This window comes from Scyliorhinus torazame, chromosome 10, assembly GCF_047496885.1.
Source record: "Scyliorhinus torazame isolate Kashiwa2021f chromosome 10, sScyTor2.1, whole genome shotgun sequence".
NCBI classification, from domain to species: Eukaryota; Metazoa; Chordata; class Chondrichthyes; order Carcharhiniformes; family Scyliorhinidae; genus Scyliorhinus; species Scyliorhinus torazame.
The window spans coordinates 68,743,947-69,032,304 of NC_092716.1; the positions used below are offsets into that span (position 1 = coordinate 68,743,947).

Genomic DNA, 288,358 nt, shown 5'->3' on the forward strand with positions numbered 1-288,358 from the left:
GTAACAGTCCACACTGAGTTTCAACAAAAGAAACAAAAGTTTATTTACAAGGTTTAAGAGACACTGCTCCCTGTGATACCCAACAAGGTCTGAGTTGGCCTGTCCCGAACTGGCCGACCTAATATACAATGTTAATTGAGCTTCCTCCACCCACTCAGTGAGGAAGCCCATATTCCACAAGGACACGGGGTATACAATCGTTTCCACCCCGTACGTCCTGTGCGGGTGCAGGTTATGGCACAGCCAACCCACTCCTAAGGATCATGCGATTTCTCCCGGCCCTGGAGGTCAACTACACCACATTGGTATCACATGCTGTGATTGTATGGATCCCAGACGCACCCAGGAAACCTGAACAGCTGCCTGTCACAACCTCTGTGTTAAACCCAGGCTCCACATCACACTGCAGCCTCGTTCCCAGCATAGTCAAGTGAGAATAGTGTAGTGCGTTCCCGAGGCATTCAGAGCAGGACACTGGGGGGTAAAGGAAACCACTGGCCATTTTTGATGCCACTAACTGCTGTAAAGCAGGTAGGTTTGAAGGTCCCAGCTACTTTGTGAAGCCAAGGAGAAGGTATGTAAGGGTGTAAGGTAAGTGGGTAGGATGGGGTAGTTGGTCCCTTTAAGAGTCGGCATGGGGGTAGATGGGGTGGTACCATGGAGGGTTAGAAGGGTCGTCGGCGGGAATGGGAGGTTGTCTTGGTGTTGGCAGGCTAGCCGGGGTAGTGGGATGGATAGTCGGGGAGTCTCGTGGGGAGGTCAGGAGGATGGTTGGGGGTAGTAGTCGCAGTGTCGGGTGGGTAGACGAGGGTGAGGGCTGGGGAGGATAGTTGGCGGTCTCTTGGGGGGATCAGGATGGTAATCTACGGTTGAGGGGTCAATCAGGGTGTTTAGTTGGGGAAATGCCAGGCCTGTTATTGGCTCAGATTTTCCAGTCAAGATAAAAACCCTCAGCAGCATTTTCTGTGCACCCACCTGGCATGTTGCCGGTGGGGGAGGGGGGGGGGCAGATAAAATAGGGTGGGTACCAACCCCACTACCTTCCCATTTACCCCCAAGCACACCCCTGTAATACAGAGGGGGATGGGTGACATAATCGGCTGCCTGTCCACCATATTTAAATGGGCAATCAAGGGGCAATTAGATTTGTTATCATGCCAATTGACCCTGCTAACACAAAGCCTGTGCCATACAATGTTTGGCGTAGGCAGCAGGTTGGGGGTGGGGAGACCCATTTTTAAATTTAATTCTCCAAAGGCTAAGAAGTGGAAGGGGGGTGGTTCAATTCTCGTTGGCTGCCCTTTACAGATCGGGGTTCCCTTTCTTCCTAACTACCCCACAGCCTTAAATCAAACACCCCCACCGCCCACTCCTATCCCCCTCCCTGATCTGCCAAAACACTCCCCGCCCGAGACTCCGGATGTACTGGTTCCGGGTATCCATGGGCCTACTTCCTCCTCTTCTTGCACTCCTGGCAACGGCCATTAATGTGTTCAGATTGTCCGGCAGCTCCAGAGGGCGGGACTTCCTCCCAGGTGAAAGGCAGAAGTCCCATAATGCTCCTGATAAACCTGCTTGGGGCACATTATGAGTCGGCGCTGACTTTGCTTCATGGTGAGGGGAGGGTGGGGTGGGACGGGGAGGGGGCAGTCATCTACATCCTTTTTCATTCAGCCCCCTATTTCTGACCCTGATCTGACAAATAAATGCATATTTACCTTCCACCGATATGTCAGGATAGTTTTCTGATGGAGGATCCATTCACATCCAACCCCAGTGCAGCAAATCTCATAGGGAGCAACGCAGATAATTCCCCCCCCCCCCCCCCCCCCCCCCCCCCCCCGCAAGCTATGCCTCATTTTAACAACATCAGATGCTGTATTCCAGTAAGTAATGGTTTAAATGTCCCAAAGCTACTTTGAAAACATCTACAGAGAGTAGGTAAGTGGGTAAGATGACAGGGTGGATAGGCAATGGGGTAGGGTCACATGTGGTCAGGTGGCAGGGGTGGAATGGTTGGTGGATATGGTGGGTAGGATGTCAGGTGTGTAGGCTGGCAGGTAGGTAGGTAGGTGGCAGGTCGGTGTGTAGGTGGGTCAGGGAGTAGTTATATTCGATTGGGTGGGGGTTAGTCAGGCTGGGGGCTAGTCAAGTTGGGTGGGTGGAGTGTTGGAGAGGGATTTGAGGGTGAGCCAGATGATGAAGACTAGCCAAGCCTGATTTGGGAAGTCGGCGGGGGGGGGTGGAGGGGGGGTGGAGTCAGCTTTTCGGGGTTCAGTTGTATGTTATCCAGGTGTTAGGCATTCCCTGTTTAACATTTCCTGGGGTAATACCTTTAAGTAAGTTGGAACCATCCAAAGTCTCAACTCTAACTCAGTTGGAGAATTTTTTGGAGGGTTCCAGAGATAGAGGAATTGTCTATCGGAAGTTCAACCTTCCTGGACAATTCCCATGGAGTCCTTAGATTGGGACTTTTAAGGGGGTCACATAGCCCATCTTCCGGATGATTCTCTGATTCTCCAAAGACCGGAAGATCAGGGTCAATGTTTTATTAACTCCCAGTATGTCATATAACAACCAAATAATTACAAGCTACACAAGTGTTAAATTCATATTTGTATTTGTTTTCACTTTAATCATGAGAATGAAATGATGGATATGTTGCAGGTTTTTAGTACCATGGTGAACTGTATGACTGACTGAACTGTTGTCTTGATTAATGACTGCAACTACTTCAACTCAATTTAGTAAATTCTAAGTATATATCCATGTATAAAATGAGATCATACTTATGTCACTTGAAAATAGCAATCTGACTCTACAGTAAATATTTTGCTAAAGTTTTAATCAATTCTTCCTTGAGAAGTAGTGAACAGCCAGGTTTGGATAATGACTCAGAATTAATGAAGTAAAGCAAAGAAAAGAATTCTTAAACAAATATTTGTCTCTTGAATGATCTCTGTTTTTTAAGGGACACTATAAGCAATTGACTAAGATGTGAAATACATTTCTATAAAATACCTTTAATACGTGGGGCGAAATTCTCCCCCAACGGCGGGATGCCCGCCGACTGGCGCCAAAGCCGGCGCAAATCAGACGGGCATCGCGCCGGCAAAAAGGTGCGGAAGTCTCCGCATCTTTGGCGGCCTAGCCCCAACATTGAGGGGCTAGGCCGACGCCGGAGGGATTTCCGCCCCGCCAGCTGGCGGAAATGGCGTTTGTTGCCCCGCCAGCTGGCGCGGAAATGCGGCGCATGCGCGGGAGCGTCAGCGGCCGCCGAAAGTTTCCCGCGCATGCGCAGTGGGGAGAGTCTCTTCCGCCTCCGCCATGGTGGAGGCCGTAGCGGAGGCGGAAGGGAAAGAGTGCCCCCACGGCACAGGCCCGCCCGCGGATCGGTGGGCCCCGATCGCGGGCCAGGCCACCGTGGGGGCACCCCCCGGGGTCAGATCGCCCCGCGCCCCCCCCCAGGACCCCGGAGCCCGCCCACGCTGCCTGGTCCCGCCGGTAAATACCAGGTTTGATTTACGTCGGCGGGACAGGCAATTCCTGGGCGGGACTTCGGCCCATCCGGGCCGGAGAATCCAGCGGGGGGTCCCGCCAACCGGCGCGGCTGGATTCCCGCCCCCGCCCAATCTCCGGGAGCGGAGACTTCGGCGGGGGCGGGGGCGGGATTCACGGCGGCCAACGGCCATTCTCCGACCCGGCGGGGGGTCGGAGAATGACGCCCGTGGTTTAAATCTGCAAATTCTCTGTCAGTCCTATTGCAATTTACCTTCTGCAAAATTCCTCTTGTTTTATAAACAGAGATTTCTGTAGTTATTTTGGGTATGAATCGTTTTCTCAATGGCACGGTGGTTAGCACTACTGCTTGGGATAGTATAGTTAGGGGCATTGACACTGTTTTCTGTGACCAGGATGGAGAATCCCAAAGGTTATGTTGCCTACTTGGTGCTCGGGTTCAGGATATCTCATCTGGGCTGCAGGGGAACCTAGAGTGGGAGGATGAAGGTCCAGTTGTCGTGGTCCACGTTGGTACCAACGACATAGGTAGAACAGAGACAGACGTTCTGCCAAGTGGGTATGAACAGCTAGGAGCTAAATTAAAAAGCAGAACCAAAAAGATAATAATCTCTGGATTACTACCTGAGCCAAGAGCTAATTTGCATAAAATCAATAAAATTAAGGAGGTAAATGTGTGGCTCAAAGATTGGCGTGGGAGAAATAGGTTTGAATTCACGGGACATTGGCACCAGTACTGGGGAACAGGGGACCTGTTCCGAAGGGATGGTCTTCATCTGAATCTTGCTGGGACCAGAGTCTTAGCAAATCAGGTAATGAGGGCTGTAGATAGGGTTTTAAACTAAATAGGGGGAGTGGAGGGGAGGGTTCAGATGTAGGGGAAATTGGAAAACCCAATTTAAAGGAAGAGGTAAGAGTGCAGGTCAGCAATTTGGTGGATGGTTACCAGAAAATAAAAGTGAGGGACAGAACAGGTGACTGTCTTTATGCACCAAGGAATCACAGAAGAGTAGGGAAATCTATCATTAAAACAAATTTAAAAGCTTTGTATCTAAATTCAAGAAGCATTCGTAACAAACTGAATGAGCTAACGGCGCAAATAGAAACAAAAGGTTATGATTTGGTGGGGATTACTGAAACGTGGTTACAGGGGGCGTCATTCTCCGCCGGCGGGAGTCTCCGTTTTGCCGGCGCCCGGGGGTTTCCCGACGGCGTGGGGCTGCCCCACAATGGGAAACCCCATTGACCGGCCGGTGTTACGGAGACTCCCGCCGGCCGGTCGGGGCAGAAATGTGGCGGGGCGAGTAGGAGAATTTCGCCCCTGGAGTCCAGGGGCGGGATTCTCCGACCCCCCACAGGGTCGGAGAATCGCCGGGGGGCAGCGTGAATCCCGCCCCCGCCGGCTGCTGAATTCTCCGGCACCGGGGTTTTGGAGGGGACGGAAATCGTGGCACGCCGGTCGGCGGCCGCTGGTAGCAGCCCCCCCCCCCCCGGCGATCCTCTGGCCCGCGATGGGTCAAGTGGCTGCCCGTTTCGGCTGGTCCCGCCGTCGTAAATCACAACAGGTCCTTACCAGCGGGACCTGGTTCCACGGGTGGCCTGCAGAGTCCTCAGGGGGGCGTGGGGGGGGTCTGGCCCCAGGGGGTGCCCCCATTGTGGCCTGGCCCGCAATAGGGGCCCACCGATCCGCGGGCGGGCCTTTGCCGTGGGGGCACTCTTTCCCTCCCCACTGGCCGCTATCAACCTCCACCATGGCCAGTGCGGAGAAGAAGCCCCCTGCGCATGCGCTGGGATGACGCCAGCACACGCTGGCGCTCCCGCAAATGCGCCAACTCGCGCCGGTCGGCGGAGGCACTTCGGCGCCGGTTGGCATGGCGCCAAGCCGTTCCGCGACGGCTGGTGCGGTGCCAAACACTCCGGCGCCGGCCTAGCCCCTGAATGTGCGGAGGATTACGCACCTTCGGGGCGGCCCGATGCCGGAGTGGTTCACACCACTCCTTGGCTCTGGAGTGGCCCGCCCCAGGTCTGGGAATTGAATATCCAAAGGTACATAGTATTTTGGAAAGATAGAGTGAAAGGAAAAGGAGATGGCATTGCCCTGCTGGTGTGGAAAGGAATCAGTGCTGGAATGAGAAATAACATAAGCACTGGAGATCAAGGGGCGAGATTCTCCGACCCCCCGCCGGGTCGGAGAATCGCCGGGGGCTGGCGTGAATCCCGCCCCCGCCGGTTGCCGAATTCTCCGGCACCGGAGATTCGGCGGGGGCGGGAATCGCGCCGCGCCGGTTGGCGGGCCCCCCTGGCGATTCTCCGGCCCGAATGGGCCGAAGTCCCGCTGCTAGAATGCCTGTCACGCCGGCGTGGATTAAACCACCTCTCATACCGGCGGGACAAGGCGGCGCGGGTGGGCTCCGGGGTCCTGGGTGGGGCGCGGGGCGATCTGGCCCCGGGGGGTCTTTCCCGCCAGCTGGCGGGGCGGAAATCAGTCCGGCGCGGGCCTTGCCCCCCAAGGTTAGGGCTCGGCCGCTCAAGATGCGGAGGATCCCGCACCTTTGGGGCGGCGCGATGCCGGACTGATTTGCGCCGTTTTTGGCGCCGGTCGGCGGACCTCGCGCCGATTACGGAGAATTTCGCCCAAGGTGTCGAATCAGTCTGGATAGAAATAAGAAATAACAAAGGGAATAAGTCCTTGGTAGGAGTAATCTATTGTTCCCCAAACAGTAGTTCTAGTGGGGCACAGTATAAACCAGGAAATACTGGGGGCTTGCAAGAAAAGTACGGCAATAATAATGGGTGATTTTAATATGCACATAGACCGGAGGAATCAAATTGGCAAGGGCAGCCTGGAGGCAGAGTTCATTGAATACATTAGAGATTGTTTCCTGGAACAGTATGTTGAGGGAGCCAACCAGGGAGGAGGCTACTCTCGATTTGGTATCTTGTAATGAGGAAGGATTAGTTAATGACCTCATAGTTAAGGATCCACGAGGGAGTAGTGAACATAGCATGGTAGAAGGTAGTATTCAAGATTCAGTTTGGGGGCGAGAAAGTGGAGTCCCACACTAGTATTCTGGAATTAAACAAAGGAAATTACATCGGCTTGAGGTCAGATTTGGCCCATATAGAATGGGCAGGAAGGCTAAAAGGTAGGACAGTTATAGAATCATAGAATCATAGAAGTTTACAGCATGGAAACAGGCCCTTCTGCCCAACCAGTCCATGCCGCCCAGTTTTTACCATTAGCTAGTCCCAGTTGCCCGCACTTGGCCCATAACCCTCTATACCCATCTTACCCATGTAACTGTCTAAATGCTTTTTAAAAGACACAATTGTACCCGCCTCTACTACTACCTCTGGCAGCCCATTCCAGACACTCACTACCCTCTGAGTGAAGATTTTGCCCCTCTGGGCCCTTCTGAATCTCTCCCCTCTCACCTTAAACCTATGCCCTCTAGTTTTAGACTCCCCTACCTTTGGGAAAAGATGTTGACGATCTACCTTATCTATGCCCCTCATTATTTTATAGACCTCTATAAGATCACCCCTAAGCCTCCTACGCTCCAGGGAAAAAAGTCCCAGTCTATCCAGCCTCTCCTTATAACTCAAACCATCAAGTCCCGGCAACATCCTAGTAAATCTTTTCTGCACTCTTTCCAGTTTAATAATATCCTTTCTATAATAGGGTGACCAGAACTGCACACAGTATTCCAAGTGTGGCCGTACCAATGTCTTGTACAACTTCAACACGACGTCCCAACTCCTGTATTCAATGTTCTGACCAATGAAACCAAGCATGCCGAATGCCTTCTTCACCACCCTGTCCACCTGCGACTCCACCTTCAAGGAGCTATGAATCTGTACTCCTAGATCTCTTTGTTCTATAACTCTCCCCAATGCCAGACCATTAACTGAGTAGGTCCTGGCCTGATTCGATCTGCCAAAATGCATCACCTCACATTTATCTAAATTAAACTCCATCTGCCATTCGTCGGCCCACTGGCCTAATTGATCAAGATCCCGTTGCAATCCTAGATAACCTTCTTCACTATCCACTGTGCCACCAATCTTGGTGTCATCTGCAAACTTACTAACCATGCCTCCTAAATTCTCATCCAAATCATTAATATAAATCACAAATAACAGTGGACCCAGCACCGATCCCTGAGGCACACCACTGGTCACAGGCCTCCAGTTTGAAAAACAACCCTCTACAACCACCCTCTGTCTTCTGTCGTCCAGCCAATTTTGAATCCAATTGGCAACCTCACCCTGGATTCCGTGTGCTTTAACCTTCTGCAACAACCTACCATGCGGTACCTTGTCAAAGGCTTTGCTAAAGTCCATGTAGACAACGTCTACTGCACTGCCCTCATCTACCTTCTTGGTCACCCCCTCAAAAAACTCAATCAAATTTGTGAGACATGATTTTCCACGCACAAAGCCATGCTGACTGCCCCGAATCAGTCCTTGCCTCTCTAAATGCTTGTAGATCCTGTCTCTCAGAATACCTTCTAGCAACTTACCTACTACAGACGTTAGGCTCACCGGTCTGTAGTTCCCAGGCTTTTCCCTGCTGCCCTTCTTAAACAAGGGCACAACATTCGCCACTCTCCAATCTTCAGGCACCTCACCTGTGGCTGCCGATGATTCAAATATCTCTGTTAGGGGACCCGCAATTTCCTCCCTAGCCTCCCACAACATCCTGGGATACATTTCATCAGGTCCCGGGGATTTATCTACCTTGATGCTCTTTAAGACTTCCAGCACCTCCTCCTCTGTAATATGCACACTTCTCAAGACATCACTATTTATTTCCCTTAGTTTCCTAACATCCATGCCTTTCTCCACCGTGAATACCGATGAGAAATATTTATTCAGGATCTCACCAACTCTTGTGGCTCTGCACATAGATGTCCTTGTTGATCCTTAAGAGGCCCTACTCTGTCCCTAGTTACTCTTTTCCCCTTTATGTATCTGTAGTTGTTGAGCAATGGCAGTTGTTTAAGGAGATACTCAATTCCTCACAACTAAAATATATCCCAATGAGGAAGAAAGATGGGAAGAGGAGTAAAAAACATCCATGGCTAAACAAGGAGGTCAAGGACATTATAAAGACAAAAACTAAGTTATATAATATTGCAAAGGCCAGTGACAGGCTGTAAGATTGGGAAGCTTTCAAACATAAATAAAGGGATACTAAAAAAGTAATTTAAAAAAGCGAAGGCAAATTTTTAAAAAACTAGCACAGAATATCAAAAAGCAAAAGCTTCTTCAGGTACATAAAAGGGAAGAAAGTCGCTAAGGTGAATGTTGGCCCCTTGGAAGATGAAACTGGTGAATTAATAGTGGGGAACACAGAAATGGCAGAGATGCTAAATCAATACTTTGCCTCAGTTTTCACGGTGGAGGACACTGGTACCATTCCTATAGGAACGGGCAATTCAGAGGTAATAGAAAGGGTGGAACTTGGAACAATCAGTATTAATAGGGAAACAGTACTCAACAAACTCTTGGGATTGAGGGCAGACAAGTCCCCAGGGCCTGATGGCCTACATCCTAGGCTGTTAAAGGAAGTGGCAGCAGAGATAGTGGATTCATTAGTTATGATATTCCAAAATTCCACGGACACGAGAACGATTCCAGCGGAATGGAAAAATGCTAACGTAATTCCCTTATTCAAAAAGGGAGGGAGGCAGAATGTGGGAAATTACAGACCAGTTAGTTTAACATCTGTTGTTGGAAAATTGTTAGAATCAATTATCAAGGACATATCAGGACATTTGGAAAGCCAAAGCGCTATTCATCAGAGTCAGCATGGTTTTATGAAGGGCAAATCATGTTTGACTAATTTGATTGAGTTCTTCGAAGATATAACAAGCAAAGTGGATAATGGGGATCCTGTAGATGTAGTATATCTGGACTTCCGGAAGGCGTTTGATAAGGTGCCACACAGAAGGTTAATTCACAAGGTGAGATCACATGGGATTAGGGGTAACTTATTAGCTTGGATTGAAGACTGGCTGACGGACAGGAGACAGAGAGTCGAGAAAAATCGGTCTTTTTCTGGATGGCAATATGTAACTAGTCGGGTGCCACAGGGTTCGGTCCTTGGGCCCCAGCTATTTACAATCTATATTAACGCTTTGGATACAGGGACAGAAGGTTCTATAGCCAAATTTGCGGATCACACAAAATAGGTGGGACAGTAAGTTGCAATGAGCAAGTAAGAACCTTACAAATGGATATAGATAGGTTAGGAGAGTGGGCCAAAATGTGACAGATGGAGTTTAACGTGGATAAGTGTGAGGTCATGCATTTTGGTCGAAAAAATGGAAAGGCAACTTATTATCTAAATGGAGAGAGACTTTGGGGTGGTCCGATGCAGTGGGATCTGGGTGTCCTCGTGCATCAGTCACAGAAAACAAACATGCAGGTGCAGCAGATAATAAGGAAAGCAAATGGAATGTTGGCATTTATAGCAAAGGGAATTGAGTTTCAAGGTAAGGAAGTATTGTTGCAACTGTACAAGGCATTGGTAAGACTGCACCTGGAGTATTGTGTGCAGTTTTGTTCCCCTTATTTGAGGAAAGATGTAGTGGCATTGGAGGCAGTTCAGAGGAGGTTCACCTGAATGATTCCAGAGATGAGGGGTTTGTTGTATGAGGAGAGATTGAACAGATTAGGCCTCTCCTCTCCAGAGTTTAGAAGAATGAGGGGAGATCTAATTGAGGTGTACAAGATGCTAAAAGGAATGGATAAAGGACATGGAGCTGATGCTTTCTCTTGTGGGACATTCTAGAACGAGAGGTCATAATCTTAGAATAAGAGGTAGCAAATTTAAAACAGATTTGAGGAAAGACTACTTCTCCCAAAGGATTGTGAATCTGTGGAATTTGCTACCCCAGAGTGCGGTGGATGCAGGGACAGTGAATAAATTTAACAAGGATTTAGACAGATTTTTAATTGGTAATGGGTTGAAGGGTTATGGAGAACAGGCAGGACGGTGGAGTTGAGGCCAGGGTGGGATCAGCCATGATCACATTGAGAGTGTTAGGCTCAGGAGGCTAAATTGCCGACTCCTGCTCCTAGGTCATGTGCTCTAGGGAGGAGATGCTCTGGCTGATTTTGCAATTCAGCTCTTGGCCTGTAACATTGTAGGTAGCAGATGAGGAACATATCAGCCATGATAGAATGGCGGAGCCGACTCGATGGGCCGCATGGCCTAATTCTGCTCCGATATGAACTTCTGAACAGCGCCAGGAACCCGGGTTGAGTTCTGGCCTCGGGTGGCTGTGTGGAGTTTGCACGTTCTCCCCGTGTCTGCATGGGTTTCCTCCAGGTGCTCCGGTTTCCTCCCACAATCCAATGATATGTAGGTTAGGTGGATTTATGGGGTTACGGGGTTAGGGTGGGGAGTGGGGCCTAGGTAGGGTGCTCTTTCAGAGTGTCGGTGCAGACTTAATGGACCAAATGGCCTCCTACTGCATGGTAGGAATACCATAGTTCTCTGGTAATAATGTCAAACGTGTAAGATCAAACGATTTTCAATTAATTTGAATGAAAGATGAACTTTCTTTTGGTTTTGTCAGGTAATGGAATAAAATTACTTTTAAGTTACACAGAGAGAAATTAATAATCTTCCAGCAACATCAGGGGCTGGAATGCAATGATTTTTAAACTATACAACATGATTAATTAAAATGATATTGTTTTTAATCTGATGAATGAATTAAATGGTGTCTGACATTGTCCAATATTTGTTTTTAAACTGTAGTAAGCCAGGTAGGTGATTTATCAAATAACGTTTAGTCAGCACTTTCTCAAAAACTGAAAGATATTTGCTATGATTTTGAAAATGCACTAAATTAATTAAAACTTTCATGGCTTTGGGTTTAGTAAAGGATCAGCTGAATGCAGCATCAAATTTGTGCACACAACTCTAAGGAAAAGATTGTGCAAATTGTCGACCATTTATACTTATGCACAGTGACAGAATATGACTCTACCCAACACATTTCTGATAATTGATTTCTACATCTTCAGAGTGGCTTCTCCGGAAACTAGAGGACACTCCTTTGTGTACTAATGTGATAAATACATTTATAATGACCCTAAATTGTGCAGAGGTATTCATTTCCTAAATGGCCAGAAGCAAAGTTGGTGGTAGTGGATTGTAAATTTATTACATACCCCTCTTGATAACCAATGAGCAAATTAGGACATGTTTTGAATAAGGAACACTCATTGTTACCGAACCCCAAACTCTCTTTTACAAACAGAATGTCTACACATGTGAACCTCTATATCTCTGTGCATAAGTTACATAGGATAATGAATGTAATACTGCAATACAGCATCAATTCCATTTGTCGATGGGATGTGGATATCGCTGGCTGGGTCAGCATTTGTTGCCCATCCTCCCATTGCTCCCTTAGCTATTTCAGAGGACAGTTAAGAGTCAACCGCATTGCTGGGCATCTGGAGTCATAAGATTTCCTTCCCAAAAGAACATTAGTGAATCAGGTGGGGTTTTCCGACAATCGACAATAGTTTCATGGTCACCCAGAAACACTTAATTCAGATGTGTTTCATTGGATCATCATCTGCCATGGTTGGGATTCGAACCTGGGTCCCCAGAGTATTCTCCTGGGTCTCTGGATTACTAGTCCAATGACAATGACAATGCCACTACGCTACTGCCTCCCCTAAAATCAATACACATAAGTGGAATTTTCACTTTGGGGGGTGCAACTTTGGGAAAGATGAGAACAACCCAAACAAAAATCCTATAAGTTATAATGTAACCAAACAACCTGTATTATTTACATCATTAAATCATGGAGATTGTATTACTGATAAAGTACTGCTATTGATTTTAGCAGCCAAACTTTTAATGCATTCTTATGACATTCTTAAATTTGCCATTTTAACACTTAAATAGCTGACAAAGCAATGTCACTCCAATGTGTTAAGCTTTTATATATTCAAACGTAATTGCTGGGTTTATATGAGGACAGTATATATACAATCTGTAAGTTTTAAGTACCAACAGTTACAAAGTAATGATGTTGTGCCATGGAATTGGTTTACTGAACAACTCAGCCACAGATATCTGAAAGTTCCAGATTTGCTCCCTATTTAATGTTGAGTTGGTTGGTATCATAAACCACAAGAATTGACCTTGGTGCCTTGACATGTGGAAAATGTATCACAGTTCCTGCTTCTCATTACTCTCACTGAATCCAACAGGAAAGTACATGTATGGACATTAAGTGAGGCCACTTTGGTGTAATGCCCTCCTTTGTGCTCATGCATGAAAAAAGTTTGCCTTTTAGCAAGGTGTTGAAACTTTCTGGGCATCTGTCAAATCCAATCTCAGCAAAGGTCATTGCCTTCATGAGAGGAAGAGAGAAAAACAGACAATATATACACACACATAGGCAGAATTATTTGGAATTCCCTCATGTCCAATCTGATAAACCAAGCCCACGTATTGCGTTAACATTTAGATTATTATATCCAGTTTTATTCTAGAAACAGCAGAGAGCAATTCACAAAGTTCCCAGACTACTTTCACCTCCCCACAGAATCACACAAGATTGTTTTAAATCACTGCTACATCAGGATTGTGCTAATTTATTGAGTTCCTCAACTGAGTGCACATTGAATAAACATAGAACATAGAACATAGAAAATACAGCACAGAACAGGCCCTTCGGCCCACGATGTTGTGCCGAACCTTTGTCCTAGATTAATCATAGATTATCATTGAATTTACAGTGCAGAAGGAGGCCATTCGGCCCTTTGAGTCTGCACCGGCTCTTGGAAAGAGCACCCTACCCAAATTCAACACCTCCATCCAACACCAAGGGCAATTTTGGACATTAAGGGCAATTTATTATTGGCCAATTCACCTAACCTGCACATCTTTGGACTGTGGGAGGAAACCGGAGCACCCGGAGGAAACCAACGCAGACACAGGGAGGACGTGCAGACTCCGCACAGACAGTGACCCAAGCCGGAATCGAACCTGGGACCCTGGAGCTGTGAAGCAATTATGCTATCCACAATGCTACCGTGCTGCCCTTAAGAACAAATAAATCTACACTATATCATTTTACCGTAATCAATGTACCTATCCAATAGCTGCTTGAAGGTCCCTAATGTTTCCGACTACTTCCACAGGCAGTGCATTCCATGCCCCCACTACTCTCTGGGTAAAGAACCTACCTCTGATATCCCTCCTATATCTTCCACCTTTCACCTTAAATTCATGTCCCCTTGTAATGGTTTGTTCCACCCGGGGAAAAAGTCTCTGACTGTCTACTCTATCTATTCCCCTGATCATCTTATAAACCTCTATCAAGTCGCCCCTCATCCTTCTCCGTTCTAATGAGAAAAGGCCTAGCACCCTCAACCTTTCCTCGTAAGAGCTACTCTGCATTCCAGGCAACATCCTGGTAAATCTTCTTTGCACCTTTTCCAAAGCTTCCACATCCTTCCTAAAAGGAAGAAACATGGCTGCACTTCACTAGTGGAATCAAGGGGGGGGGGGGGGGGGGGGGGGGGGGGAGGGAGAGAGAGAGAGAGAGAGAGAAGGGAAACAGAATTTGGGGGAAGGCCTGGAAGGGGGGGGGGGGCATGTTTGCACCTCCAATGAGCCGAGGGGAGGCACCCCCATCTTGCCGCAAAGTGAGCGCTGCCGGGCTGAACACTTGGTTAAATCCCAGTGGCAGTAGGATGAGGTCCTTAAACGGACATTAATTGACCACTTAAAAGTCTGAATTAGCCCATGGGCGGGTGGGCCACCTCATGGCTCCCCCACTGCTGGCAAAATTGCAGTGTGGGCGGGGATGGGCAAGTAGGAAGTGGACAAGGCACCCATGCTATTACAATTGAGACAATATGCTGATCACAGCTGCCCAATAAGAGATAGTACCATTCATAATTCATAACAACAGCCAGGGTTAAATCGCTGGCTTTTAAAGCAGACCAAGCAGGCCAGCAGCACGGTTCAATTCCCGTACCAGCCTCCCCGAACAGGCGCCGGAATGTGGCGACTAGGGACTTTTCCCAGTAACTTCATTTGAAGCCGACTTGTGACAATAAGTGATTTTCATTTCATTTCATTTCATAAGCATCTAAATGAATAAACAGAATAAAATCAGTGGAATTAGGTACCAGCTCTGAAGTTTAAGAATCTGTAATCTAAAAATAAAATAGTAAATCTATATTGGGAGAAGCAAATAATTCAACTCAAATATTTTTCCAAGCTTTGCGTTGAAAGATACAACTGGAGATTCATCCAGGATTGTTATATATTGGCCGGAATTCTCCGGCTATTGGGATTCCCTGGGCGAAATTCTCCTACCCGCCCCGCCACATTTCTGCCCCGACCGGCCGGCGGGAGTCTCCGTAACACCGGCCGGTCAATGGGGTTTCCCATTGTGGGGCAGCCCCACGCCGTCGGGAAACCCCCGGGCCGCCGGCAAAACGGAGACTCCCGCCGGCGGAGAATGACGCCCCCTCCCGACGGCAGCGAAAGGCACACCGCCGAGAAACATGCGGCTGGGGCACTGGAGAATCCAGCCCAGTCATGATATAACAAGAGCGAGTGAAAGGGATAAAAACAAAGGCTTAAAATAATACAAGGCTACCACCTACATAGAACTGATCAGAAGTTTGGATTAGCGATGGAAAGAGAAGATGCAGCGGGTGGAAACATCATTAATGTTGAAATCCAGATTATAATGGAACATGCTGGATTGGCTAAATGGATTTCTCTCATTTCACTTTCCTTATGTTCTGGTATTTTCTTTCCTGTCACAAGCACTTGTTTTATTAGTTGCTAACTTGCAAGATTATAGTCTAAATTTATGGTCTGCATTGAACGCTAGCAAATCACAGAGTATCTCAATTGATTACCCTAAATTGTCTATCTCCTCTATGTTTTTTGGTATTTGATTGGGTGAATTTACTGATTGCCTTCATCTAATTTAAAAATAAATCAATAGTAGCAAAGTGGTGATAGATAAATTGAGTCTAATGCAGCATAACTGCACCAAATATACTTCAACAACATGTCTTCAATCAAATTTGTGGGAAATTTAGTCCATATATCACCTAAAACTTTGATCTTGATTAGTGTATATAGGATACACAGCAATGACATTCTGCTTGAAGTATCATATAATTTGCTCTTTTATAGCGTTTGCCTGAATACTGATTTTCCAAATTTTGCAACTGTAATTCACAAGCAAGACTGACAGCTCCCATTGAACAAAATCTCAAAGTCAGCAACATAAATTTAACTACAGTTTTGGGTATTGCTTTGAAAATGTATTATCTTTTACGACATTTTGCTTCTGATATTAAATTGCAAGAACACATAAGTAACTAAGAGATGTAGATTTCTTATCTAGATGTCAATAATCAGAGATATAATTAGAATATACATTATAATTATGTTGAAATTGATACAAGTCAGAACGACTATCTCCCTAATCTCCTTCAGCCCCTTTTCTCCATTCATCTAACTCTTACCTCTTGTACATCCCATCATCATCGATGATCGGAGTGGGATTCTCTGGTCCGCCAGCTGCATTTTCCGGCGCGGCTTGCCCCCGCCGGCAGCGGGATTCTCCGTTGCCGCAGCCGGCCAATGGTGTTTCCCATTGTGGACAACCCGCGCCTTCGGGAAACCCGCGGGAGTGGGTGAGCCGCCAGCAAAGCGGAGGATCCCGCCGATGGAGAATTCTGCTGCATGCCTTCAGGCAACCAAACCCTACATTCTCGAATTCTCTCCCTAAAATCCTGCGCTTCTCACTACTCACTTCAGCCCTTCCTTGAAACCAAGATTTTGAATATCCCACCTAACTTCTTATTAGGTTTGGTAAGTTATTGGGCCCCACAGAAATGAATAGAGCTATGAAAAGAAACAGACACCACCTCTCACCCCTTCCTTTTTCACCAATCACCCATCACCCCCACTCCCCAAGCACCCTCCCCATTAAGCCCCTCAACCCCACCATCCCAACACTGAACTGAAATCAATGGAGCAGTGCTCTTCAGTGAAGGATTGTTGAAATAATTTAATTAGCATTCTTTCTAATATTTCTTTCCTATTCCTCACTGTTTTAAATAAGTATCTGCTTTTCACATGTTTCAGTTTAAAGGCTGCTGAGATGTCTGATGAACTCACCAACACTGACAACAACAGATTATGAAGCCTTCCAAATGGGATCCAACACGCCACAACATGTACCTTATTCCATTTTAAAATCCCACTCCCCCTTCGTCCCACTATCTGGTATAGTGTGGAAACTGCAAATGATATGATCTTGGATGTCTTGCTTCCCAATCCAGCTCTTTGCAAGTGCATTCCACATTTCTGCTTTCAGATACCCAGGAACTGCCACCTGGATAGACAGTGCAGCCTCAAAGTGAAGGGTAAGGACTACACCAGATCTCTGTTGAAGAAGTTGTGTCTCAGGAGCTGACACTCAATCGCAATCACCAGCTCAGGTAATGACACTGCGTAGACTTTAATGGCAGAGCAGAGAGGGGATGGCCATGAGGTCAGTCACTGGGCAGGGTCTGGGGATGAATTTCATGTCATTACATTGTACAGAACCTTGTTTAGATCACACTTGCAATATTGTTAACAATTCTTCTTCCTGAGTTCTATGCTTGAAGGCAGGTCCGACCACAGCGCCACAACCTCCACCATGGGTAGGGTAAGGTGGCAGCTGAATCCACCCCAGCCAGAAAAGGGGATTGAATCCAATGCTGTTGGCAGCAATCTGATCCACACCAACTGTCCTGCCAACTGGGCCAACCGTCCCACCAGTTGGGCCAACCGACCTGCCAACTGAGCCAACCGTCCTGCCAACTGGGCCAACCAGTCCGCCAACTGGGCCAACCATCCTGCCACTGGGCCAACTGAGCTGAAAACTGGGCCAACCGTCCCACCAGCTGGGCCAACCAGTCCACCAAGTGGGCCAACCACCCTGCCACTCGGCCAACCATCAAGGTGGGGGATCTCTTTATTAACAGGGGGTCTCTGGGGGGGGTCTATTAAATTAAGGGTTTCTGGTGTGGTCTCTTTCTTTAGGTGGTTTATGTGGGATCTCTTTATTTAGGGGCATCTGGTGGGGGGTCTCTTTATAGGGTGTATCAGTTGGGCGGTCTCTATTTAGGGGGGTATTTGGTGGAGGTCTCTTTATTTGGGGGGTATCTAGGGGAATCTCTTTATTTAGGGTGTCTGTGGTGGGGGGTCGTTTTATTTAGGGGTCTCTGGGGGAATCTATTTAGGGGCTCTGTGGTGGGGACTCGTTTTATTTAGGGGGTTTCTGGTGGGTCTCTTTATTTAAGAAATCGCGATTGGGTATCTCTTTATTCAGTGGTCTGTGGGGAGTACCTTTATTTAGGGAGCTTTGGGGGGTCGCTTTATGTAGGGGTTCTGCGGGACGTCTCTTTATTTGGGGGGTATCTGGGCGGATTCCCTTTAATTAGGAGGGCTCTGGTAGGAAGGAGGAGTGGGGGAGGGCGGTTGCCGGGTCACCTTGTACTGGGGGGTGATCCAGAAAACCCTGGGGGTGGTGGGGGGGGTAATTGCATTGCGGGGAGAGGGTGCAGAATTGCGTTACAGGGGAGGGAGCTGAATTGCATTGCGGTGGGGGTATCGGTATCGGACTGCACACTCAAAATGGCGGCCTGATAACAGGTATCCTTCGGGAATCCCGTGCAATCCTCGCTATGTAAAAATTTGCATTGCTAAGGATTTGGAATCGCTTCCTGATTTGCACTCCCAGCATGAGCACAAATCAGGTACAATTCAGCTCCAGCGGGAGAACATAGGGCGCGATTCTCCGCTCCCATGACGAAGTGCCCACGCCGTCGAGGTTCACGACGGTGCGAAACGGCCCCGATCTCGACCGATTCAGGGCCCGAAAATGGGCTAGGATCGGGGCCGCGAGAAACTCGGGGGGGCGTGTCGCGAAAGCTGCGTCGTCACCGCGCGATGCCCGAATGACGCGGCGCTGCGTCATAAATGGCGCGATCCGCGCACAGAAGGACCCGGAGTAGAAGAAAGAAGAGAGCTGGCTGAGCCCCGACGAGTCGCACCGAGGTTCCGGGACACGGACCTGGACACCCTGCTGGATGAGGTGGAGCACAGAAGGGACACCCTCTGCCCAAGATGTGGGCATCGCCAGCCATCCAGCGCGGTGAGGCGCGGTTGACATGAGGTTGGCACCGTTGTCAGTGCTGTGGGGCAGACCCCCCGGATCGGGGAGCAGTGTCGAAAGAAGCTGCACAACCTCACTCAGGCTGCCAGGGTAAGTGCCGTGAGGGTGCCCCCAGGCCCCCCTCCCCGGCCCGAGGGGGGGAAGTGGGTTGGGGGGGTGGGGGGGTGAGGGGGGGTTGGGGGGTCGGGGGGGTTGGGGCATCAGGGGGGGGGTCAGGGGGGGTTGGGGCATCAGGGCGGGTGGTGGGGGGCCAGGGGGGGGGGTTGGGGCATCAAGGGGGGTGGTGGGGGGGGGTCAGGGGGTCAGGGGGAATTGGGGGGTCAGGAGGGGTGGTGGGGGGTCAGGAGTGGTTGGGGGTGTGGGGGGTCAGGGGGGGGCTGGGGGGTCAGGGGGGAGTTGGGCGTCAGGGGGCGTGGTGGGGTGCCGGGGGGGGTTGGGGCATTAGGGGGGCCATGGGGGGTCAGGGAGGATTGGGGCATCAGGGGAGGGAGTGGGGGTCAGGGGAGGGTTGGGGTGTCAGGGGGGGTGGTACGGGGTCACGAGGGGTTGGGGGGTCAGGGGGGTGGGAGGGGTCAGTGGGGGGTTGGGGGGTCAGGGGTGGTTGGGGGATCAGGGGGGGTTGGGGCGTCAGGGGTGGTGGGGGGTCAGGCGGGGGTTGGGGCGTCAGGGGGGGGTGGTAGGGGGTCAGGGGGGGTTGGGGTGTCAGTGGGTGTGGTGGGGGGTCAGGGGGGGTTGGGGTGTCAGGGTGCACAACGATTTACTCGACCCACATGAGCCCCGGGACCCCCCCTGCAGCGATGCCATGGCGTGCTGTCTCCTGAACCAGCATAAATGTAATTTATATCTGCAGGCCCTGATGATACCCGCCTAATTGTGATGCTTTATCCAACACCCCCTCCAGGACAAGACAGCTCACAACCAGCGTGAGCGTTTGAGAACCGGAGGGGGTTCCCCTGTGCTGCACCCCCTAAATGTCCACGAGCAGAGAGCCCTGGACCTCGCTGGGGGATCCACCACCCGGGAGGTCGCGATATGCCAGGTCGGAGGCGCAGAAGCAAGTGAGACAACCCTGCATGTCCTCACCGCCCCCCCCCCCAACCCGTCATCGCCCCCCTCACACAATGCCCACTGCAGCCTCGCTCCCCTTGCACTGTGCACCCACCACCACCATACACCCGGGCCACCGTGTCTAACGAACCCCGAATCTTTATGTTCCCCAGGGCCACCCGCCGAACGTCCAGGGACGTCTCGGCCAAGAGACAGCGGAACATCGCCAACGTCAAGCGCACCCAGGGACGCACGCCAGAGGTTGGCAGTCGGTCGGCAAGGAGGGCCATCCTCTCAGTATGGGACGCAGGACTGGGACGCTCACACCACAGAGAGAGACAATACTGAGGGGCACAGGGCGGACATTGGTGAAGAAGCGCACATCACGGCCACACACTCCGTGGATTCACCTGGAGGTCAACACGACATGGCCCGCATGCAGCTTGCGCTGGGCCATGAGGGGGAGGAGAACACACAAGACTTCCTAACGGACGATGACCTCGAGCTAGCGGCACTGCTGTCTCCCACACCATCCACCATCGCAGAGACACTCACCTGGGTTGGGCATTTCAGTGATGAGGCTCCCGGGTCACGGTCTGGTGCGCATCACACAGCCAAGCAGGTACAGCAGGTGGAGTTTGGAGCAGCCGAGGGGCTGGACGGTCGGAGGGCAGCCCAGGTCCAGCAAACAGCTGCTGCCCAGACGGTTCCCGGGTTCCTGGATGTATTTGACCCACCCGGACAACCGATGCATGTGGACACCGAGGGACTGAATAACGGGATGAGGGCCATCTTCCAGGACCTGCACACGCAGCTGGAGGAGTCCATCCGTGTCCAGGAGCAGGGAGTGGTGCCGCTCATCGCAGCCACCCAGGCCGACACCACACGGGTGGCGTCCACGGTGGAGGCAATGGGTGAAAGGGTTTCGGCCATGGGTCAGGTTCTGCAAGGCGTTGGGCTTAACGTGCACACGCCATACATGGCCCAGGAGAGGGCTGCCCTCTCACAGGTAGCCATGTGCCAGAGCCAATACGACATTGCCGCCGCTCTCCGGGCCCTGGCTGAGGCTCACCATGCCATGGCCCGGTCCCAGCAAGCGATGGCACAGTCCCAGCAGTCAGTTGCGGAGAGCATTGACCGCAAGGCGCATGTGATGGATGGCGTCGTGCACTCACAGTTTGAGATAGCACAGTCCTTGGCAGGAATGTCGCACTCCCTGGGCTCCGTCTCTGCGAACATTCAGACCGTGGTCGATCCCGCTGCAGGCCTCCATGACTGGCAGCGCCAGGTGTCGGTGGTGCGACGGCCCACAGTGAGGCCCGGGGCCACCGGGCTCCCCGAGGGAGGAGGAGGTTCTGGGGCCCGTCCCGGTAGCTCCAGCAAGGGACGTCTCGGGACACTCGGCCTCCCCCCGTTCCGTCCCTGGCGCATCTGGTGGGCAGCGGGCAGGTCAGGGTGGCACAACACCATCCAGCACGCCCGCCGAGCAGCCTGGCCCATCAAAGCCGGGCCGCCCCAGTAAACGCGTGCCGATGGGGAGCCATGTCGAAGGACGTGATTCTCAGAAGTCCGCCTCCACTCCTGCTGTACCATCTGGGAACACACCTAGACGTAGTGGTAGGGCCCGCAAGGCCAAGAAGTTAGGCACATAAGAAGTTGGCACGGGTGCAGGGCACAGTTTAGTTGTAGGGGGTAGGGCATCAATGTTAATCACACAAATAAACTCACTGTTGAATTTGACTTGTAAGACTCGGTGCTATGTCCGGTGCCAGGGGGCTCGTGAGGGTGACCGAGTGGCGTAGCGGTATACGAGCGGTTCAAGGTCAGTTCCGGATGTGCTGTCCCTTTCCCCCCTGCCTCCCATAATCGGACACCGTTGTCCTCGGCACACCGACGCCAGCCACCCCACACGGGCATGTGGTGAAATATCTGTCACAAAGGCTGTGACCACCGGAGTGCATGGTTCAGCTATAGCCATGGGTCCGACCTCGGCTGGCAAATCTGAGCACACAGCTCATCGCAGAGCGGGCCGTCATCATTCAACATGGCACTGATCACACCCGCTTACCTAATCATCAATGTTGTGCAATCCAGTCGTGCCGCAATGGTAAAGTGATGTGGAATTGGTGCCGTGAACGCGGTGCGGGGGTGGGGGGGGGGGGGTGGTGCTGTGTGGTGCCCGTGTGCAGGACTGATGCTGCAAGTGGCAGTGTTCAGCGAATCCCAACCCCACAGTGCGTGAACCGTGTGGCCACCAATGCGTTGCATGCCCACTGTCCGCGGCACTGCCGTCGTGCAGCCTCCTGGACGTAACCAGCACCCGAGCAGTGTCTGTGTGCTGCGCCCTTCCCCCACCCTTATGCGCGCCATCATCCTCCTCCTCCGCATCCTCCTCTTCCCCATCCCCCTCGTTTGCGTGAGCATCGGTGCCGTTGGGTCCCCCCTCCGACTCCTACACCAGGGCATCTCCCCTCTGCATGGTTATGTTGTGCATCGCACAGCAGACCACAACCATGCGACCGACCCTATCGGGATGGTACTGCAGGGCCTCTCCGGATCGGTCCAGGCATCTAAAGCGCATCTTCAGCAGCCCGAAGCACCGCTCCACCACACCCCTGGTTGCTGCATGGGCCTCGTTGTATAGGCTCTCCGTGATGGTCTGAGGCCTCCGTATGGGCGTCATCAGCCATGTCCTCAACGGATAGCCCTTGTCACCTAGCAACCAGCCCCTCAGCCGGGGGGGGGCATCCATCGAACATTGCGGGAATGAATGACTGTGCCAGAATGTAGGCGTCATGCACACTCCCGGGGTACTTTGCACACACGTGCATGATCTTCATGTGGGGGTCGCACACCACCTGAATGTTCATGGAGCATGTGCCCTATCTGTTCATGAACACGTCCCTGTTGTCGGCAGGTGGGCGCATGGGGACGTGCACACCATCGATGACACCCTGGACCATTGGTATCCCGGTCACCTTGGCGAATCCACGTGCCCGTGCTTCCTGATGTCTTCGGTCATCGGGGAATTTTATGTACCTGTCCGCGATGGCGTACAAGGCGTCGGTCACGGCCCTGATGCACCTGTGGACCGATGCCTGTGATATCCCGGATAGGTCCCCGCTCGGCGCCTGGAAGGAACCGGCCGCATAAAAGTTTAGGGCCACCGTCACCTTGACGGAGACTGGTATCGCGTGTCCTCCACCCATTCCAAGTGGTGCGAGGTGCGCCACGAGGTGGCATATATGTACGACCGTCTCCCTGCTGAACCGTAGTCTCCTCCTGCATGTGATGTCCGTTAGGGCCTCGAACGACATTCTGTCACGGTACACCCTCGGCCTTGCTGGACGCCTGTGGCGCGCTGGCACCACCATCAGTGGACCCTCCTGCTCCTCCTCCTCCTTCTCCTCCCCCCCAAGCACTTCCTCTGCATTCCTCGCCGTCGGGGGGGCAATGTTCCCCTCGGCATCCCCCTGAACATTCGGGTCCTGAGCGCCTGCGGCCTGCGCGGCGATGACGGGCCACTCCGCGGCCATCCCCTCTGCTGCACGGGCAACCGCTGCATCTGCAGCCACTGTGGGCCGTCTGACTCTACGCTGCCGGATGGCAAACTCCAGAGCTGCGGCTCCAACCACGGCAGTGAACATTGCTGTCTGGTTGGCATACATGGTGACCTGCAGGAGGGTGGTGGGAGGCAGAGAAACAACATATTACACGGAGATTCTTCCACACCTCGCCAGCCGGGTTGCATGGGGTACCTGTGTGCCGCGGTGGGATGGTCGCACTGCAGATACGCAGCCAGCCAAACACCTGGTCACTGTCTGTGTCCAACGGTCAGTTCACACCGTCCTCCCCACCAGTGTGCCAGTCGCCTGTGCCCATCAGCCACACGACAACCTGCAGCCGTGTCCTCGTCACCGTCCTGCCATATCAGGGCAGCTGACATGTGGCATCCACGGATGGACGATACCATCCACACTCTCCCTCACCCCCCCTCCCACCTGCACCCGCTCCCACACCACACTCCCACCTGTACACTCTCCCTCACACCCCTCACACCTGCACACTCTCCCTCATCCTCCCTCCCACCTGCACACTCTCCCTCACCCCCCTCCCACCTGCACTCCGTTCCCTCACCCCCCTCCCACCTGCACTCCGTTCCCTCACCCCCTCCCACCTGCACCCGCTCCCACACCCCCCCTCCCACCAGCACACTCTCCCTCACACCCCTCCCACCTGCACTCCGCTCCCTCACCCCCCTCCCACCTGCACTCTGCTCCCTCACCCCCTCCCACCTGCACACTCTCCCTCGCCCCCCTCCCACCTGCACCCCGCTCCCTCACCCCCTCCCACCTGCACACTCTCCCTCGCCCCCCTCCCGCCTGCACACTCTCCCTCACCCCCCTCCCACCTGCACACTCTCCCTCACCCCTCTCCCACCTTCACTCCCCTCCCACCTGTACACTCTCCCTCACCCCCCTCCCACCTGCACACTCTCCCTCACACCCCTCCTACCTGCACACTCTCCCTCACACCCCTCCCACCTGCACTCCACTCCCTCACCCCCCTCCCACCTGCACACTCTCCCTCACACCCCTCCCACCTGCACTCCGCTCCCTCACCCCCCTCCCACCTGCACACTCTCCCTCACACCCTTCCCACATGCACTCCACTCCCTCACCCCCCTCCCACCTGCACACTCTCCCTCACCCCCCTCCCACCTGCACTCTGCTCCCTCACCCCCTCCCACCTGCACACTCTCCCTCACACCCCTCCCACCTGCACTCCACTCCCTCACCCCCCTCCCACCTGCACTCCACTCCCTCACACCCCTCCCACCTGCACTCCACTCCCTCACCCCCCTCCCGCCTGCACACTCTCCCTCACCCCCCTCCCACCTGCACACTCTCCCTCGCCCCCCTCCCACCTGCACCCCGCTCCCTCACCCCCTCCCACCTGCACACTCTCCCTCGCCCCCCTCCCGCCTGCACACTCTCCCTCACCCCCCTCCCACCTGCACACTCTCCCTCACCCCCTCCCACCTGTACACTCTCCCTCACCCCCCTCCCACCTGCACACTCTCCCTCACACCCCTCCTACCTGCACACTCTCCCTCACCCCCATCCCACCTGCACTCCGCTCCCTCACCCCCCTCCCACCTGCACACTCTCCCTCACCCCCCTCCCACCTGCACACTCTCCCTCACACCCCTCCTACCTGCACACTCTCCCTCACCCCCATCCCACCTGCACTCCGCTCCCTCACCCCCCTCCCACCTGCACACTCTCCCTCACCCCCATCCCACCTGCACTCCGCTCCCTCACCCCCCTCCCACCTGCACACTCTCCCTCACACCCCTCCCACCTGCACTCCGCTCCCTCACCCCCCTCCCACCTGCACACTCTCCCTCACACCTCTCCTACCTGCACACTCTCCCTCACACCCCTCCCACCTGCACTCCGCTCCCTCACCCCCCTCCCACCTGCACACTCTCCCTCACACCCCTCCCACCTGCACTCCACTCCCTCACCCCCCCTCCCACCTGCACACTCTCCCTCACACCCCTCCCACCTGCACACTCTCCCTCACCCCCCTCCCACCTGCAATCTGCTCCCTCACCCCCTCCCACCTGCACACTCTCCCTCACACCCCTCCCACCTGCACTCCACTCCCTCACCCCCCTCCCACCTGCACACTCTCCCTCACACCCCTCCCACCTGCACTCCACTCCCTCACCCCCCTCCCGCCTGCACACTCTCCCTCACCCCCCTCCCACCTGCACACTCTCCCTCGCCCCCCTCCCACCTGCACCCCGCTCCCTCACCCCCTCCCACCTGCACACTCTCCCTCGCCCCCCTCCCGCCTGCACACTCTCCCTCACCCCCCTCCCACCTGCACACTCTCCCTCACCCCCTCCCACCTGTACACTCTCCCTCACCCCCCTCCCACCTGCACACTCTCCCTCACCCCCATCCCACCTGCACTCCGCTCCCTCACCCCCCTCCCACCTGCACACTCTCCCTCACACCCCTCCCACCTGCACTCCGCTCCCTCACCCCCCTCCCACCTGCACACTCTCCCTCACACCCCTCCCACCTGCACTCCGCTCCCTCACCCCCCTCCCACCTGCACTCCACTCCCTCACCCCCCTCCCACCTGCACACTCTTCCTCACACCCCTCCCACCTGCACTCCACTCCCTCACCCCCCTCCCACCTGCACACTCTCCCTCATCCTCCTCCCACCTGCACTCCGCTCCTTCACCCCCCTCCCACCTGCACACTCTCCCTCACCCCCCTCCCACCTGCACACTCTCCCTCACACCCCTCACACCTGTACACTCTCCCTCACCCCCCTCCCACCTGCACACTCTCCCTCACACCCCTCCTACCTGCACACTCTCCCTCACACCCCTCCCACCTGCACTCCGCTCCCTCACCCCCCTCCCACCTGCACACTCTCCCTCACACCCCTCACACCTGCACTCCACTCCCTCACCCCCCTCCCACCTGCACACTCTCCCTCACACCCCTCCCACCTGCACTCCACTCCCTCACCCCCCTCCCACCTGCACACTCTCCCTCATCCTCCTCCCACCTGCACTCCGCTCCTTCACCCCCCTCCCACCTGCACACTCTCCCTCACACCCCTCACACCTGTACACTCTCCCTCACCCCGCTCCCACCTGCACACTCTCCCTCACACCCCTCCCGCCTTCACACTCTCCCTCACCCCCTCCCACCTGCACACTCTCCCTCACACCGCTCCCACCTGCACTCCGCTCCCTCACCCCCCTCCCACCTGCACACTCTCCCTCACACCTCTCCCACCTGTACACTCTCCCTCACCCCGCTCCCACCTGCACACTCTCCCTCATACCCCTCCCGCCTGCACACTCTCCCTCACCCCCCTCCCGCCTGCACACTCTCCCTCACCCCCCTCCCACCTGCACACTCTCCCTCACACCCCTCCCGCCTGTACACTCTCCCTCACACCCCTCCCACCTACACTCCACTCCCTCACACCCCTCCTACCTGCACACTCTCCCTCACACCTCTCCCACCTGTACTCCGCTCCCTCACCCCGTCCCACCTGCATTCCGCTCCCTCACCCCCTCCCACCTACACACTCTCCCTCACATCACTCCCACCTGCACTCCGCTCCCTCACCCCCCTCCCACCTGCAATCCGCTCCCTCACCCCCTCCCACCTGCACTCCGCTCCCTCACCCCCCTCCCACCTGCACCCTGCTCCCTCACCCCCCTCCCACCTGCACTCCGCTCCCTCACACCCCTCCCGCCCGCACACTCTCCGGGGTCCTGGGGGGGAGTGCGGGGTGATCTGGCCCTGGCGGATGCCCCCACGGCACAAGCCCGCCCGCGGATCTGTGGGCCCCGATCGCGGGCCAGGCCACCGTGGGGGCACCCCCTGGGGCCAGATAGCCCCGTGCCCCCCCCCAGGACCCCGGAGCCCGCCCACGCCGCCTTGTCCCGCCGTTCAAAAGGTGGTTTAATCCACGCCAGCGGGACAGGCAATTTATCGGCGGGACTTCGGCCCATCCAGGCCGGAGAATCGAGCTGGGGGGGCCCGCCAACCGGCGCGGCCCAATTCCCGCCCCCGCCGAATATCCGGTGCCGGAGAGTTCAGCAACCGGCGGGGGCGGGATTCACGGCAACCCCTGGCGATTCTCCAACCCAGCGGGGGGTCGGAGAATCGCACCCCTTGTCTTTCAAACGAAGAATCCTGCCCTCTGACTTAATTGTGCCAAGTGAATGTTTAATAAACTATGAACAATCTCCCAAACTTCCTCACATTATCATTCTTTGGAACAAGACTGTGAGCAAGCTGTGAAATTTAGCATTTAACTCGAGTTTTTTCTCTGATGCTTCTGCATTTCCATTTTGTCTGTCTGTCGTGTCTTTTTCCATCTCATGGTTCTCTTAAGCAGACCTTCAACACTTCAGTTGCTTCTGACTTCATCTTTCATTACCTCCTTGAACTACAAACAGTAAGTACACTACAAGGGGATTGCCATTGAGATTCGCCAGCAAATGTTTGATGAAATGTCTTTTATCTGAGTATCTTGGAGGTCATTGTTTCCATTTCTACAGGCTCAAGAGATCCGCAGATCAGACATTTTCAATCACTCCCATGAATGGCCCCTTTTCCAAACCAATAGTGATCAATTGTTGCAATGGGATAGTTCTTTAATTGAAGTTTCTGGATCGGTACCTGGGATTCGAAAACGTTTTTGTCACTTCCTTTTCTGGTTCTGAGATCTCAGGAGTTACAGGGATGCTGGTAGAGATGGAATATGATGTATAAAATTCAGGTCTATAAAATCCTCCGCAAAAGTTATAATTATTAGAAACACTTGGGTCACTTAAAAAGCAATAAATAAAGCACATGTTTAATAAACATGAATATTTTCACTTCAGGCTTAATTTGCAATTTGATTGATGAGAGGATGTGATTATTTTGAAGAGAGGGGATATAGATTCATTTCCACACATTTAAAATCGAAGACCTATTTACCGTATTATTCTCCCAAACACAATACCTGCAATTGTACTGCCGAATGGTATTTATAGTCAGGTAGATTAGTTCCCAACTGTTTTCTTTTTCAGGTGCAGTTTTACTGTATTCAATCCAACTCTTTCACCTTGCCAGATAAACTATAATAAATGACTTGTGTGCTATTTTTTGGCAATTACTTTGACAGGAAACATATGGAAGAAATACAGAAACTGAAGAGGACTTTCGTTTTAATGATCTTCACTCAGCCAAAGATAGAAATAGATAGAACTATCAAGTTTCCTTCTATTTTGCAACTATTTAGAGTAGTTTGTTTCATTGATTCAGAATAGATCTTCATGAGTCTGAGCCCTGAAATAGTCTGTCAGAAGAGCTCAGTTTGCACATTGCTTTAATAATTCTATGATGGTTGAGCTTGTTTAAGAGAATGGCTCAGTTTCAAAGCTATAATAAAAATGATAAATAAATACCCCATTTGGCTGCCCCCTGCATAGTACATAGAATTTAGTACATAGAATTTACAGTGTAGAAAGAGGCCATTCGGCCCATCGTGTCTGCACCGGCTTTTGGAAAGAGCATCCCACTTGGGCCCCACACCTCCATCCTATCCCCGTAACCCAGTAACCCCACCTAAGCTTTTTTTTTGGACACGAAGGGCAATTTAGCAGGGCCAATCCACCTAACCTGCACATCTTTGGACTGTGGGAGGAAACTGGAGCACCCGGAGGTAACCCACGCAGACACGGGGAGAAAGTGCAGACTCCGCACTGACAGTGACCCAAGCTGGGATTCGAACCTGGGACCCTGGTGCTGTGAAGCAACCGTGCTAACCACTGTGCTACCGTGCTGCATGGTAGAGGTATCCTTATTTAAACTGTTTAGTGCTTCCAAGGTAGAATCACAAATGCATATTGAGGAAAGCTGGACCATTCTGAACTACCACAAATGTCTCCAAATTACACAGAAGCATAAAAACACTGAGGTACTAATCAGTGACATAGTGTATGATACATGGGGCGGGATTCTCTGCGAACGGGCAGGGCGGGGCACTCCGGCGCCGAGGAGTGGCATGAACCACTCTGGCATCCTCCGCACCTTCAGGGGCTAGGCCGGCGCCGGAGTGTTTGGCACCGTGCCAGCCGGTGCCGAAGGGCCCCAGCGTGTGCTGGCATCATCCCAGTGCATGCACAGGGGGGTTCTTCTCCGCACCGGCCATGGTGGAGGTTGACAGTGGCCGGTGCGGAGGGAAAGAGTGCCCCCACAGCACAGGCCTGCCCACGGATCGGTGGGCCCCGATCGCGGGCCAGGCCATCGTGGGGGCACCCCCTGGGGCCAGATCCCCCCCGCGACCCCCCCCCCCCGAGGACTCTGCAGGCCGACCATGGAGCCAGGTCTCGCCGGTAAGGACCTGTTGTGATTTACGCCGTCGTGACCGGCCGCAAACGGGTGGCCACACAGCCCTTCACGTGCCGGAGAATCGCCAGGGGAGGGCCATTGTCAATGGCCCCCGACTGGCGCGGCGCGATTCCCGCCTCCGCCAAAACCCCATCGGCGGAGAATTCGGCAGCCGGCGGGGGCGGGATTCACGCCGCCCCCCCACCGGCGATTCTTCGAACCGGCAGGGGGTCAGAGAATCCCGCCTCTGATCTCTGGAAGTCTGAGTGCTTTATTTGCTGAACTAATGAGAATTCAAGAATTCAATGGGTATTAGCTTACTGTATGCTTCAGGAGCCACTACCTCGGATTTAGGAACTCCCCATTGTAATGAACATTTGGGCCCTGGTTCCATACATTTTTATTAATGCAGCGCGGTGGCGGCACGGCGGCGCAATGGTTAGCACTGCTGCCTCACGGCACCGAGGATCCACATTCAATCCCGGCCGCGGGTCACTGTCCGTGTGGATTTGCATATTCTCCCCGTGTTTGCGTGGACCTCACCCCCACATCCCAAAGATGTGCAAGGGTAGGTGGGTTGGCCATGCTGAATTCCTCCTTATTGGAAAAATAAATTTATTGATACAGCAATGACACAAAGGGCACGATCTACCTGCCACATTATGCCTGAAAGGCAGCGCCGTGCGCATGGGTCGGTAGATGCTGGAGATCCCTCTTGGGGAGGGACTCTCCGCGAACCAGCGGGGCGGGCAACTCCGGCACGAAGGAGTGGCGTGTGGAATCCTCCGCACCTTCAGGGGCTAGGCCGGCGCCGGAGTGGTTTGCGCCGCGCCGGCTGGCACGGAAGGGGCTTGCGCCACATCAACCGGCACCGAAGGGCCTCTGCCGGCCGGCGCAAGTTGCCGCATGCGCGGGAGCGCCAGCGTGTGCTGCCGTCATCCCAGCGCATGCGCAGGGGGGTTCATCTCAGCGGCGGCCATCGTGGATTTTTACAGCGGCCTACGTGGAGGAATAGAGTACCCCACAGCACAGGCCCGACCGCAGATCGGTGGGCTCTGATCGTGGGCCAGGCCACTGTGGGGGCACCTCCCAGGGCCAGATCCCCTCGCGCCCCCCAAGGACCCCGGAGGCCGCCCTCGGAGCCAGGTCCCGCCGATAAGTACCTGTTGTAATTTACGCCGGAGGGATCGGCCATAAACGGGCGGCCACTCGGCCCATCGCGGACCGGAGAATCACCGGGGGGGGCCGCTGCTAGCGGCCGCTGACCGCGCAACACGATTCCCACCCCCGCCAAATCCCCGGCTCTGGAGAATTCGGCAGCCAGCGGGGGTGGGATTCACTCCGCCACCCGCCGATTCTCCAACCCGGCGGGGGATCGGAGAATCCCGCTCTGGATCTACCTGGCTCGCCACGTCTAATGAGCCCTAAAACGATCTTGTGAGATGTTGCGATGTGAATCCCTACTGGGCGGATCACCTTTTAGCAAGTCTGCATATTGGAGTGAGACAGCTAGTCTCACTTTAATATACACTCGCATGATCTATCCAAGGCTTTGGGATCTAACCCCTTTGCCTTGGAGATCTTGGGCCAATGCTATTCAGTGCTGGTCTCCACAAATGGGGACCAGATGGAACGCCATTCGTGGGGGTCACCCAGGAGTTTGAAGCCCCCCAGGTGCTTGCCCTCTGTGCAGGGTGCCACGCTGGAACTGCTGGTGCCACCTAGGTACCTTTGCACTGCCAGCCTAGCACTGTCCAGATGGCAGGGGCACTGCCAGGCTGGTGGTGCCAAGTTGGCATTTTTCCCATGATGAGAATCAGGCCTGGGGGTGCAGGGAGACTGAGGACCCCCCTTATAGGTGAGCTTGGGCATTGGGGGTGTTTGGGGGTCACGTCGGGTGGTCGAGAGATCGGGATGCAATGAGCGAAGCTCCTCAGTGCTGGGAATGGGACTAAGTGTGGCGTCGTTGGGGAGTTCCCAGCTGAGGCCCCAAATCTACCTGAATAGGAACAGAGTACTGTTCGATAGCGTGGGGTTTCTCGGTGCTCAGAGCACTGGAAACACACAGCTGAGCTCGCTTGTTATGGAACTCTGTTCCCATTCAGGTAGATCTCGCCCAAAATCTCCTCAACACACATTGCAGAACTTTCTTTGATCAAAACCACCACATTTCACCAATAAATCCAACGGACTTCAAAGAAGTCAGTATTTAAGGACTGAAGTGCTAACGTTTGGTTTGATGAGGTATATTTTCATTGATCACATTAATTGATTATTGGGCATGATCAGGGACAGGAGTACTTGGATAGAATAAGTATATAAGGGCTGAAAACAGGGTAGGTTGATTGGCCACCCTAAATTGCCCCTTAATTGAAAAAATAAATAAGAGGACTGAGAGTATGATAAAGAGTCATATTAAAAAATGCTTTCATGTCATATGTGCAGCCTTGAATAAAAAGTTTCCTCTGTGTGAAATTCTGTCTTCAAAACAATCAACGTAACTATTTACAGTGACATATACAGATTGCCTATGAAGGTTAATTCCTGTTGACAAACTTGTCCTGAAAAGATTGGAGGCTGTAATTAAAATCTCCTCCAATAATAATTACTGATAACGCAATCTTAGACATGAAGTGCAGATAACCAAAATATATATCATCAATAACTCTTTGGTTAACCTCTGTAACACCAAGGGCGTGATTCAGCGATCCATTGCGCCCGGTGTGAATCCAGGCGTGCCCCGTTAATAGCGGGAAAGGCCAAAATCGACATTCTCGCCGGCCGAGAACCTGCGATTGAACCAACCCACTTCCATGGCGAGTTCCAGATCAGGCCCCAAAATGGCAAAAATACTATTAACCCTCATTTGCATTCATTTCAATCCCATTAACGAGATTGAAGTCGAATGCAGTGGCCTCCTGGGAATTCCCGAGTCCCCAGCGAGAATTCCTGTGTGCGTCGTTTAATACTCCTTTTCAAAAATGTGAAGCTGGCGCAATGTCTACTGAGGGGAAGTGAGGAGGTGAGAAGCCATTCCCATTTTCCTCCTGCTGCCCAGTGCTCGTGGGGGTGTGGAGAGAGAAACGACACCCTCAGGCGGGTTGGGCTCGGTCAAGGAGTTGAAACGTTCTGGGTCAGGGGTCGCCCCTCGGCTGCGGGGGTGAGGGGATTTGCATCTGTGAGGCCTTCAATCCATCTTTTAATCTTGTGGAGACACATAACAGGGGCAATGACAGCTGCAGCCTATCTGTCCTACCAAGCACTTCCAGGATACAGCCCCTGCTTTGGCTTCAATCCTAAAACTCTATTTCACTCCCCTTGACTGTGACCACCAGCTTCTAGCTTCACAGCTGAAGGCTATTTCAACTGAGGAATTAGTCTTGTTAGTTGTGAGAGCACTTTACAGTTGCAGGTTGTGTTTGCTGCTTGCTCCTGCTGGTGGCTGCAAATGCCTGGAGGCTGCTGTAGCTGCAGCTGTTTCCTTCGTCTGCTGTAGCCGGAAAGAAGGACAATCTTTTCTAAGGTGCTTGGGTCCTGGAACACCAGACTCAGGGGGATGTATCAGTTCAGAAGACAATCCGGTTTTAAGCAAGAAGATGCTGCGGGACCTGGTGCGTGACATTGATCCAAATGGGCCACCTGATGACGCCGTTGAAGAACTGCTTTTGCAGATTGCTGATGCTTTTGTTGCTGGTGTGGTGAGTACAACATGTAACTGAGACGTCACCGCGGCTGAAACACACTGGAAGTCAAGAATGTTCAACTGCACCTTGAGCACCAGTGGAATATGTAGATGCCAGGATTTGGTCCCGGTGAGACTGGGCCATGTGGGAGGGCCTGCACAGCTGCGGCTCCTGGATGGAGAATGGCACTGATATGTGGAACAAGTAACACATTGGTAGACCGATCATCTCTACGACAAGGTTCTGGACATGATAACGCATTCTCAGGATTATCCTCTGTTTCTGTTGATGAACCTGCGAGGGGTGATACAGTGGCCAGAGTTCTCCATTTCAGAAACTAAATGTTGATGCCAGGAATGAATCGGTGGACATCTACGACAACTAAATTGGCACTGGTCCGGGTGGCAGAGACCGTGAGCACAACCGCCAGGGTGGACGCAGTGCCAGAAAAAGCTGCACGACCTCCTCAGGGTGGCCAGGGTGAGTAGGCAGCACTGAGCCCCTGGCACCAACCCCCATCCCAAACAACAATTTCTGCGCCCACCCCACCCGGAGGGCACCCAAACCCCACCCACCAGCAGTGTGCTCATTCCTCATCCTGCACCACATACCAGAACCCATACCAGCCTCCATGGCCAGATACCCTGACCACAAAGGCCACCAGCTGTCCACCCCACTGGGTTGCCCACATCCGGTAGTCTAACAATATGTGCTTTCTGTTCCCCCCATCCCCCCAGGAGAAGACGGCACATAATCAGAGAGAGAGTGAAGACTGGAGGGGGATGGCCGGACCTGCAGCACCTCACCGCCGCAGAGTGGCGGGCCCTCGACCTGGTCGAGGCACCACCCTCCCTTACTACTGTCACACCACCCAAACCCGCGAACCAATCATGCGTCATGTCTTGTGTCTTGCAGGATCACCTGGCGATGAGGCGGACCCTTCTGGTGTCCCCACACCCAACCCCAACTCCAAGATGAATCCAGCAATAAGGGGGCAAGGGACAGTGACGTCAGCCCCCGGACACCAGCACGAGACACTGGGGCATCAGTCCGGGCTGACACTGACTTCCCGTTACAGCTGTCTCCAACACCCTCCACCATCCCAGAAACACCCATTTTGGTCGGGCACGTTAGTGAAGAGGCTCCTGGGGCACTATCTGGTGCGCACCACACACATGCAGTGATACAACAGGTGGAGGTAGGAACCCCGAGGGGGCGGACGGTTGGAGAGCGGCACGACCCCAGGGACTAGCTGTCGTCTGGACGTGTTCCGGGCTTCCACTCCCTGTGCCATATGGCCACAACATGGAGACCCTGGATGAGACAATAGCGGGCCTCCAGGAATAGCAGCGCCATGTGGTAGGGGTGCCCCAGGAGTTCGAACCAGTCACACCCCTGTCCAAGGGAGTAAGCCAGGGGCCATCGGGCACCCCGAGGGAGGAGGAGGTGATGGGGCATGTGCCTGTGACTCCCGCGGAGGAAGGTGCTGGAACACCATGGCATCTCGAACTCCCCCCTCCATGACACATCCGATGGGCAGCGGGCAGAACAGGCTGGCACCACGCCATTTAGGATATCCGAGCAAATACCAGGCCGACAACTTCCAGGAACGTCGCTCCAGAGGACGGCCGACAAAAAGCACCCATGTCACAGGGTGGGATTCACAGCAGGCCGCCTCCACCCCTGATGTACCACTTACGGATCCACCTAAACGTAGAGTTCGGGCCCATAAGGCCAGAAAGGTAGACACCAGTGAAGTTGGCATGGATGCAGCACATAGGATAGTATTAGGTGCTCGGGCACAAATCTTGAAAGTGATGTTCACATATTATTTTCAGAATAAACAGTTTTGCACAACAGTTCAAACCTGCCTCAGTGCTCTGTCAGCAGGATGTGAGGAATGGGCTGGGCCGCCTGCAGAGGGGACATGGCGGGGAGGGGGGGCGGGGGCTGGGAATGGAAGATGGGTGGACGCTCGAGGTGGTCACAGGCCAGGGCCCCCTGGTCGGACCTCGCACATCGTACCAGGATCCTGCCCCTCCCCCTCTCTCTCTCTCCCAAAAAAAACCCTCCCCCATCCCATCTAAAGGATTTGGTGGGACCGTGCGATAGAATGGTCAGTCGCCAACAGGGCTCACCCAGGTGGACGGTGTAAAGAGCTACCGTGGGCAGGAGGCAGACGTTGTCAAACTAAATGGAACACCAGAGCTAATCGTAAAGTGGGTCATCATCATCCTCCATCCCATGGAGCAGACCTACTGTTACTGCCAACCCAGGGACCGCATCCGCAGGAAGGGGTCACGGAGGCGGTTGCCTGGGCGGCCGGAGGTGGGGGGGGGGGGGGGGGGGGGTGGTATAGAATGGATGGTCTTGGGAGGGGGCGATCATGGGAGGGGCTGGTGGCTGCGGGGGTGCGATGGGATGTTCGTGCACAAATAGGTGAACCTGGAGGCAATTAGAGCGTCACATGCACCGGCACAGGTGCAAATGTCGTGCGTTCTCCTGTGTCTGCCCAGGCCCCATGTCCTGGCCCTCCCCCTCATCCTCATTGTCAGATGATACATGGCGTTCATCCCCCTCCTCCAGTATGCCGCCCGTTTGCTGTGCGATGGTGAGCAGGACACAGCAGGCCACCAAGATGTGGGAGGCTCTCCTAGTGCTATACTGGAGGGCCCCTCCAGGGCGGTCCCAGCACATGAACTGCATCCTCAGGATGCTGATGCATTGCTTGGTCTCGGCCCTGGTCACGGCTTGGGCTTCCTTGTAGCAGTTCACAGGTGCATTCGGAAGGTTACGGATACTCGGTCATCCAACTATATAAACTTCCAACTGGACCAGACCTACCAAAATGTCCAGGCTGCAGGATTGCTGCCATTGTTAGGATTCCCTGGGTCTCGGGTTCGATTCCCGGCTTGGATCACTGTCTGCGAGGAGTGTGCACATCCTCCCCGTGTCTGCGTGCGTTTCCTCCGGGTCCTCCGGTTTCCTCCCACAAGTCCTGAACGATGTGCTTGTTCGCTGGATTGGATATTCTGAATTCTCCCTCTGTGGACCCGAACAAGCGCCGGAGTGTGGCGACTCGGGGTTTTTCACAGTAACTTCATTGCCATGTTAATGTAAGCCTACTTGTGACACTAATAAAGATTTTTATTATTCTTACATGTTTCTCTATGAGCACCGTGGCATTAGTGAGTGCCCAATATTAACAATAAGGGGTTCCACTCCCTGCATGTTCAGATCATGTGCAACCCCCACCTCCGAATCAACAATATTCCAGTAATAGTACTGAAGACCTGTGCTCCAGACCTTGCCACACACCTAGCCAAGCTGTTGCAGTACAGCTACAACACTGGCATCTATCTGGTAATGTGGAAAATTGCCCAGGTGTGTCCTGTACACAGGAAAGAGGACAAATAACCCAGCCAATTACCGCCCTATCACCATACTCTCCATCATCAGCAAAGTGATGGAAGGAGTCAGCAACAGTGCTATCATGCGGCACTTACTCAGCAATAACCTGCTCACGGACACTCAGTTTGGGTTCCGGTAGGATCAATTACAGCCTTGGTTCAAATATGGACACAAGAGCTGAATGCCAGAGGTTGGGTGAGAGTGACTGCCCTTGACATCAAGGCAGCATTTGACCGAGTGTGGCATCAAGAAGCCCGAGCTAAACTGGGGTCAATGGGAATCAGAGGGAAACTCTCCACTGGCTGGAGTCATACCTGGCACAAAGGAAGACAATTTTGGTGGTTCGAGGTCAATCATCTCAGCTCCAGGACATCACTGCAGGAGTTCCACAGGGTAGTCTCTGAGGCCCTACCTTCCTTCATAAGGTCAGAAATGGTGGTGTTTGCGGATGACTACAGAACATTCAGCACCATTCGCGATTCTGCATACAACGAAGCAGTCCATGTCTAAATGCAGCAAGACCTGGATAATATCCAGGCTTGAGCTGACAAATGGCAAGTTACATTCGTGCCACACAAGTGTCAGGCAATCAACATCTCCTACAAGTGAAGATCTAACCATTGCCCCATGGCATTCAATGGCATTACCATCGCAGAATACCCCACTATCAACATCCTGGGAGCTACCATTGATCAGAAACTGAACTGGATTAGCCATATTAATACTGTGGCTACCATGGAAGGTCAAAGGCTAGGAGTCCTACGAGAGCAACTCGCTCTTGATGCCACAAAAGCTGTCCACCATCTACAAGGCACACGTTTGGCGTGTAATGGAATACTCTCCACTTGCCTGGATGAGTGCAGCTCCAACAACACCATCCAGGACAAAGCAGCCCGCATGATTGCTACCCCTTCCACAATCATTCAAACCCACCACCACTGATGAACAGTGGCACTCTTGTGCACCATCTACAAGATGTACTGCAGTAACTCACCAAGGTTCCTGAGGCAGCACCTTCCAAACCAATGACCACGACCATCTAGAAGGACAGGAGCAGCTAATAACGGGGGGGCCCCACAATCTAGAGGCTTTCCTCCAAGTAACTCACCACCATGACTTGGAAATATATCGCCGTTCCTTCACTGTCACTGGGGCAACATCCTCCCTAACAGCACAGTGAGTGTACCTACACCTCAGGGACTGCAGCAGTTCAAAAAAACCAACTCACCACCTGATGCACGATCAATTACACGGCACGACAAAGTGATTTCATAACTGAAGGCTTTAATCGACTAGAACTGTTCCCCAGCAGCTTCGGTACAGAAAGTGAAGGCTGCTGGGACAGCACCAGTTCTTATACTCCGCCTGTCAGGGCGGAGCTACATATCAACAGCCAATGGTAAACTCCTAGGTTTAACCAATGGTCATCAGCCTCTTAGGTACAGCAATACCTGAAAATACCACATTCACCCCCTGTTAAAAAAGAGTCCAGCGAGGGTGGTGGCCAGTGGTAACAGTCGCCTTCAACATGGTATGATCAGATATGGAGGTACCGTGATCCCTCCTTACAGAGCTGTCGAGAATATTTACAAAGTGTTCGTTCACGGTGAAAGTCACAGCGAAGCAATCAGTAGATCGGGTGGCCTGGTCGTCCTTCTGGATCGTCTGGGCTTCGGTGGTGATTCTGGTGGGGGTCCAGGTGGTTGCAACTCCAGGAGCGTGGTTTCGGCCTCCCTGGCAGCTTCGTCACTCCTAGGCGGTGCTGTTGGGGCAAACGGTTGACACGGGGATGGGGGCGCCTGTAGGGGGCGTCGGTGGGTGGGTGGGCCTAGGCAGGAGCGGCGGGAGTACTGACCCTCCAGTGAGGTTCTGTGGGGGGTGGGGGGGGTAATGGTTCGGGTGCGCGTGGGGTTCCGGCGGGCGGCAGGTCCCGGAGGGAGACAGTTTCTTGCCTGATGTCAGGGAACGCCACGTAGGCGTACTGGGGGTTAGCGTGCAGCAGGAGGACCCTCTCGACCAACGGGTCCGACTTGTGCGCCCGCACGTGCCTTTGGAGTAAGATGGGTCCTGGGGCCGCCAGCCAGGTCGGCAGCAACGTTCCAGAGGAGGACTTCCTGGGGAAGACAAGGAGGCGCTCATGAGGCGTTTGATTAGTGCTAGTACACAGTAGTGACCGGATGGAGTGGAGGGCGTCCGGAAGGACCTCCTGCCACCGGGAAACTGGGAGGTCCCTGGACTGTAGGGCCAGTAGGACGGTCTTCCAGACCGTGCCGTTCTCCCTCTCTACTTGCCCGTTCCCCCGGGGGTTGTAGCTGGTCGTCCTGCTCGAGGCTATCCCGTTGCTGAGCAGGAACTGGCGCAGCTCGTCACTCATGAAAGAGGACCCCCTGTCGCTGTGGATGTATGCGGGGCAACCGAACAGTGTGAATATGGTGTTCAGGGCTTTAATGACTGTGGCCGCGGTCATGTCAGAACAGGGGATGGCGAATGGGAAGCGGGAGTACTCGTCCACCACATTAAGGAAGTATATGTTGCGGTCGGTGGAGGGGAGGGGTCCTTTGAAATCCAGACTAAGGCGTTCAAAGGGGCGGGAAGCCTTAATGAGGTGCGCACCATCCGGCCTGAAAAAATGCGGTTTGCACTCCGCGCAGATTTGGCAGTCCCTGGTGACTGTCCTGACCTCCTCGATGGCGTAGGGCAGGTTGCGGTCTTGATGAAGTGGAAGAAACGAGTGACCCCCGGGTGGCAGAGGTCCTCGTGGAGGGCTCGGAGGCGGTCCACTTGTGCAGTGGCACAAGTGCCACGGGACAGGGCATCAGGAGGCTCGTTTAGCTTCCCCGGACGGTACAAGATCTTGTAGTTGAAGGTGGAGAGTTCTATCCTCCACCGCAAGATCTTGTCGTTTTTAATCTTGCCCCGCTGTGCATTATCGAACATGAAATGAACCGACCGTTGGTCCATGAGGAGAGTGAATCTCCTGCCGGCCAGGTAATGCCTCCAATGTCTCACAGCTTCAACTATGGCTTGTGCCTCTTTTTCAACCGAGGAATGGCGAATTTCGGAAGCATGGAGGGTACGGGAGAAGAAGGTCACGGGCCTGCCCGCTTGGTTGAGGGTGGCCACCAGAGCTACATCGGATGCAGCGCTCTCGACCTGGAAGGGGAGGGACTCGTCGATGGCGCGCATCGTGGCCTTTGCAATGTCTGTTTTGATGCGGCTGAAGGCCTGGCGGGCCTCCGTCGACAGGGGGAAGGTTGTGGACTGGATTAGGGGCCGGGCTTTGTCTGCGTAGTTTGGGACCCACTGGGCGTAGTAACTGAAAAACCCTAGGCAGTGCTTCAGGGCCTTGGGGCAGTGAGGGAGGGGGAAGTCCATAAGGGGGCACATGCGCTCAGGGTCGGGGCCTATAACTCCATTTCGCACTACGTAGCCTAGAATGGCTAGACGGTCGGTGCTAAATATGCATTTCTCCTTATTGTACGTTAAGTTAAGGATTTTCGCGGTCTGGAGAAATTTGCGGAGGTTGGTGTCGTGGTCCTGCTGGTCATGGCCGCAGATGGTGACGTTATCCAGATACGGTAACATTGCGCGTAAGCCGTAACAGTCAACCATTTGGTCTATCTCTTGCTGGAATACCGAGACCCCATTAGTGACACCAAAGGGAACTCTTAAAAATTGATAGAGCCGCCCATCTGCTTCGAAGGCAGTGTGCTTGCGGTCACTATTACGGAGGGGTAGCTGATGTTAGGCGGACTTGAGATCCACCGTGGAGAAGACCTTGTATTGCGCGATCCTGTTTACCAGGTCGGCTATCCGGGATAGGATACGCGTCCAGCTGCGTAAACCTGTTGATGGTCTCACTGTAGTCAATGACCATCCTATGTTTCTCCCCGGTCTTTACCACCACTACTTGAGCTCTCCAGGGACTCTTGCTCGCTTCGATGACCCCTTCCCTCAGCAGCTTTTGGACCTCTGACCTGATGAAGGTCCGGTCCTGGGCACTGTACCGTCTGCTCCTGGTGGCGACGGGTTTGCAATCCGGAGTGAGGTTCGCAAACAGGGAAGGGTGGTCGACCATAAGGGTCGCGAGGCCGCAGACAGTAAGGGGGGGTATAGGGCCGCCGAATTTAAAGGTCAGGCTTTGCAAGTTACATTGGAAATCCAACCCCAGGAGTGTAGCCGCGCAGAGGTGCGGCAGGACATAAAGGCGGAAATTGTTGAATCTCCTGCCTTGGACAGTGAGGTTCGCTAGGCAGAACCCCTTTATCTCCACCGAGTGTGACCCGGAGGCCAGGGAGATCCTTTGGTTTACACGGAGGGTAACAAGTGAACAGTGCCTTACCGTGTCGGGGTGAACAAAGCTTTCCGTGCTCCCAGAGTCAATCAGGCAAGATGTCTCGTGGCCGTTGATGAAGACCGTCGTTGTTGCTGATGCGAGTTCTGGTTGGGCAGCGTGTAGTCGGCCGTGCTGGGGGCCTGGGGCCTCATCCAAGATGGCGTCTCCCATGGGTCGCACATGGTGACCGGGGATGGACAAGATGGCGGCGGGGATGGACAAAATGGCGGCGCCCACCCGTCCAGTGTGGTGTCCGGGGAGCAAGATGGCCGCGCCATTGGGTCGCACGTGGCCCTAGGATAGGGGGGTGGCGGTGAGCGCTGGCCGGTCGGGGCCTGAAGGGGGGTTTGCCGCGGCGGTCCGGAGTCGCTGGAGACCGCAGCCACGGCGCGGGCCTGGCAGACCCCCACAAAGTGGCCCTTCTTGCCGCACCCTTTGTAGGTGGCGGTGCGGGCCGGGCAGCGCGGGCGGGGATGATTCGCCTGACCGCAGAAGAAGCAGCGGGGCCCGGCGGCGTAAGCGGGTCGCCTCACAGCGCAGGCCTGCGGGGTCAGGGGGAAGGTCTGTGGGGCTACCGCTGTGGGGTGCCACGCAGCCCAGGGGGCCGCCGCGCGGTCAGGGGCATAGGACTGCACGTTTTGGGAGGCTACGTCCATGGACCCTGCCAGGGCCCGTGCCTCTCTAAGTTCCAGGGTGTCCTTTTCTAGGAGTCTTTGGCGGATCTCTGAGGAGCTCATACCTGCTACGAAGGCATCCCTGATTAAAAGTTCCGTGTGCTCGCTCCCCGAAACTTGGGGGCAGCCATAGTTTCGGCCCAGCACCAGTAGCGCCCGGTAGAAATCCTCCAACGATTCCCCGGGGCTTTGCCGTCTAGTTGCAAGCAGGTGACGTGCGTAGACCTGATTTACAGGGCGGATATAATGTCCTTTTAACAGTTCAATCGCGGCATCATAGTCCTCCGCCTCCTCGATAAGGGTGTAGATCCCAGGGCTGACCCTTGAGTGCAGGAGATGCATTTTCTGTTCTCCTGAAGGGATGGCTCCAGCCATCTCGAGGTAGCCTTTAAAGCACGCCAGCCAGTGTTTAAATATTGCAGCCGAGTTCTCCGCGTGGGGGTTGAGTTGTAGGCACTCCGGTTTGATTCGGAGATCCATCCTTCCAGCTTAAGTCTAGATGATTAAATTGATGCACGATCAATTACACTCAAGACAAAGTGATTTCATAACTGAAGGCTTTAATCGACTAGAACTGTTCCCCAGCAGCTTCGGTACAGAAAGTGAAGGCTGCTGTGACAGCACCAGTTCTTATACTCTGCCTGTCAGGGCGGAGCTACGTATCAACAGCCAATGGTAAACTCCTAGGTTTAACCAATGGTCATCAGCATCTTAGGTACAGCAATACCTGATAATACCACACCACCACCTTCTAAAGGACAACTAGGGCTGGGCAATAAATGCTGGTCTAACCAGTGACGCCCGCATCTCTTAAATGAATAAAAAAATTGAAAAACTAAAAATCATGCACGTGTGTGCCAGCTACTCAGGCAGTGTGCATGACAGCTACATCCTGAAGCACTTGGAAATCCCCAGTGTCTTCGAAGACCACCCCAGGATGACGGATTAGCTTGTGGGAGAGAAGAGATACCCGCTGAGGTCATGTCTGTTGACACCGGAGCAGAGGCCTGAGACTAAGGTACAGAGACCTGAACAATGAGGCTCACGCTGCCATCCGTGCTGTTGTTGAGCGGTACATTGGACAGCTGAAAATGCAGTTTGAATGCCTGGACCGCACTGGTTGTGCCCTGCAGTACACCCCCCAGAGGGTCTCCCACTTTGTGGTTGTCTGCTGTGTCTCCACAACCTGGCACAGCAGTGGAGTGACATGCTGGAGGAGATTGAGGAGGAGAAGCAGGAGGGGAAGGAAGGACATTCAGCCTCGTCTGAGGAGGAGGAGGCGATCCAGGAGGGACTGGAGGTTAATCCCAAGTAGGAGCCGGAGGATGGAGGACAGGCAGCAGCATGGTTCCGACATACAAGGCGGACCAGGGAGGCCCTTATCGTCTCCACATTCTCCTAGGATGAAGCTGTGTCTATTAGCCCAATCCCCTCGCCCCCATTTCCCTCCCTCCCCCTCCCCCCGCTATTGCTCTCCCTCCCCAATCCCCCTCCCGCCCCCCCCCCCCCCCCAGCATTTAACTTCTTCCCCCCCCCAATCTCCCTGCTGCCCACCCCCCCCATTCCACAACACCCATCACACGGCACCCTTCCCAATCACCCTATTCCCCCCTCCAAGGGTCTGTTTAACATCTCTATGGGGTGATGGGCCTGTGTTGACACTGTCAGTGGGTCACTCTACAAGGCAGGAGAGTGACGATAACTGGCTGTGAGGAAAGCTCTGATTCTCCTCAATTTCTGCAACATTCTGACTCCTGTCTTTCCGCCGACAGCGCGCTCACACCCATCCTCTGCACAGGGTCTGCATTGGGAGCTTGAGATCTTACACCACTGTGCCTGAGTGGGCCGGGGGTGCAGGAAAGCCTGCTGTGAAGATTGACATGACAGAGGCTTCACATGTATGAGGTGTGACATGTTTTAATAGTGAATATTTTACTCTGACAGATTTCCATTCCCCCGAGCCACAGATAGTGACCTCACCAATGCCCATTCAGCGCTCCTCACTGATCTAGGTCTTTTGGGATTACTGCTACGTCTAGGTATCCCCCCAGGATGCACATCAGAGGTGGAGGCAGCCTGCTGCTTTCTGTGCTTTGATGCCCTAGGCAAACGTCCTCTGGAGCCGGGGGACCCAGTATGACCTACTGGTGTCACTGGCGTGCCAGCCTATTCTATCCGCTGTCCTTGAAATGCACCAGTGTCAGGAAGGGGAGATTCGGAAGAAATGGAGACTGCCGTTGTCTACTTGGTGGTGGGCTCTGGGTTGGCATCCAGCACTTCTTCTTCCCTGAAGATGCCCATAAGTCCCTCGGGAACTCCATGGGATGGAGGAGCAGCTGCAGTAAGCTCCAGAGGCTTCTGAGTCATCTGGCGCTGCAGACCTCCGACTGCTGTCTCGCTTGGATGTTCCTGTCTCCACCTGATGTGTCGTGTTAGGTACACTGGTCTAACACTGGCTGCAACTGGATGTAGCTTAGATCAGAAAGATACTCCAGGCCTTGAAGTTAGTCCAATCAGGTTTATTGAACTAATAGCACAGTTCTCTGTGAGTTCGACTCTCTGCTAACCTAAGTGTGGTCACTCTGTCTGACTGAACCAGACGAGCTCTTAGCCACGTGGTGGAGGTGTGAGATTGTAACAGTACCCTTGACTGACTCTCTAGATGTTCATCAGTGGAAAGAGGCAGAGTGTGAGTGCCTCGTGACTTTTATCGTCAGATCCCACCATTGAGTGTCCTGCCTGCTTATTGGTCATGCCCTGTTCTCTGTGTCCATTAGCTGCTTGTCTGTATATCATTATGTGTGTGTCCGCATATCATGACATCTCCCTTTTTTTTATGTTTGGATGACATATGTGAACGTATTTACAAGATTACGCCAATATTAAAATATATACATGCAGTGGATGTGAACATATTGTCATTTGAGAGTACTTTTAAGACCTGGATGTTTAAGCAATGTATCTTTAAGAAAACAGTGATGTCAGAGAGTGGGTGGGGCTGAGGTCAGGTCAGCCATTTTGCAGTTTAGTTTTGCAGGTTTTTAGTTTGGCAGTTTTGAAAAGAGCTGGGTGTGTGTCTGTGTTTTGCAGTGAACTGGATATCAGCCATGAAAGACTATCTCTGGATCATTTGGGTGATTTAAACTTATAATAGTGAAGCCTTTAACCTGATGTGATTTTGTTTAAAGGTGTTAAGTCTCTTGGAAGTTTGAAGGAACATTTTAAGGAATGATGTACTGTTGCAATATTTTCGGAGTTATCTTTGAAGTAAGGGGTGTTAAGAGATCCAATGTTAATTTAAGATGTTAAGTTGAGTTCATAGAATAAACAGTGTTTTGTGTTTAAAAGCCCACATGTCCATAATTGAAATACTACACCTAGGGAAAAAGCCGTGTGCCAGGAAAAGTAACAAATCCATTAAAGGGAGAGGTTGGTTGAACTCCATGATACATTTTGGGGTTCTGAAAACACCTCGCCCATAACAATATCTACATGTGAAAACAGCTGACTAATGCGAGAACACAGAACATAGCAAACAGAAGAAATTCATAAGTCCAGTCTCTGTGGCTTGCGTCTGATCCTGGTCGACCGCTGGAGAGGTGGTGGTGGGGACGACAGCGCCTTGATGGGCAGGATTGAAGCCTGACTGGTGGCCTCATGAGTTGTGGTATCAGGAGGTGGCAAAACAACAGAAGGAAACGGAGAAGAAGAAGAATGTGGTTGTGGGCAGGCAACTTTGCACAGTGCCCGTCTGTTTCGTCGCACAACAGAAACATCAGGTAGACACACAACATACGAGTGGGGGGCAGCCAGTCGAACAACGACAGCTGGAGCTGACCAGCCTCCATCAGGGATCTTGACCCGAACAGTGTCTGACGTGGATAACACGGGCAAATCGGTGGCATGAGCATCACAGCCCTGTTTTTGCCGGTCTCGGAGTTGCTGCACCTTCTGCAGCACCGGAAGGTGATCCAGGTTGGGCACGTGTATGGCTGGAAGTGTCGTTCGCAGGTCCCTGTTCATCAGGAGTTGAGCCGGCGACATGCCAGTGGACAGTGGGGTCGCCCTGTACGCAAGCAGCGCAAGGTGAATGTCAGACGCAGAATCCGCGGCCTTGCAGATGAGCTGCTTCACTATGTGCACCCCTTACTCAACTTTTCCGTTTGACTGCGGATAGTGTAGGCTGGAAGTGACGTGTTTGAACTGATACGACTGGGCAAACAGAGGCCATTCATGGCTGCTGAAGCACGGGCCATTGTCACTCATGACAGTGAATGGGATACCGTGCCTGGAGAACATCTCCTTACAGGCCTTGATGATGGTCCGAGATGTGAGGTCTGAGAGCTTCACGACTTCAGGGTAATTGGAAAAGTAATCAATGATTAACACGTAATCACGACCATTTGCATGAAAGAGGTCGATGCCAACCTTAGACCACGGAGAGGTTTCGATTTCATGCTGCTGAAGTGTCTCTTTACTCTGCGCTGGCTGGAAGCGTTGACAGGTCGCACAGTTAAGGACCATGTTCGCGATGTCCTGGCTGATCCCGGGCCAGTAGGCAGCTTGCCTGGCTCTGTGTCTGCACTTTTTCACACCCAGGTGGCCCTCATGGATTTGACGGCGCACCAAGCTCTGGAGACTGTGTGGAATTACAATCCGGTCCAGTTTAAGGAGGATGCCATCAACCACCGTCAAGTCGTCCTCGACATTGAAAAATTGAGGCCACTGCCCTTTTTGCCAGTCATTGGCTAGGTGTTGCATAACACACTGCAAGAGGGGGTCTTTGGCTGTCTCCTCATGGATACGAATCACCTTCTCATCAGATGCCGGGAGGGTGCTAGCACACAGCTACACCTGTGACTCAACCTGTGACTCAATTTGCCGGATGACGTCCAGTGGTTCACGAGGCACGGTGATGGAGCGGGACAGTGTATCAGCAATGATGAGCTCCTTGCCAGGCGTGTAGACCAGGTCAAAGCTGTACCTTTTGAGTTTGCGGAGGATGCGCTGCAACCGAGGCGTCATGTCATTAAGGTTCTGTGGATAATGTGGACCAGGGGCCTGTGATCTGTCTCGACGGTGAATGTCGGCAGGCCGTAGACATAGTCATGGAACTTGAGAATGCCAGTGAGAAGGCCCAGGCATTCCTTCTCGATTTGTGCAATACTTTGTTCGGTGGGCATCATTGTCCTTGATGCGTAGGCAACCGGTGCCCAGGATGAAGTGTCATCGCGTTGCAGCAGGACCACACCTATGCCATCCTGACTCGCATCTGTCGAGATTTTCATTTCCCTGTCTGGGTCGAAAAATGCCAATACGGGTGCAGTGGTGAGCTTGGCTTTCAGCTCCAACCACTCTGCCTGATGGGCCTCCTTCCACTCGAAGGCAGTGGACTTCTTCACTAGGTTTTGTAGGGCCGTGGTGTGTGAGGCCATGTTTGGGATGAACTTGCCCAGAAAATTGACCATGCCCAGGAAGCACAATACCGCCTTCTTGTCTTCCGGGACCTTCATGGCTGCGATGGCCTTGACCTTGTCTGTGTCAGGGCACACGCCCTGCTGAGAGATCTGGTCTCCCAGGAACTTGAGTGTCGACATGCCAAAGCAACATTTGGCCCTGTTCAGCTTCAGGCCATTGGCGTGGACACGGCGGAATACCTGCTGGAGACGGGAAACATGCTCCTCAGGGGTCGTCGACCATATGATGACGTCGTCCACGTACACATGAACCCCGTCGATGCCCTCCATCATCTGCTCTATGATGCGATGAAATATCTCCAATGCCGAGACGATGCCGAACAGCATACGGTTATAGCAGTACCTGCCAAACGGTGTGTTGAAGGTGCAGAGCCTTCTGCTGGACTCATCCAGCTGGATTTGCCAGAATCCATCAAACTTCGTGAAAAACTGTGCATGTGCGATCTCACTGGTGAGTTCCTCCCGCTTCGGGATGGGGTAGTGTTCATGCATTATATTCTGGTTGAGATCCTTGGGATCAATGCAGGTGCGCAGGTCTCCAGAGGGCTTTTTAACCACCACCATCTAGCTGACCCAGTCAGTCGGTTCGGTTACCCTGGAAATGATCCCCTGCTGCTGCAGCTCCTTGAGCTGTTCCTTCAGATGCTCCTTCAGCGGAGCCGGGACCCGACGTGGTGCATGGACCACTGGCTTGGTATCAGGTCGCAGTAGGATCTTGTACCGCTATGGCAAAGTGCCCATCCCGTCAAACACATCTGGATACTGAGCGAGGATGTCGTCAATGCCAGCTTGAAGATCCACGTTGGAGGATGTCGTTGAATAAACCCGCTGCACCAGGTTTAGCTTTTTTCAGGCATGCGCGCCCAGTAGGGATGCCCTGTCCGGCTTGACAATTTCAAACCTTAGCCGTGCATGGGTACTCCGGTTGGAGACGAGTAGATGGCAGGACCCCAGTGCCGTGATGGCGTTACCGTTATAGTCCAGGAACTGGCAGGCTGCTGGAAGGACCTTGGGGGTCTTCTTGATGCGTTTGAAGTCTGCCTGTGAGAGGAGGTTAGCAGAAGCACCTGTGTCCAGCTTGAACTGGATGGAGCAGCGGTTGACCTGCATCACCGCACGCCACTCGTCCTCCGAATCCACAGCGAGTATGGACTGAATGCGAGATGAGTTAGGTGTGGCATGATCACGTGTAGTAATGATGCCCACTCAGTAGGCGGACTCCAGGCTCTCGTCCTCTGGATCTGTTGTACTGCCAAGATCAGAATCCTGTAATCGTCGTTGCACATTCTGGACGCGCCGTCGTCGGAATTGGGAGCGCTGGCCTCTGACTGGTGGTGCAGACCTGCACAAGGCTGCATAGTGTCCAGGCTTCCCGCAGTTTAAACATTGCCTGCCCCTTGCAGGGCAGTGTCCCTTTAAGTGGGCGTTGCCACAGTTTGGGCATGTCATGACGTTGACATCGTGATGCGGTGTACGTCGTCGCACATGCGCAGTGCGGTCGGCAGACGTCTGCACCTACGCAGTGTGGGTGTCGGCCGCTTCGTTATCCCGTTCGTAACGCACATGCGTGGGGCTCCAGGAAAAGCGCGCGAGATGGCCGCTGTCTTCAATGCTGAGGCGCTGCATCCGGGTGATGGCCTGCACACTCACTGCCTCGTGGGAGGCAGGTTTCTCATTTTCAGCCGATTTGTATTGGAAATATCGATTTTTTGCGTGCTCATGCACTGTACATGTTTCAATTGCGACTGGCAGGGTCATATGCTTGATTTTAAGAGCTGCTCTCTCAGAGGATCAGAGTGAACTCCAAACACGATTTGGTCTCTGATCATGGAGTCAGCAATATCACCAAAGTTGCAGGACAGCGCTAGCAGGCGGAGGCTAGTTAAGAAGGCACTGAAAGATTCGTCTTTACCTTTAAGTCGTTGTTTGAATATGTAGCGCTCGAAGACTTCATTAGTGTCCACTTCACAGTGACTATCGAACTTGTCCAGGATAGTCTGAAACTTTGTCTTGTCCTGGCCTTCAGTGACGTTAAACGAGTTGAAGAGTTCGATGGTTTAATCACCCGCTGTTGAGAGGAGAAGCTCGATCTTTCTTGCATCAGACGCACCCTCGAGGTCTGAGGCTGCGATGTACAGCAGAAACTTTTGCTTGAATGTCCTGAGCTGGTGAGGAGCCTGAATTTTCTCCATGGTGCCGGGATACATGGTGCTGGTCGTCACGGAACGGACTTAAATTAGTAGTCTCCTGGTATCATGTCGTGTTAGGTACACTGGTCTAACACTGGCTGCAACTGGATGCAGCTTAGATCAGAAAGATACTCCAGACCTTGAAGTTAGTTCAATCAGGTTTATTGAACTAATAGCACAGTTCTCTGTGAGTTTGACTCTCTGCTAACTTAAGTGTGGTTACTCTGTCTGACTGAACCAGACTAGCTCTTAGCCACACGGTGGAGGTGTGAGATTGTAACAACACCCTTGACTGACTCTCTAGATGTTCATCAGTGGAAAGAGCCGGAGTGTGAGTACCTCGTGTCTTTTATAGTCAGATCACACCCCTGAGTGTCCTGCCTGCTTATTGGTCATGTCCTGTTCTCTGTGTCCATTAGCTGCTTGTCTGTATATCATTATGTATGTGTCCGCATATCGTGACACGATGTGCATCAGAAATTGTGTGGTGCTCACCAGATCATGCCCCAGAAGCTTGTCCACTAATGTCATCACCGATGTGTGTGTGTGTCCCTGCGCTGATGGAAAGTGCGGGTGAAAGCTGTGATGCCTCAATGGTGGTCACCTTGGAGCTCTCCTTCGAGGTGTTCTCTTGGGTGACGGGGAAGGAATGACTCCGGATGGCCATGCCCCATCAGATGGAGATCCTGCGAGACAATGGACATGTGGTCAGTGAGAGGGAAGGATCATTTTGTCTGACATGAACTCACTTTATTCAGGTCATCTGGGTGAAGGGGCAGCGGATCCTCACTTCTCTGGTGCAGGCCAATCTCGCTGTCAGTCACTGCTCTCTCCATGGGCAACCCCGCAATTTCCAGGGCCCGTTCCTCACAAGGGGTGAGAACCCGAATCTCTGGGGGTCCGCCCCCGTCTTGGCCCTTTCCCATTTATTATGGGCTATCTTCTCCTGTGGGGACAAAGAGAGGGTATTGTGAGCTGCATGCTCGATGGGTCAGAGGACTTATAGTAGGTGGCGTGTGTGGGCACTGCACCTGGACATGAAGGGGTTGTGTTGGTGGGTGGCGGGGACTCTGAGGAACAAGCACGAAGGTCAAATGTGGGGAGGGTGCAAAGTGTCAGCTAGTGATTTGGAGGGGGGGTCTGGGCATTTGAGGGGTGGCAGGCGGAGCTGATGCCAGGAGAGAGGTGGTAACTTACCTTTGAAGCTCTTTGGAGGTCATTTGTCTTCTTCCTACAGTGGACGGCAAACCTCCCAGGTGGAATTGCTGACCTTGCTGCTGGTCCTCCAATCCCCACGGGGCAACACTGTGGCCCGCCTCTCATCCACAGCGTCACGAAGGCTACTATCCACAAAGTGAGGAGCAGGTCATCGCGCTGGCTGGGAGTGAATGGCGAGGAAGTGGTGAGGAAGTGCTTAAAAGCAGCTCTCCCTTGTATTACCATCTCAGACCAGACCCCAACAGTGGTCAGGATACTGGATCAAAATCCCGATATTTTAGTTTATTTGTAAGACTGCACGGAGAGAATGATTCGCTCCAGGAATGATTGCATGAAGAAATAGGGATTTGGTATTTTTGAAACAAAACTTTATTATGAATACAATATTAAATTTGTTAACTTCACACCCAAAAGAATAGCTTACAATTACCCCTTAAACACTACGACTCAATTCCCCATTAAACAACAAGAAAAGAAACTTACACCTCTCAATCCATCATAAAATCAGCATTGCAGAGAGTAATACTTGCTTTACAGAACAGATTTGGGCCCCGGTTAGAACCGCTGCAGACTCTGGGTAGATGTCTTCAAAAAGTTGGTTCACCTGGTGTGTTTCAGCTTTCCTTGGCCTCAGACAAGACTGCTCCTTTTTTTTACTATTATTGCTCTTAACTCTCATACTGGGAAAGAAAACTGCCTTTACTTCAGGTCTAAACAAGGGTTAACAAATCAGACCAACTCTTTTCCCAAAAGCTTTCACAAGAATCTCTCTCTCTGAATCTCTTAGCTCCGCCCAGCAATGACATCATCTCCACAAGCTGAAAAACAATTTAACTTTCCAGGGACTGAAAGCACATTGACTCCCCTGGGACTGTCCCCAGTAAAGCCACAGTGCATTAGCCCCAACCCATTCCTCTGTCAATTTCACCTTCTGGCTGCTAAAAGCTCAGGAACCAGCAAAACAGAATCCTTTTAAAAAAAAATAAACATGACCACTGCAGTCACTCATACTCTAACCCCAGGCTTTTAACCCTTAAATTGCCCAATGCACTTATAATCCAATTTTCCTAAAATCCTCTATTTGACAGGCCTCCCCTTTTAAAAGAAATGAACTAGCAATAGAAACAGATGGCTTCATTTTTCTAAACCTTTTTAGCTTTAAACATTTCTTATAATTACATGCAAATAATACTTTATATCATTTTACATTTTCAAACAGGCAAACATCAACATGAATATAGTCCGCTTTCGTCTCCTCATGTGTCACAGTCATGATAAAGCATCAGCAATCACATTTTAGCATCCTGCCACATGTAGAATTTGTAAATTAGAGGGTTGTAACAATAAACTCCATCGGAACCGTCTTGCATTTTGATTTTTAAATTTATCCAAGAAGTTTAATGGGTTATGGTCTATATATATGTCTCAGATAAATTGTTACTGACATAAATGTTAAAATTTTGTAACTCCAATTCCAAACTCAATGTCTCCTTCACGATGGTCAATATTTCCTTTGGTGAATCTTGAGTTTCCTAGAAAAATACCTCATCACTTGCACCAATTGCCACCTTAAATGGCTTGACATAATTAGGTGTCATCAATACTGATGTGGTGAGTAACACAGTCTTCATATTATCGAATGCCCCCTGACATTCTGACGTCCACTGACATTTTTTGTGTTTGCTTTTAGAAGTTCAGTCAGTGGAGCTGAATTTGATCTGCTGAATTTGGCACAAATTTCCGGTAGAAATCACTGATGCCCAGAAATCTCAGGACCTCTCTCCTAGTTGATGGTATTGGAAATTCTCCAAAAGCTTTCATTTTCACATTCCGTCGGGCCAACTGACCATGTCCAATTGTATGGCCCAAGAATGTGATGAGCTTTCGCAAATTCACTTTTAGCCAAATTTACCACCAATCCAGCTTCCTTTAATCGATTGAATAATTCCTTCAAATGTTCCAAATGCTCCTTCGATGTTTCACGGAACACCAACAAATCGTCAATATATATATTACGCATTTGTTTAATCCAGAGATGAACTTGTTGGTTAATCTTTGGAATGTTACTGGCGCATTCTTCATTCCAAATGGCATGGCCTTAAATTGATACAGATCATTTAGCGTCACAAAAGCCAAAACATCCTTCACCCTCTTTGATAAAGGTACTTGACTATATCCTTTAAGTAAGTAAAGTTTGGTAATAAAATGTGCTTATCCCACCTTGTCAACACAGTCTTACAAATGAGGAATAGGATACTAAGCTGACTTCATAACTGCGTTGACCTCTCTATAGTTCACACACAATCGTTGTGTTCTATCCAGTTTTGGTACCATGACAATTGGTGAGCTCCAATCGCTGCAAATGACTCCTATGATATCATCCTTAAGCATGTTGTCAATCTCCTTTTGCACCTGTGCCAACTTTAGTGGAGTGAGCCTGTATGGATGCTGTTTAATGGGAATAATGTATCCTACATCTACATCATGAATAATCACTTTCGTACTTCCCAATTTATTCCCACATACAGCTCTAAGTCATTCTTTTAGGTCATTTTGATTTTCCTCTGGAAGGTAACTCAATAATTTAATACTTTTAAAAAAATTTTAATACTTCCTCAGTATTTAATTTAATTTAAGGAATGTCAAATTCAGAATCATCAGGATTTATCTCTTCTCCCTGAGTTACAATGACTAACACCTCCTCAGTTTTTCTTCTCTATTAAAATATCTTTTGAGCATATTAACATGACACACTCTGCGAGTTTTCCATCTCTGTCATTCTTGTCAAATAATTCACCTCACTCAATTTCCTTTAAATTTGATAAAGCCCACTAAATCTTGCTTTTAATGGTTCACCTACCATTGATAACATTACTAATACTTTCACCCCACTAACAAAACTACACATGTTTGGTTTATTATCCATCTCTTTTTTCACTACCTGTTGCGACAATTTTAGATTATTCCCAGCCAACTCACCAGCCCTAGTTAATCTCCCCCTAAAGTTTTACACGGAGTCCAACAAAGTAGTCTCTGACCGTTGACTCACCAATTTCTCTTTGATCAAATTAAGTGGTCCTCCTACCTCATGACCAAATCACACTCCATGCCAGGCTTTTAACCCTTAATTGCCCAATATATTTATAATCCAATTTTCCTAAAATCTTCCATTCGTCACTCTTGTTAGCGGCGAGCTGTTGAGGCATGAGTCAGGCAAATCAGATGGCGAGAGAGCCAGTAATGTCGAGAATCTCGTGGAGGCTCAAGTGGGCTTGGCTCATTCAACCTTAGGGTAATTTAATATGCTCCTGAATGTTTGAAAATCTTGCCATTTTGATATGTAACAATCATTTTGCATGTTTTGTGACCTTTGTCCTTCATATCAGCAAGACCAGTTTTATTGACATTGATACTTTAAAAGTAATGCCACTGTTGAAAATGAGCTTTACGAATCTCTCTAACATTATCTCAAGCATGTACAGGCATATACAAGTACTGGAAAAGACATACAAAGGGCACATTTTCAGCTCACCTGACCAGCTAAAATCTTGCTTTTCCATTTTTAATGAAAGCACATTCTTCGTAAATGGGGTTATTTTAATTATATATAAAACAGGAAGCCTTCCCCCTTTAGTTTTTTGATGCGTGTTGGGTTTAACATTAAAACTGAAACAGAGTGGAGGGCAGTACGGTGGTGCAGTGGGTTAGCAATGTGGCCTCACGGCGCCGAGGTCCCAGGTTCGATCCCGGCTTTGGGTCACTGTCCGTGTGGAGTTTGCACATTCTCCCCGTGTTTGCGTGGGTTTCGCCCCCACAACCCAAAAGATGTGCAAGCTAGGTGGATTGGCCGCGCTAAATTGAAAATAAATGAATTGGGTACTCTAAATTTAAAAAAAAACTGAAACAGAGTGAATGTAAAAAAAAAGTAATATTGCCAGAATATCAGTTATGGAAGCTTTTGTTGCAAATAATCCTGTATGAAGAAACAAAGCAAACACCTTTCCTCGGCAATAAAAATTTAGCAGTAAAGTTGATCATGTTGATGCTAACCTTTCATTCTACAATCATGTTTCTTTTATGATTATATTACCGGAGAAATCCTATACAGACTTAACAAGAGGTGCAGAATGCATTTCTACTCTGTGGGAGTCTTCAAATAGTGCTTATAGATTTCTGTCTTCTCTATGTGAAAATATTTTTACCCAATTAAAATTCAACGGGATCTAGCAACTACTCAGAGAAATCAATCCCAACATGCTGACCTCTGCTTGTTTATATATACAAATGGAGGGCACATCACTGCTATTGTTCTAGGTCTAAATGACAAGAAGTCTTGTTCTGTACTGAGGCCTCAGCCACTCCATTCACTAAAAAAAAGCAATATATATGAACAACCTGCACTCTTATAATAAATTGAACAAGATAAGTACTACCTCAGTTCCATGCAAGAATCAATCTCAGGGCCACAGATCAACAACTGATAGCAAACAAGCAAGAACCAGTTTTTTAGTAATAGATCTGGGGATACATGTATGCAAGTATGTGTGTAAACATATCTATATTGCAATGTATCTTCATTTATGCATATAAAATATATTTAATAGACCTCTCCTAAAATCTTTATTTGACTTCTGTCAAAATGTATATAGCCATGAACAGCACAGTGAAAGGGAGTATATCAATCCTTAATACCCATGCACAGGGAAGGGCAGATCAACTGGGTTTCAGTCTCAGCAGGGTCCTTCAGTTAAACTGTTTCTTGCCTTCCTTAACCAAAAGAAAAAAGGTGACTCAGACTGTAGGGGTCAGGATGTACATATTAGTCATCCCTCAGCTCTATTAGCCTTGTGTTTCTTCTAAAGAGGGATGCATTGTTTCCTCATTAGAGAGAGAGAGATTTAGAGTAGGAATTAGACATTTAATTTTGTTTTATTTTATTGAAGGTAAAAGTTAGATGATTTTTATTTCAAGCCAAGGTTTATTAGACAAGATACACTGAAGCTGAACTGATTTCAGGGAACTGGAAAAATACAAAGAAGAAAAATATTGAAGTATCATAGATATCATAGAATTTACAGTGCAGAAGGAGGCCATTCGGCCCATCGAGTCTGCACCGGCTCTTGGAAAGAGCACCCTACCCAAGAAAATGCAATCGCAATAAATTGCTCCAGTGTGGACTGAGCACTTGCACAGGAAGGGTAGACTCCTTCCATGCTGATATTTCTTTGAATCTTGATTTCACTTCACCCAACAACAAAAACATTCCACTGAAGGTTTTAATGCCTACAAATTACCAATGATATTCACTTTTTGCAGGGATGGTCATTTAAAACATCTATGCCCTGATATAGAGAACTCAGCATTCCAGGTAAAAATATTAAAGCTCCTTGTCAAAGTGGGGATGCTCTTATTGGTGTGGGAATTATTTCATCAGGTATACACCTGAATTACTAAATTATTCTTAATATATGCTGCAGAATAAACTATTTGAAGATTTCTTAAGAGAGGCATGTTGCTGAAGCTTTTCATCTTGCGCTCATTAGGATAAATGCAAAAATGCCAAATTTCAAGTGATCACAACAATTTATACTGCAGGAAAAAAGGGTGGTGATTGGTTGGCCAAGGCATTGCCATGGAGAAAACAAATGGGAACTATAGGTTCCCCAAGTTCCTGGGTAATTCAGAAAAAGCACAAAGCTTGAACATATTATTTTTGTTTGTAGAGAACAGGTCCCTGGGTATGAATGTTTGTCACTTCTAGCGAGCATAAAATTAGCCATAGATGGCCAGAGACACAAACAGACCAGGATCTCACAACTAAACCTGCTGGAGAGAGTGGCTCTGGAGAATCCACAGCAGGACAACGCAGTGCTGCTGTGAGCTCCAAGGCCTCTGATGAAGCCTATTATGGCACAAAGCGGTATAAAGTTGATTTTTTTTTTAAGGTATGGCTTTTTTAGTTGTGCCAACGCAAATCAGGATGCGAAGTCCATGTGTGTTATATGCAGGGAAGTACTGACAAATGAAAGTTTAAAACCCTCAAAACTTTAAAGGCATTTGAAGACTAAGCATGGCGAGTTCCAGGACAAACCTCTTGATTGTTTTCAAAGGATGCAGCGAGAGCTTAAATCGTCAGCTGAAGTCCTTAGCAGAAATGTTACATTGAACGACAAAGTACAATTAGCCTCTTACATGGTAGCTTACCATGTAGGTAAGGAGAAAATGCTCCACACTGTAGCAGAGATTAATTCTCCCTGCAGCAATAGACATAGTTCATATGTTCCCAGATGAGAGGTCAGCTGAAAAAGTGAAATGCATTCCAGTTAGTGATAACACAGTGGCTCGCCACATTTGTGACATTGCTGAGAATTAAGAAGCCCAGCTTATTTCTCATTTGAAATCAGCACAGGAGTTCTCAATACAACTGGATGAAAGAACAGACGTTTCAGATTGTGCAACCTTGCTAGTTTACATTAGGCATTGATGTGTTGGGTGTTCTGGATCACATACAGGTCACCAACACATGAAGTAGTGCAGCACTATTTTATTAAAAGGTTAACTATTTAAACACACTAGAACTGTGGGTAAATACGATACCAGCTTTAACTAAAGACCTTTGCCTTGTCCTAACCAGTTGATGCACTCAGCACATGGTGAATGTCTGTGTTGCAGGCTGTGAGCTCTGTGCTCCTAGCTAGCTGCTACTCGAATGAGCGGGAACTCTGATGTCCCTTGTCTTTATAGTGCATGTGCTCTCACTGGTGATTGGCTGCAGTGTAGTGTATGTTGATTGGTCCGACTGTGTGTCCATCAGTGTGTGTCTGCACCATGATATACTGGTGTATATTATGACAGGTATGTTTGGCACAATGAATTTGCTGAGGATCTGCTGTGCTGCCTGACATTACCAACTCACATGACTGGCGCAGCGATTTTTGAAGCATTGAATAGTTACGTGGCTGGAATGTGCTGGCTTGATTGGGTTCATTGCAGACGAATTGCAAGTGATGGAGCAGCCAACATGACTGGGAAAAACAACAGAGTTATAATAAGGATTAAGGAGGCAGCTGGTCAAGACATTGTTTGGAATCATTGGGCACGATCTTCCCAAAAAGGAACAAAGTCCCCGAGCGAATGCGTTTAGCCGCGTGTTTCCCGGCACTCGCAGTGCCGAGGAACACATGGATTCAACGCGACTCACTTTGAATAAGGGGCCTAAACGGGGAACGCATGGCCGAGGCCGCACAACGAGGAGCTCTGCTCACCAGAACTCTCCATTGTAGCAAGAGACCCCAAAAAACATCCCCGACCTCCCCCCCACCTGCCCGAATGCAACATGGGAGGGTCCCCCGCACACACCGCCAACAGCCATGCCGGGCAACCCTGGCCTAATCATGCTCATGCAAAAAGACCTGCTTAGCAGTGCCAACTTGGCAGTGCCCTTGCCAGCTGGCAGCATCACCTGGGCACCTTGGCAGTGCCAGGCTGGCACCCAGGTAGCACTGCCAGGGTGGCAGGCTGCATTGCCAGGGTACCCAGGTGGCACCAGCAGTGCCATGGCACCATCCTGCCCAAAGGGCATGTAACTTTGTAGACCCCATAAGTGCTGTTCCATCTAGTCCCTGTTTGTGGGGACCAGTACCAAACAGCACTCGCCTGAGGTCTCTGAGGCAAACGGATTAAATCCCAAAGCCTCAGGTACCTCAGGAATATGCACATTAGAGTAAGGCTTACTGCCTCGCTCTAATATGCAGATTTGCCAAAAATTGATCTCATTGTTTCACGAGATTGCATTGAATCTTGCACGGCATTGCAAGCCGGCTGGATCCCGGGAGCGATGTCCCCCAGCTTTCACCGGTCACTCTGAGCCGCGGCGAGCTGCTTTTCCGGTGTAGCGTGGCTGGAAGATCACGGCCATTATTTTATTCATCATAAGGCATTAGCATCGAAAGGAATTTCATCCGATCTTGAAGTGGTGTGGAAAGGAATTGTGAAAGTTGTGAATTTAAGAAAACACAGCGCACTCGATACCAGACTTTTTGAGACTGTGTGTTCCGATATGGGGGCTGAGCACACACATTTATTGTTCAAAACAGAAGTACGTTGGCTGTCAAGGTGTCCGGTGCTAATCAGAGCTTACGAAATGAGTTATCAAATCCACACTTTCCTCCTCGAGAAATCGTCCCCTCTGGCTGATTAGTTTGCTGATGAAACTTGAATACTAACTCTGTCTTACCTTGCAGACATCTTTTCAATTCTAAATGAACTAAATGAAATTGCAAGGGAAGGATGATGATAGTTTTCGGCACTGTGAAGAAATCAAAGCTTTCCAAAATTCATCGAAAACTTGGCAATTGCGAGTGCAAAGTCAAAATTACTACATGTTCCCCACACTGCTACAACACATCGAAGAAAACAGTGTCAGTAAAGGAACTGTCAGTAGACTGGGAAACCTTATTCAGTCGCATTTGGCTGCGCTGATCAACAGTTTTTGTCGCTACTTTCCAGAGGAGAAGTTTCAGATTTCGAGAGGGAAGAAGCGGGTGAAAAGTACCTTTAAGTTTGAGACCCCAGAATTAATTGTTAACTTGCAGCTGACTCCAAATGAAGAAACTGAGTGTGCAGTTCTCCGGAAAGATTTCTCAGTGTGGTAGTGGGGGGGAATTGTCGTGAGCTTCCTGACGCATGGCCCAACGAGGCCAGCAACACAATTCAACATTAATTGGTCCACTACATGAGGCCTCATGTGCGTCTCGCCGGCAATGAAGGCTCGCCAGTTTATTTGCCAGGACCGCGCTTGCCAGCCCCTGCTAACAAGGTCAAGCAGCACTTAAACTGCACTTGCTCAGCCAACCCCAACCAGCTCGCAATCATGGCACCCAAGAGACCGGCCCCAAGATTCAGGGATGCTGACGTGGGGAGGCTCCTGGACACGGTGGAGGTCAGGAGGGATGTCATGTTCTCCCGAGGATCCCGGACGGTGAGCCACAAGGCAGCCAGTACTGCCTGGGATGAGGTGACGGCATCCGTAAGCTCGGATAGTATGACCAGGAGGACAGGCCAGCAGTGCAGGAACTAGGTCAATGACCGACACCAGGCAGCATGAGTGAGTGGACACCGACGCTGGCCCCTCCGCCCCAAGGGAGCATCCCACCCCCAACTCCCCATCCGACCCCCAGCCCTCCCTCCCCCTCTGTCCCCCCCACAACCCTCCCTACCCCACCCCAACCCTCCCTTCACAACCCTCCTTCCTATCACTGTGAACCACATGTGTGGCTAACGGTGCCCTCTCTGTTTCTCCTCAGGAATAGCTCTCCCACAATCAGCGAGAGAGGGCACAGACTGGCGGTGGGGTGTCGGACATAAGAATCCTCACCTCCTTCGTGAAGCGGGCCTTGGTGATGACTGGGGTGGCCAAGGACAGGTTAATCAGCCACACGGAGGCTGGCGGACGCTGCAGACGTGAGGAACCACCGGGTTCACCTGGGGAACCTGTCAAACGTGAGTACTGATTACCTTACTGACTGATCCATCCCTCCCACTGACCACATGTCCATTCTCCTGCAGGTCCTCCAGCCGATGATGTTGGCCCATCCCGTGCAGCCCTCGCTCCTGACTCCGAGGACAACACCTCGGAGGAGAGCACTGAGGATGCCACCGTAGTCGCAGCACAGTTGTCATCCCCACCCTCCACTAGCGCAGAAACACACACCTCGGTGGAAAATGTTAGTAGTCAGGCTTCTGGGCCACAATCTGGTGAGCTCCACATTGCTGATGATGTACAACAGGTGGAGGCAGGAACCCCCAGGAGGGCTGCTGGATCCCAGGATCCCAGGGGACAGCCTGATGCTGAGCTTGTGGAAGTGGGTTACATGGAGCTGATGGAGATGATAGAGAATGGTCGGGATGTTCAAAGGGAGATGTCAGCATCACTTCAGCAGATCCGAAGGATGGCTGGTTGGTAAAAATGGGTCCTGGGCAAAAAAGTTTGAAAACATTGGGCTAGAGCTAGAGCTCTACTTACAAGATTGCTGATATGGCTAATGTTATAGTGCATAGAGCTGTACAAATCCCAACGTGTATTTGACAGAATATAATTTCTCGGTTATTACATATGAGAATACTGCATGGAACATTTTTGACGATTTGAGTAATGATGATTCCTAGGTTCTAACACACTTATACTTGTACTACACTTGGAAGGCAAAGCAAATTGTGCGTGTAAGGAAACTGCACCGAGTCCTGGGGAGGATGACTCTTTAGGTTCATTCATGCTCTCATTGCTTTCAACAGAAAACAGAGAAAGCAGATCCACTCATGTGACCCATTGCCTCAAGTGACCTCTTCAACAATAAAACACCCTCTCACCACTAAAAGATACAGAACCTCAGACTTCAAACGCTAGTTGTTTCACCATAAATGTTCAACAAAATGAATGATAAAAGTGCCATTTTTGGGAGGCTGAAAGCTGCCATCTGATCCATAATCTGCTTCCACATACAGTATTTTTTCATTCCAAATGATTTTTTGTGTGCCTGCCTCTTACGTAAATTATTACCTGTGTGAAGGAATAAAAAACATTCATTGTGCAATATCATGATAGTGGAGGACAGATGTTGGTCAGAATCCATCAGACAGGCATCATATACAAATAGCATTAACCATTGATGAATGCTATTGTTCTCCTGCTGCCTTTGTGACCAGCTATTCATGGTCTGCTTTCACTGTGAGCTTTATTAAAACTTTAGGTACTACAATTTGGCTCCAGTCTTAAAAGTATTTATGAAGTAGCTCCTTCTCACTTGCAGCCTCTATGATCTTTGATTCTCTTTAATGGAAGAGACAATTGAGAAGGATTGTGAAATATGTCTTAAAGAACCTGCAATAATATAGTGCCTTCCTCAAGATATTTGCACAAAATCAATTTTGATGTACAATTACCTGCATGTAGACAGATGCATGGCAAAATCTCACAAGTCGAAATGAAATGAATAATTAAATGATCAGTATTTTTTCAATGGCGTTGGTTGAAGGACAAATGTTGGCCTGAACACTGGGGGACTCCATGATTACGTTAAGATTATGCCATGGAATCCTTTACATCCAACTGAGTCAGCAGAAAGTGAAACAGCTTGATTTTACATCCAAAATAGTGCAACACCTTTGACAACATTCTAACCTAGATTGCATGTTCAAGTCTCGATGGGGGAACTGTTAACCTTCTGACCAAGAGGCAAAACGTATTACTGCTGAGTCAAGAGGTTGCAACTTCTGGAAACTGAGTATTTGCAAAATTGATTTTTCATTCTTGCACGTTACATGACGCTAGCATAGTCTATCCACAGCAATAATTCCCAGATCCCTCTCTAACATCCAGAAGAACAAATTGCACAGGAATTTGCTGCAGAAGTAAAGTTGAGTTTACGTACTGTGCTCGTCATGATTAGTAGGACATAAAAAAGAAGCAAAACATGGCTAGGATGAGATATGCCATGAATCAGGTATGACTCAGCACAATTCATTGGATGCTTTGAAGTTCTCCTCCATTAGCCTCACAAAAATAGGATCTTGCTGTTAATTCCCTCATGAGTTTCAAGAAATTGCTGGATTTACGCAATAAATATGAATTAAATTCAGCTCAGAAAGCTGGGACTGTTATCTCATGATGAAACGACCCTTTCAATGATCAGATTAATGGTCTTGAAGTGCTGCTCCACCTTGGGGACCTTGAAGGGAACAATTGAAACTCTGGAGCCTCATGCTGGTCGGCAGGAAATTGTTCCTGTAGAACTTTTCTCCAACTTTTTTTTTTGTTTTCTTTCCATCTCTTTGTTGTGGGGGGGGGGGGTCATTTTAATGGCACTCCCCCCACCCCGCTGTGGTGTTCTTTGTGTTGCTTAATTCAGGCGTAGTGTTCACAAAGACCACAAGATAGCGTGAACTTAAACAAAGCTATAAATTTATTAATATTACTAATTTGGATTCAACACGTACTTCTAAATAATTGCTAACATATAAATTACACTCATCTACAACTAATCTTAATACTGTTATAAACTACGATATGCTCTTACTGCACTATGAATACTTCTGTCTGTCGCTCTCCCCCACAAAAATGTGACACCAAGTCTTGGTGAGCTGTACCAGTGATGTCAGAAGCAATGACGCAACCAATCACATTGAAGTAATCACACAGCAAAACATAAAGTTAAAAGCATTTAATATAACCACTTTTAATTTAAGTTTTCAGGTAACAAAGTAAATTATTAAGATTGGATTAAAATAGATACTAAAATAAAAGCTAAAAAAACTTATTGAAAAATAAAAAATATTTTAAACAAATATTTGTTTTTTTATTGTTATGGAGAAATTTGATATTCCACAAATATAAAATTAGCTTATCAGTGTCAGTGATTGCACCAATTATGAAGTTAGTGCACTGTTAAAAACCCACTTATACCTCATTCCAACTTTGCGGAATGGGAAATTGTTTTGGAGCCGCGGTTGTTTCTATATATTTTTTTAAAGCACAATTGTCTGTATCGGGTTCCAGTTTAAAATCCAGTCTGTGAAAAAATCAGAAATATTCATATCTTCAAAAAGTACAACATCATGACACCTCCGCATTATGCAGAATGAAATGAGATTCGCTCACATTTCATTACAAAACTGGGAACAAACTCAATTTTTAAAAATCATACACATTCATTTGCAACAGTTTCATCTTCGCCTTTACTCTGTCAGTTGTGCTCTGTTTAGGTACAAAAAACAAAGAATAATACGGCACAGGAACAGGCCCTTCGGCCCTCCAAGCCTGCACTGACCATGGTACCTGCCTAAACTAAAACCATCTGCACTTACGGAGTCCATATCCTTCCATTCCCACTCTATTCATATATTTTGTCTAGATGTCCCTTAAATGCTGCTATCGTACCTGCTCCCACCATCTCCCCAAGGCACTTGGTATGGGTGGTATGGGTGGAGGAACAACCTCCCACGGAATAGTATCGCCTTTTGGGTTTTAGATTTTTCCCCAAAGATCAGGGGACTGTAATCCGCATAAACCGTGGTCTCTCTGCATCAATTTCAGACGTATATTGCGAAGTGAGCTTTGAGCACTTGAGATCCTTAAAGATTCTTTCTCCACAGTAGAATATCTTTTTTCACGTTTGTTCAATTGCCTGGAGAAATACTGATCCATGTCCCTATGCCTGATACACCCTCGAGGAATAGGGCAACCACTACCCTGAGCTCATTGACTTTGATGGCTACTTTAAATGCTATGTTGAAGTCTGGAGTTGATAACGTTGGTTTCTTATTGAAATGGCCTTCAGCTTCTCGAAAGCTTTTTGACACCTCTCTGTTCACACTGTCTTTGTTTTTTTTTTGCAGTAGGTCTGTTAGTGGGGCAGCCACAGTGTTGACGTTTGGGACAAACGTGCAATAGGAACCACACATCCCTAATATTTCCTGTTTTGCTCTGGGGATGGCAAAATTCACAACTGTCTGTATCTTCACAGCTCCTGACACTATTTGTTCTTGGTGCACCTCATGCCCTAGGACGGTCACATGGGCCGTAGTGAACTCACTCTTTCTGAGATTGACCACTGGATCAACTGATTTTAACCTTTGAAAGAGAGCTTCTTGTTGTTCCAGATGGTTTTTTCAGGTGCCACTGTGCACTGGGAGATCATCTAGATACATCGCCCACTTGGATAGGCCCACCACTACATGGCTTATCAACCTTTGAAAGTTGGCTGGGGCATTTCTGAGTCCGAATGGCTCGACTCCACACTGGAATAACCATTCTGAAGTTAGCAAGACAGACATCTTGGGTCGCCAAAGGAAGCTGCCAGTTCTCCTTATTCAGGTACTATGCCCTAATAGGGCATCAGCAACCTTGGACTTCCAATGGATTGGTCCATGATTATGTGCGGCAAAGTACTGTGGTGGTTTGCCGTTGCTTTCTGCAGTATGATTAATCAAGAAACTCTCCCGCTCATGCCGCCTGCCATCAGGTGTATTGGAAATGTTCACAGGCTGATAATCTGTTGGACTATTTATAAACGCACCTGTCATAATATGCACCCATGCACATCATGAGGTAAACGCAGGCAGTGACAGACACCCAGGTGAGCCAATCAACATACAGAACAGAACACGACCAATCACCAGACAGAACACCAGAGGGGGGCTTCCAACTATAAAACACACGAGGCATCAGCACTCCGCCTCTTTCCACTGGTGACAACTGTAGTGACAGTCAGGGTGTACAAATCATTCAACACCTTCTACACGTGGATCAGAGCTAGCCTGGTCTAGGTAGTTAATGTTAGTTACTGAAGTTCAATAAATCTGATTGAACCAACGCCTATGTTTGGTGTATGCTTGATCATTTAACTGCATCATGTTGCAGTCCGTGTTACCCCAGGGTGAATAACATGACAGCACCTTGTGCCACCATCAATCCGGAAATGGGACATGAACCAGAGGTAGGAACACCTTCACTGAACCACAAGACCTCTGGAACCTGCCATTATCCCTTTAATAAGTCTATCTTCGTCAAGTAGGCTGGGTTATGTACTCTATCTTCAGTCTTCTGGGTGGAGAATTGTGGAGGAATAGATTCTGGTCACTGCATTAACTTTTCAGTAGTCAATGCAGGGTCTTGTGGAGCCATCTGACTGAGCTATGAACGTAACTATTGAACTCCAGTTGCTGGTGCTGGGCTGGATTAGTTTATGTTCCAACACATATTTAATTTCCACCCGAAGCTGGGTCAGATTCGACAGGGATTCCGCTTAATGGGAGGGGTTTCTCCCACATCCACATCATGTGGAACTGAAATGGTGCAGCCTGGCTTGTCTCTGGAGATGTTCTTAAACGTGGTGAGCAGTCATTTAAATGGGTGAATGGTATCTAATTTCTCTAAAATGTCTCTCTCTGCAAACTGGATGGTAAGGAGTTCAAGTTGGCCTTGCTCAGCAGCCCCCCCCCCTCCCCCCCCCCCCCCCCCCCCCATTTCATTATCACTGTCTCTTTCGTCCTCCAGTTCTTTTGGTATCTGACTGGCTTTGACCTGCTTGTTCCGTTCCAGATTGTGATACTAATAATTGGTGACATGAATCCTATAGTCTGGGATGTCAGTTAAATAATTTACCTCCCTAATCCCCTTTGCCATCCTGTGTGTGTCACTGAACTGGACTTTCTGGGATTCACCCTGCATCAGTAGAAGCACTAGCACATAGTCACCTGTTTGAAGGGTTTAGGTACTGGGATGTTTGTCTGTCTGCTTTTCCATAGCTGATGGGAAGATTTTTAGTGCTTCTGAGTCACAACACAGGCTCTTGTGAGGCGGACACAGAACTTGGATACATCGGTCAGGGTTCACCAGCGGAGGGAATCCCAATGGCCCGGTGAATCGGGTTTTGGACCAAAAACAGATTTCACGGCACAAACATGCAAATAGCTCATTGGAGCAGTTTTGAATCCAATTTATGGGCAGGACACCTGATTCACCTGACTCCTGGGTTGCTCTGATACCCCCCCCCCCCCGTGTGTTCCGCTGGCGTGAATTGGTGCAGCTCCTGAGAAACTGGGCCTGGCAGCTTGCCTTCCGAGGGGTGGCAAGGGGGTGAGTACCCTCCCTACAACTGCCTCCAGGGTACCTAGCGGGGGGGGGGGGGCCTTCAGAGGAGGTGGAGGTGAAGGGGGGGAGGTTTGTGCTTGGCTGGAGGGGCTCAGGTAGGCGTTTTTCCTGTAGTGGGGAATGCTCTTCTCATCTGCAGCTGTTAAACCCTTTAAACAGTCTGTCAGTATCGCAAAAATAAAGTTCTCTGATAATAAAGTGAAAGTGTTCCCATGTGCAGCCTTAAACCCTTTAGACTGCCAGTCAGTATAACAATTTCAGAGATCTGTGCTGTGGTGGAGACCTTTGAAGTGTTTTTTTTCACAGTCAGTTTCATTGCCCTTTAACCTTTACTAGCCTGTTTGTATGCCTAGAAGCCTAAAAGCTTTGAAGTGCATTTTCTACATTCAATTTTGGGTTCCACTGCCTTTTACAAGCTATTTGATTGACAGGTCTAGGCAATTTCAAAAGGAGGATTAAGGTTGCTTATTTGTGTAGCTCTACAAGGGTTCCATTAAGTCAGAGAAGCAGTCTCTTTACTGTCAAGAGCTTCCACATGTTCCCTTTGAATCAGTGAGGTCAGTGAGCAGGGGCAGGGGACATCAGGTCAATACTGTAGCTAGCCAAGAGTTAGAAGTAGGTTTAATTCTTCTAATCTTTCCAGTGTATCTATTCCTGTACGACAGTCAGAATCATCCAAAGACTGTGATTTGAGCAATTGCCCAATGGATGTTTGAACTTCCCATGCAATCTTATGAGGGGACCTTCGGGGGAGTGTGTGTGTTATCCCCCAGGTACACCACCTCGGAGAACGGACATTATGGGCCCAAAACTTCAAATAGCACTTGTCGTGATGGAGTGCCTCAATATTGCACCCTCTGGGGGAGAGTTGAATCACTGACATCAACCTTTGGGTTTCTGCATTATGCTGCATACACGCAGGCTCCAGAATTTGCTGTCAGCTTCAGTGGAGTTACAATAGTGACTGTCAACAATTTTGTGCCATGAAAATTGTAAAATCTGAACCTTTGACATGGTTGGCCATACCATCCTCCTCCAACACCTCTCCAACAATGCCACAATGGGCTGGGTTCCAGGGATAGCCAGCGAATCACCTGCAATAGATTTGCTTCCTGCTCCTGTGATGTTACCTTTGATGTCCCTCAAGAATCTCGCTTTGATCCCTTCCTATTTTGCAGCCCTTGTTGACATTTTCAGAGAACACAGCATCAGTTTCCATTTGTACTTTGACAACACTCAATTCTACTTCACCACCCCACTTTAAACCCTTCTGCTGTCTCTAGAATGCCAGATTACTTGCCTGACTTGCAGTACAAGGTGAGCAGAATTTTTCTCAGACTAAATAATGGTAAGACTGAAGCCATTGTCTTCAGTCCCTGCCCCAAACTCCAGGCAAGAATTTTTGGAGAGGGCACAAGTCCCGTCACCAAGAACAAAAGCGGGCGGTGACCTCGCTTCTGCAGGTGGCGGACACGGGGCTGCATTTTACCCCAAATACAGATTGCAGCCCAGCCCCAAATTAGAAAACCCAAGCGCAATTACTAATGGTGGCCAGTACTAAGGCTGAAGCTGCAGGGAGAAGATGTCTCAATGGTTGAGTGCCCTTAAAGATAGTTAAATGGCATTGGGGGCACTGGAGTCAGGTGTTTGGGTGAGGGAGGTGGGTGGAGTGAATGAGTGATGAGGGTGGCCATTGCCATCAGGAGTCCCCTTCATGGGCCATGGAAGGCCCACAGAGGAGGCCCCTCCGCCAGTAACCACTGGGAGGCCACCAGGTTTCACCCAACAGTCTCTTAAGCAAAATATCCACAGAGGCAAGAGAATGCCTTTTAATTAGCCACTAAATGGCTTAATTGAGCCTGCGGCAGGCAGCCAATCTGCCAATGTTCAGTGGACTATCACTTGACGCCCTCCCCTTACCATTTTGTCAGCTTTCTGGCCTCCACTCTTCTCCATGACAATTGTTTGAAGCTGAGCCAGACTGTTTGCAACCTGGATGTCATATTTGACCTCGGGAGAAGCCTCTGAACACATAGCCGTGCCATCACTAAGACTACATATTTGTCCCTCTGTAACATCATCTGGCTTCACCCCAGCTGCTGAAACACACCTCTGTGTTTTATTTACCTCTAGTCTTGACTATTCTACAGCATCGCCAATTATAATTGCTGCACCATTGGCAGCTGAGCTGTGCTCGACCATGTCCCGAAGGTCTGAAATTTCTTTCTTAAACATCTCTCCGCTACGTTTTCCTTCCTTTCAGGTGCCCTTAAATCTGAACCTTTTTGATCAAATGTTTGGTCATCTGTCCCAATCTCTCTATATATGGTTTGGTGTCAAATTTTGTTGGTAACAGTCCTGTGAAGTGCTTCCAAGCTTTTACTACATTTGAAGGTGCTTTTTAGAGAGGTGAGTTGCTGTTATTGTCTACGCCTGGATTTTGGGTCTGAGGATAACTTAAGTTTGGATTCCTTTATATTTGGGTTGCTGTACTCCATTTGGACAACTATATACACACTCCATTGAAATATATCATTCTCAATGGCTTATTATGAGCAGTGCTCATAATGTAATTTGTAATCAGGTATTACATAGTTGCTTTCAGTGAATGATGCTTTAGTCCATTTGCTTGGTATCAGCTAGTGCGATTGCCCTGGGTGTACAAAGATAAGCTACATAAATTGATGCATTACTCAGATCTCCGAATAATGACTTGTAACAGCATCTGAATCAGGGTCGTGGACGACAGCCAGACCATCAACAGGTACACGCAGCTCGACGCGTACCCCCTCCCACGCATATCTGACATGGTTAACCAGATTGCACAGTACCGGGTCTTCACAACGGTGGACCTGAAATCCGCTTACCACCAGCTCCCCATCCGTAAATCGGACCGGCCATACACCGCCTTCGAGGCAGATGGCCGGCAATATCACTTCCTTAGGGTCCCCTTCGGCGTCACCAATGAGGATTCGGTCTTCCAAAGGGAGATGGTCCGAATGGTCAACCGGTACGACTTGCGGGCCATGTTTCCGTATCTAGACAATGTGACCATCTGCGGCCATGATCAGCAGGACCACGACGCCAACCTCGCTAAATTTCTCCGCACTGCCACTCTCCTCAACCTCACGTATAACAAGGAGAAGTGCATGTTCCGTACAAACCGCTTAGCCACCTTCGGCTACGTAGTCCAGAACGGAGTTCTGGGGCCCGTTCCCGACCGCATGCGCCCTCTCATGGAGCTCCCCCTCCCCCAAGGCCCTCAAACGCGGCCTGGGGTTTTTCTCGTATTATGCACAGTGGGTCCCAAACTATGCGGGCAAGGCCCGCCCACTCATACAGTCCACTCATTTCCCCCTGATGGCCGAGGCCCCACAGTCTTTTGCCCGGATCAGAGCAGATATTGCCAAAGCTGGAATGCACACTGTAGACGAAACACTTCCTTTCCAAGTAGAAAGCGAGGCATCGGACATCGCCCTTGCCGCCACCCCCAACCAGGCAGGCAGGCCCGGGGCATTCTTTTCCCGCACCCTCCATGCCTCCGAAATTCGGCACTCATCCATCAAAAGGAGGCCCAGGCTATCGTTAAGGCTGTGCGACATTGGAGGCATTACCTGGCCGGCAGGAGATTCACTCTCCTCGCTGACCAACGGTCGGTAGCCTTCATGTTCAACAACACACAGTGGGGCAAGATCAAAAATGATAAAATCTTGCAGTGGAGAATCGAGCTCGCCACCTATAATTACGAGATTAAGTATCGCCCTGGCAAGCTCAACGAGCCCCAAACGCCCTATCCCGAGGTACATGTACTGGCGCACAGGTAGACCGACTCCGGGCCCTGCACGACAGCCTTTGTCACCCAGGGGTCACTCGGTTGTACCACTTCATTAAGGCACAAAATTTGCCCTACTCTGTCGAGGAAGTAAGGGCGATCATCAAGGACTGCCAGGTCTGTGCGGAGTGCAAGCCACACTTCTACCAGCCGGACCGCGCGCACCTGGTGAAGGCCTCCCGCCTCTTTGAACGCCTCAGCGTGGATTTCAAAGGCCCCCTCCCCTCCTCCGATCGACACACATATTTCTTCATTGTGATCGATGAATACTCCTGGTTTCTCCTCTCTCCCATGCCCCGACATGACGTCTGCCACCGTCATTGAAGCCCTTAATTCTATCTTCACTCTGTTCGGCTTCCCCGCCTACATCCACAGTGACAGGGGATCCTCATTCATGAGTGATGAGCTACGACAGTTCCTGCTCAGCAGGGGTATCGCCTCCAGCAGAACGACCAGCTGTAACCCCCGTGGAAACAGACAGGTAGAAAGGGAGAATGGGACAGTATGGAGGGCCGTCCAGCTGGCCCTACGGTCCAGAAATCTCCTGGCCTCCCACTGGCAAGAGGTCCTCCCTGATGCACTACATTCCATTTGCTCATTACTGTGCACTGCTACTAACAGTACACTGCATGAACGTCTTTTTGCCTTCCCCAGGAAGTCCACATCCGGGGTATCACTCCCAACTTGGCTCACAGCTCCGGGAACCGTGCTTCTCCATAAACATGTGTGGCTCCACAAGGCGGATCCGTTGGTGGAAAGGGTGCACCTGCTCCACGCAAACCCACAGTAGACCTACGTGGCATTCCCCGATGGCTGCCAGGATACCGTCTCCCTCAGGGACCTGGCACCAGCAGTTCCACCCCCACACCACCCCCGGTGCCCCCGGCGCCACCCTCCCCTCCCCCACCGCCCCCATCACTCCCCCAGGACCGTCCGTCCTCCCCCTGCCCACCCCCATTGATGAAGAGGATTTCGGCACGCTCCCGGAGTCAACTTCAACCACGACAGCACCAACATCGCCGGCTCAACTTCGTCGATCTCAAAGGACCATCAAGGCCCAGACCAGCTGAACCTCTGACCGGCCCGCTGGATGACCAGAGACATTTTCTTACTGCTCTGTAAATATTAAAGATTGCTAATTGTGTATAGTTATCCACCACCCCCGCCAGATTCAATTTTAACAGGGCGTGAATGTGGTAAACCACTGTGTTCTGATATTGGAGGATGTACGGTCGAACCTGCACTACAGGTTCACCTGTGGCTCCTGCATGCTAGCTCCGTCCAGGAGCCGGGTTATAAATATGCATGGCCTCCAGCTCGCAGCCATTTCGTCAGCTGCTGTGGGAGGCCACACATCTGATACTAATAAAGCCTCAGTTTGGATTCAACTTCGTCTCCAGTCAAATTGATCGTGCCTCAAGATGCATTGGTGAAATTATTCCATAGCTCACATAATTACCAAGGATGCATACTCAGTCTAGACATAGCATTACTCTGTAAAATAGTGTGAATGACCCCCATAGATAGTCTGCTTAGTTGCACCACAATCATCTTTTGTATAAGGACAGTTCCTGAATTCACTGGGCTGTCATTCAATACAGATCTCGGGTGCGATTTAATGGCCATGTTGTGCTTAAGTGATCCTGGGATCCAGCAGACCTCCGACTGCAGTCTTGCCTGGGTGTTCCTGCCTCGCACCCGATGTGCATCAGCAACTGTGTGGTGCTCATCAGAATGTGCCCCAGAAGCCTGACCATTACAGTTGTCCACCGAGGTGTGTGTGTCTGCACTGGTGGAGGGTGGGAATGACAGCTGTGGCACTACGACGATGGCATTCTCAGAGCTCTCTTCCGAGGTGTTCTCATGGGAAGCGGGGTCGGGGAAGGAATTGACCAGTCTGCATGGCATTAACAATTCACATGTGACAGGTCATCTAGGTGGATCCTCACCTCTGCACCGTACGTCGACCTCTACGTTGGTTACTGATCTGTCCTCAGCTACCCTCGCGACCTCAAGTGCCCATTCCTCGTAGGGGGTGAGGACTCTGATGTCTGGCACCTCGCCACCCATCTGGGCCCTCTCCCCCCTGTTGTGGGCCAACTTCTCCTGCAGGGACTCATAAGGGGCATCGTTAGCTGCGTGCATCATTCATCGAGGGCGTGGGGGGGACTCAGATATGGGGGTCAAAGATCCTGGGGGGGGGGGTTGGCGAGGGTGGGGAGACAGCCCTTATGGGGTGAGGGGTGGGAATGGGGAGTATGGGGGTGGAGGGGAGGCGGGGGTCCAACTTAGCTGTGGGGTCCGGTGGAGGTCGTTGATCTCCTTGTGGCACTGGGTGCCGGTCCTGCTGGTCACACTCCTCGAGCTGACAGCAACGTCCACTTCCTCACAGGCGGCACTGGTTGCCCTGTAGCTGCCCCTCCAAGATCCTTGGGGAAACAGGGTATCCCATCTGGCCTCTACCGCGTTCAGTAATCTGCCCAGGTCAGCATCCCCGAATCGTGAGGCTGGTCTCCTCAGCGTCATGGCTGCAAGCTGAGTGGGGTTAACTGTGCAGCATCGGTTTAAGTGCTGCTCACCCTTGTTAGTGGGGGGCCGGAGAGGTGGTCCTGGCGAATCAGCCGGCAGGGCCATAAAATCTGTGATGCCTTGTTGAGTGGACCCATTAACGTTATATAGCGGGGACAGCCTCGGGAAGCTTGCGGCAGTTCCCGCTCACTACCACATTTAGAAACATTTTGGTTACATCGCGCTCCTCATCCCTGTTAATACATTAATATTAAAGAGACTTGGAAAACCCACAGTAGGCACCTCAAAGCACTGGAGAAATACAAGCATTAGTGCTTTCGCAATATCCTCCAAATCCAGTGGCAAGGAAGGTAGTCCAACAGGGCCATCCCTTTCAAGCGAACATTGAGGTGCTAATCACTCAACATCACCTCCGCTGGGTGTGACAAGTACTTCCTATGTCTGACACCAGGCTCCCGAAGCAATAGCTCTATTTGGAACTTGATCATTGCAGGAGATTTGCAGGAGATCAATTGAAGCACTTTACTGATGTCCTCAAAGCATCCCTGAAGAAGTCAAACATCCCTGCTGACTTATTGGAGTCCCCAGCTTTCAACCGACTTAAATGGAGAAGGTTCATTCAGGAAGGCACCAAACACATTCAGAGACATGTTTTGTTACAAAAATATACATTATTTGTAAAATATTTGAAAGAACATGATAAACATTTCAAAATACTCATCACACAAAGTGCAATAATATTCAGATCCTCTACATACATCATGTTGCACTCTCGAGATGCTTCAATACAGTCAAAGATACACTACAGACATTTTAAAATGGTCATTACAAATGGTGCAAAGGTATTTAAATTGTCTACATCAATCGAGTTGCACTCTAATATGCTTCGATACAATTGTGATACATATAATATTCACTGTATACATTCATACAGTGTCATACAGCCTGAGAGGTTCAATACAGTTCCATTCCCCACAGTTCACTATAGCTGAAAGTTCTTAGACAGAGACCTTCCTGCGCCCCATTGCGCCTCTGCAGCAGCTGCCCCAAGCTTTAGTACATCTCTCAGCACGCCCCCGCCCGAAAAACAGCGCCGGAGAATATGGCAGCCGGCGTCAGGGCGGGATTCGCGCCACCGTCCAGGGATTCTCTTTGCACTGGAAGACCAACAGATTTAGTGCAGACCAAAAAGCGGCTTTCACCAAGTTGATGATGCTGCAGCAACAGCTGATGTTCAAACACATTTAGGGACTTTGTCAGGAGTGTGCAGAGGTGAAGTCGAGACACTGGAGGGAGCACAGGAACCTCCAAACTCCCCGGGCGCGATTCTCCGCTCCCGCGCCGGTTTGGAGAATGGCCTGGCGTGCCATTTTTCCCCGTGACACCGGTCCGACACCATCCCGTGATGCACCCAAGCGGCGGGAATAGCCCCGTCGAGTTCTACGCGGCGCAGGCCGGAGAATCGCCTGGGACACCCGAAATGGTGATTCTCCGCTACACCCGCTATTTTCCAGCCCGGATGGGCCGAGCGGCCTGCCCAAAGCGACGGCTTCAAGCCGGCGCCATCCACACCTGGTCGCTGCCGACGGGAACAGCGCAGGAACGCCTGGGGGGGGGGTGGCCTGTGGGCAAGCGAGGTGGGTTCTTTCACCGGGGTTGCACTCAAAAGGGGTCTGGCCCGCGATCGGTACCCACCGATCGGCGGGCCGGCCTCCCTGAAGGAGGACTTCCTTTCCTCCGCCGCCCCGCAAGATCCATCCGACATCTTCTTGCGGGGCGGTCTCGGGGAGGACGGCAACCACGCATGCGCGGGATGGCACCGGCTGGCGCCGGCCAAACCACGCATGCGCGGGTGACGCCAGTTAGGCGGCGGATGATGCGCCGCCGCTTTTATGCGGCGCCAATGCCCGGCGCGCGCTGACGACGCTGCTTTAGCGACACGCCCCCCCGAGTTTCTCGCGGCCCCGATCCTAGCCCATTTTCGGGCCCTGAATCGGTCGAGATCGGGTCCGTTTCGCGCCGTCGTGAACCTGGATGGCGTTCACGACGGCGTGGGCACTTAGTCGCGGGAGCGGAGAATCGCGCCCCCCATCTCCCAACCCTTCAAAAACGCACCTGACCACGTGTGGCAGAGTCTGCAGACCACACATTGGACTTTTGTCAGAACTCATCAAACTGGAATGGAAGCAAGTTATCCTTGACCTCAAGAGATTGCCTAAGAAGAGTAAGTATGCTATAACTGCATGTATGATCAGCTAGTGATTGTTTGATCTGAACTACAGCATGATTCTGTTTATCATCCCACTTCAGCTGTTAGATCTCTCAATGGTTCGCCAACTGTTGTAAAATTCTGAATAAATAGCAATAATGATCAACTGATCATTGACAAATCATTTGAGGATGTGTATATGATGACCTCTTTGGAATCTAGCAATGACTAGACTATGATTTGCTTCATGAGAACTAGACCAAAATAATTTAAATATTCTGCATTAATTTCAAACTTTTGCTTGAGTTAAGACCATCTCCTTGTAGCCTGTAAGGAATACTTCAAATAAGCACATCATATTCTGTCTAATGATGGACCATCATTACTTTCATGCAAGATGCCATGCAATCCTTCGATAACTTTATTCTGTCTGATGGATGTACCTAACCATCATTACTTTCATGCAAGATGCCATGCAATCCTTCGATAACTTGTCATTTGAACACCTCAGCTACTAATATGTCAGAAGTGAATCTTTTGTATTTCTCCAGACCAACATGTTGCAAACAAGCGCGGGGCATCAGGTGGGGGGGAATGTGTCAAGTTGGGTGATTTGGGTGATCAGTGGGGGTTGATCGTGGGTGTGATTAGTTGGTCAGGCAGGTTGAGGGGGTGGTCAGTGGGTGGGTGGAGATCGAGTGGTTGATGGGGGTATCAGTCAGGAGTGTCGGGTGTTCAGTGGGAGGGGTGGCGGTCAGATGGTCAGTGGGACTGGGGGGGTCAGGTGGCCAGTGGGTGTCGGGTGGTCAGTGGGGGATGGGATCAGGTGGTGGTTAGTGGGGGGAGGGGTTCAGGTGTTCGGGGAGGTCGAGTGATAAATTGGTGGGTTGGGTAGTCAGTGGGGTTGATCAGTTGGGGAGCGCAGGTCCTGCAGTACAGGTTTCTCCAGCACATCTTTGGGTGACCCTCCAGTCACGACTCCTGGAGGGGCCAATATTTTAAACCATGTGCAACAATAATGAAACCCTTTCTGCACTCTTGGAGGGGCTTTCTTTCAGATGAGATGTAAAATGGCGGCAGCGTCCTCGCTCTTAGGTGGTTGTGAAAGATCACATGACACAGTTCTCAGAGCAGCGGTTATGTCTATTGCATTCAGCTTTTCCAAAAGGCTTCACATTTGGTACACTTAGCTGAAAAACAAAATCATGCAAGGCACCAGCATTTTCTAGGCTAATATTTAAGTCCAAACCGACATTGCTAAACAGCAGATTGTTGATCGGATTATCTTATTGCTGTTTGTTGGACCTTGCTGTGTGAGAATTCGCTGCTGTGCTTCCTACATTACAGCAGTGACCATACTTTAAATGATTATTGCCAATCCACCTAACCTGCACATCTTTAGACTGTGAGAAGAAAACAGAGCACCCAGAGGAAACCCATCCAGACACGGGGAGAATGTGCACATTCCATATGGACAATAACCCAAGGTCGGTATTGAACCCGGGTCCCTGGCGCTGTAAGGCAGCAGTGTTAACCATTGTGCCATCATGCTGCCCAGTCAGTCAGACTCACAGTGTGGTTCACTTACACATGCTAGAGGCTATATGTATTTACGTGCAAGTCCTTTACAGTGTGCCTTTTTCAACTAGACAAAAGGTTGGGAACAGCCATTCCCTGGTTCATTCAGCATGGCAAAGCTTTGGTTTGAATTAAAACAAAAGCTTGGCATTTAGCTGTTCTCTGGTGCATTCTCCATGGCAATGCCTTTACCAGTCAGAATCCACTTGCCAACTAATCAGTACCTTCTTCTCATACAGTATAAATTATTGTTCACTTTGAGATTTAGTAGTCTTGCAAATCTGTCGTGATGAGTGCAAGACAAAAGCTTCGACAGCATGTTTCTTTTTTCAGCAATATTCAATCTCTGTACGACCAAAATACAAAATCTACTTATCCCTGCCATCATCTCATCCAGAGTGGAAGTATCCCATTGTTCGCAGCTGCCTGTTTTCTCTGCTGCTGGCATATTGACAAAAACACACTAAATCTTTCTCAGCTGCATGCATTTTGATGGAGCAAATAAAAGGCTGTTTCTTTTTGCTACTAATTTTCTTCCTCCCTCTCTCATAAATGTATTCTTGGCACCTTTGTGTATCTCATTCAAGTAGCTATTCTTTATGTGTGAGCCTTAACAATTATAGGCAGATTAATTAACCTCACAGAGCATCACAGTCAAGTCTTCTATCGTCATCACCTGGAGTCCACGTGTGTGTATTTCAAGTAGGGCAGATGACTGAATATTAAGATGTCTGAAATTTTGTCATGACCTTATTGGGAAAATTGCTGTTTTACAGTGCTTATTTAACAACTTTTCTCTCGTAGTTTGATCATAAAAGATGATTAAAAATTGGGTTTTCAAGGGAGAAATAATTGTTGAGCGTTTACATTATTTGCACTTGAAAGGTACAGGGATTTTATAATGTACTTAGCTTTGCCCTGCAAACTAATATATTAGTTGTATATTATGGCATAAAGGCCACATTAGACTTACCTTTCATAGATTTGTGACAATGCCGTGGATAGAGGCAGTATTTATACAATCCAGGGTGTACTGTTACCTGGAAAAAGAAAGATTTTGGAAGTGGATTCCATCAAAAGGAATCTACAACATTAATTACAGCAGTAATTACTGTAAACCTTAGTTTATGAGAACTCGAGAGACTGAAAAACATTTTGAAGTTCAAAAATGTTTTAAAATAATCTAGAAAATTGCACTCCTGTGACATTTATTTTGACACAGGACTGCTACAATTGTAGCTACAATTGTGCTTATCACATACAGACAATGTGGAGAGATCCGATGAACTTTTTTTTCCCACCAGTAGCATGGATCGAGAAATTGACATGCCAGTTCGCTCCCATCCCAATTCCATGATTTAATGGATGGCAAATCTTGGGGAGCATGTACTTGAAATCCCAACACAACACACACGCTTCTAGGAAGTGTGTGGTCCTGCATGGGAACACAGTCTCTGAAAATTATGTTTTACAACTGAATTAGGGAGGCAACCAAATAGCTTATCAGAATATTTTATTCTAATTGTAATATGTCATACGATAAAAGCCAAACTTTGGGCCAAGCTATGGCAAGCAAAATCAAAATGTACTATTGCATATCTGTGTAAAAAGAAACTACTATAAAGATTTTGTTTTTAATTATCTGTTGTGCCAGTAACAGGGATATGAAACATCTTGTCACAACAGCTTTAAGGAAACAATCGACAGAGTGAGTCACTGGCTGCAATTTACAGTACAAACATTTCAAGGAGGAAAAAAAGATGGATATTAATTTTTAAAAGTAGAGAGGTGGGCATTAACCTCACTTACAAATGTGCCATGAGTGTGATGAAATAGATTTGGTGAGTTCTTCCTGCATTCTGGGTCATTATTTAAAAGAAGAGGGATAAGATGCAGGGCAGGAGCTTTATCGGCCAAAGTAGAGTGTGTGGAGACAAATGAGTCTCGTAGGCATTTTGTACGTACCGGAGATTGCTTATCGATCCATATCAGAATATTCAGGCTTGCCCTAGGGAGAAGGCAGAGTATTTTCTGAGGGAGTTAATAACCTGACTGTGCTGCTGTCTTGTCCAATTCACTGAACTGGGACCCTAATCAGACCTGGATTTCTTATTTTGAGATCTCTTGCCAGAGATGTCTAATATCCTCATGCAGCTCTGCAACAGAGGCAATGATTGAAATGGCTGTGGATGAAGACGAATCAAATTGTTTATTATTAGGTAGAATCAATATGTATAGATTGTAACAACTGTCACTGCCATTTTACAAATATGAACTACTGTTACCTTAACAGCTACATTATTTAAAGTGGTATCTACTCTGCTTCTTAAAAATATTTCTGATCGTTTTCAGAACCAAATTAAAGTATGCATTTTGCTGTGTAAAACTACTGCATATATGATTCAACAAGTTACATTATATATATATATGTTTGTATATAATATGTATATATATGGATATAGATTGATAAGTAATCTCTGGTGTACAAAATGCCTGTGAGACTTATGTACGTGAGAAAGAGAATGAGAGACAGAGTATTAAAGACGTAGAGAGGCCCCATTATAACATAATGTACATATGATGATTCATCTAAAATTTACATTGATGTGTACTATTTCATTCATAGAACTATGGAACAAACCCAAAGTTAAATATTATGAGCCGAAATCCATGATACCATGACACAATGCTTCAAATCAGGAAATGTAATACATTTTCCTGCCACCCAAGCAAGCAGAGGAAAAGCTGGGGCAGCCATTTGGTGAAGGCGGTGAGTAGAAATAGCAACATTGTACAGCCAGTGTACACCAATGCTGGAGGTCTGACAAAAGATTTAAGCAAGGATAGAAAAGGTTGCACGAGGTGACTACTCTTTCACAATCTGGTGGGCCCTTCACGAAACTACGTAAGTTATGCTGGAAGCAGCAATAGTGGGAAGATGGAACTGCCAGTTGGTGTCATCAACCTGCCAGTATATCCCCTTTGTGTGATGCCAATTTTAATAAGTGTTAGCAGGAAATGCCCACCATTGCTTTAAGGAAAGGCTGGCACTGGACGAACAGGACAGAAACCTTACAGAACCAGCTTCCACCCTTTGCCTGTCAACATTGTCCTGAGATGTTCTGAAAGCACTATGGCTATTCAGGTGTTGTATTTCACAAATATAACTAAATCTTCAATGACTTCAAGTAAAACAGTACTCTTTGAACTAATACCTTGAGTTTCAATTAGCCAAACAAATGTAAGGCAGATCTAGGGTGGTTCGGGGGCAGGGAATAATTTGGGGATTTGTTGCACCAGTTCCCCGTTCACCTCATCACAACTGGGATTCCTAAAAATGGGTGTGAAGTTTGTATCGATTGCCAAGACAGGCTACAAATTGCTTATTATTTACAGTCTATGGGGAAACAATATCAACAGTAGCTCATTAGCATTCTAACCACCCATCATCTCTGTTTCATTTTGAAATTCTGTGAATACGCTTTGCTCAAAACCCCAACATCTGAATGACTGGATTATTTTGTTCTCCCCCATTTCCTTTCTATAGAAAAATAGCCAAATAAATCCCAAAATATCACAAGGGAAACAGCTCAATAAACCCCTAGCCATAAATTTCTCTGAAGAAAAACTTTACTTATCCATTACTTAAACACTTTAGATGCAATCATTTTTGCAATACAATTTGCAATTAGTGGAAGCAGCTGAGCATCTCAATCAGTTCTTCACAAAGTCTGAGCAATGATATATTTGTAGATTAAGATTTATTAGAATGAAATATTTACACTAATCCACTGAGGAGCTACTGCAATAATGCAAAGAGATCGTGAATAAAAATAAATAACACAAAACAAGTATACTTCATATTGTTTAGTTTGGAAATTTGATACTGCATCTGATATAATAATAGTTAAAAATTAATGTGTGATTTGACTAATAATGCAATAACCTCAATTTGACATTTGAAGAAACATATTTAATCCTCCAGTAAATCACCCAGCTCTGCCAGTTGCTATACAATGCGACAATAAAAGGTATCGGTTTATTCTCCAGTGAACTCATTAGGCTGGGTGCTATGCTGAATTTCTATCCCTTACAGTTTTGTGAAGCCTTCCTGGGAGAAACTGGCCTCATATTACACTAAGATCCATTTTATGATTTTCATTTGTCATCTGAGAAACTGCAACTCAGCAATTTTCACCTTGCACATTTCTGTGTTTCTGGACAGTATTGGTGGTGCTTTATTTTGTGAACTACTTGGGAAGATCACATCACAAGAAATTAGAAGATTTAACTTGTTTCCTGATCACTGCTCAAAACATAAGTTTTCAAATTGGGCCCCCAGGCTGTAGGACATCCCGAGGTTATCAGATTTCAGAATTACAATATGAGCTGAATCTTACCATACTTTCTCAGAGTGTCAACCTCAGAGTGAAAACTGGTGCATCGCTGTCAAGCTGCATAGATCAGTTTTCACTCCAGATCTTGATCCTCTCTGAGTAAAGATAAGTGTGCATGGTTTATACCATGACTCTAGCAGGGTGGGGCCTGATCGAGCTGGCAAAACCCGCTCCACAGAGATTGAGAGGCCATCTTTAAAGGGCACCCCAATCACAACTGAAGATCAACTTTTCCTCTCCCCAACCACAGAATTATCCCTGGCATTTTCCCCCTCCACCTGCCCTCCCCCCCCCCTCACTGCCCGTTCAACCTCTGTGCCTGCAAGTTCCCCCCTCAATGGCCTCAGTGCTCTCCTCCCCCCACCCTTTGTGGCTCCCCAGAGGGCCCGCTCCTGGTAGTGCCAGGGCGGTGCCCGGGCATGATTCTCTCCATCCCCCACAACTCCCTGGGGGTTCTGTACTTACCTTTAAGTCCCTGGAGAGATCCCCTTGACAGATACAAGTCTTCAAATAACAGTTGTTAACCTCAGCGATGTGACATCACGTCGGCGAGGTTTGAATATTCGGTGGGCGGCGAGGTTTGAATATTCGGTGGGGGGGGGGGGGGGGGGGGGGGGGGCGGGGTGTAATTTCATTCAAATGTATTTGTAAACATTAAAATGAGGTTCTCACCCTTTTTGGCATGGACCTTGTCACGTCACCGACGAGGGGTGTGGAAAATCAAGAAGTGAGATTCACTTCCGATTTTCTGCAGGCGTCAGCGATCGCACGGTCCTCTAACGTGGGCTCAAAATCGCCCCCTATATGTGTAGATTTGGTAGCACAAACAAAACTTATAACAAGTTTTCAAACCCAAAAACTTTGTCAATGAAGTTAACAAAATTTGCGATTATCAATATTAAATCTGAATGCTCACTATGAATTATTGACTGCTATGAATTATCATGTGTGGCTCAGAGGTACTTTGGTCTATATCAGTATTTCACAGATTAGGGTTACATTGTTTACTCCAAGTGTGCATGGGATTCTGTAAGTGAAGAAAATAGCTGTCTTTTTCAAACATTTTTATTCTTAACTGGTACCAATTAAATATAATCAAAGAGAGATCAGATTTATATCATGAAAACTGTTCACAAAGTATGCTAACATAAATATAAAAAGAAAGTTACAATACAGATTAACCATCCAGCACAACCAGTTTGTGCCAATGTTCATGTATCACTGAGTAAATTGCTTTAGACCACAAGGCCATAAGACGTCGGAGAAGAATTAAGCCATTCGGCCGATCGAGTCTGCTCTGCTATTCAACCATGGCTGATATGTTTCTCGTCCCCATTCTCCTGCCTTCTCCCCATAATCCGTAATCCACTTATCAATCAAGAATCTTCAATTGCAGTTAAGTGCCCTGATCTCATAATCCTTTTTGGGTAAAATGAAACTTACCCACATTCTGGGAAGCAAGTGAGTTTTCGTGGTGACACTGTGGTTACACATGTTTGTAAGTATGTCTGAATTAGCAAGAAAATATTGTGTTGATGGACTATCATTTGCTCCTATGTACGTCATTAAATAAGGGTTTTATTCATTTCAATATTATACTGAAATATTTTATTGTAATTCTAAATTCTATGGAAGTACGATAACTACAGTCAAGAAATACTTCGATATCTAACAATTATGAAATGAAACAGTCTTATTGAAATGTTGTATGCATTTAAAGATCTACATCATAGAGATTCAAAATTAAAGTTTTTCAATGATTTAATGCGACGGTGATATTATTCCAAAACCGTTAGGACCATGGAACAATATCGCACTTCATTTTATGTTTATGAGGCCAACAATTTAATTTTATTTCACTATCATATAATAATAATCTTTATTATTGTAACAAGTAGGCTTACATTGCATGATTATTTCGGTTTGAATTACTTTTAATTGCATTGTCACAATAACATTTTATTGAGATAAAGTTTAATTTTTAGTTGAAAGTGCAATTCCAATGGAGATTTGCGACCTGTAATATTAGGCTGTCGATCTCTTTCAGGTGCTGACAACCAATATATTCTATTTTTATTTTCAGATTTCCAGCATCTGTGAATTTTGTTTCGATTTCATTCCCCAGCTTACCCAGCCCCCATCCCACACTCACCCTCCACTTGTTAAATGCTCGGTTTGGTGTTTTGGATTTGGATTTTGTTTATTGTCACGTGTACCGAGGTACAGTGAAAAATAGTTTTCTACGAGCAGCTCAACAGATCATTAAGTACATGAAAAGAAAAGGAAATAAAAGAAAATACATAATCGGGCAACACAAGCTATACAATGTAACTACAAAAACACCGGCATCGGGTGAAGTAGGGGTGTAGTGTTAATGAGGTCAGTCCATAAGAAGGTCGTTTACTAGTCTGGTAACAGCGGGGAAGAAGCTGTTCTTGAATCTGTTCGTGTGTGTTCTCAGACTTTTGTATCTCCTGCCCGATGGAAAAAGTTGGAAGAGTGAGTAAGCCGGGTGGAAGGGGTCTTTGATTATGCTGCCCGCTTTCCCCCGTCAGCAGGAGGTGTAGATGGAGTCAATGGATGGGAGGCAGGTTTGTGTGATGGACTGGGCAGTGTTTACGACTCTCTGAAGTTTCTTGCAATCTTGGGCCGAGCAGTTGCCATACCAGGCTATGGTGCAGTCAGATAGGATGCTTTCCATGCTGCATCTGTAAAAGTTGGTAAGAGTTAATGTGGGCATGCCGAATTTCCTTAGTTTCCTGTGGAAGTATAGGCGCTGTTGTGCTTTCTTGGTGGTAGTGTCGACGTGGGTGGAGCAGGACAGATTTTTGGAGATGTGTACCCTAGGAATTTGCAACTGCTAACCATCTCCACCTCGGCCCCATTGATGCTGACAGGGGTGTGTACAGTACTTTGCTTCCTGAAGTCAATGGCCAGCTCTTCAGTTTTGCTGGCATTGAGGATAGATTGTTGTCGCTGCACCACTCCACAAGGTTCTCTATCTCCCTCCTGTATTCTGACTCATCGTTATCGAGATCCGGCCCACTATTGTCGTATTGTCAGCAAACTTGTAGATGGAGTTGGAACCAAATTTTGCGTGTGTACAGGGAATATAGTAGGGGGCTAAGTACGCAGCCTTGCGGGGCCCCGGAATTGAGGACTATTGTGGAGGAGGTGTTGTTGTTTATTCTTACTGATTGTGGTCTGTTTTCTCATGTTAAAATAGATTGTAGAAGTTTGGCAATGGCAATTGTGCTATAGCTTGAATAAAGACAAATCCAACCTAAAATCTGTGCAATTCATGGGTCAGGAAAGTGAAAGGAAAGCATAACCAAGTAACAAACACATTTATACAATATAGAATTGGAGTTTCTTTGGAAATAAATTAGCAATGTGGCTTTTTATTCATGGTGATAGAGGAAAAGAAAAACACATAGGAGGAACCTTATTCAAAACAGCGTGTTATTCTTTAATCTTGTGACTGCATTTCCTTAGATGTGCTAGAAGAGCAATCTCAGAAATTAGACAAGATGGTGTTCCATGTATCATTGAAACTATCTTGGCTAAAGTTGAATCTGTTTTATTATTTAATCCAGTGAAGGAAAAGTAGAAATACTTCAACTGCAGTAGAAATGCACTGTCAATTCATAAAGAATATACAGCCATTAGTTCTTTCAGGGTTAATATTGATGCAGATATTACTACAATCCATTGTGCCATTTATTTGAAATATTATGACCAAGAGTAGCTGCAGCAGTGAATCAAACCAATTGATAGAGCAGTTAGCCTCGAGACATGGCTGACTTTACACTGCAGAGTGAGCATGAAATATTATGGAGATTGTTCTTTAAAGTGATCGCTTTATCATCATTTGTCTATGGTCGAGGCTATTTTATCCTGGCTCACTTCCTTCTCGGGTTGCAGCTGTCATAACTCAATCAGCTAAATAATACTATTCAAGGCAACCTCTGCACCTACTATTGAACCTGTCAGCGGAAGTGGTGCAGGTTATGCTTATATGTTTTGACATGTACTAAAACCACAGATATTTATATCAGATTATGTGTGTACGGTATGATTTTTTTCCAATGCAATTATGATCTAGTTGAATATGATAGATATGGAGCGCCTGGAGCTCATTGTGGTGAAGACATTGATTTCTATCATCTCCGATCACAGCAGACAAGGATATGACAAGCTCTATCACTCATCTGTGTCTGTAAACATTCACAGTCTTACCCATGACATTAACTTGTCAAATACGTTTATACACCTGAGAAGAATACACTGTAAACAAATGTCATAATGTGTTGAACGGAAACCTGACATGAAGTGGGCAGAGGATCACAACACACGGGAGTTGCAATCGTGTACTCGGCCTCAATCCATTGAACACAACTGGAAAATAATTCATGCAAAACCTACTTTTAACTAAAAGGTCCCAGGATACTATTTGAAAGCAGACCAGGAGAATTATCCAAGGTATCCTGGTCAGTACTTCTTCCTAAATTTGGCATCACATCGGTCATTATCATGCTGCTGTTTGTGGGAGCTTTCTGTGCACAAAATCGACTGCCGCATTATCCACATTTCTAAAGTACTTCATTGGCTGTAAAGCACTTTGGGATATTCGGTGGTCATGAAAAGCACTATACAAATGAAGGTCTTTATTTCGAACAAAGCTATTTCCTTCAGAAGGTCATCAAAAAATACATCCTAAAGGGAAAGTGTGATAATAAAGGAATACCTAATATGGGTACTGTATCAGTCAAAATATGCATTTTATTAAATCATTGTGGTCAGAGAGCCTTTTACGGTGCTCTTGTACACAAGGCACGTATATTAATCCTCTTGCTCCCTTAAAATATCATGTACATTTCTCAGGCTCAACTGTCACTTTTGGAATATACAATAGGTGACTGTCTTTAGCAAGAGATCATCACCACACTCTGGGACAGGTTTTTCCTTTTCTATGTTTAATCATTGGGGCAGATCACAGAGACAGGAAGGCAGGAAAATCATAGACATAATGGAGCCTGCCTGACTTTCCAGTGATTTAAAATAATGAGCTCCATTATGACTGCATAATCCTCCTCATCCAACGATCCTCCTTCTGCTCGTTGATTCCTCAAAAGTGCAAAAGTGAAAATCTGCCTGCAGCATGATATTGCTCAGTTTTAATCCGAACTGTTGGGCAGAATCTTATTGTATTTTTCAAAGTGCCAGCCTCAGACTGAAAACCGGTGTGCAGCTCTCCAGCTGCACCGGTTTTCCCTCCAGATTTTGAACCACTCTGAGAAAAAAAGTGGGTGGGGTTTACACCCTTACTGTGGTGGGGCGGGTTTTGATACAGCTGACAAGCCAGCTCCACAGAGATTGGGACGCCATCTTTAAAGAGCGTGTGGTAATACCAGGTATTGCAGTACCTGAGAGAGGAATGACCATTGGCTAGACCGCGGGGTCTACCATTGGGTAATGTGCATAGCCCCGCCCTGAGAGGCGGGGTATAAGAGCTGGTGCCGTCCCAGCAGCCTTCACTTCTGTATCATCGCTGCTGGGTACAGTTCTATCTGATTAAAGCTGAATCGATATGACTCCTCGTGGTCTCAAGAGTGTTGATTGTGCAACAATTTAATCAGATAAGTACTTTGAAGGATGGATCTCCGCATCAAGCCGGCGTGCCTTCAGCTCAGCCCTCACGCAGAAAACTCCGCCGCGATTTTTAAGCATTGGCTGGCATGTTTTCAGAGCTACCTCGATACGGCTGCCGACACCCCCACGGAAAGGCAGAAGATACACCTCCTACGCTCGCGGGTCAGCCCGGCGATCTACCCCCTGATCGAAGGGGCAGCGAACTATGATAAAGCCATGGAACTGCTGGAAGGACATTACATTCGTCCACTGAACCAGGTCTACGCCCGTCACCTGCTGGCAACGAGACGGCAGAGCCCAGATGAGACACTCAAAGACTTCTACCGGGCAATGATAGTGCTGGGCCAAAACTGCGGCTGCCCAACGGTGACGGGGAACGAGCACACCGAACTTTTAATTCGAGACGCTTTCGTGGCAGGTATGGTTTCCCCCGACATTCGCCGAAGGCTGCTCGAAATGGACACGCTGGGCCTCACCGAGGCCCGGGCCCTGGCAGGGTCCATGGATGTGGCGTACAAGAACGCCCTTGCATACGCCACCATGTGCACCGCGCCCCCCCTGGGCTGCGTGGCACCCCGCCGCGGCAGCCCCCCAGACTTACCCGCTTAACCCCCAGACTTACCCGCTAACTCCGCAGGCCTGCGCGGCAAGGCGCCCCGCTACCGCCGCCGGCCAACGCTGGTTCTTCTGCGGCCAGGCGAATCACCGGCACGCGCGCTGCCCGGCCCGCACCGTCACCTGCAAAGGGTGCGGCAAGAAAGGCCACTATGTCTGCCTAGCCCGCGCGGTGGCCGCGGTATCCAACGAGTACCCACAGCCGTTCTTCCAGCCACCCGCTGTGCAACCACAGCCGTTTCTTCAAGTCCCGACCGTCCAAGGCCCACCGTACTTCTTTTTCCCAGCCCTGCCGGCCCAACGCGCACCGCAGCCTTTGTCCCTCCAGGCAGCATCGCAGCCGTGGCCATTCTTCCCCCCGGCAACCATGCTGGAGGAGGGCGCGCAGCCATTTTGTCCCTCGCCGGTCCAATCGTCGGAGTCTCCGTCCCCGAACTCCATGTGCGATCCATGGCCGGCGCCATCTTGGAAGGGGCCTCAAGCCCCCAGCACGGCTGGCTACGCGTTGCCCTTCCAAAACCCCTTGCTGCAACTGGCCTCCGCCACGCTGGAGCTGTGTGCGCCGCCATTTTTCCCTCCCTGCCGCCATTTTGTTCTTCCCCGCCGCCATCTTCGGAGTCCCCGGATTCCATGTGCGATCCATGGCCGGCGCCATCTTGGATGGGGCCTCAAGCCCCCAACACGGCTGACGACGCGCTGCCCGATCTAAACTCCTTGCTGCAGCTGGCCTCCATTACCCTGGATCAGAGTCGGCCCCGAACGCTAGCGAAGGCCACCACGAAGATCGCCATCAACGGCCACGTGACATCGTGCCTCATCGACTCCGGCAGCACGGGGAGATTCGTCCACCCCGACACGGTAAAGCGCTGTTCTCTGGTCACCTATCCCATCCAACAAAGGATCTCCCTGGCCTCCGTGTCACACGCGGTGCAGATAAAAGGGTTCTGCCTCGCGAACCTCACCGTCCAAGGCAGGGAATTACGCAATTTCCGCGTATACGTGCTGCCGATTCTCTGCGCAGCCACCTTTCTGGGACTGGATTTCCAGTGCCACCTACAAAGCCTTACTTTTAAATTTGGCGGCCCTATACCCCCCCTTACTGTTTGCGGCCTCACGACCCTTAAGGTCAACCCGCCTTCCCTGTTTGCGAACCTCACTCCGGATTGCAAACCCATTGCCACCAGCAGCAGGTGGTACAGCGCCCAGGACCGGACCTTCATCAAGTCCGAGGTCCAAAGGCTGCTGAAGGAAGGGGTCATCGAAGCGAGCAACAGCCCCTGGAGGGCTCAAGTAGTGGTAGTAAAGACCGGGGAGAAACATAGGATGGTCATCGACTATAGCCAGACCATCAACCGGTTTACGCAACTGGACGCGTACCCTCTCCCCCGTATTGCCGACCTGGTAAACAGGATTGCGCAATACAAGGTCTTCTCCACGGTGGATCTCAAGTCTGCCTACCACCAGCTACCCCTCCGTAATAGCGACCGCCAATACACTGCCTTCGAAGCAGATGGCCGGCTCTACCACTTTTTAAGGGGTCCCTTCGGTGTCACAAACGGGGTCTCGGTCTTCCAGCGTGAGATGGACCGAATGGTTGACCGGTACGGCTTACACGTAACGTTCCCGTATCTTGACAACGTCACCATCTGCGGCCATGACCAGCAGGACCATGACACCAACCTCCGTAAATTTCTCCAGACAGCGCACCTCCTAAATCTGACCTACAATAAGGAGAAGTGCGTGTTTAGCACCGACCGTCTAGCCATCCTGGGCTACGTAGTGCGAAATGGAGTCATAGGCCCCGGACCCGAATGCATGCGCCCCCTCATTGAGTTCCCCATCTCTCACTGCCCCAAGGCCCTAAAGCGATGCCTCGGCTTCTTTAGCTACTATGCACAATGGGTCCCTAATTACGCCGACAAGGCTCGACCCCTGATCCAATCCACAACCTTCCCCCTGTCGACGGAGGCCCGCCAGCCTTCTGCCGCATCAAAGCGGACATCGCAAAAGCCACGATGTGCGCCATCGATGAGTCCCTCCCCTTCCAGGTCGAGAGCGACGCGTCCGACATAGCCCTGGCCGCCACCCTCAACCAAGCGGGCAGGCCCGTGGCTTTCTTCTCCCGCACTCTCCATGCCTCCGAAATTCGCCACTCCTCGGTCGAAAAGGAGGCCCAGGCCATAGTAGAAGTTGTGCGGCACTGGAGGCATTACCTGGCCGGCAGGAGATTCACCCTCCTCACGGACCAATGGTCGGTGGCCTTCATGTTCGATAATGCACAGCGGGGCAAGATAAAAAAGCGACAAGATCTTGTGGTGGAGGATCGAACTCTCCACCTACAATTACGAGATCTTGTACCGTCCCGGGAAGCTGAACGAGCCTCCTGATGCCCTGTCCCGCGGCACTTGTGCCACCGCACAAGTGGACCGCCTCTGAGCCCTCCACGAGGACCTTTGCCACCCAGGAGTAACCCGGTTCTTCCATTTCGTTAAGTCCCGAATCCTGCCTTACTCCATAGAGGAGGTCAGGACAGTCACCAGGGACTGCCGAATCTGCGCGGAATCTGCCTGAATCATCCGCATTTCTACTGACCAGAGAGGGAGCATCTGATAAAGGCTTCCCGTCCAATTGAATGCCTCAGCATGGACTTCAAAGGCCCCCTCCCCTCCACTGACCGCAACACGTACTTCCTTAACGTGATTGACGAGTACTCCCGGTTCCCATTCGCTATCCCCTGCCCAGACGTGACCACAACCACCGTCATCAAGGCCCTCCAAAGTATTTTTACACTGTTCGGTTTCCCCGCATACATCCACAGTGATAGGGGAAAGCCAGCCTCCTTTATGAGCGATGAGCTGCACCAGTTCCTGCTGAGCAAAGGCATCGCCTCGAGCAGGACGACCAGCTACAACCCCCGGGGAAACGGGCAGGTAGAAAGGGAGAACGGAATGGTCTGGAAGACCGTCCTGCTGGCCCTTCGGTCCAGGAATCTCCCAGTCTCCCGCTGGCAAGATGTCCTCCCAGTGGCCCTTCACTCCATTCGGTCACTGCTATGTACTACCACGAACCAGACACCTCATGAACGTCTCCTTGTTTTCCCCAGGAAGTCCTCCTCGGGGACCTCGCTCCCAACCTGGCTAGCGACTCCCGGAACCGTCCTGCTGCGGAAACATGCGAGGGCGCAAAAGTCGGATCCGCTGGTCGAGAACGTCCACCTGCTGCATGCCAACCCCCAGTACGCCTACGTAGCGTTCCCCAACGGACGGCAAGATACGGTCTCCCTTCGGGACCTGGCGCCCGCCGGAGCCCCACGCACACCCGAGCCACTGCACCCCCCCCCCCCCCCACTGCACCTGACCGGAGGGTCAGTACTGCCGCCAGAACCCCGACCCAGAGCCGAGCAGGCACCGACGCCCCCTACAGGCGCCCCTTCCTCCTGCCCATTTTTCGACCCTGCAGCGCCGCCTAGGGGTGACAAAACTGCCTGGGAGGAAGACACCACGTTCCCGGAGTCACAACTGCCGGGGCCCTCACCAGGATCGCCACCGAAACTTAGACGCTCCAGTAGGACGACCAGGCCACCCGATCGTCTGATTGCAGCACCATGAAGAAAATAAATGACACAAGAACTTTCTCCGTTACCCACGACAGCATGGTACCTGCAATACCTGGTCCTACCATGAAAAGGCGACAGTAACACTGGCCATCACCCCGCTGGCTCTTTTTTAACAGGGGGTGAATGTGGTAATTCCAGGTATTGCAGTACCTGAGAGAGGAATGACCATTGGCCAGACCGCGGGGTCTACCATTGGGTAATGTACATAGCCCCGCCCTGAGAGGCGGGGTATAAGAGCCGGTGTCGTCCCAGCAGCCTTCATTTCTGTATCATCGCTGCTGGGTACAGTTCTATCTGATTAAAGCTGAATCGATATGACTCCTCATGGTCTCAAGAGTATTGATTGTGCATCAGAGTGCCCCGATTAGCATTGAAGTGGACCTACATCACCCCCCACGCTTGCCCCCACCACCACAGAGGTATCTGGGGCTCCGCTTTCCCCCAGACAATCATCGGGGCTGATCCATCACCACTCTGCCAGCATCTACCTCTCACTACCCAGTCAACCCCATGCCTGCAAGTTCCCCCTCACTGCTGGCTCTCCCTCCCATCACATATAGCAGGAAACCTCCAGCCCCCCACCCCCACGGGGCTCCTACGCGGGCCCGGCCCAGCACTGCCCACTGGCAAAGGCTAGCACTGCCAAGGTGGCACAATGCCAGGGATAAGTGCCGGGACAGTGCCAGGGCAATGCCCTCTTCTCCCCGGGGGCTATACTTACCGTACGCCAACAGAATGATCCCCTCGACTGAATTTAATCTTTCAAACCCATTGTAAACATTGGCAACGCGACATTACATTAAGGAGCTTTGAATATTGAGTGAGGTGGGGCTCACAAGGTGGGCAGCTGGCAAATGATATTAAAATTTATTGAACTCCTTTAAAATGAGGTTCTTGCCATTTGTGGGGTGAACCTCATGACAATTTAAATTCTTGATTCTGTCTGGATTTTCCGCCCACTTCACCATTCTCTCTGACACTGAACGCAGGCTGAAAACCACCCCCATGATTTCACTTTTTTTTTGAAAGATGTCTAGTCAGAATTACCTTGCAGCAGCCAAAATAACAATAATTAAAGAGAGCCCTGGACGCTGCCACCCAACAGGCATGTCTCAAGTTTATTTTACTGACCTTGTGTAAAATGGTTCCCTGCTGGTTCCACATTAAAATTGTAGAGAGCTGATGGACATCTCCCACATCATGCCAGCCTATAACCCCAGTCCAAAACAGCTTCTGACAAAGGCACAAATATCCCACGCTACTGTGACTAAGGTAAAATTTCCCTCCTCATCCTGTCAACGTCTCTGCAGCCTTTGACAGTCAGCCACACCATCATCCTTCAACACCTCTCCACTGTCATCAAGTTGGGGGAACTGCTCCCACGTGATTCCCTTCTTAGCTATCTAAGTATAGTCAGAGAATCACTTGAATAGTTTCTCTTGCTGCTCCTGCACTGTTACCCCTAGGCCCTCCAAAATCCACCCTCGGTCTCCTCTTATTTCTCATCTTCAGGCTGCTGCTTTGGCGACGTCATCCAAAGGCAGAGTGTTACTTTACACTGACAACACCCAGCTTAACCTCATCGCCACTTCTCTTGACTCATCCATTGTTACTAAATTATCAGACTTGCTCCCCCGATGTAGTCTAGAAGTAGACGAGTAAAAATTTCTTCCAATTAAACATTGGGAGGACTGATGCCATTTTCCAGCCTCTGTTCAAATATCTTCTCCCTAACTACAGGCTCCATTGTGCTCTCTGGTACCAGTTTGATTTTAAGTCAGTCTGTTCTCAACCGTGTTGTCACATTTGACCCCAAAATGAGCTACTGACCTCATCTTCATAACATCACTAAGACCACCTACTTCCACCACTGTGACACTGTCCAACTTTGCCCTGTCGCAGCTTATCTCCTCATTCAGACTTTCATTACCTCGAGACCCGACAATTCCAAAGCACATCTGGCTGCTCTTCTGTAGTCTACTCTCTCAAAAACTTGAGGTCATCTAAAACTCCTGCTGGCCATGTCTTCATTCTCAGCAAGTTCCATTCTCCTATCACTCCTCTGCTCAATGGCCGACACTGTTTACTGGTTAAGCAACATCTTGATTTTATAATTCTCATCCAGTTTTCAAATCCCTCCATGGTCTTGGCCCTAACCTACCTCTGTATTCCTGTCCAGCCCACAACCTTCATAGATCATAGATCATAGAATTTACAGTGCTGAAGGAAGCCATTCGGCCCATCGAGTCTGCACCGGCCCTTGGAAAGCGCACCCTACCAAAGCCTACACCTCCACCCCTATCCCCATAACCTCACTTAACCTTTTTGGACACTAAGGGCAATTTATCATGGCCAATCCACCTAACCAGCACATCTTTGGACTGTGGGAGGAAACTGGAGCACCCGGAGGAAACCCACGCACACAAGGGGAGAACGTGCAGACAGTGACTCAAGCCGGGAATCGATTCTGGGACCCTGGAGCTGTTAAGCAACTGTGCTAACCACTGTGCTACCGTGCTGCCCAAACCTTCTGAGATATCAGTGCTCCTCCAATTCTCAGCAGTGCACCCCCAATTTTAACTGCTACGCCACTGCTGAACATGACTCAAGTTGCCTAGGCCCAAGCTCTTGAATACCCTCCTTAAGCTTCTTCATCTCTCTGCATCGCTTTCTTCCTTTAGGATACTCCTTACACCCACCTCGTTGACCAAGCTCCTACAAAGCACCGAGGGACGTTCTATTACATCAAAGGAACCAGAGAAGTTCCTCTTTCTGCATTGATCTGACAGTGGAGAATTTCTGCAAACCTTTGTTGGGAAATTTCAGTAAAATATGCCACAGTGATGAATGAGAAGCAGCAACATTTTATTGATTAATTTGTAGCATGTGGATATTGCTGGCCAGGCTGGCATTTATTGCCATCCCTAATTACCCTTGAGACATTGATGCTGAGCTGCCATCAGTACTTCCATTGTGCTATTAGGAAGCGAGTTCCAGGATGTTGAACGAGTGATAATAAAGGAACAGCAACATATTTCTATATTTGTCTGATGTGTGGCTTTTTTGGTGGGGGGGCAGATACAATTAATGGGCGCGATAAACAGCCGCACTGCGCCCGACTCGGGATGAGATGTGGCCAGTAAATCCCGCGAGAGGCCTCTCACGAAATTTTCCCAGCTTGTTATGTCTCATGAAATCTAACAGGGTCTCGCAAGCTGTCCCGATCTGGATCCCGCCCATATTCAAGTGAGCATAGGCTTACTTGAATATGTCTATGCCGGATCTACCCAGTGCCCAGGATTGAATGACTTTGCCTCAGGGACCCCCTCCGGGCACCATTTAGCACTGGTCTCCACAAGCGTGGGCCAGGTGTAATGCCACTTGGGAGGTTTCTTAGATGATCAGGGAGCCCCTGGTGTTTGGCCTCAGGGCAGGGTGGTACCTTAGCACTGCTGAAGCCACCTGGACACCTTGGCACTGCCAGCCTGGCACCCTGGCATTGCCATGTGAGTGCCACCATGGCACTGCCAGGGTGTTCAGCTGGCATTTCCAGGCTGGCAGAGGCTGCCAGGGTGCCAAGCTGCCACTGCCAAGGTTCCCAGGTGGATTATGTCCATGCTGGGGGTTGGGCTATTCGTGTCCTGCCCTTATGTGGTGGGGTGCAAGGGGCTCAATGACGCCATTATTGGTGAGTTGGGGCATTGGGAGAGTGCGGAGGCTGCATCGGGGTGTCTAGAGATGGGTCAACATTTATAAATAAACTCAGTGCGGCCTCAGCGGGGCCTTCCTCGCCTACCCAGAAATGAAGCAGAGTCCTCTTTACTAGCCAGGTCATTCTTAGCACTGCCAGCGTTGGGTAACACCCGGCTAAACGTGCTCGACGTGGGACTCTATTTCATTTCCATTAAATCATGATAAGTTTCCATTAACCTGCTTCCCTTGTCCTTCTTGGCAGCAGAGATCATGAGGTTTGAAAGATGCTCTTGAAGGACCCTTGGTGAGTTAATGGTTAATTGCCTTTGAAAGAAAAAATAATACTGATAGAGATGTTTTGTTTTGGGAATTTGTTCTGCAGATCTTCTTCATTCCTAGACTTAGGTTTCAAATTGTGTATTAAAATATGCAAATAGTTTTGTTATATTTCTTTGTTGCCACAAGAGAAAAGGTATGGAGGTGCCTACATTCTGTGCTTACCCACAGAAGGAAGTCTTCAGTAATGAAACAGATCTTTGTGTGTTAAGATGATGAGTAGCAGCTGTGATATGGCAGCCACATTCATCTGCAGATATGCCTGTGAAAGATAAATTTACTGAATTTCTGTCCTCCAGAAAATCCAGCAAACAGGTCTTCAATCAGCAGCAGTGGATAATAATCTAGGTACAAAACTAGGTTAATAGTATTTTTTAAATCTCCACAAATTTTCACTGAGCCATCCCGTTTTAATCCAGGAATGATTGGTGTCGCCCATTTACTTGTAGCAATAGATTCAATGACTCCAGTCCTTGCTAATCTTTCTAGTTCTTCTTTAACTTTAGGCTTAATTGCATATGGTACAGTTCTAGCTTTGAGACATTTTGGTGTGCTGTCTGGCTAGATTTTTAGGTGTAGCTCAACTCCAGTCATAGAGCCTTCTCATACTTCTTCGGGAGTTGTTGCAAGTTGCTCTTTTAATCCACTAATTGATTGACTGTTTCATAGACAAAAACCTAATCTTAGCCCTCTATGCTCTGCCCAATAGAACAGGAACATTTCCATGCACAACATGAAGAGGAAATTTTGCTGCCTGCCCATTTTGTTCTACTTTCACCAGAGTGCATTATTTTAATGGTACAACCTTTTCAGTGTACATTCTTCAGATCACATTTTGTGGTCTTAAAGGCAGATTCCTCAGCGTATGATGATAAATTGTCTCCAGTATTAGTGATACTGTTGTGCCTGTATCCACTTCCATTTTAATTTTGTGACCTTCAATTTTTGGATATGCCTAAAAACATTCTTGATTGCCCTACATTGACAAGACGCCTAGTTTAAGCTCTTGCAGTAGCTCAGTTTTTCTGTCTTTTGAATGGTCATGAGCTTCATCCACTAATTTGTAGACACAACTAGATTGTGTACTTGTATCGTTCTGCATAGATTTTCTGAGTCCAACACACCTTGGCAATGTGGCCCTTCTTACCCCAGTTCTTGCATGATTAACTCCAGCATTCCCCCGCTGTGTCCAGCCTGTGTACAATGGAGACAAGTTGCACCTTTGCAGCCCTGTTCCCTGAGGCATTGATTTTATGGATCTTCGCTCCAGCCCCTATCTACAAAGCTTTTCTCCGTGCAAGCTCCATAGATGTGACATATTCCACAACAGCTTTCAGAGTCAAATCACTCATAGTAAGCAGCTTCCTCTGAACAGTTTCACTGCACAATCCACAAATCAGCCTGTCTCGAAGAATATCATCAAGTGTTCCACCAAATTCACAATATCGAGCTAATCTTCTGAAAGATGCAAAAACTGTAAAATGGTTTCACTTTCTTCCTGACTACGGCAGTAGAATCAGACCTTTCTGCACTCAATATTGGTTCAGGAGAGAAACGTCCCTCTAAATTATCATTAATTCACCAAACAACTTGTCTCCTGGTTTTGCTGGGTGAACAAGATTCTGTACAGCAGAAAGGTTTTACGGGCAATTGAACTGAGAAATGTTGTGACCTTTAGGTCCTCCAGTGTCTTTTAGATATTAAAAACAATTGGAATCTTTCTTCATATGAATTCCATGTTTCATAATCCTTATCCAACATACCCATGGGGCCCGATTTTCCCGCCTCTTTTTGGATCCTGGCTCCAAGGGTCCACATTTCCTCCCTGTGGCAATCACCACTGTTGTACATATTAGAAGATGTGTGGTAAGACCCTGTACTACAGGTATGGGGGTAGTCCCTGCCTGCTGGCTCCGCCCAGTAGGCGGAGTATAAATATGTGTGCACCCGAGACAGCAGCCATTTCGCCAGCTGCTGTAGGAGGCCACACATCTTAGAGTAATAAAGCCTCAGTTGTATTCAACTCTCGTCTCTGTGCAATTGATCGTGCATCACTCCCTTCTGACTGTGTTGGGAAGTATGGCACGTACAATCCCTAGAAAAAACAATGAGGAATTCTTTCCCGTTTTTGCCGGAGTCTATTTTGACTTTTCACCCAAGTAGTGGCCTGTGGAGAGTCTGCAGACTTCAAAACCCCATTCCCCGCAAACCATGTAGCTTTGCCGCGTGCGCGATCCCTGCAGCCCAGACTCCACTCACTTCAATGCAACAGGTCTTTCCCGGCTGTCGGTCTTCTTACTCACAGTAGCTGTCGAATATATTTGTTAAACCTTCACATCAGAGCACTGCTTTGCCCGACGTGTGTGTGTGTGTGAGTCCAGCCCCAAGAATCTTGCGTTGTTCCCGATGCCATCTCACAATTAGTCGACAACAATCTTCCTTCCAGTGATATTTCTGCCTCGATCCTGTTCACCGGTTTTCTCTCCTGTTATATTTATTTGTGGCAGAAAAGCGAAAAGGTGTGGATGTGCCCACACTCTGGATTCTTGTAAAACATGATGAGAAGTTTATTAAGGGCTCATACAATCAAGATGGTAATCTGCTCAAAGCCCATGCAAGCACTCTGCTGATGTCACTACACATGACGTGGCGTAGAACCAGCAAGAATGTATTCCCAGATACATACCAAGTTTGTACAAGGGTGCATCCCTAATCTTTGAGCTCTTACCCGACCTGCAGGTCAAACGTCAGTGCCAAGCTGTCGTAAACACACGCATCTGCCTGTTCCTAGACATGTAAATATCTATCTACCTCTCTCTCTCTTTCTTAATCATCCCTCTGTTTGTATCACATGGTACAAAGCAAGTGGACTCCTGGAGAAATAGTGAGAGGGCTCATCTCACAAACTAAACTTAGCACCTTTGTCCTTGTGATCCAGCAGTAATTAAGATCCTGTCAGTGAAAATAGACAAAGAAGCAATCAGGTCAGTGAGATTTTTAAAACACACCTTCACCCTACCGAGAAACAAATTGTTTAATCATTATTGCGCAATGTAAATAAATAATTTCTTTCATAAATTTTTCTTGCCTTGTAAACCATTGAAGTTGCATTGCTTCCTTGCTTACCAACTGGTTTTAATCATTTTCAACACACAGCATTAAGTCAGTCTTACAGGTTTAACCGATAACTCTTAGTCTTCATGTGCAGTTATAACAGATAAGTTACAGGCCATTTAGATAGGTTGTATGCATATGAATGAACTGCTGATGGACTCTTGAAATACATAAATCACACAGCCGCAAGGTCACCGGTACCATTACTTTTGTGTCTAAGTGGTCGTAGCACAAAAAATGACATTAATCCCGGAAAATGGTGATCATCATTGATTTTAATAGGGGTGGGAGAAACTTATTATTATTTTTAGCGTGGGGTGCATAAGTCCCAGGACAAATTAGAGTGGCATAATTAATGGCGTAAGTCACTTACTCAACAATTTCTTCTTTCCGTTCAATGTCGTAGGTGTGCAATTATAATGGTCCCCAGAACATTTGATTCCCATTTATGTTTTTACACTATTTATTTTATCAGCATCTGAAATGACTTGGGTCAGTTTCTGCCTAGTTCCCACTGGATATATCGGTCACCACAATACAAAACTAGCACAAAGACACAATGGGGAATTTTAACCTACTCTGTCAGTTGGGAAGCTGAGGGAGATTGGGTGCAAGGTTGTTTTACACCCCACCTATTTTGCTTGCCACTGAAATCATGAGTAATGCTGGGTCTAATATTCACGTGACGCTTTCCCACACAGAAAGTTCCCAGAATCATCAAACATCAGAGCACAGGAGGAGACCTTTCAGCACACCTTGCCCACACCCACCCAGAAAGAGTTGTCCAGCCTAATCGCTCTTTCCAGTTTTTGAGCTATAACCTCACAAGTTAGGGGCATTAAACAGCATAACCACCTTCTCCAGATGAACTTTTTTTCATGTCCGTTTTTGAGTTCTTAGTTTTCTTTGTTAATTTCACCCCTGTACTTTCTGTACTCCTCTAGGCTTTCTGCAGTGTTGAGCTCTCGGTGTCTGTCAGAAATTTCCCTTTTCTGCCTTATGCTCCTTAACATCCAGGGGGTTCTTGGGGCTGATATTTCCTGGTCCAATGGAATCAAACTTGAAGGTGGGGTTGTGAGAAAATGGGCAGGAGCCATATTGGGACAACTCCCTAATGCATTCCCGCCACCTGCACGCTTTCCCAGGGTTGGGTTGGGATGCAGGTTGGTAGTCCAGTCCATGGAGGAGGGCAGCTAATTCAAAATCTAAGGCCCTAATTTGGGGAAATTTTGTGGCATTTTGCCAGCAACTTACTGGTCGAAGAATAGTCCCTGCTGCTTCTGGAGGCCACCAGCTTAACGCATGTTGCCCCACTACAGCAGCTTGGGGGAGTCTGGGGCCCAAAGCCCATGTTCCAATGATGGATCCATGGACAGAAAGGCTGCAATCACAGTCCAAACCAGAGGAGATTCCCTTTCACTCCGAGGAGCTCATAGGCTTTCGGCCCGATAAGATTACATTTCCACCTGCCTTTGTGGTCCCAACCGGCCACAACAGGGTCCACCTTCCCCAGTTGGACGCCTGAGACTCAAGAGCTCTCAGACCGGGCCTGCCCATCAATCATAATATGGTGGCAAGTACAAAGGAAGCCAATTAGGTGGCTGTCTCCCAAAAGGTTCCTGAGCAGATCTGTTACTATCATGTGTGGGGTCGGGAAGACCTGTTGGTCCTGTTGTCAGAGTTCTGAAGCCCTATGGGGAAGTACAGTGTAGTTTTGGGAGTCCTGCCCTTTTTCTTTGTGGCCTCCGCAACACAGGTTAACCCTCAAGAAGCTATTCCCAGTCCACATTTGCCAAATCACATCTCAATTATCAATTGGTCTTTTCCCAAATGAGAGCTTCTATTCCTCAACTATCTTTGTCTTTATCCTTAACAAGCTAAGTCGAAAAGAATTATCATCCTTACTACCTAATTGCTCTCCCACTGATACACGTCACACCTGCCCAGCTTAGTTCTCTAAAAATAAATCCAGAACCGTGCTTTCTCTTTTTGAGTCTGCTTGCGCACCGTGAAGTCGAGACATCCTGAGTGAGTGAGACAGCTATAGTGAGGTTGAAACTTGGTAATTCGGTGCAGAGTGGGAGGAGGTGCTTTTTCCCTACCTTTCTGTTTTCTTTCTTCTGGCCTGTGACTGTTAATCTGCAGGGAAAGATCCAGAGAGCATCCTGGATAGGTAAGTGATTTCAATACCGTTTCAAATTGTGGGGGGGGGGAACTGAAGTGACATCACAGTAAAGCTGGTTGGCTGGTTGGGAATCTGTTAAATTTGAAAAAAAATAACATTGCAAAACAAACCTAATTGATTAACTAGATAGTGGAGTAACTAAACCTGAGGGCAGAGATTAGTATTTAGCATTTAATTTTAAAGTAAAAATCAAGCGTCAGGGCCATATAGTTAATTGTAACTCAGTCTAACAATCTAACAATAATTTGTGTGTTTATTTCAAATTAATTAACTAGTGCTTAAATGTCACTAAGCGGGGTGCAGTGCTCTAACCGTGAGATGTGGAAGATCTGTTGCACTTCCAGCGTTCCGGTCGACTTCATCTGCAGCAAGTGTAACCAATGGCAGCTCCTCACAGACCACGTGGTTCGGTTGGAGCGGCTGCTGGATGCACTTAGGAGCATGCAGGTGGCAGAAAGCGTCATAGAATGGAGCTATAGAGATGTGGTCACACCCAAGGTGCAGGCAGACAGATGGGTGACCGCTAGAAAGGGCAGGCAGTCAGTGCAGGAATCCTCTGTGGCTGTCCCCCACTCTAACAGGTATACCTTTATGGATACTGTTAGGGGGGAATAGCCTATCAGTGGAAAAGAACAACAGCCAGAACAGTGGCATCACAACTGGCTCTGTTGCTCAGCAGGGGAAGGCAAAGTGCAGGAGAGCGATAGTTATAGGGGATTCTATAGTAAGGGGCACAAATAGGCACTTCTGTGGAAGTGAAAGAGACTCCAGAATGGTGTGTTGCCTTCCTGGTGCCAGGGTCAAGGATGTCTCTGAACGAACACAGGACATCCTGAAGGGGGAGGGTCAACAGCCAAAGGTCATAGTACACATAGGTACTAATGACATAGGCAGGAAGGGTGATGAGGTCCTGCAGAAGGAGTTCAGGGAGTTAGGCAGTAAGCTAAGAAGCAGGACCTTCTAGGGTTGTAATCTCAGGATTACTCCCTGTGCCACGTGCCAGTGAGGCTAGAAATAGGAGGATAGTGCAGCTAAACACGTGGCTAAACCAGTGGTGTAGGAGGGAGGGTTTCAGATTTCTGGACCATTGGGATCTCTTCCGGGGCAGGTGCAACCTGTACAAGAAGGACGGGTTGCATCTAAACTCGAGGGATACCAATATCCTGGCTGGGAGGATAGTGTCACTCGGGAGGATTTAAACTAATATGGCAGGAGGATGGAAACCAGAGCGTTAGCTTTAGAAGCTGCCATAACTGAAGGGGACATAGAGAACAAAAATAATAGAACATCACCCTCAAGCAGAGCAAAAAAGGTGACAAGTGTGAGAAGGGAGGTGGTCAATGCAGGACGGAGGGCATTGTACCTTAATGAGCGCAATATACGGAACAAGATAAATGAGCTTGTTGCGCACATTGAAATTGGCGGGTACGAAGTTTGGGCATCACAGAGTCGTGGCTGCAAGGGGATCAGGGCTGGGATCTAAATATACAAGGATATGTGTCCTATCAAAAGGACATGCAGATGGCCAAAGGGGGCGGGGTTGCATTGTTAGTAAGGAATGAAGTTAAATCGATAGCAAGGAACGATACAGAATCAGAAGGCATAGAATCTCTGTGGGTAGAGTTGAGGAATCGCAAAGGTATAAAGACCCTGATGGGAGTTATGTACAGGCTCCCTAGCAGTAGTCAGGATGTGGGGCAGAAATTAAATCAGGAGAGAGAGAAAGCATGTAAAAAAGGCAATATCACAATAATCATGGGCGACTTCAATATGCACGTGGACTGGGAAAATCAGGTTGGTAGTGGATCCCAAGAAAAGGAATTTGTGGAATGTTTAAGAGATGGTCCTTTGGAGCAGCTTGTGGTAGAGTCCACTAGGGAAAGGCAATTCTGGATTTGGTGATGTGTAATGAGGAAGACTTGATTAGCGATCTTAAGGTGAAGGAACTTCAAGGTGAAGGGCAGCATGGTAGCACAGTTGTTAGCACAGTTGCTTCACAGCTCCAGGGTCCGAGGTTCGATTTCCAGCTTGGGTCACTGTCTATGCGGAGTCTGCACATTCTCCCCGTGTCTGCGTGGGTTTCCTCCGGGTGCTACGGTTTCCTCCCACAGTCCAAAGATGTGGGGGTTAGGTGGATTTGCCATGCTAAATTGCCCTTAGACTAGGTGAGGTTACTGGGTTACGGGGATGGGAGAGGGGGGGGGGGGGGTGGGGGGTGTGGGGGTTAGGCTTGGTGCTCTTTCCAAGGGCTGGTGCAGACTCGATGTGTCAAATGGCTGTAAATTCTATGATTCTATGAACCGTTAGGGAGCAGTGACCACAATATGATAGAATTTACCCTGCAGTTTGAGAGGGAGAAACTGGAGTCAGATGTAACAGTATTACAGTTAAATACGGGTAACTACAAAGACATGAGGGAGGAGCTGGCCAGAGTTGATTGGAAAAGGAGACTAGCAGGGAAGACAGTGGAACAGCAATGGCAGGAATTTTTGGGAATTATTCGGGAGGCAAAGCAGAAATTCATCCCAAGGAGGAGGAAACATGTTAAGGGCGGGGCAATGCATCCATGGTTGATGAGGAAAGTCAAGGACAGCATAAAAGCAAAAGAAAATGCATACAATGTGGCAAGGATTAGTGGGAAGCCAGAGGATTGGGAATCATTTAAAAGCGAGCAGAGGACAACAAAAAAGCAATAAGGGGAGAGCAGATGAAATATGAGTGCAAGTTAGCAAGTAATATAAAAGAAGATAGGAAGACTTTCTTTGAATATATAAAAGGTAAGAGAGAGGCAAAAATAGACATTGGACCACTGGAAAATGTGGTTGGAGAAGTAATAATAGGAAACAAAGAAATGGCAGATGAATTGAATAGTTACTTTGCATCATTCTTCACGGTGGAAGACACCAGTGGGATGCCAGAGCTCCAGGAGAATCAGGGGGCAGATATGAGTGCAGTGGCCATAACGAAGGAGAAGGTTCTGGGGAAACTGAAAGATCTGAAGGTGGATAAGTCACCTGGACTGGATGGACTACACCGCAGGGTCCTAAAAGAGATAGCTGAGGAAATTGTGGAGGCATTGGTGGTGATATTTCAGGAATCATTGGAGGCGGGAAGGGTCCCAGAGAACTGTGCTAATGTAACACCACTGTTTAAGAAGGGAGGGAGGCAGAAGACGGGAAATTATAGGCCGGATAGCCTGACTTTGGTCATTGGTAAGATTTTAGAGTCTGTTATTAAAGGTGAGATCGCAAAGTACTTGGAACTGCATGGTAAAATAGGACTGAGTCAGCACGGTTTTGTCAAAGGGAGGTCATGTCTGACAAATCTGTTAGATTTCTTTGAGGAGGTAACAAGGAAGTTAGACAAAGATGAACCAGTGGGCATGATTTATTTAGATTTCCAGAAGGCCTTTGACAAGGTGCCACATAAGAGACTGTTAAATAAGTTAAGAGCCCATGGTGTTAAGGGTAAGATCCTGGCATGGATAAAGGATTGGCTGACTGACAGAAGGCAGAGAGTGGGGACAAAGGAGTCTTTTTCAGGCTGGCAGCTGGTGGCTAGTGGTGTGCCTCAGGGGTCTGTGCTGGGGCCACAACCTTTCACAATATCCATTAATGATCTGGAAGAAGGAACTGAGGCACTGTTGCTAAGTTTGCAGATGGTACAAAGATCTGTAGAGGGACAGGTAGCATTGAGGAGGCAAGGGGGCTGCAGAAGGATTTGGATAAGCTAGGAGAGTGGGCAGTGAAGTGGCAAATGAAATACAATGTGGAAAAGTGTGAGGTTATGCACTTTGGAAGGAGGAATTTAGGCAGAGACTATTTTCTAGATGGGGAAATGCTTAGGAAATCAGAAGCACAAAGGGACTTGGGAGTCCTTGTTCACGATTCTCGTAAGGTTAACGTGCAGGTGCAGTCGGCAGTTAAGAAGACAAATGCAATGTTAGCATTCATGTCAAGAGGGCTAGAATACAAGGCCAGGGATCTAATTCTGGGGCTGTATAAGGCTCTGGTCAGACCCCATTTGGAGTATTGTGAGCAGTTTTGGGCCCCGTATCTAAGGAAGGATGTGCTGGCCTTGGAAAGGGTTCAGAGGAGGTTCACAAGAATGATCCCTGGAATGAAGAACTTGTCATGTGGGGAACGGTTGAGGACTCTGGGTCTATACTCGTTGGAGTTTAGAAGGATGAGGGGGGATCTTATTGAAACTTACAGGAGACTTTGAGGCTTGGATAGAGTGGACGTGGAGAGGATGTTTCCACTTGTAGGAAAAACTAGAACCAGAGGACACCATCCCAGACTAAAGGGACGATCCTTTAAAAGAGAGATGAGGAGGAATTTATTCAGCCAGAGGGTGGTGAATCTGTTGAAATCTTTGCTGCAGAAGGCTGTGGAGGCCAAAAAACTGAGTGTCTTTAAGACAGAGATAGATAGGTTCTTGATTAATAAGGGGATCAGGGGTTATGGGGAGAAGGCAGGAGAATGGGGGTGAGAAAATATAGCCATGATTGGATGGCAGAGCAGACTCGATGGGCCCAGTGGCCTAATTCTGCTCCGATGTCTTATAGTCCTATGGTCTTACATGCTGGCTAAAAAACGTTCTTCTGAATTAACCTTAAGAATTCTGCACCCTCAATGCCTTGTATCCCAATTAATATCAGAGTATTTGAAATCCCCAACATTTACTGCCCTTTGTTTTTTTTGCACTGCTCAGAAATCTTTCTACAAATTTGCTCTTCACCTTGCCCCTGATTGTTTGATGGCCCATAGTACACTCTCATGACTGTGGCTGTCCCCTATTGTTCTTCACTTCATGCCATATGACCTCATGAGATGATCCTGTTTGAATACCATCCCTCCTCATCGATGTAATTGTTTCAGCAATCAATACTGTGACCCCTTCCTTTTTATCTCCCCTCCGTCTGAAATTCCTGAATTGAAATGTGCAGCTGCCATTCCTGTCCTTCTTTGAGCCACATTTCAGTAGTAGCTACAATATCATACTTCCAGGTGTTTATCTGTGTCCTCAGCTCATTTGTCTGATGAACCGGCACTGGCAGACTCCTTTTTGGTCTATTTTCTAGCTTTTGTTTCCTCTGCTTTCCACTTTCATTTGCTAATTTTCAGCTTTCCATTTCCACCTTTGCTTCTCTCAGTTCTAAATCTGTACTCATGTTACTATCCCGCCAAGCAACAAACCTCCCCATGGTGACATTAGTCCCTGCCCTATTGTGGTGCAACATATTCAATTCACACAGGTCCTATCACCTGTGATGGAAAAGCCAGGTGGCGGAAAGGGAACTGGGGGCAAAGAAGACCGTTGAGAGGGGTCTTCAGATTGGTCCAGGGGGCCATAAATTAAGTACTCTCCCTCTCTCACCATTTGCCGTAGAGTAGTGAAAGCTGTCGGGCTTTCCACAGGCCACTGGACTCTGTCCTACACAGGAAGCATTGTGGAGGGGGTGAGAAGATGCCCTTAAGTGACCATTAATTGGCCACTTAAGGGCATAATTATCCTATGGGCAGAGGGACAAACTATTACCTCCCCCACTGCTGGTAGAATTGCAGCGAGGACAGGCGGGTAGGTGCCAATGATGGCGCCCATGGCTTTACACCTAGTTTTACATCAACCCACTCCTTTCAACCCGGCCCCAGGAAGTGTAAAACATTCTGTCCCTAGTTCTGTATCTTGTCATCTTTATTGTCACAAGTAGGCTTACATTAACACTGCAATGAAGTTACTGCAAAAAGCCCCTAGTCGCCACATTCCGGTGCCTGTTTGGGTACACAGAGGGTTTCAGAATGTCAAAATTACCTGACAGCACGTCTTTTGGGACTTTGGGAGGAAACCGGAGCACCCGGAGGAAACCCACGCAGACACAGGGAGAACGTGCAGACTCCGCACAGACAGTGACCCAAGCCGGGAATCGAACCTGGGACCCTGGCACTGTGGAACAACAGTGCTAACCACTGAGCTATGGTGCCGCCCATATTCTTGTGAAGGTGAAACAAATTCACAGAAATATGAACTTGGGCATATAACTTTTCACAGACTTGGTTAAAACATTATCCACATTGCTGCATTCAATGTCAGAACTGTTGTCGTGAAAATAATATAACTTGACATCGACTGTGAGGAATTCTATTTAGCTCTGGAAAAAAAATATTTTCTGAAAATTATGTTCAAAACTTTTTGACAAGCAAGCAGTTGTTAGAGTATTGAACTGTTAGAATGAGATTAACTGCAGTACTTAGCACAAGGCAACTGAATTGTCTGTGTTATCTACAATTTATCTTGTAAACTGGTGGGAGACGTGTGTATCATCAGCAAGAGACATCTATGGGCCTTTGGTGCAAGATTGGTGGAGAGAGGCTAATTTTTATTGCTGAGGGCAAGGCATTTCATTGACCCTCAGTGATACATGGCCAAGACATCGAGGCAGTCTTTACATCTGACTATATAACTTTATCTTTGACCATATTATTGCTGTATAACATGCTCACCCTGCATTGAGGCTCTTAATTATGATAAACCTTCAGACAAAGGGCATCTGATAATTGCATTATCTTGGCCAACAAAAGATTTATAAGCTGGTATTCAAAGTGTAATTTGTGGCATCCATGGCTTTTGGTGGTGGTGATGATTCCAATGGAGCTACTTTAACATCCATTCAGTTCGTCAACAAAGCAATATCTGTCAAATGATTGTAGATCATGAGCTCATTTACGCTGCTGTATCTTAGACTTATGAACAAAATCTGCCCTGGATAGTAATAGCTTTACATTTTAGTCCCAACATAATGCTTTTAATATTTCTACACAGGTCCAACTGTCAGAGTTGCAAATTTCCATAACATTAAATATATTTTGTCAGTAATTGCGAACTTGTATCAATCATTAAACTGTACCACTATTAATGTTATTTAAATAAAAATCAAAGCTTAAGATAAGGTCATGGATAAACACTGTCATAATTATAGTCACATTCCAAGAATATAGCCTAAAATAGCTAATATTTTTACAATTTATGACTTGTAAATCTTGACTTCATATTGCACATTTCTGCTTTGCATAAGCAAATAAAATTGATGCTTATTTTCACAGAACTCTTTTTTTTGTGGGCAGTGCTGTACTGGCTGTACTGTCCCTGCTGCCACGCAAACTAGCTGTAGTACGCTCAATAACAATGTCCAATTGGGTGTGGTTAGCTAATTTAAGTAATATAGTATGCTCCCTGAGAAAACTGAGCCTTAATGGCAGTCCGCATTCTACTGGGCAGACCACTGGAGAATCGACTGCTCTTTTGGCCTGAAGCTAAGTGGGATTTTGGGGGGCAGGGGGGGGAGAACAAATTATTTTAGTCTTTGAAAAAGTTGAATCATAATTGAGGATAAGTATGTTCTTGCCAAGCACTGGTAATCTTGTTCTTGCGTTGTAAGTAGCTTTGGGGTAAAGCCCTATCCTGGAGAAAGCAGACGCAATTGTCCAGTATGATCGGCGGGTTTCCGTGCCAAGGGATGCAGGAAGGTCTGGAGACTCCTGACTTCCCCGTCAAGCCCTCTCTTTCACCTTTCGTGAAATGTATTCACTTTAAAAGCAAACTTCTGAGCAGCACGGTGGCGCAGTGGATAGCACTGGGACTACGGCACTGAGGACCTGGGTTCGATCCCGGCCCTGGGTCACTGTCCGTGAGGATTTTGCACATTCTCCCCGTGTCTGCGTGGGTTTCACCCCCACAACCCGAAAGATGTGCAGGTTAGGTGGATTGGCCATGCTAAATTGCCCCTTAATTGGAAAAAAAAAATAATTGGGTACTCTAAATTTACAAAAAAAAAACTTCTTTCACATAAACTGCAAAATTCACTGTAATTTTCCCTCCAAAATTAATATTTTGATTATAATTTCAGAAATAAGATTGATAAGAACACTGCATTGAAATCCTACAGTGAACACTGTCACCAGAATAACAGTTTCCAAGGCTACGTAGCTTCCTGCAGCCAGGGAGCTTCCCAATCAGAATGGGCAAAGGGAAAGAGAAAACGCAGCACAAATTGTGTGCAGTCTTTATTTCTATACTTTTCTATTAAGTTTTGGATCTTAGTGAGGTTCATGCATTAAGCTGGGCCAAGCACATCAGCTCAGATTGCCGAATTGCACCCCTGATAGAAAGAAACTGGGACAAGTTCTCCATTTGTCGTGTTGGGTGCTCTGCTACATAGACGAACCAACGCAGCTCAGTTTGGCTGAAAGAACACTTGGCTGGGTTGAGGCGCAGGCCGTGTTCCCGTATCCGTGCAAAGACACGCTGGAGACGACTGATGTGCTCCTGTGGTGTGGTGGACCAGATGATGACGTCGTCAACATAGACGCGCACCCCTTCGATGCCCTCCATCATCTGTTCCATGATTCTGTGAAATACCTCGGATGCCGAGATGATGCCAAACGGCATTCTGTTATAGCAGGACCTGCTGAAAGGAGTGTTGAAGGTGCACAGCTTCCGGCTGGACTGATCCAGTTGGATCTGCCAAAAACCCTTCGAGGCATCAAGCTTTGTGAAAATTTTAACCCGGGCCATTTCGCTCGTGATCTCTTCCCGTTTGGGTATGGGGTAGTGTTCTCTCATGATGTTGTTGTTCAGGTCCTTCGGGTCGATGCAGATTCGGAGTTCGCCAGGGGGATCCTTAACGCACACCATGGAGCTGACCCATGGCGTGGGCTCCGTGACCCGGGATAGCACCCCTTGGTCCTGGAGATCCTGCAGCTGCTGCTTGAGGCGGTCTTTGAGTGGGGCTGGGACCCTGCGAGGTGCGTGAATGACCAGGGTGGCATCCAGTTTGAGCCGTATTCTGTAGGTATAGGGCAGTGTTCCCATGCCCTCGAATGCCTCCTGGTTGTGGGTGAGGAGAAAGTGGAGCTGTGCCCTACATTCTGCATCCTGGAAGTCTGATGTGCCTTCTGGAGACAGAGCGTGTACCCGCTGAACGAGGTGGAGAACCTTGCATGCCTGTGCGCCTAGCAGGAAGTCCTTCGATGATCCAACTATCTCGAAGGACATTGTGGCCGTGTATGTATTGTGTGTCACCTGGAGCTGGCAGGATCCCATGGCCGGGATAACGTTCCCGTTGTAGTCGACCATCTTACAAGGGGATGGTCGAATTGGTGGTCTGACCTTCAAGGCGTAGAAGCCTGACCATGTTATTAGGTTGGCGGAGGCACCAGTGTCCAAACGGAATGTTATTGGTGATCGGTTGACCGTTAGGGTGGCACACCATTCATCATCCGGATTGACACTGGCATCGGCTGGTGGGTCCTGCTTGGAGACATCCGGTTCCTGTCAATGACCACAACGCGGAAGGCTTCCCGGTCGTCTGTATTACCGGTTTGTATATCGTCCGGGTATGGCTCGGAGTACGGAGGCTGAATGGTCCGCACGTCCCTGCAAGGCTGTCGGAATTGGGGAGCGTTGGCAGGTTGAGCTGCTCGATAGCAGGCAGCATAGTGGCACATCTTGCTACAGCGGAGGCATCGTCGGTTCTTTGCCGGACATTGCCGCTTTAAATGTGCGGATCCACAGTTGCCGCACGTCGTGACGTAATGGCGTTCGTTGCGCCATCGCGCATGCGCAGTTCAGTCCTGTGTAGAGCGCGCCTGTGAGTCACGTCCTTCTGCGTCGATGTCCCTTTTGGCGCATACAAGCGCGGGAGGCCGCGGAAAGCGCGCGAAATGGCCGCCCTCGTCTGGGCTGCGGGCAGGGAGAAAGTCGATCGCCTGGAACCGCTCGGCCTCGTAGGACCCCTGCCTTGCCGATTCGGCCGCATAGGACCCCTGCCGTGCCGATTCGGCCGCATAGGACCCCTGCCGTGCCGATTCGGCCGCCTGGAATTGGGAGTAGTGGCTGGTCGCGTTTTCATGGAGGACGCAGGCTTCGATGGTGGTGGCTAGGGTGAGGCTTTTAATTTTGAGGAGCGGCTGGCGTAGGGTGCCCGAGGTGATCCCAAAAACAACCCGGTCCTGAATCATGGAATCGGAGGTGATCTCGTAACCACAGGACTGCGCGAGAATACGGAGGTGTGTTAGGAAAGATTGAAAAGGCTCATCCTTACCCTGCAGGCGCTGCTGGAAGAGGTACCTCTCGAAACTCTCATTTACCTCGACGCTGAAGTGTTGCTCGAGTTTGAGAAGGATCGTCTTGTACTTCGTCTTGTCCTCACCTTCCGCGAACACCAGGGAGTTGTCGATGTGGATGGCGTGTTGCCCTGCCGTGGAGAGGAGGAGGGTGATTTTCCTGGTGTCCGAAGCATTCTCCCTTTCTGTGGCTTCTAGGAAGAACTGGAAGCGCTGTTTAAACAGCTTCCAGCTGACGCCGAGGTTTCCAGCGATTTGGAGCGGCTGCGGTGGGCTGATGGTGTCCATGGCGCAGGATGACGGATTCCTTAAGATGTGTAGGTAGGTCTCACAGTTGCTGGGTTCCAATCCTGGTACTATGTCGTGTTGGGTGCTCTGCTACATAGACGAACAAACGCGGTTGCGGATGATACAACTCAGTTTTATTACTAACAATAACTACATCTGTGAACTGGTTACTGTGGTTCGTTCATTACCCTCTAACCTGTGGACCTAGCCCTAACACTATCTTGGAGAAGCACTCAGCACAAGGTGAATGTCTGAGTGGCTTGCTGTGAGCTCTGTGCCCTGAGCTGTCTCCTGCTGGAATGAACGGGAATTGTCGTGTTCCCCGTTTTATAGTGTGTATGCTCTTGCCTGTGACTGGCTGTGATATTGTGTGTGTATTGATTGGTTCGTTGATCTGTCCATCAGTGTGTATGTTGTAGCCACCTAAAATGGCTGATTCCCGATTAATTTGGCCAAAACCCGGTGTAAAATGGCTGACCGAAAAGGCTGATGGGAAAAGCAGCCAACAGGGCACAAACGGACAGCTGCAGACAGAACAGCGTATTCGGCTCTGGGGAAGTTGGCCCAGATCTTTTTTCTTTTTTTAAAAATATATTTATTAAGATTTTTTGACAACACAATTTCTTCCCCTTACAAACAATAACACCCCCCCTCCGTAACAAAATAACACAAAATCGCATTGAGCAAGATATATACATGGCAAAATGGTATATTTACGTCGCTTTAGACACTGGCTCTCGCCCGCACGTGCCAGTTTCCCCCACCCTCCATGTTATCTCCCGCTCGTCCATCCCCTCAAACAGTCTCTCGTTCCCCCTCCCTCCTCCGCCCCCCAGGGTTGCTGCTGCTGCTGACCGGCCTTCCTCTAACGCTCCGCGAGGTAGTCTAGGAACGGTTGCCACCGCCTGTAGAACCCCTGCGCAGACCCTCTCAAGGCAAACTTAATCCTCTCCAACTTAATGAACCCGGCCATGTCGTTTATCCAGGTCTCCAGGCTAGGGGGCTTCGCCTCCTTCCACAATAACAAGATCCTTCGCCGGGCTACTAGGGACGCAAAGGCCAGAATTCCGGCCTCTTTCGCCTCCTGCACTCCCGGCTCATCCACTACTCCGAATATTACTAGCCCCCAGCTTGGCTTGACCCGGACTTTCACCACCTGAGATATTGCTCCCGCCACTCCTCTCCAGAACCCCTCCAGTGTCAGGCATGACCAAAACATGTGGACATGGTTCGTCGGACTCCCTGAACACCTTCCACATCTGTCCTCTACCCCAAAGAACCTACTCAACCTCGCCCCCGTCAAGTGCGCCCTGTGAACCACCTTAAATTATATCAGGCTGAGCCTGGCACACGAGGAGGAGGAATTAACCCTACTAGGGCATCAGCCCACAAACCTTCCTCGATCTCCTCCCCCAGTTCCTCCTCCCATTTACCCTTCAACTCTTCTGCTAGGGCTTCCCTCTCTTCATTCATCTCTTGGTGTATTGCCGAAACCTTGCCCTCCCCGACCCATACACCCGAGATCACCCTGTCTTGAATTTCTTGTGCCGGGAGCAACGGGAATTCCCTGACCTGTCGCCTCACAAAAGGCCTCACCTGCATATATCTAAATGCATTTCCCGGGGGTAACTCAAACTTCTCCTCCAGTGCCCCTAGGCTCGCAAATGTCCCGTCAATGAACAGGTCCCCCATTCTTCTAATCCCCGCCCGATGCCAGCCCTGGAACCCCCCGTCCATCTTCCCCGGGACAAACCGGTGGTTACCCCTGATCGGGGACCACACCGAGGCTCCCACTGCACCACTGTGCCGTCTCCACTGGCCCCAGATCCTTAACGTTGCCGCCACCACCGGGCTTGTGGTATACTTTGATGGCAAGAACGGCAGTAGTGCCGTCATCAACGCCCCCAAGCTCGTTCCTTTATAGGACGCCATCTCCATCCTCTTCCATGCCGCCCCCTCTCCCTCCATAACCCACTTGTGGATCATCGCCACATTTGCTGCCCAGTAGTAGCTCCCTAGGTTTGGCAGCGCCAACCCTCCTCGGTCCCTACTGCGTTCCAGGAACCCTCTCCTTACCCTCTTGGTCTTATTCGCCCACACAAACCCCATAATACTCCTACTTACTCTCTTAAAAAAGCCCTTGGTGATCACGATGGGAAGGCACCGAAACACAAACAAAAACCTCGTACGGACCACCATTTTGACCGAATGCACTCTACCCGCCAACGAAAGCGGCAACATGTCCCATCTTTTGAAGTCCGCCTCCATTTGGTTCACCAACCTCGTCAGATTCAATTTGTGTAGGGCCCCCCAACTCCTAGCTATCTGGATCCCCAGATACCGAAAACTCCCCGTCGCCCTCCTCAGCGGTAGGTCCCCTATCCTGCTTTCTTGGTCCCCCGCCTGTATTACAAAGAGCTCACTCTTCCCTACATTGAGCTTATAGCCCGAGAACTCCCCAAACACCCTCAGAGTCTGCATGACCTCCACCATCCCCTCCATTGGGTCCGCCACGTACAACAGCAGATCATCCGCGTCTAGCGACACCTGATGCTCTTCTCCCCCGCAGACCACCCCCCTCCATTTATTAGACTCCCTCAGTGCTATGGCCAAGGGCTCAATCGCCAATGCAAATAACAGGGGGGACAGGGGGCACCCCTGCCTCGTTCCTCGGTACAGCCGAAAGTACTCCGACCTCCGCCAGTTCGTCGCCACACTCGCCACCGGGGCACTGTAGAGGAGCTTAACCCAGCTAATAAACCAGCCCCCGAACCCAAACCTATGCAACATCTCCCAGAGGTACTCCCACTCTACTCGGTCAAAGGCCTTTTCCGCATCCATAGCTGCCACTATCTCCGCCACTCCCTCCTCCGACGTCATCATTATCACGTTTAAGAGCCGCCGCATGTTAGTGTTTAATTGCCTGCCCTTTACGAATCCCGTCTGGTCCTCATGTATCAGCCCCGGTACACAGTCCTCAATCCTCGTGGCCAGCACTTTTGCCAATAACTTAGCGTCCACATTGAGGAGCGAAATCGGCCTGTACGATCCACATTGCAGTGGGTCCTTGTCTCGCTTCAGAATCAAGGAAATTGTCGCCTCCGACATTGTCGGGGGCAGGGTCCCCTCCTCTCTTGCCTCGTTAAAGGTCCTCACTAGTAGCGGGGCCAATAGGTCCAGATACTTTCTATAGAACTCCACTGGGAACCTGTCCGGCCCCGGAGCCTTCCCCGCCTGCATACTCCCCAGACCCTGACTCAGCTCTTCCAACCCGATTGGTGCCCGCAAACCAGACGCCTCTTGCTCCTCCACCCTCGGGAACCGCAGTTGGTCTAGGAATCGTCTCATCCCCTCTTTCCCCCCTGGGGGCTGGGATCTGTACAGCTCTTCATAGAAGGCCTTGAATACCTTGTTTATTTTCATTGCACTCCGAACCGTGGCTCCCCCTCCATCTTTGATTCCCCCTATTTCCCTCGCTGCCATCCTCTTACGGAGCTGGTGTGCCAGCATCCGACTGGCCTTTTCCCCGTACTCGTAGGTCACCCCCTGCACCTTCCTCCACTGTGCCTCTGCCTTCCCCGTGGTCAACAGGTCAAATTCCGTCTGGAGCCGTCGCCTTTCCCCAAGTAATCTCTCCTCCGGGGCCTCTGCGTACCTCCTGTCCAGTCGCAAAATCTCCCCCACTAACCTCTCCCTTTCCATGCCCTCTGTCTTCTCCCTATGAGCCCTGATGGAGATTAGCTCTCCCCTGATCACCGCCTTCAACGCCTCCCATACCACCCCCACTCGCACCTCCCCGTTGTCGTTGGCCTCCAAGTACCTTTCGATACACCCCCTCACCTTCCCACACACCACCTCATCTGCCAACAGTCCCACGTCCAGCCGCCACAGTGGGCGTTGGTCCCTCTTCTCTCCCAGCCCCATTTCCACCCAGTGCGGGGCATGGTCCGAAACGGCTATGGCCGAATACTCCGTCCCCTCCACCCTCGGGATGAGCACCCTGCCCAGAACAAAGAAATCTATCCGGGAGTAGGCCTTGTGCACGTGGGAAAAGAAAGAAAATTCCCTGGCCTGCGGTCTTACAACCCTCCATGGGTCCACTTCCCCCATCTGATCCATAAACCCACTGAGCACCTTGGCCGGTGCCGGCCTCTTTCCCGTCCTTGATCTGGAGCGGTCCCGCGCTTTCCAAAGCCTGCCCCGCCCCCTCTGGCGCAGCTCCTGTCGCGGCCTTGTCTCTCTCCCCCCAGCCCATATAACATTCCCTGCGCGTGATTGACCCCCTATATACAACAACCATCGTACTTTAACCCTCAAACACCCCCCACCCTCACAAACCCTCAATTAGAGTCCAACTTTTCAGTTAGTATAAAGGTCCATGCCTCTTCGGGCGTTTCGAAGTAGTGGTGTTAGCCATTATGTGTAACCCACAGTCGCGCTGGCTGCAACATTCCAAATTTCACTCCTTTCCGATGCAGCACCGCTTTGGCCCGGTTGAAACTCGCTCTCCGCTGAGCGACCTCTGTGCTCCAGTCCAGGTATATTCTGATCTCTGCGTTGTCCCACTTGCTGCTCCGCCACTTCTTGGCCCATTTCAGGACCCTCTCTCTGTCCGTAAACCGGTGAAATCTCACCACCATCGCCCTTGGCGGCTCAATTGCCTTGGGCTTCCTCGCCAGCACTCGGTGCGCCCCTTCATCTCCAGCAATCCCGGGGGGGCCTCCGCGCTCATCAGCGCCCCGACCATTGTTCCCGCATATGCTGCGGCGTCAGCCCCCTCTACTCCTTCTGGGAGACCCAGGATCCTCAGATTATTCCTCCTCGACCTGTTCTCCAGGTCTTCGAGTCTTCCCGCCCACGTCTTGTGTAGCGCCTCGTGCCGCTCCACTTTCACCGCCAGGCCCAAGAGATAGTCCTCATTCTCACTCACTTTGTCCTGGATCTCCTGGATCTTCACCTCGTGGGCTTTCTGGGTTGCCCCCAGTCCTTCAATTATTGCCAACAAAGGCGCCACCATCTCCTTACGCAGCTCCTCGAAGCAGCGCTTGATGAATTCCTGCATCTCCTCTTTGTCCCCAGCCGCCGCCATTTTGCTTGTTTTCCCTCTCTTCTCCCGCTGCTCCAGTGCCACTTTTTTGGCCGTTTCGCTGCGGGTCCGGTCCATACAAGTTAGTAGGGGACCTCTCTCCTCTCTTCCCCACGGGTTGGCTGTGAAAAAAGATCCGTTGAGGTTCTTCTATCAAGCCCGAAAGTCCGTTTTCGTGGGAGCTGCCGAATCGTGCGGCTTAGCTCCGCATAGCCGCAACCGGAAGTCCAAGTCGGCCCAGATCGATACCTGCAACCATTAGCAGCACATCAACCCAGCCATCTGCAGTTTAATCGGCGATCCCCGGGAACAATTGCTACAAATTAGCAATTGAATGCCGATCCAGACCTCTCGGCGCCAGCAGTGGCTGAGACAAAGACAGGTGAACGACCACCCCCCCGATCAAGGAATAGCCCCATTATTGGAGCATATCATAGAATTTATCATAGAATTTACAGTGCAGAAGGAGGCCATTCGGCCCATCGAGCCTGCACCAGCTCTTGGAAAGAGCACCCTACCCAAGGTCAACACCTCCACCCTATCCCCATAACCCAGTAACCCCACCCAACACTAAGGGCAATTTTGGACACTAAGGGCAATTTATCATGGCCAATCCACCTAACCTGCACATCTTTGGACTGTGGGAGGAAACCGGAGCACCCGGAGGAAACCCACGCACACACGGGGAGGATGTGCAGACTCCGCACAGACAGTGACCCAAGCCGGAATCGAACCTGGGACCCTAGAGCTGTGAAGCAATTGTGCTATCCACAATGTTACCGTGCTGCCCCAACCTAGTGATTGGGACCAAGTCCAATCACTTGGGACCAGGGTCAAGGTCCGCCCCGAGAGGCGGGAAGCCCCTGGGAACTATAAAGATAGAGGCCAAGTTCAGATCGACCCTTCTCTCCCTTCTTCTCCTGCTCGCAACCTTCGCAAGAACATCAACCAGAAACCGTAAGTTTGACTCCAGCGATCGCTACCCGATAGAGACTCCTAGCCATCGACCCGTATCAGCCTTTGGATCCCGCAGGCCAGATCCAATTCGATAAGCCATTCGTTTCCCTGACCTGGTGGGCCATTCCCAAAAGTTAAGTATTGGCCGGTAGTGGTTGGTAGTAGTCTAGAAAGTAGGATTATTGTATAAGTATTTATTGCTGTATATAATAAATGACCGTTGATTTTACTCTTACTAAGCGGTGTGCTGCATTATTAATCATAACTAGAGCTTGAACCATGTGGCGGTATCAGAAAGATACCTGGCGACTCGTGAGCAAAGGTGACAGAATTAGAGCTAATAAAACTAAGGCTAATAAGAGCAAAAATGTATGTTTGCACCATGATGTTTATCTGAGTATCTTGACAAAATTTACCACTCCCATTGTGCAGGCAAAATATGGGGTTATAAACTCTGGAGTTACAAAGGAAAAGGAGTTGCTCATTCAGACCCTTGAGCTTATTGCACCATTCAGTTAAATTATGGCTGGTCTGTACTTCAATATTAATTTTCATTTTAAATTTCAAATTGTGAAATAAGTGATGTATGATAGGATTAAGAGGTAAAAATAAAGATTTTTTTTTTTTTAAATTAAAAGTATGTGAATTTTTTCCTCAATCATGTGGAGAAATTTGGCTGTCCAAGAATTATAAGATTAGATTTTCAGGGCCAGGGGAGGTGTTTAGCAATTGCTCTCCATTCACCAAGGTATCACCTTTTCAAGGGTTTGTTTAGCGAGAGTGGTACTTGTCAGTTCACAGATTTTTCCGTTGTTTGCTCTGTGGTGTGACCTCAGCAGTGCATCTTCTGGAGAAGCACTGACACCAACTTCAGTATTTCCATTCATTGTTATTCTGAACATATGTTGTAGCCAGTTAAAATGGCTAACTCACGATTTAAAATTGGCTATCTCCCAATTTAAAATGGCGAACGGCAAAGGCTGATGGGAAAGTCAGCCAACAGGACACAAACGAGCAGCTGCAGGTTGAGTTTGTATTTACCTCTGGAAAGGCCAGACAAGATCGATACCAGCAACCATCAGCATAACAAAACACCAGCCATCTGCATACTAATGAGCAATCCCCGGGAACAATGAGCAACATTTAGACACACAAAGCAAAACCAGACTCTTTGGCGTCAGCAGAAACCTACACAAAGGGAGGTGAACGACCACCTCAGGACCGCCCATCGATCAGGGAACCGCTCCAGCATTGGAGAAAATCGAACCAAGTGATTGGGACAAAAGTCCAATCACTTGGAACCAGGTACAGGGTCCGCCCCGAAAGGTGGGAAGCCCCTGGGGACTATAAGAATTAAGCCCAAGTTCAAATCGTTCTTCTTGACCGGGTCACTCAGCAACGCCAACCAACCCTTGACAGTGACCGGTTCAGCCGCCGCCGATATCCAGTAAGTCTTACTTCAACGCTCGCTATGAGATAGGCGCTCCTAGCTACCAATCTGTACCAACTTCGAATCCCGCAGACTCAGAACCCGAATGAAAGGCCATTTGTTTCCCTGACCTGGCGGGCCAGTTCCAAGTTAAGTATAGGCCTGTTAGCTGTAGAAGTAGCTTAGACGTAGAATTTATGCATGAGTAGTGATTACTGTGTATAATAAACGTGCTTTGATTTAAATCTTACTAAGTGGTGTATTGGATTATTGATCAGTACTCGGACTTGAACCACGTGGCGGTATCATAAAGATACCTGGCGACTCAAGAGCAAAGGTGATAAAACAGAGCAATTAAACTAAGGTAAAGTTAGCAACAATGTAGACTCCCAAACTTGCTTAGTTTCAGTGAAGTAACGATGACAGTTTGGCTGTCATTACCACTGCAGCATTCAAGCCAAATCATTTTGCGACTTTAGAAATTATTAGTGGCATATAGGCGTTAACTCTGTTTCTCGCCACAAATGCTGTCATAACCTGTTGAGCATTTATAGCATTTTCTGTTTCTATTTCAGATTTCCAAAATCCCCCGTATTCTGTTTTTCAATCATCATTTATTTCCCACTCTTTAGCTTCCCTTGAGACGGTGGTGGTCTGTTAGTGAGGGTGCACCTACAGAGCTGAAGGGTAAGGAATTCCAGCATTTTGACCCAGCAATCTTGAACAAATGGTGATATATGTTCGAAGTGTGACGGCATGTGTCCCAGAGGGGGAAGTTGGAACTAATGGCATTCCTATGCACCTGCTACCTTGGTGCATTCTGAAGACAGTACGCACTGCAGCCATGGTAAACCTCGAGTCAGTAAATGTTTAAGCTGGAGGAGGGGCTGGCGGACGAGCAGACTATTTTGCCTTGACTAATGCGGAGCTTCATAAGTGTTGTTGTCCATACTCGTGGAGAGACTTTTGCCACACCCTTGTGCCTTGAGGTAGTCATTTATGTGGATATTTGAAACAGCTTACAGAATAACTTGAAATGTTAGCCTTCTAAAATAGAAAATGCGCTGAAAAGGATTGTTAATAAATATTCCGTACACTCTAAAATGCAAACTGAAGGAGATTACAGTCCCAATTTTTGAGGTTGCTTCTAATAGGGTTCCACTGCTTTAGGGTTAGGGTGCGGTGATACAAATTAATTTAATTCAATGTTCCTGTAGTAATGCACCTAATGTTTTGGGTCATTAATGCTCTACTATACAATATAATTATTAATTACGCATATAAATCAATGGTAATAAAATGTTGCAAAATCTGTACAATAAACCAGCTGTAAACTGTCACAGCAGTAAAGTATACCCTTATGGAGAGTCAGCAATCTTTACAAAATAGCTTAATGCTTTGTAACGACTTGCAAAGTGCAGAAAAACTGCAGACTGGTGTTAGGTTTATCAAACTCTTAGTGTTAACATTGGCTGCATTCCCCGCCACCCTCCACCGGTAGCAGAGTCCCCAATACAGCAGAGAATCGGGTGTCTGTGAAAAATCGGGCTTTGACAAAGGGTTATCTGGACTCGAAACGTTAGCTCTTTACTCTCCCTACAGATGCTGCCAGACCTGCTGAGATTCTCCAGCATTTTCTCTTTGGGTCGAGGATGATCGTCGCTCAGTACTTCCTCTCTCATTATGCTCATTATATCTAATATTTCACAATCCTCTTCTTTAACTGGAATGTCTGTATTATCCCTCTCCTTTGTAAAGACAAGACATTAGAAACCCAGCCCACATCTTCTGCATCCATGCATACGTTACCTTGTACATCCCTTTCCTTGGTTATCCTCTTTCTTTTAATGTACTGATTTAAAAATCTTTAGGGCTTTGCCTTGATTTTAGCTGTCAATGTTTTTTCACATCCTCTCTTTGTTTTCCTAATTTCCTTTTTTCCCTCACGCCTGTACTTTCTATACTCCTTTAGACTTTCTACAGTATTTAGTTTTTTGTGACTGTCATAAACTTTCTTTTTCTGTTTTATTTTACCCTGTATGCTTCTAGAGAAGCAGGGGCTCGAGATTTGGCAATACCGCCCTTTTCCTTTGTGAGGACAGAATCTTGCTTTTGAATGCCTCCCAGTGTCACTGATTACTCTTTGAGTAGCTGTAACCAATTCATTTTCGCCAGATCACCGCTCAGTTCCTTAAAATTTAAAATGTTTACTCCCGTTCCATTTTTGTCCTTTTTCATTGTGATGCTGAATTTAACTGTATTAAGGTCACTATCTCAAAAATGGTCCCCCACTGCTACTTCATCATGACCTGCTCACTTCCTGAGACTAAATCTAGAATTGTGCTCCCTCTTATTGAGCTAGTTATGGGCTGGCTGTGGTAGTCACCACTAACTGTATTAGATGTAGATTAGATGTAGTATGGTAAGACTCCTGTACTAGAGGTACATGGGTAAATCCCTGCTTGCTGGCTCCGCCCAGTAGGCGGCGTATAAATGTGTGTGCGCGCCGGTGCTGCTCCCATTCTGGTAGCAGCTACAGGAGGCCACACATCTTTGCTCAATAAAGCCTCGATTATTCACTACTCTGGTCTTTGTAGTAATTGATAGTGCATCAATTTATTGTGCAAAGATTTTAAAATGATGGAACTTCACATCAAGCCTGATCGCCTACAGCTGAGCCCTAAGCAGCCAACGCTACATCCGCTTTTGACCACTGGCTAGCCTGCTTCGAAAGCTACCTCCGAACATCCGCTGAAGAAACCTCGGACGCACAGATGCTCCAGGTCCTTTATTCACGGGTGAGCACTGACATTTTTTTCTCTTATCCGGGATGCGCCACTTACGCTGAAGCAATGGAACTCCTGAAAGGACATTAGGTTCGGCCGGTCAACAAACTATACACCAGGCACCTCCTGTCCACGAGACAGCAACTCCCCGGTGAGTCCCTAGATGATTTCTGGCGTGCCCTGCACATCCTGGAGAGGAACTGTGACTGCTAGGCAGTTTCGGCAGTCGAGCATACAGAACTTTAATCAGAGATGCTTTTGTTACGGGCATGGGGTCGGCATACACCCGCCAGCGCCTATTGGAGGGGGGTACGCTTGATCTTGCGGGAACCAGGCCGCTCGTGAACTCGTTAACAGTGGCCACCCTCATGGGCATTGTGGGCCCCACCAGCTACCAACCCCAGCCCACCGCAAGCCTGCGCCGTGCGGCAGCCAGCCAACTCCGGGGGGGCCCAAATGTTACTTCTGCGGGCAGAACAAACACCCCCGGCAACCTGCAATGGCTGCGGAAAGAAGGGATATTTTGCTGCTGTGTGCCAGGCCCGGTCGGTCGCCGCTGTTTCTAGGCCCAGCGTTCCTACAACCCCCACGTGTGGCCCGTGGGCACCGCCATCTTTAATGTCGCCCGCCATGTGCGCCCTGTGGGTGCCGCCATTTTTGCGCCATTTTGGACGGCGCCTCAGGACCCCTGCTTGTCGGGAAGCTCGCCTGACTGCTCATCACCTGCCACCACCGCTGACCAGCATGGGGCCTCCCAGCATCAGCAGCAGCTCGCCTCGATCACCCTCGACCAGTCCCGGCCCCACAACTTCGCAACCGCAACGACAACGGTGAAAATCGATGGGCACAAGACTTCCTGCCTTTTTGACTCCGGGAGCACGGACATCTTCATCCACCCCACTGCGATACACCCCGTTAGCCAGAAAATCTCCCTGGCCTCTGGATCCCATTCTGTGGAAATCCGGGGGTACTGCGTCGCAACCCTCACCGTCCAGGGCGTAGAGTTTAGCAACTTCCGGCTCTACGTCCTCCCCCACCTCTGCGCTGCCCTGTTACTCAGCCTGGACTTCCAGTGCCAGCTCCAAAGCTTAACTTTAAAATTCGGTGGACCCCTACCCTCATCACCGTATGCGGCGTCATGACTCTTAATGTCAATCCACCTTCCTTGTTTGCAAACCTCACCCCGGATTGCAAACCCGTCGCCACCAGGAGCAGACGGTACAGTGCCCAGGACAGGACCTTCATCAGGTTGGAGGTCCAGCGGCTTCTGTGGGAAGGCATCATTGAGGCCAGCAACAGCCCCTGGAGAGCCCAAGTGGTAATAGTAAAGACTGGGGAGAAACACAGGATGGTCATTGACTACAGTCAGACCATTAATCGGTACACGCAGCTCGACGCGTACCCCCTCCCACGCATATCTGATATGGTCAATCAGATTGCACAGTACCGGGTCTTTTCCACAGTGGACCTGAAGTCCGCCTACCACCAGCTCCCCATTTGCAAGGAGGACCGTCAATACACTGCGTTCGAAGCAGATGGCCACCTCTATCACTCCCTTCGGGTTCCCTTCGGCATCACTAATGGGGTCTTGGTCTTCCAACGTGAGATGGACCTAATAGTTGACCGGTACGTACTGCGGGCCACCTACCCGTACCGAGGCAACGTCGCCATCTGTGGCCATGATCAGCAGGACCGCGACGCTAACCTTCTCAAATTTCTCCACACCGCCAAACTCCTTAATCTCACGTACAATAAGGAGAAGTGTGTGTTCCGCATCAACCGCTTAGCCATCCTTGGCTATGTTGTGGAAAATGGAGTTCTAGGGCCCGACCTCGACCGCATGTGCTCCCTCATGGAACTCCCCCTCCCCCACTGCCCCAAGGCCCTGAAACGATGCCAGGAGTTCTTCTCCTATTATGCCCAGTGGATCCCTAACTATGCGGACAAGGCCTGTCCACTCATTCAGTCCACAGACTTTCCCCTGACGGCTGAGGCCCGCTAGGCCTTTAACCACATCATGGCAGACATCGCCAAGGCCACAGTGCACGCGGTCAACGAGTCCCTCCCCTTTCAGGTCGAGAGCGATGCATAGGATGTAGCTCTGGCCGCCACCCTCAACCAGGCAGGCAGGCTCGTGGCATTCTTTTCCCGCACCTTCCATGCCTCCGAAATTCGGCACTCCTCTGTCGAAAAGGAGGCCCAGGCCATTGTGGAAGCTGTGTGGCATTGGAGGCATTACCTAGCCGGCAGGAGATTCACTCTCCTCACTGACCAACGGTCAGTTGCCTTCATGTTCAATAATACACAGCGGGGCAAGGTCAAAAACGATAAGATCTTGAGGTGGAGGATCGAGCTCTCCACCTATAATTATGAGATTTTGTATCGCCCCGGGAAGCTCAACGAGCCCCCCGATGCCCTATCCCGAGGTACATGTGCCAGCGCACAAGTGGACTAACTCTGGGCTCTACACGATGGCCTCTGTCACCCGGGGGTCACCCGGTTCTTCCACTTCATCAAGGCCCGCAACCTGCCCTACTCCATTGAGGAGGTCAGGGCTGTCACCAGAGACTGCCAGGTCTGCGCAGAGTGCAAACCGCACTTCTACCGGCCAGATCGAACGCACCTATGAAGGCCTACCGCCCCTTTGAGCGCCTCAGCATGGACTTCAAAGGGCCCATCCCCTCCACCGACCAAAACACGTACTTTATGAACGTGGTCGACAAGTACTCCCGGTTTCCCTTCGCCATCCTATGCCCCGATATGACTTCTGCCACGGTCATTAAAGCACTCCACAGCATCTTCACCCTGTTCGGTTTCCCCGCTTACGTCCACAGCGATTGGGGATCCTCCTTTATGAGCGATGAGCTGCGTCAGTTCCTGCTCAGCAAGGGCATTGCCTCGAGCAGGACGACCAGCTACAACCCCCGGGGAAACGGGCAGGTGGAGAGGGAGAACGGGACGGTCTGGAAGGTCGTCCTGCTGCCCCTACAGTCTAAGAATCTCCCGGTCTCCCGCTCGCAGGATGTCCTCCCCGACGCGCTCCATTCCATCCGATTGCTCCTCTGCACTGCAACTAACGAAACCCCCCATGGACGTCTCTTTGCCTTCCCCAGGAAGTCCACCTTCGGGGTCTCGCTCCCAACATGGCTGGCAGTTCCTGCACCCGTACTCCTTCGCAAACACGTGCGGACCCATAAGTCGGACCCGTTGGTCGAAAGAGTCCAACTACTGCAAACAAACCCACAGTACGCCTACATGGCGCACCCCGACGGGCGCTAGGACACAGTCTCCCTCCGGGACCTGGCACCAGCTGGATCCCCACCCACGGCCCACCACCCGACACACCCCCTCCGGTTGCCCCTGCGCTACTCCCCCTCCCCCAGCGCACATCACCGCAGCCCCCGCCCCAGGAGGATCCGTCCTCCCACTGGTTCCACTCGGGGTCTATGAAGACGAGGACAACATGCTCCCGGAGTCACAGGTGACCACGTCGGCGCCCGCATCACCACCAGGACCGAGGCGATCACAGCGGAGGATCAAGGCCCTCGACAGACTGAACTTGTAAATTTTACCACCCCCTCCGGACTCTTTTTTTTAACAGGGGGTGAATGTGGTAGTCACCACTAACTGTATTAGATGTATATTAGATGTAGTACGGTAAGACTCCTGTACTAGAGGTACATGGGTAAATCCCTGCCTGCTGGCTCAGCCCAGCAAGTGGCGTATAAATGTGTGTGCTCGCCGGTGCTGCTCCCATTCTGGTAGCAGTTACAGGAGGCCACATATCTTTGCTCAATAAAACCTTGATTATTCACTATTCTCATCTTTGTAGTAATTGCTAGTACATCACTGGCTAAAATGGTTCTCTTGAATGTGGTTCAAGAATTTAGTGTCCTCTGTGCCTTTCATACTGTTCATATCCCAGTTGATATTAGGCCAGTTGAATCCCCCAACTACTATTGACCTACTGTTATTGCGCTCAGAAATCTGCCTGCATATTTGCTCTTCCATCTCCTCTCACTATTTTTTTTTGGGGGGGGGTCTATAATGCATTCCCAGTAATGTGGCTGACCCTTCTTAAAATTTCTGTTCTCAACCCATATGGCTTCATTTCATGATTCATTTAGTATATCATCACAGTTGGAACTGATTCCTTAGCCAATAATGCTACACTCCCACCGTTTTTATTCCCAGTTCTATCGGCCTCAAAACTCCATTTCCAGGGATGCTGAGCCGCTATTTCTGCCCCTCTTAAAGCTAACTTTTGTTTTTAAAACAATGATATCATGATTTCATGTATCTATCTGTGCCCTCAGCTCATCGGTTTTATTTACGATACTCTTTGTATTACATCTATACCTTCTAACACTGCCAAATTCCTATACTGTACACATTTTAACTTTTTCTTCTTCTGTCTTTCAGAGTCACTCACTACTTTTCTGCCTCCTGTTCCCTGCTCTGCATTTGTCATTTCTGAATCTACCCTCACGTTCCCAGGAAACACCACCACCTGCAAATTCACACCCAAATAAAACACGTTCTTGACTTATAGAAGTCATAGAATTTACAGTGCATAAGGAGGCCATTCGGCCCATTGAGTCTGCATCGGCCCTTGGAAAGAGCACCCTACCTAAGCCCACACCTCCACCCCATCCCCACACCTCCACACTATCCCCGTAACCCCACCTAACCTTTTTTGGACACAAAGGGCAATTTAGCATGGCCAATCTACCTAACCCTACACATCTTTGGACTGTGGGAGGAAACCGGAGCACCCGGAGGAAACCCACGCAGGCACGGGGAGAACGTGCAGACTCCGCACAGACAGTGACCCAGGCCGGGAATTGAACCTGGGACCCTGCCGCTGTGAAGCCGTAGTGCTAATCACTATGCTACTGTGCTGCCCACGGAACTGTATTGCTGTTCCTTCACTATCACTGGGTCAAAATCCTGAAGCTCCCATCCTGACAGCTCTGTTAATTTACCCATACCACACAGACTGCGGCAGTTCAAGAAGGCAGTTCATCACCACCTTCTGAATGGCAATAAATGCTGGCTTTGCCAACCATGCCCAAATCCCATGAACAATTTAAAAAAATGTTAAAATGTAAAATAACATGATTTACCTGTCAAAACATATGGCTGATTTACTTGTCCGTTGTCACTAATATATATGCACGTAGAAAAAAAATACAAACTTATAAATTCCTATAAATTCACAGGACTTATGATAACTGTATGCCAATTGTCTAAGCTTCCTCAGAATGTAATAAACTTTGATGCTTTTTCCATAACATGCTCTACAGGATAAGATTTAATTAGTAGCTGAGGCACAAAAGTAACTATTTATTAAATATTATCTGCTAGAATAGTTGGTAATTATCTGATTCCTGGGTCAAAGAATATTGCAGTTATATTTAACAATGCTGACATTGGAATTTCAGTCTGTTCTATTCAAATATTAACCTATTCTCAGTTCTTGAGTGAACTCCACATTACACTAATCACTGGCTTCTGCAAAACTTATTTTTTTCTGATGTTATATGTTCCCTGGACGATCACACACACTAACATTTCAACTAGCCTGGAAATTCTAGCAAATAATTACCTAAAATGTGACCATAAATTTCCTCACACATAATTTATACTGCAGATATTAATAATAAAGTTAAAGGTTAACAATGGGTCACCAAGAGTTTCCATCACTCAAGTTATTTATTCAGTGAAATGAGAAATTGATCACATGAATATGTTAAAAAGAACACAATTGATTACAATTAGTCCTTTATTGGCAGCGATGGTGGTGGGCAGTGCTAGGTTATTAGTTATGCTTGAGCTAGCAGAAGTCATGAGTGTTAAAGCCATTTCACAACTTGGAATCACCTCGCTGACCTTCCACTGATCACCAACTAAGTGCTTAAAAACAGACAAAATGCTAATTAGAACAGTTCTTTTTGACAAATATAACAAGAATGTATTTTGAGAAGCAGAAGCAAAAAGAAAATACTTGATTCACTCAGATGGAGGCCACTTAGTCAGTATTCATCCCAGGACCTACATTTCTTTCAAATTTAAAATATGGCTTTTACAATATCAACATTGCAGCTGAGTTCAATTCTGCGAAAATAATTCAAGTATGTTTAAATGGTCTTACTGCATTTACTGGTCACTTTGCTGAGCAGCATTGGGAAGGTAAATGGTAAAATGCACATCAGCTTCTTTCCTGCATATTTCATGTGTTCTAATATGCAAGTGCTTCCTTGGCTGTATACAGGCGCATCAGAAGATCACTAAATTTCCACTCTTAGTCACTGCTTCACTTTACAGCTTACTGAATTCTGCACACCTTCTTGTGTGCCTTTGTAGATGTGTTCATCAATGCTGTGCTCTTTCGTAAGCTGTATAGGGCATATGCAATGGGTATGCACCTTGGAAGCACATTCATTTTAGTGAAGTACTATTCTTTGATGCAAGTTCACAAACTCAACATCCTATTGGAGCCCGATCCTTGTTTTCGACCCTATACTCTTTCTATCACAAAGACCACCTACATTGCCTGTCTATACCCACTGTCTCAGCTGATTTTCCAATCAAACTCTCATCCATGCTTTTGTTGCCTCTAATCTTGATTATTTCAGTCTTCTCTTGCTCCACCACCCATCTGCCACTTTCTGGAAACTTCAGCCTATCCTACATTCTGCTGCCTGTATTCTATCCCACACCAGGTTCCACTTGTTTATCCTGCACTCAGTCACCGACATTGGTTCATGGTCCCTCAATGCCTTCAATTTAGAATGTTTATTCCCATATTTAAATTCTTCATAGCTTTATCTCTACTCTTCTCTGTAACCATTTACAGTGCAGCAGCTTTAGAGATGTCTTGAAAATACTGACATGCTTTTTGTCTTAACTTCTGAAAGGTAGCATAAAGTATCTTAATGAAAAAGTGGCATTACTATAGAAAATGCACAACTACCAAAATAAAAGTCAAGCTAAGTCTAAGAATAAGAAAAACGCACGCAGTGTACAGAATTCCCAATACATAGGAATTACAGTGCCTTAAATGTCCAACTACAGATAAACAGAAAACTAATAACCTCACAACTCCCCTGGGATATCTTTATGGGCCCTGTCAGATTCATGGATCCCAGTTTGAAAATATATTCCATTGTAGGTAATGGGAATATCATATTACAGATGCATAGTGAAACCACAATATATTACAAAACCGTGAAATATACTCTTCCAGACAATACAACAACACAAAGGTACTGAGCATTGCCTGTAAATAAGCACTGAACAGAAAGTATTGCAAAACCTAAAAGCATCTATTTTTACAATTTTTATCTTTTGTCGTAGGCTCTAAACATTCTGTGTTTCCTATTTTTATCTATTTATCTCCAAATTTCAATGCCTGTGAATGAAAAGAAAGGCTTGCATTTATATAGTACCTTTCATAACCTCAGGACATCCAAATGTGTTTTATAGCCAATTCAGTGCTTTTGAAGTTTAGCCGCTGTTGCAATGTTGGAAACTGATTCTTTACCTGAACCAAAAACCACCAATTTGGAACGTAATCAAAAGCTTTCTGAAAATCCAAGTGTTTTGCTGTGATATTATCAGCACTTATCCAGCCACCAAGTCAGTAATATCTTCAAAAACAATGCTGGTAAGTTTGTTAAAAGGAACCCATCTCAACCTTCTCTGAATTCACCCTAACAAACCATACTTTTCTTAGTTGTTAATTATTTTAAAATATTAAAATAAATTACAAAACAAGTATTTGCAGAAATTTAAAAATTGGCTCCAGAAGAATGGATTCATGAAAATTGTACAGAACAGTAGACCTGAGGTGCCACAATATTTACACGAAACATAACACTACAAGTTATGACGTGGGGTACATTCAGTGTTTCTGTGTTGTATCACACTGGGAGCCATGTGGTTTCCTTTATGAAGTATCTGTGCACAAGGATGAATGGTTGAAGTCAAATATTGAACCATAAAACTGCTGGTCGATGTAATCAATAATAAATAACACTCACAATATTACCAAAAATAAATACCGCATAACCCCCCCCACCCATCTTTTTTTATCAGTTATTCTAGTATTGTTGAACATTGATGTAGCTCACAAAACATCGGCAATGTATATTAAAGGTTCTGTCCACAGCCTGAGCAGAAATAATGTCGGAAAAGACAAAAAATCAAAAGTTGAGTATCCTTCTGTTTATTATAGAAAGCAACAGCTAAGACCTGAGAGGAGATCATCTTGATCTCAGCTGGATAGTTATATATAATATGCAAGGACTCAAAGAGTGGGTGAGGTGAAACAAACATGAAAAAATTAAGGAAGTAATGCCTAGCGACTGTATGGGAAAATTGGGAATTGGGGCTGTGTGGAAGACCAGGAATTGAACAATTTTGAATAGGCATTACAGTTTATTTTGCATGTCCTCTGCTCCTTAACAAATGGAGGTTGTAGGCTTTATTAGAAATGCAATCCGAAACAAGGTTCATGCCTATTTCCTATTCTCTTTAAAATGAACACACATACACTCAGCTATTCGAGATTCAAGGAATGAATGGTCCAAAGAATCACAGTAGAAACCAACAGTTGTTTCAGCTGTGTGGTCAGTCCCAGCTAACCCTTTTGTTCTTGATTTTCTTTCAGTTCCTTGCATAATATAATTCTAAATGAGTGAAGTGGCAACTGTCCAAAAAAATTGGTAGGGAAATGCTCAGTGAAGTAAATACATCTCTGTTAAGTGAGCAAAAGTTGAGAAATTATCTTCATACTTGCCCATTACACTTACTTTCTTGCTGTGTGTTTTGTCAGATATTTTGGTAAATACATTTTGCCTCAGTTTCATACTGTGTGCTATAATAGTTTAATACCTACAAATAAATGTTGTATATAATTTGAAATGGCATGTATGACAGATGATTGTTTGGCCTTCCTGTTTGCAAATGTCATTACAAATATGCATTCAACATTTGCCAACACTCTAATTCATAGACTCGTAAATGAATAAAATATTGTGGCAAATAGGTAATCATTATGGATTTTCTTTCACATAGATGTTAATGTTCACATCTCAGATTTTTTGATAATTACTACCTTTGTCATAAAGATGAAATATTAATACATTACAATATTTAAAAGAATTAAAGTTCCTGATTTTTAATATAATCCCATGAATTATAAAAGAGACCTTTAATATAAACATGAGTACTTTAATTTGGCATTCTGATAATATATTTTTAAAAACCTAATAGTAATTAGGAATATAGAGGTAATAGCAAAAAAAGTCCTCTTTTTCTAATCACAAAAATACTGCATTAGTGACTTGTATGGATGAAACCATTTTATTCATTATTACCTAATGTAATTAATTAAATATTAACACATAAATACAAATCGATGCATTGGGGACAGCATCACAATATATGGAATCGTACAGCATCGAAGGAGCTCATTCAGCCCATCGTGTTTGTGCTGCTTTTTTTTCTGAAAGAGCTATCCAATTAGGACAACTCCTTTGCTCCTTCCCCATAACCTATGTCAAAACGTAAAAATAAAGCTCGACTGGGGCAGGTAGAAAGTAGTTTTCTCGAAACCTATCCCATTCTTTGACAAAAGGCACATCCAGCAAAGGCTTTAAAAAATTCCACTGATTAAAATTCTGGTAAAACATGAATCCTGATAATAGCAGCATTCATGTTTTCTGTGTTTATCTATTAGAGCATGAAAGCTAAAGAAGATTAGCACAGCTGTGTTTGTGATCTGTTTGGTCCCAACACAGATCTGGCAAATTCTATTCTTCTGTCACTGAATATTTCCTTTGTTACTGCAACAAAAGCACGATGATCAGTGCTTAAAAAAAATTCAAAGAAGATGCTGACTTACAATTAGAAAACTTAAATCAGCAGTTCCAAAGTAATATTTGTGATGTTTTAACTTGGGGTATAAACATATTGTTAGAAAAGCATTTCAGATCGAGGTTTTGTTTATGCTTTAGACAGATTTATTCTTTTGCTCAGTAAGGTTTCCAATTATTTTGAATCATTTCTAAAGAGTAATTATGTGCTCATTGTTTAAATGTAAAGATTGACATTTCAGTTTAATTGGCTAAAATGCTACAATGCAGCAGCGTGAACTTTCCCTCTCTTTTCAGATAATATAAATTCCAAAGAACAATAGATGTGGATTGTTGTACAGTATTTGAGCCCTTTTGTGGGCCATGCTGCGAAAGCTATTGTAACATTCAACTATCCCTTTGAATGTTTTTATTTATTGAGTGTTTAACATTTTTTATTAATAGCTTTATTAAGTTGCATCAGTTTCACATGAATATTCCAGTCACAAAGGTAACCTAATTGTGAAATTTTCTTAGGCATGCAAAAGAATGTAATGGCTGCACCAATGCAGCACCACCTCTTATAACAACTCTTTAAAAGGGGAAAGAAATTTTAAGAGAATGTTTTTTGTTCCTGTAACTCTCACACATTACAGAGCAAAATAATTGTGGCTCCAGAATCTTCTTACACAGGTGATGGTCCTCACCTCGGGAATCAATTTCTGGCCTGTCTGGTGACATTAGCACTAAAAAAGCTGAGTGGCACCAAGGGAAACTGCATTGACAGAGTTCCACTGACCAGCCTGATGTGACCATCAATTCACTCAAGACATGAGTAGAAATAAACTGTGGCTTTAATCAACTAGAACAGTGCCTGCCTGCGACTGATCTAACACTGAGAACTGCCTACAGGTCGACAGTTCTTTATACCTCCCTTCAAGGGGAGGAGCCATGGGCGGAGCCCATACAGGCCCCAACATGTTCCTTTATGGATAATGCCATACAATGGCCCATAGGCCATGAGGGTGGCTAGTCCGGTTGTGCGGAAAACACATTTCTCCTTGTTGTACGTGAGGTTAAGGATTTGGGCGGTTCGGAGAAATCTGTGGATGTTGGCATCGTGGTCCTGCTGATCATGGCCGCAGATGGTGACATTGTCCAAGTACGGAAATGTGGCCCGCAGCCCGTACCGGTCCACCATTCGGTCCATTGTTCTTTGGAACACCGAGACCCCGTTCGTGGCGCCAAAGGGGACCCGGAGGAAATGGAAAAGTGGCGGTCCTCCGGGCAGATTGGGAGCTGGTGGTATGCAGACTTCAGATCCACTGTGGAGAACACCCGGTAGTGTGCAATCTGGTTAACCATGTCTGCAATCTGGGGAAGGAGGTACGCATCGAGTTGCGTGTACCGGTTTATAGTTTGGCTGTAATCTACAACCATTCCGTTCTTTTCCCCGGTCTTGACGACCACCACCTGAGCTGTCCAGGGGCTATTGCTGGCCTCGATGACTCCCTCCCGCAAGAGTCGCTGGACCTTGGACCAAATAAAAGTCTTGCCCTGTATGCTATACCACCTGCTTCTGGTAGCGACTGGTTTGCAGTCGGCGGTGAGGATTGTGAAGAGTGGGGGAGGGTCGACCTTTAGGGTCGTGAGGCTACATATGGTGAGTGGGGGTGGGGACCCCCGAATTTCAGGGTTAGGCTCCTGAGGTTGCATTGGAAATCTAGTCCCAATAGGAGAGGAGCGCAGAGGTCTGGGAGCACATATAATTTAAAATTGGCGTACTCGGCGCCCTGTATTGCTAGGGTTGCGGGAATGCACCCTTGGATTTGCACTGAGTGCGACCCAGAGGCGAGGGAGATGGTTTGGTGCGTCGGGAAAATTGGGAGCAAGCAGCGTCTTACCATGTCCGGGTGAATGAAGCTCTCTGTGCTCCCGGAGCCGAAGAGGCAAGGCGTTTTGTGCCCGTTTACCCGGATGGTAATCATGGAACTCTGGAGGTGTTTGGGTCGCGACTGGTCGGAGGTGCTGGGGCGGTTCCGTGATGGCTGCCCTTGTTGATCGCACGTGTTGAGCGGCATAGCAGATGGCGGCCAAGATGGCGGCCCCCGTTGGTCGAGCGTGTCGGGCGGTGAGGAAGATGGTGTCCAAGATGGCGGCCCCCATGGATCGCACGTGGCCGGCCGCGTGGGGGTGCATGGCCAAAATGGCGGCCCCCGTGAGTCGCATGTGCTGTGTGGGCTGGAAGATGGCTGCCCCCAGGCATTGTATATGTTGTGCTGCACTATTATGTATTTTCTTTTATTCCCTTTTCTTCTTAATGATCTGTTGAGCTGCTCACAGAAAAATACTTTTCACTGTACCTCGGTACACATGACAATAAACAAATCCAATCCAATCCAATCCAATAGCACGAGGCTGATGACACGCCTACAGGGGGCGGAGTCAGCAGACACGCTGCCACACTGCGGGGTCTGCGGGCCTGTGAGTCTGAGTGTCGGGCCTGCGGTTTAGAGTTCTTGGACCTGGCCAGGCAAACTTTGGCGAAATGTCCTTTTCTCCCACAGCTGCTGCAATTCGCGTTACGGGCCGGGCAGTGCTGCCGGGGATGTTGGAACTGGCCGCAGAAATAGCAGGGCAGCCCCCCCATGGTGGGCGGGCGGCCATATGGCACAGGCCTGGGGTAGTCTTTGGTCGGGGGTCCACGACGGGGTCGCATGGTCAACCGGGAACGCGTTAAGGCTCTGGAATGCTACTTCCAGAGAGGAGGCTGTCTCACGTAGTTGGACCGAACACCCGCCACCTAGACATCTCAGACGGCGAGTTCCATGTGTTGAGTGGCTGTAACGGCCTGGTAGTTGCAGCTGCGTGCGAGGACTTTGAGGTCGCGTAGGTAGTCTTATAGCGATTCCCTGGGACGCTGGCGGCGAGTGGTGAGGATGTGTCGCGCGTATACCTCGTTCACGGGCCGTACATAAAGGCTTTCGAGCATCGCGTGGGCGGCTGCGTAGGAGGAGGCCTCCTCGAGTTGAACAGAGATTTGATGGCTCACCCGTGCGTGGAGGAGGCTCAGCTTCTGTTCGTCGGTGACAGAAGACGTGGAGAGCCGGCGAGATAGGCCTTGAAACAGCGGAGCCAGTGCGAAAAAATTTCTTTCACCTCCGCGGCCAGCGGATCGAGTTCCAGTCGGTCAGGTTTGAGGGCCGATTCCATAGTTGCGTTGTCGTTGATTAAATTGATGCGACCATCAATTAACTCGAGACATGAGTAGAAATAAACTGTGGCTTTAATCAACTATGATGTGAAGATGCCGCCGTTGGACTGGGGTGAGCACAGTAAGAAGTCTTACAACACCAGGTTAAAATCCAACAGGTTTGTTTCGAATCATTTCGAAACAAACCTGTTGGACTTCAACCTGGTGTTGTAAGACTTCGTACTTTAATCAACTAGAACAATGCTTGCCTGCGACTGATCTAACACTGAGAACCCCTACAGGTCGACTGCTCTTTATACCTCCCTTCAAGGGGAGGAGCCATGGGCGGAGCCCATACAGGCCCCAACATGTTCCCCTATGGATAATGCCATACAATGGCCCACAGGTGGAGCCCACAAGGGCAACAGCAGAGCACAGATACAAATACAAGGGCAACAGCATAGCACAGATACAATGGTGGATTATTGATATAATAAATTCACCGCCCAGCCTGAGAGCCATCCAATATTGGGAAACTAAACCATCACCTGGAGGTCATAGCGTTTACATAAGAAAAATCAAAGAAAATTCCTGTGAGGCTATGCTTTTCCCCATCAGCTTCACGAACCCAACAACAGAGAAAAAAGAAGTCAGAAGACTGCAGTTTATGAACAGACATGAGGCGGTGATTTTTCCTGAATTGGCTGATTGTTGGCCTGAGTGGGCTCTTGAAGCTGGAGGTTAGAGGCCCTCCTGGACTGAAAAAATAGCAGGGCTGCCATCTCATGCACAGAGGCAGAAGACAGCCGAAGCTGCTGGCCTCCTCTTTCTAACTTCTTTGCTGCTCAGCACTAACGGGCAGGTAGCCCTGCAGCCTCCAATCCCACCTCTGAGAAAATGGCCCGGTGTAGAATGGTGCTGGGGTACCAGCGTACCTGGCAGTCGCATGAAATTGCAAGTCAGCCTGCATCCATGTTCACCCCCATCAGAGCCTAGAAATTCACCTCTATTACTGCCAATCTGTTCCTGCAGCATGTAGGAATAGACAAAAATACATTTAGAGGTCCTAACCTCATTTTTTTAGCTTGTAAACAGCTGAACAATTCCAGTCTCCTGGAATCCTGATCAATAATCGGTACTGTAGGTCAGAAACAAAGTATAATGAAAATCCTGGGTTTTTTTTAACGTATGGCCTCATATGATCAGGATAAGCTTAATTCCTCATGGTTTTACTTTCATTTTCAATGTTTGTTTTAGTATACCCGTGCCAACACATTAATGACATTCACAGACTTTTCATCCGCTGGGGTTTTGAACCAGCTTTGGAATTGTTGAAAACTTTGCAAACATTGAGTGTTCTCTGCAGCTCTTGTGCATTCAAACACAAATTGAGCTCAGACCAGTATGGTTTCAACCTAAAACATTCTAAAACTCATACAAAATTAGACAATGGAAATACCTCGGGCGCGATCTTCCGGCCTCGTTACGCTCTCACTCAAGCAAAACAAGGCCAGTGAATAGCGGGAGTGGCTAAAAACGAGAACCGCGCCAGGCTCCAAATAGTTTACGATGCAACCGGCCTGCTCCTGTAGGCAAAATCAAGATCTCGCCGTAGCGAGGCAAGAACCCAATTATCACCACTTAAGCCCCAATTCCAGACAATTAACAGGAGTCTCCCCACATCCAATGGTCTCCCGTCATTCAGTGGCCTACTCAGCAAGTGGTCACGATGGCGCCGATTAGTACGCCATTTTAAAAACGAGAACCTGGTGGAAGGGCTTCTGTGGGCAGCTGAGGAGGTGAGTAGTCATCCTCGCTCGCAGGCAAAGGACCCGGAGACGCTTCCTGCCCCTGTGCTTGCCGGCAGATGGGGGACCCTCAGCTGGAGGTGGGGGGACCCTCTGCAGGGGTAGGTCACCATGGGAAGGTGGTGGGGGCTCTGGGGAGGGCAAACGGGGGCAACCGCTCACTGCACCACCATACCAACACCTGGATCATGGGTACCCATTCCTGGGGCAACCCTTGTCCCTGTCCGTCTGCCCCACCGACCACCCATAACCCCCACCGACTGTCGAGGCCTCTGGCCAAGTGGCTGAAGGCCATTGCTCATAGGGAATTGGCAATCGTGGTTAAGTGAGCACTTCACAGATGCTAAGTGGATTCCCGTGGAGGGCGGGCCATGTAGCATGTGGGCATCATTGCCTAGCATCCCAATCACACCTTGATGCCGGAACAGTGTGCCAGAACACTGCGGGAGGCAACACCACACACGCAGAAGCCAACATCTGAACACCCAGCGGAAGGGACACAGCTCTGGGGACATGCCCACAGCCGAAGGGTGGGTGAGTGCCATGGGAGGGGACCAGCACCTGGTCCGGATGACGGTGTGAGCGGGTTAACAGGGTACAGGGTGTGGTGGTATGTATTAGGGGTAATACGGTACACCATGAATGCCGAGGAGCTATTGGAGGACAGATGCTGTGTCCCGATTGGATCTGCCACCTACTGGGCTCCACCCAAATAGGCGGGGTATAAGAACCCGTTTTACTCCCCGCAGCTGCATTCTGTGACTGAGCTGCGGGGGAACAAGTCCGAACAAGTCTGCTCCATAAAGCCTCGATTGAAGTTCTTTACGTCTCGCCTCGTGTGTGATCGATGGTGCTACACAGGGTCTGCGGCCGGATCCATCCCACACCCTGAGGAAACGGCCATCCATCAGGCTAGGGAGGGACCCAGAGAAGGAGTCCCGCACGGCCCAGGGTGTACAGGTGCCACTGGTCCTTTGAACAAATGATGGACAGTGCGTGCCGCAGGAGGCTCCTCCTCAACAAGGAGATGGTGTGGCACCACGTGGAGAAGGACTCCCGATGGCTGTCACCTCAGCCCTGAACGTTTACGCCTCGCGATCATTCCTGGGCTCGAGTGGGGACATGTGTGGTATCTCGTAGGTCACAGCCCAGGCACATCTGGCAGGTCACAAATGCCCTGTATGTCTAGGCGGAAGACTACGTCGCTTTTACATGGACCAAGCCTAGCTAGATGCCCGGGCAGCAGTCTTCGCCACCATCACCGGGATGCCACAGGTCCAGGGAGAATTAGATGCCAAGCATGTTGCCTGTGTTCACCAGGCCATCTGGGGGTGCTCTATATCAACGGAAAGGGGTTCCACTCCCTCAACATTCAACTCGTCTGCGACCACCAGATGAAGATAATGCACGTTTCCCGTTAGAGTCCACGACAGCTACATCCTGGGGCAGTCGGTCATCTCTTCCCTCTTCGAGGAGCACCTCAGGATGTGTGGCTGGTTCTTGGGGGATAAGGGATATCCACTGAGGACCTGGCTCATGAAGCCAGAACAGAAGCCGGAGGCCAAAGCGGAGGCACGGCACAACGGGCCACCCGGGCTGTCATTGAGCAGTGCATCGGCATCAAGATGCAGTTCCGATGCCTCGACCGTTCTTGAGGTGCCCTCCAGTTCACCGCTCGGAGGGTCGCCCACTTTGCACAGCAGCGGGGCGACGAGCTGGAGGTTGAGGGTCATGAGGAGGAGGACAAGTAGTTGGGGCTGGGGATGAGGATGATGAGAAGGCGCCGGACCAGCAGGAGCCGGAGGACGAGACCGCGGAGGAACCTGAGGCCCAGCCGGAGGCTGCAGTATAGGCGGCAGTGGTGGGGGTCCAGCAAGCCCAGAGGGCCAAGGAGGCTCTTATACTGGCCCAATTTACTGCGGACATGGCCTGGTGCATTGTTGCATTCTTACCCACCCACCATCCCCGTTTCCCACTCTACCAAGGTATGTGTCACATCCCTCCAGGGTGCTGGGACTGTGTCGGCACTATCAGTGGGTCACTGTCGAGGGCAGAGGGGGTGATGATTACCCACAGAGTGCTGAGTGCTGGTGTTCCTCAATCTATGCCATAGTCTGATCCCTGCCTGTCTGCTGAGTGGTCGCTCACACCCACCACCTGCACGCGGTGATGCATTGCGGTAGAAAGTGACAGAGGCTTCCTACTGGTTGTGCACAAAGATGTTTATTGTTCAATACAGGTCCCTACTCTCCCAATGGTGCATCTCCCCCCCCCCCCACCCCTCATACCTATCCTGTCCCCCCCTCCTCGGTGCCCTCAATGATCCTCGATGTGCTTGGTCCTCTTAGCTCCGCCACTACGTCTAGTGTCTCCCCAGGATGCACATCTGAGGAGGAGGCAGCCAGCTGCTTCCCTTGTCCCTTGGCCTTTGATGCCCCTGGCAGCCGTCCTCTGGGGGCTCTGAGGCCGGAGGGCCCCGGCTCACTGGGTAAAGCAATTTTTCCTCACATCCCCCCTAAACCTCCTGCCCCTTACCTTGAACTTGTGTCCCCTCATGACTGACACTCCATCTGAGGGGAACAGCTGCTCTCGATCCACTCTGTCGATGCCCCTCAATCTAGTACACCTCGATCAGGTTGCCCCTCAGTGTTCTCTGCTCCAACGAAAACAACCCAAGCCGATCCATCCTCACTTCATAACGTAAATGTTCCATCCCAGGCAACATCCCAGTGAATCGCCTCTGCACCTGCTCCAGTGCAATCACATCCTTCCTATAATGTGCTGACCCGAATTGCACACAGCACTCCAGCTGTGGCCTCACCAAACCTCTATACAACTCCAACATGATCTCTCTGCTTTTGTTATCTATGCCTCGGTAAAAGCAAGTATCTCATATGCCTTTGTCAAAATGTCATATTTGTAATAATAATAATCTTTATTATTGTCACACGTGAATGTCCAATTCACCGAACAAGCACGTCTTTCGGTCTTGTGGGAGGAAACCGGAGCACCCGGAGGAAACCCACGCAGACATGGGGAGAACGAGCAGACTCCGCACAGCGACCCAAGCGAGAATCAAACCCAGGTCCCAGGCGCTGTGAAGCAACAGTGCTAACCACTGTGCTACCGTCTTTGTACATTAACATTTCTATTCTTCTCTTGTCAAAATCTCTTTTAGCTGTTCCGAGAATCTTGTTAAGATGCTTCTTATGTTCAGTCAAAATGGTTTCATACTCTTGCTTTGTTTCTTTTCTGAACTTTTTGTGATCTTGTTGTTTCGCCCTGTCCCATTACAAACAAGTTCCTTTGAATTCAGTTTGAGCCATGTCAATTACTTCCTCTCTCTCTGGAGTTTCATAGTTTGTTCTAATCCTTCAACTTTTTTACACAATTTCTGAACTACCTCAATCCAGTTTTCAGTAGTTTAAATGGTCTTTGGCAAACTGTTCACTTGTCTTTTTTCTAATTACTGCACCTGGTGTAGTATCATGACAAGCATTTTTAAATCAGAGTCTCTGGTCATTGAATTAGAAAGATCACTTAACAATGTCAGCACTTCTAGTTGACAATACGTACTTTCCAATTTTAAAAGTACTTCTGTTGTTTTCTTAGTGTTCCTTACTGGCTTGGTAGATCAGCAACAATGAGTTTTTATTCACAGGAACAACTTTTGTATTGCGACACTCCATACCATCCATCTTTTTCTTAATTTCCTCCATTTTACTTTCAAGTTCCAAAATTTCAGTGTTCTTCCCACGACAAAATTCTAACAGTTCGATAGTTTTGCTTTTAAATTCCGCATTCAACCAATTATTTTGCTTTATCAGAACCTCCTTTTCTTGCTCAAGGCTTGTTTTCTTAACCATGACTCCATGGTGTGATTTGTATTCTAGCAAAGCTGAGAGAGATGTTCCCTCTCTAGCCTTCTGAACCATCTGCTTCTAGTAGAGCTCTGAGAGCTGTCTTCTCTCTTGCTACCTATCTCCAACTGCCAACAAATTCAAACAGAACCAAACGTAAAACCTTCTCTACCTTATAAAGCCCAAATTGCTAAGCAACTATTGCTGGTTTATTTAATGTTCACACCATAGCCCTCTCTAAACACAACAGAAACATCGTCTGAACTTAACCAACCCCCACACACACAAACACCTTTGTTCAGGATAAAATTAACTGTATGTTTTACCCTTCCAGGCACAGAAACATTAAATTAAACCCACTTAAAACTGTACCTTATTTCTAATGTTTATAACTCCTTTAAAACTATCCTTGTTTTGCGAATAGGGGTGTTAACAGTAATGTTAATAATTAAATAAGTTGATATTAGGGGCATAGTGGTTAGCAATACTGCCTCGCGGCGTCAAGGACCCGGGTTCAAACCTGACACCGGGTCACTGTCCATGTGGAGTTTGCATATTCTCCCTGTGTCTGCATGGGTCTTGCCCCCACAACCCAATGGTGTGCAGGCTAGGTGACTTGGCCACACTAAATTGCTCCTTAATTGGAAGAAAAAAGAATTAGATACTCTAAATGTATTTATTTTTAAAGATGTTTCTAAGTGGCATAACGGTAAGATAGCAGAATGCGTTAATAGTAGAACAAGGGTAAGTGCTCTGTGAAAGGAAGACATAAGAACTTATTATAGATTGTGCTGTGTGTGTGTGGAGGGGGCTTGAGGAATAAAAATAGATCTTAAAAAAAGATTGAAATGGAGGAGATACTTCATGGTCTGAACTCAATGTTAAGTCCAGAAGGTGTAAAGTACCTAACTGGAAGATGAGGCGCTGTTCCTCCAGATTGTATTGGGCTTCACTGGAACATTGCAGTTGGCCAAGAATGGAAATGTGGACATGGGAGCAAGATGGTGAGTTAAAATGGCTAGCAACAAGGAGGCTAGTGTCATGTCTGTGGACTGAGTGAAGGTGAGATCTTAATAATAATCTACAATAATTATGGATGGTCTGTATTTCAACTCCATTATTCTGTCATTGCTCCATGTGTCTTAATCCTTTATTAACAAAAAATATATTTTAATTTTGAAAGCCCCAATTGTTTAAGCATCTACATCAATTTTGTGGGGGGAGGGAGGAAGGTTTCAGATTTCTACTACTTTGTGTGAAAAAGAGTTTTCTGATTTGCTTCTCGAGTGCCCCGTTCTAATTTTGAAGTGATGTCCCCTTGTCCTTGATTCTCACACCTGAGGAAATAGTTTCTCTTTATCTATTCTATCAAAACATTTTAAACACCTGATACAAATCATCTCTTAATCTTCCATGCCCAATCATCGATGCCCAAAACTAAACAGAGGGCATGATCTAACGGCTGTGTTGTACCCAACAATGGGTGGGAACTAAATTTGCATATTTAAGTGTGCAGTTAGGCACACTTAAATATGTCTCTGCCAGAGCTAACCAGCCCTCGGGATCTAACGGCCTTGCTGAGGAGACCCCAGTCATGCACCGTTTAGCACTGGTCTCCACAAATGGGGACCAAGTGGAACAGCACTGGCTGGGGGAGGGATCTCCCTGATTATCAGAGGCCCCCTGGTGGTCAGCCTCTGGGCAGGGTAGCACCCTGGCACTGCTGATGCCACCTGTGCATTCTTGCACTGATGATGCTACCCAGGTGCCAGCCTGGCACTGCAAGGGTACCCAGGTGGCATAGCCAGGCTACCAGCGCCCTGCAAGGGTGCCAAGCTGGCAGTGCCAAGGCAGCATTTTGCCCACACCGGGGATTGGGCCGGGGGTGTCCTGTCCTTATGAGGTAGGGAGTGGGGGGTTTGAGGACCCCATCACGTAAGTTGGGGGCGTACAGGGATCATGTTGTGGTGGTCATGCAGAGCTCCTCAGTGCAGGAAATGAAGGTAAGCACGGCCTCGACAGGGCCTTTCCCGCTGAGGCCAAAAAAATACAGAATCCCGTTCAATAGCAGGGTCGTTCCCGCTGCTAATACCCTGCTAAACTCGCTGACAGCAGGACTCTTTATTTTTTGTTAAATTGCGTCCAAAATATTCCAGCTGCAATCTGACCACGGCTCTATATAAATGAAGAATAGCATTGCACTCCAGCTGACTTGAGATAAAGACCAACATGCTATTAGCCTTTATTGATTGCATTTTGCATTTGCTTTTAATGATTTGCACACTTTGCCTCTGAAATCTTTTTGATCCTCTACAGTTATTTTTCTCGCCAATTTTCTCTTTCCTTGTGTTGGCTGGTGCAGTTTCCTTGGCTCACACTTAACAATTTACATATCTACTGCCGAATGCTTTAATTATACTCAATATCCTTTTATTCGTAAACCTAATCTTATATTCCATCATATTGTGGTCATTACCACCTAAGTACAGGAAATTTAAGCTGCTCTTCGAGATGACTTAATATTTGGTCTAACAGTACTCCTGCTCACAGGAGTTCCTTCACCAATTGATCCATGTAAGAATTCAATACTGTGTCAGTGTTTTCACTCACTCTGACTGAATTCTTTGCAGATTTCCCATTCTACCTCCATTTAACTACAAGGTTTATGATCTTATGATTCTTGCTTTTTCAGTCCTTGCTCAGCTTGATAGGGATGTCTAGGGTCAGTTTTATTCTGGATTGAACCAAACTGATTTTGAAGTTGCACAATTTACAGGAAAAATCAGTTTGGCCCAAGATTAGTTCTGTGCCCAATGACAGATTGGATATTTCCACGATAGCAGTTTTATTCACAACAATCGCTAGTCTCTCTAAAACGTGACTGCATGTCTGTGTCATGCCTAGAGGTAATAGCATAGCCTGTCTTAGCTGATAGTATGTAAATTATCAATACGTCAACCACATTTAATGACCGTCCTTCTTCTTAGGTCCATGAACAGGACTGACTGACCTCTTCTCCTCCCATTGATGGGCGGTAACACAGTGGGTAGCAGTGTTGCTTCACAGCTCCAGGGTCCCAGGTTCGATTCCCGGCTTGGGCCACTGTCTCATGGAGTCTCCACGCTCTCCCTGTGTCTGCGTGGGTTTCCTCCGGGTGCTCCGTTTCCTCTCACACGTCCGGAAAGACTGTTAGGTAATTTAGACATTCTGAATTTGCCTTCTGTGTACCCGAACAGGCGCCGGATGTGGCGACTAGGGGCTTTTCACAGTAACTTCATTGCAGTGTTAATGTAAGCCTACTTGTGACAATAAAGATTTTAAAGCTTCAAAACTAGCAAAAGCTGACCAGAGATTCACCAAAGCTGGCATTTCCCCTCAATTATTAACTCAAAACGAAAGAGTGGATGTGATTCTAAACCTATATGCCAAAAATCTCCCTCCTTGTTCATGGTTGGGATTCTCCAGTGCTGCTGAAAGTGAATGGTGTTTTGGCTGGGACGCCAAAGTCTTCCTTCTCACTCCTGCCCATAGTATATAGTTGCATGGATTTTAGAACTTCAGCTTTGGGTATGCCCCACATTCTTTTGGAGGGGGTGGGGGCTGAAGCAGAAAAAACAAATATTGAAAGACAAAATTGGTGTTATGTTTCATGGAGAAATGTGGGGCCATAATCAATTTTTAGATTCACAATTTGACCAGTGCACATTGTAGGTGTGCAATTGTGTCCTTGCAAGAATTCTCACCTGAAGGTTACAGCAGCAGGAACTACATCCATTAGTATCAGCACCTATAGGAGTGGCACTTAGAGAGGGGAACTCACTTTTCTTTGACAGCAAACATTGACATGTGGATTGGGCACACAAAACATTGACAGCAAGCTTGTCATGCAAAAAAACCCATAAGCAACTATTTCTTTTTGAATTAGGAATCAGCTCATTTCTCATTTAAATGTTACTTTAGTCTGTCTTCATGCAGCTTGGTGGCAGCCTATTTCACAAGTTAACAACCCAAAGTGCTTATATCATAAGTAACATTGTGAGATTTCCTTACATTATAATTCCAGTACTTTTTTTCCTCCGAGTTCGACATAATACTTCTTGCTATGCAGTTCATTTCAGGATTTTCAAAAGTTAGATTTTAGTGTTACAAAACCCCCACCTTAGTTTTCTTTTCCAGTGAACACAGATTTCAGTCCGCTTATTAATTCTTCACATATCACTAATTGATAATCCAGGACTCTCCTTGTTGCCTTTGAATATTTTGCTTTGTGACAACATTTTTGAATCTACATTATTTAAAATAGCATTAGCTATATAAATGAGATCCAAAGAATGAAAAATCAGTTGCACAGTTCAACATATTGTTCCACCACATGATTTTCAATTACAAACAATGTGGTATTTTCTGCCCTACAGAGCAGTACACTATCAGAGTGCATTGCAACTCTCATCACTTTTGCCCTGATTCGCCAGTAAGTAATGTGATGCAACCATACTAATTCCACATTATTATATGCTCACTGATTCAGCCAATATAGGTTTTATGTTTGTGAACATAAATTTACTGTACTCAATTAATTTAAAAGCAATTATGTTTCATTCATTCGGAAAAGGCTGCCATAAACAATTATGAGCTCCTTGCTGAGATTTACTAGCAAAGGAATCTGATGACAAACGATATGTTTGGTCACAAATCTCATTTGCAGTCATGCAAACAACATTGTTTTCAACAGCAACTTTTCAAACTTTCAGTCCAGAATGACCTTTGCATTTTTGCAACGTGGGTCCTTTCTATGACATCTGAAAGTATTGACTTTTAAATCAAGTGCACAGGAAGAAATAGATGGCACCATTTCTTAGAGTAAGGATTATAGAATGGTTACAGCGCAGAAGGAGGCCATTCAGCCCACCACGTCCATGCTGGTCTCTGGAAGAGCAACCCTTTCCCCGATGGTCTTGCAAATTTCTTCCCCTCAGATAATCATCCAATTCTCTTTTGAAAGCCAGCATTGAACCTGCCTCCATCATACACACACACACACACACACACACACTGCAGTGCACTCCAGCCACTCACCACTAACTGTGTGAAAATGTTTTTCTTCCCGCCAATCATCTTAAATCAGCGTCCTCTGGTTTTCATCTCTTCCAGCAATGGAAATAATTTCTCCAACTCTAAATATCTATAGGCCCCAAATGATTTTGAACACCTCTATCGCATCTCCTCTCAACCGTCTTTTCTCTAAGGAGAACTGTAAGAATTTGATTATGTTACTATTTTTTAGTGTTCTATTTTGGTCTTGTTGCCATCTAAAATTGCCACCCGCAAAGGATCATGGGAATTGTAGTCAGGCTGGGACACAGACAAGGCACAGCTTGTGTGTATTGGCAAAGCAACCCAGACCTATACAGAAACTTGAACCTGCTAGAGGTCAATCACAGATCGCCCCAGGACACTGGGACTCAGATTGAAACATAACAGTCGTAGCAGACTCGGGGGCACCTATTCACTTTATTTGGGAGTGCATACGTGCTTTGGACAATAACAACCAGGACCCGCCCAGCTATCAAGGTACCTGCCCCTAATTGGCCAGAATCGATTAGGGTGATCAAAATTCTATCGATCCATTTGGATCCTGAGTTGGGACCGCCTAAAAGAGCGCGAAAGATCAGAGGTTAAGAGGGACTGCGCGACCAACACTCTGTCTCTTTTGGAACCGACCTCTGCCCCACCAACTGCACCATAACGACCAGCCAAGTTCAAGGATCCGCGATCGCTACCAGAAGGACGAACCTCAGCCCAGACGTACCTGACAACTTCCAGCCACCACATGTGGGAAACCAGATAAAGGCCTTATCTAACCTGCACAAAGCCGGTCACTTGAAAGCTAAGTAAAGGTCATTTAAGCTGTTGGATATGGTCTAATGTGTAGTAGCGTGTAAGTTATTAAGTATAGAACCAATCCTATGTTTAATAATAAACTATAAACTAATATACTAGTTGTGTGGTCATTTGTCCAATACACGGAACGTACTCGCATCTTGTGGTTATTAATAAAGGCAACAGTCTGAAGTAATATCTATGGATTTTATTTTAACCACTTTTTAAACAGTTCAGTTTGAATTTCTGCTAATGAGACACAGCTAAGGCTGGAAACAGGATGGCAGCAGTTTGTGAGGAATTGGGGTTAATGGATTTTATGACTCTAAAGGTACCATAACGTCTAGGTTCAAGCAGTTGTATGATGTTTTAATTGTATCATGGGAAATGAAGAGCCTTTTTGTCAGCTTTATAAAAACGGCTAAAGCTTGAACTTAGGACGACTCAATGAGCCAAAACTTCCTGGCTTGCCGGCATCGGATTCGGGGGATACGCCCAAAGATGTGCTGGAAGCCCCATGTAAGGGTTTACCTGGTAATGGTACAGAAGCGCTAACTTCCCCTGGACAATTGCACTGGGCTGGGAACCATCTGACAAAGTGATTTATTGGCAAACTTCAGGTGGTCCTGCCAGTTTAACTTTCATAGTTACTCTGAAAGAGTTAGAAGGAAAAAAGCACTTCTAATTTCTGGGTAACTATTTTAAAGACCCAGACCGAGCCCCACACGGGACACCCCACTGCCACTAGACGCAGGATACCACCACACCCCAAACAGCTCCAGCCCGTCCCGACACCCCCCCCCAACATCTTTAGCCACCACCCCACATCCCATTCACTTACCTTTAAAATGTACCTTCTCCTTTTCAATGGTCCCTTTAAACTCACCTGTTGTGCGGCGGCTAGTGCTGTAAAAAGTGGACTGCATTCCATTTCCACCTTACTGCTGCAGATGGGGGGGTGCTTTTCTGTTCCAATCTCACCCAGCCTCAGTGAAGAAGAGCGAACATGGCAAGGCCTTTGGAACTCCAGCAAAGGTAAGTTGCTACGGAGTAACAATCTACTGGTGATTGCCACTCTGAGGACTTTATAGGCAATTATATTTGAAAAAAGTCATGTGTTGGTTTAATTGATTAACCATATCTGGAAGCAGAACATATGTATTTGACGAAAACCTTTCTTTTTGGACATGGTAGGATGTGTTATTGACATTTGTTGTTAATGGTTTATCCATGCTCAAGAGGATGCAACTTTGTAACTTCTGAATCTATAAGGATGTGTCATTTGTCACAATATACATTTGTCTTCGGTCTATATGACTCTAGTTATAGAGGTGGGGTGACACCAGATCACCTGAGCCAATGGAAGAGGTAAATTTGAACCATTTCCAAATAAAGGATTCCAGAATAATGAGAAATAGGGATAAAAGTTGGAAAAACCGAGTCTTTTTTTGGCAGTTTCACTATGGGTTCTGTGGTATGAATCTTCTAAGACACAGTTCAGTGTATCTTCATTTTAGAGACATCGCCTGTGCTGGCAATGCCCAAGGAATCCTAGGACCTTGAGGGATGAGAAACATCCATGTTATCTTCACTGTTTTTGTTAAATATATATAAAAATTTGCTTAATAAACTCTACTTGATTCACAAATACTAGTTATTCATGTATTGTTAGGTCACACAAAACTGAGAACTCTATTCATAGAAATTAGGAAGTCAGAAAATAAATATTTTAAGTAGAAGAGTTTTACACCTCAAAACCCCTAACACTTACAGAATAGTGTCAGCTTCTCCAATCTATCCACAGAAATGAAGTCCCTCATGTTATGGGCCAGGGTTTAGAGAACCCCAAAGTGTATCATGGAGTTCACCTGACCCACAACTTTTAATAGATTGTGGTATGGGGAGCACACGGCCCACTCTACAGGTGTGGTACAGCAGAAATGGACAAGTATTTTTTAAAACAAAGCAATGTTTATTCTATGAACTCAAGTTAACCTTTTTAAAACATACAGTGAACATCTTAGCAACCATCAATTCAAATACAACCCCCAAAGAATACAACACTAAGTAATCCTTAATAACTTCCCAAACAACATCCAGAAGACAAAAGAAACACCTTTTAACAGAAGCACATTAGGTTTACATTCACTACTGAGAACATGTATAATTCTGAATTCACCAAATGATCAAGAGATAGTCTTTTCATGGCAGAGAGATCAACAGTACAGCTGCTCTGTCTGGTTTCAGCTCCAACACTGAAAACAAAACTAAAATACACCCTGCAGCAAACAGCCTAAAACAAAAGTAAAAAGCTGACAGACAGCCCAGCTCCACCCACTCTCTGACATCACTGCAGTAGTAAACACCCATTTCTTAAAGATACTCTCACTAGAGATATTTATATGCACACCCATTTATAAACACCCATTTCTTAAAGGTACTCTCACATGACACTCATCCCTGAAACCATTCTTATAAATCTTCCCTGCACCCTCCCTAAAGACTTCATATCCTTCCTAAAGTGCAGTGCCCTAAATGGGCACAACACTCCAGTTGAGACTAACTAGTGCTTTAAAAGGGTTAATTATAACTTCCTTGATTAAATCAAGAATGTTTCATGAAGAAGGATTAATATAAGCACAGTGCAAAAGCAAGATTAAAAATGAACAGACGTTTAGCCCAGTTCTTGAACCAAAGGTTCATACACTCGTGAAATTTTATATTAATCAAAAATGTGTGTATTGCTGGACATTATCCTTTGATTGCATGCAAACTTAATGCTCATTGCTCAAATACTTACACATATTGAATAATATAAAAAACCAAGAATGTCAAAGGTGTTGCCAATTTAATGGAATACCATCCCACCAGAGTCGCCAATAATGTTGCTCTTTAGAGTCGCCAATATGATACTGAGGCTCTTTTTATGATATGATGTTATGTCCCAACAGCGTCGCCAATACTGTGCATGTTTCTGTTTCTCTTACTGAACCACAAGGCTTTCCCATATGTCGGTCAAATGACCACACAACCAGTTAGTCAGTTCAAAAGATGGTTTATTTACACCCACAAGGATTACTTCGACATGCAAACACAATATCTAATACGAGTTAAACTACACCTATCAGCTACAATAACCTATACTTAACTTCAGGGCGACCGGCTCTGTGCAGATGGTTAAGGCCTTTATCTTGATCTCACGTGGCTGGTTTGAAGAAGTGGCTCTGTCTCTGCTGGGCTCATCCGTCAGGTAGCTATCGTTGGTCTTGAACTTGGCTGTCTGGTCGTTATGCTGCAGTTGGGCTGGCACAGGCCGGATTCAAAGGAGGCTGGCACAGGTTAGGTACAAATGAGACTGAACACATGGCTGTGTCCCCTTTTATCCCTCTGGGATTTCATGGTCTTTGGGGCGGTCCTTAATCTTGGACCCAATAATTCGACAGTCTTCTGATCACTGCCTTCGATTTCGGCCAATAAAGGGGCGGGTGCCTTGGTGACTGGGCGGGTCCTTAGCGGTCATTGACCTTGGCAGTTGGGCTCTCTGAGTAAAGGGAGTGGCGCCGATGAATCTGTGGCTGTCCCGGTTTCTTGATTGGAGTCCTATTGTTCTGGGGAAATGGGCCATTAGAATGCAAACGAGCGGGGGTTTCGATCAGGTCTAGGTACCTGCGTTTCAAATACACAGAAGCTCTGTATCTGTCTGAGTCCTGGATTGGCCATAATTCCCACGGTCCTTTGCAGGTGGCCATCTCAGATGGCTACAAAGGACCTTACAAATGCTGCCATACGGTTCATATTTAATGCTAGGTTAGTAAATGCAGGACTCCGTTGCAGTTTCTTCTTTAGGGTATAACAATTGTTACTGATAATGTTTAAAAAGAAATTCAAACGTCCAGTTAATAGCTGAAAAAATGACAAGACATTTACTGCAAGAAATGACTACACTCTAAATAAACACTATCTTTGTAGGTGGATAATACTTCAAACCATATACTAGAATACCACTCACCCTTCTTACCCTTTTTTATAAATATTTTTATTGTGCTTTTAACATTTTGTTAAGAAATCAAGAATTTACAAAGCAAAATTAAGCTAGCACATGTGTCAACAAAATAAAACTTCCAACTTACGATTGTACCAATAATCCCCTGAACAAAGATACTTTGCTTGCAAACTTTACATGGCAAGACATGGCCAATACACTTATTTACAATAGTTTCTGTACATTGTACTAAGCGGTGTTTAGTGATTTTCATCCCTTCTGCCTGTCCCCCGTGATTGTCTTGGGTGCATTCGTTCCCCCCTTCCCCCTCCCTTTCTTTTCCTTTTTCTGTAACTTGCGCTCTGTGTCTCCAACACCCATCACCCCCCTTCTGCTTTATTGGTTGCTGGCCATGAACAGATCTTGAATTAAGGACGGCAAATTTTATCGTTTCCAGCATGTGAAATTCCGCCAGGTAGGACAGCCAGTCTGCAGCATTGGGTGGTGCTGCCGATCGGCACCTGAGCAGGAGTCTCTGGCAGGCGATCAGGAAGGCAAAGGCCCCTCTCCCCATGTAGAGCTCTGGCTGCTCTGACACCCCAAAGACTGCCACCAGTGGGCACGGCTCCACCCTCACAACCCTGGACATGGCCTCAAAGAACGATGTTCAATACCCAACAAGTCTGGGGCAAGACCAGAACATGTGGGTGTGGTTGGCCGGGCTTCCCCGGCACCATTCGCATTTGTCTTTCACCTCCAGGAAGAACCCGCTCACTGGTGTTCTGGCTAAGTGCACCCGGTCACCACTTATAGCTGTGTTAGCCTCAGCCCAGCGCATGCGGAAGTTAAGTTAATCCTGTGCAGTGCTTCGATCCAGACATCCTTCTTATTCTTAGCCCAGCCAAAAAGGCACATTTTGCAGGTATGCTATACACTGTCTTCTACACAGACATTCAAATTTCCGGAACCAATCCAAAATGACTCTGAGTTCCCAAGGGTTTGTTTCTGTTCATTTATCTTATCAGCCTGATAACTTGCAATCTTAGAGCTATCTTTCCCAATGAGATATTCCTTTCCAGGAAACTTTCCCTCTGCCCAAGCTGGGGATTCATGCAGCCCCAATGTAACTCCTCACGAATTTGGCCTTTTCAACCGAGTGGGAGCTTTCACCCGCACTCCTATGCGGCAAACCATGGAGACCTTTAAGGCATCTAACTGTGCTCTCTCGTCCAGATCCAGGCAGATGAAAACATTGCAATATTCTTCGAAAGCTGTAACCTGATCTTTACAATGTCTACCTCTGCATCCTTCCCCATGGCAATGTAAATCACATAGATTTATTAGCTAGCCTCAAGAGCCCAATTTTTTTAATCTTGGAACTTACTGGACAGTTTAAAGTGGAACTGTTTGCAACACAATCATCTCAACAGTTTTCTGGGGCTTTGGAGACGTAACCCTCCATTGTTAACAAACAGGGTGCTGCCATTGTCTCCAAGTGTAAATATCTTGCTCCTTCCCAGTAAAACAATCAAAGCCTTCCTTTGATCTCTAACAAGAAAACCACATAGGCTTACTGTCAGGCACACTTCAGAACAGATCACAAGACTCCCTTCTTTATATCTTAGACAGAGTATTAAAACATAACAATCTTATAAACCTCATAATTGTAACACCGTCCTGCGAAATAATGAAAAATCATCACCATCATGACGAGTTTTCACAAACGCTATACACTTTACCAATAACATACAATGAACTTACTACGTGCTACGCAAATAACATTTTACCAGCCCACCAATGCTGTCACATTTTCCATTAACAGTCCACCTTGGCAACATCATGATGTTTCTCTGGTATCAATCAAATTCACGCATCTGTGAAATATAAAGTCCTTTTTACAGTAATTCTTAAAGTCCTCCCTCTCACATGACGAGGAAGTGGTTTCAATGCTAGTAGATCATTTCCCATGATGGTTAAAGTTCACACTGTTTCCATTTCCTTGGATAAAAGTTGGCACAATTGATTCAGTCCTGAAAACTTTGTCAAGACCAATATTACTGACGCCTGGCAGCTCCTCTGGCTTTTTAATCACAGCATACGTAAATGGTAACTCAGAACCAATTCTCTGACACAATGCTTTTCATCCTCTAGATGTAGTATGCCTTTTGATTTCCTTTAGAATCAGTCTGTGAACAACTTGGTCCACGTTTTGATGCCCGATCACCATTTGCTTCCATGGCTGCATATTTTCTAATGTCTGATTCTGCAAAAAATGTTTCAGTTGGGCAATCTTTCGAGTCGTCTTTCTCCTGTTTAAACACAGGATTATGATTCTCCTGCGCTGATTTAAGATTCTCATTGAGATTATATTTATGCTCCATATTATTTTTTAATCAGCTCTTGCAGTCTGTTACATTCTTTCAGTTTTATGTCTTCCCATTCAGTATCAGCTTTGTCCAATTCTTTCCGAGCAAGAGCCACGGCTCCTTCAGTTTGAAGCTTAATTTTATGCTGCAAAACTTTAATCTGGCCTCGAAATTCCACAATAACAGCAGCAGTTAGAGCCAAATCATTTTGTGTCAAAGCACTGTTTCTCTGTGTTTGTCCATTAGGCTGGAGCACTGCTGCTGATTCTGTTTTGACACCTGTGGCTCAGGATTTGTAGGCAAGTTCAGTTGAGAGAGATCCGATTAGTTTGCAGCTGCTGTTAACCCTTTATCATCAATCTGAGGTCTCAAGCGTTCTTTACTCTCAGAAATTTAAGCTTTTAGATTCTTTGGACACATCGTTAGTTGAAACAGTACGCTCTGCAACAGAATTGCAAATAGGTCCAGATTTTTCTGGTATATTGTCAGTTTCACTGGACTTGCCACCACCTGGAGATGGCAGCACTTCATCTCCCGCTAGGTCTTTTCCTTGCATAAAATCAACATCGTTAATAGGCAATTTCGACAGCAACAATATAAGACCGATTTGTGGTGTTCTTTGTGTTGCTTGTTTCAGGATGGCTGGTGTAGTGTTCACAAAGACCATAGTATAGCTTTTACTTAAACAAAGCTATGATTTTATTTACACTGCAAAAACTGGGATTGGACACTTAGTCCTGAAGAATACATAAATAACACCTAACTACACTCATCTACTGCTAATCCCACTACTGGTATAAACTATAAGCTAACCTTACTCACACTATCTGCTCTTATGACCTTCACTAGCTATCTCCTGCATACACTCCTCCCCTAAGGTCTAGCATCACTGCCTTATTATAGTTGTATCTGCAGCTCCTTCTCGTGGCTACTCTCGACACTACATTAACCCTTGTAATGCTGATAGTTATGATAATACCACACTATTGACTAAGGCACAGTTTATATTCACTCAATACAATGTGTTACGGCACCCTGGGCTACTGTGTGATAAATCCCTGGGACCTGATGAAATACAGGTGTCAAAACAGAATCAGCAGCAGTGCTCCAGCCTAATCCCAGGACGTTGTGGGAGGCTAGGAAGGAAATTGCCGGCCCCCTAGCTGATATATTTGAATCATCGACAGCCACAGGAGAGGTTCCTGAAGATTGGAGGGCAGCAAATGTTGTGCCCTTGTTTAAGAAGGGCTATAGGCATAAGCCTGGGAGCTACAGACTGGTTAGCCTTACTTCTGTAATGGGTAAATTGTTCGAAGGTATTCTGAGGGACAGGATCTACAGGCATGTAGACAGGCAAAGGCTAATTAGGAAAAGTCAGCATGGCTTTGTTAGGGGAAAGTCATGTCTTACGAATTTGATTACGTTTTTTGAAGGGGTAACCAAGAAGGTAGATGAGGGCAGTGCAGTCGATATTGTCTACATGGACTTTAGCAAGGCCTTTGACAAGGTACCGAATGGTAGGTTGTTGCAAAAGATTAAATCTCACAGAATCCAGGGTGTGGTAGCCAATTGGATACAAAATTGGCTTTGCGACCGAAGATAAAGGGTGGTTGTGGAGGGTTGTTTTTCGAACGGGAGGCTTGTGACCAGCGGTGTGCCTCAGGGATCGGTGCTGGGTCCACTGTTATTTGTGATATATATTAATGATTTGGATGAGAATGTAGGAGGCATGGTTAGTAAGTTTGTTGATGAGACTAAGATTGGTGGCATAGTGGATAGTGAAGAAGGTTATATAAGATTGCAACAGGATCTTGACCAATTGGGCCAATGGGCCGATGAATGGCAGATGGAGTTTTATTTGGATAAGTGTGAGGTGATGCATTTTGGTAGATCAAATCGGGGCAGGACCTACTCAGTTAATGGTAGGGAGATGGGGAGAGTTACAAAACAAAGAGATCTAGTGGTACAGGTTCATAGCTCCTTGAAGGTGGAGTCAGGTGGACAGGGTGGTGAAGAAGGCATTCAGCATGCTCAGTTTTATTGGTCAGAAGATTGAATACAGGGTTTGGGCCATCTTGTTGAAGTTGTACAAGACATTGGTAAGACTACACATGGAATACTGTGTTCAGTTCTGGTCACCTTATTATAGGAAGGATATTGTTAAACTAGAAGTATGCAGAAGAGATTTACGAAGATACTACTAGGACTTGATGATCTGAGTTATAAGGAGAGGCTGGATAGGCTGGGACTTTTTTCCCTGAAGCGTAGAAGGCTCAGGGGTGATTTTATAGAGGTCTGCAAAATAAAGAGGAGCATAGATCAGGTAGGTAGTCAATATCTTTTCCCAAAGTTAGAGGAGTCTAGAACTAGAGAGCATAGGTTTAAGGTGAGAGGGGAGAGATACAAAAGAGACCAGAGGGGAAACTGTTTCACACAGAGGGTGGTGAGCATCTGGAATGAGCTGCCAGAGGCAGTGGTAGAGGCGGGTACAATTTTGTCCTTTAAAAAACAGTTAAACAGTTACATGGGCAGAGTGGATATAGAGGGATATGGGCCAAATATGGGCAAGTGGGACTAGCTTAGTGATAGAAACTGGGCGGCATGTACAGGCTGGGCCAAAGGGCCTGTTTCCATGCTGTTAACATCTATGACTCTATGACTCTAGTTCCAGCCCCATTTGACCCGGAGTCGCGACAAAGGTGAAGTTCGATTTTATATTATTACCCGTGGCTCTGGTTGAGTTAAATTGACTACTGCCTTCAGGTTTGTAAAATAAAACCTTTTATTATTAACAGTAATTATAATTAAGTAGGCATAAAATACACCTGGCTACCTACTGTCTGATTCCCAACCAACCCTCCCCCCCCCCCACCCCCACTTTCTAACTCGCCCCATTCTCTACACACACACACAGCCAAACAATACAGAGGGAAAAGGGTTAATGAGAGTAAAGAAAATATAATAAAATAAAAGGATGAGGATCTTTGATTCAAATGGATGTCGTCCACTCAGTTTCTTTCTCAAGGTTAGGCCTGCGGTTGGGTATTTTCTTTTTCTTCAGACTCACAGAGACAACAGGCAACCAGCAGCAGAGAGAGGGAGAAAACACAGTTCCTCGTCCTTCGAGGGTCTAGAGGTTCAGATGATTTTCTCTGGCAAGGTGGTCTACTTTTTCTGTAGATTGAGGATCCTTCCACGTTCGCAACAAAGATGTGCCAGGCAATCAATGGTTTGAGAACAATAAAGAAGTTCTTTCAGCAAGAGAGGGAGAGAGAGAAAGAGAGAGAGAGAGAGAGAGAAAGAGAGAGAGAAAGAGAGAGAGCGCTTTCCTTCTCTTTCCAAGATCTAAACACTTCTTCCAAGCCCTCTCTGAAAGCATTGCGAAGGAACCAATCGCTGACTATTGTCAGGCTGTCCCCACAAGTTGCCAATCAAACCGACTTCCTCCAAAGCTGATTCCTAAGATTCACACAGCGCCGACCAGTCTGATTTCTTCCCTCCAAACATAAAACCTGGGAACACTGCACTCTTCTGCTTAAAGGCACATTCCGATTATGGGTCCATGAACCAAAAATAATAAAGTTAATGGGAAGAAAGGAAATATTTAGGAAACAAATGGAACAGGTAAATAATTTTCATCAATTCCCTGTATTATTTTATTTAGTGAATTCTCAGAAGAGAAATTTACATTTTTTGCTAACAACAAGTTTTGAGCATACCCCGTGACTTAAAAAATAACAATCTTTTTGGTCCCTTTATCAGACAACAATCAAGATATTTCACCTTTAAATATAAATGTCCTTTCTTCCCATTAACTTTATTATTTTTGGTCCATGGACCCATAAAAGTCCCAGATTCTTTTATGCTCTAATTTAGACCCACTGTAAATACATTAGATGGCATAGGCTTGCCACGAGCTTCATTCACTGGTACAGCATTTTCTGGAGCAACACTAGACATGCCCACGTAAGCAACTGGCTTAGCCTTCAACGGCCAGCAGTCAGCCTTCACATTTCCTGATTTATAGCAAAAGCAACAAGTTGGCCTTCTTGAGGGCAGCACGGTGGTGCAGTGGTTAGCCCTCCTGAAGAGAGGGCAGTGGCTAGCACTGCAGTCTCACGGCGCCGAGGTCCCAGGTTCGATCCTGGCTCTGGGTCACTGTCCGTGTAGAGTTTGCACATTCTCCCCGTGTTTGCATGAGTTTCACCCCGACAACATAAAGATGTGCAAGGTAGGTGGATTGAACACGCTAAATTGCCCTTTAATTGGACAAAATGAATTGGATACATTAATTTTTTTTTTAAAGTTGGCCTTCTTGAATTTTATCTTCCACATTGTCTCTCATTATTCTGAGAAGCATGTCTTTTCATTTCTGAAATTACCCTCATTGTTACTAATGTTTCATTCACTCAATTTGTTTGTCTCTACATCTTCCATGTGGATTCGCAAACAAAGGGGCAACCTTGGATTGGGAAGCAGCAGAAGGTCACAGCAGGCACTGCAAGTAGATGTCAGCACAGAGAAGAAGGTACCCTGCAGCAAGGATATACACAGGATAATCTACCTCCAGATGTCAGAGTGGCAGTGTCACTGAGACTCCATCACAGATCTGTGTGCCACAATGATCATGACCTGAGTTCCAGTGACATTGGTGGTCACCTGATGCCTGTGGCAGTGAAGGTCACCAGGTCCCTAAATCTATATGCTATCTGTCCATTCCAAACACTACAGGAGACACATGTGGCATCCCTCAATCAGCCGCACACCATTGCATTAAGGTGGTTACTGATACTCTCTTCAGGAGGGCCAACTAATTCACACAGTATTAAACAGATCTAGACAGTTAGTCTGAGCGAGCCAGAGGGTTTGACATTATTGCTGTATTCCCCCACGTACAAGGTTTGATAGGCTGCACAAGCTAACCACTGGCCTTCATTAACAAGAATGGAACAACCACGAGGCCTACTTATTAAGGCACTCCCAGGTGCCCGAGCATTTCACTCCTCCTACTTGCCTTCTACTACAAACTGATTAGTAAGTTTGCAGATGACACAAAGGTTGGTGGAATTGCGGATAGCGATGAGGACTGTCAGAGGATACAGCAGGATTTAGATTGTTTGGAGACTTGGGCGGAGAGATGGCAGATGGAGTTTAATCCGGACAAATGTGAGGTAATGCATTTTGGAAGGTCTAATGCAGGTAGGGAATATACAGTGAATGGCAGAACCCTCAAGAGTATTGAAAGTCAGAGAGATCTCGGTGCACAGGTCCACAGGTCACTGAAAGGGGCAACACAGGTGGAGAAGATAGTCAAGAAGGCATATGGCATGCTTGCCTTCATTGGCCGGGGCATTGAGTATAAGAATTGGCAAGTCATGTTGCAGCTGTATAGAACCTTAGTTAGGCCACACTTGGAGTATAGTGTTCAATTCTGGTCACCACACTACCAGAAGGATGTGGAGGCTTTATAGAGGGTGCAGAAGAGATTTACCAGAATGTTGCCTGGTATGGAGGGCATTAGCTATGAGGAGCGGTTGAATAAACTCGGTTTGTTCTCACTGGAACGAAGGAGGTTGAGGGGCGACCTGATAGAGGTCTACAAAATTATGAGGGGCATAGACAGAGTGGATAGTCAGAGGCTTTTCCCCGGGGTAGAGGGGTCAATTACTAGGGGGCATAGGTTTAAGGTGAGAGGGGCAACGTTTAGAGTAGATGTACGAGGCAAGTTTTTTACGCAGAGGGTAGTGGGTGCCTGGAACTCGCTACCGGAGGAGGTGGTGGAAGCAGGGACGATAGTGACATTTAAGGGGCATCGTGACAAATACATGAATAGGATGGAAATAGAGGGATACGGACCCAGGAAGTGTAGAAGATTGTAGTTTAGTCGGGCAGCATGGTCGGCACGGGCTTGGAGGGCCGAAGGGCCTGTTCCTGTGCTGTACATTTCTTTGTTCTTTGTTCTTTGTTGGATTCTTGGTGACAATAACTCCCCATTACCAACACAAGTGATGAACCCTAGGGTGGAAGCAGAAGAGAGATACAACACTAGCCTCAGTGTTGGCCTGAGCCAACAGAGAACATAGCTCTCCTGAAGGCGACATTCAGGTGCCGGATCATTCCAGTGGGGCATTTCAATGTGCTTCAGCAATACTCCCTCAAATCTTGGTGATCTACTATGCCTTGCATAACCTGGCAGTACAGAGGGAGAAGGCCCTCTCCAACGAAGGCATAGCAAGGCAGCTGAAGAGGATGATGATGAAGCTGATGGCCAGTTGCAGCATTTGGAAACATGAGGGGTCATCATGGAAGGTACAATTACACAGGTGCAAGGGAGGCGTGGGATCTGACTACCCAGAAAAGTTGTCAATCTCTTGATGGATGATGCTACCTATGCAGACAAGAGGGAAATGGCAGTGCTCATGGCCGAGATGGACTCCTCCACTTACTAGCCAGGATGTGCATAATATCTGGAAACTCCTATCTTCCATATCTTCACGCATCTTACACTGAATCCCCAGTGTTTGCCATCTTAGTGACGACTCCAAAGATACTTCATCAGTCTGGAGCTCAGCACGGCTCTGGCCTTCCATGCTCCTCTCTGTTGCCACTGTCACAGTCATCGACAGCTGCTCAGGCACTTGTATGGCACTCTGATCTAAGTGTGAAAGCATTTCAACCAATGTCAGAGTACCTGTGTGGAGGTTGATGTGATGCCTCTGACATCCCCTACTCCTCCTCAGAGGTAGAGACCGTCCCCCAAGATGGTAGCTATCTGTTCTTGTGGATTACCTGTGTGAAAGAGCAGAAAGATCAATCGGTTTTATCATTTCAAGCATGACCGTCCAGAATCGACTGGTGTTCAAATCAATGTGTGCAGTGGAGGTCACCGGAGTTCCATCCCTTGTGTTCACCTAACGCTCGCTCGTGCCCACTCATGAGATCACTCAACCTATTATGACTGCACTCTGTCATGATATGCAGACATGCACTTAATGAGATACAGACAGGCAGCTATTGAGTACAGGGAACAGGACATAACCAATCAGCAGGCAGAACAGTTGGGGGTGGTTTCCCACTATAAAAGGCACGAGGCACTCACACTCTGCCTCTTTCTACTAGGGACATCTACAGAGTGAGTCCCAGTGTACATATCACGTAACGCATGCAACACGTGGCTAAGAGCTAGTCTGGTTCAGCCAGATAGAGAAATCACACTTAGGTTAGCAGAGAGTCGAACTCACAGAGAACTGTGCTAACTGTGTGACAGGTTCAATAAATCATATTGAACTAACTTGAAGGTCTGGAGTCTACTTGAGTTATAGCTGCATCCAGTTGCAGCCCATGTTATCTTAATGTGCTTAACACAACATGGTACCAGTAGACTGCTATCCTTAGGTGGTTTACCTCAATCTGTTCCTTGACGACCAGCAAAGACATCCCGACACCATGGAGAAGATCCAGGCTCCTCAACTGCTGCGGACCTCCGGCAATCTCAGTGCCAACTGGCGGACTTTCAAGCAAAGGTTTCTGCTGTACATCGAAGCCTCAGACCTTGAGGGTGTGTCTGATACCAGGAAGATTGCGCTTCTCCTCTCAACTGCGGGTGATCAAGCCATCCAAATCTTTAACTCGTTTAACTTCACCGAAGGCCATGACAAGACGAAGTTTCAGATCATCCTGGACAAGTTTGACAGTCATTGTGAAGTGGACACCAATGAAATCTTCGAACACTATATCTTTAAGCAACGCCTACAAGGTAAAGACAAATCTTTCAACTCCTTCCTAACTAATCTCCGTCTACTAGCGCTATCCCTCAACTTTGGTGACATTGCTGACTCCATGATCAGGGACCAGATCGTTTTTGGAGTTCACTCTGAGCCTCTGAGAGAGCAGCTTTTAAAAATCAAGCATATGACCCTGTCAGTCGCGACTGAAACATGCACAGTGCATGAGCACGCCAAAAATCGGTATTCCCAATACAAATCGGCTGAAACTGAGAAACTTGCCTCCCACGAGGCAGAGAGTGTGCAGGCCATCGCCCAGATGCAACGCCTCAGCCTTGATGAAAGCGCCCATTTTGCGCGCTCTTTTTGGAGCCCCACGCATGCGCGATGCGAATGGGATAACAAAGTGTCTGATCACCACACTGTGCAGGTGCGAGCGTCTGCCAGCCGCACTGCGCATGTGCGAAAACGCACAAAGCGTAACGTCGTCACGACATGCCCGAACTGTGGCACCACCCATTTAAAGAAACACTGCCCTGCAAGAGGCAGGTGCTGTTTAAATTGCGGGAAGCCTGGACATTATGCAGCCTTGTGCAGGTCTGCAACACCAGTCAAGGGCCAGCGTTCCCAACTCCAACGCAGGCGCGTTCGGAGTGTCCAGCAAGGTTTACAGGATTCTGATCCTGGCAGTATAACGGATCCAGAGGACGATTGCCTGGAGTCCCCCTACTATGTGGGCATCATCAGCACGCGTGAACATGCCTCACCGACATCATCACGAAGCCTGCCCATCCTCACTGTGGATTCTGAGGACGAATGGCGTGCGGTGATGCAAGTAAATCAATGCTCTATCCAGTTCAAGCTGGACACAGGTGCTTCTGCCAATCTCCTTTCACAGGCAGATTTCAACCGCATCAAAAAGCCACCCAAACTCCTTCCAGCAGCCTGCCAGCTCCTGGACTATAACGGCAATGCCATCACAGCACTGGGATCCTGCCATCTGCTCATCTCCAACAGGAGCATTCACGCAAGGCTGAGGTTTGAAATCGTCAAGCCAGACCGGGCCTCCCTGCTCGGCGCACAGGCATGCAAGCAGTTAAACCTGGTGCAGGGGGTCTACACAATGACCTCCCCCAACATGGATCTTCAAGCCGGCGTTGACGACATCCTTGCTCAGTATCTGGATGTGTTTGATGGGATGGGCACTCTGCCATATCGGTACAAGATCCTGCTGCGGCCTGATGCTACGCCTGTGGTCCACGCTCCACGCCGGGTTCCGGGTCCACTGATGGAGTGCCTGAAGGCACAGTCGAAGGATCTTCAGGACCAGGGCATCATCTCCAATATCACAGAACTGACTGACTGGGTCAGCTCGATGGTCTGTGTGAAAAAACCATCGGGGGAGCTGCGCATCTGTATTGATCCCAAGGATCTAAACCAGAATATCATGCGGGGACACAACCCCATCCTGAAGTGGGAGGAACTGACAAGTGAGATGGCACAAGCCCGGTTTTTCACAAAGTTGGATGCATCACACGGGTTCTGGCAAATCCAGCTGGATGAGTCCAGCAGAAGGCTCTGCACCTTCAACACACCGTTTGGCAGGTACTGCTACAATCGCATGCCGTTCGGCATTGTCTCGGTCTCGGAGATCTTCCATAGAATCATGGAGCAGATGATGGAGGGCATTGAAGGGGTTCGTGTGTATGTGGACGACGTTAACATTTGGTCCACAACCCCCGAAGAGCACATCTCTCATCTCCAGCAGGTATTCCACCGTGTCCATGCCAATGGCCTCAAGCTGAACAGGGTAAAGTGTTCTTTTGGCATGTCAACTCTGAAGTTCTTGGGTGACCAGATATCTGAGCAGCGGTACGCCCAAATTGAAAAGGAATGCCTGGATCTGCTTACTGGAATTCTCAAGTTCCACGATTATGTCTACGGCCTGCTGACGTTCACCGTCGAGACAGACCACAGGCCTCTGGTCCACATTATCCACAAGGACCTGAACAACATGACGCCCTGGCTGCAGCGCATTCTCCTCAGGCTCAGACAGTATGACTTTGAGCTTGTGTACACACCGGGCAAGGAGCTCATTATTGCGGATGCCTTGTCCCGCTGACCCGTCGGCATTCGTCCAGCAGATCGAATCACAGGTGCAGCTGTGGGCCAGCAACATCCCGGCGTCGGAATTAAAGGTAATCCGCATTTGCGATGAGACAGCCAAGGACCCGCTTTTGCAGCGTGTCATGCACCACCTCACCGATGGCTGGCAAAAAGGGAAGTGCCCCCAATTCTTCAATGTGAAGGACGACCTGACGGTGGTTGATGGCATCCTCCTCAAGCTGGATCGCATCGTCATTCCACACAATCTCCAGAGCCTGGTGCTCCAGCAAATACACGAGGGGCATCTGGGTGTCGAGAAGTGCAGGCGCAGAGCCAGGCAAGCTGTCTACTGGCCTGGGATTAGTCAGGACATCTCAAATATGGTCCTCAACTGTCTGACCTGTCAACGCTTCCAGCCAGCACAGGGCAAGGAGACACTTCAGCAGCACAAAATGGTGACCTCCCCGTGGTCCAAGGTGGGCATCGACCTCTTTCACGCCAATGGTCGTGATTATGTGCTCATCATCGATTATATTTCCAACTACCCAGAAGTTGTGATTCTCTTGGACCTCACTTCCAAGACCGTCATCAAGGCCTGTAAGGAGACGTTCTCCAGGCATGGTATTCCCCTCACTGTCATGAGTGACAACGGTCCTTGCTTCAGCAGCCAAGAGTGGTCAAGATTTGCCCAGCTATATCATTTTAATCACGTTAGTTCAAACCCACATTACCCGCAGTCCAACGGGAAGATTGAGAAAGGGGTGCACATAGTGAAGCAGCTGATCTGCAAGGCCACGGATTCTACTTCTGACATCAACCTTGCGCTGCTTGCGTACAGGGCGACCCCTCTGTCTACCAGCATGTCACCGGCTCAATTCCTGATGAACAGGGACCTGCGGACGAATCTTCCAGCCATACACTTGCCTGATCTGGATCACCTCCCGGTGCTGCAGAAGGTGAAGAAACCCAGGGACCGGCAAAAGCAGGGCTGTGATGCTCATGCCACTGATTTGCCTGTGCTAGCCCCGGCGGATGCTGTTCCAATCTAGTTGCCTGATGGAGGCTGGTCAGCTCCAGCGGTTGTTGTCCGACAGGCTGCTCCTCGATCGTACGTTGTGCGTCTGGCTGATGGCTCTGTTATGCGGCGCAACAGACGGGCCCTGCGCGCAGTTGCCTGCCCGCATCCACATTCCACGTTGTTTCCATCTGTTGTTGTGCCACCTCCTGACACCTCGAACTACGAAGCCACCAGTCTGGCTGCAATCCCGCCCATCAAGGCGCCGTCGTCCCCACCATCACCTCTCCGCTGGTCGACCAGGATCAGACGCAAGCCCCAGAGACTGGACTTATGAACATTTGTTTTGTTTGCTATGTTCTGTTTTTGCACATTAGACACCTGTTTTCATATGTACATATGTTCCCATCTGCCATCTCATGTAAATACACCAGTTTTTCAGCCCACACATGTAAATACTTTCACATAAGCTGCAGAAAAACTTTTTCAAAAGGGGAGATGTCATGATATGCAGACATGCACTGAATGAGATACAGACAGGCAGCTAATGAGCACAGGGAACAGGACATAACCAATCAGCAGGCAGAACACTTGGGGGTGGTTTCCCACTATAAAAGGCACGAGGCACTCACAAGCTGCCTCTTTCTACTAGGGACATCTATAGAGTGAGTCCAGTGTACATATCACGTAACGCATACAGCACGTGGCTAAGAGCTAGTCTGGTTCAGTCAGACAGAGCAATCACACTTAGGTTAGCAGAGAGTCGAACTCACAGAGAACTGTGCTAACTGTGTGACAGGTTCAATAAATCAGATTGAACTGACTTCAAGGTCTGGAGTCTACTTGAGTTATAGCTGCATCCAGTTGCAGCCCGTGTTATCTCAGTGTGCTTAACACGACACAATCTTGCCTCATCATCCATGATGAAGCAGTTTCCATGCTGTCCTGCCAGGTCAGCCTCCTCCTCCATGGGCATCAGGAGTGAGTCCTCTCCTTTGCGGTGTGCCCCCTTCTCTATGCCAACATGGAAGAAGGATGTCAGTTGCCCCAGAAAAACATGAAGAGAAATGTCAGTAGCTCCACATGAACAGGCACTACTTGTGTGTGCCAGGCACTCTAGCTGCTGACTTTGTGGCCATTGGCATGAACATGTGTCATTAAACCACTCTGGAATGACCTTGCAAAGGCTGTTAGCACCGGACTCATGCCCATTGACAGAACTGCATCCATTCCTTCCTGAGGCGATGCTGCAGGATCCACCCATTGCCACTGACATGTTCGGCTCTCTGGCCCTAGCAGCCGTTACATTTATCCAGTGCTGACCCTGAAAAGAACTGAGGTGTGGTGCTTAACCTTGTGGCGAGAAGGAGGTCGTTGACATATTTGTGGCACTGCAGCCAGGTTCTGTGGATGACCCCATGGCTGCTGACATGTGTAGGTTCACTTGGTTAGGTGGGGACGTTTCCTCCTTTTGTCTCTGGGGAAGAGGACCACACATCTGGGAGAACATGCAGGGAGTCGTCACTGAACCGTGCCATGCTTACAAGCATTCCTCACCTCAGGGCTTTCTGCCTTGCTGACCTTTTGGCCCTAGCCTGAAGCAGGGTTGGAGGTCTCAAAGGGCAGGTCTGAGGCAGGTGCGTATTTGGCCAGAAGCAGATGAATAAGGATGTTTGAAGCAATGTTCCCAGAACCGGCAGCCCTTGACAGATAACAACAGCTAACGAGGTGGTCGCAGCTTCAATCCTTGCCTCTAGCTATCTCGCCTGCCAAATATTGAATGGCCAGCCAGCACAAGCTTCCATGAGAACAGGGATTTGAGCGGAAGCTCCAGTGCCACCCAATTCTCGTCCCCCCTTTCACTCTCTGCTGTGTCACTGAAAATTCCAGCCATTGTTGCCGAGACTGTGGTTGCACACCAGAGGTTGTAAGTTCAGAATGCCAAAATGGCAAGTTGCATGAACAGAAAAATTGCCAAGGGAGCTTCCAAACCAAAGAGAAATCAAAAACAGGTTCATTAATATCCTTCAGGGAAGGAAAGCCTGCTCTACATGCATCTTCACCCCCATAGTATGTGGTTGACTCATAATGGCTAATTTGGGGAAGGGTGAAAACAACTAAGTGGATGTAGTGCTAATAAGATGCACCTGCTTGAAACTCTGGATTTAGCTACCAGTTTTGGGACTAATTATTGATTATTGATTATCCTATTTTAGACCTACCCCTGGGAGAGCTAAAATAGACACCTGCACGTTTAGTACTCAAACACTTATTGGGAGCGGTTTTTGTGGCATGGTCTATGAAGCCTCACTGAGGGTGTGAAGTGCACTGATTGATTGACAATGGCACACAGGGGCGGTGTGGTGGTATGTATTAGGGTAGTACGGTACCCAGTGATGCCGAGAGGCTATTGGTGGACAGACACTGGGTCCTGATTGGATCAGCCGCCTGCTGGCTCCACCCAGTCAGGCGGAGTATAAGAACCCGGGTTCTCCAGCAGCCGCATTCTGTAACTGAGCTGCTGGGGAACAAGTCTGCGTAATAAAGCCATCGATTGACTTCATCTCTTCTCGCCTCGTGAGTGATTGATTGTGCTACAATTTAGTACGCACACTTTAACGGACTATGGAGCTCCGGATCGCCCCGGAATGTCTGCAAATCATCCCCCATGCAGCAAACTCAGTGGTCAGTTTTAAACACTGGCTAGCGTGCTTTGAGGGATACCTCTGAATGGCCTCCGGCAGACCTACAGAAGACCAGAAAATGCAGGTCCTGCATTCCAGGGTGAGTCCGGAAATCTACACGCTCATCGAAGACGCGGAGGATTTCCCGACGGCGCTCACCATGCTGAGAGGGATCTACATTCAGCCCGTAAACCAGGTCTACGCACGCCACCAACTCACGATGAGACCGCAAATCCCCAGAGAATCGTTGGATGAGTTCTACAGCGCGCTGCTAATATTGGGAAGGAGCTGCAACTGCCCACCGGTGACCGCTAACGAACATGCGGAACTCCTAATCAGGGATGCTTTCGTAGCAGGTATGACCTCATCCCAAATTCGCCAGCGACTGCTGGAAAGAGACTCACTGGGACTCACGGAGGCACGGGCCCTTGCGGCCTCCCTCGATGTGGCCTCACAGAATGCCCACGCTTACGCCCCCGACCGCGCGGCAGACCCTTGGGCTCCATGGACACCCGTCGCGACCGACTCCCCGGCATCCCCCATCCCCCCGCAAGCCTGCGCGGCCAGAGCACCAGACCACCCGGGGGGGCCCCGCTGCTATTTTTGAGGCCAGTCGAAACACCCCTGGCAGCGCTGCCCAGCCCGCTCGGCCATCTGTAAAAGTTGCGGCAAGAAGGGACACTATTCAGCGGTGTGCCAGTCCTGGGTGGTCGCCGCAATCTCCGGGGGAGAACTGGGACCACAGACTCAAACCCGCCAATGATCCATGTGCGGCCAACGGGCGCCGCCATTTTGGGTCCCGGACTCCATGCGGGGGGGATGGGCGCCGCCATCGTGTGACCCTCCGGTCACGTGCGATTCATGGGCATGGCCATTTTGTCCGCCCCCGACCGTGTGCGATCCGTGGACACCGACATCTTGGCTGACAGCCAAGGACCCCAGCATGGACCGCTCCACGGGGCCTGAAGAAAACGCCCCGATGCAGCAACCGCGACTGGCTTCGGTGACCCTGGACCAGTCACGACCCCGGACGCTCCAAACGGTAACGACGACGGTGCTGGTTAACGGGTACGAGACGCCATGTCTGATCGACTCTGGGAAAGTTTTATCCATCCGGATATGGTAAGACGCTGTTTTCTTTCAATCCAACCGAGTACCCAAAAGATTTTTCTGGCAGCGGGATCCCATTCCGTAGAAATCAAAGGGTTCTGCATCGCGAACCTAATGGTGCAGGGGAGAGAGTTTAAGAATTACCGACTTTATGTCCTGCCCCATCTCTGCGCTCCCACTCTCCTAGGGTTAGATTTTCAATGTAACCTTCAGAGTTTAACGTTCCAATTCGGCGGCCCGATCCCCCCACTTACTATCTGCAGCCTCGCGACCCTCAAGGTTGAACCGCCTTCCTTGTTTGCGAACCTCACCCCGGATTGCAAACCCGTCGCCACTAGGAGCAGATGGTACAGCGCCCAGGACCGAACATTTATCCGGTCTGAAGTACAGCGGCTGCTGAAGGAAGGCATAATCCAGGCCAGCAATAGTCCCTGGAGAGCTCTGATGGTAGTTGTAAAGACTGGGGAGAAGCAGAGGATGGTCGTAGACTATAGTCAAACCATCAATAGGTACACGCAACTAGATGCATACCCTCTCCCCCGCATATCCGGCATGGTCAATCAGATTGCACAGGACAAGGTCTTTTCCACCGTGGACCTTAAGTCCGCATATCATCAGCTCCCCATCCGCCCGAGCGACCGCAAGTACGCTGCCTTCGAAGCAGATGGGCGGCTCTACCACTTTTTAAGGGTTCCATTCGGCGTTACTAACGGAGTCTCGGTCTTCCAACGGGAGATGGACCGAATGGTTGACCAGCACAGTTTACGGGCCACGTTCCCGTACCTCGACAACGTGACCATCTGCGGCCATGACCAGCAAGACCACGACGCCAACCTCCGCAAATTCCTCCAGACCGCTAACGCCCTGAATCTCACCTACAACAGGGAAAAATGCGTGTTCAGCACCGACCGTCTAACCATCCTTGGCTACATAGTGCGTAATGGAGTGATAGGCCCCGACCCCGAACGCATGCGCCCCCTCATGGAGTTCCCCCTCCCTCACTGTTCCAAAGCCCTGAAACACTGCCTGGGCTTCTTCTCTTATTACGCCCAGTAGGTCCCAAGCTACGCGGACAAGGCCCGCCCGCTAATTCAGTCCACCGTCTTTCCCCTGTTGATAGAGGCCCGCCAGGCCTTCAGCCGCATCAAAGCGGATATCGCAAAGGCCACGATGCACGAAATCGACGAGTCCCTCCCCTTCCAAGTTGAGAGCGACGCATCCAACGTAGCTCTGGCGGCCACTCTAAACGAAGTGGGCAGACCCGTGGCCTTTTTCTCCCGTACCCTCCACGCTTCAGAAATCCGCCGCTCCTCAGTGGAAAAGGAAGCCCAAGCCATAGTAGAAGCTGTGCAACATTGGAGGCATTACCTGGCCGGTAGGAGATTCACTCTCCTCACTGACCAACGGTCGGTAGCCTTCATGTTCGATAATGCGCAGCGGGGCAAGATCAAGAACGACAAGATCTTGCGGTGGAGGATCGAACTCTCCACATATAATTATGAGATCTTGTATCGTCCCGGAAAGCTGAACGAGCCGTCCGATGCCCTATCCCACGGCACATGTGCCAACGCACAAGGGGACCGTCTCCAAGCCCTCCACGAGGACCTCTGCCACCCGGGGGTCACTCGGTTCTACCACTTCGTGAAGACCCGCAACGTCCCCATCTCCGTCGAGGAGGTCCGAACAGCCACCAGGAACTGCCAAATCTGCGCAGAGTGCAAGCCACACTTTTTCAGGCCAGGTAGAGCGCACCTGATAAATGCTTCCCGTCCCTTTGAGTGCCTCAGTCTGGACTTCAAAGGCCCTCTCCCCTCCACCGATCGCAACATGTACTTCCTAAACATGGTTGACGAATACTCCCGTTTCCCTTTCGCCATCCCCTGCCCCGACATGGCAGCGGCCATGGTCATTAAAGCCCTCTGCACCATCTTTACACTGTTCGGTTTCCCCGCCTACATCCATAGCGATAGGGGGTCCTCCTTCATGAGCGACGAACTGCGTCAATTCCTGCTCAGCAAGGGCATTGCCTCGAGCAGGACGACCAGTTACAACCTCTGGGGGAACGGCCAGGTAGAGAGGGAGAACGGTACGGTCTGGAAGACCGTCCTACTGGCCCTACGGTCCAGACGTCTCCCAGTTTCCCGTTGGCTGGAGGTCCTCCCGGATGCCCTCCACTCCATCCGGTCGTTGCTGTGTACCACAACTAATCAAACGCCTCAGGAGCGCCTCCTTGTCTTCCCCAGGATGTCCTCCTCCGGAATGTCACTTCCGACCTGGCTGGCAGCCCCAGGCCCCACCTTGCTCCGAAAGCATGTGCGGGCGCACAAATCGGACCCGTTGGTCGAGAGGGTTCATCTCCTCCATGCGAACCCTCAATACGCCTACGTGGCATACCCCGACGGCTGACAGGACACGGTCTCCCTGCGGGACCTGGCACCCGCTGGAGCTCCCCACACCCCACCAACACCAATCACGCCCTCCCTCCCGCCGGCGCACCCCACAGCCTCTCCTTTCCCGGGTGGATCGGTCCTCCTCCCGTGCCCTCCCAGGAGTAGTGAAACAGGAACAAACATCACGACGCTCCCAGAGATGACAGTGCCTGAGCCAGCGCCTGCACCACCACCGGAGCTGAGACGATCGGCAAGGACGACCAGGGCACCCACTCGACTCGTTGAATCTGCGTGACAAAGCAAGATCTGTAAATAATTCAATAGCCCAGTAAAAGCGTCATTGTAAATAGTTAACCATTGATATCGATACATAGCCACTGTGTTAATGGAATCCCAGTACCGACTTTGTAAACCCCTACCACCATGCGACCCACCACCCCGCCGGGTTCTTTTTTAACAAGGGGTGAATATGGTGGTATGTATTGGGGGTAGTACGGTACCCAGTGATGCCGAGAGTCTATTGGTCGACAGACACTGGGTCCTGATTGGATCTGCCGCCTGCTGGCTCCACCCAGTCAGGCGGAGTATAAGAACCCGGGTTCTCCCAGCAGCCGCATTCTGTAACCGAGCTGCTGGGGAACAAGTCTGCGTAATGAAGCCATCGATTGACTTCATCTCTTCTCGCCTCGTGAGTGATTGATTGTGTTACAGGCGGTATGGTGGCCCAGTGTATAGCACTGCTGCCTACAGCGCTGAGGACCCATGTTCGATCCTGGCCCCGGGTCACTGTGTGGAGGAGCACATTCTCCCCGTGTCTGCATGGCTTTCACCCCCACAACCCAAAGATGTGCAGGTTAGGTGGATTAGCCACGCTAAATTGCCTCTTAATTGTAAAAAGAACAGAATTGGGTACTCTACATTTATATTTAAAAAAGAAAGGCAATGGCACACATTAGGATTGCTTAAGAATTTTGGGAGTGGGCTCATAGATTCTCAAAATTAGCACTTTATCTTGGTGAAGGAGGTGCAGTGGAATCATAGAATTTACAGTGCAGAAGGAGGTCATTCAGTCCTGTGTTCACAGTAAGGAAGGAGGCCACAGAGGGCACCAATGTACAGGATATGGGAGGAGATCACTGAATACTTCCCCCAGGACATGATTTGATATGAACAAAGAACAAAAAACAAAGAAAAATTACAGCACAGGAACAGGCCCTTCGGCCCTCCAAGCCTGTGCCGATCCAGATCCTCTATCTAAAACTGTCGCTTATTTTCTAAGGATCTGTATCCCTCTACTCCCTGCCCATTCATGTATCTGTCTAGATACATCTTAAATGACGCTATCGTGCCCGCCTCTACCACCTCTGCTGGCAATGCGTTCCAGGCACCCACCACCCTCTGCGTAAAGAACTTTCCACGCATATCTCCCTTAAACTTTTCCCCTCTCACCTTGAACTCGTGACCCTAGTAATTGAGTCCCCCACTCTAGGAAAAAGCTTCTTGCTAGCCACCCTGTCTATACCTCTCATGATTTTGTAGACCTCAATGAGGTCCCCCCTCTGTTGTGTTGGGCGCTCTGGATCCGTGGAACACATACAGGTCACCAACACTTGAAATAGTGCAACACTATTTTATTGAATCATTAACTGTTTAACATACTCTCACTGTGGGTTAACATGATACTAGCTTTAACTAAAGACCTTTGCCTTGTCCTAACCAGTCGATATACTCAGCACATGGTGAATGTCTGTGCTGCAGGCTGTGAGCTCTGTCCTACTAGGGGCTGTTTAGAACAGGGCTAAATCGCTGGCTTTGAAAGCAGATCAAGGCATGCCAGCAGCACGGTTCAATTTCCGTAACAGCCTCCCGAACAGGCGCTGGAATGTGGCGACGAGGGACTTTTCACAGTAACTTCATTTGAAGCCTACTTGTGACAATAAGTGATTTTCATTTCATTTTTTTCATTTTCATTCATTAGCTAGCTGCAGCTCGAATGAGCGGGAACTCTGATGCCCCCTGTCTTTATAGTGCGTGTGCTCTAACTGGTGATTGGCTGCGGTGTTGTGTGTGTTTTGATTGGTCCCACTGTGTGTCCATCAGTGTGTGTCTGCACCATGATATACTGGTGTATATTATGACATTCCCCCCTTTTATAAAAGAATGTACATGTGTGACAATAAATAGTGTATGCTGAGAATGTCCCTGACTATGTGTGTGCGAAAGACATATTTACAGGACCATGTACATGAGAACTAAGCTATTTACATGGGAAGGTGCCTGGTGCAGAAAAACATTATGCAACAAGAATAACGAAATGAACACTATATACAAACCATGTAAACGATCAAACGGAAGAACAGAACAATTCAGAAAGTCTATAAGTCCACAAAGTTCACAAATTAAGTCTCTGAGGTGGGCGACGAATTCTGGTTGACCGCCTCAAGGGTGGGTCGGGAGCCGCCGGCTGAGGAGCGGGCTGGACTGCGTCAGAGTGAGGAGGATGCAGAGTGACAGGGATCTCTGCATAGTCCATGGCAGGGTCAGCAGGAGGGTGAGGCGACAGTGGAGGAACACGTGGCGAGCGTGGAACGAGACGAAGGGCGCCTCGATTGCGGCGCAGAATAGAGCCATCCGGTAGACGAACCAGGAACGAGCGGGGGGCCACCTGCCGAAGGACAACAGCGGTTGCAGACCAGCCACCATCCAGAAGATGGATGCGGACATTGTCATCTGGAGCCAGAGCAGGGAGATCAGCTGCACGAGAGTCATGAGCCGCCTTGTGCTGTGCACGAGAGAGCTGCATCCGTCGAAGGACCGGAACGTGGTCGAGGTCTGGGATATGAATGGACGGCACCGTCGTCCTCAGGGTACGACCCATGAGCAATTGGGCTGGCGACGGCCAGTGGACAGTGGCACGAAGCGATAGGCCAGCAAGGCGAGGTAGAAATCGGACCCATCATCGGACGCCCTTCTCCGCTTTGCCGTTGGATTGGGGGTACAGGGGACTGGATGTCACATGTGCAAAATTGTACTGCCTGGCAAAGTTGGACCATTCCTGGCTTGCGAAGCAGGGGCCTTGTCCGACATAACCGTGAGTGGGATGCCATGTCGAGCAAAGGTGTCCTTACAGGCACGGATGACTGCAGACGATGTGATATCGTGCAACCATATCACCTCTCGGTATTTCGAAAAGTAGTCCACGATCAGGACATAGTCTCTACCCAGCGCGTGGAACAGGTCGCTGCCCACCTTGGTCCATGGTGACATGACCAACTCATGGGGCTGCAGGGTCTCATGTGGTTGGGCCGGCTGGAAGTGCTGACAAGTGGGGCAGTTGAGCACTGTGTTGGCTATGTCTTCATTAATGCCGGGCCAGTACACTGCCTCTCGGGCCCGTCGGCGGCACTTTTCCACGCCAAGGTGGCCCTCATGTAGCTGTTCCAGGACGAGCTGGCCCATGCGATGCGGGATGACAATGCGGTCCAGTTTCAGAAGAACCCCGTCTACTACCACTAGATCATCTCTGACAGAATAGAACTGAAGGCATTGACCCTTGAGCCACCCCATGAGACTTCACTTTCTCCATCAGCCTACCATGGGGAACCTTATCAAATGCCTTACTGAAGTCCATGTATATGACATCTACAGCCCTTCCCTCATCAATCAACTTTGTCACTTCCTCAAAGCATTCTATTAAGTTGGTAAGACATGACCTTCCCTGCACTAAACCATGCTGCCTATCACTGATAAGCCCATTTTCTTCCAAATGGGAATAGATCCTATCCCTCAGTATCTTCTCCAGCAGCTTCCCTACCACTGACGTCAGGCTCACCGGTCTATAATTACCTGGATTATCCCTGCTTCCCTTCTTAAACAAGGGGACAACATCAGCAATTCCCCAGTCCTTTGGTACCTCACCCGTGTTCAAGGATACTGCAAAGATATCTGTTAAGGCCCCAGCTATTTCCTCTCTCACTTCCCTCAGTAACCTAGGATAGATCCCATCCAGACTTGGGGACTTGTCCACCTTAATGCCTTTTAGAATACCCAACACATCCTCCCTCCTTATGCCGACTTGACCTAGAGTAATCAAACATCTATCCCTAACCTCAACATCCATCATGTCCCTCTCCTCGGTGAATACCGATGCAAAGTACTCGTTAAGAATCTCACCCATTTTCTCTGACTCCACGCATAACTTTCCTCCTTTGTCCTTGAGTGGGCCAACCCTTTCTCTAGTTATCCTCTTGCACCTTATATGTGAATAAAAGGCTTTGGAATTTTCCTTAACCCTGTTTGCGAAAGATATTTCATGACTCCTTTTAGCCCTCTTGATTCCTCGTTTCAGATTGGTCCTACATTCCCGATATTCTTCCAAAGCTTCGTCTGTCTTCAGTCGCCCAGAGCATGTGAGCTAGCAAGGCCACCTCACATGTTCATTTCTCAATAACTGCACCAACTACCAACATCACAAACTCAACACACTGCATCCACGACCTAATCATACACTGACATTCACACACCCAACACTACTGAATCCTTCATGTGATCAGACACATCTCACAGCTACTTAAGCACATGAGGCATCACACAAATACACCTGACATACACACATTCATACTCACCATTCTTCCTCTTCCAGGATAGATAACACATAGCAAGCACCAGCGGGATCTGATCAGGGTAGGAGAAACCCGATTCCATGACATCACCCTCTTTGAGGAGGCAATACTGGTGGTAATCAGGAGGGGAGTGACAGGCCCCTTGGCCACAGGCAAAGCAAGAAACTTATTGTATGAATATATGTGACCACTCCAGCTTCCTTACAGATTCATAACTATTGCTGATCTCTCATCCCCAAAATTATCCTCACACTCAAGGTCCACGTGGTCACATTGCACACATCCTCCTATAGTGACCACACAAAACGCACCCTTATCCTTCTAGCTTTATCATGGCATGCTAACAGCACAATATTTTCCTTGCACACCATCATATTCCTACACCACCACGCGAGAGGAACTGGAGGAGGGGGAAAAGCCACCACCCCACTTTCCCTGTGCACTCCCTCCACTGGGGAAATTGAAAGACGAGGAAGAGCCATCTCACACCCACATCCCTCGCCCTACTTCCCACCAGCAAAGCTCCGCAAAGTCACCAGGGATGCCAAGAGACAATACCAGATTAAGTTAGAGTCACAGACTAACGACATGGACTCTTGTCGGTTGTGGCAAGGCCTAAACAACATAATGGGTTACAAAGCAAAGCCAAGTAGATTCTCCGGCAGCAGCACACCCCTCCCCGATGAACTCGATGCAGCCTATGCTCAGTTCAAGCAGGAAACCATTTAACCGCTGTCAACTGCCCCAGCAGCCTTGGACACACCCATACCTACCGTCACAGCTGCCAAAGTCAGATCAGTCTTCTTGAAGGTGAACCCTCGGAAAGCGACAGGTCCTGACGCAGTCCCTGGTCATGCACTAAGATCTGCGCGGAACAACTGGCAGGTATGTTCACGGACATCTTCAACCTCTCCTTACTCCATTCTGAACTTCTCACCTGTTTCAAGAAGACCACCATCATACCCAACTACCGGCCAGCGGTCTTGACATCTATCATTACCAAGTGCTTCGAGAGGTTGGTCATGAGACATATCAACTCCATACTCCCAGAATGCATTGATCCACTGCAATTCACATACCGCCACAACCGGTCCACAGCAGATGCCATCTCCTTGGCCCTACACTCATCCCTGGCGCATTTCGACAACAAGGACTCCTATGTCAGACTCCTATTCATTGACTACAGCTCTGCCTTCAACACCATAATCCCAGGCAAGCTCATATCAAAACTCCAAAACTTAGAATTTGGCTTCTACCCCTGCAACAGGATCCTCGACTTCCTGACCCACAGACCACAATCAGTAAGGATAAACAACAACACCTCCTCCATGATTGTCCTCAATACCAGGGCCCCGCAGGGCTGCGTTCTTAGTTCCCTACTAAACTCCCTATACACACACGACTGTGTGGCAACATTTGGGTCCAACTCCATCGACAAGTGGGTCAGATCACGAACAACGATGAGTCAGAGTACAGGAGGGAGATAGGGAACCTAGTGGCATGGTGTGACGACAACAATCTCTCCCTTAACATCAACAAAATGAAAGAGCTGGTCATTGACTCCATGAAGCAAAGTATCATATACACCCCTGTCTGCAATAATGGTGCCGAGGTGGAGATGATTGACAGCTTCAAGTTCCTAGGTGTGCACATCACCAACAATCTGTCCTGGTCCACCCACGTTGCGCTACGACCAAGAAAGCACGACAGGAAACTAAGGAAATTCGGCATGTCCACATTGACTCTTACCAATTTTTACAGATACCCCCACCATAGAAAGTATCCTAACTGGCTGCATGGCAACTGCTCAGCCCAACATCAGAAGAAACTACAGAGACCAATTGTGTACACAGACCAATCCATCAAGTAAACCCGCCTCCCATCCATTGCCTCTTTTTATACGCACCCCCCCCCCCCCCCCCCCAACGGGCCCCCCCCCCTCAAATTTCTTCCATCGGGCAAGAGATACTTTTCACAGTACCTCGGTACACATGACAATAAATCAAATTCAATCCATGGCTGAAGGAGAAGAGAAGTGCAAGGATGAGGAGAACAAGACCCAAAATACAGTAGGATCAATCACCATTATGGTTACATGATGTGGAGATGCCGGCGTTGGACTGGGGTGAGCACAGTACGAAGTCTTACAACACCAGGTTAAAGTCCAACAGGTTTGTTTCGATGCCACTAGCTTTCAGAGCGCTGCTCCTTCCTCAGGTGAATGAAGAGGTATGTTCCAGAAACACATATATAGACAAATATATGTTCTGTTCAGTACGACAGTGGCCCCCCCCTTTGTCTGCTGGTTTGATGACGATGCTGCGGTTGGTCTTGAGAGAGCGGATGGCATTGCGTTGTGCTTGGGTGACGTTCGGGGCTGTCTTGTGAATGCGACTGATGAATCTGTCATTGACGCGACTCCTGACGGCTTGAGCATACATGTCGAGTCTAAGGCAGCGGCCTTCCGGAGGGGTCCAATTCGACTCTTTCCTCTTCGGTTGCCGCACCGCAGATCTCTCGGTCTGCTGTTCCGGTTCATTGATAGTCTGCTTGAGTTCGCTGTTGGCCTCGTGGGGTCTGTGGAAGAATTCCCGGAGCCTCATTCGCCTGATGAATTCCTCCGTGTCTGCCGCGAGACTGATGGGGTCCATTTTGGTGGTGGTGCAGAAATTGAGCCCTCTGCTGAGGACTTCGATTTCGTCTGGTTGAAGGGTGTAGTCTGACAAGTTGACAATAGATTTCCCTGTATTGTTTTCTACTGTGAGACCAGGGGTGGCTTGGTTGCTGCCGGTGGTGACGCCAAGTTTCTCAAGCTTTCTGTTCTTGGTGTGCATATAGGTGGCATAGTATTGTTGTCTCATCTGTTTGGCGTTGTTCCGCAGCTAGTCTGCTGCATCCTGAGCGCAAGTTGAGAATATGGCCTCTATCTTGGTTTCCAGGTTGCGTTTCCAGGTTCCACTGTCGTACTGAACAGAACGGACTACTGCAAAGAAGTATACCGACAACTGAACAACCAAGAACACTACAGACAGTTACCCGCAGATCCGACCAAGGAACACATCCGCCAACTTAACAGACTGATCAAGACCTTGGATCCAGATCTTCAGAGCACCCTACGTGCTCTCTCCCCGCATTGGAGATCTCTACTGCCTCCCGAAAATACATAAGGCCAACACACCAGGCCGCCCTATCGTTTCAGGCAATAGGACCCTGAATGAGAACCTCTCTGGCTACATCGAGGGCATCTTGAAACCCATATTACAAGGTACACCCAGCTTCTGTCGCGACACGACGGACTTCCTACAGAAACTCAGCACCCATGGACCAGTTGAACCAGGAACATTCCTCGTCACAATGGACGTCTCGACACTCTACACCAGCATCCCCCATGACAACGGCATTGCTGCAACAGCCTCAGTACTCAACACCGACAACTGCCAATCTCCAGACGCAATTCTGCAACTCATCCGCTTCATTCTGGATCACAATGTCTTCACCTTCGACAACAAGTTCTTCATCCAGACGCACGGAACAGCCATGGGGACCAAATTCGCACCCCAATACGCCAACATCTTCATGCACAAGATTGAACAGGACCTACTCACTGCACAGGACCTTCAACCGACGTTATACACCAGATACATCGATGAAATGTTTTTCCTTTGGACCCACGGCGAAGAATCACTGAAACGACTACACGATGACATTAATAAGTTCCATCCAACCATCAGACTCACCATGGACTACTCTCCAAAATCAGTTGCATTCTTGGACACACTCGTCTCCATCAAGGACGGTCACCTCAGCACTTTGCTTTACTGCAAACCCACGGATAACCTCATGATGCTCCACTTCTCCAGCTTCCACCCTAAACACATTAAATAAGCCATCCCCTATGGACAAGCGCTCCGTATACACAGGATCTGTTCAGACGAGGAGGAGCGTAACAGACATCTACAGACGTTGAAAGATGCCCTCGTACGAACGGGATATGGCACTCGACTCATCGAGCGACAGTTCCAACGCGCCACAGCGAAAAACCGCACCAACCTCCTCAGAAGACAAACATGGGACACAACCGACAGAATACCCTTCGTCGTCCAGTACTTCCCCGGAGCGGAGAAACTACGTCATCTTCTTCACAGCCTTCAACACGTCATTGATGACGATGAACATCTTGCCAAGGTCATCCCCACACCCCCACTACTTGCCTTCAAACAACCGCGCAACCTCAAACGAACCATTGTTTGCAGCAAGCTACCCAGTCTTCAGAACAGTGACCACGACACCACACAACCCTGCCATGGCAATCTCTGCAAGACGTGCCAGATCATCGACATGGATACCACTATTACACGTGAGAACACCACCCACCAGGTACGCGGTACATACTCGTGCGACTCGGCCAACGTTGTCCACCTCATACGCTGCAGGAAAGGATGTCCCGAAGCGTGGTACATTGGCGAGACCATGCAGACGCTGCGACAACGAATGAACGGACATCGCGCAACAATCACCAGGCAGGAATGTTCCCTTCCAGTCGGGGAACACTTCAGCAGTCAAGGGCATTCAGCCTCTGATCTCCGGGTAAGCGTTCTCCAAGGCGGCCTTCAGGACACGCGACAACGCAGAATCGCCGAGCAGAAACTTATAGCCAAGTTCCGCACACATGAGTGCGGCCTCAACCGGGACCTGGGATTCATGTCGCATTACATTCATCCCCCACCATCTGGCCTGCAAAATCCTACCAACTGTCCTGGCTTGATACAATTCACACCTCTTTAACCTGGGGTTACCCCATCTCTGGATCTGTAAAGATTTAATCACCTGCTAATGGTCGCATTCCTAGCATTGTTTGGCATCTTTGAATTTGTCTATATATGTGTTTCTGGAACATACCTCTTCATTCACCTGAGGGAGGAGCAGCGCTCTGAAAGCTAGTGACATCGAAACAAACCTGTTGGACTTTAACCTGGTGTTGTAAGACTTCGCATTATGGTTACAAGCACCAGATCAGAGAGTGACACCAAGCATAACCTTAGAGGCCAGGGGAGAATATGGATCCTCATATTGCCATACACAGGCACCATTAGGCACTCCAGGCTTTTCAGATGGAAGGGACAGGGGCTAGGTCACATGCTCGATTTACTGCAGAGGAGTCAGATGAGAATCTTGTAAGCCTAAGCATCAGTAGAAGGCTGATGGGCTTGACTAATCAGAGGTTTAATCATTCTCAGGGCGGCTGTTCCTTCGCATGCGCTTCAACTCCTTTGCCAAGATGGCATTGTGTACTAAAGGCGAGTTAACCAGCATTATAGCTCAAGATCCCAGATTGGCCAGCTCAGAAAGTCCTCAATGCCTAAACGATTGGCACTATAGCAGGGAAAATCCCCCCCTTTTTCATTCAATTAAAAAAAATTGTCCTATTGTTCACGATAAGAAGGCAGCATTATTAAGTGCTGCCTTCCTATCGTGAACAATAGGACAATTTTTTTAAATTGAATGAAAAAGTAATAATAATAATCTTTATTATTGTCACAAGTAGGCTTACATTAACACTGCAATGAAGTTACTGTGAAAATCCCCTAGTCGCCACATTCCGGCGCCTGTTCGGGTACACTGAGAGAGAATTCAGAATGTCCAATTCACCGAACAAGCACGTCATTCGGGACTTTGTGGGAGGAAACCAGAGCATCCGGAGGAAACCCACGCAGCCACAGGGAGAACGTGCAGACTCCGCACAGACAGTGATCCAAGCTGGGAATCGAACCCAGGTTCCTGGTGCTTAGAAGCAACAGTGCTAACCACTGTGCTACCATCAGGTTATCCAATATGTTAACTTCTGCTTACAATTTCAGACCTTCACTAATTAAATTTTATTTAATTGCCTATAAATGAAGGTGATAATAACATTACTGGTGATACATAAGTGCAAAAGATCTCTATCCCTATTTTAAAATGCAGTCAAGTTTGGTTGGCTGACTGCCAGCATGAATTTAGACCACCACATGCTGGACTAACAACTAGGCAATTTTGTATGGTCAGATCATTTGAATAATTTAGATAAACGCCCAGCGCCAGCTATTGCCTTATGTAGGGAGCTAGGCTATTAGGCACATAGGAAATGTGGCTACAAGTTCATATTTAAAATCTGCCCATTTAAAGGTTGTGCTTGGGAGAAAATATTGACTCAGCTGTTGGAAAGATTTAAAATGTATTCTAAATATTTGTCAATCTTTGTCAATGCTGCAGAGATGGTGGTTTGCGGGGTGTGGGGGAGGGACAGGGATACAAGTGGATAAAGAAATATCAGACAAACGTGTCAGGTTCAGGGTTGAAAGGAAACCAAGGTAATATGCAAAGAATCTGCTGGTAAGAGATGGCGTGACCAGCACTTACCTGCCTGTTTGCTGGGTGTCAAAATTTAAATGCTTGCTGTATTTGGATCATTGCCCTGCATGGCACTTCAGAATACCTTCTCAGAATAAAATAATGTGCTTCACTTTGTCCTTCAGGAGGTGGTGAGTGAAGTTCATCTATGGGTACAATGTGTGGGTGCCATGCACAAGCTTTGTAGCATTGAGAACACTGCCATTTGAGTAAAGGTATTATACCATGTCAAGTTCATGCTGATCTGCCACAGGCCAGGTGATGTACACATGCCCTCTCTTAAAGTAGTATCCGTGCACAAGCAGTGATTTAGAATCATCAGCTGGAGTACAACTTGCAAAGAAATTAGCAACCTTGACGCCCATGGGAAATATACCCTGTGGTATAAGTTGCATGTGGACCAATCGTCAGTAGATGGCATTGCTTTGTTGCAGTCTATTTTGTGAAGTGCAGGTACCAAGAACTCGCTCTGGACCAGTAAATGTAGATTTTGGGGTACAAGTAGTTAATACATATACATGAGATAAGGCTGCACGGCCCTTTCTTGCTCTCTGGTGAACTATTGTTCCTCATTCCAATCTAGAAGCAACATTGGAACCAACAAGAAGAATTTTCATCCTGCCCACTTGTATTTACAAAGTGCCATGCATGACTCAAGGACATTTAATGTGTAGTCACAGTTGTAATGCTGGAAAGGGAGAAGCCAATTTGAAGACAACATGGCCCCACGATGTACCAATGACCAGGTAAATCTGTTTTAGTGATGTTGGTTAAGGGATAAATATTGGCCAGGATACCAACAAGAGCTCCCCTGTTCTTTAAAGCGTGTCATGGAAATTTTTGAATCCATCTGCACTGGATCTCCATCTGTAGCATAGTACCTCCTCGAGTGCAACACCCTCTAAGTATTGCATTGGAGTGTCACCCTTGACTTTTTTTACTGACGTTTCTGGAGCTGGACTTGAAACCACAATCTCAACCCAGTTGCCAAAGTACAACAAACTAAACCAAACCTGTGGAAGAGAAATAGCAACTGGAAGTGAAATAGAGATGGCTCTAGAGAAAAAAAGGCCTGACAGCAACAGAATCTCATCATCATAATCTTTATTAGTGTCACAAGTAGGCTTACATTAACACTGCAATTAAGTTAACTGTGAAAATCCCCTAGTCGCCACACTCAGTTACCTGTTCGGGTACACTGAGGGAGAATTCAGAATGTCTAAATCACCTAGCAGCACGTCTTTCGGGACTTGTGGATGGAAACCCATGCAGACACGGGGAGAACATGCAGACTCTTCACCGACAATGACCCAAGCCGGGAATTGAACCTGGGTCGCTGGTGCTGTGAAGCAACAGTGCTAACCACTGTGCTACCGTGCCGTCCACCTAGTGCACCTAAGAAAATTCCAATAAAGCAATACAAGCCAATAAGATTTCAACTTTCCCAATAAGAATTGGAAGGTGGTGCTCATCTTCACAAAAGCCAACTGGACAGGTCATCCAAAAAAAACATACATTCATTTTATTGAATGGGCAGTGCCATAAGCGAAGATGATTAGAAATGAGAAATTCTTTAGTTTGCTTGCAGTGTGCCACTAGTGGGTCAAGCTTCCAGAACACTGCCAAGTGGTGGGTGCTGCAATATGTAGCTGGTTGACAGCTGGTCCTTGTGATCTGAAAACAGCAGGGAACATCATTGGTATTATTACAGTAAGACACAAAGCAGATGGGTAGGATACAGTTCGAGAGGTTGAATGAAACATCATCAGAAGCAGAAGAACAGCATAACTTCTGTCTGATAGAATATAATTTCAATTTGCGAAAAAATGGGTTCTTAGCCTGAAAATGCAATGCAAACGTTTCAATGGAAAAGAGAGGCTGACAAGATGCAATGCTACTTAAAAGGCCTATTGTTGGGTGTATATAAGTAGCAAAATTAGTGCTTGACAGTGAGTAATACTTTAACCACTGCACCACATGCCTGACGGTAAGTAATAAATTGTTTCAGAAAAAGTAAAAAGGGCTGGACTAGGTGGGAAATGCAACCAGGTCAAGAACTAAGTATCACAAGTGTTTTTTTGGGGGGTGGGGTGTAGTGGAATAGTGTTAATGTCACTGGACTAGTAATCTAGAGTCTCAGGCTAATGCTGTAGGGCACAGGTTCAAATCCCGCCAAGGCAGTTGCTGATTCCATGATGTTCAGCACTATTAGCAACTACTCAAAAACTGTACCAGCCCATGTCCATATGCAGTGATAAAAAAACAAAGATAGTTTTAAGGGAATTTGATTTATATTGGTAAACATTAGAAATAAGTTTTAAGTGTGTTTAATTTAATGTTTCTGTGCCTAGAAGAATAAAACATTTAGTTAGATTCATGCTGGACAAAGGTGTATGTGCAGGGGGTGGTTAAGTTCCAACTGTGTTTCCATTGTGCCTAGAGAGGGTTACGGTGTGAAGAATAAATAAACCAGCAGAGATGTTGCTTAACAACTGGGGCCTTGTAAGGTAGAGAAGATTTTAAATCTTAGTTCAGCTAAATTGATTGCAGTTGGCGATAGGTAGTGAGGGAGAAGATACCTCTCACAGCTCTGCTGGAAGTAGTTGGTTTAGAAGGCTAGAGATGGAACATCTCTCTCAGCTTTGCTAGAATAAAAACTATACCATGGAGTAACAGTTAAGAAAACAAGTGCAGAGATCTGAAGAGCAGCTAGTTAAGGCAACTAGAGAAATTAAGAGATATTATCCTGAAGTCTGAGGCTAAAGGTACTAGGACAGATCTGAAGGGATTTTCAGGTGAGTGAGATTTTACGACAGCCTCTGGAACGTGAATTGAACTAACTATGGAAATCAATGGTTGGATCTTGGAGTTTGTGTGAAAGCAGTAAAGGCAAAATAAACCTAAAAGGAGGTGATGTAAAATCCTGGACTGGATTTGCTGTGAAAAGTGGAATGGAATCTTTGTTTGAAAGTATAATTTGTAAAATCTGGTCTGGATTTTAGATGCAAACCGCTAAGGGAAAGCATTATTATTATGAGAGAAGATTTTAAAGTGTGTTTTGGGATTGGAGTTTGGAAAGTCTCATGTGATCATCATATGGGTGGATTCGGAGGAGAATCCACAGACACTAGCTTGGGTTCAGAGCGGGAACGTGTGTATTTGACCACACTCATTTTGTGTGCTTAAAAGGGATTTTTTTGTGTTAATGAGACCATTGTAGCTTAAGATGTTCTCTGTAATCCATATTAGTCTTTAAATCTGTGTGTAACTGTTAAGCTAAGGGGGGAGTCAAGGCTTATTGTACCATAATCCAATTTTTTCATGTTCACTAAATGTTTTGTTTTGTTAAAACAGAGTCCTGTGACTCCATTCCTCCACATTTTGTAAAATAAAAGTTATGAGGCTATATACTCCATTTCAGCGGCTAAGTGTCGGCGCCAGCGGAGCATGTGTGGGGCAGGTTTCTCCATCCCGCTGCACCAGATTTCTGGTGCTGCATGCCGTTGGGATTCTCCATTTCGCCGGCTGGTCAATGGGGTTTCCCATTGTGGGGCAGCCCCACGCCGTCAGGAAACTCCCGGAAAAACAGAGAATCCCGACCTCGGAGAATTCAGCCCGTGGTCTTTTACAACTGAAAAATTGGCGTGAAACGATTCCGGCACTGGTGAGGGGCTAGCGCTGGTGCCAACTGAAACTCCCGCCTCCTGTGCTGAAAACGGCCGGAGAATGGCCGGGTCCGGGGTCACGCATGCGCATGGCTGATGACCTGCAGCGGTCGTGCCGGACCAAATGGCGCAGGCCATGCGCGAACCCAACCCGTCATCCGGGACCCCACAGCCCACCCACTGGCCACCTCCCACCAGTCCCCCCCAGCCCTAGCAGAAGCCCCCCCGGCCTGCGGCATTTATCCTGCGCTGGACACAGTCCACTGCTGACACGCCGGGTTCCCGACTGCTGCGACCACACGTGTCCCACGCCGTTGGGAACTCGGCCGAATGGGGGAGGAGCATCGCGGGCCGGCCGATGACGCACCAACGCTGTAGAAACGGTGCGTGACGCGTGTAACGATGACGCCAATTTGAAGGGGGCAGAGCATGGCGCACCAGCGCCAAACCGGCGCAGACCCCGACTTCAGCACGAAAATCCATTCTCCACCCGATCGCCAAACACGGTTTCGACGTCGGGCTACGGAGAATCCCGCCCATGGTCTTCTGAGTCAGCATTCTCTTCTGGAATCTTCCCATCCAGTCATAACGTCAACTGGGATCGTAACAGCAGCAAGATGTGGCTAACATTCAAACTGGGAACACCACCCTGACTGGAAACGTTATCGCCTTTCCTTCACTGTCACTGGATCAAAGTCCTGGACCTGCCTGCACTGTGGGTGTACCAACCCACATGGACTGCAGCAGCTCAGGGAGACGGCTCACCACCGCCTTCTCAAGGGCAATTAAGAATGAAACAATAAACCCTGGCCCAGACAGCAACACCCATGAATGAATAAATAAAAGAGATGACAAGAAATGATAAATGCCACCATGAATTATCGTATGCTTTACTGATGGTTGCCTTTCATGAGGAATCACTGACAAATCATGTACAACTGCTTCTCAGATCAGGTATGACAGTAAAAGCATTTATACATTTTCATGCAAGATTTTAATATAAAGAACTGGATCCACTGTATTTTTATAATTTTTGTTGAAGAGCAGTAAATGTCAAATACCCCTACATTTAGTTTTTAGTAATAGAGCCCTAGTTGATCTTTATTTCAGTTAACAGTCCTTTGGTGAAATGTCCCTTGTTTGCCAAATTACCCAATATTAAAAAACAAAAGGTCTAATTGGATATTTCCCTCTAAAAGGGATTATGGGTCAGCAGGCTGTTCAGAAATTCTTTCAAAGTTGAGAGCATCCCTAAATTATCCCTATTAGCAATAGATAATAATATCACACTGACAGTCATTTACTCAGAAAGCATTGGTGTATCTGCTTTTGGAAGGCCATATCTGTTAAATGGTCAAAATGCAGTTCAAACAGGGCACAAGAAAATAAAACAGAAATGCATCCCAAAAATTCTTAAATAATTATAAGTTCAACTTTGTGCAAAAGTGCTTCCATAAACAATTGATTCTGAAATCTCCGCACACCATTCAAAGCAAACACCAGCTGTAAGTATCCTAATCAAATCACTGAACACAATAGCAGTTTTCTTCTGGGACGTAATGCAAAAATGCACAATAAATTTTCAAATACTGTCAAATGTTAACTAATAACATAATGTTAGTTACGCATTGTGAAAAAAGGTTGGCGTTCTCAACCTTGTGCATGATGTAGATTAACAGGAATGTTAAAGTATTACTGTAAATAAGTAGATGAAGTTAAAAATGGGCAAGGAATCATGGTAAGCAGGAAGACTGGGAAAACGCACTTCTTAAAAATAACAAGTGATAATAGAAGGCAAGAGAAATGCGGAATGTAAGATTGCCAAGAATGCAGCAACCGAAGTGTAAAACATGAGTTCACTTAAGAAAATACTAAAAAGGTAGAAGCTGAAAATAAGATGACTAGTTACTACCCATCCATCATTACTCAGTAAAAGGTGACTGTCATAAAAGTTGGATATCATGAGAATTAGAGGCTAAACGGTAAGTAAATTAAGATGGATATGATGATAAAAAGATTAGATACTCATAAAGGTCCAGAATTTCCTGCAATGCTACAATGTAACCCACACCATAAATCAGGCGGTTGCTCACTTTGATCTTCTCACAATACTTGAATCCTGAAAAATTAATTTGCCTACGGCACTACAAGTCTAATCTCAAATCATAGACCCTGTTCGCAGTGCAGCCAACGGCTTACCTCAAAACCGACCACACTTCAAGAGATTGAGGACAGATATTATAACTTAGTGAGGTTTGGTATTTGGTATTCTGGAACGAAGAGGGAAATGAACGGCCAAGTGTCTGTTCTGAACTGATCTCAAAACAATTTAAACTGTTATTTATGAGAAAATAAATTATTGTAAATATAATTTATGCTCATTCCCTTGGTACAAAGCCAGGTTGAGACTTTAAAAAATATATATTTACAGGATGTGGGCGATGCTGACGGTCCCTTGAGAAGGTGGTGGTGAGCTGTCTTCTTGAACTGTTGCAGTCCATGTGTTGTAGGTGCACTCACCATGCTGTTAGGGAGGGAATTCCAGGATTTTGATCCAATGACAGTGAAGGAACGGCGATATATTTCCAAGTCAGGATGGTGAGTGACTTGGAGGGGAACTTCCAGGTGGTGGTGTCCCCATGTGTATGCTGCACTTGTCCTTCTAGATGGTAATGGATGTTGTAGTGATATTCAGATATCAATATACATGATCAATGTATGTAAATGTAGTACAGCCATTTCAACACTAGATGTCTCAAAGTCAGATACTATAAGAATTGGATTCCCGCACTTTTTAGTGAGTTAGAGAGTGTGATCCAGAACAGTGAACAAGCAAGACATAGAATAGCTAGAGTGAGAGAAGTTAGAACTAGTTTGTTATAATAGTGTATAGTTATATAGTTACCTGTAATGCACTTTATTTCTTTATAGTTAGTTTAGTATTGAGTAAAAGGACTCACAGTTTATTATTTTATTACTCATTAAATAGTTAATCTTTCAACAAGAAGACTATTGGTCATTTTATCATCCTGGTGGATTCAAGAGTAATATATATATTTTAGATAATCTTTTAAGAAAGACTAACAAAGATTTAGTATAGAAATGAAGAAAGAAAAAACGGATTAAACTATTCAACTATAGCAATCATCGCAACTTTGAAAACTTCGATGCAAACAACCTATCAATGGACCAAGTTCAAGCACAAAGACATCTAAAGACCACTGGTAATTTAAATTTAAATTGGAAGTTGTTCAAGCAACAATTTCAACTTTACCTAGAAAAGGGGCGAAATTCTCCGGAAACGCCCAAAACGGCGCAAATCAGTCGGGCATCGCGCCGCCCCAAAGGTGCGGAATGCTCTGCATCTTTGGGGGCCGAGCTCCAACCTTAAGGGGCTAGGCCAGCGCCGGATGAATTTCCGCCCCGCCAGCTGGCGGAAAAGGCCTTTGGTGCCCCGCCAGCTGGCACGGAAATGACATCTCCCGGCGGCGCATGCGCGGGAGCGTCAGCGGCCGCTGACGGCATTCCCGCGCATTCGCAGTGGAGGGAGTCTCTTCCGCCTCCGCCATGGTGGAGACCGTGGTGAAGGCGGAAGGGAACGAGTGCCCCCACGGCACAGGCCCGCCCGCGGATCGGTGGGCCCCCATCGCGGGCCAGGCCACCGTGGGGGCACCCCCCCGGGGTCAGATCGCCCCGCGCCCCCCCCGGACCCCGCCCGCGCCGCCTTGTCCCGCCAGTAAGGTAGGTGGTTTAATCTACGCCGGCGGGACAGGCATTTTAGCGGCGGGACTTCGGCCCATCCGGGCCGGAGAATCGCGGGGGTTGGCCCGCGAGCAGGCGCGGCGCGATTCCCGCCCCCGCCGAATCTCCGGTGGGGAGAATTCGGCAACCGGCGGGTCGGGATTCACGCCAGCCACCGGCGATTCTCCGACCTGGCGGGGGGTCGGAGAATCTCGCCCCAGAAGCTAGAAGAATCGCGTTACTTCTGTCCCTTGCAGGACAGCAAGCAATCAAAATATTCAGCTCATTTAATTTTAGGGCTGGTGAAGATAAAACTAAATTTGATCAAGTGATTGTGGAGTTTGATGAACAGTGTAAAATGCAGAGAAAATAGATTTTAGAACGACTGAAATTTCATTGGAGAATTCAAAAAACTGGTGAACCTGTGAATAATTTCATCACAGATCTCAAGTTCTTAGCTAAAACGTGTAACTATGACAATCTACGTGATTCACTTGTCAGAGATCAAATAGTATATGGTATACTTGATGATAATGTCACAGAAGAGTTAATTTGTTGGCCAGTCAGGCGGTAAGCTACTTGCCACAAGATTCTTGGCCTCTGACCTGCTCTGGTAGCAACAGTATTTATATGGCTTGGTCAGTTCAAGTTCTGGTTAATGATAACCCCCAGGATATTGATAGTGTGGATTCAATGATGAATGAAATGAAATGAATGAAAATCGCTTATTGTCACAAGTAGGCTTCAAATGAAGTTACTGTGAAAAGCCCCTAGTCGCCACATTCCGGCGCCTGTTCGGGGAGGCTGTTACGGGAATCAAACCGTGCTGCTAGCCTGCCTTGGTCTGCTTTCAAAGCCAGCGATTTAGCCCTGTGCTAAACAGCCCCGGGTAATACAATGACTAGGGGCGATGGTTAGATTCTCTCTTGTTGGAGAGAGTCATTGGGCATCATTCTCCGCCAGCGGGAGTCTCCGTTCTGCCGGCGCCCGGGGGTTTCCCGACGGCGTGGGGCTGCCCCACAATGGGAAACCCCATTGACCGGCCGGTGTTACGGAGACTCCCGCCGGCCGGTCGGCGCAGAAAGGTGGCGGGGCGGGTAGGAGAATTTCACCCATTGTCTGGCACTTGTGTGGCACAAATGTTACTTGCCAGTTGTCAGCCTAAGCCTGGACAATGCTGCATTTGGACATGGACTCCTTCAGTTTCTAAGAAGTCGTGAACGGTGCTGAACATTCTACAATCATCAGCGAACATCCCCATTCTGACCTTATAATGGAAGCAGAGTCATTGCTGAAGCACCTGTAGATGGTTGGGCCTAGGACACTATGAGGAACTCCTGCAATGATGTGCTGGAACTGAGATCATTGACCTCCAACAACATAACCACCTTCCTTTTCTATGACTCCAACCAGAGGAAGGTTTTCCCCAATTCTCACTGACTCCATTTTTGCTAGGGCTCTTTGATGTCACAGTTTGTCAAATGCTGCCTTGATGCCAAGGGCAGTCTTTCTCACCTCCTCTGTGGAGTTCAGCTCTTTTATTCATGTGCGAACCAATGCTGTATTGAGATCAGGAGCTGCGTGAGCCTGCCAGAACCCAAACTTACCATCAGCAAGCAGAGTATCGCTAAGCAAGTGCGGCTTGATAGTAGTTGTTTGCACCTTCCATCATGTTGCTGATGATCGAGAATAGGCTGAGAATAGGTAATTGGCCGGGTTGGATTTCTGCTACTTTTTGTGTACATAACATGCCTAGGCAATTTAAATGTCAGTGTTGAACTGGAACAGCTTAGCTTGGGGTGTGGCAAGTTCTGGAATACAGGTCTTCGTTCCATACGGGATGGGGGACGTTTTGCTCATCCTCAATGAGGTAAAGCAAAGATATGATTGGCAATGAGGACACCAAGTGAAGGGCTGCCTGCATTATGATTCTGTGGCATAGAGAAAGGTAGCCTAGGCCACATTCAGGGTATCAGTGCTGGACAAAGAACAATGACCTGACCAGGGCAGGTCTGGCCTTTCAGACGTCAGTATTTTCCTCAAAGTAAGTGAATTCAGTGCAGTTTCTGGCTGTGATGCCTCAGGCATTGTGTCTCTTTCCTCCGTTGAACCTCAAGGTCATCCCTTGTAATCAAGAACAGGGGAATGGGGCAGCACGGTGGCGCAGTGGGTTAACCCTGCCTTCTCACGGCGCTGAGGTCCCAGGTTCGATCCCGGCTCTGGGTCACGGGCCCTGTGGAGTATGCACATTCTCCTCGTGTTTGCGTGGGTTTCGCCGCCACAACCCAAAGATGTGCCAGCTAAATTGCCCCTTAATTGGAAAAAAGTATGGATTGGGTACTCTAAATTTGTTTTTTTAAAAGAACTGGGGAATGTGCACAGTAAGCCCCCACATTTTGTCATACCTAGAGAAGGGTGCGTGGTCATGAAAGCATAGCCTTCAGACACTCCATACAAAATCTGGCATGACTGACAAAATTGGAAGTATCACAGAGGATATGAAGGTCATGTCGGGGCAATAAATCACTTAGTCTATACCAGGCCACCAGCACAGTTACTTTTCCATCCAAACAGCTGCAGTGAGAAAAGTGATATCCAAGACTGTTATTGAATGTAATATGGATGGAGCTACGATAATGAACATTTCTTAGTTTAGGTGGAGTTATTGGTACAGAGGTCCCAAGAAATTATTTCAGTGTAAATAATGTTATAACTCACTTACACTATTATTTCCTGGAGATTCTACACTGGAATAATAACAAATACCATTGATTTGCCATTACTGTGCCCGGGTTCACAGGGAAATTTGAGCAAAACTATTCACACGCAGACTTCTTGCACCAATGAATTTACGAGGAGATGGATATGGAAATTATGTTAGTTTTAACCAATATTTCCACCAGTCCCTCAAATGTGAGAGGCCCCTGAGGATCGGGTGGTGGCAAACATGATTGTATCTCCATTATTCAGACACGTTTAAGAGTCAAAATGGAAACTGCAGGTTTAACAGCTGTTGAAGGGAATTTCTTTGAAATGCTTTTGATAGATCTTATGGACAAATAGTAGAACTTGTTAGTAGTCAGTCAGCACGATTCAGGAAAGGGAGGTCGTCATATTTAATAATGTTTCTAGATAGAAAATAGACGGAGACATAAATGGGAATATTTCAGAACGTATTAAAGAAAAGATCATTGTAAACTGGAGTTTTACCAGACATTATTGAACGAGGAAGTCCAGTTCAAAACATCAACTTAAATTTTTAGAAAACTTTTGGCAGGTGTTCATTGTTGTGATTAATAGCAAAGGTAAGAAATCGCATACTCGGAGCTAAACTACTGAGTGCTTTAAAAAGTCTCTAAAAACAGAAAGTATAGCCATACATAAATGTTTCATAATATTAATGCATTTTGGAAGAGATTAATCTAAAATATTTTACAAAAGTTAGTGGCTTGAACTAGAATAAAGGATGCAAAAACATCATAGGCGGGACTCCCTGTTGCCTGACGCTAAAATCAGGAACAGCGATTGGGCGGAGACTAGCTCCCCAAGCCAAAATCACAGTAGGCACCTGTTTGGCGCCTAATCGCGATGCACCGCACCCTCAAAATTAGTGACACTGTGCCACACGCCACACATAGTTGCAACCACGTTCGCATCTAATTTTCGGGCCTACTCACGATGCTCCGCTTCCAATGGGCCAAGTTCCCGACGGCGTGGTTCACTTGTGCTATTAAAAATCGTGAAACTGGTGTCATGGCTGAAGAGGGAGAGACAGGGGGCACGGAAAGTGTTCAACATGGCCATAGTTTGCTGACAGTTGTGCCACTGGCTGGGGGGCTTCTTCCAGGGCTGGGGGAGCAGTGGGCACGACCAGCCAGAAGGTGGGCTGTAGGATCGGGTGGACGGGCACAGAGCACTGTTGCCGCAGCCTGCGCACACCGCTAACAGCCCGCTTTGAACCTGGTGCCACGGGTCATATAGGTGAGCCCCCAGGGCACCCCCTCTGGGTGCCCTCGGGCCCCAGCCGACCCATTAGATATATGGGCTTGCTCCAGCTTTTTGACTGGGATAAATGTGTGTACGGAGTGTAATGTGAATGTGCGGCTGCAGCTTGTCAGCCTCCCGAGTGTCTAGCACGGACCCGGCGTATCCCGCACCATTTTGCAGTAGAATTGAGTGTGTTCCACACGGCACCGGTGCTAGTCCATCAACGGTAGCGGAATCGGTCCAGGTGCAGCTGTCGTCAAAGTCCACGGATTCTCCATTGGCGTCAACACTTAGTCTCAGAAACAGAAAATCCCGCCCGGGATCTATCAAGCTGGTTCCAACCTGGGGTCTGTTTCTAAAGACTTTTTAAAGCACTCAGTAGTAACATCAGCTGGGATCGTAACGTCAATAATAGCCCAAGTACTCACAAAGGTAACACTGGGAACTCTCAATTCAGCAGTGAAATCTGGAAATGTTGCAGCAGAAGCATCAAGACATTCAGTACTGGCTGAGAAGCACTGTGATAGCTTACAGTATTTACTGTCACTACTCACTTACCCCAACCAGGCCATACACTGCTGCTGCAAACTCACACTTCAGAAGGAGATAATGGATTGAGGAAATTGGCTGAGTGGGAATGCTGGACCAATGTTTGGCTGGAAAGGAGTGGGTCTCAAACAGAGTAAAGTGAGATTGGGGCTTAGAAGGAAATGGGAGACTTGGGCTGTGAACAGCCAGAGTGTTGAAGTGTGTAAGCAAATGGTAACTTGGATAAAAGGGAAGACGAGCCTCAGGCTGTGTTGGAAGTGACTGTGGTAGGCTTGGCATAAAGTAAACAGCAGTCTCATAATTTTGAACATAAAATATTCAACGTTATGCTGCTAATGGAACTGAACCTGCCAACATGAATGAGGCGGGGGGTGGAGGGGGGAGAGAAAGAATTCCAAATCAAATGGTAGGCCAACTGGAGTGACAGCTTAATGGAGAGATAGAATATCAGTATCTGTTTGAATGGAGGAGTGAAAAACATTGCCTGCCTAAATTGAGGGTGAAATAATGGTAGTAGCTTGAACTGGATTATAGGAATAAGTGTGCCAGATTAACTTGAGTGCAGAGTGGGAGATGACATGTTTGAATGAAGGGATTAGAAGAGGTTGAATTGATAAAAATTAGGGGGAAATTGCTTAAGGAGGAGAGAGCCAGGCTGAAATCGGCAGGCTGGAGAAGGAAAGAGTCTCCGAACAAAGTCTAAAGGGGGTCATGTGTCTTCCTGAACTAGGACGGAGGAGCTGAATGAGAAAATGGATATTACGGTGACATGTGAGGAAGTGATGGTCTGGTCGGTCTGTTGAATGTCACTTGCTTCTTCCTTTCCTTGAAGGTGATTAATTGTTAAGCTTAAAATTTGAAATATCGTAGTTTTCATGCAAAAATTGAAAATTTTCCAAAGCAGCCAGCTCACACCCAGCCATCTCCAATACTTATATCTCTTCCTTCAGGCTTTCATTCACTCATTATTTTACATACTAGGAATGAAAATACAAAACTGACTTGTATTCATATAGGATCTTTAACATTGAAAAATAAATCACCAAACGCTTTAGAGGCATTGTCAAAAGAGTTATACAAGCATACAATTCAGGAACAAGAGTGTCATAATATACACAAGTATATCATTGTGCAGACACACACACTGATGGACACACAGCAAGACCAATCAACACACACAACACCGCAGCCAATCACCAGTTAGAGCACATTCACTATACAGACAGAGGGCATCAGAGTTCCCGTTCATTCGGGATGCAGCCTCCTAGAAGGACAGAGCTTACAGCTTACAGCACAGATCTTCACCATGTGCTGAGTGCATAGACTGGTTAGGACAGGCATAGGTCTTTAGTTTAATCTAACATCGTGTTAACCCACAGTGAAAGTATGTTCAACAGTTTCTAGCTTAATAAAATAGTGTTGTACTATTACAAGTGTTGGTAGCCTGTCTATGTTACTGCTAAGGTAAACGCAGTCTCCACAGATCCAGAGTACCCAACACATCATGTCACCAGTAGTTGAGGGATGTTAGAACTTCTTAGACCTACCTGCAAGTGATCTGCCTTCCACCAGCATGCAGTCATCCTGCAAAATGGACAGCGTCTGCCCACCACCGCCGCTCCGCATCACCGGTAACCTAGGGGCCAACTGGAAGATATTCAAACATCGCTTCCAGCTCTACCTTGAAGCCACAGACCGGGAAGCTGCCTCAGACACCAGGAAGATCGCTCTCTTCCTATCCACGGCCGGGGACCATGCCATCTACATTTTCAATTCTCTGACCTTTGCTGATGGTGAAGATAAATCAAATTTCAAGACGGTCCTCCTCAAGTTTGACAATCATTGCGACATCGAGGTGAATGAAATCATTCGCTATGTATTCCAACACCGTTTGCAGGGTAAGGATGCACCTATCCAGTCCTTTCTCACCCACCTCCGCATCCTTGCGCAGTCCTGTAGCTACGGGCCCACCTCCGACTCCATGATACGCGACCAGATAATTTTCGGTGTTCAGTCGGACCCCCTACGCCAGCAGCTCCTCAAGGTAAAGCAGCTCACCCTAGCAATTGCCATTGAGGCCTGCGTGCTACGTGAACACGCCACTAGTCGGTATTCCCACATCCAAGCAGCTGAAACGGTGCAACAAGGTCCCCACGAGGCAGAACGGGTCCAAGCAATTGAGCAACTCCAGGGCCTCAGCCTGGATGAGGGCGGCCATTTCGCGCACTTTTTGCGGACTCCCGTGCTTTTGTGCACCGAACGAGGGGACGGCGACGTCGACGAACGTACTACGTAGGCATGCACCACGTATGGCCACGCCACGCATGCGCGGTTGCGCAGTGAGCGTACTGACGCTACAATGTGCGGCAACTGTGGCTCCGCCCATTTAAATCGGCAATGTCCTGCCAAATCCCGACGATGCCTGCAATGTGGCAAACTTGGCCACTATGCTGCTTTATGCAGATCAGCTCAGCCTGCCAACTCTCGTCGCTCCAGCCAGCCTCGCAGGAATGTCCGGGCCATTCAACCCACGGTCACCGAGCCCGATTCAGACCTTCTACCCGATATTGACACCGAGGACACGAAGGCGCCTTTTCGAGTCGGTATCATTACAAAAAACAGTGTGTCCCCGAAGCAAAGAATCCAGCCTCTACCGGTATACAGCATCGATCCGGACGATGAGTGGTGTGCCACCCTTATGGTCAACCGGTCCCAAATACGATTCTGCCTGGACACCGGTGCCTCCGCCAACCTCATTGCGCGGTCTGACCTCCAAAGCCTTTGTGTCAAACTAGCCATCCTGCCATCAGCCTGACAGATATTAGATTATAATGGCAATGCCATTGCTGCCAGCGGCTCGTGCCAACTTGAAGTGACGCACAGATCATGCAAAGCCATCCTTCCCTTTGAAATCGTGGGCTCCTCGAAAGCCTCCCTGTTTGGCACGCAGGCATGCAAGCTGTTGAACTTAGTTCAGAGAGTTCACTCACTCTCTCTCCTGCTGACGCGTCTGCCTTTCAGGACACCGACATCAGGGCGCAACTCGACGCCATTATCTTTTTTAAAATATATATTTATTCAAATGTTTCAACAAATTTTCAACAAACCCCCCCCCAACAAAAAGAAAGAAACAAGAACACAACAATCAGAAATTATACATTGGATTTCCCCCAGAAACAATAACCCCCCATATAACATTAAAAAACACAAATAGGGAAACCCCCCCCCCCCACCTTCACCCAAACGCCACTCCAAAAGAAACTCCCCCCCCCCCCCCCCACCGCCCCCCCCCCCCGCCCCCCGCCCCCCCCCCCCCCCCCACCCTTGGGCTGCTGCTGCTGCTGACCTCCTCCTAACGCTCTGCGAGATAGTCTAGGAACGGTTGCCACCGCCTGAGGAATCCTTGCACAGACCCTCGCAAGGCAAACTTTATCCAGCTTGATGAACCCTGCCATGTCATTGATCCAAGCTTCCACACTAGGGGGCTTCGCATCTTTCCATAGTAGCAAAATCCTCCGCCGGGCTACCAGGACGCAAAGGCCAGATTACCGGCCTCTTCCGCCTCCTGCACTCCCGGCTCGTCCGATACCCCAAATAATGCTAATCCCCAGCTCGGCTTGACCCGAGCATTCACCACCTTGGACATAGTCCTCACAAAACCCCTCCAAATCCCATCCTGCGCCGGGCACGACCAGAACATATGGACGTGATTTGCCGGGCTCCCCGAGTACCTCCCATATCTGTCCTCCACCCCAAAGAACCTACTCAACCTCGCCCCTGTCATATGAGCTCTGTGAGTAACTTTGAACTTTATTAGGCTGAGCCTGGCGCAAGAGGAGGAAGAATTAACTCTACTCAGGGCATCAGCCCACAGACCCTCATCTATCTCCTCCCCAAGCTCCTCCTCCCACTTCCCCTTTAACTCCTCCACCGAGGCCTCCTCCTCTTCCTTCAGCTCCTGGTAAATCACCAAAATCTTGCCTTCTCCAACCCATACACCCAAAATCTCCCTGTCCTGAATCCCACGTGCCGGAAGCAGCGGGAATTCCCTCACCTGCCGCCTCACAAACGCCCTCACTTGCATGTACCTGAAAGCGTTTCCCGGGGGTAGCCCAAACTTCTCCTCCAGCGCCCCTAGGCTCGCAAACGTCCCATTGATGAACAGGTCCCAGATTCTTCTAATCCCTGCCCGATGCCAGCTCCAAAACCCCCCAACCATCCTTCCCGGGATGAACCGATGATTCTCCTGAATCGGGGACCAAACCAAGGCACCCACCTCGCCCGTGTCGCCTCCACTGCCCCCAGATCTTCAGCGTCGCCGCCACCACCGGACTCGTGGTGTACCTTGTCGGCGAGAGCAGCAGCGGTGCCGTCACCAGTGCCCTCAGGCTCGTGCCCACACAGGACGCCATCTCTAGCCTCTTCCACGCCGCCCCCTCTCCCTCCATTACCCACTTACGGATCATCGCCACATTGGCTGCCCAATAATAGCCACACAAATTTGGCAGCGCCAGCCCCTCCCCTGTCCCTGCTACGCTCCAGAAACACTCTCTTCACCCTCGGGGTCTTATTCGCCAACACAAATCCCATGATGCTCCTGCTTACCAGTTTGAAAAAGACCTTGGGGATCATAATGGGAAGGCACTGGAACACAAAGAGAAACCGCGTGAGGACCGTCATTTTGACCGACTGCACCCTACCCGCGAGTGAGAGTGGCAGCATATCCCATCTTTTAAAATCCTCCCCCATCTGCTCCACCAACCGCGTCAAATTGAGTTTGTGCAGGGCCCCCCAACTCCGAACTACTTGGATCCCCAGGTACCGAAAGCTCCTTTCCGCCCTCTTCAGCGGTAGCTCGTCTATCCCCCTTCCCTGGTCCCCTGAATGCACCACAAAGAGCTCACTCTTCCCTACGTTGAGTTTATACCCCAAAAAGTCCCCAAACTCCCTAAGGATCCGCATGACCTCTGCCATCCCCTCCATTGGATCCGCAACATACAACAACAGGTCGTCGGCATACAACGACACCCGGTGTTCCTCTCCCCCCCGGACCAGTCCCCTCCATTTCCTAGACTCCCTCAGTGCCATGGCCAGCGGCTCAATTGCCAGTGCAAACAACAAGGGCCTCGTCCCCCGGTACAGCTGAAAGTACTCCGACCTCCGCCGGTTTGTAGCCGCACTCGCCACTGGGGCTTTATATAGCAGCCTGACCCAACTGATGAACCCCTCCCCAAACCCAAACCTCCGCAACACTTCCCAAAGATACTCCCACTCCATCCAGTCAAAGGCCTTCTCCGCGTCCATAGCTGCCATTACCTCCGCTTCTCCCTCCACCGAGGGCATCATAATCACATTGAGGAGCCTCCGCACATTTGTGTTTAGCTGCCTACCCTTCACAAATCCCGTCTGGTCCTCATGAATCACCCCCGGGTCACAGTCCTCAATTCTCGTAGTCAGCACCTTCGCCAGCAACTTAGCTTCAACATTGAGGAGCGAGATCGGTCTGTACGACCCACATTGCAATGGATCCTTGTCCCGCTTCAAGATCAAAGAAATCAGCACCCTGGACATTGTCGGGGGCAAGGTTCCCCCCCCGCCCCCCCTCGCCTTATTAAAAGTCCTCACTAGCAACGGGCCCAGCAGGTCCACGTATATCCTGTAGAATTCAACCGGGAACCCATCCGGCCCCGGGGCCTTCCCTGCCCGCATGCTCCCCAATCCTTTAACCAGCTCCTCAGCCCAATCGGCGCCCCCAAACCAGCCACCTCCTCCTCCACCACCCTCGGGAACCTCAGCTGATCTAGGAATCGTCGCATCCCCTCCTCCCCCGCTGGGGACTCAGACCTGTACAGATACCGATAGAAGTCCCTAAATACCTTGTTTATTTTCACTGCACTCCGCACCGTATTCCCCCCTCTATCCTTAACTCCACCAATCTCCCTCGCTGCCTCCCTCTTACGAAGCTGATGTGCCAGCATCTGACTCGCCTTCTCCCCATACTCATACGTTGCCCCCTGCGCTTTCCTCCACTGTGCCTCTGCTTTCCCTGTGGTCATCAGGTCGAATTCCGTCTGGAGGTTCCGTCACTCCCTAAGTAGCCGCTCCTCGGGGGCCTCTGCATATCTCCTATCCACCCTTAAAATCTCCCCCACCAACCTCTCCCTCTCCCGCCTCTCTCTCTTCTCCCTGTGGGCCCTAATGGAGATTAGCTCTCCCCTGACCACCGCCTACAACGCCTCCCAGACTACCCCACCTGCACCTCCCCGTTGTCATTGGCCTCCAAATATATTTCAATACACCCCCGCACCCGCCCGCACACCCCCTCATCCGCCAACAGTCCCACATCGAGGCAACACAGCGGGCGCTGGTCCCTCTCCTCCCCCAACTCCAGCTCCACCCAATGCGGGGCGTGGTCCGAGATGGCTATGGCCGATTATTCCGTTCCCTCCACTTTCGAGATTAGCGCCCTACTCAAAATTTAAAAATCTATCCGGGAGTAGGCTCTATGGACATGGGAAAAGAAGGAAAATTCCCTGGCCAGCTGCCTGGCAAACCTCCATGGATCCACTCCCCCCATCTGGTCCATAAACCCCCTGAGCACCTTGGCCGCAGACGGCCTCTTATCCATCCTGGACCTAGAACGGTCCAGTGCTGGGTCCAGCACCGTGTTGAAGACCCCCCCATTATCAAGCTTCCTACCTCCAGATCTGGAATACGACCCAGCATGCGTTTCATAAATCCGGCATCGTCCCAATTCGGGGCATGTACGTTCACCAGTACTACCCGCACCCCATGCAACCTACCACTCACCATCACATATCGACCTCCATTATCCACTACAATATTCAGTGCCTTGAACGACACCCGCTTCCCCACCAGTATTGCAACCCCTCTGTTCTTCGCATGCAGCCCTGAATGAAAGACCTGCCCTACCCATCCCTTTCTCAGCCTAACCTGATCTGCCACCTTCAGATGTGTCTCATGGGGCATAACCACGTCTGCCTTCAGTCCCTTTAAGTGCGCGAACAACCGGGCCCTCTTGACCGGCCCGTCAGGCCCCTCACATTCCAAGTTATCAGCCAGATCGGGGGGCTACTCCCCCCCCCCCCCCCCTCCCCCCCCCGCTGCCGACTAGCCATCAGCCACGTGCCTGCGCCTCCCGCACCCTCCAGTCCCCCAGGTGGCGGACCCCCGCCCCGACTACCCGACTACCTCTCCTACTGCCAGCTCCCTTTTGGCCATTGCAGCAGCAGCCCAGTTCCCCCCTCCCCCCTCCCCCCTCTCCCCGCTAGATCCTCATCTAGCCATTTTGCTCCCCCCATGACACTCCCGTAAGTCAGCTGACCCCGGCCTCTCCCGCCATTCCATCGACCCCCCAGTGTGAGAATCCCCCCTCCCCTTGGCAGTCAGTGTGCGCTCCTCTCCAGCACCGCCCTTCCCCTCCGATCCCGCCCCTTTCCTTCCCTAACGCGGGAAAAAGTCCGCGCTTTCCTGAGCTGGCCCCACCCCCTCTGGCGCAGCTCCTTTTTGCGGCATCCCATCCCCGGGCCTCCACCCCCCTCTTCTTCTGTGGGGCCCTGCCCCTCCAACACTGATGCCCACACTCTCCCATAGCCCCCACATCAAATCCATTCACCCATCCCCACCCACCACCAAAACAAAAAGAACATTTCCCAAACGCGGTAAACACAGTAAACATCCCCCCATGACAAACCCTCAATTTGAGTCCAATTTTCAGTCTGTATCAAGTTCCATTCCTCATCAGGCGTTTCAAAATAGTGGTGCCGATCTTGGAACATGATCCACAATCGCGCTGGCTGCAGCATCCCGAACTTCACCCCCTTCAGATGGAGCACCGCCTTGGCCCGGTTGAAACCAGCCCTCTTCTTAGCCACCTCTGCATTCCAGTCCTAATAAATTCAGATCTCCGTGTTCTCCCACCTGCTGCTCCGCTCTTTTTTGGCCCATCTCAGGACACACTCTCTGTCCATAAAGCGGTGGAACCTCACCACTACAGCCCTTGGCGGCTCGTTGGCTTTGGGTCTCCTTGCCAGGACCCGATGAGCCCCATCCATCTCCAGGGGCCTCAGGAAAGCTCCCGCACCCATCAGCGAATTGAGCATCGTGCTCATATATGCCCCGGCATCGGGCCCCTCCACTCCTTCAGGGAGACCCAGAATCCGAAGATTCTTCCTCCTCGACCTATTCTCCAGGTCCTCGAATTTTTCCGCCCACCTCTTGTGCAGCGCCTCGTGCGCCTCCACCTTCACCGCCAGGCCCAAGATCTCGTCCTCGTTCTCCGAACTTTTTTGCCGCACCTCCCGGATCGCCGCCCCTTGGGCCTTTTGGGTCTCCACAAGCTTCGCAATCGCCGCCTTCATTGGTGCCAGCATTTCTGTCCTCAGCTCCTCAAAGCAGCATTTAAGAAACTCCTACTGCTCCTGCGACCACTGCATCCACCCTACTTGGTCTCCACCCGCCGCCATCTTGCTTTTCCTCCTTCGCACTTTTCGCTGCTCCAGGATCACTTTTTAACCGCTCCACTCCTGGTCCAATCCATATAATGTCGGGGGGACCTTGCTGTCACCTTCCCACACTGGAAGCCATCGAACAATTGCCATTGGGGCCCCTCTGGAGAGCCCAAAAGTCCGTTCCCGGCGGGAGCTGCCGAACATGCGACCTACCTAGGCATAGCCGCAACTGGAAGTCGCCTCAACGCCATTATCAACCAGTACCACAACGTCTTCGAGGGCATGGGCATGCTCCCGTACACCGACAGGATTTTATTAAAACTGAATGCCACGCCTGTGGTGCACGCACCTCGCAGGGTCCCAGCATCCCTTAAGGACCGCCTCAAGCAGCAGCTGCAGGACCTCCAGGACCAAGGAGTGATTTCCAAAGTCACGGAACCGACCGACTGGGTCAGTTCCATGGTATGTGTAAAAAAGCCTTCCGGCGAATTGAGACTTTGCATTGATCCCAAGGATCTCAATCGCAATACTATGAGAGAGCACTATCCAATTCCCAAGAGCGAAGAGCTCACATGTGAGATGGCTCGCGCCAAGCTCTTTACCAAACTCAATGCCCCAAAAGGATTCTGGCAAATCCAGCTCGACGAATCCAGCAGGAAACTCTGCACGTTTAACACCCCCTTTGGAAGATATTGTTACAACAGGATGCCGTTTGGCATCATCTCTACATCAGAAGTGTTCCATAGGATTATGGAACAAATGATGGAAGGTATTGAAGGTGTTCGCGTCTATGTCGATGACATAATCATCTGGTCCACGAGCGCGAATGGAGGGAACTCAAGGCAAAACTGACCACGGCCCCGGTCTTAGCCTTCTTTGATCCAGCAAAGGAGATCAAAATTTTGACCGATGCCAGTCAATCTGGCATTGGGGCAGTGCTCCTTCAACGTGTTGAGGCATCATCATGGGCCTCCATTGCATATGCGACGCGTGCGATGACCCCCACGGGGCAGCGCTAGGCGCAGATAGAAAAGGAGTGCCTGGGCCTTCTGACCGGTGTTGTTAAGTTTCACGAATATGTCTACGGACTTCCTCAATTCACCGTCGAGACCGACCATCGCCCGCTGGTCAATATAATACAGAAAGACTTGAACGACATGACGCCTCGTCTCCAGTGTAATCTTCTCAAGCTCCGGCGATACGACTTCCAGCTGGTTTCCACCCCAGGCAAGGACCTCATCATTGCTGACGCTCTCTCCAGGTCAGTCAACACTCCATGTGACCCAGCGGGATTTGTCTGCCAGCTTGACGCCCATGTGGCATTTGCGGCCTCCAATCTACCTGCCTCGGATGAACGCCTCGTCCAAATTCACCGCGAGACGGCGGCTGACCCCTTGCTACAGCGTGTCATGCGCCACCTAACGGACGGGTGGCTCAAGGGCCAATGCCCTCAATTCTATAATGTCAGAGATGATCTGGCGGTAGTAGACGGCGTTCTTCTAAAACAGGACCACATTGTTATCCCGCATAGCATGCGCCAGCTTGTCCTGGAACAACTACACGAGGGCCAACTTGGCATGGAAAAGTGCCGCCGACGGGACCGAGAGGCAGTGTACTGGCCCAGCATTAATGAGGACATAGCCAACACAGTGCTCAACTGCCCCACTTGTCAGCGCTTCCAGCCGACCCAACCACGTGAGACCCTGCAGCCCCATGAGTTGGTCACGTCACCATGGACCAAGGTGGGCATCGACCTGTTCCACGCGCTGGGTAGAGACTATGACCTGATCGTGGACTACTTTTTGAATTTCCCGGAGGTGATACGGTTACACAACCACACCTCGTCGGCAGTCATTCGTGCATGTAAAGAAACCTTTGCTCGACACGGCATCCCGCTCACGGTTATGTCAGACAATGGCCCCTGCTTCACCAGCCAAGAATAGTCCAATTTTGCCAGGTGGTACAATTTTGCCCATGTGACGTCCAGTCCCCTGTACCCCCAATCCAACGGCAAAGCAGTGAAGGGAGTACATATCGTCGAACGGCTCCTATGCAAGGCGGCCGATGCTGGATCTGATTTCTACCTTGCCTTGCTAGCCTATCACTCCACCCCACTGTCCACTGGCCTGTCGCCAGCCCAATTACTCATGAATCGCACCCTGAGGACGATGGTGCCGTCCATCCATGTCCCAGACCTCGACCATGTTCCGGTCCTTCGCCGGATGCAGCTGTCTCGTGCACAGCACAAGGCGGCTCATGACTCCCTGCTCTGGCTCCAGATGACAATGTCCGCATCCATCTTCTGGATGGTGGCTGGTCTGCAACCGCTGTTGTCCTTCGGCAGGTGGCCCCCCGCTCGTTCCTGGTTCGTCTACCGGATGGCTCTATTCTGCGCCGCAATCGACGCACCCTTCGTCTTGTTCCACGCTCGCCACGTGATCCTCCAGTGTCACCTCGCCCTCCTGCTGACCCTGCCATGGACTATGCAGAGCTCCCTGTCACTCTGCCTCCCCCTGACTTTGACGCAGTCCTGCCCGCTCCTGAACCGACGGCTCTCGACCCACCCTTGAGGCGGTCAACCAGAATTCGTCGCCCATCTCAGAGACTAAATTTATGAATTTTTTGAATTTATGGACTCTCTGAATTGTTTCGTTGCTTTGTTTGATCGTTTCCCTGGTTTGTATATAGTGTTAATCTCGTTATTCTTGTTGCATACTGCTTCTCTGCACAAGGCACCTTCCTATGTAAATAGCTTAGTTCTCATGTACATAGTCCTGTAAATATGTCTTCGCACCCCACACGTAGTTAGGAACATTATCACCACACATTATTTATTGCCACAAACATACATTTTTTTTAATTAAAGGGGGGATGTCATAATATACGCCAATATATCATGGTGCAGACACACACACTGATGGACATACAGCAAGACCAATCAACACACACAACACCGCAGCCAATCACCAGTTAGAGCACACTCACTATAAAGACAGAGGGCATCAGTTTTCCCGCTCATTCGGGATGCAGTCTCTCAGAAGGACAGAGCTTACAGCTTACAACACAGATCTTCACCATGTGCTGAGTGCATAGACTGGTTAGGACAGGCATAGGTCTTTAGTTTAATCTAACATCGTGTTAACCCACAGTGAAAGTATGTTCAACAGTTTCTAGCTTAATAAAATAGTGTTGTACTATTACAAGTGTTGGTAGCCTGTCTATGTTACTGCTAAGGTAAACGCAGTCTCCACAGATCCAGATTACCCAACACATCAAAGAGTAGGCCACTCGGGCCCTTGAGCCTTCTCCGCCAGTCAATAAGATCATGGCTGATCTGAGTGTAACCTACCGCCTACCCCCGATAACCTTTCACTCTCTTGTTTGTCAATAATCTATCGATATCTGCTTAAAAATGTTTAAAGACTCTGCTTCCACTGCCTTTTGAGGAAAGTTCCAAAGACTCACTACCCTCAGAAAAATAAATTCTCCTATTATCTGTCTTCAATGGGTGGCCCTTTATTTTTAAACTGTGACCTCCAGTTCTAGATTCCCCCACAAGAAAAAACATCCTCTACACATCCACCCTGTCAAGACCCCTCATGATCTTATATGTTTCAATCAAGTGCCCTCTCACTCTTCTAAACTCCAGTGGATGCAAGCCTGTCCTAACTTTCCTCATCAGACAACCTGCCCATTCTTGGTCTGGGTTTATTAAACCTTCACTGAAATATTTCAAATGGAATTACGTCCTTCCTTAAATAAATATACCAATATTCTGCACCATACTTCAGATGTGGTCTCACCAGTACCCTATACAACTGAACCACAACCTCCATTCAATTCCCCTTGCAATAAACAATAACATTCTGTTAGTTTTCCTAATTATTTGCTCTGCATACATACCAGCTTTTTGCGATTCATGCAGTAGGACACCCAGATCCCTCTGCAATACAGAGCTCTCCAATCTCTCACCATTTAGATAATGTGCCAAAATGGACAATTTTGCATTTCCCCACATTATTCTTCATTTGCCTGATCTTTGCCCACTCACTTAACCTATCTACTTTCCCTTGTAGCCTCCTTATGTCCTCTTCACAACTTCCTTTCCTACCTATCTTTATATCATTAGCAAATTTAGCAACCATACCTGCAGTCCCTTCATCCAAGTCATTTATATAAATTATAAAAAGTTCAGGCCCCACAATTTGTTACATCCCACAATTAGAAAAGGCCACGTTTATGTTTCCTCTGTTTCCTGTCAGCAAGGCAATCTTCTATCCATGCCAAAATGTCCCCCCATATACCATGAGCTTTTATTTTCCGCAATAACCTTTTATGTGAAATGAAATGAAATGAAAATCGCTTATTGTCACAAGTAGGCTTCAAATGAAGTTACTGTGAAAAGCCCCTAGTCGCCACATTCCGGCGCCTGTTCGGGGAGGCTGGTACGGGAATTGAACCGTGCTGCTGGCCTGCCTTGGTCTGCTTTCAAAGCCAGCGATTTAGCCCTGTGCTAAACAACCCCTATATGGAAACTTATCACATACATTGTAGAAATCTAAGTTCAGTATATTACCAGTTCCCCTTTATCCACAGCACATGATACCTTCAAAGAATTCCAATAATTGGTTACACATTTATTTCCCTTTCACAAAAACATGTTGATTCTACCAGATTACCTTGACTTTTTCTAAGCGCCCTGCCATAACTTCTTTAAAAATAGTGCAATATCCTACACAGGTCTTATGGGGAGGGGTTGATTCTCTTCCCCATGGTTCTCGCGGAGTACGAGCTCCCCCACTGAGGGTTGGGAGAACTACATTTAGTTGTGAATGAAAGGGCGGCCAGTAAGGCACCAACCAAGAAGAGATGGGTAGATCTCTACCAGGAGTTGTATATAATGTAGCAGTAAATAAACAAAAGTTCTTTATTTATTTTGAAATTTAGAGTACCCAATTCTTTTTTCCAGTTAAGAGCCAATTTAGTGTGACCAATCTATCTAACTGCACATCCTGGGTTGTGGGGTGAGACCCACGCAGACATGGGGAGACTGTCCAAACTCCACACAGACAGTGACCCGGGGCTGGGATCGAATCCAGCTCCTCAGCGTCGGGAGGCAGCAGTGCTGACCATTGCGCCTACGTGCCACTGCAAAAGCTCTTTATTTTACTTGGTCTGGACTCCCCAGTCGGGATTCTGCAAGCCCCCCCCCGGGGCCCACCGATCAGCGGGCGGGCCTGTGTCCTGGGGGCACTCTTTCCCTCCACTCCAGCTGCTGTCATCCTCCGCCATGGCCGGCGTGGAGAAGAACCCTCCTGCGCATGCGCTGGGATGACGCCAGCACATGCTGACGCTCCCGCGCATGCGCCAACTCGCGCCGGCCGGCGGAGGCCCTTCGGCACCGGTTGGCGCGGCACCAAGCCCTTCCGCGCCGGCTGGCGCGGCGCCAAACCCGCCGGCGCCGGCCTAGCCCCTGAAGGGGCAGAGGATTCCGCATCTTCCGGCCGGCCCGACGCCGGAGTTGTTCACGTCACTCCTCAGCACCGGTACGGCCATCCCCGCCGGGTAGGGGAGAATCCCGCCCCCCGTGTCCTTATTAAAAATAGCTTCCAAAGTTTTCCCTCTTGCAGATGTTAAGCTAACTCACCTGCAATTTCCTACTTTCTATCTCCCTCCCTTTTTGAATAAAAGAGTTACATTTGCTATTTTTCAATCCAATGCCACCTTCTCTGACTCCAGGAAATTTTGGAAAATTAAAACTTACGCATCAACTATCTCGCTAGCGACTTGTTTTACCCATTTTCTATGAGGAATGGTTGCTATAAATTTGGTCAGATAGGTGAGTTTTAAGGAATGTGTCAAAACAGATGGAGGCAGAGAATGGGATCTCGCAAAAAGATGCTGCCACCATGTTCAAGTTCAGAACTTAGATGTTATGATACAAGGGACACCGCAGTCCCAAAAGGCCCCCATTGAAATGATGCAGCGAGTCATCTGTTGCACTACTGCTACTCAGATAGCAACTAGAAGCAAAAGACTAACATCACATTTTTGCATGAAAACAAATCATGGTGGAAAAATAACAATGAATACACATTGTATATATTTCTTTATTTCGTCACTGTAATTGGTGTTCAGATAAGGTTTATATGAAGGGACAAAAGTGGCTTTGGTAAAGTGGCATGAAGGGGAGACATTAAGAACTGCTGCATACGCAAGTCTCTGGATGATGGCATATTTGTTGCGGGGTGGGGAGTAATGCACCCTCTAAGCTGCGTGGGTACAGAGTCACCCAGCCATCTTGAATGCACTGAGCAGTGCAATAAACAGGCCATGTACAACATAGAAAATTAGAAAGAGCACTGGTTGAGAGATGTAGAAATCTCCAGGACTGCTCATCCAGTGATCAGTAATGGGAGTTAAGAGATTTGCATGTATGATTCTTGTATCTGGTAACACATGACCTTAAATGCTGTTGTTTCTCTGGCTTATCCTCTTGATCTCCTTCCTCTTCCATGCCTTCAATAATGAGTACTTCTAAGTTGAAGAAGTAAAGCAGGAACACACAATTACAAACCAAATTGCATGGTACACCCAGACAAGCAATTCTCCCCATTGGCGACTAAGTGCTCCCATCAGCAGGAAAACCAGAGTGATTCCCGCTGGTGCTAGGAGTGACCTCAACATGCCATTCAATGGCACTTCGAAAAAAATTCACCCTCAATAAGATTTTTGTGCCATTCAGTGGCATATCAGGGTTTTCGCTGGAACTGAGAGGTGCGGGACCTAATCTCTCTGACAGGTCCCTCGGGCACCGTTTTTAAAGGGTGCCCTGATCTCAGAATTCTGCTGCAGCTGCCGCCGCCCCCCCCCCCCCCTCTCCAGATCGCTGGCAAAGCCCCCGGCCCACCCTGAGTGCTGGCAAGGGCCTCCCTCCCTCAGTACCCCTTCTTCACCTCCCCAGGCCATCCCTGCCGCCCTCATGCAGGTTCCCCTTCAGCCCCCACTATTTCACTGCAGCCCCCCCCATTCAGCATCCCTCTCATGTCCCCCCTTCAGGCCCCACCCCTTGGCAGTGCCAACCTGGCAGCCTGCAGTCTGAGGGATATAAAGGGAGCGTGTACCCTCCCGACAAATTCCTCCAGGATGCAAGGAGGGTCCATCATTGGAGGTGGAGGTCAGGGGGGCTTGTGCTGGGCAGAAGAGGCTTAAGTCGAGGATCTTTCCTGTGATAAGTTCGCTTTTCCCATATGCAGCCTTTAAACCCTTTAAAGAGTCAGTCAGCATCTCAAAAATACAGTTCTCTGATGATAAAATGAAAGTGTTCCCATCTGTACCCCTAAACCCTTTAAAAAGTCTGTCAGTATGCCACATTCAAAGATCTCTAAGATGAAGGTAAAAGTAATCCCTTTAATGTGGTCGAAACCTTTGAAGTGGTATTCTCAGTCAATTTCATTGGCATTAAAGCATTGAAGTCTGTGTTTATGCTGAAAAGGCTAAAAGTTTTGAACTACATTCAACTTCAAGGACTATTGTTTCTTTTTTAAATCTATTTGATTGACAAGTTGAGGCAGTTTCAAGGGGAGTGTTAAGATTGTTTATTTATATAGCCCTGCAGGATCCATTAATTCAGGGAAGCAGAAGGGTGGCATGTGGCGCGGTGGTTAGCACTGGGACTACGGCGCTGAGGACCTGGGTTTGAATCCTGGCCCTGGGTCACTGTCTGTGTGGAGTTTTCACATTCTTCCCATGTCTGCGTGGGTTTCACCTCCACAACACAAAGATGTGCAGGTTAGGTGGATTGGCCACGCTAAATTGCCCCTTACTTGCAAAAAAAAATAATTGGGTACTCTAAATTTATTTTATAAACAATTCAGGGGAGCATGCGATTTTCTAACCACAGTCTCTTTGTTCTTAGGTGCTTCCTAGAAAGAGCATGTGCTGCCCCCACATTACTTTAAGGTTTCCACCACCTTGCTGAGCACTGGGTACTAGGGCAAGTAGGAGGGGGGGCTTGCCAGTGATTAGAGTGGGGGTTCATTGGCCAGCGATCTGAGGGGGGGAGCTGGAGCAGAATTCTGAGATCGGGTTGCTCTTTAATCATGGCTTTCCGATCTCAGAGGAGCGGGACCTGTCAAAGAGATTAGCTCCCACCCCTCGTAGTTCCAATGAGAACCCCGGCGTGCCAAGGAATGGCACTGAAAACACAATTGAGGGTAAAATAATTTCATATGCTATTGTATGGCACGTCAGGATCGCTCCGTGTGACAACAAGAATTGTACCCTTAATATATAAGAATTATGGTTCAAGTGTAAAGTAACTCCTATTGTCTGTTTATTTCAGAATGCCACTTTTTCAGCAAAGGTAAATAAATTGAGGGGAAAGTTATCTGACAGCTCCATACAAAACAAACCAAATGTGTTGAGAATAAAATCACGTTGGAAAAATAAGGTTTTTCATTTGACTGTTTATAGTATAAAAAGGAAGGCACTCCATTCCACCGTATTAACTAAAGTCTGATTAGGCAATATCTGATCATTGACTAAATTATTGTTAGCCTCTTTTCCTCTGAAAGATTAAAAGCAGTGCTTATGTAGCACCATCAGTTTTCAGTAATTTTTAATGTTTTGATTGTCAGGAAGGAAAGCAACAAAAAAATCAATTTCTAGATATTTCACATGAGTTCATGTGGTATCGATTATCTGAAGGTTTCTGATGCACACATTATGTAGATGGATTAAAATACTTAATCTGCCATTCTACCACTGTATATAAATTTAAGTGGTGCAATAAAAAATAATCTGTAACTTTGAAGACAAATTAGAATTTGCATTGTTCTTTCAGTTTCATCTACATGTTTGCTGATGACATGACCATAGTGGATCAGATCTCGAACAACGACGAGTCGAAGAAAAAGAGGGAGATAGAGAACCTAGTGGAGTAGTGTAACGACAACAATCTCTCCCTTAACATCAGCAAGAGCTGGTCATTGACTTCAGGAAGCAAAGTATCATGCACACTCCTGTCTGCATCAAAGGTGCTGAGCTGGAGATGGCTGACAGCTTCAAATTCACCAACAATCTGTCCTGGTCCACCCACGGTGACGCTACGATCAACAAAGCACAACAGTGCCTATACTTCCTCAGAAAACTAAGGAAATTTGACATGTCCACATTGACTCTTACCAATTTTTACAGATGCACCTTTGAAAACATCCTATCTGGCTGCATCACAGCCTGGTATGGCAACTGCTCGGCTCAAGACCATAAGAAACTAGAGAGTCATGAGCACAGTCCAGTCCATCATGCGAACCCGCCTCCCATCCATTAGCTCTGTTTACCTACTGCTGCTTTGGGAAAGCGGGCAGCATAATCAAAGACCCCTCCCACCTGGGTTATTCATCATTCGCATCAGTGCATTGCAGTCACTGCATCCAGAAAGTGTACCTGAGCAAGACACCCTAGGTGTTCAAGTCAAGGCAAGCATCCAGCAGAGGGCAGTAGAGCAGAGCTGCTGATTGGCTGTTGTGGGGAAAATTTGCATCCGTGCATTGCGATCACTGTATCCAAAAGGTGGTTTGTGGAGGAGCTGTTGTCAAGTGACAGTTAATCCCGAAACACTTCTTCAGTGTTTCCCTCCCTACCTCCTCCTCTAACCAAAAAAAAAGACAATCACTGTAAGGATCCCAGCTGAGTAAAGATCAAGAGGGAGACTCGAGGGCAGGTAGAAGTAGAAAGAAGTTGAACTGTGATGTCACAGCCTGCAGGTAAGTGATTGGCTGTGACTGGTAAGTAGTTTTTCTTTTCCCTGAGGTGTTATCCTGCGGGGCACAGTGGTTGCTGAGTGAGTGCTTGCTGAGAAGGGGATTAAAAAAAAATGTTAAACTTACTGTTGGGAGTGTTACGCTCCTTTTGCTCAATGTGGGAGTTCAGGGACGCGGCCGATGCCCCTGACGCCTTCGTGTGCGGGAAGTGTGTCCAGCTGCAGCTCCTGTTAGACCGCATGACTGCTCTGGAGCTGCAGATGGACTCACTTTGGAGCATCCGCGATGCTGAGGAGGTTGTGGATAGCACGTTCAGTGAGTTGGTCACACCGCAGATTAAGATTGGTAAGGGAGACAGGGAATGGGTAACCAAAAGGCAGAGAAAGAGCAGGAAGGCAGTGCAGGTGTCCCCTGCAGTCATCTCCCTCCAAAACAGGTATACCGTTTTGGATACTGTTGGGGGAGATGACTCACCAGGGAAAGGCAGTAGTAGCCAAGCTCATGGCACCGTGGCTGGCTCTGCTGCACAAAAGGGTGGGACAAAGACTGGCAGTGGTATAGTAATAGGGGATTCAATTGTAAGGGGAGTAGACAGGCGTTTCTGTGGTCGAAAACAAGTCTCCCGAATGGTATGTTGCCCCCCGGGTGCACGGGTCAGGGATCTCTCAGATTGGCTGCAGGACATACTGAAGGGGGAGGGTGAACAGCCAGTTGTTGTGGTGCATATAGGTTCCAACAATATAGGTAAAAAACAGGATTAGGTACAATCAGAACTTAGGGAGTTAGGAGATAAGTTAAAAAGTGGGACCTCAAAGATAGTAATCTCAGGATTGCTACCAGTGCCACGAGACAGTCAGAGTAGAAATTCAAGAATAGTCAGAATGAATATGTGGCTTGAGAGATGGTGCAGGAGGGAGGGGTTCAGATTTTTGGGACATTGGAACCGGTTCTGGGGGCAGTGGGACCATTACAAATCGGATGGTCTACACCTGGGCAGGACTGGAATCAATGTCCTAGGGAGTGCTTTTGCTAACACTGTTGGGGAGGTTTTAAACTAATGTGGCAGGGGGATGGGAACCAGATTAGGAAGTTAGAGGTCAGTAAAGAGAGAGCAAGTAAAGCCAGTAAGGTACTAGATAATAAACTCAATGTGACTAAGGGGAAGAGTAGACAGGGAAGAGATGATGAACGCAAAGGGACAGGTGGTCTGAGGTGCATTTGTTTCAATGCGAGAAGTGTAGCAGGTAAGGCAGATGAACGTAGGGCTTGGATTAGTACCTGGGAATATGATGTTATTGGTATTACTGAGACTTGGTTGAGGGAAGAGCAAGACTGGCAACGAAATATCTCAGGGTATAGATGCTTCAGGAGGGATAGAGAGGGAAGTAAAAGGGGTAGAGGAGTTGCATTACTGGTCAGAGATGATATCACAGCTGTGATTAAGGAGGGCACGATGGAGGATTCGAGCACTGAGGCAATATGGGTAGAGCGAAGAAATAGGAAGGGTGCAGTAACATTGTTGGGACTTTACTACAAGCCTCCCAAAAGCGAGCGTGAAGTAGAGGTACAAATATGTAGACAGATTATAGAAAAATGTAGGAGCAATAGGGTGTTCGTGATGGGAGATTTTAACTTCCCCAACATTGAATGGGACTCATGTAGTGTTGGAGGCGTAGATGGAGCAGAATTTGTAAGGAGCATCCAGGAGAGTCTTTTAGAGCAGTATGTAAATAGTCCAACTCGGGAAGGGGCCATACTGGACCTGGTATTGGGGAATGATCCAGGCCAGGTGGTTGAAGTTTCAGTCGGTGATTACTTTGGGAATAGTGATCACAATTCCGTAAGTTTAGACTACTCATGGACAAAGACAAGAGTGGTCCTAAAGGAAGAGTGCTAAATTGGGGAAAGGCCAAGTATAACAAAATTCAGCAGGAGCTAGGGAATGTGAATTGGGAGCAGCTGTTTAAGGGTAAATCCACATTTGAAATGTGGGAGTCTTTTCAGGAAAGGTTGATTAGAGTGCAGGACAGACATGTCCCTGTGAAAATGAGGGATAGAAATGGCAAGATTAGGGAACCATGGATGACGGGTGGAATTGTGAGACTAGCTAAAATGAAAAAGGAAGCATACATAAGATCTAGTCGACTTAAAACTGATGAAGCTTTGGAGGAATATCGGGAAAGTAGGACAAATCTCAAACGTGCAATAAAGAGGGCTTAAAAAGGGGTCATGAAATATCTTTGGCTAACAGGGTTAAGGAAAATCCCAAAGTCTTTTATTCGTATATAAGGAGCAAGAGGTTAACTAGAGAAAGGATTGGCCCACTCAAAGACAAAAGAGGGAATTTATGCGTGGAATCAGAGGAAATGAGTGAGGTTCTTAATGAGCACTTTGCATCGGTATTCACCAAGGAGAGCGACATGACGGATGTTGAGGCTAGGGATGGATGTTTAAATACTCTAGGTCAAGTTGGCATAAGGAAGGGGGAAGTTTTGGGTATTCTAAAAGGCATTAAGGTGGACAAGTCCCCAGGTCCGGATGGGATCTATCCCAGGTTACTGAGGGAAGTGAGGGCCGAAGTAGCTGGGGCCTTAACAGATATCTTTGCAGCATCCTTGAGCACGGGTGAGGTCCCGGAGGTCTGGAGAATTGCTAATGTTGTCCCTTTGTTTAAGAAGGGTAGCAGGGATAATCCAGGGAATTATAAACCTGTGAGCTTGACGTCAGTGCTCGGCAAACTGTTGGAGAAGATACTGCGGGAAAGGATCGATTCACATTTGGAAGAAAATAGACTTATCAGTGTTAGGCAGCATGGTTTTGTGCAGGGAAGGTCATCTCTTACAAACCTAATAGAATTCTTGGAGGAAGTCACAAGTTAATTGATGAGGGAAGGGCTGTAGATGTCATATACATGGACTTCAGTAAGGCATTTGATAAAGTTTCCCAAGGCAGGTTGATGGAAAAATTGAAATCGTATAGGGTTCAGGGTGTACTAGCTAGATGGATAAAGAACTGGCTGGGCACAGGAAACAGAGAGTAGTGGTGGAAGGGAGTGTCTCAAAATGGAGAAAGGTGACTAGTGGTGTTCCACAGGGATCCGTGCTCGGACCATTGTTGTTTGTGATGTACATAAATGATCTGGACGAAGGTGTAGGTGGTCTGATTAGCAAGTTTGCAGATGATACTAAGATTGGTGGAGTTGCAGATGGCGAGGAGGACTGTCCGAGAATAGAGCAAAATATAGATAGATTGGAGAGTTGGGCAGAGAAATGGAAGATTGAGTTCAATCCAGGCAAATGCGAGGTGATGCATTTTGGAAGATCTAATTCAAGAACGGACTGTACGGTCAATGGAAGAGTCCTGGGGAAAATTGATGTACAGAGAGATCTGGGAGTTCAGGTCCATTGTACCCTGAAGGTGGCAACGCAGATCGATAGAGTGGTCAAGAAGGCATACAGCATGCTTGCCTTCATCAGGCGGGGTATTGAGTACAAGAGACGGCAGGTCATGTTACAGTTCTATAGGACTTTGGTTAGCCCACATTTGGACTACTGCATGCAGTTCTGGTCGCCACATTACCAGAAGGATGTGGATGCTTCAGAGAGGGTGCAGAGGAGGTTCACCAGGATGTAACCTGGTATGGAGGGTGCTAGCTATGAAGAAAGGTTGAGTAGATTAGGGTTGTTTTCGTTGGAAAGACGGAGGTAGAGGGGGGACCTGATTGAGGTCTACAAAATTATGAGAGGTATGGACAGGGTGGATAGCAATAAGCTTTTTCCAAGAGTGGGGGTGTCAATTACAAGGGGTCACAATTTCAAGGTGAGAGGGGGAACGTTTAAGGGAGATGTGCTTGGAAAGTGTTTTATGCAGAGGGTGGTGGGTGCCTGGAACGCCTTGCCAGCAGAGGTGGTAGAGGCGGGCACGATTGCATCATTTAAGATGCATCTAGACAGATATATGAACGGGCGGGGAACAGAGGGAAGTAGATCCTTGAAAAATAGAAGACAGGAAAATAGAAGATAAAGGATCTGGATCGGCGCAGGCTGAGAGGGCCGAAGGGCCTGTTCCTGTGCTGTAATTTTCTTTGTTCTTTGTTCTACACTCTGTATGTTCACCCGCTGCCTATATCTATGTATTTACATTGTGTATTTATGCATATCCTCTGTTTTTTCATGTATGGAACGATCTGTCTGGACTATACACAGAACAATACTTTTCAATGTACCTCGGTACACATGACAAGAAATCAAATTCAATTCAAGTTAGTCTTCAAAAAAAGTGTCAACAAAACTGACATTGAAACCACAGATACTTCATTTTTGTAAAGTCTGTATCTAATAAAGATAAATGATTTATTTCAGTTACAATTATAATTCTCACTGTTCAAACAAAGTTGTCCACTATACAACATCTGGAACCTGCATGAACAGGACAGACAACATCTCCTTTACCAATTAGTATAAAGATTTGTTAATGTTGCGCAATCTGAACCTGGATTTCATACTTAAAATATTTAATTCAATGTCAATTGAGGTGCAGAAAGCAAAATAAAGAGATGGAATGAAAGATTGCTTTGAGAGAGTGAAGGAACAAAGGCACAATAAGGAAGAAAAAAAAAAACTTAGTAGCTCCAACAATAATTAAAATCTCTAGGAATGAACCTCCACACTTTTAAAATAAAATTTTCAATGTCAGAGAGGAGATTTCGCAGTAATTAAGACCTTTGACACGTTAATAGAGTACTTACATTGGAATGGACAAGCCCTAACTTTTTCTGTTCTGGATTTTAGTCTTTATCTATTACTAAGTACAGCAACTTCACACTATTCAATGTATTTGACGGTGAGCCAGACAGTAGTCTCCAACTTTCATGTAGATTTAGGAGCAGCCAAGCACCGCAGACAATAACTTAATGGTTTTGTATTTAGTGATCCTTGCATGATCGCTGGAAGTTGCAATCCTATTTCCATGTAAATAACAGTGCGCACTGATATCCTCATCGCTATTTTTATCTCAAATCTAGCCCTATATACACTTAATTGCTAAAAATGGGGAATCTGATAATTACATTGTACATTATATGGTATCTAAATCTGGTTAGAATATTGTGCTATTTCACATTTATACATTTTTCAAAATAAATTTGGAGTACCCAATTATTGTTTTCCAATTAAGGGACAATTTAGTGTGGCCAATCCATCTAACCTGCACATCTTTGGATTGTGGGGATGAAACCCATGCAGACACGGCAAGAATGTGCAAAATCCACACAGACAGTGACTCACTGTCGGGATCGAACCAGGGCCCTCAGCGCCGTAGGCATCAGTGCCAATCACTGCGCCGTAGGCAGCAGTGCCAATCACTGCGCCACCATGCGGCCCCTTTCACATTTATACATGAAATTTATATACCATTATTAAAACAAGAGTTTTATACAACAGCTTATTCTGTTTTAGGTGTCTCCTACCAATAAGAATGCTGAGAGTCGTTCTCTGGTCAATCACAAAAAAATTGTTCCAAACCAGTTTCATCGGCATCTGGTTCTAATATAACTATAAGTCTTCAAAAACATGTACTTATATACCACCTTTCAGGTCCTCAAGATCTCCCCAAATGCTTTGCAACCAATAAAGGACATTTTTTAAAAAAGAGTCATTATTTGTAATGTGGAAGAGTGAAGCAGTTAAACTGCGCACACTATGGTCCCACAAATTAACCAGTAATCTGCTTTGGTGGTGTTGACTGAGGGATGAACGTTGGCTAGGATACAGGGAGAACTCCCGGTTCTCATTCCACTCGTATCATTGTACCTTTTATATCCATTCGAACAAGGAGACCTGGTGTAACATTGCAAGAAACACTCAGCACCTCAAACAGTTTGGCACTCCACGAAAAAGTAAAGGGCATACTCATCTCATGAAAAAGCTGGCATCAATTATAAAAATGTGAAAATAATTTTATATTTACATCTTACAATAGTAAATGGAGGAAAAGACATTCCAAGGACATGGGAGACATTGAACTGGTCTTTACCTTCATAAGATTTTATATCAAAATAAAGTTCCTGCTAGTCGTTATACCACACAGGTATACAAACAGGATGCTTAACAGAAAGACAATACAGCAAGTATAAAATTGACCAATCGTGAGATCCAAATGACTTGATCATACTTGCATTGCTTCAGTTACAAAAGTCTCACTCACTAAAATTTTGTATTTAATAAACTGCCAGAGACCATCAGCCAGGTAGCCCAGACCACTCATGCCCATGTTGAGTTGGTGCAGACTGAGATAATAATAATAATAATAATTGGGCTGGGCTGGAGGGGATCATGTGGGGGTCTTTCCTGGGATGGAGGTCATTTGGCAGGTCTTCCCATCTGCAGCCTTTAAACCCTTTAAACTGTCTGTCAGCATATCAATATTAAAGTTCTCTGGTATTAAAGTAAAAGTCTTCCCCTCCGAGTGCAAGTCCCCAGGCCTCCATTTCTCAGGACTTGCACCAATTCACGCCAGCGGCACTCCCGGATGGGAGTCAGCAGCCTCACAGGAGGCTGCTAAATTGGGCTTCCAACCCAATAATTGCATTCAAATATATGCAAATGAGGGCTTTGCACATTCCCGCCGGGGCAGGGCAGGAAACCCATCATGGCTGGCGGGTGGAGCGGGAGACTCACAACATGTTTCACATCCGGCACGCATCCCGTTCTTTGGCTGACGCCTGATTCAATGGGCCATCGCGAATCCCGCTGCTAGCTAGTGGATCCGGAGGATCCCGGCCCCTATCTTCACCACCTTGGAAAATCTTTAGTGCCTAAAGTATCTGGGGAAAAAAGCTCCCCTCACAATATCAAAACAATGCTTTTAAAACTGTTGACAACTCAAATAATATTTATTTAAAGATGACCTTGAATTGAAGATGATTGTGTAAAATGATGTCGACAAAACAAAAATCATTTCCACCAATTCACAGAAATGAGAAATAAAGCAGTTTTGAAATAAAAAAGGATGAACTGTCCCTTAATGCACAAGTAATGTAACTTCGTATAAGGAAATAGAAGTCTTTTAGCTTTTATCGAATGTGGAATTGTGAATTATTTTATTGTGTTGATTATTAGTGGTTGTGTTTTTTTACCATTGCGGGAATTCATTAAAATTCCTTTCAGTTGTGTAGTTAAGTGGGTATTTGGTCTAGTTTTATAAAATCACACCTGGTTATAATTATACAGAAACAACCCACTATTGACAGGTTTGCTTTCCCATAATATCTACCCATATGTTTACTGGTCTATTGCTGCAATTTCCAACGAGACTTCATCAGGGCCTTTTCAAATTTCCATCCATTTTCTGTTCTTTTACACCATCATTCATTCCAGTTGATCGCCCATTTTATAATGCTAATTGTGGGTGTACGGTTTTAAGTTTCTCTACTGTCAGGTGGTCAGTAGGACTATGGGATATTTCTAATCGAATGTGACAGCTGATGGAACTGATCTCATTGAAAAGACACACGATATGGGCAATGAATGAATGTAGTGACCCTCAATGAACATATTAATGGACACCATTATTCAAACTCCAAAGTATCATTATATAAAAAAGACAAAACTAAATCCAAATCTGCTTTAAGTAATTTTGTTTGCATTAACTTTTGTACCAAAATTGTAAATAACAAAACATTTACGATTTTTGTGGGTTTAAATATCAGGAACAAAATTCAAGTTAATAAAGTCACTTGACTTCTGCATTTATTGTGTAATAGTCTGCACTGCATAATTTAAGAACAATTCTATTTGGCGATCTAAATCTAACTTGCATTGCAAGAAATGTGCCCACAGTGGCTGAGAATCAGCAACAAAAGAAAGTCAGTCATACTTCCTATCATCAGAACTGTACGAGGATAAATAATATCTCATACCACGAATATTGATGTTACTCATACTGTCTCCGTATTAATATCTCTCATTAACAAAAAAAAAAATACTGGATATATAACAACCGGGAGCACAGTAACTTCATTGTACTGTTAATGTATACCTACTTGGGACAATAAAGATTATTATTATATCAGCAGCTGTCTACTACTGCAATGCCTTTACAAATGATAACTAATGAAAGTACACATCTTCCTACATCATTTGTGGAAACTGCTGAAACACACCTCCTTCTGCAGGGCAAAATAATCACAATCACTGGCTCTCGTGCCCAGCTGCGTTTATTTTTCTCGAAAGGAGTGACTAATTATTCAGTCACACCAGCAGCTCATACAAACTGAATTTTCATGGTAGTTTTATATAAAATAAATGTAATGCTTCTCCAGATGTGCTTCCACGTCACAAAAATTTTGAGTAAGAGTTGCCACAAAACTCGAAACGCAGGATCCATCCTGACTCTCAATTACACTGGTGGCAAACACCCAGGAGGAGGCACTTTCACACCACTTAAGTTTGTCATTGCCTGCATTATAACTCTAATGTGCCTATACTGATTAAAAGGTGAGTAGAGGTTTCATTGTACTACCAAAGCACTTTTTAAACTTACAAAGAGTTGAATGAAATGCTTAAATATAATAGATGCTCCTGCCACATTCTTCAAAAATTTACATTTTTAATTGTGAACCAATGTGCAGAAGGATTCTTGGGTAGAAATATTCCAGTTGGGGCCAGGCAGTGCATATGTGTTGGGCGGGATTCTCTCAGGAGAATCACCGGGACGGGCGCTATTCGGGGGGTGCCCCCCCCCCACCGATTCTCAGCCAGGGATGGGCCGAGCGGCCACGCAAAAAAAGCCGAGTCCCACCGGCGCCGTTCACACCTGCTGTTACCCGGCGTGACCTCGGCGTGGATGCATCCAGGGGCGGCCTGGTGGGGAAGGGCGGGGGGGGGGGGGGGTGGGGGCAGAGGGCTCCGACCCCGGGGGGGGCCTCCGCTGTGGCCTGGCCCACGATCGGGGCCTACCGATCGGCAGGCCGGCCTCTCGGGCTGGGGGCCTCTTTTGTTCCGCGCCGGCCCCTGTAGCCCTACGCCATGTTGTGTCGGGGCCGGCGCGGAGAAGGGAGCCACTGCGCATGTGGGGCAATCGCGCCGATACCACTCCGCATGCGCAGACCCGCAGTGCCAATGTGATGCTGGGATCAGCAGCTGGAGCGACGTGGGTCGCTCCAGCTCTGTGCTGGCTTCCTGTAGGGGTCAGAATTGCTGCTCCTGAGGCCATGTTGATGCGGTCGGGAAATGTGACGGCGTTCATGACGGCATCAACACTTAGCCTCAGGATCAGAGAATCCCGCCCATTGTTCCCGGTTAGAACTAATACTACAGCAATCCTTGTCTTGGAGGTGGAATGACTATGAAATACAAGCATTGTAATTTTTTGTTAGGTCACCCCACATCCTGCTCTGGAATCATGTTTTGTATCAGAAAAGATCACATACATATAGCTTTTAAAGTATGTTTGTGCAAGTGCAGCAACTCACAAATGCCATAACCAAGAAACTAAGAACATTTTCTCACAAGTTAGCACAGGTCAACAAACATGAGCAATACGTTTTCTATATTTTGAATATTCTGCCTTAGGCTGATGTTTTTTACACTCATGAATTAGTGGTGACCACTGCCATTGCAATGCTTTTGGTTCATCGTAAATAGTTTCCACAATCCAACTATTACACCACAAGTCAGCTAAAAAGGTACACCAGATGAGGAAGACACGATGACAGTAACTGTAAATAGCTAAGGCAAATAAATTATTTGTTTCACGTGAAGGGATGTTCTGACTAATTTATTGTCATAAATGCATGGGTACTTTGGCACATGAGTTATTAGGTCCATTAAAATATCGATAATACAGAATTTTAAATTAAATTAAATTAATATTTGGCCATATAACTTTTCAGTTTGAGAGTGTTATTTTTACAGTCTTTTCAAAATATTTTCTCGATAAAATAAATAAATGCTTAGTTTCAGAATTCAAAGTAAGGTAGTGGTTCATTCTGGTTATGTTTTCAATGGTATATACTGAACATCGAACATGACTTCTGTTTGTTTCACAAAATGTACTTCAAAATTAATGCCATTCCTTAATCTACCTGATTTTCATGGAATCAATGAATTCAGACTGATGCAAGGGCCAATTCAGTGATCTGACAAAGTTTTGGTTTATATTGAGTGAGTAAATGGGTTATCCAAAATGAAAGTACTTTACCTAGATCACAGATCTCTGCTTGTGATATCCAAATGCATGAAAAGACCACATTGCAAGGATAACTGTTTAATTCTAGTCATACTCACTATTGTCATTATTCTTGCAGACATCTATCGGTGTAGAATAAATACAACTGGATTTTCATCTTCAAGGTGGGCAATGGCAGTCAGGAAAATTCCCTTGATCGGCATTCCCAAAAATTCTAAACCGCAGGAATGGGGTTAAGAATCTCAGGATTGGGACCTGCCTGGAATTTCTAAAGGGCTACCCGAATCATCCTAACTCGGTGAAAATCCAGCCCAATATGTCATATTCACTGTGTCCTGCTCTAATGGTGAAAATTCTGCCATATATATTATGTATACACAGAATGCCACTCATTGTATATATTAATGTTTCATCACGTATATGAAAGGCTAGCAGCTTATAAAACACAATACAATAGTGAGAGTGAAAGGCATTTCTCTCATGGATGAATGAATAAAAGCAGCACAATGCCAAAAAGAAAGCTTTGGTCATTCTGCAGGATGCATAGTTTTCAGAATTCTGCACTGTGCTGATTCTTTAGCAAAATTACCCAAGCGTGTAGTATTTAGGCAACACTGAGAAAGTACATGTTTATTATGTTTGTTAACAGGGTATGAACCTTTCTGACACCTCAGAAAACAGCATTAAATCGATTACAGGAAAACATTAAGATTAATATGCATTTTCAGAGCCAATAGTGCTGTAAATAGTAAAGGTTGCTTTTAATGTACAAATTTATTTCCAATTGATGTTTGAGACTGCCAACTTCACAGCAGCACTTCTGATGCACAGCAATTTAGAACAATGAGACAGTTTAAAACGGAGTGAAAACAAGAGTTTTGTGGGGGTAGAGTTACAATGGTTCTCAGCCAATCAGACTGCTTCTTTATTATTTATAATCCCATGTTTCTGTTTACATGGTTGAATTTCTAAATAGTGCCACAAAATAAAAACACTGCAATCCCCATAAATTACAAACAAAACAAAATCAACCCCTACCCTTCTGTCTTTCCCTCATGTAATACATTGTTCTTAATTTAGATGACACTGACTTCCGGTGGCGGCCATGAGGTGAATGATCGCACGAAAGGTGGCTCGCACCTGGAATTTTCTTTTTGGATCTGTTTAACCCGATGAACGGGCACCAAACTAGCAAAAAGCCAAACCAACCAACATTCCCCATCAATAACCCGCCCGATTTGAGATGCCAGCAAACCAACAGTCAAACCACAGGGGAGTAAAAGCAAAGAGAGAAATGCCCCAATCTCAGAGTGGGGGTACCCGCATGGTGTCGTAAACCTGAATAGGAACACGGCAGATCCAGTAGAATAGCCAATGCCGACCCAGTCATCGATGGAGAAGCTGATGGAGTTCATTTCCACAGAACTCCAAAAACAGAGGGAGGCGGTAAAGGAGGACCTCATGTCAGCGAGGAAGTCTGCAATCGAGACCATGCTGTCCCCATATGGAGAACGGTGGATAGGGTGCAGCAACAACTGGAGGCCCAAGGAACGATGATCCGGGACCTTTTTTGGGCGGCACAGTGGCACAGTGGTTAGCACTGCTGCCTCCCAGCTCCAGGGTCCCGGGTTCAATTCCGGCTTCAGGTGACTGTCTGTTTGCACTTTCTCCCAATGTCTGCGTGAGTTTCCTCCGAATACTCCGGTTTCAGCCCACAGTCCAAAGAGTCTGAAGACCCGCACATCCAGACATAGGAACAGCTACTTCACCACAGCTACAAGACTCCTCAACGATTCCCTCTCTGACTGATCTTCCCTGTAAGAACAATATTCACAACGCCCTATGCTGCTCTTGCTCATGTATTTGCTTTGTTCGGCCTCTTGTTCCGCACTGTAACCAATCACTGTTTGTCAATGCACCATTTGTCAATGTTCTCTGTTGATTATTCTTTTTGTCTACTATGTTTGTACTGTATACGTTCCCTTGGCCTCAGAAAAATACTTTTCACTGTACTTCGGTACATGTGACAATAAATCAAATCAAATCTGAAGGTTAGGTCGATTGACCATGCTAAATTGCCCTTAGTGTCCAAAAGGTTAGATGGGGTGACTGGGTTATGGGGATAGGATGGAGGCATGGGCCTAAGTAGAGTGCCCTTTCCAAGGGTCGGTGCAGACTCGATGGGCTGAATGGCCTCTTTCTGCACTGGAAATTCTATGATTCTATGACCTGGAGAAAGCGGCCACCGTGCAGGATGAGTGGATTGCCTCTCTCGAGGCCGAGGCAACAAGGTTGGCGGCAACCCAAAAGGTGCTGAAGGGAAATGTAGACCATCAGGCGAACAGGTCCCATTGTCAAAACCTCCGGATTGTCGGACTACCAGAGGGCACAGATGGTAAGAGCCCAACTGAGTTTGTATCGAAGATGCTTGGAAAACTGGTTGGGGAGGAGGGCTTCACCAAACCCAAAGAAGTAGCTCGGGCTCATGGGTCGCTCCGCCAAAACCAAAATCGTGAGAACCAGCGCGGGCAATAATTGCAAGACTCCACAGGTACCAAGATAAAGAATGGGTGAAGAGTTGGGCGAGGAACATGCGTGTCGTGACCTCATGGTTGTGTTGTAATTCACCAACTGATGACTCGGAGTCTCATTAGTATATAAGTGATGGATATAAGTGATGTATATAAGCATGGATAGAGTGGATGGGCAGGCACTCTTTCCCAGGGTGGAGGGGTCAGTCACCAGGGGGCATAGGTTTAAGGCCCATGGGGGCAAAGTTTAGAGGAGATGTCTGGGGCAGGTTTTTTACACAGAGGGTGGTGAGTGCCTGAAACACATTGCCAGGGGAGATTGTGGAAGCAGATACATTAACGGCATTCAAACGGCATCTTGACAAATACATGGATAGGATGGGTATAGAGGGATATGGCACAAGGAAGTGTTGAGGGTTTTGGCCAAGGTTGGTATCATGACTTGGAGGGCTGAAGGGTCTGTTCCTGTGCTGTATTGCTCTTTGTTCTTTGAATGTTAGAGTCAGATGACCTCCTCAGACTGGCTGGAGGAAGTTGGAGAGAGGTTGCTTGTGCTTGACCTTACATCTGTTGTTTTGTATATCGTTTACCCACAGTGAATGTTAATAAATCGTTTATAGCTTTAAAAAAAAACTATCAGCCTGCCACGAGGTGCACAGAGATTTGAAAATTTTGCAGACTGCAGGAATGAACCACATGGAGTCCTTGAAGCCACCAATGAATCTCAGGTTTCATGGTAATGTGGACAGCAACTGGCATGTGTTTAAACAACAATTTAATCTGTTTCTGACTGCAGTAAATTTGCAAGATCAATCAGATTTGCGTAAGGTAGCGATGCTCTGAACAGCGGCATGGCCCGAAGCAATTGCTGTGTTTAATACGTTTAAATTTGCAAATGGTGAAGATGGTAAAAACTTTAACAAAGTCATTTGGAGATTTGATGCACATTGCAGCCTCAGAAAGAATGAAATTTATGAACGCTATGTGTTTAGATCACGTTTACAGAGTCCATAGATCATTTCATCACTGGTTTAAAGTTAAAAGCCAAAACCAGAAATTTTTCTGCAGTGGAATCTTCCATGATTCAGGAGAAGCTTGTGTTTGATGTGAATGGAAATAAGCTGAGGGAACAGTTGCTGAGGGAATCGGAGCTGTCTTTGGAACAAACAGTTAAGTTGTGTCAAGCTCATGAGCTAGCAGCACAGCATTCTAAAATGTTTCTTAGTCATGGCGGCGTCTTCTTGGAGGAAAACACTCCGGTTACCACCCTTTTTCTGAAAGGGCAGGAAACTTCCAAAAAAGGCGGGAAAGTACCTGCAGCTCCCCGAACACCAACAAACAGGTTAAAGATCAGCATGAAGGGCAGCACGGCGCCGAGGTCCCAGGTTCGATTCCGGCTCTGGGTCACTGTGGTGTGGAGTTTGCATGTTCTCCCAGTGATTGCGTGGGTTCCGCCCCCACAGCCCACAAGATGTGCAGGGTAGGTGGATTGGCCATGCTAAATTGCCCCTTAATTGGAAAAAATGAATTTGGGCACTCTAAATTTTTTTAAAAGAAAAAAAAAGATCAGGACAAAGTATTTCTGTGTAAAAGACGTGGCCAAAGGCATAAATTAAGGCAGTGTCCAGCGTTTGGCAAGTTTTGTTCCAGATGCAAAGGAAGGCGCCGGAATGTGGCAACTAGGGGCTTTTCACAGTGACTTCATACTTGTGACAATAAAATCACTTTGCTGAAAATTGTTACTCAACCCCAGATCAGTCAGCACGCGAAGACACAGACTCCAGTGATGAAACATCATGGTTTGTTGGAGTAATAACAGAGAAGAATATTTTTTTGGAGATATCAAAAAATACACTGAAAAAAATGCAAACTGATACTCCATTTAAAATAAATGTGGTTGATGAGGACAAATGGCTGCTATCACTTGAATTGAATGGTACAGTGGTCCAATTGAAGTTAGACACTGGTGCCAAAGCCAATTTAATCAGCATGACTGATTTTTAAAAATCTAAAAATTCAGCCGATTAGAAAGAATCACAAAATATCTCTGATTAACATTAAATGTTGTGGTGCAGGCGACCTGAGTGTGGTGGTGAAGAACACAGTTTATTCCATCCCATTCTTTATTGTATCGAAGGGCTTGGATTCATTATTAGGTGATCAGTCCTGTGAAGAATTAGGTCCAGTGCAGTTGGTATATAGCATCCACAAAGGATTGGATCAACACTCCAATGATTCTGACAACATTATCAACAAATTCAGCATTGTGTTCACAGGTTTTGGTACACTGCCATTCACCTACAAGATACAACTCTAAGAGGATGTAAAGCCTGTGAAATAGGCACCAAGAAAAGTACCTGCACCTCTTTGGGATCACCTCAAAATGGAGCTAGACAGAATGACAAAGTGACAAAATTAAAAGTAATCAAAAAGAAAGAAGAACCTACCAGCTGGGTAAACTCCATGGCTTGTGGAAAGTAAAAGAATGGCGATATTCGCATATCCATGCATCCTAAAGATCTTAACGAGAATATCAAAAGAGAACGTTACCAAATACCAAGGTGTGAGGAAATAACATCTGAGATGCCTAGTGCACAATTCTTTACAAAACTTGATGCATCTCAGGGTTCACTGCACTTTTAATACCCAATTTGGACGGTACTGCTTTCTGAGAAGGCTGTTTGGCATAATTTTGGCTTCAGAAATTTTTCACCGTGCCATGGAGCACATAATCGAAAGCATCGAAGGTGTAAATGTGTACGTGGATGATATCATCGTTTGGGGCTCAATAATAGAAGAGCACAATACGAGGTTGCTTAAAGTTCTAACGAGCATCAGGAGAAATAGGCTGAAGCTCATTAAGAAAAACTGCCTATTTGGAGTAACTGAGGTCACGTTCCTAGGTGACAAGCTCTCACTGCATGGCATTGAACCTGACAAGGACTAAATCCAGGCAATTCTCAACATGCAAAAACCACACAACAAGAAAAACATCTTAAGAGTGATGGGTATGATCAGTTTTGTAGGGAAATTCATTCCAAACCTGTCAGCATAAGTAACACATCTATGTGATCCCCTGCACAAGACAATGGATTTCACTTGGACTGAGCAACATGAGCACTGTGGAAGAAGCTCAAGACTTCACTAACCACCATGCCAGTTCTCACATTTTTTGACCCATCTAAGCAGATTAAAGTGTCAACAGACCTGGCCAAAGATAGTCTGGGAGCAGTTCTTCTGCAACTCGAGCATGATGATTGGAAACCAGTCACGTATGCATCACGATCCATGACAACAACAGAGCAGAGGTGCATTCAAATCGAAAACGAATGCCTGGGTTTAGTTGTAGGCTTGGCGAAATTCCACGGCTACATGCATGGGCTTCCAACTTTCACAGTTGAGACAAATCATCGTCCTTTGGTTAACGTCATCAAAACAAATCTCAACCAGATGTCTCCACACATTCAGAGGTCGACGATGAAGTTACAATGCTGTGACTTCAATCTCATCTACACACCAGGCAAATATTTGTTCTTAGCAGATGCATTATCGGGAGCGCCGATACAAAGTATTAGTAGTGAAATTGCTGAAGATGTAGATCTGCATGTCAATCTTATTTCCACACTCCTACCAGTATCAATATGAAACTACATGAGATCCAAGAAGAGACCAGAAAGGATCAACTCTTCAAGAGGTGATGAGGAACATCAACTCACACTGACCCAGAAGTCAATGTATGGAGTTCTACAACATAAGGTCTGAACTCAGTATCATTAATGGAGTGGTACTTCATTTCAACACTGTAGTCATACCTCAATCTCTTCGCAAGGATGTACAAAAGAGGATACACAAAGGACATCGAGGAATTTAAGAAAGTAAACGGAGAGCTCATGACTCTGTTTACTGGCCATGTATAAATCAAGATATTGACAGGGTGATCAGTTGTTGTGACACATGCCAGATGCATCATTCCAAGCAAAAAAGAGAACCTATGCAAATATCTGATTTACCTATGGCACCGTAGCAGAAAGTAGCTATGGACCTCTTTTGTCGACGAGGGAAAGATTATTTAATTATCATAGACTATTTTTCAAACTATCCCGAAATGACTCAGCTGTCAAGCATGATGGCCAGCAGTAATATTGCATACCAAGTCAATTTTTGCTAGACACGGAATTCCGCAAGTCGTCGTGAGTGACAATGGTCCTTGTTTTAGCTGTAAAGTGTGGCAACACTTCACAATCACATATGATTTCAATCAAGTCACTTTGCGTCCGTTGTACCTTCAAGCTAATGGAAAAGCTGAAAATGGGTGTACACATTGTTAAGCAATTGTTAAAGAAAGCAATGGACAGCCAATCTGATCCATTTCTCACACTATTGAGTTTCAGAGCGTCAACCTCAAGATGCGGCCTCATCAGAGGGGTGGAACCCGGGGTGGCCACCATCCCCACTCCATGGGATGAGTCCGGGTTGGCATCCAACGCTCTCTCCTCCTGTTTGGTGCCATAGGGCCCCAGGTTCACCTCGGGACAGAGGAGCAGCTGGTTCGAGCACTGGCTCCCCTTGCATCATCTGACTCTGCCAGCCCTGGTGGCACCCTGATGTCTGCACCATCATGTCGCGCCCTCGGCGATGCTCCTTAGTGATTGGGCCATGCTCTGTAGTGCCTCGGCAACGCCCACGTGTGACTGGGGGAAGCTCCCCAACGCCTCGGCCATGCCCATCTGAGAACGGAACATGTCCAGCGGAACCTCATCAAGGTCAGCCTGGTATTGGGTCCCCCAGCGAGTTGGACATTCTGCCGAGATCCTCAGTCATGGCCATCACCGACTGCGCAACACCTTGGACACCTTCATTAATGGTGCCGATGTTGTGCACCAGACTCTCCACTGTGGTTGTCGCCACAGGTTCCTGCCTCCATCTGATGTACACCAGCAACCATGTGTTTAGCACAGGGCTAAAGAGCTGGCTTTTAAAAAGCAAACCAAGGCAGGCCAGCAGCGCGGGTTCAATTCCTGTACCAGCGTCCCCGAACAGGCGCCAGAATGTGTCGACTAGCGGTTTTTCACAGTAACTTCATTTGAAGCCTACTTGTGACAATAAGCGATTTTCATTTCATTTCATTTCATGTGGTGCTCACCATATTGTGCTCCAGAAGCCTGTCCACTAACATTTCCCACCAAGGTGCGTGTATCTGAGTTGGTGCAGGGTGGGGATGACAGCTGTGACACATCGATCGTGGCAACCTCGGAGCTCTCCTCCGAGGTGGTCGCATGAGTTGGCGCTGACAGCTGCAGGAGAATGGACATGTGGGAGGGAATGGGTCAGTCAGTATGAAAGTAACAACTCACGTTTGACAGGTTCTCCGTTCCGGGTGGGGCCTGGTGTATCCTCATGTCTGTGGCTTGCGCCAACCTCTGCATTGGTAACTGCTCTGTCCTCGGCCATCCCAGTCACCTCCGGAGCCCGTTACTCAAAGGTGGTGAGGCTTCTTATGTCCGGCGGGGACACAGAAAGACCATCGTTAGCCACATGCATGATTCACAGTGGTGAAACTCCCTGAGAAAAAAGCCACAATTGAACTTAGAAATGTTTCCATTGAATCACGAGCTCAGTGCCTGAATCCACAGAGGTGGAAGTCTCATACTATAACCAGCTCAGTGTACCAAGTGCTGGGTGAGGAAGAAACCAAGAAGTTTTCCATGCCACGAACCAGCAGACTAGAAATGTGCAGACCCAAGAGGCTTTAATTTTGAGTACGATAAGAAATTATGAAGAACGGTGCTTCACAGTCTCTGCAACTGCTCTGATAAGGGTTCCACCTGAACAGATGGTCAGAGATATTGTACGATTTAAGATGAATTTAAATATGTTCTTTTAATTTAATAGCTTGAGATATACTGCACTGTTCTGCAAGTAGAATCTAAAATTTGTTTGGCTTCGGTTAGCTCCAGGTTACTTTACCATGTTTCGATTTTCCAGGCACCTGGAATTAAATATTTTACATCCCCAAAAATAGCTTGGGTAGAAAGAATTTTTCTGGAGCTAATAAAATGGCTCTCTGATCAGGTCAATTGGGAAGTCTTTATTTTTAGGATTTCTGTTTGATTTATATCAATTCTATAGCTCCAAACGAAGGCCATGATTAAGTTGTCAACCTTGGTGAAGAAGGATTTGGAGATGAAGATCGGGAGTGATCTGAACACGAAACGGACCCGGGGCAGCACGTTCATTTTGACCATCAGTACCCTTCCCGCCAGTGAAAGAGGGAGTGAATCCCACCTTTACAGGTCCCTCTTCATCTCCTCCACCAAGTTGGAGAGGTTCTATTTGTGGAGCCTAATCCAGGTGTAGGCCACTTGAATCCAAGTACCTGAACTTGGCTTGGGTCACTTTAAACGGTAGTTCCTCCAGCTTTGCTCCTACCTCTCGGAGGTTTACCTGGAAGATTTTGCTCTTTCACAGGTTGACTTTGTAACATGAGAAGGCGCCGAACTCCCTAAGGAGTCCAGTTATCTTTCCCATGCTGGCAAGGGGTTCAACACGTAGAGGAGCAGGTCATCCGCATGGAGCGAGACTCTATGCTATCTGCCCCATACCTGTCCATCAATCCGCCATCAAAGGGCGATAGTCAGCAGCTCGATTGCCAGTGCGGACAGGAGTGGGGATAGCGGGCACTCCTGCCTTGTTCCCTTGTGCAGCTGGAAGTATTTGGAGCTAGTGCCATTTGTCCGTATGCTCACCGTAGGAGTGCTGTAAGGAACTTCACCCACGTGGTGAAGCCTGCTCCGAACCCAAACCTTTCAAGCACCTCCATGAGCTACCTCCATTCTGTCATGATATCCAGATCAGCATATCATGGTGCAATCACACACAAACTGATGGACAGGCAGTTGGACCAACCAGCACACACATAACATCGCAGCCAATCACTAGTAAGAGCACACGCACTATAAAAGGGGGAACACGAGAGTTCCCACTCATTCTGGTAGGAGACAGCTGGGGACACAGAGCTTGCAGCGTGACACTCAGACATAGACCATGTGCTGAGTGCCTCACCAACGTTAGTGATAGGGCTATGTCCATAAGTTAGCTGGTAGCGAATGTACCCAAGTCTATAGTTAGTTGCATCTGTTAGTTAACATAATAATATCAAGTTGTACCATCTACAGCCATGTTGGCTCATTTGTGTTTCAGGACACCTAACACGACACATTCTACTCGATCAAAGGCTTTCTCAGAATCCAGGGAGCCGATCACCTCTGGTATCTTCTCTCCAGATGGGGTCATCATTACATTCAGCAGGCTTCTGATGTTCACTGTTAGTTGTCTGCCCTTAACTAACCCGGTCTGATCTTCTGCAATCACTTCTGGCTGGCGACTCTCCAGTCGCCTCGCCAGTGCTTAGGAGAGAGAGGGATCTGTATGATCCACACTCTGTCAGGTCTTTGTCCTTTTTTGGGAATCAATGAGATCGAGGCTTGGGCCAATGTGGTCGGCAGGACCCCTTTTAACAATGATTCATTGAACATCTACCGCAGATGCGTGGCCAGTGCTGCTGAGAATGCCTTGTAAATGTCTACCGGGAACCCATCCAGTCCTGGCGTTCTCCCTGACTACATGGAATTGCTGCATTCCACGATTTCACCCAGCCCAGAGGTACTCACAGCCCTTGTTTCCTTTCCTCCCCCACCATCCACAATCTCCAGTCTGTCGGGGAACTGTTCGATCCCCAGGTCCCCCTCCGGGGGCTCGGAGGTGTTAGCCCTTGGTAAAAGTTTGTAAAAGCCTCATTAACCTCTTTTGAGTCCTCTAACCATCTAACCATTTCTGTTTCTAACTTGTGCTATCTCTTTTGAGGCTGCCTGTTTTCTCACCTGGTGTGCCAGCATTCGGCTGGCCTTGTCTCCATGCTCATACTCCTGTGCCTGGTGAACTGCCTTCCGTGTGGCGAGCAGGTCAAATTCCATCTGCAGCTTTTTCCTTTCCACCAACAGCTCTAAGGTCGGCCATCGTGGAGTACTACCGATCCACCTTCAGTATCAAGTTGATCAGTCGCTGCTTGGCTGCCCTCTCTTTCCTATCCCCAAGGGACCCATAGGCTATTATATTGCCTCTAACTACCGCCTTCAGTGCCTCCCAGAATGTGGAGGGTGAGAACTCCGCAGTCTGGTTGCAGGATACATAATCGTCGATGGCTTGGGATATTTTAGTACAGAATTCCTCACCAGCGAGGAGAGCTGTATCGAGTCTCCATGGGGGCATGGGGCCCGTCCCTTCTCCAACCTCACGTCACGGTAATGTGGTACGTGGTCAGAGATTACAATCATGGAGTATTCCGCCTTTGTTACCTCTGGAAGCACCCTTGTCCCTACAAGAATAAGTCTTTTCATGAGTAGTCCTTATACACATGGGAGAAGGAGGAGAATTATTTTTCTCTTGGGTTCTCGTTTTCAGCCTCTCTCTCCCTATTCACCGGCGTCCTTTCGCTCGAGCATTTCGTTGGACAGGCCGGTAGATCCCGAGAAGCCGGTAAATCCCAGGTAAGTTCGCCAAAGTCAGCACGCGACGTTTGATCCCGCCCCTTTTGGACGGAGTTCTGGCTCCGGCACCTCGCGGGACTGGGGTGGATCCCGTGAGGCATGAAGGCTGCCGGGAAACCTGCGGGAAGCCTCTCCTGGCATCCACTGCCGCACCGCGCCCGAGTAAGAGCGCAACGTGGCCGGTGGATCGTGCCCTTTGTAAGCCCAAACAGATTTTAACTCTGTAAGACTGAATCAGGAAAAATGCCTTGGAAATTCAGCCTTCCTCCTGGCCCACTTCCAGTGGTTGGCAATGATGTCACATAACTCATGACCCACATAACTCAAGTCCCACATAACTCATGCACCAAACACCTAGAGTATATTCCATTCCCCCAAATAGGTTGGCACACCCAAAATCCACCAGGCACTGACAAATTCACAAACATAGCATTATGTACTGGAATCAGTCTGTTCTGGAGCATCATTCCACCTGATTTCATTTAACCCCACCAGCATATTTTTCCACAATAAAGAAAAATTCTGATATATAAACCTAACATTAGGAGACTTCTGGTCATTTGTATAAACATTAGACTAGACGGTTCTATTTAAGGTTTCCTAGTTTAATATTACCTTGTCATGTTTATTCAATCACTGAACAACAGGGAGAAAGACATCCATCCTTTTCATATACTGAGGAATTCTAGTTTTAGTTGGGAATTCATATAAAATATATTACCTCGTGTATAAATTTCAGCTGCAAAGTCAGATGTAAAGTAAAAAGCAAAAAAATACAAATGCTGGAGTTTGAAAGATTACAAAATAGTGGGGACACAAGCAGGTAGACCGGTGTCTGAGAAAGAAACAGACAAATTAACCTTCCAGGTGTAACCTTTCCCAATGTGTTCTGCTTTTATCTTTGAAAAGGAAGGAGCTTCGTTTATGGCTGTTATTCTACTTCTGCTGAGAGCCACATGGGGCCAGCAAACCCATTATCAGCCAACTCTGCATCACTATCTGGCCAATTAAAAATGAAACTCTAGTCACCATCATCCAGATGCTGGTTACATTTCAATGGTAATGAATAGTTGGTAGGACAGTCAACCGGGAGAGATTTAGTAAACATTTTATAATGTTCCTCGGTGGACCAATTATTTGCCGAGGGCCATTTGGAATGTTGCTTCATTTCGGTTCCAATAATACCTTTTTTTTAAATGAGGTAAAATTTTGCACATTTACTGTGCACAGGCCTCATTTCCTATTGTCATGTTTTTTGAGTAACACTTTTTATGTCAACATTTCTACAGGAAACTCCTTATATAAACATTACTGGCATTACAGGCAAGGCAACATTTTATGTGCAACTCCTATTTGTCAGGAGGACTGTTGAGGCTGGCTCATCGCCACTGCTGGTGTGTTTTGACCCGCCTGCCCAGCCATTTTCCTGCAGCTTTTCTCCCAGGCCACCAGCTATGCTACTGTGGTGAAATCTATTGACTTTTCCAGTGGTCTGCCTCAACTTCAAAACTCTGCCTCCAAAGCTTCCCATCATTCTCCTTGAAATGCCATCACTCTCTCTCACACACTGTAGGCTATATTTTTGCCAAGTCAGGATGACTCAGGGGCCCTTTCAAATTGGCGGGACGTTCCTGAATCAAGAATTTCTAACCCTACTCCAGGGGTTCCAATTTTCACCTTTTAAGGGTGCTGGCTGGTTCAGATTGTGAACCCGCGCCCTGCACTCCCAACCTGGAGGCCTCCATTGCCAGGATAGGCATGTCCTAGTCTACGCAATTTTCATGGGAGTTGGACCAGCATTTCATGACACATTGGAGGTCGTAAACCATAATCCGAATGAGGAAACCTTTTGAAAAGCAAGTTGAAACGGTCTTCTCCATGACCCACATGCCAAACTATGTCCCACAAACAACCCCAAGACCCCTCATCTCTCCTCTTCCGTGCCAAGGCACTTCCATACCCATTTATCCACTACACGTTGTACAGAAGCAATGAACCCTATTGTGACAGAAGCATAAGTAAAACAATCTTTACAAATGTCACCCGTTGATAGCTTTCTACCAGCCCAATCAAGTGTCAATAGCTAAAAATGCTACCACTTGAAATCTCTATCTTTTATAAATAAACATGGTGAAATTGACAGAACAGAACAGGGAGACAGCTGTCAATCAAGCAATGTTTTCTCTGTGATTCAGGTGTTAAAACAAGTTAATAGATTTCTGGGGCGAAATTCTCCGTTATCGGCGGAAAGTCCGCCGATCGGCGCAAAAAACGGCGCAAATCCCACTTGCGTCACGTCATAAAAATGGGCCGATAGTCTCCGGCCCGAAATGGGCTAGCAGCGACGTGACGGGATCCGCGCTTGCGCAATGGTTCACGCCGTGCAGCGTCATACGCGCTGCACGGCGTGACGGCTCATAAGGCCGCGCAGCTCCCCCCCCCACCCGACCGGAACACCCGACCGCAACACCCGACTGGATGGCTAGCCGTCGCTCAGCCCCGAGGTTCGAGTCACGCGATGTGGAGGCGCTCCTGGACGCGGTGGAGCAGAGGAGGGACGCCCTGTATCCCGGGCACGGCCGCAGAGTTGCCCCACGCCACAGCCGGCGTCTGTGGAGGGAAGTGGCAGAGGCCGTCACCGCTGTGGCCCTAACACCACGGACAGGCACCCAGTGCCACAAGAAGGTGAACGACCTCGTCAGAGCAGGCAGGGTGAGCCTCCCCATATCCCCCCCTTCCCATATCCCCCCTCCCCTATATCCCCCATATCCCCCCTCCCCCATATCCCCCCTCCCCCTTAACCCCCATATCTCCCCTCCCCCATATCCCCCCTCCCCCATATCCCCCATATCCCCCTCCCCCATAAACCCCCTCCCCCATATCCCCCATATCCCCCCTCCCCCATATCCCCCCTCCCCCATATCCCCCCTCCCCCATATCCCCCCTTCCCCATATCCCCCCTCCCCCATATCCCCCATATCCCCCCCATATCCCCCCTCCCCCATATCCCCCATACCCCCCTCCCCCATATCCCCCCTCCCCCATATCCCCCCTCCCCCATATCCCCCATATCCCCCCTACCCCATATCCCCCATATCCCCCCTCCCCCATATCCCCCTCCCCATATCCCCTCCTCCCCCATATCCCCCCTTCCCCAATATCCCACCTCCCCATATCCCCCCTCCCCCATATCCCCCATATCCCCCCTCCCCCATATCCCCCCTCCCCTATAACCCCCCTCCCCCATATCCCCCATATCCCCCCTCCCCCATATCCCCCCTCCTCCATATCCCCCATACCCCCCTCCACCATATCCCCCCTCCCCCATATCCCCCATATCCCCCCTCCCCCATATCCCCCCTCCCCCATATCCCCCCTCCCCCATATCCCCCATACCCCCCCTCCCCCATATCCCCCCTCCCCCATATCCCCCCTCCCCATATCCCCCTCCCCCATATCCCCCCTCCCCCATATCCCCCTCCCCCATATCCCCCATAACCCTCCCCCATATCCCCCCTCCCCATATCCCCCCTCCCCCATATCCCCATATCCCCCCCTCCCCCATATCCCCCCTACCCCATAACCCCCCCTCCCCCATATCCCCCATATCCCCCCTCCCCCATATCCCCCCTCCCTCATATCCCCCATACCCCCTCCCCCATATCCCCCCTCCCCCATATCCCCCTCCCCCATATCCCCATATCCCCCTCCCCCATATCCCCCCTCCCCCATATCCCCCATATCCCCCTCCCCCATATCCCCCCTCCCCCATATACCCCATACCCCCCTCCCCCATATCCCCCTCCCCCATATCCCCCCTCCCCCATATCCCCCCTCCCCCATACCCCCCTCCCCCATATCCCCCATATCCCCCCTCCCCCATATCCCCCCTCCCCCATATCCCCCATACCCCCCTCCCCCATATCCCCCTCCCCATATCCCCCCTCCCCATATCCCCCCTCCCCCATATCCCCCCTCCCCCATATCCCCCCTCCCCCATATCCCCCCTCCCCCATATCTTCCATATCCCCCCTCCCCCATATCCCCCCTCCCCATATCCCCCCTCCTCCATATCCCCCCTCTCCCATATCCCCCCCTCCCCCATATCCCCCATATCCCCAAGTGAATCCAGCCCTAACCTTAACCTCTGCAATGCACGCGCAACCGATGGCGTGCATTCATATACCTGCCTAACACTGTTGCCTTTTACCCCTGCCACCACCCCCCCCCCCACAGGAGAAGTGCGCACACAACAATAGGGAGCATGTGAGGACTGGAGGAGGGCCCGCTGATGAGAGGCCACTGACCGTACACGAGGAAAGGGCCCTGGAACTGTCTGGCGGACCTGAGGACCGGGAGGTTGCTGATGCAGAGGTCGGGGCCCCATGAGCAAGTGAGCCACCAACAGCCCGTCCCCATATCCCCCCTCCCCTATATCCCCCTCCCCCGTATCACCTGATCACTGCCTGATGTCTAACCATGCATGCTTCCTTGTGTATCGCAGGACCAAACGTCCAGGCACCCATCCCCGCAGATGCACACCGCCCGCAGGATGCCCCTCGGAGACCACAGGAGATGGAGAGACCCGCACCCTCCAGCATGCGATGCCCGCAGGATGCCCCTCGGAGACCACGGGAGACGGAGAGACCCGGACCCTCCAGCATGCGACGTCCGCAGGATGCCCCTCGGAGACCACGGGAGACGGAGAGACCCGGACCCTCCAGCATGCGACGCCCGCAGGATGCCCCTCAGAGACCACGGGAGACGGAGAGACCCGGACCCTCCAGCATGCGACGCCCGCAGGATGCCCCTCGCACACCATGGGAGACGGAGGGACCTGGAGCAACAGGGAGACGACACCCCCGTCACGTGCGGGAGCGACCACCCAGCGATGAGGGGGGCAGCCACAGGCCCCCGTCACATCCGAGCCAGGACACCACTACCCAGGACACCACTATCCAGGACACCCCTACCCGGGACACCACTACCCAGGACACCCCTACCCGGGACACCACTACCCAGGACACCCCTACCCGGGACAGCACTACCCGGGACAGCACTACCCGGGACAGCACTACCCGGGACAGCACTACCCGGGACAGTACTACCCAGGACACCCCTACCCGGGAAGACGAAATACCGGACAGTGACTCAGAGTGGATGGGTGGAGACGAACCCCCACCCCAAAGTGCCATGGACTCAGAGTGGAACGAAGAGCACGACACAACGCCACTGCTGTCACCAACACCCTCCACCATCGCAGAAACACTCACCACGGTTGGGCACTTTAGTGATGAGGCGTCTGGTACACTCACTGGTGCGCACAACACAGCCGTCCCGGTACAGCAGGTGGAGGTAGGAGCAGCAGAGGGACCGGGCGGTCGGAGGGCAGCCCAGGCCAAGCGAACATCTGCCGCCCAGATGGATCCCGGGTTCCTGCAGTTACCACACCCACACATAGATCCGATGCAACCACCGACACGGAGACGAGCGAATAGGGTGACGGGTGGCTTGCGGCGGCTGCGGTCGCAGGTGGAGGAGTCCACCCGCGTCCAGGAGCTGGGAGTGGTCCCGGTCATGCGTGCCACCCAGGCTGACACTCCACGGTCCGCGGTGGAGGCAATGGGTGCGACGGTGTCAGACATGGGGAACGGTTTGCGAGGCCTGGGGCCTTCCGTGCAGGGGGCGTCTGTGGCCCAGGAAATGGCTGCCCTCTCACAGGAGGCCATGAGCCAGTGCCAGCGCCAGATGGCAGAGGCGCTCAACGCCATAGCCCAGTCTCAGCAGGCCATGGCCCAGTCTCAGCAGGCAATAGGCCAGTCTCTGCAGGCCATGGCCCAGTCTCTGCAGGCCATGGCCCAGTCTCAGCAGGCCATCGCTGAAGGCATCGGCGCCAGTGGCCATGTGCGAGCCGGCGTCGCACTGTCACAGACAGGGTTCGACAACCCCCTGGGCTCCATGGCTGCAAACCTGCAGACCCCTGTCGATACCAGCACGGGCCTCCAGGACTGGCAGCGCCAGATGTCGGGGGCGCGTCGGATGGCCAGTCCGTTCGCATCCCCCACCCATGTAGAGGCCTGGGGGGCATCGGGCACCCCGAGGGAGGAGGAGGTGGTGTGGTCCGTCCCGGCTCCCTCTGTAGGGGAGGTCCCGGTACACCGCGACACCTCGGACTCCCCCCCTTCCGTCCCAGGTGCATCGGGTGGGCAACGGGCAGGACAGGCTGGCAGCTCGCCATCCCAGTCGCCCGGGCCGCAGCCTGGCCCATCTAGGCCAGGACGCCCCAGGAAACGGCCGCCAAAGGGATCCAGTGTCAGAGGGCAGGAATCACAGGAGTCCACCTCCAGTTCTGCTGTACCGTCTGGGGAACCACGTAGACGTAGTCAAAGGGCCCGTAAGGCCAAACAATTAGACACTGAGTAAGTTGGCACGGGTGCAGGGCACAGATGAGTTTTAGGGGCTAGGGCACGTGCATGAACTCCTTTGGTTATTAAAGTCAATGTTACACCTACCGAAGCTGCCTTTGTGCTCTGTCCAAAGTGTGCGGGCGTGTCATGTACGTTGAGCGCAAGTGTGTGTGTGACGGGTGATCTTACCTCAGCCCCAGGTGAGTCTGCCCCCTTCCCCCTGGGCCGCCATCAACATCCCCTGGGCAGAGGACGGGACCGTGCGCTGCAGTGTCACAGCCGCATGCAGGGATGGTCCGGGTGGATGGTGGTACTGTGGCCATGGGTCAGACATAGTCCAACGATGTAGAGCCAGGAGCTCATCGGAGGCGGGTTGTCATCATCCTCCATGGCCTGCGATAGACACACGTCCACCCGCAACTGGGTGAGCCCGGCCCGTTGTGCCGCCGGTGGATCGGCAATTGGGGGGGGGGTGTGCATGCGGGTGGGGTGTGTGGGGTTGGGGAGGGGGGTGAGGGTGCTGGGTGGGTGGATGGGTGGGGGGTGTGGGTGGTCGGCTGTTGTCATGGTGTGCGGTCTGTGGCCATACTACCCGATTCCCACGCCCATCTAGTCAGTGAAGCGGGCGTCTATCAGTCTGTCCCGTGCCCGCTGGGCCAGCCGGTAACGGTGGACAGCCACCCGGCTGTGTCTACCACGTCTGCCCTGCCCATTGCCCCCATCCCCCTCATCTGGGGAGGACTGGGCCTCTTCCTGCTGCTCCTCCACTCCGCCCTCCTCTGCCTGCGGCACATCGCCCCTCTGCTGGGCTATGTTGTGCAGGACGCAGCACACCACAATGATGCGGCCGACCCTATCTGACCGATACTGGAGGGCGCCCCCAGAGAGGTCCAGGCACCTGAAACGCATCTTCAGCACGCCAAAGCACCTCTCGATCACTCCCCTTGTCGCTACGTGGGCATCATTGTAGCGGTTCTCCGCCTCATTGCGTGGCCTCCGTATAGGCGTCATCAGCCACGATCGCAATGGGTAGCCCCTGTCGCCCAGCAACCAGCCCCTCAGCCGGGGATGGTGTCCCTCGTACATGCCGGGGATGGATGACCGCGACAACACGAATGAGTCGTGTACACTGCCTGGGTGACGGGCGCAGACGTGCAGGATCATCATGCGGTGGTCGCAGACCACCTGTACGTTCATTGAATAGGTCCCCTTCCTATTAGTGAACACGGCCCTGTTCTCTGCAGGTGGCCGCACGGCGACGTGCATCCCATCGATCGCGCCCTGGACCATGGGGAACCCAGCAACGGCAGAGAAGCCCACGGCCCGGGCATCTTGGCTGGCCCGGTCCACGGGGAAGCGGATGTAGCGGTGCGCCATGGCATAAAGGGCATCTGTCACTGCCCGGATGCACCGATGCACCGATGTCTGCGATATGCCGGACAGGTCCCCACTCGGTGCCTGGAATGACCCCGTTGCATAAAAGTTCAGGGCCACCGTAACCTTGACGGACACGGGGAGAGGGTGTCCCCCGCCAGTGCCACGTGGTGACAGGTGTGCTAGCAGGTGGCAGATGTGTGCCACGGTTTCCCGGCTCATCCGGAGTCTCCTCCTGCATTCCCGGTCCGTGAGGTTCTGGTATGACTGCCGGGGCCGGTACACACGGGGCGCCCTCGGGTGCCTCCGTTGCCGTGGGGCCGCAACGTCCTCCTCCCCCTCCTCGTCCTGTCGGTCAGGTGTCCCTCCAGCCTGGGCAGCTGCCGCCTGCCCCTCTGCGGCAGCCTGCGCCGCCTCTCTGGCACGCTCCTCCTCCTCCTCCTCCTCATCCAGGGCAACATAGACATGAGCGGCTGCCACCACGGCGGCCAACATCGCTGGATGGTCTGAAAACATGACGGCCTGGTGGGGGGGAGGGGAACGATGACATGTCATCATTGCCCATATCCCCTCCTCCCCCCAGCCAGGTGGCATGGACCGCATGGGTCCAACTGTTGGAGGCTGGCACCTGGCCAGGTGGACCAACTCATTTGCCCTCCCATCACCCACCCCGGCACGGACCCCCTCCCCAACCTCCACCCCAGCACGGACCCCCTCCACAACCTCCACCCCAGCACGGACCCCCCCCCCAACCGCCACCCCGGCACGGACCCCCTCCCCAACCTCCACCCCAGCACGGACCGCCCCCAACCCCCAACCTCCACCTCAGCACGGACAGCCCCCAACCTCCACCCCGGCACGGGCCCCCCCCCAACCTCCACCCCGGCACGGACCCCCTCCGCAACCTCCACCCCAGCACGGACCCCCCCTCCCAACCTCCACCCCAGCACGGACCTCCCCTCCCAACCTCCACCCCAGCACGGACCCCCCCCCCAACCTCCACCCCAGCACGGACCCCCCCCAACCTCCACCCCGGCATGGACCCCCTCCCCAAACTCCACCCCAGCACGGACCCCCTCCCCAACCTCCACCCCAGCACGGACCCCCCCCAATCTCCACCCCAGCACGGACCCCCCCCCCAACCTCCACCCCGGCAGGGACCCCCTCCCCAACCTCCACCCCAGCACGGACCCCCCCAACCCCCAACCTCCACCCCAGTACGGACCCCCCCCAACCTCCACCTCGGCACGGACCCCCCCCCCCAACCTGCACCCCGGCACGGACCCCCTCCCCAACCTCCACCCCAGCACGGACCCCCCCTCCCAACCTCCACCCCAGCACGGACGCCCCCCCAACCTCCACCCCGGCACGGACCCCCTCCCCAACCTCCACCCCAGCACGGACCCCCTCCCCAACCTCCACCCCAGCACGGACCCCACCCAACCTCCACCCCAGCACGGACCCCCCCCCAACCTCCACCCAGGCACGGACCCCCTCCCCAACCTCCACCCCTGCACGGATCCCCTCCCCAACCTCCACCCCAGCACGGACCCCCCCCAACCCCCAACCTCCACCCCAGCACGGACCCCCCCTCCCAACCTCCAACCCAGCACGGACCCCCCCCCAACCTCCACCCCAGCACGGACCCCCCCCCAACCTCCACCCCGGCACGGACCCCCTTCCCAACCTCCACCCCGGCACGGACCCCCTCCCCAACCTCCACCCCAGCACGGACCCCCCCCAACCCCCAACCTCCACCCCAGCACGGACCCCCCCCCCCAACCTCCACCCCGGCACGGACCCCCCCCCAACCTCCACCCCAGCAGGGACCCCCTCCCCAACCTCCACCCCAGCACGGACGCCCCCTCCCAACCTCCACCCCAGCACGGACCCCCCCTCCCAACCTCCACCCCAGCACGGACCCCCCCCCCAACCTCCACCCCAGCACGGACCCCCCCTCCCATCCTCGACCCAGCCAGGTGGCATGGACCGCATGGGTCCAACTGTTGGAGGCTGGCACCTGGCCAGGTGGACCAACTCATTTGCCCTCCCATCACCCACCCCGGCACGGACCCCCTCCCCAACCTCCACCCCAGCACGGGCCCCCTCCACAACCTCCACCCCAGCACGGACCCCCCCCCAACCGCCACCCCGGCACGGACCCCCTCCCCAACCTCCACCCCAGCACGGACCCCCCCCAACCCCCAACCTCCACCTCAGCACGGACACCCCCCAACCTCCACCCCGGCACGGGCCCCCCCCCAACCTCCACCCCGGCACGGACCCCCTCCCCAACCTCCACCCCAGCACGGACCCCCCTCCCAACCTCCACCCCAGCACGGACCCCCCCTCCCAACCTCCACCCCAGCACGGACCCCCCCCCCAACCTCCACCCCAGCACGGACCCCCCCCCCAACCTCCACCCCGGCATGGACCCCCTCCCCAAACTCCACCCCAGCACGGACCCCCTCCCCAACCTCCACCCCAGCACGGACCCCCCCCCAACCTCCACCCCAGCACGGACCCCCCCCCCCCAACCTCCACCCCGGCACGGACCCCCTCCCCAACCTCCACCCCAGCACGGACCCCCCCAACCCCCAACCTCCACCCCAGCACGGACCCCCCCCAACCTCCACCCCGGCACGGACCCCCCCCCCAACCTCCACCCCGGCACGGACCCCCTCCCCAACCTCCACCCCAGCACGGACCCCCCCTCCCAACCTCCACCCCAGCACGGACGCCCCCCCAACCTCCACCCCGGCACGGACCCCCTCCCCAACCTCCACCCCAGCACGGACCCCCTCCCCAACTTCCACCCCAGCACGGACCCCCCCCAACCCCCAACCTCCACCCCAGCACGGACCCCCCCACAACCTCCACCCCAGCACGGACCTCTCCCCAACCGCCACCCCGGCACGGACCCCCTCCCATCCTCCACCCCAGCACGGACCCCCCCTCCCAAACTCCACCCCAGCACGGACCCCCCCCCAACCTTCACCCCAGCACGGACCCCCCCCCCAACCTCCACCCCGGCACGGACCCCCTCCCCAACCTCCACCCCGGCACGGACACCCTCCCCAACCTCCACCCCAGCACGGACCCCACCCAACCCCCAACCTCCACCCCAGCACGGACCCCCCCCCCCAACCTCCACCCCGGCACGGACCCCCCCCCCAACCTCCACCCCAGCACGGACCCCCTCCCCAACCTCCACCCCAGCACGGACCCCCCCTCCCAACCTCCACCCCAGCACGGACCCCCCCTCCCAACCTCCACCCCAGCACGGACCCCCCCCCCAACCTCCACCCCAGCACGGACCCCCCCCCCCAACCTCCACCCCGGCACGGACCCCCTCCCAACCTCCACCCCAGCACGGACCCCCTCCCCAACCTCCACCCCAGCACGGACCCCCCCCAACCTCCACCCCAGCACGGCCCCCCCCCTCCTCCACCCCGGCACGGACCCCCTCCCCAACCTCCACCCCAGCACGGACTCCCCCCAACCCCCAACCTCCACCCCAGCACGGACCCCCCCCCCAACCTCCACCCCGGCACGGACCCCCCCAACCTCCACCCCGGCACGGACCCCCTCCCCAACCTCCACCCCAGCACGGACCCCCCCTCCCATCCTCCACCCCAGCACGGACCACCCCCCAACCTCCACCCCAGCACGGACCCCCCCCCCACCTCCACCCCGGCATGACCCCCTCCCCAACCTCCACCCCAGCACGGACCCCCCCCCAACCTCCACCCGGCACGGACCCCCTCCCCAACCCCCAACCTCCACCCCAGCACGGACCCACCCCCCAACCTCCACCCCAGCACGGACCCCCCCCAACCTGTCCCCCGGCACGGACCCCCTCCCCAACCTCCACCCCAGCACGGACCCCCCCCAACCTCCACCCCGGCACGGACCCCCTCCCCAACCTCCACCCCGGCACGGACCCCTCCCAACACCCAACCTCCACCCCGGCACGGACCCCCTCCCGGCACTCCCCCGGAGCCCAGCCTACTCTAACCACCCCCCCCCCCCACCGCCGCACACACACACAAGCCGAGACACACCTCTCCTTACGCAATCAGTCTGCGGCCACGCCATTTCCTGCCCAGAGCCAACCCCCCAGGCCGTCACTCACCTCCTCGCTGGTCGGCGTGAGCCTGGAGCACCGGGTCACGCCGATGAAAAGGAGGTTTGATTCACGTCGACGTGAACGGTCATCAAGTCGACGGGACTTCGGCCCATCCGGAAGGGAGAATATCGGCAGGCCGAAAATCGGCTGCCTTGCGCAGACCCGTGACATTCTCCGCGGCAGCGGCGCCATTAACGCCCCGCCGACTTTTCTCCCTTCGGAGACTTCGGCAGGGGCGGGGGCGGGATTCACGGCGGCCAACGGCCATTCTCCGACCCGGCGGGGGGTCGGAGAATGACGCCCCTGGTCTCTCAGCCAAGCCTCATGTATTCTCAGACATCCAATAGAGCATTAATACATTCGAGCAGAGATGGCCGAATTGGGGACTTCCCGATTCCCACTCCCCCCCTTGAGGATGAAAATCCAGTCCTGCATTTCAACTTAACTTTTAAAATCACAGGGCAGCATGGTGGCGCAGTTGTTAGCACTGCAGTCTCACAGTGCCGAGGAGCCAGGTTCGATCCCGGCTCTGTGAAGTTTGCAGATTCTCCCCATTTTTGCATGCGTTTCGCCCCCACAACCCAAAGATGTGCAGGGTGGGTGGATTGGCCACGCTAAATTGCCCCTTTATTGAAAAAAATGAATTGGGTACTCTAAATTTATTTTAAAAACTTTAAAAATCACGACATTGCCTATTCAATATCTTTTCCCCACATCACCCAGTCTAAATCACCTCTATTTCACAGTAATTAATTTCCTATATTGGCCATGAAAGCCTGTGCCCTCACTACAACTGCAAAAACATGCAATTTATATTACCTTTAATGTAGAAGCCATTCTAAGTGTCGTCAGAGAAGTAGAAACAATTATGTGAAATAAAAAGTTATATCAGGAGAGGTGATCAAAAAGTTGATGAAGTGGTAGTCTTCAAAGACAAGAGGAAAGTTGGAAAGATTACATTTGTCCTGTTGCATGTTATGAATGTGCAACCAGCCTTTCCTTCACTGCAAACTCTTTTAATGTTCATCCATTCTCCTACCTTTATTGCAAAGTAAACACATTCCCAACTGACTGTGAAGGTTTTCCATTTGAGTAGAACTCCATTGACTCCCTTTCTTTGGTTTTGCCTACTGGTCAACTGTACAGCCTTGGCCATTGCAATTCCTACCTACCTTTTTCCACCATATCACTGATTGATGAAAATCCCAAGTTTTCTGCATTTTTGCATCGTGCTAAGTTTTCTTTTTATAAATTTAGAGTACCTATTCATTTTTTCCAATTGAGGGGCAATTTAGCGTGGCCAATCGACCTACCCTGCACATCTTTGGGTTGTGGGGGCAAAACCCTTGCAGACACGGGGAGAATGTGCAAACTCCATACGGACAGTGACCCAGGAGCGGGATCGAACCTGGGACCTCGGCGCCGTGATGCCACAGTGCTAACCACTGTGCCACCATGCTGCCCTTCATCATGCTAAGTTAACTGATTTCAGCAGTTAGGTTACTACAATGCGCTTCATTCAGCTAAGATTAGGAGGGAAAGATGGTATATTTAACAGTATTGAACTCTGCGACTGGAATGAACGTTTTACTGAAACCAGTTTGCTGTGAAGTTGTTCATTTGTTGTGGGTTTTGATAATTAAACACTCAAAAGAACAAAAATGGATGTTTTGGGCTTTATAGAATTTAAGATCATAGCAGACTCAAAGGTAATAAATAATTAAAACTGAAAATCCTGGAAGTCCCTGTTGTGTTTCATCTTTCAGGATATAGAACATTAATTGGTCACAATGATTAATATCTATATATCTTGAAAACAACTAAATTTGATCAATAAGTTTTTTTCAACCCCTTGTGAAAACGAAACACAACAAAGAAACTTCATTACATGTTATCATTTGTCAAACCTTTAATAAGAATGTCATGGCTTGATCTTTAAGAGTAAGCTGGTGGTGAACAATAGGTCTGTCCTTTGAGTCCAAGTATTATGTTTGACCTAATAGCAGGAAGTAATTGCATAGCTCAAAGCAAAAATCACCCACAGTGTTTTGTTGATGCTTTGTATTGATTAATGCACTCAGTTTTCAAGCTCAAAAAAGCTTGTGAGGCTGAAAAGACTAAAGCTGACAAGATACCAATACATACAATAAATTTTAAAATGCCATCTTTCTTATAGAGCAACAATGACATAAGTACTATAAATCTGCGCACAGATTTACTTGAGTTCTTTTATGCCCATGAAATTAATAGTTTTGCTCTGACTATCAGGAAAAGCACAGCTTTTTCAGTAATGTAGTATTTTAGATGGCTTCCAATAGAAGTGAAAAATAGTATAGCTTTGACCTTTGAGCATTGATATTTGTTTCCTTAGATAACAAGTGCAGCTTCATATCAAATACGGACCATTAATCTCTGTATGTGGTCACCCTATCAAATTATTTTATCTGTATCTACACACGTAGAAGAATTTATCAGGACAACACTCGGTACGGAAGTTAAAATGTAAATCACATGTCCAATTAAAACTTATTTCTAAACAAATTGTGAAGTTCTAATTGAAACAGAATTCACAAACACAATTTGATTCTCACAAACCACTAAAATACATTTTGTCTATTTTATCCACTTTTTCTTCCTGGAGCAATTCAACAGTCTTCTCATGCGTCTTTAGGCTGTTCATTAAAGATCAGCTGGCAGCACCTTGAAGTGAATACCCGGTGCATCTCCAGTGGAGTCTTGTGAATTCAGACCCTGTGTTGTAATGTTGCACATATCACCTGATTTGAATGAGTCCTTCACAGTACACAGATCAAAAAGGAAAATCTGTCCAGTGAAGAACAAATGCTTTGCCAGCTGCACTATCTGAATAGAGAAATAAAACTATCAGGGAGTTTGTGCAGTGAAGTGTGACATTTTCTATACTGCACATTATAAAAGCTTGCTGACATAGTCACAGCACTTTATTCTGTTGCTATCGGAATGATTAACAAATATCCAAAGCTTCAAACATCTTCAGTTGTTAAAACAGTACCTTTATAAATATTAAGTCTTCAAAATCCAGCAATATTTTAATATCAGTGTGGTGTTCTATGTTAAATGGATTCATTTACCCAATTATTAATTTGTCAAATTATCTTTATGGCTGTTACCAAATGCATTTCAAGATTGAAAACACATTTTTTGCAATAGCTATCCATCTCATTTATAAACAAACTGCAAAGCTGCTTTAAACAATAACCAAGAACAAATTTTATTTTCACAAATCTCTAAAGTATGTCAGTGCTATTCTATGTATGGTTCCTTTATTCTACCTTGAGCTATTAAAATTTATCTTCCATATCTTTTGGTCATATGTTAAAGACTACTTGGTAGCACCTTGGTGAGAATGTCTGTACATCCTCCAGTGGAGTCCGGTGAAACTAAGCCACATGCTACAAGGTTGCACCTCTCACATAATCTGAATGAGTTCCATACATAAAAAACAATTCTCAACATCATTCAGAATAAACACAAGCTAGCCCAATTACACTTCAACATAGTGGATACAGGGTGTGGGGAGGGGAGGTGCTGGATGGTGAGAGTAACCCGCCAACAAGGTTTAATGCATGCACATGTGAAAGCAACTGGGAGAAGAAAGATTTGCTTCATGACATGCAACACTGAACCACTTGTCAATTTGCAGCACCATAAATTGGTATAAAACTTCTACTTTCTCAGTTTAATTCATTTATTCTTTTCATGTTAGTTTCACTGAGACTGCCGATGAGACACTTTCTTTTCCTACTTCTTTGTTATACACTTGACAGGCTCTGGTGAAGAGAATACATAGGGAAAGAAGCCCTACAATATTAGTTACTGTAAACATACTTCTTTAAACTAAATTCTCTTGTTTAATTAATCTTTCCCCTGTGCTTTTATATACTGATTTGTAGATCTCATTCCCATCGGGTTGTTTCAATGTTTCTTTCTTATTGTTACTTTTAATACAAGACATGACATCAAATTATTTTCTTTAATGCATTGCATAAAGCCTTTTTTTTAACTTACTACTCTTAAACTTCCAAATGGTATGTGCTTTCGACAACTTAAGAAAAATATCCATGTGAAAGTAGTGACCAACATGTTAGCCTCATGTGCACACCGTTTCAAACAAAAGCTCCCAGGATTGTGAGAACATTCATGACTGATTGAAAGTTCCTTCTCCAAATAAATGAAAATGTACAATAAACGTGCAATGTATCCTTAATTGTTTCACCCAAATTTAATCAGTTTAACACAGGGATAGATTAACTGATCTCACCAAAAAGACTCAAAAACTCTTAGCATGTATAATATCTAATCACACACGAACATCCTTCCTAAGATTGGATTCAATGCAAATGAAAAACGACGGAACACAGCTCTTTGGGTTTAACTATCACTTAACCAGTGACTAAATATGCTTACGGATTACTCAAGTTCCCTTCTCAAACTTTCATGACAAGTTACATCGGTTGCTCTCACATTAGATTTAAACTCAAAACCCACCTAAAATAAAACAACTTTTATTACTCAAATTCTGAGCAACAGTAAAGGTGTTAAATGGTGCAAGTAAAGCTTTTAACCTGATTAGGACATTAATAGCACCGCTTCAATTCCAAAGGTATGCATAAATTACTAAACGGTTATCGAAACATTTCCCAATCAATGCAACCTAAAACTATTACAAGATTATACATTAATCAATTGAAGAGGACTTTCAATGTTCATTTGTGAGACCAGTTAGAGATTGCTGTATCCTCAAGTTGTCAAAATTAAAGTGGCATTGACTTAACCACAGTAGATTTGCAACCTAATATTAATACATTGCTTTCAGAAAAGATAATCTAAATACAATTTATTTTAAAAGAATTGAACTCTGTTTCAAAGAACTTAATAATCCACAATGGTGCCAGCTTTCTGAATTCTTATCTTATATTTGAAAGTACTTATTCTACTTCTATTTGTTTTGTCTATTCTTTTTCCAGGTTTCTGTTCAAGTGAGTAGTTTTATCTGAAAGGTCAATTCATTCAGTAGGGTACCAAATAGAATTGAATATAATTATCCAATCTTTACTGTGTAGAATTCATGCTTGAATTCATTCAAAAAATAGGCTGCAGTATAATTAACTCAGAGCTCAACCAAATCTATTGAGTCTGCCTCAGGTATCATACAGTTCTACTTACAATAGAACATTTTCATTTTAGGACATTGTACATATTAACCTAAGTCAGCATCCAATTACTTGGAATAAGTGCATTCTCTGTTTCAGGAATGTAATCTGAAAATGTTGTCATGCAATTTGAAGCAGAAGGCCTTTTTCATTAAGTTAACTCTCATGAAAGTGGAAACCTGTAGCTTATTTTAAACCCATTACCTTTAAGCACAGGTGATTACAATTCGATTGTGCACCAAATTTCTTTTGGTAAATACAGTGTGGTTTACTTTTAAATGCAAAATTATAAATCCGCCAGATTGTTGAGACAGAATTTATGAGATATCCTGGAACAGGCAGGACTATAAATTCATTGTTGGGGAAGAAACAAGTCAAACTTTGCAAGACAAAATATCAGACAAGTACTCTAAAATGTATCAGTTCCAGTTGTTTTAGAATAAAACAAATACAGTATTACAGTTATCTCATGATTTTAACCATGTCGTAAAATTAGGTTTACTTTCCAAAGCAACTACAGACAATGACTTTGAAGGAACATTTTCTCTTTGCATTCTTTAACCTCTTTACAATAAATGGATGTCATTTTGTTACACCAAGCTCACAGATGTGTCACCACCTTTTAAGGCATTTGGTCAACAAGAATAAAACTTTGCTGCAAAGCACATAAGTGTTTATTTTACTGGTACTGGACCTTCAACTCCAAAAGGAAACTTAAAATGCATAGTTAGCAGATTTCTCTTTGAACGTTTAACATAATATTGACAACTGATATGGAAATACGGTTTACATTGTATATAACTGGTATAGTATGAAGATGCTGAACCACCGGATAATTTCTTGTATATCTGATTACAAACTGTTTGTTAAGATATGCTTAGATACCTTATCAGAATAAAATGTCTATCCGGAAACTATGTTGATTGCTTTGAAGAAAGGATTACATATTAATAATACGTTTGCAGAGAAATAAATAGTTGGACACATTAGAGGATGTTTGGCTCAATAGCTAGTGCAGGAGAGGAATGTAGCAGAGGCAGCTATTTGGATGGTTTCCATTTCAGTGACAAAGTAGTCCATGAGCTCCTCGCACTTAGTATTCCTTATTCTCATAAGGAATGCCTTTCACTCAAATAATTAATGAAAAAAATGAGCGTTGTTTCATGCATTGATTTCACAGTAGTAGAAGACTTAGAAGTTTTGCAGAGTGAGCAAGGCAAAAAAAAATAGGTGGTGGGCAAGAGAGATTCAAACGCAGTGAAATGACATGAACTCTGGCCTTCTGCTATACGATCTCACAACAAAAAAGTCAGTGTTATCCCAAAGATTGAAACTTCCGCCTAACTGGTGTATTTAATGGAAAAGTGGAATATATCTTTAATTATCTATTTTTAATGCAGTTGCATGCCTAAGCCCAGACTATTTCATGTTAAATAGCATACTACTGCAGTTTTATCAACATTTATAAACTGTGAATGTGTCTACAATTACACACATGCCTCACTTCAGTCCAAATTAAGGACACTAAATACCATTAATTTTGAAGAAGAATAGCAGAGGAGATTGACTGACCTTGATGGGTGGCCTATTTGATTGAAGGAGCTTTTCATTAACAGCGTAACATAAGGTATCATCTTCCCATCTGTAAGAATCATTTCAGTATTCACACAATGTGTTTGTTATTGGTTTTTAATTGAAATGTAAATTCTAGGAACACTGTGACCCAATTTAGTTGCAAGGGAAAAGGGTAAAATTCTCATTTACCAGACATTTGAAATTTACTTCCAGATACTATCACCCAAGTTTTTGTGACAAAGGCCCAGAAATGAACTCTGAACTGTTACCTTCCCACTGACATTTAGCATCATGCTTGATATACTTTCATTCTATTTCACATGCTGGGTATTTTCTCAGACATAAATTTCAGCTTTGGAAGACAATGATGCACCTTTCATTATACAAAAGACAGAAACTAGAGGAGCGTACCAGGAACAGCAACAGGCCTACCATTTGAATTTGTTCGATTCCTGGGGAGCTGAAGTACCCTGGCAGTGCTCCTGCCAGCTTTGCAGTGCCAGGGTGGCAGTGCGATGGTGTCAGCTGGGCAGTGCCAAAGTGCCTACATTCCAGAAGGAATCCTATCTCTGACCACCCAGTGGCCTCCAATGACCTGGAAGACCCCCCCCTGGGTGCCGCTCCGTGACTAACACTAAATGGCGCCCAGCTGGAGACTCCCTGGGGAGGCTGTTAGATGCTGGAACGCTGGCAGATCTCAGGTGAGTGCGCCTTACTAGGTTTCAGGCTTACTTATGCAAAGGCGGCTTGGTCACGCCCATTGTAGGCGGGTTATTGATCTTGTGCCTCACGGTACCTGGGTAGATCGCATAAGGTGTAATGGCTGCGGGGAAGTCCGTGGGAGGCTTCACCTGGCATCTACCTGCCACATCACGCTCCTATAGATCTCGTCCACAGTATTTGCCTGGAGTGATCACATGTCAGCTGCATATTTCCTCTTGTGGTGACCAACCAGGGCCCAGCACTTTGGCCCGATTGAAATTGGCCCTTTTAAATTAAAGAATTGGGCACTTTAAAACAAACCATAGTCGCTCCAGCCCAGCCTCATGGAAATTCGGACTGGCCACGTTCGAAAACATTGCAGGTTATAGTAGCTGCCAAGACACGTCTGGACCTGCCCTGCCAATCTGCCAACAAGAGATAATTGGCCTATTGGTGTAAACCCAGGCCGGGCAGACTCTTGCGTGACTAGAGTTCCCGCCATCACCTTATTTGGCAAGGTGTACTTGCAAACACGGCCCTGGAGATGGACACCTGGAGCGGCCCAGGTGACCTGTCAATGGAGCATCAATCAGATCATTGGACACAAAAACCCCTTTCGATACCCCATTGGCAAAAGGCCACAGGAAGTAGAAAAAGGGCATGAAGCCAAAGGGGGATAAATGTAGGCACTCCAGACCCCTCAGCAGCAAAGACTCAGCATGGTAGGTGACCTTGACCCGACCAGAGAAGGAAAGACAAGACCAGACCAGAACGAAGGAAGAGACTGCCAGCGAGAACCACCTTCGTGAAGATGGACCAGAGGAATTCCAGTAATCAGACCCTTAGCTCTACCAAGCCACCTTTGCGGATCAGCCACCACTGATCCTGGTACCGCTAGTATTTATGGGTAATATAAGGATTACTTGTGCTGAATAAATATTGTTTAACTTGAATTTTTGTTTGTGATTTGCTCTCCTCATTGTTAAAAACACCCGAGGTAAACTTTTGAGTAAGTAAACTGGTGGTCCTTTCACATTTCAAAGACTTCTTACTTTTTAATAATATCCCTCCAGAAATATACACTCATGAAAGGTTTGTTTTTTATTTTACTAACCCACATCAAAACTTTGTGATGTGAATTTATACTCCCAGATCCCTTTTCTGTGCTGCCCAATTTAGAAAATTACATTCAAAAACAGTGGTTAGCACAGTTGCTTCACAGATCCAGAGTCGCAGGTTTGATTCCCGGCTTGGGTCACTGTTTGTGCTGTTGCCTTTTTTTACTCGCTATAAATATAGCCGTCAATAAGGTTGCCCTTCTTTTATGTGAATATGATTTGCTTTCAGAGTCGCCAGATATCAAATGATACTGCCACAAGGTTCAATCGGGTATCGATCAAAGGGCCAAACAACCAGTTAGTTAGTTCAAGATCAATGGTACTTTATTTACACACAAGATTAACTTACACATGCAACATAAACACTACTAGGTAAACTACACCTAACAATTATGACAACCTGTACTTAACTTCAGGCACCCAGCTTAGGTCAGAGGTGCAGTGGCCTTTGTTTGAATCTGGATCTACTGGGTCTGGAGAAGTAACTGCTGCTCAGCTGGGCTCATCCGTCTGGTAACGGGTGTTGAACTTGCCTCTGCCGGTGCTGCAATTGGAGGTGGACATTGCCGGAGCGCCAGGTCCAAAAGAGATCGAACACATGGCGGTGTCTCTCTTTATCATTGGGGAGTTTCGCACTCTTTTGGGCGGTCCTTAGGTTTGGACCCCACTAATTGGGCAGTTCTCGATCACTGCCTTCGATCTGAGCCAATAAAGGGGCGGGTGCCTTGATGGCTGGGCGTGTCCTAACCGGTCATTGACCCTGCTGTTGATACTTCCTGAGTAAAGGGAGTGGCACCGAAATGTCTGGACTTGTATCAGTTACCTGAGTATCAATCCTTTGTCGTACGGAGATGGGCCATTAAATGCTAATCGGTTGGGGGTTTCGATGCTGTCTGGATTCTTTGCTCACAAATATACATTCAGGCTCTGTGCCTGCCTGAATCTTACATTGTCCATATTTCCCATTGGGCTTTGCAAACGTCTACGTTTCTTGTTGTTAGTGGACATCCCAGATGGCTACAGTGCAGAGTCTGCACGTTCTCCCCGTGTCTGCATGGGTTTCTTCCGGGTGCTCCGGTTTCCTCCCACAGTCCAAAGATGTGCAGGTTAGGTGGATCGGCCATGTTAAGTTGCCCTTAGTATCCAAAAAGATTAGGTGGGGTTACTGGGTTACGGGGATAGGGTGGAGGTGTGAGCCTAGGTAAGGTGCTCTTTCCAAGGGCCGGTGCAGCCTCGATGGGTTGAATGGCCTCCTTCTGCACTGTAAATTCTATGCTTATATGATATTGTTGCAAACCCCAAAGAGACAAAAATGTTTTTAAATATATTTGAACTTCCATTTACTAACTGTAAGGATCACACAATTATAAAGTTTTTTACTGTAACAATCAAAATAAAAGCAACAATCACTGAACACTGTCTCGTAGAAATTTATATTCTACAGAAACGAAACATTCCATTTAAATTTTAACACAAGCAAAGACCTCCAGTTAAATTTTTTTTTAAATAAATTTAGAGTACACAGTCCATTTCTTCCAATTAAGGGCCAATTTAGCGTGGTCAATCCACCTACCCTGCTCATCTTTGGGTTGTGGTGGTGAAACCCACGCAAACACGGGGGGGGGGGGGGGGGGGGGGGAATGTGCAAACTGCACATGGATGGTGCCCTAGGGCCAGGATCGAACCTGGGACCTCGGCGCCGTAAGGCAGCAGTGCGAACCACTGTGCCACCGTGCTACCCTAATCTCGAGTTAAATTTGACTCTACCTCTTAAATAGACATATAATTTTCCTGGAGTCAGTCCAAAGCTATTCTGTGCTGCACCATCCTTGCCGCAGTTTTCCTTTCCCCGTCAAGTAACTATTAATCCTATAACTAACATTCACTGTCAGGGGTACACTGGAGAATTCTTCTCTCTAACCCAGGCTAGGTGAATCTTCCAGCCTCGTTTAAGTCCTCACAATCTTGATCTCTTCAATATGAGCATGGGCTCTCACTCATGTTCTGCTTGGTGAACAATAGAATCCATGTTTTCTTTGCTTCAGGTGCATGACTGGCTGTCACTATATCCAGCTCCCTGCCTTTCAGATGGCTGGAGACAGACTTGAGTCTAAGAGTTTTATCCCTGATACTACATGGCCTGTTATGGACTCCTCCCAAAGTCCATCTCCATGGCAATGTGAATTACATGGGACTTGTATCCAGGTAGATATGCTAATTATCCTCGAGACCCCTAACTCCTATCTTGAAATGAAACAAACAGTTTAAAATCTAACCATTTATAACACCTGATATTCCAAAGATATGTGGGACTTAGATAATAACAGTTTACCCACTGTCAGCTCAAGTGTTCTCACCATTATGTACAGGTGTGAACATCTAGCATTTTCTTCCCGGTAAGACAACATGCCCTCCAACCCATTTTTAACTTTTAACAAACAAGGCCTGTTGTCAGGCAGAATTTGGAGAGCAGCTCACATGATCCCTTTCATTCCTCCAATCATTAAATTAAAGAGACTGTATTAAAACATAGCAATATTATTGTATTTGTAGCACTTCCCCACAAAAAGATTACCCACTACTTTGGTAATGATTTTTCAACTACTCTTTCAAAACATAGCAGATTCTACATTTTAACAGTATATTTAGCAATGTCTTCTTTTTGTCCCATCTCACCATTACACAATCCACATCAACACTCTTCATGGACTAACCCATTACCACCAATTGCATGCAACAATAAAGATTTAAAGTCTGGCTTATATGAGTCATTGAAGTCATTTCTCTTGTTAAAACCGTGTGAGAAGGGATGAAATGATTGAACACAGGTACATACACACACGCATCAGAAATATGGGGAGTTAGAGTCCAATAAAAAAAAGGTACAAAAATATAAGATTACGTGTTCTTTGATTGACCTTGAAACATAGATTTTAAATATCCCATTAAATTTAGGTTAGCTGGCTTCTTGGATGTGGTCAGATGTAGAAGATATAATGCAATTATTGTGAGATTTTGGTTCGCTGCTAGATATCTGGTGAAGTTGGCTCCTTGAACTAAGTGACAATGTATTCCAAAAGAGAGCGAGGGAGAGCAGGCTGTCTTCAGTGGCTTCTCACTCTGCAGTTTGTACAATTTTACAGTATCCTTGCTTAAAAGATGACACAACTGGTTCAGTTCAAATGACATGGTCAAGAAACGCACTGTGACTTGCTGACAATGCATGTGATTTTTGAATTCCATTAGATGTAAACTACATCTCTTCTCCTCATGTGGTTTTAATGTGTCACTTTGTTCTTCTTTAGAGCCAGACACTACATTGCCAACAGGGTGCTGATTTTTAACACAGTCTTTGAACAGCTTGTTCAGGTTTTAACTCCTGATCTCCATTCTCTTTCATGCGAATAGGTTTCTTAACGTCCAAGTTGGTAACAAATGTCTCAGCTGGTCACACAAATGGATTACATAGAAAATAGGAGCAAGAGGTGGCCATTTGGCCCTTCGAGCCAACTCCGCCATTCATTATGATCATGGTTGATTATCCTACCCAATAGCCTTCCCCCCCCCATATCCTTTGATCCCCTTCGCCCCGAGTGCTACATCTGACTTGAAAACATGCTGTGTCTTGGCCTCAAATGCTTTATGTGGTAGCGAATTCCACAGGTCGACCACTCTCTGGGTAAAGAAATTTCTCCTCACCTCAGTCCTAAAGGATTGTCCTCTTCCTGATAAATGAAAAAATACTGTTTCTTTTACTGCTTTAAGAACTTTGTTACAGCCATATTGGTGATCAGTTAAAAATCCCGATACCTTTTTCTAGTCAGCTCACAAATTCTTGGTGTGGGCGTGGGATGAGTTTCGGGATATCTCTTCATTGTTTTATTGTGTTATTGTTTAATAATAAAATTTGAAAAATGTGAATAAACATACTTTCTTATTAAAAAAATTATTTTCCCAACTGAGCACAAACTTTGCTCAATTCCTTCTCACAAGAACAACAGCTTCATCATTCTGAAGTTTTATTTTACATTCCAGAACCCAAATTCTGCCTTGTAGCTCCAGAGTATCAACATTAGTTACAGTCAAATCATTTTGTTTTTAAGCGCTGTCTTTCTTCCTCTATCATTCTTGAGTGCTGCTGCTATATTCTGCTTTGACACCTGTATCTTAGGGTTGTCACACCTTGCTTTTGCAGCTTCTGCATTTTTAAATCAGACAATGTCAATTTTGCCAGTTCATCTCGTCAGTTCAAAGAGCCGATTTTGCTGATACCTCCTGAGTCAACCCAATTTTTTTTACATCAAATTCAGAGACAGGCATAAGTTTTCCAAGTCCTTTGATCTTTCTAATAATCCCTTTTTTAAAAAATTTAGAGTGCCAAGTTCATTTTTTCCAATTAAGGGGCAATTTAGCGTGGCCAATCCACCGAACCTGCTCATCTTTGGGTTGTGGGGGCGAAACCCACGTAAACACAGGGAGAATGTGCAAACTCAACACGGACAGTGACCCAGAACGGGGATTGAACCTGGGACCTCGGCGCCATGAGGCAGCACTGCTAACCGCTGCGCCATCGTGCTGCCCCTCTAATACATCTTTAACTGCAACTACTTCAGTGAACTTTGTTGAAATGTCACGAGGCAATACGTTGTTTCCAACTACAACCCTAATATGGTGTCACGTTTGTGCTGGAAGTGATGCTGGTGATTGTAAATTCATGAGGGGTATTCTTGTATATTGACTATTTAAAATGAAACCTATCTTTCTTAAGTATGCTTAATTTCCTGTTGATATTTGGGTTTGACTACTATAGTGAAAGTTTTAAAGAGTGAAATCTTGTCCATTGATTTAGTTCATTAGGGGTGATTTGGGGATTCCTTTATTTTCAGGTTTTGTCCAAAAGGATTGTTTATTTGTCTATCAGTGATAAAATATAGAGAGGACAGCTCATCATCAGGATGTCAGTATGTTATTTGAAAGGACAGATTACGTTCTTCCACCATTTCCTCAAAGCATATGCCATCAATTCCCCCCAATTCCTCACTCCACATGCCTGCCCAGGAATCAGTGCCATTGGTATTCCTTTTCCTCCTCACTGATACAGGCAGCAATTTGAGGAATCATTGAACTGCAAACACAGGGGCCGGCTTTCTGGCCTTTTTGCCTGTATTCCATTTAAGCTGATTTTACATATTCCACCTTTTAATAGCAGAGGAATACTGGGAAGGATTTACCGGCTGCTCATGCCGGCAGGAAATTCCGGTCCCACGCTGGCGCACGTGTTTCCCGGCGACGAGAGGTGTTGTCAACAGGTTGGTGGGCCGCCTCCCCCCGGCAAAAAACACATGGTGGATGGTTGTTAAATCCTGCCCACTATCTCAACATCTTGGGCGTCATTCTCCGACCCCCCAGCCGGTCGGAGAATGGCCGTTGGCCGCCGTAAATCCCGCCCCCGCCGGTTGCCGAAGTCTCCGGTACCGGAGATTGGGCGGGGGCGGGAATCGGGCCGCGCCGGTTGGCGGGCCCCCCCGCTCAATTCTCCGGCCCGGATGGGCCGAAGTCCCGCCGAGAAATTGCCTGTCCCGCCGGTGTAAATTAAAGTAGGTATTTACCGGCAGGACAAGGCAGCGTGGGCGGGCTCCGGGGGGGGGGGGGGGGGGGGGGGGCGATCTGACCCCGGGGGGTGCCCCCACGGTGGCCTGGCCCGCGATCGGGGCCCACCGATCCGCGGGCGGGCCTGTGCCGTGGGGGGCACTCTTTCCCTTCCGCCTCCGCCATGGCCTCCACCATGGCGGAGGCGGAAGAGACTCTCCCCACTGCGCATGCGCGGGAAACTGTCAGCGGCTGCTGACACTCCCGTGCATGCGCCGCCCGGGGATGTCATTTCCGCGCCAGCTGGCGGGGCAACAAACGCCGTTTCCGCCAGCTGGCGGGACGGAAATCCCTCCGGCGTCGGCCTAGCCCCTCAATGTCGGGGCTCGGCCCCCAAAGATGCGGAGCATTCCGCACCTTTGGGGCGGCGTGATGCCCGTCTGATTGGCGCCGTTTTGGGCGCCAGTCGGCGGACATCGCGCCGTTGGGGGAGAATTCCGCCTCTTGTGTGTGATTAAAAGATCATTGATTTGTCATAATGTATAATGTAGCACTAGTGGAAAATAAAATGAAGGTCTATTGACTTATTTTCTCAGAAGAATGCTTTTCAGAAGCAGAATGTTCAAGAAAATTAAAAATATAAAAACTGCATGTCAGGGTATATACAAGAATATATTAATATAAAAGAAAATTCCAAAGATCCACAACACTCTGAGTGAAGGTCTTTCTCCTAATTTCATCCAAATTTTAAAAATTAATTTATGAGGTGTGGGCATCACAAGCTGGGCCAGCATTTATTACCCACCCCTAGTTGCCCTTCAGAAGGTGGTGGTGAGCTGCCTTCTTGAACTACAGCAGTCCCTGAGGTGTAGGTACACCCACAGTGCTGTTAGGGAAGGAATTCCAAGATTTAGATCCAACAACAATGAAGGAACGGCAATATATTTCCAAGTCAGGGTGTTGAGTGACTTGGAGGGGAACCTCCAGGTGGTGGTGTTCCCAGTATCTGCTACCCTTGTCCTTCTAGATGGTAATGGTAATAGGTTTGAAAGGTGCTGCTAAAGCAACCTTGGTGAGTTACTGTAGTGCATCTTGTAGATGGCTGCCATTGTTCATCAGTGGCAGAGGGATTGTGGAAAGGGTAGCAATCAAGCAGACTGCTTTGTCCTGGATGGTACTGAGCTTCTTGAGTGTTGTTGGAGCTCATTCATCCAGGCAAGTGGAGGGTATTTTTTACACTCCTGACTTGCACCTTGTAGATGGTGGACAGGCTTTGGGGAGTGAGGAGATGAGTTACTCGCTGCAGTTTCCTAGCCTTTGGCCTGCTCTTGTAGCCACAGCATTTATATGGCTAGTCCAGTTTAGTTTCTGATTAATGGTAATCCCTGGATGTTAATAGTGGGGCATTCAGAGATGGTAATGCCACTGAATGACAAGAGGCAATGGTTAGATCCTCTCTTGTTGGAGATGGTCATTGCCTTGCACTTGTGTGGCGCGAATGTTACATGCCACTTGTCAGCCCAAGCCGAGATATTGTCCAGGTCATGCTGCATTTGGACATAGACTTCAGAATCCGAGAAATCTCAAATGGTGCTGAACGTTCTGCAGTCCTCAGCGAACATCTCCACTTCTGATTTTATGATGGAAGAAAGGTCAGTGATGAAACAGCTGAAGTTAGTTGGGCTGAGTAACTCCTGCAGTGATGTCCTGGAGCTGAGATGATTTACCTCCAGCCACCACAGCTACCTTCCTTTGTGCCAGGTATGACTCCAACCAACAGAGTTTTCCCCCTGATGCCCATTGCCCTTAGATTTGATTTTTTTGTTTGGAGACCTGGATGAATAGAGTTGCAGGACCGCCGATTGATATTTAACCAAAGAGTGAAACATTTAATGAACATGAAAATATTGACTGTAATATAATAATAATCTATATTAGTGTCACAAGTAGGCTTACAGTAATACTGCAATGAAGTTACTGTGAAAATCCCCTAGTCGGCACACTGCGGCGCCTGTTCGGGTACACTGAGGGAGAATTCAGAATGTCCAATTCATCTAACAAATACGTTTTTTGGGACTTGTGGAAGGAAACTGGAGCACCCGGAGGAAACCCACACAGACAATACTGCTCTTTCATCCTATCTATATCTTTACAGGTGCACAGAGATTTATAAGGATTATACAAGTCACCAAAATAGATCTCATACTCTAATGTTCTCAGTAAGTACAGGGTCCATGTAAACCAATCGGCAAAATGTGGTCACACCCACCACATTCTGAAACCAAGTGACAGGTGCTACCCAGAACAACTTCTATGGATTTCACATCAAATTCCCCCAGAGGTTTGTCATACTGTGAACCAACTTAACTCACTGGAACTCTTGATTGCCACACAAGTGCTTCGAAACACCACTGTCAAAAAAACATGCCTTGGAATCTTCTCCCAAACAATGTTTTCTCTCAGGTGCCTCCATGAAGGATCCATTTCCAGGATTTCAATCTCTCCTTTCAGTATTCCTCTGCCTTGGATTGCAGCATGCATTCCAGCTTCCACTGAATCTCTCAGTTACCCAGCCATGCCAACAGAACACTTCTGCGTCACAGGCTGTATTAAATTGTCACCAAACTTTTGATTTATCTCAATGTTTGGCTTCTTACCTAGCTGGCTTTAAATCTGTTTTATGCAGCTGTCTGTTTCAGAGCACTTTTTCTGCCTTTTACTTGAATTATCCTGAACTGGATCTTGTTGAACTTCTTGTTTTTTGTTCCTTTAACATAACTGTCTTCCTGAGGCATCCTTTTTGTCTCCTATTCCCTGGTTCTGGATTGTCTTTTGTTCTTTGGGAAGTTTGCTTTCTGCAGCTCCCTAGTCCTGTCCAGGTTAAAACTAAACTCAAAAAGTCTTTCTATCCTCGGGTAATCCATGGTTGCTAAGCAACAACCTAGTCTTTCTTTAAACCCTTTTAATTTCATGCCATAAATCCTTTAATGGCAGGCACAGTTTAAAGTGACCAAAGCCCACAGGCATGCAAGCACCTTTGTTTAACATGAAGCCAACTTCAATTTTAACCCTTTCTGAAACAGAAACACAACATTCAACGTATTTAAAGCTGTGCCTTATTTCTAATACCCACAAATACAAATATAGATTACTTAAAACTGCCTCGGTTTCCTCACATCATCAAATTCACAAATTACATCCTGTTCTGGGAAAATCAACCACTTCGGGAGTCAGACTTGCTGTGTTCAATCAGTGCAGTTTATTGTTACAGGAAGCTTCGGGAGAAAGCGTACATACCCCGCGGTACGGTAGCCAACCTTTCTCGTGGTTTGAATGGCAGTCATCCATTTTATACTTTGGGTTCACAATGAGCCCAGATACAAAACAATTATCACCTTGTTATCATTAAACAGCCACTTTGTGTTCACAGTGAGCCCACATACAAAACAATTATCACCTTGTTATCTTTAAACAGCCACTTCGTGTTCACAGTGAGCTCACATACAAAACAATTATAACCTTGTTATCTTTAAACAACCACTTTGGGTTCACAATGAACCCAGATACAAAACAATTATCACCTTGTTATCTTTAAACATTTTATAGATTGTACATCGCTATTTGTAAGCGTTTTGCCATTTACACATGGCTATAGTTAAAGAGGTTTTACAGGTTACAGGTAGCAGCAGGAAAGCAGTATTGATTGTCCCTTTGTTTTAGGAAATGGCCCAAGACATTCGTATTAGCATATCATTGTGTACACCTTGGCTAAAGTCAGCTTTATTCAAGTGGTGTCCCGCATTTATGTATTTCTTAATCTTCCTGTCTGACTCCCTTTGTCCTGGATCTGTTCCTATCTGTCCCACTGGCACCCTGCTGGGCTCTAGGCATCAGTTATGTCTGGTTTATTCTCTGTGTCTCCATCTTGTGTGTCAGGCAGCCATCTTCTGTGCCAAGTGCCCTTCTGAACCATTTCCCACTTCAATCCTATGTGATGTGTCAAAAGTAAACTATTCCTGCTCATTCTTCTCTAAAATATCAGCCACGGTTCAATTGGCAGCCGTTTCACTTCTGAGTCATTCGTTTTGTGGGTTCAAGTCCCACTCCAGGACGGAGTAAAAAACCCAAGGCTGACATTCAAGTGTATTACGTTCAGATGAGACACTAAAAACTGAGGTGCAGTCTGCCCTCTCAAGTGAATGCAAACGATCCCGCAGCACTATTTTGAAGAAGAGCACAGAAGTTATCCCCAGTGCCCTGGGTCAATATTTATCCCTCAATCAACATCCCAGAACAAATTATCTAGTAATTATCACATTGCTGTTTTTGGGAAATTGCTGTATGAAATTTGGCTGCTGTGTTTTCTATAATACAACAGTGGCTACACGTAAAGGTGCTTCATTGTCTATGAACCACGTTGAGATGTCCAGTGGTTCTGAAAGATGCTATGTAATTTAAAGCCATTCTTTCTACTCACCCTGTAGGCTTTGACATGAGTGACCACAACAAGCTCCTCCAACACCTCTTCTCCATTGTACAGCTGGATGGAACTGCCCTCGCCTGGTACCATTCTTGGCCATCCAGCCATAGCCAGAGATTTACCTGCATTCACATCTCTCCCTGCTCCCATACCATTACTTCTGGAGCCCTGCTTGGATCTATCCATGGCCCATCACTATTTCATATCTACACGCTGCCTGTTAGTAACATCATCTGAAAACACAACACCAAAATCCACTTGTACACTAACACCCCATTGAATCTCACCACCACTTCTCCACTGACCCCTCCATTGTCTCTGATTTATCAGGCCACTTGTCTAATATCCAGTCTTGAATGAGAAATTTCTTCCAACTAAATATTGGCAAGACAAAAGCCAGTGTCTTCTCTCTCCACTATAAATTCCATTGCCTAATCAATGACTCCATCTCCTCCCTCAGTCTGAGATTGACACTGACATTTCCCAACCCTATTGTGAGGAGAAAAGAAAAGCAGATGAATCAATGGTCTCACTTCGTGATGAGGATATCTATGAGCTTCTCACATTTGTTGTTGGAGATGAGGCTGGAGCTGAGATGGGGAGAGGAGTTTAAGGAGATAGTGTGTACAAGAAACCAGGGCTATCGCTGCAGTGTAGGATGATTCTGGTGAAGAGGGCAATTGTCACTGTGGTGGGCAGAGAAAAATGAAACCCGGTGTCACTTAACGTGCTACTGGGTCTCAATAAATGCAAAAATTCATTCTCCCTGTGTCTGCATGGATCTCACCCCCAAAACCCAAAGATGGACTGGCCATGCTAAATAGCCCCTTAATTGGAACAAAAAATGCAAGAAATATTCAAAGCAACATAATATGTATTTAGTTTGTATTTCACATAATTTATCAAGTGTTTTGATAGGAGGTTGAATATGGAATGCATAAATTCTTTTCCCTTTTAAACACAACAGAGGTGTAAAATTAACAGATGGCTCACAGAACATAATGTCACAGAGCACAAATTGAACAGAGGTGTGAGCATATGATAACTGTAACAATTGAATTTATGAGGTGTGAAAATGTATTCCTTGGTGCAGCTTAAGTACTGGAATGTTGATCAAAGTGAAAATGTCCAGTGCATAAAACGAGATTTTGCTAAAATGAGCTGAACAGTTTATGCCACAATCATCATTTCCTTATTTTTTTAAATCATACAAGAAAACAACATAGATATTAATGAAAATCTTGAAGCTGTATTTATGAATGGAATATTCTGGAAAGTTGGGGTCATTGTCTCAACTACATCCCGTGAATTTTAACACTCAAGAGATATTAATGGAAATTGTTGACATGTAATCCTAACACTTTTTTTGAATTTATAAAACTGGAAGGATAATGCATCTGCTTACAGAGTCCCACGAAAATAAAACATTATCCAAGATCATGTTATTTTTTGCCCTCTTGCACTTCTTTTGTTTCCATCTGGACAAAGTAAATGCCAAGGCTTTAACTGGTAAATATTTCAGAACTGTTCAGTCCCGATTTTGCACCATAATTTTTCAACCATTTTCCAGTATCTTCGTTTTTTAAAATAAATTTAGAGTACCAATTATTTTTTTTCCAATTAAGGGGCAATTTAGCATGGCCAATTCACCTACTCTGTACATCTTTGGGTTGTGGGGGTGAGACCCACACAGACAAGAGGAGAATGTGCAAACTCCACCCAGCAACAAAACGGCACCGGGATCGAACCCGGGTCCTCGGCGCCATGAGGCTGCAGTGCTACCCACTGCGCCACCGTGCCGCCATACATTCCAGTATCTTCAAGTGCAATTTGGTATATATGGGCATGGGTTGTACATTAGAAACACACCTGGGCCCTCATGGATATACTGGTTGTCCATCAGGTAAACTAATGATTTAATGCACGAGCAATAAGGCCACTAATGTATTATGGTAAACATTCTGCCTATTGAATAAATAGTGTGGATAACAGCAGCCCCCACCACAATTTTTAATTTCTATGAGTTTAAATAGAAATAATAGCTATAGACTGAAATACTTTAAAAATTAAATGACAATGAGATGATACAAGCATGAATGTGAGGTGTATGGCACTCAGTGATAGCGCTGGATAAATTATTTCCCACATCATCATTCTGGGTGGTGAGGAAGGGGACATGAGTCAGTTTTTCGATGAGCTGGAATTCCCAAGGCTGGATGAGGAGAGGAGGCAGGCGCTGGGGGAGGCGTTCAGGTTGAGAGAGGTAAGGGCAGCACAGTGGTGCAGTGGTTAGCACTGCTGCCTCACCCCGCCGAGGTCCCAGGTTCGATCCCGTCTCTGGGTCACTGGCCGTGTGGAGTTTGCATGTTCTCCCCATGTCTGCGTGGGTTTCGCCGCCACAACTCAAAGATGTGCAGGGTCGGTGGATTAGCCATGTTAAATTGCCCCTTAATTGGAAAAAGTGAATTGGGTACTCTAAATTTATTTTTTTAAAAGGTTGAGAGAGGTGATGGATAGCATAAAAGGGATGAAGTCAGGGAAGGCCCCAGGGCCGGACAGTTACGCGGTGGAGTTCTATAGGGAGTTTGTGACGGAGATAGCACCACATCTATTGGGAATATTCAGTGAGGCGCTGGAGAAGTGGGAGCTGCCGGAGACACTGACCCTGGTGTTGATCACGCTAATCCTAAAGAAGGATTAGAGTGTGGGTCATGCAGGCCCGTATCATTGTTAATTATGGATGCGAAAGTGCTGGCTAAGTTAAGCGGCTAAGTTAAGCATTCAGCGGCTAAGAGGACTGTCTGAGGATACAGCAGGATTTAGATTGTCTGGAGACTTGGGCGGAGAGATGGCAGATGGAGTTTAACCTGGACAAATGTGAGGTAATGCATTTTGGAAGGGCTAATGCAGGTAGGGAATATACGGTGAATGGTAGAACCCTCAAGAGTATTGAAAGTCAAAGAGATCTAGGAGTACAGGTCCACAGATCACTGAAAGGGGCTACACAGGTGGAGAAGGTAGTCAAGAAGGCATACGGCATGCTTGCCTTCATTGGCCGGGGCATTGAGTATAAGAATTGGCAAGTCATGTTGCAGCTGTATAGAACCTTAGTTAGGCCACACTTGGAGTATAGTGTTCAATTCTGGTCGCCACACTACCAGAAGGATGTGGAGGCTTTAGAGAGGGTGCAGAAGAGATTTACCAGAATGTTGCCTGGTATGGAGGGCATAAGCTATGAGGAGCGATTGAATAAACTCGGTTTGTTCTCACTGGAACGAAGGAGGTTGAGGGGCGACCTGATAGAGGTATACAAAATTATGAGGGGCATAGACAGAGTGGATAGTCAGAGGCTTTTCCCCAGGGTAGAGGGGTCAATTACTAGGGGGCATAGGTTTAAGGTGAGAGGGGCAAAGTTTAGAGTAGATGTACGAGGCAAGTTTTTTACGCAGAGGGTAGTGGGTGCCTGGAACTCACTACCGGAGGAGGTAGTGGAGGCAGGGACGATAGGGACATTTAAGGGGCATCTTGACAAATATATGAATAGGATGGGAATAGAAGGATACGGACCCAGGAAGTGTAGAAGATTGTAGTTTAGTCGGGCAGTATGGTCGGCGCGGGCTTGGAGGGCCGAAGGGCCTGTTCCTGTGCTGTACATTTCTTTGTTCTTTGTTTGTTCTTTGTTGTTATGGTGGGGAGGATGGAAGGATGCATTCCGGGGGTGGTTGCAGAGGACCAAACTGGTTTCGTGAAGGGCAGGCAACTTTCCTGTAGCATTCAGCGGCTATTAAATGTGATAATGACCCCATTGACGGGACGGGTCCTGGAGGTCTCGTGGTCTCAATGGACGTGGTGAAGGCTTTCGACTGGGTGAAGTAGCGGTATTTGTTTGAGGATTTGGGAAGGTTTGGGTTTGGGCCGAAGTTTGTGGCGTGGGTGCGTCTGCTGTACATGACCTCGGTGGCGAATGTACGAACAAACGAGATGAGTTCACGGAGCTTCGGGCTGCGAAGGAGAACGAGGTGGGGTGTCTGCTGTCGTGCTGGTGATACAGCCTTGACCATAGCCCTAAGGGGGTCAGTAGTGCGGCAGGGGATTGTGAGGGGGAGTAAGGAACATCGGGTGTCACTGTATGCAGGCAACCTGCTGCTGTTCATATCGGACCCATTGGAGAGTATGGGGAGAATTATGGCCATATTTGAAAGGTTTGGGGACTTCTCAGGCTATAAATGTCAGAAAGATTGAGGTGTTTCCCGTAAATGAGGTGGATTGGGGAGCCAATCTAGGGGTGTTGTCATTTAGGGGAGCCAGGGACAGGTTTAGGTATTTGGAGGTTCAGGTGATGGGGGAGTGGGCAACAATTGTTGCTAACTTTTCGGTTGGTTCAATTGCTCTGTTTTACTACCTTTGCTCTCAAGTCGCCAGGTATCTTTATGATACCGCCACGAGGTTCAAGTCCGAGTAATGATCAATAATTCAATACACCGATTAGTAAGATTCAAATCAAAGCACATTTATTATACACAGTAATCGCTACTCATGCCCAAATTCTATGTCTAAGCTACTTCTACAACTAACAGGCCTATACTTAACTTCGGACTGGCCCACCAGGTCAGGGGAACAAATGGCCTTTCATTCGGGTTCTGAGTCTGCGGGATTCGAAGTTGGTACGAATTGGTAGCTAGGAACGCCTATCTCGTAGCGAGCGTTGAATTAAGACTTACAGTCTGTCGGCGGTCACTGCACCGGTCACGGTCAAGGTTGGTTCGCGTTGCTGGGTGACCCGGGCAGGAAGAAGAGAGTGAGTTGAACTTGGGGGCTTAACTTTATAGTCCCCAGGGGCTTCCCGCCTTTCGGGGCGGACCCTGTACCTGGTTCTAGGTGATTGGACTTCGTTCCAATCGCTTGGTTCGATTTCTCCAATACTGGAGCGGTTCCCTGATCGATGGGCGGTCTTGAGGTGTTCGTTAACCTCTTTTGTGTTGGCTCCTGCTGGCGCTGGGGAGTCTGGCTTAGTTTTGTGTGTCCCAAATGTTGCTATTGTTCCCGGGGATTGCTCATTAGTATGTAGATGGCTGCTACATTATCATGCTGATGGTCGCTGGTATCAATGCTGTCTGGGCTTTTGCAAAGTTTTAACACACAGCAAACCTGCACCTGCTGGTTTCTGCCTGTGTTGGCTGAATTTCCCTTCAGCCTTTGCCGTTTGCCATTTTAAATCGGGAGTTGGCCAATTTAGGTGGCTACACACCCTCCTTGTGATCCTAACGCGAAGCTAGAAGGATCACATAACTGCATTGTTTTATTCCCTGACCCAGTGAGCACTTCTTTCATGGCCTCTACACTGACCATAACTATGCAAAAAAATTTTAACTGACAATTCTAAGGGGCGCTATGTCAAACAGGGACATGCATTACAAAACAAGAAAATGAGAACCTCTAACTATCCTTAATACACTACACTCACTTAAACATTTCATCACTCTAACTCCCTGAAACATACAAACAAAATCATAGCAGTTTATACACATTTTTCCTGGCTTGGCAGTCAAGGTCAGGATCGTACAATTGCTCATGAACATTTCTTTATTTACAACAAAAACGCAAACAAATGCTCTTTATTATAGATCGCGTGGGTCGGGGGTCTGGTCGTATCCGAAAATAAGGGATCTGATCCTATATACCGGGGTGCGAGCGCGGTAGGCTTTACTTCTCCGTTTTCTCAGGCGTATAGTCTGCACGATGCAGCAGAGTATCGCCAATACCAATAGGGATTCTATCACGTAGGACAGGGAGTACCAGGTTATAAACCTGGCACACCAAAATGGCGTGGTGTCGCTGGTGACTGGGCTCTGCGTACTGTGGGGAAGTGAATCATTAACGGCTGGGCGGCTTGAGGTCATGGGGTCCGCGTTCGCGCACAACCAAATGTCCATTATAACGATGAACCACACGGAGGATGTCCTCATGGTTCTTCTTCTTTCACTTCTCTTTTCTTCTCTTCTCCTGTCCTGGAGCTTCTGGAGTTCTGTGGAAACAAGCATAGTGTCTGTTACTATCTTGGTTTAACATCTCGTATGATAGCCTGTCTGTCTTTTAGTGCCAATTACTCTCTTTATAATTGGTCACTGTGTGTGACTCCCTCATTTTTTTTCAAAAACCGAATTTCAGGACAAGACACACTTAGAAATGATGAACCAGTGCGAGCCGTCTCGCAGACTGTGCGATTTACCATCCAAATGTTTGAGGATGTAAATAGCAGAGGGATGGCAACCTAAGGGTTACCTGAAACAAAACAAAACTTGTTGAACTAAAACTTTCCAAAATGAGGTGTGTATGGGCCACGACGGGTAAGAGTTGGATGGAGTCCCCGGGTAGGACGGCGACCAATGACGTGTGTCCCCTACCCGAGCGTAGCTGACCAGAGGGGGGTTCCCAGGCAGGGCGGGTCCCAAGCCGTTTCTCCACTGCCTGAGCAACCGACAAGAACGGGCAAGAAATGTAGTCATCGTGGGGGGCTGCCGTATTGGTTCCTTCCTCGAACCAGAAGAGCAGTTATGAACGGGCGTCTGTCGACAGACGAGTTCCTCTGAACTGGCGTCTGGGACAGTAGCAAATCTCTGTGGGCAAGTCCTCAGAGGTTTCTGCTGAAAGGACGTGGGGCCGTGAAAAAAATGTTTCCGGTCTGACATACAACATTTAACAAACACTATAAACAACATCAAACATGTTGCAGGTTCCATCAGAAAGGACACCGTTTCTCCCAAGCGGTTCCTTTAAAACATCATCTGGACACCTCAGTTATCGGTTGCGAACAGGGTCGCAAAGGGGTTCTCGTTTTGGGAGTCAGACTCAAGGTCGTCATCTTCTCCCGGATGCCAAACTGTCGAGTGTATCAGGGCTGATAGGGCTGCGTGGTATGATTTCGGATCGCTCTCGTTATTCCGGACAAGTCTGTACGAATTGTCTCTTTGCCAATAGGTGGTGTCTAGTTGTGTGGGGACAGAATCGGGGTCGTCATTGTGGGTCGGTGGTCGGTGGTGGGGTCTGTTTAGGAAGGTGATCATGAAGGGATCACTTGAATCATGGTCAGATTCGCTGGGTGTGGGTCCTGTTGCATGGGGATAGTAGGGAGGCGTGCTGTGGCTATCGTCTGAGTCACAGTCGCTGTCTCTGCTGCTGCAGTCTGTGGGCATTCCGGGGCGGAGTCTATAGTTCGGGGGTGGAGTCGAGGTTGAGTGCGTGGCTGGGCTGGACGTGTTGGGGGATGGTAGGGTTACGTTGGCTGTGGTGTGGTGTGCTGGGTCGAGCATGACGTGGTGTGCGTGGTTAGACTGTGTTCCATATGCCTTCAGCTGGTTGATATGGAACCACGCAGTCTTTCCATTTTGATACTTTATTTTGTAGATGGGAGAGCTTACTTTGTCCGCAGTGGAGTACGGGCCCGAGTACTTTGGTGACAGGAATGTGCTGGGGTTGTATACGGAGTTCATGACTTGCTGTCCTACACTGAACTCAATCGCATGCACTGTCTTATCGAAACAGGCCTTGCTCTGTTTCTTTCTTGTGCCCAATTTCACTGCGGCTGCTAGCTGAGCCGTTTTAACATTATCTACTAATTGTTTGACTGCGTTCTCGTGTGTGAGGGCCGTCACTTCTGGGCTGGTCAAGTTTAAACTTAATAAAAATTCTGTGCCTTTCATGGGGCATCCGGGCATGAGAGTGTGTGAGGTGTAACCCGTGGAAGTTGAAACTGTATTGCACAAAAACATCAGCGCAAAAGGGAGGACTGAGTCCCAAGTGGTGTTGTTTTGCTGGACCATTTTTCTGAGGGTGGATTTTAGGGTCCGATTCACGCGCTCCACGATACCACTCGACTGTGGGTGGTATGCAATGTGGAATTTTTGGGTAATGCCAAATATCGTGAGGACGTTCTTCATGACGCGTCCAGTAAAATGAGAACCTTGGTCGGATTCAATGCTGCAGGGGAGTCCCCATCTTGTAAAGATGTGGTGGGTTAAAATCTTGGCTGTGGTCTTTGCCGTGTTAGTTCTGGGAGGGAATGCTTCCACCCATTTCATAAACGTGTCTATCACCACGAGTACATATTTATAACCATTCCTGCAAGGGGGCAATGGTCCTATAAAATCAATCTGGAGGTTAGTCCAGGGGCCATTAACAGGTCGGGTGTGACTGAGTTGAGCCTTTTTGGCATATCTGTCCGGATTATTCTGGGCACAGATAAGACAATTCTCAACGTAGTGAGTTACATCTTCCTTCAAACTCGGCCACCAGCAGAGCTGCCTGAGGTGGGCTGTAGTGGGATCGATTCCCTGATGTCCATGACTGTCATGGAACAAACAAATCAGTTGATTCCTGTCCTGTTCAGGAACCACATAAAGGGTGTCTTTTAACACCACACCGTCATGTGTGGTCAGAGCATTTTAAAACTCTCGTAGGGTGCTGGATAGTTTCCTTTCAAAATCTCCCTGAGATTGCTGTTCTGCTTCTGGGCCTGCACTAGATCCTCGATACTAGTCTGCGAGACCTGAACTGCATTCACTGGTGCGCTTTCGGGGGGTGTCCAAAAATATCCGTGCCTGGAAACTGCTTTAGCCAGTGCGTCGGCTTTTACATTTCCAGGGGGGGAGGAACGATGGTGACTTCGAACTTTGACTATCCCAAAAGTCCTGTTCTGTGCTCGCTCTAAAATGTGACGGAGCAATGGGGCTGAAGGGAGGGGTTTTCCGTCTGCGGAAACAAATCCTCTTGCTTTCCACAGGGGCAGGAATTCTGTAAGGCTGTTGCAGACATAGAGGCTGTCCGAGTATATGTCAGCTGGGCTGGGGAAGGAATCTGGGTGTTCCACTATACACGCGATGGCCGCAAGTTCTGCCGCCTGCTTAAGTGTCCTGGAAGTTTTATTGCGATTTCTTCTCGGGCGCATCCCTGCGTGTCCTCGACATAAATACCGCAACCCATCCCAATAAATGCGCTTCCCATCCAATATTGTGGAAGATCCATCCACATATATCTTTATCGGCTCGCACGTGTCTGTGTGCTTGGGGCTCTGGGTTGATCTACCTATCTTTCTGGGGGGTGTTTTCGCAATAAAGGGGCCTGTGTTGTGGTGTGGAGAGATAATTTCACATTCATGGGGGGTTCCGGGGTACTGTAGGTTGTCGGCTAAAAAGGCGTGGGTCTTTATTCGTTTCACAGTGATGTCCCGTCCTGCAAGAGAAGGGTCCATCTAGCTGCTCTTATTTGACTGACTGTACCGTCCTTGAGTCATCCGTCCAGTAAAAGGTGGGTGGGGGTGTGTTCTGTGAGGATTGTGATGGGGTTCAGTCCGGTAATGTACGAAAAATACTGAACTGCCCAAAATACTGAGAGCAGGTGCCTCTCACAGGCTGAAAATCCCTGCTCCACAGCATCTAAAATTCTGGAGGCATAAGCTACGGGCCTTAACTGTTCGTGCCATTCCTGAAGGAGCACGGCCGAAAGGGTGCGGTCTGTGGTTGCTACCTCTATAGCGTAAAGGGAAAGCGGGTCTGGAACTTGTAGTGCGGGGGCTGCTATGAGTGATTGCTTCAACGCATCCACAGCATACGTATGCTGCGGAAGCCATTCCCAGGGGGCTCCTTTCTTTAGGAGGTCTGAGAGGGGTGCTGCCTTGCTGGCGAAACCGTCAATGTGGTTTCGGCAGTAGCCAACCAGTCCTAAAAACGACCGGAGGGCTGAAACGTTCTGGGGAAGGGGCAATTTAGCAATCGAGTCAATCCTTTTATGCTCGATCTCGCGTTTACCGTGCGTGATAATTGTTCCCAAATATATCACCTTGTCTTCCAAAATCTGGGCCTTTTTGGGGTTAACTTTACAACCAATTGAGTGTTCCAGGAGTTCGGACAGAAGCTCGATGTGCTCTTCCTTGGTGTCTGTCTGCAGTAGTAGGTTGTCTACTTACTGGACGAGACATTCGGGGCGAGAAAATTTGGCGAAGCCATTTGCCAACTGTCGGTGGAAAATGGAGTGGGAGTTGTGGAATCCTTGTAGCAGGCATGTCCACGTGTAGAGTTGTGGAATCCTTGTAGCAGGCATGTCCACGTGTACTGCTGATTTTTAAAAGTGAAGGCAAATTTGTACTGGCACGCCTTTGCCAATGGAATGGACCAGAATCCATTGCTGACATCCAAAACCGTGAAGTATCGGGAATTGAGTCCCTGCTTGAGCATGGTCTCGGGACTTGTTGCTACTGTGGGGGCTGCTGCGGGGGTGATTTTATTGAGTTCCTGGTAATCGATGGTCAGTCGCCATGATCCATCGGGCTTTCTCACTGGCCAAATCGGCGCATTATTAGTGGAGGCTACTGATCTAAGTACGCCCTGCTCTAATAAGCTTTCAATTGCTTTTGAGATTTCTCCCTCTGCCTCTTGGGGAAATCCATACTGTTTTGGGGGTCTTGGGTCAGGTCCTGTGATTTGTACAGGCCAGTCATCCGGCCACAGTTGTGTTTGTGGGTCGCAAATGCTGCCCTGTTCTTTTGCAGAACTGCCCTAACTTGCTTGTCTGTGCTAAGCGTGGTCGGGTTGAACCAAAATTCGCCTACTGTGCTAATTTTGTTTGCGTATTCAACAATGTTGAGCATTGCGGGGGCTCTTGCAGACTTTGCCATTTTCCAGGCACACTGGTTGACTGGATCAAATGAAAGATTGTGGGAATTCATGAAGTCTATTCCTAGAATGTGTTCTGCTGTGTGGGGTAGATCGACTAAAACTACGGGGTACTTGGTGGTGATGGTACCGATTTGAATGGGTACAGGGGCTGTGATGTGTCCCTGCTGTGAGTGGCCTGTAAAGCCGCTGAAGGTGATGGTGGCTGTAGTGGGCCACCTGTCTTTTTGAAACAGGGTGGATGAATTTATTGTGGTGCGGGACCTTCCTGTGTCCCATAGAAATTAGATGGGCTGTCTCCGAATTTTCGCTGCAACTACCGGTCGTCCGGACCTATCCCAAAGGGTGTCGCAGACCCAACTGGGGGAGCCCGAACACCGTCAGTCCGTTCCGGTCAGGTCCGTCTGATCTGAACGGGTGCGAACACTATGAATGGCCTCTGTCTTCTTCTTACTCAGAGTGCCCGTCTGCTGGGCTCTCTGTGGCTTTCGTGAGGCATTGCACTCTCTTGCAAAGTGTCCCAACTGTCCACAGTTGTAACACTCCTGTGACTTGGGTGGGGGGCTGGTCTTTCCTTCATTCACCCATGCGGGGTTCTGATGTGTTGTAACTGCCTGTATATCTGTGTCAGCCTGCTTTTCTTCGGGATTTTTAACTGCGGATTTGCTTTGTACAGACTGCTCCCAGGCACGGGACAATCTTTTTACTATCCACTTCACGTTATGAGCCTCCTCTGAGGGATCATAATTGGCGTAAGCTTTTTGTCCTGTTTCTGTGGCATGGGAGATAAGGGTGCGGGTCCATTTGGCCCTGGAGTCTGGGGACAAATAGGCGCGGTCTGAGTCTCCAAAGACTGCTGCAAAGTGGATCCACAGGCGTCCAGCAAACACTGTGGGGTGCTCGGTTTTCTGTTGCCTGCATTTGTTGAGGCCATCTACGGGGTCACCCCAGTTATACGCGATCACATCCAGGATCGCGGTATGCATTTCAACAAGGGTGCCTCCTCCTACACTCTGTGGGTCAGGAAGGGCTGCTACGACTGAAGGATCTAAACTTAAAACTGTGAGCTTTACCTGCTCTCACTCATCCAGGCCGTACATGGTCGCCTGCTGCTTTACTCTGGCAAAGAAATGGTGGGGATCTGAGGTGGGGAGGAACGGTGTGATTTTCTCGCACGCGTCCCGTAATTGGGTTACTGTAAAGGGGGTGGTATATAGAAATTCCGCGTCGTCCGATATGGCTGTGCGGTGGGTGGTTACTGGGTTCATTGGAGCCTAAACGATCTGCTCTGTGGGGGGTTGGGGCGCTTTCCTCTTTTGTGGCTTTCCCTGCGCACATGTTCCCTGAACATATCTCTGCGCTGTTTCATTTAATTCTTCCCAATCAGGGCCGTCTTCCTTATCTAACTTTGCTCCAAAGGTTTCCTGGAATACTTTCTGAACTGAAAGCAGAGATTGCAGCTCTGCAATCTGCTTCCGGCACTTTGCGTGGTCTAGCGAGCTTTGTCTTTGCTCCGTGGTGGCAGCATGGAGTGCTCTTAACGCTGCCTTCAAGTCACTACACTGCCTCTGCAATGCTTCTACCTGCTTCTCGGTTTCTTCTCGTACCAGGACTGCACGTTTCAGACTGGGACTGGAAGCTGCTTAAGTGCGCCAGACAAGACTGGTGTGCTCACTTGGCATCATCCACCTCTCCGTCTTTTGCTGCCAACTTCCTCCTTAACTCCAAGTTCTCTCTTTCTACCTCGCTTACATTGACCTTACTCATTCGATGTATGCCTTCTACCTCTTTCCAGAGAGTCCTAACGACCTCCTCTGTGCCTCTCAACTGTGCCAAGCAGGACACGATTGCCATCGGCTTGCGAGCTTTTCCTAAGCTCTTCTTGTGGATCTCACTCAGGTTCTCCCACCAAGTATGTCCTATACTCCCAGGCCCTGATTCCTCGTTGTCACAGAATTCACTCCAAAGGGGCCATCCCTTCCCTTTGAGATATTTCCTGATTTCTTCTTCCCAAATGGGACATTGTCCCACTCTACTGCTGCTGGTCGCTGCGACCGCAAATTCCTCGGGGTTCATGAGGCGTTGCATTGCCTGCATTGCCATCTTTCCTATCCGAATGCTGCTCTTCAAATTTGGGACAGGGGTAGTAAGGCGGTGCTGTAAATACGGGTACGGCTTTCGCTACTTTCTGAAATACAAACTCCCAACAGTTTTGTCGCAACAAAAAATCTATCAGTTTTACCTTATCGCCCTGTCAGTTACGCATGCATACACACACTTCCGAATTATGAGTATTGATCAGAACTGCTTGAACACTTGTGGTTTTCTGTTCCAAATTGGATCGCTAATTCAAATTCTGGGTTCTGCCGGAGTGGTTATGCCACTTCTAGATCGGGTCACGGCGGAGTCGCCAAATAATGTTGCTAACTTTTCAGTTGGTTCAATTGCTCTGTTTTATTACCTTTGCTCTCGAGTCACCAGGTACCTTTATGATACCGTCACGAGGTTCAAGTCCAAGTAATGATCAATAACTCAATACACCGATTAGTAAGATTCAAATCAAAGCACATTTATTATACACAGTAATCGTTTCTCATGCACAAATTCTACGTCTAAGCTACTTCTACAACTAACAGGTCTATACTTAACTTCCGACTGGCCCACCAGGTCAGAGGAACAAATGGCCTTTCGTTCGTGTTCTGAGTCTGCGGGATTCGAAGTTGATACGGATTGGTAGCTAGGAGCGCCTATCTCGTAGCGAGCGTTGAATTAAGACTTACGGTCTGTCGGCGGTCACTGCACCGGTCACGGTCAAGGTTGTTTCGCGTTGCTGGGTGACCCGGGCAGGAAGAAGAGAGTGAGTTGAACTTGGGGGCTTAACTTTATAGTCCCCAGGGGCTTCCCGCTTTTCGGGGCGGACCCTGTACCTGGTTCTAGGTGATTGGACTTCGTTCCAATCGCTTGGTTCGATTTCTCCAATACTGGAGCGGTTTCCTGATCGATGGGCGGTCTTGAGGTGTTTGTTAACCTCTTTTGTGTTGGCTCCTGCTGGCGCTGGGGAGTCTGGCTTAGTTTTGTGTGTCCCAAATGTTGCTATTGTTCCCGGGGATTTCCCATTAGTATGTAGATGGCTGCTACATTATCATGCTGATGGTCGCTGGTATCGATGCTGTCTGGGCTTTTGCAGAGGTTTAATACACAGCAAACCTGCACCTGCTGGTTTCTGCCTGTGTTGGCTGAATTTCCCTTCAGCCTTTGCCGTTCGCCATTTTAAATCGGGAGTTGGCCAACTTAGGTGGCTACACAATGCATTAATAGAATCTAAAAAGGTTTGTAGAGGAGGTTAGGGAGGACTTTAGGAGATGGGATACATTACACCTGACACTGGCAGGGAGGGTCCTGGTGATAAAAATGAATGATCTGCCAAGGTTCCTGTTTGTATTCCAGACCCTCCCTATATTCATTCTGAAGGCCTTTCTCTGGAAACTGAATGCAGCGATTTTGGAGTTCATATGGGCGGGGAATGTACCGAGGGTGAAGAGAACCCTACTCCAGAGGCAGAGACAGAAAGAGAGGTTGGCGTTACCAAATCTGCTGCACTACAAATGCGGAGAAGGTGAGGCGGTTGTGGGAAGGAGAGGAATTAGAGTGGTTTAGGATGGAAGAGGGGTTATGTAGGAGGTCCAGCCTGAGGGCCCTGGTGACGGTGGCACTTCCGCTTGCACCAAGGAGGTACATGGTGAGCCCGGTTAGGGGTCCACGATTGGGGTGTGGAATCAGTTGAGGAAACACTTTAGGATGGAGGGAATGTCGGTGTTAACACCGCTGTGTGGGAACCACGGTTTAAGCCAGGGGGGGACGGATGGCATGTATAGGAGGGTGGAGAGAGGTGGGGCTAGTGAGGGCGAGGAATCTGTATCTGGAGGAGAGGTATGCAAGTCAAGAAGAGCAGCGGGAGAGGGTAGAGCTTCTGAAGGGAAGCGAGTTCAGGTACATGCAAGTAAGGGACTTGGCGCAGAAGGAATGGAGAGGGTTTCCCAAGCAGCCAGAGTGTACCTTATTGGAACAGTTGATGCTCCCTGACGTGGAAGGGGAGGGTGGGATTAGGCATATATGCGGGTGGTTGGGGGAGCAGGGGGAACACAGGTGGTGAGGATTAAGGAGAAATGGGAAGAGGAACTGGGGGGGGAGGGGGGGGGATAGGATGGGGAGTGTGGAGTGAGGTGCTGGGTGGGGTGAATTTGACCTCCTCATGTGCGGTGCATAGGGTGCATATGACTCGGGCGAGGATGAGTGGGTTCTTTCAGGGGGTGGAAGATGAGTGTGAGAAGGGTGGACGAGAACCAGCAAACCACACACATATGTTCTGGGGCTCAGAGAAGTTGGAGAGATACTGGGAGGAGGTGTTTGGGACGATATCAAAGATTGTGTGGGTAGAAGCCAAGCGGGACCCTATGGTGTTGATTTTTGGGGCATCGGAAATGCTGGAGCTGATGGAGGGGAGGAGGGCCAATGTTGTTTCCTTCACCTCTCTAGTTGCCCGGCGAAGAATTCTGCTCGAATGGCGATCAGCAACACCACCAGGGGTGGTGGCTTGACTGTGGGACCTGTACGACTTTTTCCAGCTGGAAAAGATTAAGTTCGAATTGAGGGGATCAGCAGAGGGCTTTGAGACAAGGTGGGGACTGTTCACAATCATGTTTGGGGAATTGTTCATCGTGGGTGGGGGCGGAGGAGGGGTGACAAAAGGAGGGGAAACCTGCACAAACTGTGAACTGTGAGGTGCTCAGAATGTTCTTTGATTTATTCATGTTTTTGTACCTTTGAATATGTTTGTAATAAAATACCTTTTTCATTAAATTAAGGACCTGGAACCAGCTCAGACACTACTTCAAACTCAGCGGCATGTCTGTTGCAGTCCCTATCTGCAGAAACCATAGATTTGTCCCAACATAAATAGATGCTACCTACAAAGCGTGGACAGAGGACGAAGGGGGCTGACGGTAAGAGACGTGGAGGGTAAAATAGTAACCCTGGGGGATCTAGTAGAGAAACTTCAACTCATGAAAGAGAACGCACTCCATTAACTGCAGCTACGGGGCATCCAATACAAGGAGACCACAACGTGACCTCAGATACCCGGATACACGGTACTGGGAAGACTATTAGCTCAGGACGAACTAGGGGACGGTAAATGTGCCGGCATATATGGAAGACTGGTAGAAGAGGTAAGGGCACCACTGGATGAAACACGAGAAAGATGGGGAAGTTGGGCATGGAGGTAGGGGTAAGACTCTGGATTAAAGTACTGTACCGGGTGAACTCCACCTCCACATGCGCAGTGCTGACTGAGCCTAACGCAGCTAAAGCTGATGCACATGGCGCACCTGACCAACATGCATGAGTGGGTTCTTCCCAGAGGTGGAGGATAAGTGCGAGCAGTGCCAGGGGGGTCCGGCCAACCACACCCATTTGTTCTGGGCATGCCCCAAACTCTTCGGGTTCTAGACCACCTTCTTCGAGGCCATGTCCAAGGTGATGGGGGTGAATATGGAGTCATGCCATTTTGTGACGATCTCCAGGGTGTCAGAGCATCCGCTTTGTGGGGAGAGGGGCTGACACCCTGACCTTTGTTCCCCGATTGCCCAGCGGAGACTCCTGCTCAGATGGAGGTCGACAGTGTCACCCAGATCCTCAGACTGGCTATCCTACCCTGAGTTCCTAAAACTAGAAAATAAAATCGCCATCAGAGGATCAGAGGAAGGGTTCCACGACACATGGAAACAATTCACAAGCCTCTTCCAAGACCTGTTCATGACCAGCAACTAGGAGGGGGTAGGGGGGGAGGCGAGAAAAGTCAGGGGAGGTGGGGGAGGATATTAGGTGGGGTGGGGGGGGGGAAGCCCACCAACGCCACAGCGAGAAGGTGGTGAAATCTTCACAATACACCAGGGGGCATAGGTCCCTACAAACAGCAATACAGTAATGCAAAGAGCACAACCACCGTGCCAGATCCCATCTTCGGTTTAGCTTCTTCCTCTGGTGCGGTACATGATGGGTTTCTACCGGCTCAGGCTACAGAGGAGCAGCACAGCTCTGACTATATCCTTTCCATGCTGGCTACTACAATGAAAACAGACCACTATTCTCTTGGGGTTTTTTTTGTAATTCTCTTCTTTTTGGTCAACAAAAATGTACATTTAGGGGCGGAATGGTGGCGCAGTGGTTAGCACTACTACCTCATGGCACCGAGGACCCGTGTTCGATCCCGGCCCTGGGTCACTGCCTGTCTGGAGTTTGCACATTCTCCCAGTGTAATTTTGGAGGTCTCAACCTCACAACCCAAAGATGTGCAGGATAGGTGGATTGGCCACACTAAATTGCCCCTTAATTAGAAAAAAAAATGAATTGGGTACTCTAAATTTATTTTCCAAAGCACAAGTGTAAATTTCGATCACATTTCAGGAATGTATAATAAAATGGTGTAATTTATTTACAACTTCTGTTACGTTTGACGCAATTATGTAATTGTATGTTTGTTATAAATGAAAAACTCCAATAAAAACTTTTTTTTTTAAAGTAGTTCTGTACAAATTGTAAACCATGAGCGATGCCACAGTCTCAACAGTATAATCCAAAATATAAATAATTACCTATTGTACTATCCTGGCTGTAAAGTCTTCAAAGTGTAGCCAGCCTACGTTTTTTTGCTGCCGGGTTGAATGCACCATTTATTCCTATTTCCAAAAAGCATTTCTGCAAAAGGAAAATACTGTTTGGACAAAGCCATGACAAGTAAACAATGCACAGACATTGAAATAATCAAAAGATGTAGTGGCTCTGAAATTACTCCTGTAATCTGCAGATTGTTTCTCAGTCAGCACTCTGACCAAGCAAGGTTTTATTTTTGCTAGAACGCCTTTTGAAAATGGGTCAAAAATGGGAATGGTGCAATCAAGTTGACACTGCTTTCAAGTTCACTATACTTTGGCAGAATTCACAGCTAACATGCAATTTCAATTCTGTCAAAATGTCTAAGGTGAATATAGCATGCCTAGTCACTGCTTCACCAAATTTCCCACACAGCCTAAAGACTTTTCAGATCGCTAAGAATTAAATCTATGATATTTTGATGTTGAATACACAAGCTGAGTCATTCTTCTGGATTTTCCGCCCCACCCCCACGACGAGTTTTTCTGCGTGGATGCCATAGTCTACTGATTTTTGCTATGCTCACCTGCCCCACCGCCAGAGAATTCAACGTAGTAAGGGGTAGGCTTTTGCGGACCAGAAGATCCCCCAGGCGGAAAGGACCAGAAAACCCCACCCATTGTTTAGCAGTAATAGAAAAAGACAAACATTTACTTCAGACTGTGTTTTTCAAACTTTTTCCCGGGGGCCCATTTTTACCAACCGACTGAACTTCAGGGCCCACGCCAGCCAACCCCGCGACCCATGCCGGCCAACCTCCGCGACCCATGCCGGCCAACCTTCGCGACCCACCTAGGCCAACCTTCGTGACCACGCTGGTCAACATTCACTACCCACCATTTTCGCTTACCGCTAATGCGACAGGTGAGCCTGCTTGGCCCTCATGATATAATTTGCTTTGTCATTGTTACATTTCTGTGTGGGTTGTTCATCAGAGGTGCTTTGTCCTGCCATGGACTCTCCTGTGAAACTCTTTCCAGCAGATTTTGTTGTGAGATCCTGGCCTGCTTGTGTCTCTGGCCCTCTCTTCCTGAGTCCAAAAAGATCCACCTTCAGCTCTTCACACAGTCCTGTTGCTTGCTTGCTGGCAGTTATAAAATGGAGGGAGCTCTCCTCAATAATTTCACGCCTCGTACAGGGTGCATGGCCTGCTCTGACATCACTTCTGGCAGAAAGTCTAATCAATGTTTTTTTTTAATTTGCTCCTGGAACAGCGCGCTGATGTACGGAGTAGACGGTCTTCCCCGCTAGGCTCCAGGCTGCGCACTGCTACATCCGGCTGAGGGGGTAGCATGCATGGGACGATTGGCATTCTTGAAAGCTGGTCGCGGGCAGCATTTTTAAAAACCAAACGCAGCGGCTGGGCATTTCTTCCCACGATTGGGAATGCCGCGACCAATCACTCCGCGCCCCTTCCGACACCCTCCCACCACCCACCGTGACCCTGAGTTTGACAATGACTGACTTAAGGTAACTAACAGGGAAAGTGTATAATTCAGCACTAAAAGAATTTAGGTAGACTTTCAGAAAAGTCTCTTGCTGTTGGAAGGAAGTTGCTCAGGGACAGGCACTTTTATGAGGATGCATGAAATGAATCTCTATTTCACCTTGATTTTAATCAGAGTCAACATAAAAATTACTGATGGAATACAGAAAATAGAAAGTTACAAGTATTCCCCAAAATTTAATTTTCAAAAAAGATTCCATCTTGTTGCATTATATTATCAGCAGGGCATTTGTGAAACTGTTTGTCATGGAGTGCAAGGACATTAATGCAAACCTACAACACCCAACAAAGTAGATTTCTGGACCTCCATCTAGCCTAAAAGAATGAAGAGAAAAATAAAAGACAACTTCCTTCCAACAGCGAGAGTCCAAAGACAGCTTAACATAACTTTAACATACTGAGGCTTGGGAGAGTCTCTTAATCAGAATTTTTGTTGCAGGGGTTTGTTGCAGAAGGCACACACATAGGAAGAAGAATAGAAATGTTTCACCGCCCAAAAATTAGAAGTTTGTTTTCTCATGGCATTGTAAGAATGCCGTCAAATCATGGAAGGCTCCGAGTCTGCTTGGATCTAAATCCAGAATCTTCTTTGAGCCCCAAGCTATATTATAAGATTGTAACATTTGTACCTGATGAGTACAAGATGAAAAGGTTTGGCACCATGTGTATTTTTTCAACAATACTGATGTTCTGTACCACCGAATGACTATTAACTTTTGAGACCATAGCAGTATTAAAACAATTTCTGGATCATGCAAGTAGTGATGATAAATATGAAAATATTTTCTTGTTCCAAATATATCTTTTTAAAAATAAATTTAGAGTACCCAATTCATTTTTTCCAATTAAGGGGCAATTTAGCGTGGCCAATCCACCTACCCTCCTACCATCTTTGGGTTGTGGGGGCGAAACCCATGCAAACACAGGAGAATGTGCAAGCTCCACACGGACAGTGACCCAGAGCCGAGATCAAACCTGGGACCTTGGTGCTGTGAGGCATCAATGCTAACCACTGCGCCACCGTGCTACCCGTTCCAGATATATCTGACAGTGTTAACCATTTACAATTTTAAAAAATATATTCAATATTATATTAAATAAAATAAAATAGGGATGTGACATTATAAATAATGTCTTATTAATTTTAATATTAAAATTATGTTCAACAACTGAAGGATTCACAAGGAGATGAAAGATTAGCCTGGCAAAAGAGGTTCTACACTTACAATTTTCTTTTAAATGATACAAAACTATTGGTTGTTAAACGCCCAGAAATTAAATTGTTCAGATGTCAAGAAAAATCACTGCAGAATCAACAAAATACCATTCCAACTGAAAGAATGAGCAGTTTGGCATTTAACAGAAATTAAATACCATCATCAAATTTTTGGTGCAATCATTTTGCAGCTCATTTTTGAGCACAGCAATCTGAGTGACCACTTGAGACAAGACATGATTTTCCAAGGCTGCAAAAAACAAACTACAGCCATAACTAACACAGGGTTAAGAGACTATTGATAGCTCATGACAGCCTGCTTCCTGAGAAATGTTGATTGGTCAACTAGCTTCAATCACTAAATCATATGAGTGTTTATCAATTTAATTTGCTGCTTTTTGTGCATTCATTTAGTAAAGTAACAGGGTTACTTAATTAATGCCTTTTGTTGCAAGTGCATGTGATAACCAGATTTTGTTCTCAGGAAACCAAGTGGGCAAAGGTCAATAAAACCAATACAATGAATATTTGGAGTTCATGCAATAAAATGTTAACTCAATCCCAATACTGGATCTATAAGATTAAAATAATTTTCCATTCTTTTACTTATATGCACTGTGATGTCAAAATTAGTCACTGTTGGACTGACTGAAATAGCCAATAAAAGCAAAGCATTTAAGAGTATATGCATCATGCACCCAATATCGTGTTCATTTTTATTCTGGACGTCAGTACTTAAAAATATTGATCTGTATCTGGTTTTATCAGTTGCTATATACATAACAAAATCCAGGTACAACCAAGGTCATCCCAGAACGTGTTCAAGATAATAGACAAAAAGAAAAACCAATAATGACTCGACAATACATCTCCTCAAAATCTTTGTTTTGTGTCTATTGCATAAGCACTTGTCAATAATGTAATTTTGATGGATTTTTTTGATAATTTATTGAAATTTATTTTAAAACACTAAGTATTTTATTTGCCTACCAAGATTTTCAGGAACTAACTTAGAGTTAATGCATAAAAGAAAAAGTATGAGGATGATGGGTTGACTAATTCCAAGTATATTTTTAATTTAATGTTAAATGGCCGCAAAAGTAATTTTTGCCTCATGTAATCCATTCTCTGCAAATGTGGTTGCATGCAGCTGTGTTTGCAAAACGAGAAAGAATACCAATCTTATAACTAAGTTATGGATTTAGAAACAAAGCAGAAGCCTTCATCCAGCAATTTAATGTCTACTCATTTCGGTGAGCAACTGTTGAGGAAAACCTTTATTAAAACCATTGCATTCTTGTAATAAAGATCTGTGTGAATTAATTTTGATTGCTCCACAAAACTCTCGCTCTGCATTACAAATTAGGGCCTCTGATGTGGCCTGAAAATATCAGGGGAAAAACTAGTCTGAATGAAGATTTGCTTCTGCTGCTGTAACATAATCTGTGCAGTGACATTAAAATACAGCAATGGTCACACTGGTCCAGATCTCCCTGCTGTAGCAGATTGCATTGACTTAAATTACCAGGTGTTTTTTGTCAAGAACAGAGAAATTATCTCGGTTAAAAATCTCAAAAAAATGAAAGGAGTGTCTTGTTAAAGAAGGGAACATGATATTTTACATTTGGAATGAATTGATGGATTCTATTTTCTCTACCTACTTTTTCGCTATTGCTTAATTTGAACACATTGCTAAATATGCTTTAAGCTAAACAGTGCTTAATGTTACACTTCACAACTGTCGTTAATATTTACAGGTGGAGTAGGTAAATTAATTTAATGACCCCAGCATTAGTCAACCCATCATCCTCATACTTTTTCTTTTATGCATTAACTCTAAGTTAGTTCCTGAAAATCTTGGTAGGCAAATAATAATTAGAAGAGGGTAATACCTTCGAAATGCTTACAAATTGGGCAATTATTTTTAGAATACACATTTGGAAATCACTTCAAAAATGCTTGTAAAAGTGTAATAATTTTTTTATTGGTATTTCATTGTTGTAATTCTTTTCTGCTGAGGAAAAGCAATGCATTATTGAGTTTAATTACCTTGATTAACGGATGCAGCAACCGAATAATAAGTAAGCTAACAAGAGAAAGAGCACGAGTGTAATCCAATGCATATGCACGAGGCTTAGAAAATCAGAATTAAAAAAATATATATTTAGAGTACCCAATTCTTTTTTTCCATTAAGGAGCAATTTAGCGTACCAATCCACCTACGCTGCACAATGTGCAAACTCCACACAGACAGTGACCCAGATCTGGATCGAACCTGGACCTTGGCGCCGTGAGGCAGCAGTGCTAACCACTGCACCACCGTGCTGCCCAGAAAAACTGAATTTTAATGTTGTGACTAAAGCCATCCTATTGACGTGAAAAAATAAAATGGCAAAGCTAATTTAACTCACACAAACCGATCTATGAACAGAAATTAAATTCTGATACAAAATGGCCAATACAAAACATTGTTGTAGTACAGATGAACTTCAGACTACTAAATGTGGAACTGGGCCAAGAGACTTGAGCTTTCCTTCCAACTCTGTATTGTACTCTGATACGGGATAAGCTCTCTCCTTTTTAGCTTCTTAATGATAGTGGAATTTGAATGTTCGGAGCGAGACAAGTGCCCCATTATCTCTTTGCTAAATTTAAAAAGATTCAAAAACTGTTTCCTGGAGGGAGAAAGACTCCCGGATTATTATGCATGGTGGGAATGGTGGGAAGAGGGCAGCACGGTGGCGCAGTGATTAGCAATGCTGCTTTACGGTGCCTAGGTCCCAGGTTCGATCCTGGCTCCGGGTCACTGTCCATGTGGAGTTTGCACATTCTCCCCGTCTCTGCCTGGTTCTCACCCCCACAACCCAAAGATGTGCAGGACAGGTGAATTGGCCACCCTAAATAGCCCCTTAATTTGAAAAATTACAAAAATTAAAAAAAATAGTGGAAGGACTCAGATGTGGAGGTTCCACACCATTTTTGACAGAATCTCATGTTTGGTGAAGGTAGCGGGGTGCGGTTCACAAAGGCCAGAAACCCAAACTCAGCAGGGGAATTTGAACTTCGTACTGAGTCTAAACAGACCCCATTGTGGCTCTTTGCAAGGGCCTTAACCAAGAATCTGGGAGTCATCAATTAATCAAGCAGACATAAACACTCTTGAAGGGTGGATTGATAAGGTTTATTTAAGTGTCAGGGTCTGAAGGTTTCTAAATCTCCCACTCTTTAAATATTAAAACAGGCTGAAACTGTCAGTAAAAGTCAAAATAAACCTCTGCTGAAATGCTTTGGTTGACAGGCCATTTGGTGTAGGTTAGGAAAAAAATACCATTTACATAGTTTCAACAGAGTTCGTTGACATTTTCCCATGGTTCAGTTTGAATACTTAGCTGAGTTTCAAAAGCTTCAATTATCTCAACAGAGGGTTCCACATTTACAATCTGATTAGCAGATTAATGTGGTTATTAAAGATTTAGCCACATTTGATGTGGGGTTTGTATAGAAGTCTGTTTTTAAGGGCAGCATGGTGGCGCAGTGGTTAGCATTGGACTGTGGCACTGAGGACCCTGGTTCGAATCCCAGCCCTGGGTCACTGTCCATATGGAGTTTACACATTCTCCCCATGTCTGCGTGGGTTTCACCCTCACAAACCAAAGATGTGCAGGTTAGGTGGATTGGCCATGCTAAATTGCCCCTTAATTGGAAAAAAAATAATTGGGTACTCTAAATTTACTTTTAAAAAGAAGTCTGTTTTTATAAGAGATTAACCATTTTAGGAGGTTTAAAGCTTTGAATGGGTTTTTGAATCGTAGATTTTTCATTATCAAGTGAGAGCTGCATTAGATTGTTGGAAGTTTATTTTTCATCCCCACATGGCTCCTGAGATCTGTCCGTGGTAGATACTGGATGAGTGGTATCTCATATGGCTATAAGGGAGCATGGAGGGATGAGTGGGGGCATGAGTTGGCATGAGGGTGAGGGGTGATGGTTTAGATGGTGTAACAGTTTCTAAAATAGCTGGGACAATTCCCAGAGAACTGAGACAGGCCTTCTAACCAACTCACCTCAGCACTCAGCCGCACCCCCCGCCCCACCCACCTAGAATCATGGTCGGCAGGTCTAACTCCATCTCAACCTCAACTCCCCAAACCGAAAATTGGATCTAATGGACCCTTCAAATTGACGTCGGTCTACTAACTCAGGAAATTTCCAAACTCAATCTACCCGCTTCAGTAGCGAAAATACTGACCCCAAAATTCAATCTTCAGTGTGTTGAGCTAGCTAATCTGAGCCGAGTCATCAAAATGGTGTATGAACAGTTTCAACACGCCTGTCTGGGGAGGGGGAAAGGTAGCTAGTCCAGTGACTCCCCTTCAAAAAGTATGTGTGAATGAGGAGGAAACATAACTGATTTAGTTGCCCACCATGCTCAAGTGATCCACAAATATTCACTGCCAGCCTTACACGAGAGGACACTTAAATGAGGTCCCAGAATCTGCGCTACAGCCAACATCTTCAGGAGAAGTGGAGAGGAAACTGTTATTTTAAAAGTTTCTTGGTACCCTTTAAACTTCCCTTTGCACAAAGCAGAGTGGGTGAGAAGCCAAAGTGGTTAAGGATTCTCTTCTTGAGGTGCTTTCATCTTCCCCATCTGATTTGGGTTTGGGTCTCTTGGTAGATGCATCACAATGGAATTTCAAGTACATTAAGTTGAATCTCTTTGCATCACTTAAAATTATGCAGTATATGTAACCTATTAGGAACTGAGTATGGGTGAAATAGGCAAGGAGCTCCATGTGGCCAACAATGAAAGGACACATTTAAAATAGTCTCTTATGTAATGCTTATTCCACGTGTTTGTTGAGCATGGGCATCTCAATAAAGTATTCACAAGTGCTACCGTCTGTCATTCATGATAAAATCTGAAACCAGGCTTCCCATCTGTTTAAACTATTTAAAGAATATACCACACTGAGGCCTACTACAGTAATTGCTTTTTTGGACTGCCTTGCAAGATGATCCATCTCCCTACTTCCTGGAGCTATTAACTCTTTACACAGCAGAGTAAAACAGAAATTACATACCTTCAGTGCAACAAACAATGTGACTAGCAATTTGGTTCAACTTTTTCGAGGTAAGGTACAATGGTTAATGATACTTTTCCCCGGCTCTCAAACAAAGCATACTTTTTCCTGCCTTCTTGCAGTCTGAGCCCCTGTCACAATACTTGCAAACTTGATCTCCTTGGAATCAACAGAGCTGTAGTTCTATAAAATTTAGAAAACCAATTTTCAAAGGAATATCTAAGGAAAAACAAATCTTCATTTTCAGTAACACTGAAAAAATATCTGTTGTAGAGATTATGTTTATCAATATTTTATGTATGTTAAATATTAAGGAACAGCTGAACATATATATTTCCCAGCACTATATAAACTATTCTAACAACAAACATTACAGGACCCCAAAATGACAAATAAATAAAAGGCCAAGTCCCTGTTTTAGTTGCCCCGTTTTACATTGTTTCACTTTAACGTCAGTGAGTTAACGGGGCCTGTATTCTCGGTTAGCATTGCGAATTTTGTTTGAAAGTTGTTTCACGTTGGGTGTAACGTACGGCCACGTGACCTGGTCTGCACCATTTTGGAGGGTGGTTGTTTACATCTGAAGATCTGACTAGTGTGGCTTTATGGCATCCCTGTGAGAGCTCGCGAGGGAAATCTGTATGGATCTTAGATAATGAGAGCGGCGTCAGTGTCTTAGACGTCCTCGTACATAGCACACTCTGGTCAAATTAAAATATGGAGGACTGTAATGGGATGACAGCAAAGCTCCCGTCCATTTCCTGAGTGGTCTTTCGTATTAACAATGGTACCAAGTTATCCTTCAATGCTGTGTTGAGACGGACTGGCCCATTTCTCTCCCAGATGACAAGGCAATGTTAGACATGAGCTTGGGAAGCTTCCGATGAATATGGAGTCAATGATGACACAATGGTCCTGCTGAAGCATAGAACATAGAACATAGAACAATACAGCGCAGTACAGGCCCTTCGGCCCACGATGTTGCACTGAAACAAAAGCCATCTAACCTACACTATACCATTATCATCCATATGTTTATCCAATAAACTTTTAAATGCCCTCAATGTTGGCGAGTTCACTACTGTAGCAGGTAGGGCATTCCACGGCCTCACTACTCTTTGCGTAAAGAACCTACCCCTGACCTCTGTCCTATATCTATTACCCCTCAGTTTAAGGCTATGTCCCCTCGTGCTAGCCATTTCCATCCGCGGGAGAAGGCTCTCACTGTCCACCCTATCTAACCCTCTGATCATTTTGTATGCCTCTATTAAGTCTCCTCTTAACCTTCTTCTCTCTAACGAAAACAACCTCAAGTCCATCAGCCTTTCCTCATAAGATTTTCCCTCCATACCAGGCAACATCCTGGTAAA

The 288,358-nt window shown here is 48.1% G+C and overlaps 2 long non-coding RNA genes across 2 annotated transcripts; one reads left to right on the forward strand and one right to left on the reverse strand.

The window, feature by feature from the left end:
* Nucleotides 1-51,135: 51,135 nt before the first annotated feature.
* Nucleotides 51,136-125,980, reverse strand: LOC140430633 (uncharacterized). The gene is made up of 3 exons (XR_011949475.1): nucleotides 125,932-125,980; nucleotides 77,501-77,567; nucleotides 51,136-52,827 (listed from the first exon to the last, which is right to left on the reverse strand). It is a non-coding gene; the product is annotated as an uncharacterized lncRNA (long non-coding RNA).
* On the forward strand, nucleotides 99,361-223,283 carry LOC140430632 (uncharacterized). The gene is made up of 4 exons (XR_011949474.1): nucleotides 99,361-100,123; nucleotides 192,468-192,569; nucleotides 220,279-220,324; nucleotides 221,241-223,283. It is a non-coding gene; the product is annotated as an uncharacterized lncRNA (long non-coding RNA).
* The last annotated feature ends 65,075 nt before the right edge of the window (nucleotides 223,284-288,358 follow it).